Below are 288,358 nucleotides of genomic sequence, written 5' to 3'. Positions count from 1 at the left end.
GAAAACTTCCCCGGGAGAACACACAGAGCACCTCAGGCTGGTGCAACGTCACGCTGGCCTCTGCCACCGCAGGCTCGCCCCACATCCATACCCCTCCCTCCTCTGGGCCTGTGTGAGCCAGAGCCCCCGAATCAGCTGCTCCTTTAACCCCGTCCTGTCTGAGCAAAGAACAGATGCGCTCAGGCAACCTACACGAAGAGGTGGGTCCAAATCCAAAGCTGAACAATGGAGGCTATGAGAACAAAGAAGAGAAAGAGAACTTCCTCCCAGCAGCCTCAGGAGCAGCGAATTAAATCTCCACAATCAACTTGATGTACCCTGCATCTGTGGAATATCTGAATAGACAAAGAATCATCCCAAATTGAGGAGGTGGACTTTGGGAGCAAAGATATATATCTATATATCTATATATCTATATCTATATCTATATATTTTTTCCCCTCTTTCTCTTTTTGTGAGTGTGTATGTGTATGATTCTGTGTGAGATTTTCTCTGTATAGCTTTGTTTTTACCATTTGTCCTAGGGTTCTGTCCATCCATTTTTTTAATACTTTTTATTATTTTTTCTTAATACTAATTTTTTATTCTAATAACTTTATTTTATTTTACTTTATATTATTTTACCTTCTTTCTTTCTTTCTATTTTTTCTCCCTTTTATTCTGAGAAATGTGGATGAAAGGCTCTTGGTGCTCCAGCCTGGTGTCAGGGCTGTGCCTCTGAGGTGGGAGAGCCAACTTCAGGACACTGGTCCACAAGAGATCTCCCAGCTCCACATAATATCAAATGGCAAAAATTTCACAGACATCTCCATCTCAATGCCAACACCCAGTTTCACTCAACAACCAGCAATGTACAGTGCAGGACACCCTATGGCAAACAACTAGCAAGAGAGGAACAAAACCCAACACATTAGCCGAGAGGCTGCCTAAAATCATAATAAGGCCACAGACACCCCAAAACAAACCACAGGATGTGGACCTGCCCACCAGAAAGACAAGATCCAGGCTCATCCACCAGAGCACAGGCCCTAGTCCCCTCCACTAGGAAGCCTACACAACCCACTGAACTAACGTTAGCCACTGGGGACAGATACCAAAAACAACAGAAACTACAAAACAGCTGCCTGAAAATAGGAGACCCCAAACACAGTAAGTAAAGCAAAAAGAGAAGACAGAGAAACACACAGCAGATGAAGGACCAAGGCAAAAACCCACCAGATCTAACAAATGAAGAGGAAATAGGCAGTCTACCTGAAAAAGAATTCAGAATAATGATAGTAAACATTATCTGAAATCTTGGAAATAAAATGGAGAAAATACAAGAAACATTTAACAAGGACTAAGAAGAACTAGAGAGTAAACAAACAATGATGAACAACAAAATAAATAAAATTAAAAATTCTCAAGAAGGGATCAATAGCACAATAACTGAGGCAGAAGAACCGATACGTGACCTGGAAGATAAATAGTGGAAATAACTACTGCAGGGGAGAATAAAGAAAAAAGAATGAAAAGAACTGAGGACAGACTCAGAGCCCTCTGGTGCAACATTAAACACACCAACATTCAAATTATAGGGGTCCCAGAAGAAGAAGAGATAAAGAAAGGGACTGAGAAAATATTTGAAGAGATTATAGTTGAAAACTTCCCTAATATGGGAAAGGAAATAGTTAATCAAGTCCAGGAATCACACAGAGTCCCATAAAGGATAAATCTAAGGAGAAACACACCAAGACACATATTAATCAAACTATCAAAGATTAAATACAAAGAAAACATATTAAATGCAGCAAGGGAAAAACAACAAATAACACACAAGGAAATCCCCATAAGGTTAACGGCTGATCTTTCAGCAGAAACTCTGCAAGCCAGAAGGGACTGGCAGGACATATTTAAAGTGATGAAGGAGAAAAACCTACAACCAAGATTACTCTACCCAGCAAGGATCTCATTCAGATTTGATGGAGAAATTAAAACCTTTACAGAAAAGCAAAAGCTGAGAGAGTTCAGCACCACCAAACCAGCTTTACAACAAATGATAAAGGAACTACACTAGGCGAGAAACACAAGGGAATGAAAAGACTTACAATAACAAACCCAAAACAATAAAGTAAATGGGAATAGGAACATACATATCAATAATTACCTTAAATGTAAATGGATTAAATGCTGCAACCAAAAGATATAGGATGGCTGAATGGATAGAAAAGCAAGACCTGTATATATTCTATCTACATGAGACCCACATCAGACCTAGGGACACATACAGACTGAAAGTGATGAGATGAAAAAAGATATTACATGCAAATGGAAATTAAAAGAAAGCTACTGTAGCAATACTCATATCAGACAAAATAGACTTTAAAATAAACGCTATTACAAGAGAAAAAGAAGGCCACTACATAATGATCAAGGGATTGATCCAAGAAGACGATATAACAATTGCAAATATGTATGCACCCAACATAGGAGTATCTCAATAGATAAGGCAATTACTAACAGCCATAAAAGGGGAAATCAACAGTAACACAGTCATAATAGGGGACTTGAACACCCTAATTTCACCAATGGACAGATCATCCAAAATGAAGATAAATAAGGAAACAAAAGCTTTATATAATACATTAAAAAGATGGGACTTAATTGATATTTATAGGACATTTCATCCAAAAACAACAGAATAAACATTCTTCTCAAGAGCTCATGGAACATTATCGAGGATATTTCATATCTTGGGTCACAAATCAAGCCTCAGTAAATTTAAGAAAATAGAAATTGTATCAAGTATCTTTTCCGACCACAACGCTATGAGACTATATATCAATTACAGGAAAAGATTGGTAAAAAATGCAAACACATGGAGGCTAAATGATACACAACTTAATAACGAAGTGATCGCTGAAGAAATCAAAGAGGAAATCAAAAAATTCCTAGAAACAAATGACAATGAAATCACGCCGACCCAAAACATATGAGATGCAGCAAAAGCAGTTCTAAGAGGGAACATTATAGCAATACAATCCTACCTTAATAAACAAGAAACCTCTCAAACAAACAACCTAACTTTACACCTAAAACATGTAGAGAAAGAAGAACAAAAAACCCCCAAAGTAAGCAGAAGGAAAGAAATCATAAAGATTAAGTCAGAAATAAATGAAAAAGAAATGAAGGAAATGATAGCAAAGATCAATAAAACTAAAAGCTGCATCTGTGATAAGATAAACAAAATTGATAAACCATTAGTCAGACTCATCAAGGAAAAAAGGGGAAGACTCAAATCAATGGAATTACAAATGAAAAAGGAGAATTGACAACTGACATTGCAGAAATACAAAGGATCATGAGAAATTACTACATGCAACTCTATGCCAAAATAAATGGACAACCTGGAAGAAATGGACAAATTCTTAGAAATGTACAACCTTCCGAGACTGAACCAAGAAGAAACAGAAAATATGAACAGGCCAATCACAAGCACTGAAATTGAAACTGTGATTAAAAATCTTCCAACAAACAAAAGCCCAGGACCAAATAGGTTCACAGGTGAACTCAATCAAACATTTAGAGAAGAGCTAACACCCATTCCTCTAAAACTCTTCCAAAATATAACAGAAGGAGGAGCACTCGCCAACCCATTCTACGAGGCCACCATCATTGTGATACCAAAACCAGACAAAGATGTCACAAAGAAAGAAAACTAGAGGCCAATATCAATGATGAACATAGATGCAAAAATCCTCATCAAAGTTCTAGCAAACAGAATCCAACAGCACATTAACAGGATCGTACAACATGATCAAGTGGGGTTTATCCCAATAATGAAAGGATTTTTCAATATACACAAATCAATTAACGTGATACATCATAGTAACAAATTGAAGGAGAAAAACCATATTATCTCTTCAATAGATGCACAGAAAGCTTTTGACAAAATTTAAAACCCATTTATGAAAAATACCCTGCAGAAAGTAGGCATAGAGGGAACTTTCCTCAACATAATAAAGGACATGTATGACAAACCCACAGCCAACATCTTCCAAAATGGTGAAAAACTTAAACCATTTCCACTAAAATCAGGAACAAGACAAGGTTGTCCACTCTCACCACTATTATTCAGCATAGTTTTGGAAGTATTAGCCACAGCAATCAGAGAAGAAAAGGAAATAAAAGGAATCCAAATCAGAAAAGAAGAAATAAAGCTGTCACTGTTTGCAGGTGACATTATAAAATACATAGAGAATCCTAAAGATGCTACCAGAAAACTACTAGAGCTAATCAGTGAATTTGGTAAAGTAGCTGGAAACAAAATTAATGCACAGAAATCTCTAGCATTTCTATACACTAATGATGAAAAATCTGAAAGTGAAATTAAGAAAACACTCCCATTTACCACTGTAACAAGAAGAATAAATATCTAAGTATAAACCAACATAAGGAGACAAAAGTCCTCTATTCAGAAAATTATAAGACACTGATGAAATAAGTTAAAGATGATACAAATAGATGGAGAGATATACCATTTTCTTGGATTGGAAGGATCAACATTGTGAAAATGACTCTACTACCCAAAGCAATCTGTAGATTCAATGCAACCCCTACGAAACTAACACTGGCATTTTTCACAGAACTAGAACAAAAAAAATTTCACAATTTGTATGGAAACGCAAAAGACCCCAAATAGCCAAAGCAAACTTGAGAAAGAAAAACGGAGCTAGAGGAATCAGGCTCCCTGACTTCAGACTACTACAGAGCTATAGCAATCAAGACAGCATGGTACTGGCACAAAAACAGAAATATAGATCAATGGAACAGGATAGAAAACCAGAGATAAACCCACACATACATGGTCACCTTACCTTTGATAAAGGTGGCAAGAATATACAGTGGGAAAAGACAGCCTCTTCAATAAGAGGTGCTGGGAAAACTGGACAGGTACATGTAAAAGTATGAGATTAGAACCCTCCCTAACACCATACACAAAAATCTCAAAATGGATTAAAGACGTAAATGTAAGGCCAAGTATTATCAAACTCTTACAGGAAAACACAGGCGGAACACTCTGACATAAATCACAGCAAGATCCTTTTTGAGCTACCTACTAGAAAATTGGAAATAAAAAAAAATAAACAAATGGGACATAATGAAACTTCAAAGCTTTTGCACAGCAAAGGAAACCATAAACAAGACGAAAATATAACCCTCAGAATGGGAGAATATATTTGCAAATGAAGCAACTGACAAAGGATTAATCTCCAAGATTTACAAGCAGCTCATGCAGCTCAATAACAAATAAACAAACAACCCAATCCCAAAATGGGCAGAAGACCTAAATGGACATTTCTCTAAAGAAGATACACAGATAGCCAACAAAGACATGAAAGAATGCTCAACATCATTAATCATTAGAGAAATGCAAATCGAAACTACAATGAGATATCATCTCACACCAGTCAGAATGGCCATCATCAAGAAATCTAGAAACAATAAATGCTGGAGAGGGTGTGGAGAAAAGGGAACACTCTTGCACTGCTGGTGGGAATGTGAACTGGTACAGCCACTATGGAGAACAGTATGGAGGTTCCTTAAAAAACTAAAAATAGAACTACCATATGACCCAGCAATCCCACTACTGGGCATATATCCTGAGAAAACCATAATTCAAAAAGAGACATGTACCAAAATGTTCATTGCAGCTCTATTCACAATAGCCCGGAGCTGGAAACAACCTAAGTGTCCATCATTGGATGAATGGATAAAGAAGATGTGGCACATATATACAATGGAATATTACTCAGCCATAAAAAGAAATGAAATTGAGCTATTTATAATGAGGTGGATAGACCTAGAGTCTGTCATACAGAGTGAAGTAAGTCAGAAAGAGAAAGACAAATACCTTATGCTAACACATATATATGGAATTTAAAAAAAAATGTCATGAAGAACCTAGGGGTAAAACGGGAATAAAGACACAGACCTACTTGAGAATGGACTTGAGGATATGGGGAGGGGTAAGGGTAAGCTGTGACAAAGCGAAAGAGAGGCATGGACATATATACACTACCAAACGTAAGGTAGATAGATAGTGGGAAGCAGCCGCAGAGCACAGGGAGATCAGCTCAGTGCTTTGTGACTGCCTGGAGGGGTGGGATGGGGAGGGTGGGAGGGAGGGAGTTGCATGAGGGAAGGGATGTGGGAACGGATGTATATGTATGACTGATTCACTTTGTTATAAAGCAGAAACTAATAAAAAAAAGAAAGAGAAAAACAAATACTGTATGCTAACACATATATATATATATATGGAATCTAAGGAAAAAAAACCTAAAAAAAAAAGTCATGAAGTACCTAGGGGTAAGACAGTAGTAAAGACACAGACTTACTAGAGAATGGACTTGAGGATATGTGGAGGGGGAACGGTAAGCTGTGAGAAAGTGAGAGAGTGGCATGGACATATATACACTCCCAGACGTAATATAGATAGCTAGTGGGAACCTGTCGCATAGCACAGGGAGGTCAGCTGGTGCTTTGTGACCACCTAGAGGGGTGGGATAGGGAGGGTTGGAGAAAGGGAGACAGAAGAGGGAAGAGATATGGGAACATTTGTATATGTATAACTGATTTACTTTGTTAGAAAGCAGAAACTAACACACCATTGTAATGCAATTATACTCCAAAAAAGATGTTAAATAAAAATCTACAAATAATAAATGTTGGAGAGGGTGTGGAGGATTGGGAACCCTCTTGTACTGTTGGTGGGAATGTAAATTGATACAGCCACAATGGAGAACAGTATGGAGGTTTCTTAGAAAACTAAAAAATAGGACTACCATATGACCCAGCAATCCCACTTTTAGGCATGTACCCTGAGAAAACCATAATTCAAAAAGTGTCATGCACCAAAATGTTCATTGCAGCTCTATTTACTATAGCCAGGACATGGAAAAAACCTAAGTGTCCATCAACATTTGAATGGATAAAGAAGATGTGGCACATATATACAATGGAATATTACTCAGCCATAAAAAGAAACAAAATTGAGTCATTTGTAGTGAGGTGAAGGGACCTAGAGTCTGTCATACAGAGTGAAGTAAGTCAGAAAGAGAAAAACATCTACCATATGCTAACACATATATATGGAATCTTAGATAGAAAGAAAAAAAAAAAGGTCATGAAGAACCTAGGGTCAAGATGGGAATAAAGACACAGACCTAGTAGAGAATGGACTTGCGGATATGGGAAGGAGGCATGGTAAGCTGTGACAAAGTGAGAGAGTGGCATGGACATATATACACTCCCAGACGTAAAATAGATAGCTAATGGGGAGCAGCCGCATAGCACAGGGAGATCAGCTTGGTGCATTATGTCCACCTAGAGGGGTGGGATAGGGAGGGTGGGAGGGAGGGAGATGCAAGAAGGAAGAGATCTGGGAACATATGTATATGTATAACTGATTCACTTTGTTATAAAGCAGAAAGTAACACACCATTGTAAAGCAATTATACTCCAATAAATATGTTAAAGAAAAAAAAAAAAAGGAAAAAAAAAAAGAAAGAAAACCTAAATGTAAAATGTTACTTTTTTCAGAATAATTTTCTCCCATAACTAAGAAGTGTACTAGCTGGTTAAGAGCTATGATCACCAACTGAACTAGCTAATTGCAGCAGTGAATGAGACATATAATCATATTGCCATTGGGACCATGTTTGAGAAATCAGGAAAATCTGTTGCTCTCTCCTTTCTGAACTTTTCCTTCTCTTGGCAGTATCCCCTTTTCTCTCCCCTCCCCCATTAACCACAGGTCAGCTTCCAAGTGCTTTTTTATATGCCCCTTCACTTATTTGAAGATGCCCTCAACTTTTTTCATGTCCCTGAGAATGTGCCTGGCACACGGTAAACACTGTAAGTGTTTTATTGAACGAATAAACAGATATTGGAGCATTAGCAGTTTAATTGAGGAAGACATTTTGGGAATAATTTTGCTTTCTCTCTGTACCCTTAAATCACAACGTAAGGGATCCTCCTTCTTCTTATTAGTACAGTTCTTAAAATCAGAAGAAACATAAGTGGATTTAGAGTCCCTTAATTTTATTTTGACTTTCCAGTGGTAAATTTCCTTTCACACCAAAGGCTAGATCAGAGATAGATTTGTGGAGGGAAAAGGTATATTGCTGATTTTGGTTCTTAGGTCCGTTGACTGAAAAAAAAATGCACAACCTAAAATTTGATAATTATGTTTTATTTGGGACATTACTGAGGACCATAGCCTGGGACACAGCCACTCAGCTATCTCTGAGAAACTATTCTAAATAAAGACACAGACCTACTAGAGAATGGACTTGAGGATATGGGGAGGGTGAATGGTAAGCTGTGACAAAGCGAGAGAGTGGCATGGACATATATGCACTACCAAATGTAAAATAGATAGCTAGTGGGAAGCAGACGCATAGCACAGTGAGATAAGCTCTGTGCTTTGTGACCACCTAGAGGGGTAGGATAGGGAGGGTGGGAGGGAAGGAGACGCAAGAGGGAAGAGATATGGGAACATATGTATATGTATAACTGATTCACTTTGTTATAAAGCAGAAACTAACACACCATTTTAAAGCAATTATACTCCATTAAAGATGTAAAAAAAAAAAGAGGTAATGGAGGAGACAAGATATATATATATATATATATATATATATATATATATATATATATATATACACACACACACACATATATATATATATATATCAGTTTTTGCTGGGAAAAAAATGTAGTCGAACATCAAAAGATTACAGCTAATAACAAAAAACTGACCTCTCAAGTTCATGATTTTAGTGCTGTTCTATGTATGGGAAGATGCGAGAGTATTGGCTCATTGAAATTATTCCTTTGATATGCATCTTAAATATCTAGGACCAGAATCTTATTTTTCTACATTCTGAGTTCCCCTCAGCGTACACTATTGGGGGCTGCTGCAGTGACTGATGGCTTTATGGCCACAACATCCTTTGTTTACTGAAATGGCAGGTGACATTTTGTGTCCACAGGTCAGATGTAAAACAAAATTCATTTTGGAAGAGTGGTGACTTGATAACAGATATTAACACTTCATAGTCTCAAAGTTTATTTGTTGGTATATCCATTCCACTGGCTTAGTTTATTGTTTTTCTGGCCTGAGTCAGAACAGTGAAAGACTTAAATCCATCTTGCAAGTATGTCAGTTACAGCAGGAACTTCAATTTCCAACTCTCAGGGGAAGTCACACCTTGTAATGACTAAAGCAATGAGAAAGAAGCAGATAGACTCGGGGTGCCTATGGAAATAGCAATGTGAGGCCAGTGACTCACACATCATAGTGGAGGGGCTGTGTGCATGAATATCACTGATATATTTTCTTCTGTTTAGAACTCCATTTCAAGGTAAGTCACTTGAAAACCAATGAAATAGTTGAATGCAAGCCACCTTGGATCTCAATGTACAGCACTTCTCAAAATGGCCACAGCTCTCTTTAGAGGAGTTGGAAAGGAGAATCTTCACATTTTGATTCCTTGAGTTAAATATTTGGCTGACCTCTGGCACAAGTATCAGGTGAGGAAATGTTATACTCAGGGCCCTTCCACTTCTGTATGCAACCCATACTAAATCCCTGGGTAAGGCGTATCAATAGGCAGATGCCTGAGTGATATCATTTGGAACGTCCCTTCTTTTTAATGGGAATCATAGATACCTCTAAAAATGAAGAAAATCAATACTAATAACCTACCTATGAGTCAGAAACTTCATACAAATAAGTAGAGGTGTGTATTACTGAACATGAGAATTCCAGAGGGGATCTCACTCCAGATAAGAATCCCTGCCCAAGTAACTGCCTTGAGTCCATAGGGAGGTTTCTCCTCCCCATTTTGTGGTTTTCCCTGTTCTCTACCCCCTGCTGGTTGTGCTTCTTCTACTCAGCTTCCAGGGATACCTCAGAATTAGACAACCTGGAAACCAGAATTCCCCCTTACTTTAACTGCTACCCCTAGCTAGATTTTCTAGAGAATTCCATTTTCATGTAACCTGATTTATCTTGAGATGTTATCTGTTTTTTAAAAAAAAAAAAAAAAACCTTTAAGAAGAGGATTTGTTAAATTAGGCACAATTGTACTTCTGGGAACAGCAACACATTAAGCCACACACACCTTAGGGGTATTTGTTTGCTAAATGACCAGAGGTAAGGTGGTATTAAAAGAAGTAAGAATTAGCTGAGGGAAAGGGTACAAGTGGCACTGAAAAATCCACAGTTTTGCCTAAGGCTGGATTTGCTCTCTACCCTTCTACCCTTCTTAATTCCCTCCCTTTGTTTTATAACCACCCCCCTCCCCCATCGAGGTGTCTAACACATCTTCCTATGAACTTCTACCTTGGTTTCCATCCCTAGTTTTTAAACTTTGTAGGGTTCCCCAACCCCGCCTAAACTCCGCAGATCCTGACAATGAAGTCCTTGATAATAGCTAATCTGATTATTCTAACTAAAGTGCTAATGGCTTAAGTGTTCTCTCTCCCAGATAGAGGGTTTGTACGCTAATGGATGCCTTTAATGACTTTACTGAAACCTGGGATGCTACCAATATTGCATCCAGGCCACACTGTGTGCCAGTGGGGAAAGTAGATATTATTGAGACCCTACCCTTGGTAGTGTACTTTAACAACCATAAAAGAAGCAGTAAATGGGGTGGAGGAGGTGGTGAGCAAGTGGAGTTGATGATGGTAATAATAAGAGCTACCATCTATATTGAATTGTTATATGTCAGATACTTGTACATGCAAACCTATAAGATAAATACTAATTTAATTGACATTTTACAAATGAGGAAACTGAGGCACGGAAATTAAGTGGTCGTGTCATAATGCAAGCCAAGGCAATCTAGCTCCAGATTACTTGAATACTTGCCCTTAACCATTATGTTATACTGTTTCTTCCTCTTTCTGTTTTTGTTTTGTTTTGTTTTTTGTTTGTTTGTTTTTTTGGCTGCACCTCACGGCTTGTGGGATCTTAGTTCCCTGACCAGGGATCCAACCTGGGCCGTCAGCAGTGAAAGCACAGAGTCCTAACCACTGGACCTCCAGGGAATTCCTGACCATTATGTTACACTGTTTCTTGACATGTGAATTAGAGTTTATATATTTATTATCCTCACAAGAGGTCCACAAGGGAGCTATTTTAACCCCCATTTTACAGATGAGAAAAACAAGGCTTAGAAAGGTTTAATAACTAATTTGAGGTCAGATAGCTAGGAAGTAGTATCTTTGGTGTTTGAACCCATGTCTTCAGTTCTAAAGTCCATGCTCTCTACCATGATGGCAAACTGCCTCTGTAGGCACTCAGGAGACTTGCTTTGAATCTAGATGTTACCTCTAAATCACTGTGGTACCCTGGCCAAGTCACCTTGTCAATTTTAAAATGAGAGGGTTGGGCTGAATGATCTCTAGTAACCTTCCAACTCATCTCTGTAGGCAATAGGTCTTTGCCCTCCATGTTGTAACAGAGGATTGAAGATTACTAAACTTTGCTTACTTCTCATGAATTCAGTGGAGGACATTCTACTTAGGTATCAATAAATGTTGAAAACACATTATTTTTCTGCTAAGTTACTATAAGGGTTAGGAGGGTTTTACTGCACATCTGTAAATATGTATATGTATATATAGTTTAGTGAGAATGAGGTTTTCTATCCTATGATACCACTTTCAGATGATGGTCAAGGCATTTCTTCCACGTTCAATAGATTGTGGTGAATCATCAACAGATTGAAAATTTGTTAACCTTTTCTCTTCTTGACTGCCTGCACAGGGAGAGACATTACTTCTCATCAATCCCATTCTCTGAAAGAAAGTTGAAACTTCAAAAACTCATGCTTTCTTTCTAGTTATTAAACACTATGTATAGGCATTTGACACTATGAGAATGCAGTTCCTTCACTAATACAAAACCAATGTGTAATTCATTGGGCTTTTACCAACAGACAGACCAGCCAGCAAGTTATTATTTAAGTCTTTCACTTGTTTCACACTCCCAGTCAGAGTGCTTGTTAACAGTAAGTACAGTAGAAACTCAACTTTACCAGGAACTAAAGGCCCTATATCACATTGTGAAGCAAAAATCCCAGAATGTTAGCCTCCAAAGGAGTTTTGATATTATCTATTCCATCCCCCTTATATTAACAAATGAGAAAACTGAGCTCCAGAGAGGTCTTACCAAGTGTTTGGTCTTCAGAGCCTTTTCTCCCTCCACCCCATCTTCCCATCCCAAAATATCTTCTTGCATCTATACCTTTTTCCAACACTTTCCTCCACACTATATATCCAGTCCATGAATACTGGCTTCTGAGGAGCCCATCTCATACCTCCTCCTTCAGTTTCTCCTGGACTTCACCATCCCTTCCCAGGTCAACCTTAGATGGAATATTAGAAAAAAACCTGTTCTCAGGGGTTTCCCCAATACAATCCTGCCCTTCTAACTACCTTCCCACTAAAAAAAAAAAAAACCTCAAAAATCTAAACTTCTGTGGATTTATCCCATTCCCTTCAGGCCTTGCTCCAAGCAAACTTGCTAGAGCTAATCTGAGAAAACTAATAAATGTTAATGGTGTGAACTGGTTAATATGTTACCTCTTCCAGGAATGATATTTGCATTTTAGCAGAGACTATTGAGACAAAGCTAATGAACTGGAGTGACTCTTTCCTAGGAATTTCAGACCAGGCTAGTGAAGAATAAGGTTCTGAGTGGGAACCCTTTAACCTCGAATCACAAGATAGAGCCTATCACTGTACCTCAGGCTAACACTGTTACCCACCTCTAAGGATTTGTCTGGCAAATTAATATATGACCAACCATGTGCAAAGCCATATGAATGTTTCTCTTAAAAAAAAAAGACTAGTTCTTAAAGATGTTTTAAGGCAGGAACAACCTTGAAACCAGCTTTTAACTTCAAGTAGAAAGTCATTTGTATGGGAAAAAAGGCCTTCAGTGTGCCCTATTCCAGGTTAGGTACAGAATCAAACTATTTTTCCTTTCATATGACAAATGAGAGTTCTACTCAGAAAACCATTTACCTAGTTTTATTCTTTATCCTTTCCAACTTTGTTCAATCCCCGTCTCTATTCGATATTTTACATGGCTTAGCCTTCTCTTTCTCTTCCTATAAACTCTCTCTTTGACTAGGTCTTTTCCCTGACTCATCTGTCATTTTCCATATTCTTTCTCACATTTTCCTTTCCTCTAGTTCCCTTTCCATTATTTCTCCTGCCAACCTTGACACCTCACAGTACAGAGAAGCCCCTGATGATTTGGTTTTTAAAGCTTCCAGGGAAATCCCACTTTCCAAAGGGAAATTTCCACAACTCCAGTGCCACATTCCTGGTCTCTGGGGAAAAGTAGTGAGTACTCCCCTTAATAAAATCAGGACACCTTAAAGATGTTACTACCAGTACTCTCTACAAGTGTAATATCTTTAACTTGAGTGATTTTTTAAAATGTTAAATGTTCACATTTCACTTTTCCCCTCTGAAGATTCATTCTCATGTAACATTGTGCTTAGTTTCAAGCTTACTATGTTCTTCAATTGTGCTTAATGTTCTTTGTTATAAGCAGGTATTTGTTTTTCTCATACTGAGTGTGCTATCTCCTCACCCACACTCTTCCCACCTCATCAAGCACTGTTTTCAAGGCACGATTATTCTGCTTCTCCCTGTATCTGACATACTCTTGAATGACTATATCTTTGTATCCCATGATTCTCAAATTTTAGTGGACACTAGAATCAGCCGAGGACCTTGATAAGGTGCAGATTCCGAGTCCTCACCTACCCAGGATATTATTATTTACAGTAGGTTGGAATGGAACCATAGAACATGCATTCCAGGTGATTCTAATGAGGATAACTCCAGGTTACATTTTTTGAGATGTTGCTGTGTGGGTGATGAGATAACATCAATCCAAGTACTCTGAAAGGCCTTGTGCAGTATCTAAAGTTGACAACCAGGAGAATACTTAGACAAGTACTTTTTGCTAAAAGAGCCATGTAACATAATGAAATAATTAGCATGTGCATGTCCTTTGACATCACTCACCTAGGCCAATGGGCAGAATTGTACCCTATATTCTCAGGCATGGAAATTCAATTGATGGTGGTGGAAGAGACTTTAGATATCTTCTAGCTCAGTAAATCATTTTAGTTATAGAGGAACTATGGTCCTGAAAGGGAAAGTGACTTGCCTAATATAGTAAATATCTGGAGCAGGACTAGAACTCAGGTCTGCTAACTCAAATTTTATCATTTGCTCTTCTGAAAACTGAGATTTCCATAGTAAATCTTATTTTTCCCTTACACTTATGTCCTTTCACTGACCTATATCAATTTAAAGGGTTCATTGGTGTTGGGGTTGTCCAGCCAGATTGGGATGTAGTTAAGGAAGCAGAGGACCAGGAGAAAGATTAAGAGATAGAAGCATTTCAAACCCATTACAGAGTGCTTTGAAATACCAGGACCTAGGCCCTATAAGATTGACCATGACTTCAAGATCAGAAGAATACGTTTTTACATTTAAATACTTTTAACACGTTCCCTTTGAATTTAAACAAAGTCTTGGAAGGATCAAAGAGCTTCAGCAAAAATATATCCAGATAAGGTGAAATCAATAACTACTGATATAAAGCATTTAGAGCAAAAAAAAATCTACTTTCTCATATTAAAATTAAATACAAAAATAGCTTCAATAAACAAATTGTACTAGATCACTTTTTAAAAGTTAAATAGTGGGCTTCCCTGGTGGTGCAGTGGTTGAGAATCTGCCTGCCAATGCAGGGGACATGGGTTCGAGCAATGGTCTGGGAAGATCACATATGTCACGGAGCAACTAGGCCCGTGAGCCACAACTACTGAGCCTGCACGTCTGGAGCCTGTGCTCCACAAAAACAGAGGCGGTGATAGTAAGAGGCCTGTGCACCATGATGAAGAGTGGCCCCCGCTTGGCGCAAGTAGAGAAAGCCCTTGCACAGAAACGAAGACCCAACACAGCCATAAATAAATAAATAAATAAATAAATAAAATAACAAACCCTATATTTAAAAAAAAAGTTAAATAGCATAGAGCAGTACTCTAAACCTGCATTTAATTAGGAAGTGGTGATAGTCTAAAGCAAATTTGGACTTCAGCAGCCTAGTCATAAATCTTGCAGAGGCTACAGCAAAAGTAAAGGTAAATAATTGCTCTCTCTCAAGCAATATATCTTCCGGAATCTAAGATTGATCATGGACTATTTTTCCTAAAATAGGGCTTTTTTGTCTTTGTTGTTGTTGTTGTTAAAGATCTTTAGCTTTATATAATCCTTGTGAAAATATATTAAATTACAGCAATTCACTTCAATTCAGTCTTAATAAGTACATATGTGAAAATGTCCAGCTCTCTGCCTAGAACTGTGGGGAAAAAGGAAAACTATAAAAAAATACTCAGGGCATCCCTGGTGGCACAGTGGTTGGGAGTCTGCCTGCCGATGCAGGGGACGTGGGTTCCTGCCCCGGTCCAGGAGGATCCCACATGCCACAGAGTGGCTGTGCCCGTGAACCATGGCCACTGAGCCTGCGCGTCCAGAGACTGTGCTCTGCGATGGGAGAGGCCACAACAGTGAGAGGCCCGCGTACGGAAAAAAAAAAAAAAAAAAACTCAACCTTTCTTATACTGGTCTAGCATTTTATCATTTACAACATTCTATATCATCTCATCTGATCCTCTCATTCTCTCACCTCAAATATATGAGCAAGGCAAAACAACACTATCCTCAATTTACAGATGTGAAAAGAGAGATTGTGAGACATGATGAAACTAGGGCCCAAAAATGTGCACTAGGTGTTGTTACCTGGTGGTATTTGAGTTTTCTTAGGGGTCTCAAAGTACCTTTAAATAAATGTCTTTCCAGATCCTATAGAATGAATCTCTCATGGTATGATTTCCAGCTAGCAGAAAAGACAGTTGTTTCTGGGCCAGAAGCTGCCTTCAGATCATTATACTTGGACCCAAGACCTAGCCTGGCACCCCAACTCTTGGTGCCCTTATGTCTTCTCACCCCAGGCCTAGTGCTGTTTTCCTGCTGCTTTTCATCTGCCCAGGGCCCCCTTACAATGTGCATTCAGGTACTACTTGTTCTCTGAAAGTTGTTTACTCCTTTTTTCTTCCTAATCAATATTGCTCTGTTTTGCGCTTGTGACCCAGTCCCTCAGGGCACTTTGCTCCTCTCTCTAAGGTGTTAATAAGTGCTAATGAACTAATGCATTATCCTCCCAGGGAACATAATTTGCATTTTAACTGAGGCTTTTTAGAGAACTGTGCTATATCCTGTTCAAGTCACCCCCTGGGCAAAACCTTCAAAGTCTCCCCATTATCAATCAAATTAATTTCAAATGCCACAGCCATGAGGTATAAAGCCCCACACAATCTCATCTCAATCTAACCTTTCTCTCCCAGAAATCTACCCTGTGTGTCCAGCAAAATGAACTACTCTCTTTGCCCCAAATAGTCACACTTCAGAAGTTAACCACTCCTCTCCATAAACACTTCCCTAATCCCTTCCCACTTCCCCACCTTCAGCATTTAAACTATTAATAGCTAACCTTTGAAGAACTTTAGGTTAGCTGTTGGAAGAAGTTGGGGAGGAATTGAAACAAGCAGCAAAATTAGAAGTGCCCACAGAATTAGGAAAACGGAAGGATTCCAGAGATAAGCTTTGCCAACTTCATACTTTTGCTAAGTATTATGCCTGGAAATGGATGTCTAGTAGTTAACAATTAGGAAGCTTTGTCCTAGATTCAGCCTTGCTGAAAAAGAGGGCCTATGGGTATCAGAGATTCACAAATATCAAGAATATCCCCAGAGATAGGAAAAATGAGGTCTGCTTCCAGAGAGGAAGTGACATACACAAGATCATATAGCTAGTAAAGGGGCAAAACAGGACTTGTCTCATGCTTCACAGCTCTTGAAGCTCCCAATGGGAAGAAATTTGCCCTGTAAAGATATCCCTTTACACAGAGAAGGAAACCATCAACAAAACAAAAAGGCAACCAACTGACTGGGAGAAGATATTTGTAAACGATATAACAAATAATGGGTTAATATCTAAAATATATAAATATCTCATACAACTCCATATCAAAAACACCAAAAACTACAATTAAAAAACAGGTAGAGGGCTTCTCTGGTGGTGCAGTGGTTGAGAGTCCACCTGCCGATGCAGGGGACATGGGTTCGTGCCCCAGTCTGGGAAGATCCCACATGACACGTAGTGGCTAGGCCCATGAGCCATGGCCGCTGAGCCTGCACATCCGGAGCCTGTGCTCTGCAACGGGAGAGGCCACAACAGTGAGAGGCCTGTGTACCTCAAAAAAAAATAAAAATTAAAAAATTAAAAAAACAGGCAGAGGACCTAATAGACCTTTTTCCAAAGAAGATATGCAGATGGCCAACAGACACATGAAGAAATGCTCAACATCCCTAATCAACAGGGAATGCAAATCAAAACCACATGAGATATCACCTCACACCAGTCAGAATGTCCATCACTAAAAGTCTACAAATAACAAATGCTGGAGAGGGTGTGGAGAAAAGAGAACCCTCCTACACTGTTGGTGGGAATGTAAATTGGTACAGCCACTATGGGAAACAGTATGGAGCTACATCAAAAAATAAAAAAATGTAGCTACTAAGATGACTCAGCAATTCCACTTCTGGGTATTTATCCAAAGGGGGAAAAAAAAAACACTAATTCAAAAAGTTATATGCACCCCTATGCTCATTGCAGCATTACCAACAATAACCAGGATTTGGAAGTAAACTGCCTATTAATAGATGAATGTGTATATATATATATATATACACATATGATTAAATGGAATAAATGTTTACTACTAGTCCTTTTCCTACAGATTCTCCACTCTTCTTTCAATTGACCAGCCATTCATCATTTGGTAGGGTTTTTTACTTTAATGAAATACTTCATCATTTGGTAGTTCTCCCCCTCTAAAAAAAGTTCTCATGCTAGTTATATAGTCTGAGTTCTTTCATGCTTTAGAATGTCTGCCTGTTAGATTTACATATAAAATTTGCTGGTATTCTTCTATCACAATGTCTTTTAGAACACTTTATTCTTTTCCATTTTCTTCTGGCATTAGCTGTATCTCTGGAGAAGTACCATGTCAACAAGTTTTTTTTTTTTTCCCTTGTGCATATGACTTGTCTTCTGTGCCTGGTTGCCATCTTTATCCTTGTTTAATAATGTAATCAGGATATGACTTGATTCCAATCAATATCTGTCAGACTCACCTCGAACACAGAATATAGTGTTTAGATTTGCAAATGTAGTTCTTCGATTATTTCAGGAAATTTTTCTGCTGTTTTATCTTCTAATATGTTCCCTGTTTTATTGTAGAATAGAAGTTATTCTGTTTCAGCATTATTATTATTGGATTATCTTTGATCCCAGCTCTATTATTTTGTAACTAATTAGTTTAATTTGTCTTTATCCTTTTCATTCACCGTGACTACCCCAGAATTTTTCTTCATTTTATTAATTTGATTTTTAACAATTCTACTGAGTTTCTTGCTCTTTACATTAGTTCTTAAATGATGTTTTGGGGTCTCAATTTGTTTTCTCAACTATTTGAAGATACTTGCTCAAGTCACTGCTTTCAATTCTTTTGGATATAATCCTAGGAATGGAATTGCTTGGTCATATGTCAACCAAGAATTTTATGCCCAGGAAAACTGTCCTTCAAAAATGAAGCAGAAATTAAAATATTTTCAGATAAAGAAAAGCTAATGGAGTTTGTTGCTAGTAGTCCTCCCCTACAATAAATGCTAAAGGGAGTCCTTCAGGCTGAAAGGAAAGGAAACTATATGGTAACTCAAAGTCATATGAAGAAATAAAGATCTCAAGTAAAGGTAGCTACATCAGTAAAAATAAAAGCTAGCATCATTGTATTATTGGTTTGTAACTTCTCTTTATGTTTTTTATATGATTTATAAAAACAAATGCATAAAATGATAATTATAAATCTGTGATAATGAGCACACAAAGTAAAAATATTTAATGTGTGACAATAACAACATAAAGGGAGGGATTGAACTGGATAGGAGCAGAGTTAAGGTATGGTTCTTGAAGCTAATTTTGTGTCATTTCAAATTAGATTCTTATAAATTTAGGATGTTAACTGTAATCTCCATGGCAACTACTAAGAACATAACTAAAACATGTAGAAAAGAAAATAAAGAGGAAATCAAAATGTTACACTAAAAGAAATTAACAAAGACAAAGAAAAAAGCAATATTGGAAGAATAGAGGAACAGAAAACATATAAGATATATGTTAAAATAGAAAAATGGCAGAAGTAATTCCTTCATTATCAGTAATCACTTTAAGTGTAAATGGATTAAACTCACCAATAAAAAGACAGAGACTGGCAGAATGGACAATAACCACAATCCCACTATATGCTGCTTACAAATTACTCACTTTATACCCAAATACACAAATAGGTTGAAAATAAAAGGATGGAAAAAAATATTCCATGCAAATAGTAACCAAACGGGATAGCTATAATAATATCAGAAAAAACTGACTTTAAAAAAAATTTATTTTATATTGGAGTATAGTTGGTTAACAATGTTGCATTAATTTCAGGTGTACAGCAGAGTGATTCAGTTATACATATATGTGTATCTATTATTTTTCAAATTCAATTCCCATTTAGATTATTACAGAGTACTGAACAGAGTTCCCTGTGCTATACAGTAGGACCTTGTTGGTTATCTATTTTACATATAGCAATGTGTACATGTCAATACAAAATTCCCAATCTATCCCTCCCCCCCAACCCTTTCCCCTTGGTAACCATAAGTACATTCTCTAAGTCTGTGAGTCTGTTTCTGTTTTGTAAATAAGTTCTTTTGTATTAATGTTTTTAGATTCTGCATATAAGCGATATCATATGATATTTGTATTTCTCTGTCTTACTTCACTTAGTATGATCATCTCCAGGTCCATCCATGTTGCTGCAAATGACATTATTTCATTTTTTAATGGCTCAGTAATATTCCATTGTATATATGTACCACTTCTTTTTTTTAATGTTGCCATGAAGTTATTAATTTATTCTGGGGAATATTTTTAGCTTTTAACATATCTGTTTATAATTAATAACCTAAGTAACAGGATAATTTTTTTAAGATTAAAAAAAATGCATATTGGAGTATAGTTGATTTACAATGTTGTGTTAGTTTCAGGTGTACAGCAAAGTGAATCAGTTATACATATACATATATCTACTATTTGTTTTTTAGATTCTTTTTCCATATAGACCTTGCAGAGTATTGAGTAGAGTTCCATGTGCTATACAGCAGGTTCTTATTACTTATCTATTTTATATATAATAGTCTGTATATATCAATCCCACTCTCCCAATTTATCTCTCCCCTGACTTACCCCCCTGGTAATCATAAGTTTGTTTTCTATATCCATGACTCTACTTCTGTTGTATAAATAAGTTCATTTGTACCCATTTTGTTGAGATTCCACATATAAGCAATATCATATATTTGTCTTTCTGTGTCTGACTTACGTCTGAGGTATGTCATATTGAGGTATGACAATCTTTAGGTTGATCCACATTACTGCAAATGGCATTATTTTGTTCTTGTTTATGGCTGAGTAATATTCCATTGTATATATGTACCACATCTTCTTTATCCATTCATCTGTCGATGGGCATTTAGGTTGCTTCTATGTTTTGGCTATTGTAAATAGTGCTGCAATGAACATTGGGGTACATATATCCTTTTGAACCACGTAGTAAAAATTGATTTTAAATCTGAACAGTTACAAGAGACAAAGAAGGGCATTATATATTAATAAAAGGTTTGGTTCAGTACAGCTAGAAGATATAACAATTATAAACATTTATGCATCTAATAACAGATTCAAAATATATGCAGTAAAAATTGACAGACTGGAGGGGACAAATAGACAGTTCTACAAGAATAGCTGGAGACTTCAATATCACACTTTCAGTAATGGATAGAATATTTAGACAGAAAATCAATAAGGAAATAGAGGACTTGAACAACTCTATAATCCAACTAAACACAATAGACATATACAAACCAGTCTGCCTAACAACAGACTGTGCATTCTTCTCAAGTGCAGATTGAACATTTTCCCTAGGCCATAGGTTAGGCCACAAAAGGAGTCTTAATAAATTAAAAAAGATTGGAATCATACAAAGTATCTTCTCCCTCAACAGTGGGCTGAAGCTAGAAACCAATAAAAAAAGGAAAACGAAAATTCACAAATATGTGAAATTAACAATACATTCTTTCTTTCTTTTTTTTTTCATTAACTATATTTCTTAAACAACCACTGGGTTAAAGAAGAAATCCTAGGGAAAGTAGAAAATACTTTGAGATTAATGAAAAGGAAATACAAATAACAAAATTTATTGGATGCAGCAAAAGCAGTGCTAGATGTACGTTTGTAACTATAAATGCTTACATTAAGATCTCAAATCAGCTGCCCAACTTTACACTTTAAACAACTTGAAGAAGAGGAAAATTGTGAGAGGGGAAAGGGAATATATTTTTGAGAGGTAACTCTATTATCAAAACTCTACATACAGTAATCTCATTTAATCCAGAAAACTACTCCATGTTTACAGAGGAAGAAACTGAGATTCAAGGAAGTTAAATAATTTGCCCAAGATCTCACAGTAAATTGTTGAGGTAAATCCAGATCTAAAAAGATCTTTGTTTAGGCCAGTGCCTATGAGGACATAGAAAAGGGTACACATTGAAAGAAATACCAGAGACTACTGATAAAACGTTATGAGAAATTACATGTAGGTACCAAGAGAGGGAAAAAATTCAAAGAAAACTCACCCCCAGTTTTCTGACTTGAGTGAGTAGATTATGATGTCAATAACTGATACTAGGAAATCAGGAGAAGCTGGTTTAGGGAAGGAAATTCATTCAGTTAAGAGCATGTTGAGTTTGAGGTGCCAGATGGACATCTAAGTTGAGTATGTCTAGTACTTAAAAGTACATCTAACACTGTTTGATCACCACTGTATGCCAGGTATTTTACATATTTACATTCATTTATGTAAGGTGAGAGATAAAGATTTAGAATTCATCAGTCTGGAGGTAATGATGTTGAGAATGGAAAGGAAGGAACAGATACAAGAGATCTCACAAGGGAAGAATCTCCTAGATTTAGTAAGTGCCTGGATTTGGAGAAGTACTTCAAAGTCCCAGGCCTAGGTGCCTGGGTAAACATTGTTGTCCTTGACCCTGAATGAGAAAAACAATACTTTATATTTGTACTTGTCCTTATAGATGTCAAAATACCTTTCACACTTTATTGGGAACTGGCCTGGAACAGAAGGTGATAAATCTGACATTTGATGGCTTTGAAGTGGTGTCTAAATGTCGCTGTGGAAATGTCCAAGAGGCAGCTGTGATACAGATTTGAAGTTACTGTGATAGGATATGGCTGCAGATATAGATTTGGGAGTCGTCCACATAGATATGATAGTTGAAGCCATGTTAGTGGGCAAGATCTTAAAGGAAGAGAATGTAGAGGGAGAATAACGCCCAGAATAACTCTTGGTCTCCAGTGCTCCACACCTTTTTGGTATGTCAACCAAAGGCATGAATTTCTCTTCTGTAATATTACTCTCTGGTAGTAATTTGTTATTTATGATGCTGAAATTAAGATATCAAGGCTTCCCCTCCTTGAAAGCTAGGCTTTTGGCTGAATTCTCAGTAGATTCAGAGGCTGTTTGCTACATTGTTACTGGTTACCAATTTGTGCAGGGTTGGTCTCCTTCACTCTTGGAAGAGAATATTTATTTATCCCCTGGCAAATGTTTTATATCTGAACTGAAAAGCCACACATTTCTCCCAGTTTTTCGGTTTCCTGATGAAAAGGCTAGGCTCTTCCCTCCCTTGACCTATGACTCTAAACATTCCTCCTTCTTCTCAACATCACTAAGAAAAGCATTGGCATGCCATGGCCCTTTCATGCAATGTAAGGGAAAGAACTGATGTGGGGTTTTTGGTTTTTAGCTGCTATTTTAGCTGCCACTGGAGATTTCAATATTCCTTTGATGGGAGACTCTTAACCTGTTAGAGCTACAGGGGACTCTAGAAATCAACCCAATCCCCTTATTTTTATGAATGTGGAAGCTAAGGCTCAAAAAAATGTTGCAAAGCAGCAGCATTTCCTACTGTTTAAAAGTGTGAACTAAGGAGTCAGATGTATCTGAGTTTGAATCCTGGTTCTGATACTTACTAGCTGCTTGAACTTTGGTTCTGAAAACGTCCATAGCCTTAGGCTATGTGAAACTTTGGGCAATTTTCTCAACTTCTCTGAGCTTCGGTTACCTAAACTACAAATATTAATTATAGGGCTTCCCTGGCAGCACAGTGGTTGAGAGTCCGCCTGCCGATGCAGGGGACACAGGTTTGTGCCCCGGTCCGGGAAGATCTCACATACCACGGAGTGGCTGGCCCCGTGAGACATGGCCGCTGAGCCTGCGCGTCCGAAGCCTGTGCTCCGCAATGGGAGAGACCACAACAGTGAGAAGCCCGCGTACCGCAAAAAAAAAAATATAAATATATATATATATATATATTAATTATAATAGTTTCTATCTTGTAAGGGTGTTGTAAAGATTAGATAGAATAGGGAATCTAAAGTGCTTCTTTCATTGCTTAGCAGATAGTAAATAGGCAATACACATAAACTATTATCATTGTTGCTGTTGTTATGCTGGGAAAGGAAAGGAACTTGCTTAAAGTTACACAGGAATTAAATGATGCATCTGGGACTAGAATGGAGATCTCAACTCCTAGTTCAGTGCTGTTTCCTCTACCCTAGGCTGCTTCTTTATCAAGAGTTTCTTTGAGGTATCCTCAAGCCCTCACCATTACAACTGAATTATAGCATTCAATGTTGTTATTATTACTTAGAACATTGTTAGTGTTAGACATTTTTAAATATATAGTAGATAAAATACAGAAGAAGAAATGTCCTTCAAATAAATCTGCATAAGTAACAATTAGAATAAAGAAAAATACTACTAAGAAACTAGAAAAATACTAAATGAAAAGGTGGAAAATTTTTTGCAACATTAGGATTTGATTTTGATTCTGTCCAGTCTTTCCTGTCAGCTTGATATTTATCGGTTTATAAATGAAATATGGGTCAAGAGCATCCTGAAAGATCTTGGTTTAAAATGACTTTAGAGAAAGTGATTGGTGATAGGTCTGTGAGGCCAGCATATCACAGGGAGCCAAGGAAAAGGCAAGAAATGAGGGACAGAGGGCTAGGCAGAAAGGGGAGAAACAGTAAAACAGTCAGTGGAAGTGGAACTGGAGGATGGAAAAGACAGCAAACTTGGGGAAATACAAAGAGTGAGCTCAGCCAAGAGATAGGCCCCAAGAGGTGTCACTAAGTTGCAGGATAAGATGTTTAATGACTACTGTTTTCCCTCTCAGAGAAGGGACCAGGTAAAAAGAGACAGGAGTGTTCTACTATCTCTCACACTGGTTTTCTAGTAAGGGAAGAATTCACCAATAATCTTCGTAATTTCTTCTGGCTGTGATCTACACCTGTACAACCACACTTAGCAAGTAGGTTAAAATCAACCAGAAACAAATAGATGCTGCTCTCAGATGAAAGCTAATTGGCCTTACACATCTTTCATCCTCTTGACAACTTTCAGACCTCTAAGCCTCTGGAATCTGCTTTCCTTCATAACCAGCCTATGCCTTAATTTAAGCCTGTACATCTGTCCAAGATCTTATTTTATTTTATGGGGCAGAGCATATTAAACAATTAGAATATTGTTAGCCAAGACATGGAAACAACCTAAATGTCCATCGATAGATGAATGGGTAAAGAAGATGTGGTATATATACATATATATATATATATATATATATATATATATTCACAATGGAATATTACTCAGCCATAAAAAAGAATGAAATAATGCCATTTACAGCAACATGGATGGACCTAGAGATTATCATACTAAGTGAAGTAAGTCAGAGGGAGAAAGACAAATACCATATAATATCATTTATATGTGGTATCTAAAATACGACACAAGTGAACATATTTACAAAACAGAAACAGACTCACAGAACATAGAGAACAGACTTGTGCTTGCCAAGGTGGAAGGCAGGTGGGCAAAGGAAGAATTGGGGGTTTGGGATTAGGAGACAAAAACTATTATATATAAGAAGTATAAACAACAAGGTCCTACTATATAGCACAGGGAACTATATTCAATATCCTGTGATAAACCATAATGGAAAAGAATATGGAAAAGTATATATATGTATAACAGAATCACTTTTCTGTACAGTTGATTATAAATCAACTATACTTCAGTAAAATTTAAAAAAAAAGAATTATAATAGTCTTGATTGGGAAAGGAGTTTATATTGAATATAATCAAGGGAGTTTAGAGAAGTAATTGTTGACTTTAAAAATCCATGAAGGGAATTCCCTGCAGGTCCAGTGGTTAAGACTCGGAGCTTTCACTGCAGTGGCCGGGGTTTAAACCCTGGTCAGGGAACTAAGATCCCACAAGCTGCACAGCATGGCCAAAAAAAAAAAAAAATTCATGAATATATTCTCCCCCCCCACTTTTTTTCCCTTAGCCATTGCTTTTTGCAAGAATAAGCTTTTATAGTTACATTAGCAAGGTGAGGGATAGTTCTCTTCCACTCTAAGAAGCTTGAATTCCTTCCTATCTTTGATTGGTTGTCTTCCTCTTTCTTTCATTGCCCACTAATCTCAGTGGGTCTTAGATAGCTTTTCCCATTACACCTAAGGAAATAGTTGTACATAACTGAGGAATTTAAATCATGAGAGGATAAAAATAAAACTTCTGCTATGTAAAATAACTTCTCAAATTAGTTGATTCAATATATGAGGAATTTCACTACAACTTTACATCCTTTTAACAGCTGTGATTAAAGAGCTTGGAAAGTTTTGCCTGGCTGTTTTAGTGAGTAATTTATAATTCTATTCAATAAAAAACATTTATTGGGTGCCTACAATACAATGTACCAGGCTCTGTGTTAAGTAGGCACTATGCCAGCTTCTACAAGGAAAACTTCATGTGGGTGTTATTTTAAATGGAACCACTTGAGAACAAATTTAGTTTTTCTCCTGTGATTCTCTTTACACAATCTATTTCAACATCTGGTCACCATTTCACACCTTCAGCCCTTGGCATGTTATTTTGCTACCACCTGGCCCCTACTTTGCCAAATGCTTTTTATCAGTTCTCATTTCCATGGAGAACAAGGATGCATATAGTTGTTTTTTATGAATGAGAAGCCTGGTCTACATCAGATATAGCCCCGAGACACCTCTGGCAGGGACCAGTTTTACCATGAGAAGTCCTGCCAAGAATTAATATTATTTCCCCTCCCGTTCTTGTCCCTTATGGCCATTGACGTGGTGAGGAGGACTTATCATAGCAGACCTCTTTTCTGGCATACTATCTCAAGTCCTGAGTTATATTCTGTGACAAACTAGTCTGAACTTGGAATAAGTGTGAAGGTAAATGAGCAAGAAGCAACAGAGAGCACCAAGAGATAGAAAGAGAAGTATTTTGCCTACAAGCCATCCAGGACTGAATATAAGTTGGGATACCCTAATCTTCAAACCAGAAAGACATTCTTTATATTCTATCTAGGTAGGACATTTGTCCCAAGATTTAGTTAGACCCAGTATAATACCCCAGAACCCTGTACCCTGCTTGAGCTTCAATTCTGAATCCTTATATAGCCCTACTTCTTTCTCTAGAGTTCTTGTTTTTCTATACCAGGTGAGGTCCTGAAAATTGGTACTCCCAGCCTAAGAATTTCAGACATATTATGGATTCTGTACTGTGGGGACCTATTTGAGTGTGTTAGAGCTTAGGGCACTATTATTAGACTCAGTTTGTACCCTGTTTCCCCCCTGTGTTTTATCTTTAGACTCCACTTCTGTTTATGACAGTTAGGATGTCAAGTTACCAAATTCTGCTTGAGTGTTAGGACCCTTCTTTGGTATGTGCTCTTGTGCCAAGGCTGGATCTGTAAGCACTAAACCCACTGCCCATTTTAACTTTGTCCATATCCTATTACCTCTGTTTTAATATGACACCCGGGCCTCTGACCTTAGTTTTTCCCTTTGGATCCATTATACACTTGAGCCCCTTGTTCTGTAGGACTTCTCTCTTATTCTCCTCATGTTGCCTGTGAGTGAGACTTGTTCTCCAGAGGAATTGTCTGTGGGAACTGGGGAACCCAGGCACAGGGTCTGGACAGCAGGCATGAGACAATGGCTTCTTGATTTTGAGGCCAAATCCTGCCTTCAGTTAGGAAGCTGACAACACTGATGGAATGTCTACATAAATAGGTTTAAATCAGACATGGTCAAAAATTTGGGAATTCTGACTTACGATTCGTGAGGACAGACATTCCTGGAGTCCTGCCACTCCCAGGAGTGTATAAATAGGCAGCATTGAATTAGAATCTTCACAGGTGGTAGAGAGAAGGAAGACAGACTGACCAGCACAAGCTCAGGAGCAGAGAGCAGCAATCAGGTAAGATTTCTGATTGCTATGGTATGTGAACAGCCTGAGCTTTTCATTAAGATTGTGTGTGTGTGTGTGTGTGTGTGTGTGTGTGTGTGTGTGTGTGTGTGTGTGTGTGTGTGTGTGTGTGTGTGTGTGTGTGTGTGTGTGTGTGTGTGTGTGTGTGTGTGTGTGTGTTCTGGGCACTGAGAGCTTCTCAAGCAAGTTTCACTCAAATCACAGATTTCTCCCCTGGAGAGTGCTCCAGCTTTCTTTCTCCTCTGCTTCACACCTACCACATAGGTAGTTTGTGCCTGAAGAACTGTTGGTGTTATAGAAGATAGAGTCTTTTCCTGAGGAGGACTGGACTTCTCTAGGAGAGACTAAAGCTGATGAAGAATAATTAAATTCAGCTGGCATCATTAAGGAGGAAGCTAGCAAGAGAAGGCTGGGTGGGAGGGGTGGTGAAAGCTTCTGTTCCCAAGCCAGGTAGGACTTGGTGGGAGCAACCAGGGATTTGGGGATCCTGTGCCAAAGCTGAGGAGGCCTCGAGGGTGATACCAGAAGGGCTGGCAAGAAATCTATTTGGATACTAATCCCTCACACTTGTACAGTGCTCTTTGCTTTGCAAAGTGCTTCCACCTCCGTGATTTCATTGTGTTCATCTAGTACCTCTGTGAGGTGGTTAGATCTGGTATTAGAGGTGAAGGAGCTTGCTCAAGGTGACAAAACGAGTCATGACAGAGTTGGAACTAAAAAACCTAGGCTCCCGCTTTCCTGTCCTGTGCCCTCCCACCGAAGCAGACTGGCTGCCTCTGCATGCCTATCAAAGGCCAACTTCTCTGTGGTGAGTAGTTTTTCAAGAGTGTTCTTAGAACAAGCGTGGAAGTCCCAGAGTGAAGGATTAACTTGTCACTTGTTATTCCTGGGGACTGGGGCTCCTTTTTCTCAGTACACTCAAAGAGCTTTCCAGAATTCAACTTTGCTTTCTTTAGCAGCCATTTTCTAATCTCTTTTCTAACAGACAGTTGTTGGTTATTGCTTTCTTTTATTCTTCCATTTTTAAGAAAATATTTATTTCTGCTATTCAAGTTGATAACCTTGCCAAACATTGATTTTTCTTCCTGCAGAGCACTGGAAATAAACAGGCAGGTATTATACACCCCTTGTGAGGACCACTAGGCTGTCTTTTGATCACAGCCAGCCATTTGAAGTGTGGTTGCTGTTATAGAGAAGGACACCAGTATTGGCATTCAGAAACAGAGAGACTCAGAGATTAAGCAGGTAATCTCTCTTTGAATCATCATTATCTTCAAGCATTGTTCTGGTTGTTAAGGTGAGCTGAAAAATGGGCATTTTCTCTCCCCTAGTCAGTAGGCCGAACTGTTCCTAGAATATGACAAGCAGTGCTGATCTTCATGGGGTTATAAATTTTAGGTACCCCTGTGGGCAGATAGAAAGTAGGGAGGCATTTCATTAACTGGTAATAAAAGACCTGAAGCATATGTATGCAAACACATAAACATCCGTTCCCCCTCTGCAGTCACCTCCACCTGCTGCTCCAAGCTACAGCACCCAGGGCTGGCTTCCTTTCCTCTCCTTCATACATGCGCCCTGAGGCTGACCTCTAAGTGACTACTCTTTCACTCTCAGACTCCTTTTTATTTCTTGTAACACAAATGTTGAGAGAGGGAGAACAGCACGTGATTCCCCTAGGGCTCTCAGTATCCTAGGGATGACCCTACCTTTAAGCAAGTTATTGAGCACAGACGTACCTAGGAAGACTACCTACCTACTTTTCTTCTCATTCGTAATTGCGATATGGCCCTTCTATCTATCTGTAACTACAGGTATAGCTCAGCTTCTCTCCGGAATCAAGCAACTCCCTAACTATAGAAGTCAATTTGGTAGCTGCCCTAACTTTGAATCCCTCTAGCTCCTGAGCTGTGTCACTATTGTTTAAAACTAAATGAGAGCATACAATAATAATATCTGAAAGAATAAGAGAAAGTCTCAAAAGTACATCATGTATATAAACAAGTAGTGACTTAACACTGGAAGAATCTGATTTACATTACCCCACATGGGTCTCATGTTTCAGTTATTAAAACACTGACAGTGCTATTAATTGATGATTTAGATATTAGCCTTATCAAAATGAGAATAAATCAGTCTTTATTTCTCAGACCTTAAAACTTTTGAAAGTTGCTACTGGGTGCACAATCCCCTTCCCAACCTCCCAACCCTCCAGTTTCTTCCTTAAGGATGGTTTCCTGCCTTTGTTTACATACAGTTTGTCAATGTCCTGATTCTTCAAATGTGCCCTCCCTCAAATATTTACACAGTGGATACGGTATGCTCCATTCAGAGAACTGTGTAAGAGCTTGATCTGGACTGTACTGTTTTAAATGACATTAACTTTGTTTTAAATTGCATTAGCTTTGTCTGTTGGTGCTGGTGTTTTCTGTTCCTGGATTTTTTTTTTCCCAGCAGCTACTGGCTTATTGTGCTTACGATCAATATAAAAAACCTTCCAGTGACCACTATATTGATACTGCTGTTAAGGCAGGTCTCCTTGTATAGATAATTTCATAAACTAAGATATTTTGCATTAATGACTTCTTCCATTTCATGTGGCTAGATTTTATCCATCCTTTCAGATTGGCATCACACTCATGTGCTCTCCCTTCCAGTTTTGTCATCTGCCAATTTAAAAATCATTCCCTTTCTATTTTCATTTTGGGGCCCTGATAGCAATGTGAATAAAATAGGAGATCCTATAACTTTCCACTATTGTCAACAACTAATTCATTAATACATTTGGTGGAATGGTTGGTTACCTAACTACAAATCCTCCTATTACCTCAGGCCACACTTTGTCTGTCCTAACAACAGGAAGATGATGTTTTGTTCAATTCAGATATGCTAGCTATAAGGCATTCATCTAATCTTTCAGACTATTCACACTATCAAAAAAGGAAATGAGGTTAGTTTGGCCCAACTCGTTCTTTGTGAACCCTTGCTAACTTATTGAAGGCAAAATGATCTCTGTCTTGCCAGTTCGAGTTATCTGGATATAACAAGGATAAATTATATTCCCTCAGACTTCAGAGCACTTGTACTGTTCTAACCAACCCCAGAAATGGAACTAAAATTCCAGTCGACAGAGCTCATGTTTCAGAAGCAGCCATTTTTGATACAAAACTGACCCAGAAGTCAGGGTGATAGACAGAATGAAAAGCTGGAAAATTGTGAGAATATGACCTTTGTCTAATAGGAAAGAAAAGGAGATAAATACTAGTCTGTCACCTTTTTTGTCCATTTTAAGCAATATTGTTTCTTTATTCTCTACAGTTTAGGTTAGAGACCAGGTGGAAATTTAAAGTATGTGTGATAATAGGAGGATTGAAACAGCCTTAAACATCAAAAAGTAGCAAAATAACAAGGCAGCTGTGATCTAGTAAAAAGAGAGTAACTTGAGGTAAAAACTTGATCTCAAATATGAGACTCTAGTACATATTAGCTAAGTGACCTTGGGTAAGTCATTTAATACTTTTGAGCCCTGGTTTGGGGGTTTTTGTTTTTTTTTTTCAGATGGATGTTACCTCATAAAGTTTCTGTGAAGATTAAAATCCTTCCTTCACAAAATATAAAAGCAAAGAGAAACTGTGCTCAGCAGGGACTTACTTTCCTATTCTTCTAATTTTGGGGACTGTCTTTTTGGAGAGTCTTAGTTTGCCATTTTGTAAAGTTTCATTAGTGCAAGATACACATGTGAAACTGATAAAGTGTATAGGAATCTCCATGCCTTTTGAATTGATGGCAAAGCTTGAAATTCAGAGAGCATTATTAATGATGAGTATTTTACTATTATTTTACTTTAGAAATTCAAAGTATGTTTTTTCTATGACCTGAATTTCTTATCAATAACCTCAGTTAGACAAATCAATATTTTTTTTTCAGTTTTTCAAATTGGAAAGACAAGGTATAGCTAAATTGTTTAGATAAGCGGTCTGCAACATGGGCTGTGCAAAACAAGCTATTGGAATATGGTAAGAACAATAGTATAGTTATTTATAGTTACTTTTAACTTACTCTTTTACATTTTCTACTTTTTGTATAAGTTTTATATATAATTAGATTGATACATTAATATAATTGCCCTACAAATTTAGGGGACACATATCCAAAATTTACTGATAGGGTGTACAAAGTTTAAAGATCAGTGGTTTGGAGGATGAAGAAATAAGATTGGAGAACTTTTGCCAGAAATTCATCATGCCTGAAATCAAATGCCTCTGTTTCCCCTATGAATCTACTTTTCCTCTTGAACTACCTGGTTCTATAAATGATATGATCATTCTCCTAGTTATTAAAACTAGGAACTTAGGAGTCATTCTTTGCCCCCTCTCAAGCATCACATAAAATTAGTTGCCACGTTCATCATTTCTGAAACATCTTTCATATCATCCTCTCCCTTTTTAATTCCACTGCCACTGCACTAATTCATGCTTTAGGGTGTTTTTTTTTCTTGTTTGTTTGTTTGTTTTTAACGTGGGTTACTGCAGTATTGTAACATCTTCCTAACTGCCTCCTTTTCTCTTGACCCAATTTAACCTACCCACTTTTTTGTATGTATGCATGTCTTATCCCTACTATTTAGAGTATGAGCAGGCATGGGCATGTCTTTTATCTCTTCTTATTTGGTGCTTTGCATGTGGTAGGCACTCAAATATTTCTAAGTGAATAAAATTAGATTGAGATTTGTTTTTCTGTCTGGAACTGAGTTAGGGTTCAGGCCTTGGGGTTTAGAGCTCACATAATTCTCTCCAATTTATACAATCAAGTAAGGTTAGAGTTAATCTGGCAGTCTGAAAAAAAGCAGTGCTTCCTAAGATCATATTCAGCTATTTATTTATTCTTGTTAGCCACTCTGAAGAATCTCACTTTGTCTGAGAAAAGTATTTCATGAAGAAAATAAGCATTATCATGGATGAAATGCCACTTCTCTTTCCCAAAACATGCTCACAGGGAGCATTCTTTCATTCTTTCTCTATGTCTTGGAAATCAGTGTTGAATTCTGGGCTGTACTTTTTATTCAACTTCTTACAATTACCTGGGTGAATTGTTATGAATCATAGGTTTGCTATGTTTATAGAAATAATCAGATCTGCCCTCCCTTCCCCCTTTACCTACCTTCCTCCAGCTACCTTATAGAGATGGAAGAAATGTGATCTTACATCTGACATGGCTTAATATTCTTAGAAGAAAAACTCTTTATAAATTCAGAACAATGTGATAAAGTTGCCTCTTGGGAAGAATGCGGAATGAAAATAAGATCAAACTGGATCATTCCTGTATAATTATGAACTTGCATTTTTACCTTGTTTAAAGATCTTCAGAAATAGTGTATATCAAATAGTCTCCATGAAAAGGACTTATTGAATGAATAGATAGTAACGCCTATAGTCTTTCATATTCATGTTACAAATACACTTGGTGAATTCTGCCCTCCCTCCCTCTACCTACCTAGCCACCAACTCTAGCATTTCCCTTCGAGTTCCCCATGACAATTCCAATCCACTTCTGTATGGTATTTAGAATATAAACCATCTTCTTTCTATAAATCTCTCCTGTTTTCATTTTAAGCACTAATTCACATATTTAATATACACATCTTTCATTTCATGTTTCAAGCCCAAGGCTTCTTCCTTTTGTTTTTATCAGATCATTTTAACACCAGAGAAACTGAGCACTCAATGCTGATGATGACAGCAGTGGCTTCTCCTTGCTTAAGACTGATTATAGCCAACTTCTTTAGGTCTGCATGACAAAGAGGCTGCTGACATCACCATTGATTGCTTTGTTTCTCCCACACCAAAGCAATCTGTTAAATCAGTGCAAAATTGATTTTTGCAACTGGAAGCTACAAGGATACAATTGGTTTCTAAGCTGCCACATCAATCAGATGTTTTAAAATATCATTAGTGAGCCTGGGCGTGATTCATAGATGTACCTACCCATGTGATTAGATGATGTGTTCTATCTACATACATTTTTTTCCTTGAGTATCAGGTACTATGTGCAAAATTAAAAAAATGCAGGGAAGTATACCATACTGTGTAGGCTACTTCACATAGGTTACTTGTTGTGAATCAGCAATTGCTATAGCAAATTTCTAAGCAATACTTGACTGTTGAAGAGAGTATGTTCTTTAGGCCATTTTAAGCTGATAAAATCCCCGAGGCATTTTCTTGACTAGCTTCTAATTTGGTGAATTAAATTTTGCCATAGATCTACTGCTTTTAGTAGTTCCAGCTGAGTAAGGTATAATTCTCTGGAGTCATTAGGGCTTCTACAGATATCTCCATTTCACACATCCTATCGAAGCTTATTATAACAGTTTGCCTGAGCTTTAAATCTGTCAACTGTACTCCACCACAGAATTAGCTTTGTTATAAAGATGTATGGACAGGGGCTTCCCTGGTGGCGCAGTGGTTGAAAATCTACCTGCTAATGCAGGGGACACGGGTTCGAGCCCTGATCTAGGAGGATCCCACATGCCGCGGAGCAACTAGGCCCGTGAGCCACAACTACTGAGCCTGCGCGTCTGGAGCCTGTGCTCCGCAACAAGAGAGGCTGCAATAGTGAGAGGCCCGCGCACCACGGTGAAGAGTGGCCCCTGCTTGCCACAACTAGAGAAAGCCCTCGCACAGAAACGAAGACCCAACACAGCAAAAATTAATTAATTAATTAATAAACTCCTACCCCCAACATCTTAAAAAAAAAAAAAAAGATGTATGGACAAATTTCTACAGCTGTTATGTTTATGAAGAGTTTTTAGGCTGTGGAGAGTACACATAACTTCATAGTATTGAGAAGAATGTGATTTTGGTTTCTTTCCAGTATTGAGATTTTATGAAACTGTCACACATGTTAGAAATAGGAATTTATTGTTTTGTAGGCATTTTCCATGTGTATACAGAGGGAACTGGAAAGATTTATATGATGGTAAACAAACTAACTAAAACTTCAGACAACTAGGTAGAGAAGTTAATTTATTCTAAAATTTGGATCCCAAAATCTTATGAGAGCAAACCTAGCTTATGTGACTGGTTTTGGAAAACAAGAACTAATGAAAGACAAGTGCATAAATTGTTTCCTGATTGATATTCCTTCCTACTGGCTTCCTGGTGATTTATGCATGGGTTCTTAATAGCTAAGACCCTTGTATAAGGGTCCAATGCTTCATGTTATTTTAAGATCAGCTATACTTACTGCCACTATGTTCACGAGGAGAGGGAGTGCCTTAGTTCTGCCCCTCTTACCTCCTGTTTATGCACAAGGGAGTGTCTTTTCTCTGATCCACACACTAAGAATTAATTTTATAAAATTAATGAATTAATTAATAAACTAAGAATTAATTTTATGAAAAAATGACATATTACATGCAAGGTATTTTGATATAAACTATAACCATTCGTCTCCATTACAATTCCCACTTCACAGTTGAAAGAAGTAAAGTTTACATATGTTAAGTCACTCACCCAAGGTCACAAATTAATAAAAGGCAGATTGTTATTGGAGCCCCTTGTCCTCTTGAATAGTTAATGATGAGACTGGAAGAATTTAGCTCTACCTGGACCCATATAAAAGCACCCAGAAAGAAACCATCTCCTAAGAGATGCTCTTTGTTTGTTGCTAATCTCGTGTAAGTTCTTCATAACATGAAATCAGTTGTCCAATATTCTTACAGTAATTTGCTTTTGGCATATAAATATCCTGATAACTTGAAATAGTCTCTATAAATGCCACCTGTAGATTGCGCGTGGACATGATCTATAACCAGGATTTATCAACCCTCTCTAGTCACCAAACTGATGCCTGGAAATTTCTCTCCCCATTTACCAAAGCTACATTCTTAATTATTATTTATTTATTTATTTATTTATTTATTTATTTAATTTATTTATTTTCGGTACGTGGGCCTCTCACTGTTGTGGCCTCTCCCGCTGTGGAGCACATGCTCCAGACGCGCAGGCTCAGCAGCCATGGCTCACGGGCCCAGCCGCTCCGCGGCATGTGAGATCCTCCCGGACCGGGGCACGAACCCGTGTCCCCTACATCGGCAGGCAGACTCTCAACCACTGCGCCACCAGGGAAGCCCTTAATTATTATTATTATTTTTTATGTAAGTTTTTAAATATATACATATTGTGAGACAACTGTGGAAAAGCAGCATGAGAGAGACTTAGAATCTGAAGGTCAGATTTTATGTTCTGGCTCTGTTGCTGTGACCTTGCACAAGCTAGTTAGTCTTTGGGAAACCAAGCTTAAATGATTGATTGTAATGACTAACAGAGATGATGTTTGTGAAAAGCTTTGTGAACTGTGAAAGTACTATAACAAGTTTAGATAGTAAGCATAATAGCTACATCTGAATATTGCACAAGTGAACAAGTGAACTATGTCAGAGGGTTTGCTTAATGGCCAAATTCTTTGTCTCTTGGCCAGACTTTATTGGTTTGTTGTTATAGCTCCTCCCCAGTGCATTTCATGATGATGATGAGAAATAGCCGTAGAGTTCTTTTATCAGCTTTATTTGAGAGATAATTATTGGTGAACCAAATGTGGTGAGGTCTTGTCTCTTGTTTTAAAAGCAACCCTATATTTTTCACGTGTCAGTCTCTTAATTTGCTGGTGAATCTTGGGACCATTACTTTTATTTTGGTCAATATAATTTAAGAATTGCCTCATATATTTTTAAGTTAAATGTGTGCCTCAATCGCTCTTCCTTTTTAAAACAAAATGGAATCTTTTAGTTTTTCTAAAGGATGTATAGTATTTTTATAAATCTCTGAAGAATTTGAGCTGAATGTTATTTTCAATAACCATCATCCTAAATCACCAAACCCTTCAGTGTCACTAACCAAGCTATCTGTTTTTAGCCTTAAGATTAATTAGATGTATGGGCTTCACTGGTGGCACAGTGGCTAAGAATCCGCCTGCCAATGCAGGGGACACGGGTTCGAGCCCTGGTCTGGGAAGATCACACATGCCGTGGAGCAACTAAGCCTGTGCGCTACAACTACTGAGCCTGAGCTCTAGAGCCCGTGAGCCACAACTACTGAGTCTGCATGCCACAACTACTGAAGCCCACGTGCCTAGAGTCTGTGTTCTGCAACAAGAGAAGCCGCTGCAGTGAGAAACCCGTGCTCTGCAACAAGAGAAGCCACTGTAGTAAGAAGTCCATTCACTGCAACAAAGAGTAGCCCCTGCTCACCACAACTAGAGAAAGCCCGCACGCAGCAATGAAGACCCAACGCAGCCAAAAATAAATTAAATAATATTTTTAAAAAAGATAATTAGATGTAGCTTTACATTTAAAATATTGCCTAAGCCAATATAAATCAGAATAACGAAACTCAGTTTTCAAGGTGGATTTTGCTCTTAGTTTGTTGTAGTATAATTAAGGAACAAATACACCATCATCCACTCATATTTTAGTGGTGTAGAGCTAGTCATTTCCTCAATACTATTATATAGATTATAATCATACTTGCCCTAAAAGGTTTATTTCAAGTGTGACAGTTTAGGGGCAATTTAAATGTTCAATATTTATTATTCCTCTCCTTTGTCTCCATGTGAAAAGCCTAAGGTTCAATTGCAGCTTTCAGGTGAGACATGATATTTTGTTATTAGTAGTCTGAGACTTCTGTCTGTTTTGTCCATTCTTATAAGCTGGCAGTCAAGTGTCACCAAAAAAAGTTGAGATTATTTATAAACCTCTATCCCATTTCCAAGTGATTACTAGTAAGTATACTTAAGTCCTAAACTCCAAACTCACTTTCTCTTTCAGTAGTCCTTACATTGACCTTGCCAGGTAGATGTTCCTATAAATGAGTCATTTTTCTTCTCTTCACCTCAAATCTCTAACTTTTCACTCTCTAGCATTTCCACATTCCTTTCTCTCTATGGAATAAGTGTCATTCCTTTATTTACATTGCTAACCCCTATATCCATGTCCATAATTTTACTCTTATTCTGCCTTTACAGGAATTTTGCATCACCTATTATCAAGGTCTGTACACAAGACCAACTTTTGGCCCAATTACAAATCAAGTAAGTGAAATTTTCTTCCTCCTTCCTTTATTTTAATATTTTCTGCTGCAATCTTGCCCTAAGGGCCCTTTCCACCATAGAGTGTAGTACTCTCAACTAGTAGTCACATTTGAGAATTTAACTGTTAAAGTACTATGGCATTAACAACTGATAATTATAAAAAGATTAGTGTTTGGCCTTCTTGTGGAACAATTACATTTCAATTTGAGGATAAAGGACATGCTGAAATCTACCAGCTTTGAAAATCTTTTATTATTGAATCCTTAGGGATGGAATTTCAGCCATTAGTTAAAGAGGTAGTTTGGGGCATATGCCTTTCCCAATGTCTCGTAAATCACGCCAGGTAAGCAAGCGCACCTATTTTGGCTACTTTAAAATCAGCCTTGTTCACCATTCATATTATTCTTGTCACAGTTTGAGTGGGTATTTTCTAGAATTATTTGGTAGATGGTAAATGTCCACATGGTGGAATTTAAAGCAGTGCTGTCTAGTGCTGGTTTTTACAATATTACCTAGAAATATTTTGCAATAGCTCTGGGTATTGGCATGCGCATCTTGTATTAAAAATTCTGCAACAGTTCAGAACCCAGTACTTTCAGATGGCTAATGGGTGTGGATAGCAAATTTTGTCCAGATAGTCTAGTGGGTAACGTATGAATAATTATCCATTAAATAATTTCCCATTTTGTTTAAAACATGTTGCTTCAGTGCTATGATATTTTGTTGTTTCCAAAATGCTTGCCTAAAATTCCAAAATCTTATAACTGAGTGTCCAACGTCCTAATATTCAACTTGGAGCAATTGTAATCAGTATAGCTTTTATTTTGGTTCTTCTAGAAATTCTTATTGAACTTAGCATGTGAATACTTTTCTAAACACGTGACTTGTCTTCCCCTTCTGTCCAGCTCAGCTCCTGCTGTTTGAGGCTGGAACTTATGTAAAATTCCAATTTTCATCAAAAAGTTAATCGAGGTTATTCATTAACACTTCTTGTAGACAGTGCTGTGACGCCCATAATCTCTACTATTATGAGACACAGCTTTTTTTTTTAATTTATTATTATTTTTTAACATCTTTTTTGGAGTATAATTGCTTTACAATGGTGTGTTAGTTTCTGCTTTATAACAAAGTGAATCAGCTATACATATACGTATATCCCCATATCTCCTCCCTCTTGCGTCTCCCTCCCACCCTCCCTATCCCACCCCTCTAGGTGGTCACAAAGCACGGAGCTGATCTCCCTGTGCTCTGCAGCTGCTTCCCACTAGCTATTTATTTTACATTTGGTAGTGTGTATAAGTCAATGCTACTCTCTTACTTCATCCCAGATTTCCCTTCCCCCTCCCTGTGAGACACAGCTTTCTATTTGTGCCCTTTAAACTAGGCTATTCTTTCCTCTTTATTCGCATAACCTTTAAGTAAATACTTAACAGGGAATGAGTAGAGTTTAAAATAAATTCACTGTACTTTCTTTGGAATATTTTTAATATTTGACAGATTTGATGATATGTAACTTTTGGAGGATAACATCCCTGGAATTCTGTCCAATGGAGCTTTAATATTTTTAAATAAGCTCATGATAACATTAAGATAGTTTTCTATTCCGTCAAACAGTTATAGGCTCTTCATTCACAGGCACCACTTGATCTTTCTTTGTCTTCTTTCATCATTCCAAGCAATAGCTTCATCTTCTGATTCATCAGCTGCAGGGGTGCCTTCATTTACTATTTGGTTAAGTTTCCATTCTTCTGCAACCTCTTGTTTAAAGGCATTGATTTTAGCCATAGATAGCATGTTTCTTCCACTATGGCTTGCTGCCAATCTGCAATATTTTGTTCATTTTACCTACTTTCCTGTTCTGAATGAGGATGCAAGGGAAGGGGTGGAGGGGAGCTGTAGGGATCCATTGCTGGCCTATCCTTTGTTTTATCAGTTTCCAGTCGAGTGGTTTAATAAGAATAGCATAATTCCATCCCACTTGTCTATTTAATGTCCTGCGAAATGTGACTGGGTGATTAGTTGACTTGTATTTCAAACAATCACCCAGTATTTCCCAACCCCCTCTGAGGCTATTGTACTGGGTCTCTTGAAATCTTTTGTAGTGCCTAATCGCTGGTAGTAACAGTCATTCCACTGTCCACAATTTGAGAATGACTTTTGGTGAAACTAATCATTCATTTTTGCTCTGCCTCTTCTTATTTTGGTCATAGTAATCAAGACCTCCAGGAATGAGCCTTCACCATACTAATTTTATTTTCTCTCTTTCAGGATTGTAAAATCATCTTAAAAGGAATAAAATGGCAACCATTTCTTGATGAGGAGCCACTTGTATTTAACTGAAGTTTGTGATGGTTGCAGACATGCAGGGAAATATGAGTTGCTAATTTAAAGGATTAGTTACCCCCTGAACCAGATTGTTGCATGCAACCTCCCTCCACTAGGCTTCTCTGTAAATCTTAGAGAGGAACATATGATTGGAGAAACTGACCTACATATCAAACTTTGAACCCTTGATCTACATGGCTTGGAGACGACCCAGGTAAGGCTTTGGGATCTACTAGTAGATCATTATCCAACTGTTGGGGACAGTTGACCTAGGCTGATTGGACTATAAGATGTTATATTCTGAGAGGATTGTTATTATTATTAATGACTAAGAATCCCACTAATAAAGAAAAAGCAGACGGTAAAAGCCATAGGGGAATAAGAAAGGACATACTGACTCATTCTGTTCTACCCAAGCTGCTGTTCTTCTCCATAAGGGATTGTGACTGATGATGCAAAGTGGATGGTATAACATCCCTCTGTAAATGATGACTAAGATAATATCTCCAGAAACCTTTATCATTCTCTTCCTAACGAGGGATTCATTCAAAACTTATCCTGAAAAAAATATATTTTAAGGTATTTTAAAAGACCATCTCTATTTTCTTTTTTAAAATTAGTTATCATTTCAACCAAATGACTTTGCCTAGATTAAGTATCAGCAAACGAGTCATGAAACTCCTGAGTGGTAAACATCAAAGCTTGAAATTACAGATAATAAAATGGATTAAAATGATAAGAGGGGAAGCCACAACAGTGACAGGCCCGCATACCACACACACACAAAAAAATGATAAGAGGGTTTCAAGAGTTGAAAAAAAAACTTAATAAGAGATAGAAGAGATTATTGCAGAAAAAGTAAAGATGAATAATGAGAATTCCAAAAACAAAGAAGAGAATCATGGTCAGTAGGGAAATAGAGATAGACATTTATTGGCAGGAGAGTTAGAGATTTCTAAAATATATATATATATAGTTTACCAAGAATAGAGGAAAGGAAATAAAATAGTGATGCTTCCTCCCTATTTAACCATCCCCCACAAATATTTTTTTTTCTGGAAGAAAGGAGGAGGAAAATGATTATTCAAGAAGAGAATAAAAAGGAAATGAAGCATCTCAAAGCTGTCAGAATTCAAGGACTACAGACCAGATTGCAAAGAAACTTTTCAATCATTGCTTTGAATGAGGAGATATTAAATTTGAAAATCGAGCAGAGGGAGAGAGATATGAAAACTAAAAGACGGAGAATGGGGTGGGCAGAAAGCAATGGTAGCTGGCATATCATGGGGTAACACCATTAGGGAGGACAGTGAGCAGGGGAAGAATGAACAGCTTCAAAGTTATTGTTAGAAAGTTATTGGAGTTTTAAGACATCTGAAAACTTTGGGCTCAACTCAAAACTTTATACTGCTAAAAACTTGATCAAAATTAAGTACCTCTGAAGTTTTGAGCTCCTAGTTTGGGCTCACAAGAAAAATAAACTCTTAATTGGAATCTTATTTAACAGCAATCTACCCACCCCTACAGTATTCACTTAGCAGAGCAGAGCAAGCACTGAATATGGATTGAGTAGCTCAGGTTTTCTAATGATTCAACCCACTGTTAATGAAAACGCATCCCTTTATATGACTGCCTTAAGTGATGAATAATGAACCGCTTTGTTTACCTCTCTCTATACCTTCATATCTGGTTACTGTAAACTGTGCTTTTAGGTACATTCAGAAGTAAGGGATTCTGGTTTGTGGACTGCTTTATGCTTAGGTCCTTTTGTTATTGCTGTTCCACAAGTATAAGCCATTTGATTTTATTTTTTTCCTGCAGCTCTAGAGGGTAGATTTCATTTGTAATTTGAGAAGACAAAGCTAGAGGGGCAAAAATGGCAGTGTAAGGATTCAGTTTGGAGCCTGCGATTTCCTTTGAGAATTGACACTCTTGTCAACAAGTATTTACTGAACACATAATGCAGTTTGGACTTTTTAAAAAGTGTGTAATTAAGACGCGGAACACTTTCTTCTTTTGCCAGCTGATAGAGTTTGAAGTAGCAGGAACAGTGCAGTTAAGTGTTTTTCTTCTATTACTCTGTAAGTAGAGGAAAAGAGGTAGGAGTTGGGGGTTTTTAATGAACCAGGCATCCCTATTTTCAATCTAGTATTTCCTCTGGTGGTTCTCTGCTTCTCACTTCAGTCTACTCTAATTCAGCCCAGGACTATACTCATAGAAACAATAAGTAAAATCTAGAAATCAATTAAACATTATATCTCCCCCCATCAATGACTATTCCTTCTAAGACCACAGCAGTCTGCCAGATTGGATATCCAAAGCCTCCAACTAAAAGGAAAGCTTAAATCTCATCCATTACCCAAATAGAGAAACTCTTGGAATACTGCTTGTGTATGCACTGAACTTATTGGGATAAAAGTTTGAGACAGGCAATTTGTATGATTTGTAAAGTATTTGTCAAATCAGAGTTTACACCAGATTTCTAATTTTGATTGCAAATATAAGAGAGTTTACCTATTGTGGAAATATTTCTTCAAGGAAGACAATAATATTTGCCTTCATGGTCATAATCTTCCCCAGGAATGTTGAACAGGTTATTAATTTTAAAGAATATTTGGATTTCAATCAGTGCGTGCATCAGTAAATGACTCCACATAGCCTGAGTTAGTATACACCGTTCAGAGGAGAAAAACATTACTCATGTGTGCATTAGCATTTTCATTTTTACTGCAGAAATACATCATGCCTTTTTCAGGATGCTGAGAAATGCTGCTGCAAAATGCACTCCAGATCTCAGGTAAAAGTCCATGACTAGCTTTTAAAAAGCTGCTAATTTAAATACAAATATCAGCTGAAAGGCAAGGGAAATATGCTTCATCATCTTTGCCTATTTGTTCACCCTCTCCCAAGAGAATTAATACCTTCTGCTTCTTCTGTGTGATTATTAATTGCAATTTCTGATGCAGTGCTTGGTCAGTAATTAGGCTGATGGGCAGGAAGGGTTCTAGCACCACTAGTTGACTCCAGTGACTCAGAAAAACAAGTGACATTGGTTACAGCAGCTGCAAAGAATGATCATTTAGTCTCTGATAATGTGGACTGTAAATGAATATGTAGGTATGAGTGTGAGGAAGAAAAGAGACCTAGGGATAGAAAGGGAGATGGAGAGCTAATAGTGATTCATGGCAAGTATAAAAACAGAAGTAATTTTAAACGCAATAGATGACAGATTATAAAATAAGCCCACTTAACTCAATACTAAGGAGAAATTGTTATGCTTAATGCTACCAAGTATTTTTCCTTAAAATAAAACCTCTTTGGATGATTTGTATGACTTTTCATTTTAGAATTTCTATGATAGGTGTTATATAAAACAGAGCTTAAGCTAGAAAAATCTGAGGTGAGGTAATAAAAAATAAAAATTAAAGAAAAACTTTCCCATCCACCATTTGAGTTAATAACCATCAGGGAGAAAATGGATTTTCTTGACTTGAAATAAACAAAAAGAGCTTTCAGAATTGTGTTTATGGGAAATAATTAAGCAAACTTTGAACTTTAGTGCTTTCAATTGAGCATATGAGCAGTTCGCAAATGGATTAGGATTTATCCATGGTATTAACATTTTAAAATGCCATCCCTAGCATATATGTAAGTAAGTCACAGAGTATAGCCTAATGATTTGATTAGTGTAGCGTTGAATGGGTTTCTGCAAGGGCTGTACAGAGGCCTGACTAGGCACATACCCATTTGGCCTCTCCTTGCAATGCACAGGCACTAATTGGGTATTGCCAGGAATGTGGGATTGAAAGGGGCACTGAACCCAGAGTATCCATTTGCCCCTAAGTGCTAACCAACGTGATCCTTTTACTGGTTTACTTATTCTTTCAGTTTATTAAGAAAAGAAAAAAATGCCAAATGCAGAGGACTCTTGAGCATATCCATAATTAATAACATAGGTGTCTTTGTCCAGACACTTAACCACTTGCCAAACAGGGAGAATCACAATGTTAAGGAGGAAAAGAAAGGAAGAGATGCCTTAGGCAATATTTGATAAACTATAGAGGTTCTTTACTTTCACTGATTGTATGTGATAGGTAATAAGGTTTGATAGGTAAGAATAAAAGGAGAGAAGAAGGAAACTATGTGGCTGCTATCAATCTGCAAAGAAGCTCAAGAGATTCTGGTTGGCCTCTGCAGGATGATTTAAGGAGTACTAGAGAAGGCCGAAATCTCTTAAAAGTCTTCCATAGTGCATGAAAGTATTGCACTTTGGGGTTAAGAAGATGTGGAAGGCTCTTATCACAGTCCTAACTTGCTACCTCAAAGCAGAAACTCATTAGGATTTTATCATCTATTATCTTAATATGGATTATTTTCTCAGATCAGTTTCAATTACCTAGCAAATCCCTGAGAGAAAAGAACACAATAATAGGTGAGGGTTGCTAGTGAGAAACAGGAGGAGAAATAGCCAGAGCATAAGTGGCTACTCCAGCCAAACAGGTTTGGGTGAGGAACCTGCACAGTCTAGGTGATAATATAAAGAAAATGGAGACCTAGGCATCGTATGGGCAGGGGCTAGAAGAGAAGAGGTAGAGAAAGAAGACATAAGTACAAGGCCAAAAAAGCTTCGCTCTCTTTTATAGCTTAGCTGAGCATATTAGCCAGTCTAATATACCGTCTTCTCTCTATGGCATCTATTTTTTTCAGACTTTTTTAAGGAGAATGTGGCCATGATAGTGAAAGAAGACTTTTAGTAATCGCAGGCCATCTCCTCACCTTTCTAGTCCTTTTCTTTTAAGGTTGACAGAGAGCGAGGAAAAATATAAAACCAGCCTGACTCACAAGAGGCTAGGACATTGTTCTTCCTTATGGGCATAGAGTATAAAGCTGAGGAGAAAAGTCTTGAGGAAGCGTAGAGTATAATATCAATTAATTGGAAACAATTTTGTCAAAATCTTGGCGTTGGTTAACAGACTTCTTTGTGAAAAGCCACCTGTAAGGGAATAATCAGCTTGCAGAAATTCTATAGTATTAATATTGCCTTCACGTGGAATCTGGCTGTAAAGAAGAGTGGAATTGATAAAGAGCTAGAAGTTGTATACCATGAGTAATTCATTAGTGTTTATTAACACCTACACAATCTCATTTGCAGACTGGAATTAATAAGAAAAAAAAAGACATTGCCTTTGTGTAGTTCTGAATAGAGGATTGGAAAAAACAAAGGCATTCCTGTTGTTTTGTTAAAATGCAGGTTCTCATCCTCTAAGCTGGATATCTTTTATTACTACAAAATGAGTCTTTAGTTTATTTGCTTTTTGGAAATAACATTCTATTTGGTTTAAGACTTGGAAAAACTGGAGGGACTCTCCTGAAACTAATCAGCAAGACACAGACTCAGCCCTAACACAATTAAGGCTACTCTGTCCAAAGAAGGCAATAATAAGGGATAATGTAGTTGCTGTATACAAGAAAATGTAGGGGGGTTATGTAGAGAAAAGGGAGATGCTGACCACTTGTCTTCTATAACTATGAAATAGTTTGCAGAGGGATAAAACAACTTAATTTTAAAGGAGAACAGATCTTGGTTGACCCAAAAATGTTTTTGAGCATTAAGTCAAAAAAATTCATGGGAATGAAAACTATGTGAGAAAGGTTGGGGAGTCTCTGAGTTCTTGAGGGATAATAATCATGAACACACAGGAATTTGCTGTAATATTCTTTATAGCTTTTTGTTATTATATATATATATATAATATATATATAATATATATATTTGCCACACCATGCGGCATGCGGGATCTTAATTCCCCGACCAGGGATGGAACTCGTGTCCCCTGCAATGGAAGCACAGAATCTTAACCACTGGACCACCAGGGAAGTCCCTGTTATGAAAATATTTTAAAATAATAAAAACAGAATAATGATACCATTGTAGGAGATTATTTTCTTTGTAAAAATTTTCTGTATTTTCTGATAATCCTACAATGAACACTATATTTTTTTATAATTAGATAAAAAGTGCTTAAAGAGTGTTTATGTTGAGAAAAAAAACCTCTATTTTCTATAGATTGGAAATTTTTATATTTACTTACCAAAACATCTTTGACATTTTCCTCTAGTTTTCATTTGTCTGTCCTCTTCATTTTGTTAAGATTTAAAAAAAAAAAATATTCAATAACTTTTTAAGTGCCAATGTACTGCATGAAATGCATGGATACAAATATGACCAAAGCACAGCCTCTACCTTCACATTACTTACAGTCTTATGGGGGATACAGAGAAGTGAATGAAATAGTGGGGTAATTATCACAGCAGAGTTGTGAATAGTCGGTAATGGAAACCTAGAGGAGTGAAGTCTTGGAGGGATACTTAATATAAAATCTGCAAGAATCAAACAAAGTGAGATACATAGGCAACGTCCTAAGAAAAAAGAAAGAAAGGAGAGCATTTTAGGCACAGGAGCACTATTTGCAAAAGCAGAGTCTAGAGAATGTATAGAGAAAGGGCTGACCATGTCTAGAGAATGGTGAGAAGTTCAGTGAAGAAGGAGGAGTCAAGGTTGACATCTAGGTTTCTGGATTAGGAAAACATTTGGTTGGTAAGTGCATTTACTGAGAATAGAAACAAAGGGGGAGGAGCTGTTCCAACATTTTGGGGTTGGAGATGGATGTTGATAAATTCAATTTTGGTTATGTTGAATTGGAGTAGCCTGAAAGATGTTCAAGTGGAGAAATCTAATAGTTTAGAAGGGAAGTCTGGATTGAGGATGAAGTTTGTGATATATTAACATACAGGAATAAGATCACATGAAGAAGAGAGGGTAAAATGAGAAAAGTTAAGGGCTAAGAGTAGGACATTAAAAAAGACCAATGTTTAAGGGACTTTTGAAGGAAGTAGAGTTCCCACCAAAAAAGACTATGAAGAAGTAGCTAGGAGGAAAAGTGAGAGAGTGTCTTTTTTTTTTAACACCTTTATTGGAGTAAAATTGCTTTACAATCGTGTGTTGGTTTCTGCTTTATATCAAAGTGAATCAGTTATACATATACATATGTCCCCATATCTCTTCCCTCTTGCATCTCCCTCCTTACCACCCTCCTTAACCCACCCCTCTAGGTGGTCACAAAGCACCGAGCTGATTTCCCTGTGCTATGTTGTTGCTCCCCACTAGCTATTTTACATCTGGTAGGGTATATATGTCCATGCCACTCTCTCACTTTGTCACAGCTTACTCTTCCCCCTCTCCATATCCTCAAGTCCATTCTCTAGTAGGTCTCTGTCTTTATTCCTGTCTTGCTCCTAGTTTCTTCATGACATTTTTTCTTTTTTTTTCTTAGCTTCCATATATATAGAGAGAGATATAGATATAGATATAGCTATAGATATAGATATAGTTTTTTTTATTAGTCTGCTTTACAACAAAGTGAATCAGTCATACATATACATCTGTTCCCACATCCCCTCCCTCCTGCGTCTCCCTCCCTCCCACCCTCCCCATCCCACCCCTCCAGGCAGCCACAAAGCACCGAGCCGATCCCCCCGTGCCACGCGGCCACCCCCCACCATCCATCCACCCCATGCCCGGCAGTGTATACACGTCCATGCCTCTCTCCCGCCCAGTCACAGCGCCCCCCCATATCCCCAAGCCCACCCCCAGTAGGTCTGTGTCTCTATTCCTGTTTTACCCCTAAGTTCTTCATGACATTTTTTTTTCTTAAATTCCATATATATGTGTTAGCATACAGTATTTGTTTTTCTCTTTCTGACTTACTTCACTCTGTATGACAGACTCTACGTCGATCCACCTCACTACAAATAACTCAATTTCATTTCTTTTTATGGCTGAGTAATATTCCAGTGTATATATGTGCCACATCTTCTTTATCCATTCATCAAGCGATGGACACTTAGATTGCTTCCATGTCCTGACTATTGTAAATAGAGCTGCAATGAACACTGTGGTACATGATTCCTTTTGAATTATGGTTTTCTCAGGGTATATGCCCAGTAGGGGGATTGCTGGGTCATATGGTAGTTCCAGTTTTGGTTTTTTAAGGAACCTCCATACTGTTCTCCAGAGTGGCTGTATCAATTTACATTCCCACCAGCAGTGCAAGAGTGTTCCCTTTTCTCCACATCCTCTCCAGCATTTATTGTTTGTAGATTTTTGAAGACAGCCATTCTGTACCAGTGTGAGATGGTATATCATTGTAGTTTTGATTTGCATTTCTCTAATGATTAATGATGTTGAGCATTCTTTCATGTGTTTGTTGGCAATCTGTATATCTTCTTGGAAGAAATGTATATTTATGTCTTCTGCCCATTTTTGGATTGGGTTGTTTGTTTTTTTAAATTTTGAGTTGCATGAGCTGCTTGTAAATTTTGTAGACTAATCCTTTGTCAGTTGCTTCATTTGCAAATATTTTCTCCCATTTTGAGGGTTGTCTTTTCGTCTTGTTTATGGTTTCCTTTGCTGTGCAAAAGCTTTTAAGTTTCATTAGGTCCCATTTGTTTATTTTTGTTTTTATTTCCATTTCTCTAGGAGTTGTGTCAAAAAGGATCTTGCTGTGTTTTATGTCACAGTGTTCTTCCTATGTTTTCCTCTAAGAGTTTGATAGTGTCTGGCCTTACATTTAGTTCTCTAATCCATTTTGAGTTTAATTTTGTGTATGGTGTTAGGGAGTGTTCTAATTTCATTCTTTTATATGTAGCTGTCCAATTTTCCAAGCACCACTTATTGAAGAGGCTGTCTTTTCTCCACTGTATATTATTGCCTCCTTTATCAAAAATAAGTTGACCATATGTGTGTAGGTTTATCTCTAGGCTTTCTATCCTGTTCCATTGATCTATATTTCTGTTTTTGTGCCACTACCATACTTTATTGGTTACTGTAGCTTTGTAGTATAGTCTGAAGTCAGGGAGCCTGATTTCTCCAGCTCCATTTTTCTTTCTCAAGATTGCTTTGACTATTTGGGGTCTTTTGTGTTTCCATACAAAACTACAGGCCAATGTCACTGATGAACATAGATACTAAAATCCTCAACAAAATACTAGCAAACAGAACCCAACAGCACACTAAAAGGATCATACACCATGATCAAGTGGGGTTTATCCCAGGAATGCAAGGATTCTTCAGTATACACAAATCAATCAACATGATACACCATATTAACAAATTGAAGGAGAAAAAAACATATGATCATCTCAGTAGATGCACAGAATGCTTTTGACAAAATTCAACACCGATTTATGATAAAAACCTTCCAGGAAGTAGGCATAGAGGGAACTTTCCTCCACATAATAAAGCCCATGTATTACAAACCCACAGCCAACATCATCCTCAATGGTGAAAAACTGAAACCGTTTCCACTAAGATCAGGAACAAGACAAGGTTGCCCACTCTCACCACTATTATTCAACATAGTTTTGGAAGCTTTAGCCACAGCAATCAGAGGAGAAAAAGAAATAAAAGGAATCCAATTCGAAAAAGAAGTAAAGCTGTCACTGTTTGCAGATGGCATGATACTATATATAGAGAATCCTAAAGATGCACCAGAAAACTACTTGAGCTAATGAATGAATTTGGTAAAGTAGCAGGATACAAAATTAATGCACAGAAATCTCTTGCATTCCTATACACTAATGATGAAAAATCTGAAAATGAAATTAAGAAAACACTCCCATTTACCATTTAAACAAAAAGAATAAAATATCTAGGACTAAACCTCCCTAAGGAGACAGAAGACCTGTATACAGGCAATTATAAGACACTGATGAAGGAAATTAAAGATGATACAAATAGATGGAGAGATATACCATGTTCTTGGATTGGAAGAATCAACATTGTTAAAATGACTGTACTACCCAAAGCATTCTACACGTTCAATGCAATCCCTATCAAACTACCTCTGGCATTTTTCACAGAACTAGAACAAGATAGTGTCTTAGAAACCAAAAGGCAAAGAGGCATTTTGGTAAAAGGAAGAGGTCAATATAACCATTGGATTTAGTAATAAATTCATCATTGTAGGCTGTGGAAATTCCAATGGATCAGAGGAGTGGAAACAATATTATAGTAAGTTGCAGAGTAAATAAGAGGTGTGGACATTGAAACAGTGAGTGTAGACAACTCTTTAAAGGAACTTGGCTATTATGCAGAAGCAGTAATATTTCAGTAACTAGAACGGGACATCAGATCAAAAGGAGTCATGTTTGTTTGCTTGTTTGTTTTTTGAAATAGAGACTTAAGCATGGATCAGTGCTGTTGGGAGCTAGCAGAGAGGGAAAGATTAAAGATATAGGAGAGAAAAAGTGTGAGTTTTGGATGGGGGGCTTGATAGAGTGGCAACCCTGAGATATTAGGAAGCAGTAAGATTAAGAACATATGTTATGTGGCAGAAGTGGATCATCTGGAGAGACTGAGAGCTGAGCCGGTATGTTTATAAGTAGTATGGCAGTAAATTTGAGGTGTTCTCATATGATGGTGTTTAATTTCTCTACAAGCAGGAGGTGAGATTGTCTAAAGAGACTACAGGGCAGAGGGGTGGTGGTGGTAGAAGAGATGAGAAAATTTGGAATAGCTGCTAAAAGAGAGGGAGATAGGAGTATAACTGGGTAACATTGAAAGCAAGTCGAGATTAGAGACAAAGAATTTGCATTAGGCCAATTTGCAATTTTCTCCAACAACATTCATGAGTTCAGTACAGTAGGGCTAGAGACGTGGACATTTGGGTTGATATATATTTTGGAATTTACTGTGTGGATGCTACATTAGGACAGTGAATATGAAAGGTGAGGACATTGGCATACTGAAGTGATAGATAATGGGATCTAGACTGGATAGGGCAGGTAACATAAGGATGGTCTCTTGATTAGTATACTTTTCCCCTGATTGTGTTTCCAAGGTGTATGTAGTCCAAGAAAGCAGGTAGACAGTGGAATTACAGTTTCTGGGTTCTTAACTATGTCAAAACATTAGTAATCTTTATTGCCTAGCAGGGCTACTCGATATGTTGTATAGACTTATCAGAAGAGCAAAGATAAAAATTGAGTCTTGGAAGGGAATATGTGTTAAATATAAAATACCAATCCTTGTTACTAAGATTTTAGAGGAGAGGCTTGGCAGAGGGAAGTGGTCAATGTATAGTGATTTGGGATAACAGGGTAAGTAGTACAGTGAAAGAATAGGATTTGGATTTAGTGAGATTCTGGAGGCACAATGCAAAATGCTGGTAGTAGCTTCCTATGTCACTCCAGCTGTGGCTTGGACAGGTGTGTCCAATTGACCTAAAGGCATAAGAACAGTGGGAAAGGAAGAATTTGATAGGAGTTGGTGATTGACGTGATAAAATGGGTAAGGTGATGAATTGTAGTTGGAAGAATGTTATGAGAGAGGGAGAGAGAGAGAGAGAGAGAGAGAGAAGGTGGGAGACAGGAAAGGGACATTTATGAGGAAAATATGATGAGTTCTGTTTTGGACTTGAAGAATCTATAGTAATGATTATTAGCCACATAAACATTTTTAGTAAGATGTGTGAGACTGGATATAGCCCAAAGATCTAGCTTTAGCTGTCATCAACACAGATGTGATAGAATCCATGAAAATGAACGAAATTTCTAAGGTAATGAGTGAAAAAAAATGGCAGGGACATTAAAAACTAAGTCCACAGAAACATGTAGAAGTAACAATAACCAGTGAAGTAAATAAAAAATAAATATGTGGGGAGAAATGAAAAGAATCAGGATAGATACTGTTATGGAGGTCAGAGGAAGAAAGAGTTTCAAGATAGAGGTGATGGGTAACAATGTGCTGTGAAGAGAGAATGTGGATTTTGTTTTTATTAATTAATTAGTTAATTTAGTTTTGGCTGTGTTGGGTCTTCGTTGCTGTGCATGGGCTTTCTCTAGTTGCAGTCAACAGGGGTTACTTTTCATTGCAGTGCACAGGCATCTCATTGCGGTGGCTTCTCTTGTTGTGGAGCACGGGCTCTAGGCACATGGGCTTCAGTAGTTGTGGCACGTGAGCTCAGTAGTTGTGGCTCACGGACTTAGCTGCTCCACGGCATGTAGGATCTTCCTGGACCAGGGCTTGAACCCATGTCCCCTGAAATGGCAGGCGGATTCTTACCCACTCTGACACAAGGGAAGTCCCAGAATGTGGATTTTTTAAGAAAGAGGTTAGTGGTGAACTCTGAGAAAGCAGTTGTCCTAGTGAGGTGGGGCAAAGTAAAAATTGAAGTACTATGTATATGGAGGTTACATAGAAAAAGGAGAAAGTTTATGTACACCATTTGAAAACTTTGACCATGAAAGAAAAAAAAAAAGGTAGTAGCTAGAGAGAGCAATAGGATATCATAATAGTTGTTTTCAAGGTTGGGTATACCTATGCTTCCAAAAAGTTGTTAAATATTAAAATATTAAATTATTACATGCATGTTCTGGTTATAAAATCTTCTAGTTATTCTTCAGATCCATCAAGCTGTCATCCAATGTACAGAGCCAATAAAGACCTTTAGTTGATTGCACATTGGTGCTAAAATATTAATGCTACAGTCATGTCAGCTCATGTTTAATCATGTATAATATACCCTGACAATGTTTTCCTTTAATCTGATCTTTGGAATAGAGTCTCAAGAGTTTATGTGTCAGTATAAATGATCAGATTATAAACACAGGCTAAATTTGAAGGCTTGGAATATTAGTGGCATTTAATGCTTAGTAATAACAGTTCTAAGGTTTAATCCTTAGGATTCATTTTTCTGTTCTTTATTTCTAAATCCAGGAAAGAAAACTCTGCATCCATTTTTATAAACATAATTTATTTAGAAATAGTTCAACTCTGTAAAAATATTTTGGAACTGAATAGAGAAGCTATATTGTTTTGTTTTTTTGTTCAGTCAAAATAGAAGATTAGTGGGGAAAAGAATGAGTGGCCACTCTATTAGAAATTAGTTTCTGTTTTTGTGCCTCATTCTTCATTATGTTCTCCCTTTACCAGAGTGGTGAGAGATGGAAAAGGCACAGCCTTTGGGCTCAGGTTTCAATTCCAGTGTGAACTATGCCACTACTTAGCTGTGGGCACTTAACCTCTCTGAACTTTAGTTTTCTTACCTGCAAAATGGGGATATTATCTATTTTAGGATTTTGAGGATTTAAATTGTGTGAAACATCTAGCTGATTGTCTAGCCAAGATTTTTTTCGTTTCTTCTTGCATTTTCTTCTTCATATCAGCTACAAGGCTTATAGCCAACTATTAATTCAATCCAGGGTCATTAACAGTCATGAATTTGGTGGCCTTGGTAATGGATTCTAACAAATGTGAAGAAATGTTTTCAAAGAGTAATGCTGATGAATGAGGAAAAAGACAATGTCATATAGAAGTCATATCTACCTCTAATGAGGTGAACTCTTTTTTTTTTTAATCACATTGTGTTATTGGAGAGAGTTGAAAAGGAGGGAGATAGGGACACATTAGTTTGATGGAGAAAAATGTTCTATCACCCATCCATTCTTTAGAATAAAGATCTGCTCTTGCAACAATACATTTTGTAATCCTCATCATCACTAAATACTCCCATAAAAAGGATACAGCAATTTCTCAACCTAGCTATTTGGGGATATTTAAGTAAAAATAGAAATGGTGCAAATATACAGAATATTTTTTAAAATATTTGAATGAAATACTTCAATAGTAATTGATGATAGCACATCTCCAATTCAATGTCAGCTGCTGCCTCTAATCCTTTTTAGAAGTACGTATAGTATAAGTTATAAGTAAATAAAATAAAAATTCAATGTCAGACTCCAGCTGTCCTCTGTCCCACATAAATCCAAGTGCTTAAAACTGCAAATTAACTTTACCTACATCTATACTAGGGAAACTGAAATGCCAAGTATCTTTTCAATTATTACATACTTCAATCTCCCCAAACGCTTAATACTTCATATTATCTATTTTAAGTTTCAGCACAAACTTACATTGACATAATAATACACTGGTTTATTGTAACTTAATATATATTAAATGTGAATGGCACAGTAGATGCTGTCGATCAGGTTCACAGTCCAAATTAATTACTCATGATGATATTTGTAACATCTAAATGCTGTATAATTAGGGATAATCTAATTATTGATAGAAGAGACATGCCCGTTGGCTGGAGGCCCAAAAGGTCTGAGCTGAGGTGGAAAGGTATATTTATGCCAGGAACTGCCCAGGGATAGAGAAAGTTCTGAGATGGGAATGCCGGGAATTTAAGTGAGAAAGAGTAAGTGAAGATCCCAGGAGAAAATAGATGAAAAGGGAATAATTCAGCCTATTTTCTCCTTCCGTGCCTGAGGAATATGTAAAACCCAGGCTTTATGGAGGGCGAAGTCTCATTCAATTTTTCTCTTGCCTTCTCTTCCCCTTGTCAAAGAGAGAGAGTTAACCTAAAGAGTTGCATTATTATTATTATTATTATTGTTACAGCAAGCATAAAACTTTCTGCATCCCCAGAGAGTAAGGGTTAAGGTAAGATCACCTATTCTGGAAACTTCTTCCCCCACTCCATCTCCTCTCCCTTCCCATTCATTGAATTGGTGTGTTTTCCAGCTCCACCACTGTTCTCGATCCCAGTCACATGTTGTTTTTTTTTTGTTTTTTTTTCCAGGCTGTACTCCAGGGGGAACACACTTATAGATAGTATCCACTTTGAGGCATAATGAGTTCTAGAAGGACACATCATAGAGTGTCTGGCAATAGGTCCAACTCCAATTTAAGCCTGTGCTGTTTCCTTCCATTCTTCAAACATCTTTGGAGACCTGAGAATCAGGTAAGAACATCTAGAAACAGGGCTTTGGGTTGTTTTTTGTTTTGTTTTGTTTTTAAATAATGCTTTAGCCATCTCTGCTTTTATTTGTATTTTTTATTTATTTGGCTGTGTTGGGTCTTTGTGGCATGTAGGATCTTTCGTTGTGACAAGTGGGCTCTTCGTTGCAGTGCACAGGCTTCTCTCTAGTTTGTGCTGTGCAGGCTCTAAAGCACGCAGGCTCACTAGTTGCAGCATACGGGCTTAGTTGCCCTGCAGCATGTGGGATTTTAGTTCCCCGGCCAGGGATCGAACACACATCCCCTGCATTGGAAGGCAGGTTCGTAACCACTGGACCACCAGGGAACTCCCAAGGCTTTGGGTTTTATTAGACTGTGACTAAGGGGCAAAAATTTGGGAAATGTTGAGTGTCTTAGTGTCATGACTGTGCAGATCTGCTAAATAGGTTTATCACGCTTGAGAGTTTCTCTAAGGAACTCATACAAGTCCAAAGAATTATACCTTTGTGAGTGGGTGTGGGGGATTGAGGAGGTGGGATAAGATTGGGATTCCAAACAATTTTGACAAGCTGAAGTGGGTAAAAAATAAACAAAAGAAAGTCTATTAAAGGCAGACTCACTTAGGGAGGAATACCAGATTACAGAAATGAGTACAAGATGGTTCTGGATTGGTTATGTATAAGTATAGGAAATAATTGCCTTGGGACTGTGGGAGTCATGAGTCAAAACGTCAGTAATAAAATGCCATATGGCTGAAAATGGTGAACATTATCTCCTATATAGATATAGAGATAACTTAATAGCATGAAAGGGCTGAGATGTAATGTTCTTTTTGTATTCTGTATTAGGTTTTTATCATGTCTTCTATATGACAATATATTCTATAGATAATATATATTCTATAATATATTGCTTAAGTATCTATGGCTTAAATGACATGTGGGGTATTTAAAGAAGGACCAGGGTAAGCTAGCCAAAGTGATTCCTTTGAAAGTTTTAGAAAATTTTCTCTGTAAAATAAGCCTAAGAGAACTGAAGGGTTAGCTTAACCACATCTTCAAATAGTTGGAAAGATACCATATGAGGAGTGGAAGGGATGGATCAGGCAACTGTTCAACATATCCACTCAAGTCACACCAGAGGAGATAAGCTTTAATTATAGTGGGGCAATCAGAAGTCTGTTTTTATGTAATAACACTTCTCACTCTACAGGAAGGAAAAAGTAGACTTCTTTAATAGTAAAGATAGATTTAAACAATTTCTCTTTTGAGATTTCTTTGAATAGAGCAAACAGCTAACTTTATGAAATGACTTTATTGCAGATTAGCCATATGGCAAAGTGAATCTATTAGTAGATTTTTGGAAAGCCTTTTAAATAATAGAAGTCTGTGAAATAAGGTTCATTTGCATTGGCATCAACAGTTCAAAGGAGAAAATAGGATTCCTAAACATCTATTTTTTTTCTCATTATAATTTTGATAGCATTTGCCCTCAAGGGTGTTGTTAAACAGTTTCATAGACTATAAGATTTCCCAGACCTCTTTTACATTTGTAAATATTTAACAATGACCTTTTTTCTTTTTCAGTTCTTAATGTGCCTACGTACTTGTAATTTGTTTATCCTAGGCTGTGTTCTAACAACATAAACATGATATATGTGAAATATTTCTATTTAATCATCACATTTCTGATTTATCAGATTATTCTAGATCTTACTTAGTTTTCTCCCTCTAGAATTTTTCTCCAAGTCCAAAGTAGATATTTGTGGCAATTGCTAAAATAAAGTGAGCTACTAAGCTGCCCCTCAACTCATTTTTTATTCTGTACTGACATAAATTCTCATAATATAAACTTATTTCAAGAGATAAAATGAGCAATTGAAGAAAAGTAAGAATTTTTAATGTTCTAACTCACTGAATATATATGATTGAGCACTGTGGTAGTTATGCTGAATGGATGCTTATTTTTCTTTATTCCAATTTCACCACATCTATATCTAAATGCACTAAGGCTGGATAACCAAACAACTGGTAATTTCAGGCAATTAACAACTTGTTTGGGCTTAAAGATACTCAACACTGGTTTGTGACTATTTTTTTTTCACTGAAATTTTCAGTGGAAGTTTCACTCAATTAGTTGTTTCACTCAAAGTGAAGTGAAGAATTGGAGCAATTATCCACATGATTTAAACAAAAAATGACCTGTTTGACCTCAATTATAGTACCTGAATATTTTAAGCAAAATGTGAGTTTCACTTGAAAACTGGAAAGAATGTTGGTGTTAAACATTTACAAATGTAAAATTTGTTGAGAAACTGCCTAAATCCTCAAATTATTTGTAGGTGTATGTGTGTCTGAACATTAACTGCAATAATGCTAATTAATGCGATGCATAGTATACTTATTCCTGATAAGAAAGACATTGTTTGAAGACAAATAACATTTCTAAACTATCCTTGTGAAAACAAGCTTATTAAAAAAGGAGAAAATATAACAGAGATTCTAAGCTGTCTATAGTTACTGGTGTGGTATTGTATCAAAAATGTGTAATAAGGAAAAATAGCCTCTAAAATTAACATTTGAAATGACAGCAAGTTAAATAATACACAGCATACTAACAAGTGGCAACAAACAGTGGTGGCTGAGTAATTGGAGGTTTTTTAAATCTGCTACAAACATGCATCGTTATTCCAGTGAGCTGAAATAGGGCAACAATAGTCATTTATTGCTGAACAGAGCTTTAAAACAATAGAAAATGCAACATAATTAATTTATAATCATTACTTAGCAAATCAAGAAAACAGGAAAGCAAATCAGCCCAGATAACATGATTAAGGAATAAGTTGTAGAGTCAGTGAACTTAGAATTCTGAAATTGAGGGTGTTTGTATAACTACAGAAAAACAGACAACACAATTATATAAATTTTGGCCTAGTGTGATCAATATAAATTAGTAACAGAATGGGCATACATTTGCAATAATTAACCGTTACAATGGCACCTTCCATCCCCACCTCCCCCTCCTTCCAATTGCTAGTAGACATTTCCATATATTATCTTTTATAATTCTCACAACTACTCTACAAGATAGCCTCAGTTACATAAATATAAAAATTGAGGAATTGGAAGTTAAGAGAGCTTAAGTAAATTTCCCAATATCACATAGCCAACATGTGGTACAAGCCATAATTTAAATCCAAGTCTGTCAGAAGCTACATCACACTGCTACTTGTTGATGACAGAAAGTCTATATAGAGAAGTAGCCATTAAAACAATTGTTAGTGAATAGATGCCACTGTTTATGAATACATTTATTATGTTACAAGGTTTATTTGGAAGCCAATTTTTAATATTTACTAGCTGTGTGACTTTGGGAAAATCTTTTAATCTGGGCCCAATTTTCCTCATTTATAGAAAAAAAATCATGCAAATGTATAAAGCCTTTTCTTGGCACTTATATCTATATCATGTATGTAATTTCATCAAAACCTCTCTGCTTTCAAGATAGTAGAATAATCATGTACACAGGTAAGTGCAATAAGAGAGATATGTACAAAGTAAAGAAGTGACACAAAGGATCAATATTTATTCATCCAAAAATTGTTTATTGAGCATTTACTATGTGCTAGGTGCTGTGCTGGATGATGGAAATATGCAGTGGTGAGAAAAAGCAGATATTGCCTTGCCATCTTATAGTTTACATTTTAGTGGAAGACTCAGACAATAATAAAATGATATCATAATACTTGTATGTATACAGACTATATGTGCTCTGATGGAAAGGTATGTGCTGTTATCAGAACAAAAAGGAGAGGAATTTGACATGATATGTTGAGTTAAGAAGGCTTCAGAGAGGAAGGGTTCCTTGAACTAGGCTACAACAGAAATTTAGGAGTCATTTAAGTAGGTAAGGAGGGGAAGGGAGAAGTACAGAAATGGCTTATACAAAGACACATAAACTTAAGCAACATGACATAGTTAAGGAAATACAAGATGTAAATGGAGAATTGTCAGAAGATGAGGCTGGAGAGGTGTATAGGTACCAGTTCATAGAGGGTCTCATATGCTACTGAGTTTAAATTTAATTCTGAATGTGATGGGCAGTCGGTGGAGGCTTTTTAAGCCAGGAGGTGATGTGATCAGATATATATGTTAGGAAGATCATCTTACCCTTCCTTCAAAGTCCAACTTAAATCTTAAATTCTAAAAAGCCTTCTTTTATTTTCTCATCTTGTAAGAATAAATCTTTTCTTTTTCCATTATGACAACATACAATCTGCTTTCTATCAATATTACTGACGTATGAGTCTGTCTCCCACATTAGATTATAAACTTCTGAAAGTTGGGACATATCTTGATCTCCTACCATATCTTCAGGGGAAAGGCGCATGTAAAAAGCCAGAGAGATAAAAAGAAGAGTCGCAGAGGCTTCACAAGTTAGACTCCCAGTTTAGGTCCAGAAAGCAAGTTAAGGAGACTATTTGGAGGCTCTTGAAATAGTCTAGATGAAAAATGAAGGTGGGGAACAGTAAAAGGAGGAATGAAGAGGAGAGGACAGATCTAAGAAATTCATTTATACATGCATTTAATTTTTTCACAAGGATTTATTGAGCCCCTTATATGTGTCAAGAACTAACTTGGCTGTTGAAGATACATCATCAAACAAGACAAATATAGTTCTTGTCCCAGTGAAGTTGGATGAAGTACAACATGGTAGTTCAGAGCACTGGCTCTGAAACAGCTGGGAATTGAACCTAGGTTCTCTCAGTTAGTTGTGTGACCTAGGACAAATTATTTAACCTTTCAAATCCTCCTCATCTATTAAATAGAGATATGAAAATCACCTGTCCCATAATAAGTTTTCAATAGATATTAGTAAAATTATTATTAATAAGTGATACAAAAGTAAAATAGAGTGGCTTGAAAGTGTTTGGCAGGAGATTCTAATCTAGTGGAAGGGGTGGAGCCAGAAAAAGCTTTCCTAAGGAAAGGAAGGGGGCAGTTACATTGGGCACCCATGGACGAGTAGGAATTAGCTAAGCAAAATCTGAAGTGCGGGAAAGAAGGTGGGGAAAGGGTCAGTGTGACTGGAATTTAGTAGTAAAATTAGGCTGGAGAGATACACAGAGCCTAATAGGCCATTGAAAGGAGTTTGGATTTTATTTTAGGCATATTGAAGATCTGGTGAATGTTTTCAGAAAAAGAGATAGGATGGTTTCATTTGTGGAGAACTGAGTGAAATTGTCAACTGGATGTGGGAAATGAGGAAGGCAGAGAAGTGAAAGATAATTACAATGTTTCTAACATAAATGGTTGTGTGCAAGGTGATAGGGAGAAATAATGAATTTGGTTGGTTACACATTGAATTTTAAATGACTGAGGGATTTCATGTAAAGGTGTTTAGCAGGTGTTCAAAGATTACATTCAGAGTCAGGGAAAGGGTCTGACTGAAGATATTGATTTAGGAGTTATCAGTGTATAATGGTATAATGGGCTGGTTGAAGCTATAGGAGTAGATGATGGATTGGATATGAGAGAGAGAGAGAATGAGAGAGAGAGAGAGAGAGAGAGAGAGAGAGAGAGAGAGAGAGAGAGAGAGAGAGAGAGAGAGAAATAAAAGAAAAAGAAAGTCTATATTTTAGAGGTGCTCAGAGAAAGAGGAGTCATCATAGAAGACTGAGGAAAGGTCAGAAACTTATGAGAGAAATTGAAAGATACGTCGAGAGAGAAGCTAAAATGAAATATAGTGAAGCACGAACATATTTTATAATCTTTCAGACACAATCTGAAATGGATCATCCTGTTGAGTGTTTGGTGTGAGCACTCTGGCATAAACTTTTATAATATATTGTTCCCTGATGAAATCTGTAATCCCCAGTTGTCTGGAATCTATCAAAAGTCAGTCAAACCCACCTTGCATTAGTTCTATTCTGGGAAATGACCATTCATCGTTGAGGAAATAATATATCTCAGTTGAGTGCTAAATATTGCTAATTTCCATCATTTAACTACTTGGATAATCATATGTAGATGAAATAACAGGGAAAGGTAGAACAAGTGATGTACCAAAAGAAAATGGTCAAATTTCCAGAGTAAATACAATGGACACGAACAGAAGTGACTGCATTGTAAATCCATACTTTTCAGAAACATTATGTATCATGCATGCCAAAACACACATACACATAAACACAAACTCACATTTTGCTCCAATATAAAGAAATTATATTCAGTCCCCCCAAAGCAACAGGCTTTCTCATGCTTCAGGACTTTTGTATATGCTGTTTCCTTTTGCCTAGAATATCTCTACTAATCTTCCCCTTTCCCTGCTCTCCCTCCTTCCATCTTCAGGACAGACGCAAGCAAATCTCCATTTTCCCTTAAAGACTAATCTCTTGGAAACTCTCCAAACATCTCTCTCACTCAGGCTGTCCCAAATTGCCATAACACTGAGTACTGTCACCTTTCCTGTACTCCTAAATCACATTATACCTATAATTATAAAAGTTATCACACAGATATACTTTTATTTATCCATTCTCCAGTATTCTTCTCCCACTAGACCATTTCATTTGTAATAAACTTTTTACTCTAAAACTGTTTTAGATTTACAGAAAAGTTGTGAAGATAGTACAGACAGTTTCCATATATCCCACACCAATTTCCTCTATTGTTAACATTTTACATTAATAGGTACATTTGTCACAACTGATATTGATACATAATTACTAACTAAAGTCCATACTTTATTCAGATTTTCTAAGTTTTTATTTAATGTTATTTTTTTTGTTGTTCTGGGTTTCCATCCAGGATATCACATTACATTTTCTAGACTGTTTATCGACATAAGCTACCATGTTTTGTTCATTTCTCTATCACCACTACCTAGTAGAGTGCCTGTAGATGCTTGGGAAATATTTGTTGGATTAGTAGAAGGATGAATGAATACAGAAATTGGTGAATAATATTTTGCAAAATATCATCAGGTATACAGTGATATTCTCTGTATATATATATATATATATACATATATATATATATGTATATATATATACACACATACATATATGTGTATTTATATGTATATAATTGTAGAGAATTTAGAGAAGAGTCAAGAGGTAATATACTCTCTACCAAGGACAACTTTTATCTCTCCTGATAGTGTTATGATTAGAGAATAGATTTCTGACTTTAACTACACCAAGATAAAAAATACATATTGCAGATTTCATATTACACTACATATTATTAAATCTCCAATTACAAAATAAGATACTGCAAATGACTATGAAAGTCAACTGGAAAAATGATCCATTGAAACAGAAAATTAAATAATTAAATAGCATAATTTCTTGTATTTCTCTAATATTTTATTGGCAGAGCTCTTACACATGTATTATTTTACTTGAGCTTCATAACAACACTGTGTAGATACCTTAATACTAAACATTTTTAAATGCCATCGCTAAGAACTTTGCTGTGGTGACACAGATTTAATAAAATTTACAACTGTCAGACTAGCACAGCATGACCCAGTAGGAGCTAATGAGTATCAATTATGCTGCCAAGGCTCAGGTGAACAGAGCAGAATCAAGATGGAACTGTTGAGGATTCCTCTACTTATGCAGACTTAGAACATTATGAAAGGAATATCTCATAAATTATGTGGCCAAAACAAGGCTTTGGGCAGCTGATTTCTATTTCTGCACAGAATAACTGTGGATGAGACAATCTTGTACCCAGGATGAGGGCTAGGATCTTCCCTTGGAGTTGGTCCTAGGCTGGATCAAGAAAGAGGAGAATGTAAATGAATAATCAAAAGTAGTAGGTTAAACAGAGATTAGGTCTGATAGAGATAGGTCTGGAGGGAACAAATAGTAAAGGAATCTTCTGTAGCAATAAGGTATTATCTGAAGAAATGGGCTGGAAGTGAAAGTAACGGAATGGAGGGTGGGGTTTGGCAGAGATATCCTCTACTGAAGATTTTGCAGAAAGAGTAGCTCATCCTGGACCAAATGCTACAATGAGGGGATTTCCAAATGGATTCGTTGTGCTGAAAAAAGTTTGTAGCCAAATATTTCTGTCAACACCGTGGTTACAGCCTTTTCTTGACATACTATGCACAGAGTGAGCTTTTCTGGCTTTAAAGACTCCCAGCCCTTGGGGACAAAATTCTATGCTTTCTTTAGACTAGGAGTTCCTACCTCCCCCTTGCCCACTGAAAAAAATCCGTTTTAGAAAAAAGGCATTCTACACTAGAAGGGAGTTGAAGAAATTGTTACTCTATGATTTTTCCTTTGGGGTCAAGCCAGCCTCCTTGCAGCCTTGTATTTGACCATGATACTGACAACTCAGGCTCGATGGGAAGAAGTCCTGCAATGTAAAACAAGTTTTATATTGTGATATTTTACTTGTATTTTGTTTTCTATAATTTATCCTTACTTATTTTATTCATTTAGTTCTAGGACAAACTAAAGCAGGGAACAATAATAAATATTTTAGCTATAAAAAGTTTTTCCAATGATTGAAAAAGAAGACCTGCCAGAACATATGTCAGGGATGATACACAGCTCATTTCTATAATGGTTATAAGGTAAGGTTCATTAAATATTTTCGGGCAGCTTGATTTTTATCTCTGAAAACAAGATAGGATTATTTATCATAATGAATGAATATTTCTAAATCAGGATCTTTATTCAAGTAAATGTGACTTACCGTATATAATTGATCTAATTCTAATTTATCCATTAGGCATGTAAATCAAAATGCAGATTATTTTTAGAAGTATAAGTAGAAAAGTGAAAGGAATTTGCTTTAAAATTGCAAGTATATTAGCTTCTATGCTAGGTGGAGGTGATCTAATCTAAGCAGAGCCCTGTGCTTCTGATAAAGGTTTTAGTGCTGGTTCTAATCAAGTTGAGATCAATAGTGCATTGTTCTCTTTCTATAATTCAGATGAAACAAATGGATTACATTAATTCAGGCCTCAGTAGATGGATAGCCATATCAGAGTAAGACAATTAAGACTGAAAAGTATCCTTAATTGAAGAGCTAACATGGATGCAAGGACTGAATAAATTCTAAAGGCTCCACTCTTCTGTCTAGTCATTCATGTAGAGTTTACCAAAGTAACAACTGCCTGAAATCTCTGTAGTAGGAGGGAAATTCAGTATGCTAGGAAGAAAAGCATACTATGGGTGGGTAAATGGACTAAGAATGTCCTTTGCCAGTAGCAGATGGTAGCCATGGGTGGGCCATTATGAAGGCCTAATAGTCTGATGACTCCTCCTTACTTGCTGATGTCAGGCTGAAAATTTTTCTGACTACATGTACTATACTGACTCTTTCAGGTAACTGGAGCTCAGTATTGCAAGACAAGTGATTTAATAGAGATTTTATGATAGTCACTACATTTTCAGGAATTTGAAGAGAGTATGGCCCCAAGTTGGAGTTTCTTTTATTAAGACAATTTTTTAAGAGAAGTTTTAGGTTTATAACAATATTGAGAAGGAGGTATGGATTCCCATATATCCCCTGCTCCTACACATGCATAGCCTTCTCCATTATCAACATCACTCACCAGAATGGTACTTTTTTTTTTTTAACCATGGCTAAACCTACACTGACACATCATAATCACCCACAGCCCATAGTTTACTGTAGAGTTCACTCTTAGTGCTGTACATTCCATAGGTTTGGAAAAATGTATAATAACATGTATCCATCATTATAATTCCATACAGAGTACTTTTCTCTGCCTGAAAAATCCTCTGTGCCCAAAGTTCTTTCTCCTTTTGCATAAATTATCGATCATCTCTTTTTCACAGCTTACCTACTACCAGTTCTCCACCCCAATGACTAAAGGAGAAATGTATTTATACTTCACAAGTTATCTTTTAAAAAATATTTATTTATTTATTTATTTATTTATTTATTTATTAAATTTTGGCTGTGTTGGGTCTGCTGCTGCGTGCGGGCTTTCTCTAGTTGCGGTGAGCCGTGGCTACTCTTCATTGCAGTGCACGGGCTTCTCATTGTGGTGGCTTCTCTTGTTCCGGAGCACGGGCTCTAGGTACACGGGCTCAGTAGTTGTGGCACACGGGCTTAGTCGCTCCCTGGCATGTGGTATCTTTCCTGACCAGGGCTTGAACCCATGTCCCTTGCATTGGCAGGCAGATTCTTAACCACTGTACTACCAGGGGAGTCCCACAATGCTATCTTATCCAGGCAATATAAATCATTATCATAGAACATGAGTAGAATTGGAAGGTTTCCATATGCAACTTGATATTACACGTATCACTTCTGTATTGAAATCAAGTCTTTTCAAGAGATGTGATACATTTTTTTTCAAATTCCTTGTATTAAAAGCCTGCTTGTTGGTCAGCAAGGGAATATTATTTCTACCACCTTAATAAAATTGGAAATTGGATTATGTAACATACAATATGTTCTAAATAATTCTTTACCCATTTTATTAAACATACTCAGATGTTCTAGCATCCATGTTTATATTATATTCTGTTGTAAGAAGAATAGCAATCAGAACATATGATCACCACTGTTTATGTCAGAATGGGAACTCAGAGGAAAGCATGATAGACCATATGCCATGAGAGGCGAGTAACTGGAGTCTAACACGCCCAGTGGGATGGCCACTTTGGAATAAATTTAGTTGCAGATAATAAAAAGACACACTGAAAGGCAGGTGGGAGCATTTAGAAGGCATAGTGGCAGCTAAGAGTTGGTAATCAAAGTAGTAATAGGGAGGTAGTAAATGAGTGTCCCCAAATCAGGTGAGGGCCTAAGAGGAGAAAGGAGGGAGGGCAGGAGATCAGGGCAGACATAAGGAATGAGTGAGAAGGTGGCAAAAGTTTAGGGGACTGGGCCTGATGAGAAGGAAATGAGGGAGTAAGGAGAGAATGCAAAGGAGAGAGAAAGGGTGAGTTCTTGAGGGAAGAACCATGGAGGAAGGACGTGGAGAGAGTGCAAAGGGGCTCAGGAAGCCTGAACATGGAATAGGGAGAGAAGGAAGTGGGAAGGCAGAAGCAGGAGGGGGTTGGGAAGGGAGGTTGAAGGAGATGAGGTATTGTGGAGGCAATCAGCTTGTTATTACAGATTTTATGTTTTGCAAGCAAAGAGGATGGATGACATCTACGGATAATTTAATTTCTATTAATTTGAGTCACTTATTTAATTCCTATTTCTTTGCTCCAGTGAGTTTGAACAATGTGGCTCCTCAAATTGTTTTGGGGCATAGGCAGAGTAAATAAATTATATATGTAATCAAAGTATTAATAAATAATACAACTCTTTCACTACTAATCTACCTTCTAAAAAAGAGGTACAGTTAAGATTAAGCAATGGGATAATTAACAATGGCATGTAGCCACCTGTTTGGAAGAGATGTTAGTTACTGAGAAGACTGGTATTATAGCTATCTTTTCTTTTCAAAGAAGTTTAAAGTGTTGCTTCTTTTTCTGAAATACTTCCATCTTGAATTTGTGATAATGCGAGAATGTGCACAAGTTTAAATGGTCATAGAAACTACAAAAGGCAGTGTGCAAGAAGTAGCATTAGCTTTTACTTTAAGAAAATATTTGCAATATCAGTGTTTATTAAATCTGTACATACAGCATATTCATTTCTCTGATATTGAATATGAATGTTACATTTTAAAGATATTGTCTTTCCCATACATACATTCTTAACTATACATATTTCAAACACTTTCTAAAGGAAATTAAGATCATTCAAAAAATGATTTTTATTCCTCTTGTAAAATATGTTAAAAGGTAAGTCATTTCTCTGCCATTTAATAAAGCAATTTATGCTCTACTGTGGCCTCATTTAAAGAAGCATATATGAAATTTAAAATATCTAAATTTGAATGTGCTCCTTTCTGGGGATATCCAACAAAATTTTTTTAGGTGGAACAGTTGATGCTAGGGTGTAGCATATCAGAGCTTTCCCTCTGGGCCTCCCATTTTAGGATGTTGTGCACTATTGTAGGGAATGTGTTGCTCGCACTGCACAAATACTCTGGAAGGACAGTGACTCAGTATGTTAGTGGGAGGGAAAAATCAGGTGACAGAACAGGCTATTGCTAAAAAGGATTTGAGGTATTCTTATATAATTAGCACATAAGCACCCACACCCATAACCAAGGTAACAAGGCTAGTTTGGTCACAAGGTTTCCTGCCCTTTAAATACTTTCCTTGGGCCTCAAAATGCCCTTTTGCAAAATCCACTCTTTGTATTTCCTTACACACTCCTCAACTCTCTTTACATTACCCTCTATTATTGTTCACATTTTGTGTGTGTGTGTGTATTTCCTTTATTTTGGTCTGTTTGATGCCTTTTTAAAAGTCAGGTTTATTGAAGAATACTTTTTATACAATAAAACACTATTTTTAGGGTATAGTTCTATGTTTTGATAAACACATAAAGACATACAATCAAAAATACAGAACTTTTTGATCACCCACCAAAACATCTGCCTCTTTGAACAAAACCCTTCCTTTCTCCTCCAGCCCCTGGCAACCACTAATCTGTTTTCTGCCCCTACAGTTTGCCTTTTCCAAGTTGTTACACAAAAGGTATAAGAGAGTATGAAGCTTTTTGAGGGTATTTTTTTTTTTTTTACTTAAAATAATGTATTTACAATTCATTCATGTGTTGCAGGTACCAGTGGCCCCTTCATTTTTATTGCTGACTAATATTCCTTTCAATATAAACCACAGTTTATTTATCCATTTTCCAGTTGAAAGGCATTTTTTTGGTTTCCAGTTTTTGGAGATTAAGATTAAAGCTGCTATAAACATTCACATGCAAGTTATTATGTGAAAATATATTTTAATTTCCTTGGATAAATCTAGGAGTAAGGTGCTAGGTTATTTGATAATTATATGTTTAACATTACAGGAAACAGCCAAACTGTTTTCCTAAGTGGCTGTAAAATTTTGCATTCCAATTAGCAATCAAAGAGTGTTCCAGTTGCTGTATGTTCTCTTTAGCTTTTGGTACTGTCAGGTTTTTCTTGTTTGCTTTTTTAGTCATTCTATTAGGTATTGTCTTAGTCCATTTGGGCTGCTCCAACAAAATACCATAGATTGAGAGGCTTAAACAATGAGCATTTATTTTTCACATTTCTTGAGGCTGGGAAGTCCAAAACTAAGGTGCTGGCAGATCTGGTGTCTGGAGAGGACCCACCTCCTGGTTCTTAGATGGCTCTCTTCTCATTACATCCTCACATGGCAGAAAAAGGACAAGAGAGCTCTCTTGAGTCCCTTTTATAAGGGCACTAATCCCATTTATGAGGGCTCCACCTTCATGACCCAATTACTTCCCAAAGGCCCCATCTCCTAATACCATCACTTTGGTGTTATTGTTTCAAAATATGAATTTTGGTAGAAAACAAACATTCAGTCCCTAATAGGTGCTCAGTGGCATCATATGGTGGTTTTCATGTGGATTTCCCTAATGACTAATTGTGTTTAGCATTTTCTCATATGCTTTTTCTTCATCAGTATATCTTTTTGGTGAGTTGTCTGTTCAAACAATTTGCACTTTAAAAAATTATTTTTCTTTTTATTATTGGGTTTTGAGAGTTCCTTATGTATTCTGGATACAAATCCTTTGTCAGATATATGATTTGCAAACATTTTCTCCTACCCTGTGGCTTGTCTCTTCATTCTCTTAATCATGTCTTACAAGAGCAGACATTTTAAATTTTGATAAGTCCAATTTTTTTTCTTTTATGGATAATGCTTTTAGTGCTAAATCTAAGAAACATTTGCCTTAAAAAAGTCGCAAGATTTTTCTTCCTTTTTACATTCTTTCTTCTAGGAATTTTATGGTTTTAGGTTTTACATTCATGTTTATGATCCATATTGAGTTACTCTTTGTATATGCTATAAGGAGTGGATCAAAGGTCATTTTCTTCCACATGGATACTCAATTTTTACAACACCTGTTGTTGAAAAGTCTATTCTTTCTCCACTGAATTGCTTTTCCAACTTTGTAAACAGTTGACTATGCATGTATGGCTCTATTTCTAAGTCTATATTGTGTTCCATTGATCTATATTTAATAATACACTCTCTAGATTACTGTATTTTTATAATAAGTCTTGAAGTCTGATACTGCACCTTTTTTAACTCTTGTTTTTGAGTTGTTTTGGCTATTCTAGGTCTTTTGCCTTTCTATATCAATTGTAGAATCAGCTTACAAATTTCTATAAAATTCGTGCTGGGATTCTCATTTGAATTGCATTGAATCAATAGAGCATATTGGAGAAAATTATGTTAATAATATTGAGATTTTGAATCTGAATCCAAATGCAGTCCATCTCTCCATTTACAGAGGTTTTCTTTGATTTCTTTCATCAGTGCTTTGTAGTTTCATCACACAAAGTCTGAAAATATTTTGTTAGGTTTATATCTAAGTGTTCCACATTCTTTTATGCTATTATAAATGGTACAGTTTATTTAATATTACTTTCTAATTCTTTGTTGCTAGCATTTAGACATAAAAATTTTTTTATATTGATCTTGTAACCTTTGACCTTGATAAACTCACTTACAAGTTCTAGTAGATTTTTAATATATATTTTTGTTTTTTCTATGTAGATACTCATGTTTTCTATGAATAAAGAGTTTTATTTTTTCCTTTCCAATCTATATGCCTTTTAATTATTTTTCATCTCATATTGCATTGGCTGGAACTGCCAGTGTAATGTCAAATAGCAGTGGTGAGAATGGACATTCTTACCTTTCTTCTCCCTGACCTTTTTTTTTTAAATTTAAGGTAACATTGGTTTATAACATTATATATGTTTCAAGTGTACAACATTATATTTCTACTTCTGTATACACTGCATAGTGCTCACACACACAAAATTTTAGTTTCCATCCATAACCATCTGGTTGACCACCTTTATGCATTTCACCCTCCTCCCCACCCCTTTCTCTCTGGTAACCACTACTCTGTTCTCAGTATTAACATGTTTGTTTTTGTTTGGCTTCATTTGTTCATTTATTTTGTTTTCATTTTCTGTTGATTTGTTTTTTTTTTACATTCCACATACAAGTGAAATCATATGATATTTGTCTTTCCCCATGTGACTTATTTCACTTAGCATAATACCCTCAAGTTTCATCCATGTTGTCACAAATGGCAAGATTTCATCTTTATGGCTGAGTAGCATTCCATTGTGTGTGTGTGTGTTTGTGTGTGTCTGTGTGTGTGTATCTTACATCTTCTTTATCCATTCGTCCATTGATGGGCACTTAGGTTGGTTCCATGTATTGGCTATTATAAATAATGCTGATGATCTTGGTCATGATCTTAGGGGGAAAGCATTCGGTATTTTATCATTGAGTATGAAGTTAGCTGTATGTTTTTCATAGATGTCCCTATTCAGGTTGAGGAAGTTTCTTTCTGTTCTTAATTTTCTGAGAGTTTTTATCATGAATGGATGTCAGATTTTGTCAAATGCTTTTTCTGCATCATTGAAACAATGTGATTTTTTTCTTCAGTCTCTTAATTTGTTGAAGTACACTGATTGTGTTTCCAATATTGGACTAATCTTTCATTCTCATGAGAAATATCTTGTGGCCATAATGACTTTTTTTTTAATTTATTTGTGGACTCTGCTCATATTTTGGAGAAGATATTTGCTTCTATGTTCCTGAAGTATACTGTATTTTTATTTTCTTGTAATTTCTCTCTGTTTTGGTATCAGGTTAATATTGGAATTAAAAATAACTTGGAAAGTGTTTCCTCCTTTTATTTTCTGGAAGAGCTTGTGTAGAACTGGTATTATTTATTAACTAAATATGTGTTAGAACTCACCTGTTGAGCTATCTGGACTTAAATTTTCTTTGTTGGAATGTTTTTAACTATGAATTCAATTACTATAATAGATACAGGATTATATCCATGATATCTATTTATTTTTATTGATATATAATTCACATACTATAAAATTCACCCTTTTGAAGTGTAGAATTCAGTATATATATGAGATTGTATCACTGACAGCACTACATAATTCCAGCACATTTTCATCTCCCCCAAAAGAAACCCACTACCCATTAGTAGTCACTCCTCATTTCCCCCTCCCCCCAGCCCCTGGAAACTACTAATCTACTTTCTATCTTTATGAACTTGCCTATTTTGGACATTTATATAAATGGAATCATAAGGGACTTCCCTGGTGGCGCAGTGATTAAGAATCTGCCTGCCAATGCAAGGGACACTGGTTCAATCCCTGGTCTGGGAATATCCCACATGCTGCAGAGCAGCTAAGCCCATGACCACAACTACTGAGCCTGTGCTCTAGAGCCCATGAGCCACAACTACTGAGCCTGCATGCCACAACTACTGAAGCCTGCGTGCTCTAGGGCCTACATGCTGCAACTACTGAAGCCTGCACTTCTAGAGCCCATGCTCCACAACAAGAGAAGCCACCACAATGAGAAGCCCACACTGTGAAACGAAGAGTAGCCCCCTCTCGCCACAACTGGAGAAAAGTCCACACACAGCCAAAAATTTAAAATAAATAAATAAGTAAATTGAATCATACAATATGTGGTCCTTTGTGTCTAGCTTCTTTCATTTAGCACAATGTTTTCAAGGTTCATCCATGTTGTAGCATGTTTCAATATTTCATTCCTTTCATAGCTGCATAATATTCCACTAAATCTTGAGTGAGCTTTTGTTGTTTGCTTCTTTCAAGTAACTGGTCATAACTAACACAACATTATAAATCAACTATAAAAAGAAAGAAACTGGTCACTTTTATCTATTGGATTTATTGGCATAAAGTTGTTTTTAGTATCTTTTATTATACTTTTCATATATGTAGAATTTTTAGTGATATTTCTTACTTCATTCTTGATATCTGTAGTTTGTGCCTTCTACCTTTTTTCTTGATTGGTGAAGACAGCGGCTTATAAATTTGATTCATTTTTTCAAGAAGTATAAGATTTTAGTTCTATTGATTTTCTATATTGTTTTCTGTCTTCAATTTCATTGATTTTCAGTCTTATTTTTAATATTTCCTTCTTTCTGCTTGCTTTGAGCTCAATTTATTCTTCATTTACTACTTTATTAAGGTAGAACTTTAGGTTATTTGAGAAGTTTCTTCTTTTCTAATATAAACATTTAATACTATTGATTCTAAGTAGTAATCTAATATTGGGGGGACAAAAACATTCATACCATAGCAATGTTGAATATTTTATGTTTGAAAAAATAGACAGTTTAAAGAGCAATTTTAGGTTCACAGCAAAATTGGGAGGAAAATACAGAGATTTCTCATATACTCCCTGCCTGTATATATGAACAGCCTCTCCCACTATCAACATGTCACACCAGATGCATTTGTTACAATTGATGGACCTACACTGAAACATCATTATCACTAAAGTCCATAGTTTACTTTAGTGTTCACTCTTGGTGTTGTACATTCTATGGGTTTTGACTAATATGTAATGGACTGTATCTACTATTATAGTATCGTACAGAATAGTTTCACTGCCCTAAAAATGCTCTTTGCTCCACCTATTTATCCCTTTCTCCTCACTGACTCCTGATAACCATTGTTCTTTTTATGGTCTCCATAGATTTGCCTTTTCCAGAATGTCATATAATTGAAATCATAACATTTTCAGATTGACTTCTTTCACTTAGTAATATGCATTTAAGGTTCTTCCATATATTTTAATGGCTTGACAGCTTATTTCTTTTTAGCACTGAATAATATATTATCTGGATATACCACAGTTTATGTATCCACTCACCTACTGAAGGACATCTTGATTGATTCCAGGTTTTGGCAATTATTAATAAACATCCATGTGCAGGGTTTTGTGTAGACATTAGTTCTCAGTTCCTTTGGGTAAATAGCAAGAAGCACAATACCTGGATCATATGTTAAGATCATGTTCAGTTTTTTAAGAAGTTAGCAAACTGTCTTCCAGAGTAGCTTGTACCATTCTCCATTTCCATTAGCAATGAATGGGAGTTCCTGTTGTTCTACATCCTTGCCAGCATTTGATGTTGTCAGTGTCAAATATCTTTTCATGTGCTTATTGGCACATATGTTCTGTCTGGTGGAGTGTTTGTTCCAGTATTTTTCCTATTTTTATATTCGATTTTTTTGGTATTTTTTTTTCCTTTTGAGTTTACAGAATTCTTTATATATTCTGGATCAAGGCTTTTGTCAGATAGGTAATTTGCAAACTTTTCCCCCAGTCTGTGGCTTATGTTTTCATACTTTTAATAGGATCTTTTGCAGAAAAAAAAATTAGATGAAGTCTAATTTATCATTTGTTTTTCTATGGATCATAGCTTTGATGTCATATTTAAGAACTTTTCATCTATGACTTGTGACCCTAAGTCACAAAGATTTTTCTTATGTTTTCTTCTAAAAGTTTTATAATTTTAAATTTTACAATATGATCCATATTAAATTAATTTGCTGTTGCTTTTTATTTGGTACATGCTAGCATAGTGGTAGGACAAGGGGATTTCTCTGTTGTCCCAGTGTAGCCTCAGTCTTAGACAGACCTTGTGTCCCTTGGTTTACCAGAGTGGAGTTTTCTCAGCCATACTTCCTCTCCTCTGCATGCCAGCTAAATATTGCCTTATATCTCTGGTGGGCCTTTGAAGGAAAGTTTTCTGCCCCTTATCATTGCTAGGAAGCCTCTAACTGTCTGGGTCTGGGACAGCTTTCTGCCCCTCTCCTAAGGAACAGAGGGATTTTTTTTCCTTTTATCCTTCTTTGGAAGCAGTGGGTGTTCACACATTTCCTGAGGGGCAACAGTGTGTGCTGCCACACCTCCCCTTACCAGCCAGTAGTATTTGTGCAGAATTTTTGCCTTTTCTGTGGCAATGGCTTCCCCCCTCTTCCAGACCTGCAATATTCAGAGATGCTTTACCTGGTGTTCTGCCCTGACACCCATCTTTCTCATGATCACCAGGTGTAAATCTGTGGAGAACAGCCTGAGAGTGGATGTAAACTTCCCTGGTCTTTGCAGTTCCAAGTTTTATAATATCATGGTACTCCACATTTGGACTTTAGAAAAATCATTTTAAAATTTAACTCAATTCTCCTTACTGCTTTATGGCATCATATATCTTTTACTCCTGTGTTGTGCTACAGGTGAACCAGTACTAACATTCCATCTCTCCTTGGAAGGCTTGTCTTTGGATTTTAGGCTACTCTGTTGCCCTGTAACCTCAGCTTTCTGATGGGTTCAAGAAAAGTTATTACTTTGTTGTTTATTTCCGTTTTTTGTTGTTGTTAAGATAGAAATGATGCAGTTTCCATCTTTTCTACATCCTAAGCAGAAGTGTAATTCTGGGTGATATCTTTTAAAAAGTCAATTTGTTTAAATAATGTTTAAGGAGAGGTCATATAGGAGTTTCCTTTGGCACTGTATGTCCTTGTGTATAAACCTAGTCATCTATTTTAGTTCTAAGATGTATTGCAATGTTAATATTTTATTATTTTTAAAAGGAGGTCAAATCTTCCTTGAGTTAAGGTATAGTATTTATGTTTTTAATGAGATTTTTTCTCATTTAAATTCCATTTGATAAACAACAAAGGGTTTCTAAGGTATGAAATTAGATTCATTTTGAATAGCTATTAATTTAAGTAAGGCTTTAACATAAATTCTTTTCTTGAAAGGGATTAAAATCCAAAAGATAAGAAACACTATTTCAGGACCTCTGATTAAGGGTCAATTTTACTAAAAATTGAATTACCATATGAACCAGTAATCCCTCTTCAGGGTATATACCCAAAGGAAATGAAATTAGTACTTCAAAGAGATGTCTTGACTCCCATATTCATTTCGTCATTAGTCACAGTAGTCAAGATATGGAAATGACCTAAGTGTCTACTGATGGAAGAGTGGATTAAGAAAATGTGATATATGAAATATTATTCAATCTTAAAAAATAAGGAAATCCTGCCATTTGTAACAATATGGATGAATCTGAAGGACATTATGCCAAGTGAAATAATTCAGACACAAAAACAAAGTACTGCATGGTCTCACTTATATGTAAAATCTAAAAAAGTTGAATACATGGAAACTGAGAGGAGAATGGTAGTTACCAAGGGCAAAGAGGTAAAGGAAATGGGGAAATATTGTTCAAAGGGTACAAAGTTGCAGTTATGTAGGATGAATAGGTCTAGAGATTATCTAAAACATGATGACTCTAGTTAATAATACTGTATTGAATCCTGGAAATTTGCTAAGAGAATAGATTACAGGTGCTCTCATCAGACATCAAAAATAGTAAATGTGAGAATATATGTTAATTAGCTTGACTGTAGTAAAACTTTCACTATGTATATCAAATAGTCATACTGAACACCTTAAGCATGTACAATTTTTATTTTAAAAATAGTCCAATTAAATATACTAGATCATACTCAAAGATGTAGAAAGTACAGAAGTTAGGTAGAAACTGTGTTGACTGTAAGAACTTTTCCTGATTATATAGGCTGTATTTTCTAAGAGTGTGCTAAAGAGTTACAAGATTATTTTCTATAACATTCACTTAGAAAATCTCTTGAAACTAGAATTTAGGTCAATTAAATAAATAATTTAGGAGCTAAATGACCTCTGAATCACTAAATGCAGAAATAATATAATAAAAATATTTCTCAGTTTTAGGAAGGAAAGCCAATTATTGCTTTTTTTAACATCTTTATTGGAGTATAATTGCTTTACAATGGTGTGTTACTTTCTGTTTATAACAAAGTGAAACAGTTATACATATACATATGTTCCCAGATCTTTTCCCTCTTGTGTCTCCCTACTTCCCACCCTCCCGATCCCACCCCTCTAGGTGGTCACAAACCAACTAGCTGATCTCCCTGTGGTATGCGGCTACTTCCCACTAGCTATCTATTTTACGTTTGGTAGTGTATATATGTCCAGGACACTCTCACTTTCTCACAGCTTAACCTTCCCCCTCCCAATATCCTCAAGACCATGGTCTACTAGGTCTGTGTCTTTATTCCCGTCTTACCCTTAGGTTCTTCATGACTTTTTTTTCTTAGATTCCATATATATATATATATATGTGTTAGCATAAGGTATATTTTTTCTCTTTCTGACTTCCATTATATCTATCTATCTATCTATCTATATATATATATATATATATAGATATAGGTATAGATATAGATATATGCCACATCTTCTTTATCCATTTATCTGTTGATGGACACTTGGGTTTCTTCCATGTCCTGGCTATTGTAAATAGAGCTGCAATGAACATTTTGGTACATGACTTTTTTTGAATTATGGTTTTCTCAAGGTATATGCCCAGTAGTAGGATTGCTGGGTCGTATGGTAGTTCTGTTTGTAGTTACTTAAGGAACCTCCATTCTGTTCTCCATAGTGGCTGTATCAATTTACATTCCCACCAACAGAGCAAGAGTGTTCCCTTTTCTCCACACCCTCTCCAGCATCCAAAGTTTCTAGATTTTTTTGAAAATGACCATTCTGACTGCTGTGAGATGATACCTCATCGTAGTTTTGATTTGCATTTCTCTAATGATTAATGATGTTGAGCATTCTTTCATATGTTTGTTGGCAATCTGTATATCTTCCTTGGAGAAATGTCTATTTAGGTCTTCTGACCATTATTGGATTAGGTTGTTTGTTTTTTTGTTATTGATTTTGGAAATTTTGGAATATAATATTCCAAAATGTAAATTTTGGAAATTAATCCTTTGTCAGTTGCTTCATTTGCAAATATTATCTCCCTTTCTGAGGGTTGTCTTTTGGTCTTGTTTATGGTTTCCTTTGCTCTGCAAAAGCTTTTAAGTTTCATTAGGTCCCATTTGTTTACTTTTGTTTTCATTTCCCTTTCTCTAGGAGGTGGGTCAAAAAGGATCTTGCAGGGCTTCCCTGGTGGTGCAGTGGTTGAGAGTCCACCTGCCAATGCAGGGGACACGTGTTCATGCCCCGGTTCAGGAGGATCCCACGTGCCGCGGAACGGCTGGGCCCATAAGCCAAGACCGATGAGCCTGTGCATCCAGAGCCTGTGCTTCTGGAACCTGTGCTCCACAATGGGAGAGGCCACAGCAGTGAGACGCCCACGTACTGCAAAAAAAAAAAAAATAATAAGTAAAATAAAACAAAAGGGATCTGGCTGTGATTTATGTCATAGAGTGTTCTGCCTATGTTTTCCTCTAAGAGTTTGATAGTGTCTGGACTTACATTTAGGTCTTTAATCCATTTTGAGTTTATTTTTGTGTATGGTGTTAAGGAGTGCTCTAATTTCATACTTTTACATGTACCTGTCCAGTTTTCCCAGCACCAATTATTGAAGAGGCTGCCTTTTCTTGACTGTATATTCTTGCCTCCTTTATCAAAGATAAGGTGACCATATGTGAGTGGGTTTATCTCTGGGCTTTCTATCCTGTTCCATTGATCTATATTTCTGTTTTTGTGCCAGTACCATACTGTCGTGATTACTGTAGCTTTGTAGTGTAGTCTGAAATCAGGGAGCCTGATTCCTCCAGCTCCATTATGCATTCTCAAGATTGCTTTGGCTATTCGGGGTCTTTTGTGTTTCCATACAAATTGGGAAATGTTTGTTCTAGTTCTGTGAAAAATGCCAGTGGTAGTTTGATAGGGATTGCATTGCATCTGTAAATTGCTTTGGGTAGTAGAGTCATTTTCACAATGTTGATTCTTCCAATCCAAGAACATGGTATATCTGTCCATCTATTTGTATCACCTTTAATTTCTTTATCAGTGTCTTATAATTTTCTGCATACATGTATTTTTTCTCCTTAGGTAAGTTTATTCCTATGTATTTTATTATTTTTGTTGCAATGGTAAATGGGAGTGTTTTCTTAATTTCACTTTCAGATTTTTCATCACTAGTGTATAAGAATGAAAGAGATTTCTGTGCATTAATTTTGTATCCTGCTCCTTTACGAAATTCATTGATTAGCTCTAGTAGTTTTCCGGTAACATCTTTAGGATTCTCTGTATATAGTATCATTTCACCTGCAAACAGTGACAGCTTTACTTCTTTTCCAATTTGGATTCCTTTATTTCTTATTCTTCTCTGATTGCTGTGGTTAAAATTTCCAAAACTATTTTGAATAAGAGTCGTAAGAGTGGGCAACCATATCTTGTTCCTGATCTTAGTGGGAAAGCTTTCAGTTTTTCACCAGTGAGAACGATGTTGGCTGTGGCTCTGTCATATATGGTCTTTATTATGTTGAGGAAAATTCCCTCTATTCCTACTTTCTGCAGGGTTTTTATCATAAATGTGTGATGAATGTTGTCAAAAGCTTTCTCTGCATCTATTGAGATGATCATATGGTTTTTCTCCTTCAGTTTGTTAGTACGGTGTATTACGTTGATTGATTTGCATATATTGAAGAATCCTTGTATTCCTGGAATAAACCCAACTTGATCATGGTGTATGATCCTTTTAATGTGCTGTTGGATTCTGTTAGCTAGTATTTTGTTGAGGATTTTTGCATCTATGTTCATCAGTGATATTGGCCTCCAGTCTTCTTTCTTTGTGACCTCTTTGTCTGGTTTTGGTATCAGGGTGATGGTGGCATCGAAGAATGAGTTTGGGAGTGTTCCTTGCTCTGCTATATATTGGAAGAATTTGAGAAGGATAGGTGTTAGCTATTCTCTAAGTATTTGATAGAATTCCCCTGTGAAGCCATCTGGTCCTGGGCTTTTGTTTGTTGGAAAATTTTTAATCACAGTTTCAATTTCAGTGCTTGTGATTGGTCTGTTCATATTTTCTATTTCTTCCTGGTTCAGTCTCGGCAGGTTGTGCATTTCTAAGAATTTGTCCATTTCTTCCAGGTTGTCCATTTTATTGCCATAGTGTTGCATGTAGTAATCTCTCATGATCCTTTGTATTTCTGCAGTGTCAGTTGTTACTTTTCCTTTTTCGTTTCTAATTCTATTGATTTGAGTCTTCTCCCTTTTGTTATTGATGAGTCTGGCTAATGTTTATCAATTTTGTTTATCTTCTCAAAGAACTAGCTTTTAGTTTTATTGAGCTTTGCTCTCGTTTCCTTCATTTCTTTGTCATTTATTTCTGCTCTGATCTTTATGATTTCTTTCCTTCTGCTAACTTTGGAGGTTTTTTTTTTTTTTTCTTTCTCTAATTGCTTTAGGTGCAAGTTTAGGTTGTTTTTTTGAAATGTTTCCTGTTTCTTAAGGTAGGATTGTATTGCTATAAACCTCCCTCTTAGAACTTCTTTTGCTGCATCCCAAAGATTTTGGGTCGTCATGCCTCCATTGTCATTTGTTTCTAGGTATTTTTTTGATTTCTTCTTTGATTTCTTCAGTGATCACTTCGTTATTAAGTAGTGTATTGTTTAGCCTCCATATGTTTGTATTTTTTACTGATCTTTCCTGTAATTGATATCTAGTTTCATAACGTTGTGGTCAGAAAAGATACTTGATACAATTTCAATTTTCTTAAATTTACCAAGGCTAGATTTGTGACCCAAGATATGATCTATCCTGGAGAATATTCCATGAGCACTTGAGAAAAATTTGTATTTTATTATTTTTGGATGGATTGTCCTATAAATATCAATTAAGTCCATCTTGTTTAATGTAACATTTAAAGCTTGTGTTTCCTTATTTTTTTTTTACTTTGGATGATCTCTCCATTGGTGAGAGTGGGGTGTTAAAGTCTCCTACTATGAATGTGTAACTGTCAATTTCCCTTTTTATGGCTCTTAGTATTTGCCTTATATATTGAGGTGCTCCTATATTGGGTGCATAAATATTTCAATTGTTATAACTTCTTCTTGTATCAATCCCTTGATCATTATGTAGTGTCCTTCTTTTTCTCTTGTAATAGACTTCATTTTAAAGTCTATTTTGTCTGATATGAGAATTGCTACTCCACCTTTCTTCTGATTTCCTTATGCATGGAATATCTTTTTCCATCCCCCCACTTTCAGTCTATATGTTTCCCTAGGTCTGAAGTGGGTCTCTTGTAGATAGCATATATACCCGTCTTGTTTTTTTTTTTTGTTGTTGTTGTTGCGCCACGCGGGTCTCTCACTGTTGTGGCCTCTCCCATTGTGGAGCACAGGCTCTGGATGCGCAGGCTCAGCGGCCATGTCTCACGGGCCCAGGTGCTCTGCTGCATGTGGGATCTTCCCTGTCCAGGGCACACACTTGTGTCCCCTGCATTGCCAGGCGGACCCTGTAGCACTGTGCCACCAGGGAAGCCCTGGATCTTGTTTTTTGTATCCATTCAGCCAGTCTGTGTCTTTTGGTGGGAGCATTTTATCCATTTACATTTAAGGTAATTATTGATATGTATGTGCCTATTCCCATTTTCTTAATTGTTTTGGGTTTGCTATTGTAGGTATTTTCCTTCTCTTGTGTTTGTTGCCTAGAGACGTTTCTTTAGCATTTATTGTAAAGCTGGTTTGGTGGTGCTGAACTCTCTCAGCTTTTGCTTTTCCTTAAAGTTTTTAATTTCTTCATCCAATCTGAATGAGATCCTTCCTGGGTAGAGTGATCTTGGTTGTAGGTTTCTTTCCATCATCACTTTAAATATGACCTGCCACTCCCTTCTGGCTTGCAGAGTTTCTGCTGAAAGATCAGCTGTTAACCTTATGGGGATTCCCTTCTGTGTTATTTGTTGTTTTTCCTTTTCTGCTTTTAATATGTTTTCTTTGTATTTAATTTTGACTGTTTGATTAATATGTGTCTTGGCATGTTTATCCTTGCATTTATCCTGTATGGAACTCTCTGTGCTTCCTGGACTTGATTAACTAGTTCCTTTCCCATATTAGGGAAGTTTTCAACTATAATCTCTTCAAGTATTTTCTCAGTCCGTTTTGTTTTCCTCTTCTTCTTCTGGGACACCTTTAATTCGAATGTTGGTGCATTTAGTGTTTTCCCAGGGGTCTCTGAGACTGTCCTCAGTTCTTTTCATTATTTTTTCTTTATTCTGCTTTGCAGTAGATATTTCCACTATTTTATGTTCCATTTCACTTATCCGTTCTTCTGCCTCAGTTATTCTGCTATCGATCCCTTCTAGAGTTCTTTAAATTTCATTTTTTTGTGTTGTTCATCATTGCTTGTTTTCTCTTTAGTTCTTCCAGGTCCTCGTTAAATGTTTCTTGCATTTTGTCTCTTCTATTTTCAAGATTTTCGATCATCTTTACTATCATTATTCTGAATTTTTTTCAGGTAGACTGCCTATTTCCTCTTCATTTGTTAGGCCTGGTGGGTTTTTACCTTGCTCCTTCATCTGCTCTGTGTTTTTCAGTCTTTTCATTTTGCTTATCTTACTGTGTTTGGGGTCTACTTTTCACAGGCTGCACATTCGTAGTTCCTGTTGTTTTTGGTGTCTGTCACCAGTGGCTAAGGTTTGGTTAGTTGTTTGTGTAGGTTTCCTTGTGGAGGGGACTAGTGCCTGTGTTCTTGTGGAGGAGGCTGTATCTTGATTTTCTGGTGGGCAGGTCCACATCTTTTGGTGTTTTTTGGGGGTGTCTGTGGACTTATTATGACTTTAGGCAGACTCTCTGCAAATGGATGGGGCTGTGTTCCTGTCTTGCTAGTTGTTTGGCATAGGGTGTCCAGCACTGTAGCTTGATGGTCTATGAGTGAAGCTTGGTGTTGGTGTTGAGATGGAGATCTCTGAGAAATTTTCGCCGTTTGATTTTACGTGGACCTGGGAGGTCTCTTCTGGACCAGTGTTCTGAAATTGTCTCTCCCACCTCAGTGGCACAGCCCTGTTGCCTGGCTGGAGCACCAAGAGACTGTCCTCCACATGGCTCAAAATAAAATGGAGAGAAAATGAAAGAAAGAAAGAAAGAAAGAAAGAAAGAAAGAAAGAAAGAAAGAAAGGGGATAAAATAAAATGAAGTAAGATAAAATAATATAAATTTATTAAAATAAAAAGTAAAAAATAATTACTAAGAAAAAAAATTTATTTTCTTTTTTTACATTTTTAACATTTTATTGGAGTATAATTGCTTTACAATGGTGTGTTAATTTCTGCTTCATAACAAAGTGAATCAGTTATACATATGTTCCCATATCTCTTCCCTCTTGCATCGCCCTCCCTCCCACCCTCCCTATCCCACCCCTCTAAGTGTTCAAAAAGCACCAAGCTGATCTCCCTGTGCCAGGCGGCTGCTTCCCACTAGGTATCTGTTTTACATTTGGTAGTGTATATTTGTCCAAGCCACTCTCTCACTTTGTCACATCTTACTCTTCCCCCTCCCCATATCCTGAAGTCCATTCTATAGTAGGTCTGTGTCTTTATTCCTTTCTTACCCCTAGCTTCTTCATGACCTCTTTTTTTTTCTTAGATTCCATATATATGTGTTAGCATAAGGTATTTGTTTTTCTCTTTCTGACTTACTTCATTCTGTATGACAGACTCAAGTTCCATCCACCTCACTACAAATAACTCAATTTTGTTTCGTTTTATGGCTGAGTAATATTCCATTCTATATATGTGCCACATCTTCTTTATCCATTCATCTGTCGATGGACACTTTTGTTGCTTCCATGTCCTGGCTATTGTAAATAGAGCTGCAGTGAACATTTTGGTACATGACTCTTTTTGAATTATGGTTTTCTCAGGGTATATGCCCAGTAGTGGGATTGCTGGGTCGTATGGTAGTTCTATTTGTAGTTTTTTAAGGAACCTCCATACAGTTCTCCATAGTGGCTGTATCAATTTACATTCCCACCAGCAGTGCAAGAGTGTTCCCTTTTCTCCACACCCTCTCCAGCATTTGCTGTTTCTAGATTTTTTGATGATGGCCATTCTGACCAGTGTGAGATGATATCTCATTGTAGTTTTGATTTGCATTTCTCTAATGATTAATGATGTTGAGTATTCTTTCATCTCTTTGTTGACAATCTGTATATCTTTTTTTGGAGAAATGTCTATTTAGGTCTTCTGCCTGTTTTTGGATTGGGTTTTTTTTTTTTTTTTTTTTTTTTTGTTATTGAGCTGCATGAGCTGCTTGTAAATTTTGTAAATTAATCCTTTGTCAGTTGCTTCATTTGAAAATATTTCCTCCCATTCTGAGGATTGTCGTTTGGTCTTGTTTATGCTTTCCTTTGCTGTGCAAAAGCTTTTAAGTTTCATTAGGTCCCATTTGTTTGTTTTTGTTTTTATTTCCATTTCTCTAGGAGGTGGATCAAAAAGAAAAAAAAATTAAAAAGTAAAAATCAAAACAAAATAAAATGGAGAGACAGAAACCTAGGACAAGTGTTGAGAGAAAAGCAATACAGACAAAATGTCACACAGAAGCATACACATACACACTCACAAGAAGAGGAAAAGGGGGAAAAATAATCTATCTTGTTCCCAAAGTCCACCTTCTCAATTTGGGATGATTCCTTGTCTATTCAGGTATTCCTCAAATGCAGGGTACATCCTGTTGATTGTGGAGCTTTAATCCGGTGCTTCTGACCCTGCTGGGAGAGATTTCCCTTTCTCTTGTTTGTTCACCGAGCTCCGGGGTTTCAGCTTTTGATTTGGCCCCGCCTCTGCGTTTAGGTCGCCTGAGGGCGTCTTTTATTCGCTCAGACAGGACGGGGTTAAAGCAGACGCTGATTCAGGGGCTCTGGCTAACTCAGTCCCGGGGGAGGGACGGGTCTGGATGCAGGGCGAGCCTGAGGCAGCAGAGGCACCGTGCGTTCTCCGGGGAAGTTGTCCCTGGATCACGGGAACCTGGCAGTGGCGGGCTGCACAGGCTCCTGGGAGGGGATGTGGGGATAGTGACCTGTGCTCGCACACAGGCTTCTTGGTGGCAGCAGCAGCAGCAGCGGCCTTAGCGTCTCATGCCCGTCTCTGGGGTCATGGCTGATAGCCGCGGATCGCGCCCATCTCTGGAGCTCTTTAAGCAGCGCTCTTACTCCCCTCTCCTCGTGCACCAGGAAACAAAGAGGCAAGAAAAAGTCTCTTGTCTCTTTGGCAGCTCCAGACTTTTCCCGGGCTCCCTCCCAGCTAGCCATGGCGCACTAACCCCTTCAGGCTGTGTTCATGCCGCCAACCCCTGTCCTCTCCCTGGTATCTAAGCTCGGAAGCCTGAGCCTCAGCTCCCAGACCCCACCTGTCCTGGCGGGTGAGCAGACAAGCCTCTCAGGCTGGTGAGTGCCGGTCGGCACCGATCCTCTCTGCGGGAATTCTCCGCTTTGCCCTCCTCACCCCTGTTGCTGTGCTCTCCTCTGTGGCTCTGAAGCTCCCCTCCTCTGCCACCCGCCGTCTCCACCCACGAAGGGGCTTCTAGTGTGTGGAAACCTTTCCTCCTTCACAGCTCCCTCCCACAGGCGCAGGTCCCGTCCCTATTCTTTGTTTCTGTTTTTTCTTTTTTCTTTTGCCCTACCCAGGTATGTGGGGGAGTTTCTTGCCTTTTGGGAGGTCTGCGGTCTTCTGCCAGCATTCAGTGGGTGTTCTATGGGAGCAGTTCCACGTGTAGATGTACTTCTGGTGTATCTGTGGGGAGGAAGGTGACCTCCGAGTCCTACTCTTCCACCATCTTCTGCTGTCTCCAATTATTGGTTTTAAATGTCTTGTTTTGTCTAAATATGTCAGGACCCTGACATAGGCCTACTTGGGATTCTAGATGTCTCCAGTAGGGGCTCTGAATGTTACTTGGGAAATTAAAATAATCCTCTGCCCCCTAGTATCCAGGGGCTCCACTTTACATAAATGTGTGGGCTCCTTGAACATTCATAATTCTAACAAGGAGTGAGGTTCTAAATAGAAAATAAAAAGTCTTAGGTGAGGCCAGACTTAAACTCAAAGCAAATTCTCCTCTAGGGAGCTATCCAGGGTACTACACTACGTTTACCTGAAGTTGTCCTGATCCCCTGGCAAGAGCCCTCTGCCCATATCAATGTCTATGTATCTTCCTAATTTCAACTTGCTTATCTCTGACTTGTTGACCATAAGTAACCTAGAAGCTTTGTCACCTGTGCCGGTCTGTGCCCAATCTGAATCTGAATATATACATATATACATACATATATATATATATAACTTTTTCTTCTGTAGCCACCTCCAAATTTGCCTATTTTCCCAGTTGAACTCCTAATATAGGGCATCAGGAAAAAGGCACTTTTATTACCTTCAACTATATATACTAATAATAAGTTGTTAGCTTGTCAACTGTTTTTATATAAGGAGGTCTTAAAGGGCTTCAGTGGAGTTTGTACCTTTTATAAGGTTTCCTTTGTAGATTTTTTGCAGTTTAAATTCACATTTACTTTTCAATCCCTATAATGTTTGATATGAGTTTAAAAATCTGAAATTTGAACGAATCATATAGGCTTTTTGAACAAAATTACTGTCTAAAATATCTGTCTCTTATTTTGGCTTATTCTAACTTAAAGCAGTGGTTCTCAAAGTTTGACTCTAAGACCATCAGCATCAGTATCACCTGGGAAATTGGTAAGAATGCAAACAGTCAGTCCCCAGTCCAGATTTAATGAATCAGAAACACTGGGGCTCAGCAACCTGTGTTTTGACAAAGCCCTGAAGGTGATTCTGATGTGCACGAATCTTACCAACGACTTAGAGTACAATGTTAATAAGACCATGACCATAAGTCTGAAATTATCTGGTTCAGTTTAACATAATTCCTATTTAGAAACTTTAAATACCAGGGGGACCTAGTAAACATGTATGGATGGGCCCAGGGAAATCTTTTATCATTACCTCAGTCATGGGAACTCTAATCACATGTTTTATTGTAGGTGACAAGAGTCTTGCAAATTATATGCAAAAGACAGTCTGACACTAGGTAAATTGGTGGATGCACAAATTTACATTTTTTATTGCTTTACAGATTTATGAGTTATGTTTGAAGTCTTAGTAGGGTAACATGGTTACTCTCATATCCTTAATCAAAGAATGGTCCACTTTTATCTCAGAAAGAACATTCCTCAAAAACGTTCTAAGATTTGCAAGGGACCCAATTGAAAAATTGTGAGCTAGGGAAGAGACATTATATAACCAATCAAATTAATTGGCTCTACTTTGGTTAATAATGCTGTGAAGGATGTGGGCAACCAGATTACCTTCATATCTGGTGCTATTGCTTGGGCTTATAAAAATGTATCTGTTTTGTCAACTATGGCTGGTTATTACATTTATGTATGTCATCCTCGGAATTCATTTCCTGTTTAGTAGATTCATCATTGTAACATTTTGGCAAACCCACTCTTAAGATCAGCTGTCTCTTTTTTTTTTTCCAGAAAATGTCATTATAACCAAATATGTTGGCTGGATTTAAAGATATTTAGAAATAAAAAGAAAATAAAATTTTACTTTTTGATAATTTGCTTGTGTATAATACAGAAGAAATCCTTTGTAACCTGTGCCATTGTTAAAATGAAATGAGTTGAAGTTCTAGCTAAATCGTAAAATGTAAGTATCTTTCATAAAAATCTTAGGAGTTAGACTACAAACAATGGTTACTACTTTTCCCCCTCTCTAGTATAATTAAGGGATTTTACTCTCTGTGTACTATAAACTTTACTGTCCAAAGAGGAATAACTACTAAACTATGGTCATATCTATTGTCTATTTACTGTTTAATCTCATTCATCTCAACAAAAAGTGAAAACATATTTCACAAGTATGTGTGAAACATATTTCACAAGTATGTGTGAAACATATTTCACAAGTATGTGTGACTTGCTCCCCCTTTTGAAGTAGATTTGTAGAGGCACCAAAGTTACTTAGTATTTTTAGAGGACAAAAGTTACCTGACAATCCTAAGGAATGATTTAAATATAAGTATTTGCTAAAACAAACGTTTCCTGTTTCTGTACATAGATCTCATTTTTATATTTTTCAATCAGAGTATCTCCAAGGTAAAATATTTGAATATTTTTCTAATAGTGCTTTTATGCTCTGTGTTGGCTCATCACTTTCCAGCTATTTGGATTATAAACTTCGGGGATCTAGGCAGAGATCACTGAGTGATTGTGTGGCTCTTTCTATAACTATACCCTAAATATGAATTATTTTGTATATGTCACAATCTTGGAATCAGAACCACAGTGTAGGATCTGTGGGTGTTATGTGATCTTCTGATCAACTGTCCTTGGTTCATATTTCACACCCCCTTAGTGGAGCCAAGATGGGTTGTTTTTTATCTCCATATGGGTCAGTTAACTTTTTTCAGCTAAATTGCATGACCACCCACTTTCACACCTGACCCTGATCATCCAGTGTGTGCCATTTGTCACAGGCTAAAGAAGTCAGTGTGGAGGTTTGTGTACCCTTTCCCTAGTCCTGGAAATACTCAGAAAACATGCTCTAATGATTGTAGAGTCCATCTTATCTTTTTTTTTTTTTTTTAGTTTTTGTAGCTGAGCATTATATTCTTAATTTTTTAAATGTATTTTATATTGGAGTATAGTTATTATGAATAATATATTATTTAGAAACTAGTTATAGTACATACCAGTTCCAGAGCCACCAAAATATTGCCAAATATTTTGTAAACTTTTAATGCTATGCTACAATAATTGGAAATCCAGAGATACATAGGCATATAGAAAAATTGAGACAAAAATATCCTGAAGACTGAAGGGAAAGCAACAAACTCTGCTGTGTATACTTTGTAGAAGATTTAGAAGTTCCAGTCTTCCTTAGTACATGCCTTTGTGCTTAAGTAAAGTCATCATATTTTTCACCAACAATTCAAGGGTCTTCTCGGCTAGTAGAAATTAGATCTAATAGTCCCTGGTTACTAATAACTTAAAATCAGATAATACATCTTTTATACAGGGAGGCAACACAGAACAAATGGGCATTAAACTTTGCAGAGTTAAGTACTGTCATACATTTTTATATCAGATCACAGCTTTAATACAGTGCCTGGCTAAAGTAGAGAAGTGTTGTTTGTCCATCCAACATATTTATTGAGCACCAGCCATATGCTGTGAATGCAGAGCTTAATAGGTTAATACAGTAACATAAAACAGCTCAAAGTTCTCTTGTAAAGAATGATAAAGAAGTGCTGAAATTAGTATATGGAAAAGATATTATGGAAGTACAGAGGAATGGGTGACTAATTTATCCCTGGGATGAGTGGAAGGAAGGAATGAAGAGGGGAAATAAAGCTCAGAGAGGTTTCACAGAGCACCAGAGTGGAGTAGAAGGTTTGACACCAGGCAGACCTGGTTTTAATTCTAGATTTTTCATTTAATATCTGTGAGGTCTTGGGGAAATCACTGAACCTTAGGCTCAGGTTCCTCGTCTGTAAAATATAGATAATATAAATTTTCACAAGTTGTTATGCGGGCTAAATGAATTCATGAAGAGCATATGCCTGGAGCATAGTCAGCTCTGAGTAAGTAGTAGTTAATGTTGATTGCTATTAAGAGAAAGTTGTCTATGAATACTAGGTTAGGGAGGAGACAATAACATATGCATAAATTTGACTGGAATATGAACTGGTAGATGAAGCTAGGAAGATAGTCAGAGACCAGATGGGGAAAACATTTAAACATTTGCATTGAGAGCTAAGGAGATTGGATATTTTACTGGAGATGATAGAAGAATCGTTGGAGAATTTTGATCAATGGGCTGCCAAGTGAGAAGGATGGATTGGGGAGACAGTATAAATTTAGAGTCAGAGAGATCAGTTAAGAGGAATCATTGTTATCATTGGTTCAAGTAAATATTTTACAAGGTGAACTGAGTCAATGGCAGTGGGATAGAGCAGACATTGAAAAAAATATTTGAGATAGAAGAAAAAAGACTTGTTAACTGATGGAAGGATTTGAAAAATGGGAGTCTATTAAAACCACTGAGTTGAGGAAGGGATTTTAATTAATTTTTTTAATGAGAGAGACATATGTATGTTTATATGCTAAGGGGAATGTTGAATGAATGAACATATATGAAGGTTAAATTGTATATAGAAGCAGAGTGATACATTCATAGTAAGGAAGCTTCTTAATATAGTTGATATGGTGTATTTATCAAATGCATAAAACAAGAGCAAAGGACAAATTCATTCATTCAGAAAATATTTACAGAGCCTCATTATGTTCCAGGCATTATGCTAGGTGCTGGAGGGAATAAATAAATAAATAAATAATATGCCACATGTTGATTGGTGTTATGAAGAAAAGGCAGGGTGAGGCTAGATAGTTATGGGATGGTGTTTTAGAATGGATGGTCATAGAAAGACTCTGAGGTGACATTTGAGCAAAAAACTAGTGGATGGTGGAGGTCATTAATTATTCTGAAGAAGACTATTTGAGGAGCAGGTTGGTTAGGGTCGAATCAAGAATTCAGTTTGAATGGGTTGTTTGAGATCCCTACCAGGTATCCAAATAGAATAGGCCGTTGTATGTACAAGTCTTGATTTCAAGAAAGAGTTTATGATTGGAGGTAAAATTTGAGAGTCCTCAGCATACACATGGGATTTAAAGCCATGGGGCAGGATGGGATATGGAATTGCCTAGAATGTTGGGGAAGGTAGAGGTCGAGGACTGAGCCCTGAAGTTCCAACTTTTAGAGATTAGGAAGACGAAGGATGATCCGGCAAAGGACACTGAGAAGAAATGGCCAATGATGGAGGAGGAAAATGAACAATGTTTTGTTCTGGGGGTCAAGTGAAGAAAATGTTTAAAGAGTCATGAACTGCATCAAATGCTAATGAGTGGTCCAGCAAGTTGAAGTCAGTAACAGCGTGTTTTTGGTTGATGGGAAATGCCCAATAGAGGGAGGAAAATAGATGATGTGAAAGGGGCGGGTGGGGGGCGGGGCAGGGGATTGCAGAACAAAACCTTTGAGTAGGCAAGAAAAGATGATATCCAAATCTCAAAAGCGTTGGCCTAAGACCTTTGTCAGTTCAGCCAAAGGGGAGTTTATGTGCATGTGCGCACACACTCACATATTTTCACTGTTTATATCCCCATGCCTCCACTACTTTCAAAACTTTCATTTTCACAGAATCATATTCATAAAGCTCACTTTCTCCCTGGGATTTTAAGCAGAGTAGGTGGGAGTGACCTCCTAGTGATCTTTGTTTGCGATTCAGTGACAATCTCTGTGGTCCCCTTTACTTTGCTAACGCTGGACACTAGATGGTGAAATAAATAGAGGACACAGTTCAACGTTTTCCGTGAGCACAGTACCACAGCCCTAGATGTAGTAGGTGGGAGGGGGTGCTTTATGTCTACCATTAGAAACCTCTCCAAGGTACTGAGCTGGCTTAGCCGCTGTTACAGTTGCTCTTTTAAGTTCTTTGAAGTGTCAAATATGGAATAACTTTTTGACTTTAAGTTCTGAAGCATTTCCATGAGCAGGATCTTGATCATCTCCCGTGTATGAGGCTGTACTTTATCTCAGTTAAATCGCTAGCGCCTAGTACAGCGTGTGGCTTAGAGTAGCAAAGCAGTAAATGTTTGATTTGGAGAAGAGAGAAAAATGATAATTTCTGTCACTATAGGTCCAGTATCCTCAGAGCGGGGTGGAGGTGAGGTTAGCTTCATACATTCTGCCTTTACTGCCACAAGTAGAGTCCGATAAGTGGTGGTGTATGGGAATACTGGAAACATTGTGTGTCATCAATAGTATGAAGACAACCAGCGTAAACACCAACACCGTGAGCGGAACAAGTGGGGGGCCGGGAGTTAGGGAGCGCAGGTGTATTGATTTATTTTAAACGGATTTTATTCCTGTCTCCAGCTTCTAGGAGGATAATGTAAAATGGACTAACCACCCCCCCCGCCCTAGTATTTGTCACTAAGTACCAAAACGGGCGTGGTTCGGTGTATAGGGCGCCTGCTTTTGCGAGCCCGGCAAGCAGATATTCCTGGAGTCCTCCCCTGACACTGACCCCTCCAACACTCAGGAGGGTCCCCGGTTCCCCCAACCTTGTTGGGAATCCTCCCGCCGGCAAGACTGCTCGGTGGACTTGAGAAGGCCTGCTGAGCATGTGTGAACAGCGCCGCGCATGCTCCGTGGAGAGTGCAGGTTTACCGAGGAGCTAGCCCAGGATTTTACTACTCCTCTCCCGCCTCCCCCGCCCAGCACGTCCCCCTCCCCTCTTTCCCACCCCCCCACCACGCGGTCTCCCGCACCCACCCCCGCCCCTCTTTCCCACCCCCCCTTCACCCCAGGCTGGGGAATCTCCATTGACGTTCGGGTGACGCTGCTGTGCCGCCGCGGTGGGGGGTTCCAGGCGCCGCACAGGTAAAGCCGCCGCTGCCGCCATATTGACAGAACTGGGAGCTGGGAGGGGGCCCGAGGAAGCGGGGTGGGCGGGGGGGGGAGTCACCGCTGAGCGACTGTCGCGGCGGCTGCAGCGGCGGCAGTGGTGAGCACGAGCCGAGCGGCAGCTCTTGGAGAGGCAGCACAGAGTTGTCTTCTCTATGGGGAGCAGCAGCCTGCGGCGGCGGCGACCCCTCGCTCCGAGTCTCTGAGGCACCCCACGGCGAGGGCAGCTGTCGCAGAAGGCAAGGCTGGGGATCCCGGCGGCGGCAGCGGCGGCGGCAGTGGCAGGCAAGCTCCAAAGACGGGATGCGTGGCCGCGCGGGCGGTTGGCAGCTCCTGTTCGAGTGCTCCTGAAGGGGCAATGCTACCGTTCGCTCTTCAAGACGAGCTCTGGGACCAAGAAATGGAGCTGTTCGGCGGCAGCGCAAGCAGCTGCGAGGTTAGTGCGGTGGCCAAGAGGGGCTGGAGCTGCCACCCTCCTCCTCTCAGGACCATTGCCGGGGGCCCGAGAGAGAAGGGGCGTGGGGCTGGCAAGCGAGGTGCCCAGGCCAGCCTCCTTGAGGCTGCGGGGCGGCGGAGCACGCTCTGCCCAAACCGCGCTTTCTCCTGGGAGCCGGCGGGGACTGGGCGGCGGGCTCTCGAGTTGGGAGTGAGTGCAGCCCGGGCCCGGGGTCGGCCTCGGGCGGAGTGACTGCCTCGTGGGCCACACCAGAGTTGTGACTAAGTTTCTTCACTTTGCGACCTGAAGTGGAACTGGGGGATGCGCCAGGTGCCGCGTCTGGCTCCGCGTGTCCCTCTTTCTACGCTGCGCCAAGTTTGCTAGTTGGGAACATTTTGGGGGACAGCTGCTGACCGCAGCTCTCTATTGAACCCCGGGTGCTTTAGGAACCCAGCGCAACAGAAACACAGCAAGGTGACAAACTCTGGGGAGATTTGCACATAGGGATGAGTGCTCCTGACTTTTCTCATTTCTTTGTGGCTTATTGTGGTTCTTTGTAACAACCTAAGTGGAGATTAACTGGAGGCGAGGTTTCTTTATCTATATTCAGGTGATGTTCTGCAGTCCCCTTTGTGGTCCCCTGAATTCTACTGCCCTCTTCCTCCCTCCCCTTCTCCCTTGCCCAACTGTTGTCCCCGCCCCATTGGTCAGTAAAAGAACACACAAAGTAAACCCCAGCCCTTATGAGACCAATCTTTGGTAAGACAGCGAGGTTCAACCAAAGTATTTTGGTTCGCCTCTCTTCCCGCTCTTCTTACTTTGAAACTATTCTGGTTGGGCTTTGGTCAGCTGTGCAGTGAGAACTTAGATGTGCACAGGTACTTTGTTTTTATTATTGCTGCTTTGTTGTTTTTGTTGTTCTTGTTATTAAAGCAAGAGGCATTTAAACACAAAAACGAGACTTTGGGGATAGAAAGTCAGATCTTTTTCTGATAACCTAATTGTTGACAGCCTAGTAGTACAGTAGAGACCATCACAATCACAGACCTAAAAATATTGAATGCCAAATTGATTAACAGTAGGATATTTTTAGGTAGGACTCGCAAGCCTCCACATCTCTAGGTGCAAATTTGTCTTGAAGTACTTGCTTCATCCTTAAAAATACACGTTGGACTGCTGTCTAACTTGTTCTTTTTTCTTTTCAAATTTCCAACTGAACTGGGTTTAAAGCTACATGCCAGAATAACATTTAACAAGAAATGTAGTGGAAATATGGAAGGAGTCTAAAGTTGAACCCTCTCTACTTATAGGAAATATTTTACTAGTACACTAAGGAATTCCTAAGTACATTTTAATATTCTACGTCTCTTAAGAACAGGATAAATGAAGAGGGGTTTATTTCTTCTTGGAATGTTTCATAGTTGCAATAATTTTCTAGAAGACTATTCAAGGGGAGAGGAATTTTGTTTTATTTATGTATGTAATCTATTGACTTGTAGTTCCAGGCATCTGGTTTATAAAAACAGTTAAATGCTTGGATATAAGGTTGGGATGGGGTGGGGGGTGGGCTTTCGCATGCTACTCATTATTTTTGTTAACTTTGAATGTAGAAATGTTTTAAATTGTAATTACTGCATATGGTTTTTTTTTATTGTTTGCAGTATGTTTTAGGTATTATAGAGATTTAACAATGGGTCTCTCTACCTCAGCAATTTGGAAAAATACTGGAGTGGAAATTGTTAATCCCTATGAAGTAAAACGAAAGGTGAAGGTAATGTGGTAAAGATAGTATGTCTGCCTTCTTTGTCTAAAACAGTTATGATTGGTTAGATTTAACCCTTCAAGTGACTTAATTAAAAATATTCTTGGTGAAAACTAAATGCTACATCTGAATCTGCTTAGACCTGCTTAGTACTTAGAAGAGGGTTTTGTTGTTGTTGTTGTTGTTGTTATTGATGTTTGTTTATAATGGTATTCTTTTGATAAGAAGAAAACAATTTTACTTCCCAGAATTTATATTTATTTTAATTACATGTTTGTTGATGTTGGCTTTAGAAATGTTAACCTTGAGCATGAGCTTTGCAGCCCTCAATCGTGATAGTTTTTAGGACTAAGGGTGCTTTCATTGTAGAACATATTTTTTTTGAAAATGTGTTGGAGTCCTTAAAGAAAATGTAAGTAAGAATCTGTTAACTTTAATGTCAAAGGAAACTTTAATGTCTATTTCTGTGTGTGTTAAATCTTGGTAAAGTTAAAGATTATATACACTATCATATATTGTGGAGTGTTTTTCAAAATGTTTTACCTGTCTTGTTTCATGGGCAGCTGTTAACCTTTGAATTATCATTCAGAAGTGTGAGAGTTGGTTGTTTAGACTCTTAACATGTTTTTTTCACAGGAAAAAGTTATTAAGGATAGTTACATTTTTAGACCAGTGCACAATAGCGAGGTATAGTGATGAAGAGTCTAATCATTGTTTGTAAAGTTTTCCTATGGGAAAATGTGTCAGAGGTTTCAAACAAGAATTAGGTTGGCTCCAGTGAGAGGTGAAGAATGGGCCTGAAAAAGGGAAATATGGACTCTATTGACTCCTGAGAAGAGGGTTCTTGGGAGAGGGGAAATAGGATAAGCAAGAAGCTTTGGTTGTGAGAACTCTTACAGGGACTGTCTCAATTAGGTCTACTGGGAATAGGGACTTCAAAGGATATCAACCCTCAGGCAGCCATATTTTACCTGTTGCCTGGATTCTATCAGGATCAGGGAAGAGGTATAATGATGAAGAGCCTGATCACTGTTTGTAAAATTGTCCTGTGGGAAAATGTTTCAGAGGTTTCAAACAAGAATTAGGAGGTGTGATAGGTATTGGTCATTCCTGGACAAGGGTCATTAAGAATAGCCTGTTTTAGTAAAGTGGACTTTTCATGAGGTAGTGCCATGTACATGGTTTGTGCGTTTTGTGTTTTGGTGAGGGAGTGCTTGGTTCCTGATGGAGTTTACTATAGAGTTTTCAAATTGTATATTATATCATATCATCATATTATATTAAATTTTAATTGGTACTTATTTCTTTAGCAATACTGCTTTTGTTTAAGGAAGTTAGCTTTGAAAGTAATACACTTCACTGCTAAAAACAGTTTGGAGCTAAAGCCACAGACTCTAAAAAATTAACTAGGATGTCAAATATATGGCAGATTGGGAAAAACTGCTAGTTTTAATTAACTTCATGAGACCCTGTAGTAATAGGGGAAAGAATATGGGCTTTGGAGGCCAGTTTAATCTGGGTTCCAATATCACCTCCAACGTATACTAGCTGTGTGGCCCAATGCAAGTTACCTAACCTCTCTGAGCCTCAATTTCTTCATCTGTAAACGGGAGAAGAACCATCTTCAAGAGTTGTTATGTAAAAACTGAATACTGTACTGTGTTTAATTCACTTGGCAAGGTGCTTTGCACATAGTAGGTCTCCAGTTCCTTCTCTTTCCCCACAGTCATCATCATGCCCCTTGCTGTGCCCCTAAACTCTGAATTATTGTCAACTATATTAAAACCTTGGGATTTAGATAGCCATGGTCATGGCTCCAGCTTTCCCTTTTATGAGCAGTTTTTCTTAAGACCTCCTTCGTAGATCTGATTATTTCATTTAAGTATGGTGAACACATTTGTAATCACAGGATGATTAAGGATGAAATATTAAGTCATATTTAGGACTACTTTGGGGGATAAAGAGAGACAAATAATTTAATTGGTTATAACTGGCCAGTGAGGTGTTTCACTGACATTTATTTTTTCCTATTCTGAACTTTTGTCATGGTAGGAATTGTTTCAATTCGTGAAGTGTTTATTGGGTACAAGGCAGTGCAGTACATAGCATTATAATGTGAAGTGTCTAAAGATATACCATCCTGAATCCCATCCCAGCCCCATGGGTTTACATTCACGTGGGCTAGATAGACATGCACAGAAACTGCTATTATACACATCACAAGACCATCAACAATGGGGTGGTTGTGGTGGTGGTTTAGGGATGGATCTAGTAAGGCCTTGTGAAAGAGGTGGAATTCGAGCAGGGCATTGGAGAGTGGATTATATTTTCACAGACAGATTAAAGGAACATATTTCTGGTGGATGGGGACAATATGAGCAAAGGCATGGAGAAGTTCTTGGAGGAAGGAGGAATCTGATATTGCTAGGATATAAGTCTGTGATGTGAGAATGGGGATATAGTGTGAGATGAGGTATTCATCTAAAGGTAGGCAAGGCCCAGATTGTATGGGGCTTTTAAAGCTAGTTTAAGGGTTTTCAGTGTTGTTCTGTAAATGGGAGCTACTGAAGTTTTTTGAGTTCATGAATGACATGACCAGATCTGTGCTGGCAATAACGGATGCAGTGTATAGGATGGATTGGAGTTGGGGAGAGACTGAGGGTAGGGAATATTAATCAGTGGAAGTAGTAGTGAGGTTTTTTAAACTAGGACAGAAGGGGTAAAAGGAGAAGACTGATGGGAGATACCTTGCAGACTTAAAATAGTTTGGAAACTGATTAGATGTTGGGGAGTAAGAGAAATTAGGAGTGTTGTGGTAGGACTTAATTCAACATAACAGATATTTAATGCTTGTCTGCCAATAAAAGGGTCTATGCTAGCCACTGGACTAATATAAATAGATATTTGCAGCATAGGGAGATAGAAAGCTAAAATGACCCCCCCACACACACCATAGTGTCTTGACCAAGAGCAAGCCACTCTAAAGATTTCTGGTTATGCTTGGCATGCTTAAAATCTTTACTACTAACGGTGAATGCACTTACTACTAGGTAAAATGTTTTTCAGTGTTTTTAAAATGGTGCTCAGGCCTGTAATTTTTGCTTTATCAATATTCATCTTAAATAGCAGCCCCCAGTGCAGAGGGCTGTGCTGAAAATAGTGACTGGTGCTTCTTTCTAGAATGTGGAAAAGAGAACAGGGACATCTGTATTTCTTCTATACTTTCACCAGGTTTATTTGGACTATAAAGGGGGCAGTGGCCAACAGGGCCCTGACCCCTCACCACCACTGGTGCCTTCCCAGTTTCTCCAAGACTGTCTTCCTTTGAACCAGTCTGGTCTGGAAATATTCAGGTCAGTTCCTTCAGAGCAGGGCCTCTGTATTTCCCTACCTTGATTATTTCATCGAAAGGTAATCATTGCCTCACCATTCCAAAATAAGGCCTGACTTGGTGCCGTTGCTTTCTCAGGCCATATTGTTGTTTCAGTACCACCCCTCTCAGTCTCACTCATCTATAATTTTGAGAGGGAAATATAAGATTTTTTCCCTTCTTGTTATTTCTCTCTTGGTGGATGCTGTCATTATCTTTAGCAGCAGTTCTCAGGATCTGGTAAGTACTTCGAATCTTGAGGTCTTACATTTTAGTACTTTGTCAGAATTTGCTGTATAATATTTACACATTTATGTTATTTCTAAAGATTATTTACTGTTCTTCATGATAGTAGTTTTTTTTTCTTTGTCTATATTGTTTTCTTTTGTTTGTTTTTAGGTGGGAAGGGAGTTGAATGGGAGAGAGATTTAGAGCTAAGCTTAAACTGGCTTTTATAGGTAATAGAGATGTTTTCTGAATTGCCCTGGAGGCATTCTATGCAACTGATTTTGCTGCTTGATTTTAACTTGTATCTGTACATTTGAAGTAGGTCCTGCTGTGTGTGTGTGTGTGTGTGTGTGTGTGAGTGAGAGAGAGAGAGAGAGAGAGAGAGAGAGAGAGGGAGTGTGTTTTGCTTATTCCTTGCTTCATTTCACAAAGTATTTGAGATAGTTTATAGGAAATAAAATCCAATAAAAATAATTTTGATATTCAGGATACAGGAAAACATAAAGTAGAAGGTATATGGAAAGGATGGAGGATGGAGTTGGAGGGTGAATTAGAACACAGGTAAGCAGGTTCTAGAGGTTTGCTACACATTTAAAATATAGTTGAATTGCAAATTTGGCCTCAGGTTTCCTTGGGCTGGTAGTTCTCAGTTCTGACTATAGATCAGATATACCTGGGAATTAAAAATTTTTTTCCATGCTAGTGCCTAACACAGAGATTCATATTTAACTATCTGTTGGGTGCCTGGGCATCATTTCCCAGATGATTATGATGTATAGCCAAGGATAAAGAAACATAGCTCTAGGCCAAAGTAAAAAGAGAAATAGTCATATAGTTCTCATTATTCAACAGGAAAAAAACATATCAGTTCCTAAGCTAGCAATTAGCTCTAACATAAATTTTCTGTGAATTGTAATGTTTTTCTGTATGTTTTATTCTGTTGTTGTTCTAAGATATGACTGGGGCAAAGGAAGTATTTGAACTGTCTTGTATGCTCTTGCTGTGTAGTTTTGAGGAATTTGCTTTTTCATAAGAGAAAAAAAATATATAGTGTCCCAGCTGATTTTTGATACAGTTTATCCTTATAATTTGGAAGCTAAATAATCTGCATACCTTATTCCTGGCTAAGTAAGGGGATAGTGATTCCGTTGTGAATAAAATATCCTATAACATCTCTAACAAAAATTTCAAATGCGACGCATAATTATTCTTACTATAGGACCTGTCTGTCTCTCCTGTAAAGTGGTTGGGGGCAGACTTTAAGAGGAAATAGTAATTTTAATACCCAATGTAAATTTTTTTACCCAAAAAGACATTGGACTCCATTCCATCTTAAGTGTATCTCTTAACTTAAGGGAGAAATAAATGACGTTTATTGAGCATGTATTATCTTTTCAGTTTTATTCACTCTTCAAAACAGTTTGGTGAGAAAAGGTGTATCTTTTTGATACATCTCATCTTTTTGACAAATGAGAAAGACATATAAATCAGTGGAAGGCAGAGCTGGAATTTGAACATAGATCATTTTAAATTCATGCTTTTTCCTCTATACATTGTTGTCTCCCTCGTAAGGACGATATTGAAGATAAGGAGAAGATACAGACAAGTTGTTGACAACCATGTCAGATCAGTAAATCAGAGCTGCTGATTCAATAGCTATTTTTACTCAAAATGAAGGTCAGTAAAATCCAACAAGGTTTTATGTAGACATAGACAAGTATATTCTAAATTTCATATATAAAAATACAGGACCTCGAATATCTATAACAATTTTGAAAAAGAAGACTAAAGTGCAAGAAATCACTCTATATGGGATGGTAATGCAGTAACAAGTAATTAAGGCAGTGTGGTATTGGAAGAATAGACACATAGATCAATGGAACAGAATAGGGAACCCAGAAATAGATACACACAAATAGGCTCAACTGATTTCTGAGAAAAGTACAGAAGCAGAGTAAAGGTCTTCAGTTTCCTCATATATAAAATGGAAATTAATGTGTTTATCTCTGATTATTTTAAGAAGTAAATAAAATGTTCTTTATGTATAATATTTGACAAGAATAATACATTTCTTGTTTTCAACCAAATAACTCTAAGATTTAGGTGTCCTAGACAAAGTACTTCTTTTAGCCAGATAAATAACTCAATGGACAATTTAAACTTATTTCACATTCCCCAAGGTTATATTTTAATGAAATTTCATGGACCTCATATCTCTAAGAAGTTACTACAGTGAGAAGAATTACTGCTAAAGAATGCTATGTGTGTACACATGTCAGGTATATATGTGCATTCATCTGTACTACACACAATACATGTATCCTTTGAAAGTAAAATTTCTACTATGTTGTAGTTCATATGAGACTGGCCAGATGGCCAGTGCCTTAGCATGGGGAACATTTTGGAGCTATTTAGAACCATTAAAGTCATTAGCTCTGATTTCAGCCACACAGAGTAAACATATTCCTGCCTGAACAGTAACCAGGGAAGCTGCTTTACTGTCCCTGGACCAAAGTTTTAAAATGTTCCACAGATACCTTCTAATGTATATATAATATTGATATGCTTAGCTCAACTCATAGTAACCTATCATTTGCACAACTACCAGTCCTTATAAAAGCATGATGATACTTAGATTGGTTTTAATTGGTTCTAAATATTATTTTGCATGCATTAATTAAGCAAATGATCATTAAATGCCTACCTGTGTAAGTTATTGTGTTAGTTACTAGATAGGATTCATTTGGTTATTGCTCCGGGTTTCTACTGTGATAATTGAAAACCAATTAACTGTATATCCATCTGTTCTTCATAGTCACAAGGAAATGTCTGAAAGGACAGTATATTATGTCACAAAGACCAACAAATTTAGGCTGACAGAAAGCTTTTTAAAATTTTAATTTTTCTGGGGTATTAATGTCTTAATTCCATACTCCTGTGAAATTACTCACAGGTTCACTGATAACTCCTTCCAACTCCTTTGCTTTTTAAAAATATTGATAGTTTTAAAAAATATTAATAGATTTCCTCCTATTCAAATCAGCTATCAAGAGTGGAGCCTCAGTATGTATGGCAATTCTATTTGTCTTATTTTTGCTTTATGTACCTCCACTCCTGGCAGTGGATTATGGCAGTTGAGGAAGATTATTATTTGGGGGCATGTGTCCCTTTTGCTTTTATTTAGTGCTCTTCTACAGTCATTTTTGCTACATGGGAAAGGAAATATATTTTCCCAATGAATTGTCTTTGAATTTGGGTCTCTTAGTTATTGATATAGAAATAATGAAGAGTCTACATGTTGGTTTTCTGAGTTAGCAAGTTACCCTTCAAGTTGCTAGTGATGGTTGTGTTTGATTTTGTATATTTCACCTCCAAGTTTCTGAGGTGTATGCTAAAATATGGCAGAGAACATAAATGGCTATTGTAGCAGTAGTAGTAAAATTTTGAAATTAGGTTTATCCTCATTGTATTCATAATGAGATTATTCAGAAGCTGGGTAGCAAGATAAATAATAGCATATGTGACCAATTTTAACAGATACATGTAAGCAGTCACTGGGAAACATGGGCTTGGCTAGATAACATAGGACTGCCTTAGGCCCTTTTATTTAAACTTTTGGGCTCTGTGTTGCAGAGTTATTATTAAGAGGGCCATGGCATGACTCTTTTTCTAGAAATAACAATGTCTCTGAAGATACAGAGTGATCCTGAATTAGGGTATTATTTTGAAGACTCATCCCAATTGAATAAATTTAGTAACTTTAGAGTCATTGTTTCTTTTTAATTTGAGAGAAACAGAAATGTCATCATCATTATTTCAGTTTTTACATTTTTAGATTCTTTGTTTTTAAAAAGCAGTGTACTTGACTCTCTTTGTTTTAAATCCTTGTAACACTTAGTATGGCACAATGAAATACTGAAAATGATTTGACTGAATTATGCCAGTTCCAAAAAGTGAACTAAATATTCATTAGTCTCTTACTAAGGTTAACAACTTCTAAAAATCTAACATACTCTTCTTCCTGCCTTAAGGGAGGTGATTATCACAAGTTTCTGTCAATAAAGTTATTGGTTTCAAAAAGCATGGAAAATAAGAATCCATTCTGCTGGCCTTTTTGTTTTTTAATTTACAGGGTACAAGGGACATTGGAGTAAAAGTAAATTGAAAATACAGGTTGAGTGGTATGAAATTATGAATATAATCTGGATGAAGCAATATTTGTGTGTACTACAGCAATTATAATCCCATAGAGTAGATAATTTTAGTTTGTTATTTGCTAGGCCAACTTGGTACACTTTTGTGCATTTTTAAAAGTAAATTCTTCTAATTACTAAAAAAATATATATAGTTTAGACCAAGGAGTGGTAAACTTTTTCTGTTAAGAGTCAGATAAATATTTTAGAGTTTGTTTGCCTTTTATAATCTCTATTGCATATGTTTTAAACAATCCTTTAAAAATAAAATAATATAAAAAAATAGCCTATGGGGCCCAGTTTAGACAAATGGCTTTAAAATGTGGTTTGCAAAGTTAAGTTTGTACTAATCTGCTGACAAAATTTAGGGTTAGGAACCTTACTGAAAAAAATATGAACCTTTGAAATAACTTCCATGCAATATATGAATTATCAAGAATTTATCCTTTTTTTGAAAAAAAAATACCTTATGAGTGACCAAAGCTATGTGTTTTTAAAATGATTTTGAAGAAGTTCAATTTCTGTTGGCTCTTAGATTTTAAAATTGAGTCAGAAATGATAAGGAAAATGACTACTGGAAATACTTCATGAAATTAAGTTTCAAAGTTGCTTTTAAATGTTTCAAGTAAGAAAATTAATAAAAACTAAGGAAAACCTATAGCAGTTACTTATTACTGAAGTTATTTTTACATTTAATTCATTCAGATTACAAATTCAGTCATTCCATTCCACAAATATTTTTCCAGGATCGATTATATTCTAGATAATATGCTAGATATTGGGGTTACAAAGAGTCATAAGGCATGGTCCTTTCCTCAGGGAACTTACAGTGTGATAGAGGAATGGAACAGATACCTAAGTAAGACAGTGTTTACAGATAGAAGTCTGTGTGTGGTAAGGTGGAAGGAAAAAAGAGAAGATGTGACACTGAGTCTTGATAAAGGCGAGTTAACATTCAAAAGCACAGATATTTTGGAGATTAATCCTTTGTTAGTTGCTTTGTTTGCAAATATTTTCTCCCATCCTTAGGGTTGTCTTTTTGTCTTATATATGGTTTCCTTTGCTGTGCAAAAGCTTTTAAATTTAATAGGTCCCATTTGTTTATTTTCGTTTTTATTTTCATTACTCTAGGAGGAGGGTCAAAAAAGACCTTGCTGCAATTTATGTCGAAGAGTGTTGTGCCTATATTTTCCTCTAAGAGTTTTACAGTGTCTGGCCTTACATTTAGGTCTTTAATCCATTTTGAGTTTATTTTATTTTATTCTTTTTATGATGTTATCTATAGGTTTTTTTAACATCTTTATTGGAGTATAATTGCCTTACAACACTGTGTTAGTTTCTGCTTTATAACAAAGTGAATCAGTTATACATATACATATGTTCCCATATCTCTTCCCTCTTGCGTCTCCATCGCTCCCACCCTCCATATCCCACCCCTCTCGGTGGTCACAAAGCACCAAGCTGATCTCCCTGTGCTATGTGGCTGCTTCCCACTAGCTATCTATTTTATATTTGATAGTGTATATATGTCCATGCCACTCTCTCACTTTTTCACAGCTTACCCTTCACCCTCCCCATATCCTCAAGTCCATTCTCTAGTAGGACTGTGTTTTTATTCCTGTCTTACCCCTAGGTTCTTCATGACATTTTTTTCTCTTAGATTCCATATATGTGTGTTAGCATACGGTATTTGTCTTTCTCTTTCTGACTTACTTCACTCTGTATGACAGACTCTAGGTCCATCCACCTCACTACAAATAACTCAATTCCATTTCTTTTTATGGCTGAGTAATATTCCATTGTATAAATGGGCCACATCTTCTTTATCCATTCATCCAATGATGGACACTTAGATTGCTTCCATCTCCTGGCTATTGTAAATAGAGCTGCAATGAACATTTTGGTACATGACTCTTTTTGAATTATGTGCCCCTCCCTCACCCTGGCCTGAGTGAGCAAGAGCCACTGAATCAGCTGCTCCTTTTTTTTTTTTTTTTTTTGCGGGCCTCTCACTGTTCTGGCCTCTCCCATTGCGGAGCACAGGCTCTGGATGCACAGGCTCAGTGGCCATGGCTCACGGGCCCAGCCGCTCCGTGGCATGTGGGATCTTCCTAGACCGGGGCACGAACCCACATCCGCTGCATTGGCAGACGGACCCTCAACCACTGTGCCACTAGGGAAGCCCTCAGCTGCTCCTTTAAACCCGTCCTTTCTGAGCGAAGAACAGACGCCCTCCCATGACCTACACACAGAGGCGGGGCGAAATCCAAAGCTGAGCCCCGGGAGCTGTGCGAACAAAGAAGAGAAAGGGAAATTACTCCCAGTAACCTCAGGAGCAGCAGATTAAATCTCCACAATCAACTTCATGTACCCTGCATCTGTGGAATACCTGAATAGACAATGAAACATCCCAAATTGTGGAGGTGGACTTTGAGAGCAAGATTTATTATTTTTTCCACTTTTCCTCTTTTTGTGGTGTGTATGTGTATGCTTCTTTCTGAGATTTTGTCTATATAGCTTTGCTTTCACCATTTGTCCTAGGATTCTGTCCATCCATATTTTTGTTTTTGTTTTTTACTTTTTAAATTTTTTTCTTAATAATTATTTTTTATTTTTTTATTTCAACAAATTTATTTTATTTTATCTTACTTTATTTTATTTCATTTTATCCTCTTTCTTTCTTTCTTCCTTTCTTTCTCTCTCTCTTTCTTTCTTTTACTAATTCTTTCTTTCTACTTTTTCTCCATTTTATTCTGAGCCGTGTGGATGAAAGGCTCTTGTTGCTGCAGCCAGGAGTCAGTGCTGTGCCTCTGATGTGGGAGAGCCAACTTCAGGACATTGGTCCACAAGAGACCTCCCAGCTCCATGTAATATCAAAAGGCGAAAATCTCCCAGAGATCATATCAACACCAGCACCCAGCTTCACTCAACGACCAGCAAGCTACAGTGCTGGACACCCTATGCCAAACAACTAACAAGACAGGAACACAACCCCACCCATTAGCAGAGAGGCTGCCTAAAATCATAATAAGTCCACAGGCACCCCAAAACACACCAACAGATGTGGACCTGCCCACCAGAAGGACAAGATCCAGCCTCATCCACCAGAACACAGGCACTAGTCCCCTACCCCAGGAAGCTTACACAACCCACTGAACCAACTTTAGTCACTGGTGGCAGACACCAAAAACAACGGGAGCTACAAACCTAGAGCCTGCAAAAAGGAGACCCCAAACACAGTAAGATAAGCAAAATAAGAAGACAGAAAAACACACAGCAGATGAAGGAGCAAGATAAAAACCCACCAGACCTAACAAATGAAGAGGAAATAGTCAGTCTACCTGAAAAAGAATTCAGAATAATGATAGTAAAGATGATCCAAAATCTTGGAAATAGAATAGAGAAAATGCAAGAAACATTTATCAAGGACCTAGAAGAACTAAAGAGGAAACAAGGAATGGTGCACAACACAATAAATGAAATTAAAAATACTCTAGAAGGGATCAGTAGCAGAATAACTGAGGCAGAAGAATGGATAAATGACCTGGAAGATAAAATAGTGGAAATAACTACTGCAGAGCAGAATAAAGAAAAAAAGAATGAAAAGAACAGAGTACAGTCTCAGAGACCTCTGGTACAACATTAAGTGCACCAACATTCGAATTTTAGGGGTCCCAAAAAAAGAAGAGGAAAAGAAAGGGACTGAGAAAATATTGAAAGAGATTATAGTTGAAAACTTCCCTAATATGTTAAAGGAAATAATTAGTGAAGTCCAGGAAGCACAGAGAGTCCCATACAAGATAAATCCAAGGATAAACATGCCAAGACACATATTAATCAAACTGTCAAAAAACTAAATACAAAGACAACATAAGAGCAGCAAGGGAAAAACAACAAATAACACACAAGGGAATCCCCATAAGGTTAACAGCTGATCTTTCAGCAGAAACTCTGCAAGCCAGAAGGGACTGGCAGGACATATTTAAAGTGATGAAGGAGCAAAACCTACAACCAAGATTACTCTACCCAGCAAGGATCTCATTCAGATTTGATGGAGAAATGAAAACCTTTACAGAAAAGCAAAAGCTGAGAGAGTTCAGCACCACCAAACCAGCTTTACAACAAATGGTAAAGGAACTTCTCTAGGAAAGAAACACAAGAGAAGGAAAATACCTACAATAATAAACCCAAAACAATTAAAAAAATGGGAATAGGAACATTTTGAGTTTATTTTTGTGTATGGTGTTAGGGAGTGTTCTAATTTCATTCTTCTACATTTAGCTGTCCAGTTTTCTCAGCACCACCTAATAAAGAGGCTGTCTTTCCTCCATTGTATTGGGTTGGCCAACAGTTTTGTTCAGTTTTTTTCTGTAAGATGGCTCTAGTAGTGCTTAGTTGTCATTTCAAAACAGTTTTATTAGATTGTATTGTGACAGCTGTCATAGCGTGCATTTAAAAAACATCAAAATTGGTGAATTTTTGTGTAGCCATTTTAATATTGAAGATTAAAGGAAAACAACATTTTCGGTGTATTATGCTTTATTATTTCAAGAAAGGTAAAAGTGCAACTGAAATGCAAAAACAGATTTTTGCTGTGATTGATCAAACATGTCAAAATTGGTTTGCAAAGTTTTGTGCTGGAGATTTCTTGCTGAACGATGCTCCACAGTCTGGTAGACCAGTTGAAGTTGATAGCGATCAAATTGAGACATTAATTGAGAACAATCAATGTTATACCACGCGGGAGATATCCGACATACTCAAAATATCCAAATCAAGTGCTGAAAATCATTCGCACCAGCTTGGTTATGTGAATCACTTTCATGTTTGCGTTCCACGTATGTTAAGCAAAAAAAACCTTCTTGACCGTATTTCCACGTGTGATTCTCTACTGAAATGTAACAAAAATGTTCTGTTTTTAAAATAAATTGTGATGGGCCATGGAAAGTTGATACTGTACAATAATGTGGAATGGAAGAGATTGTGGGGCAAGTGAAATGCACCACCACCAACCACACTAAAGGCCAGTCTTCATCCAAAGAAGGTGATGTTGTGTGTATGTTGGGATTGGAAGGGAGTCTTCTATTATGAGCTCCTTCTGGAAAACCAAATCATTAATTCCAACAAATGCTGCTCCCAATTAGACCAACTGAAACCAACATTCGACCAAAAATGTCCAGAATTAGTCAACAGAAAATGCATAAACTTCCATTAGAATAACGCAAGACTGCATGTTTCTTTGATGACCAGGCAAAATCTGTTACAGCTTGGCTGGGAAGTTCTGATTCATCTGTCATATTCATCAGACATTGCACCTTCAGGTTTCCATTTATTTCAGTCTTTACAAAATCCTCTTAATGGAAAAAAATTCAATTCCTTGGAAGACTGTAAAAGGCACCTGGAAGAGTTCTTTGCTCAAAAAGGTAAAAAAGTTTTGAGAAGATGGAATTATGAAATTGCCTGAAAAATGGTAGAAGGCAATGGAAGAAAATGGTGAATATGTTGTTCAATAAAGTTCTTGGTGAAAATGAAAAATGTGTCTTTTATTTTTCCTTTCAAACTGAAGGAACTTTTTGGCCAGCCCAATATATTTTTGCCTCCTTTGTCATAGATAAGGGGACCATAGGTGTGTGAATTTATCTCTGGGCTTTCTATCATGTTCCATTGATCTATATTTCTGTTTGTGTGACAGTACCATGCTGTCTTGATTACTGTAGGTTTGTAGTATACTCTGAAGCCAGGGAGCCTGATTCCTCCAGCTCCATTTTTCTTCCTCAAGATTGCTTTGGCTATTCGGGGTATTTTGTGTTTCCATACAAATGGTAATTTTTTTTCTAGTTCTGTGAAAAATGCCATTGGTAATTTTATAGGGATTGCCTTGAATCTCCAAAATATACAAGCAGCTCATGCAGCTCAATAACAAAAAAACAAACAACTCAATCAAAAAATGGGTAGAAGACCCAAATAGACATTTCTCCAAAGAAGACATATAGATGGCCAACAAACATATGAAAACCTGCTCAACATCACTAATGATTAGAGAAATGCCAATAAAAACTACAGTGAGGTATTACCTCACACTGGTCAGAATGGCCATCATCAAAATCTGCAAACAGTAAATACTGGAGAGGGTGTGGAGAAAAGAGAACCCTCTTAAACTGTGGGAATGTAAATTGATACAGCCACTATGGAAAACAGTATGGAGGTTCCTTAAAATACTAAAAATAAAACTACTGTATGACTCAGTAATCCCACTACTGGGCATATACCCTGAGAAAATCATAATTCAAAAACAGTCATGTACCCCAATGTTCCTTGCAGCTCTATTTTCAATAGCCAGGACATGGAAGCAACCTAAGTGTCCATTGACAGATGAATGAATAAAGAAGATGTGGCGCATATATACAATGGAATATTACTCAGCCATAAAAAGAAACGAAATTGAGTTATTTGTAGTGAGGTGGATGGACCTAGGGACTGTCATGCAGAGTGAAGTAAGTCAGAAAGAGAAAAACAAGTACTGTATGCTAACACATATATATGGAATCTAAAAAAAAAGTGATTCTGAAGAACCTAGGGGCAGGACAGGAATAAAGACCGATGTAGAGAATGGACTTGAGGACACGGGGAGGGGGAAGGGTAAGCTGGGATGAAGTGAGTGAATGACATGGACATATATGCACTACCAAATGTAAAATAGATAGCTAGTGAGAAGCAGCCACATAGCACAGGGAGATCAGCTCGGTTCTTTTTGTCCACCTAGAGGGGTGGGATAAGGAGTGTGGGAGGGAGATGCAAGAGGGAGGAAATATGGGGATATATGTATATGTATAGCTGATTCACTTTGTTATACAGCAGAAACTAACACACCATTGTAAAGCAATTATACTCTAATAAAGATGTTAAAGAAAAAAAAAAGACACATGCACCCCAATGTTCATAGCAACACTATTTACAATAGCCAGGATATGGATGCAACCTAAATGTCCATCAACAGGGGAATGGATAAATAATATGTGGTACATATATGCAATGGAATATTACTCAACCATTAAAAGGAACGAAATTGGGTCATTTGTAGAGATGTGGATGGACCTAGAGACTGTCATACAGAGTGAAGTAAGTCAGAAAGAAAAAACAAAAAAACAAATATTGTATATTAACACATATATGTGGAATCTAGACTCAGGTAAAGATGACCTTATTTGTCAGGCAGAAATAGGGACACAGAGGATAAATGCATGGATAGCAAGGGGGAAAGGGATGGAGTGGGAAGAATTGGGATATTGGGATTGACACATATACACTATTGGTACTATATATAAAATAGACAACTGATGGGAACATACTGTATAGCACAGGGAACTCTACTTAATGAACTGTGGTGTCCTAAATGGGAGGGAAATCTAGAAAGGAGGGGATATATGTATATCTATGGCTGATTCATTTTGCTGTGCAGTAGAAATTAACACAACATTGTAAAGCAACTATACTCCAATAAAAATTAATTTAAAAAAATAACATTGTCAACAATACACAAGAAAAAAACACAGGTAACCTGAAATGGTAAATACTTCAATGATCCTTCATATTTAAATTTGGACTCTGTTTTTATGCTTTGATTTGAACATGGATGTGTTTTATCAGCTAATTTACTTTATAGCAGAGTCTCATATTTGTTTTTAAATACCTGACTAACGGAATAGCTCAGAGGCGGTTCTCTCTTTCCCAACCCGAGACTCTCTTTTAAAAAGATAACTCTTTCAGGGGAATTCCTGTGCTGTCCAGTGTGTGACCACCTAGAGTGGTGGGATAGGGAGGGTGGGAGGGAGGGAGATGCAAGAGGGAAGAGAGATGGGAACATATGTATATGTATAACTGATTCACTTTGTTATAAAACAGAAACTAACACACCATTGTAAAGCAATTATACTCCAATAAAGATGTTAAAAAAATAGAGTCTGCTTTTGTGGTATGGACATATATACACTACCAAATGTGAAATAGATAGCTAGTGGGAAGCAGCCACATAGCACAGGGAGATCAGCTCGGTGTTTTGTGACCACCTAGAGGGGTGGGATAGGGAGGGTTGGAGGGAGACACAAGAGGGAGGGAATATGGCGATATATGTATACTTATAGCTGATTCACTTTCTTGTACAGTAGAAACTAACACACCACTGTAAAGCAATTATACTCCAATAAAGATGTTAAAATAAATAAATAAATAAATAAATAAAAAGACTCCACTCTTTCTATCCCTGGTCGGGGAACTAAGGTCTCACAAGCCATGTGTTGCAGGCAAAAAACTTCCCCAAAATAATAACTCTTTCAGATCGATTTGAAACACAGTTGCCCTTTCTTAAATCTTCCCTGAAGCAGTGACAGTGGTTAGTTGGGTATGTTTGAAAGGACTAACCTATTGGGGTAAAAACAATAGGAATATTGTATAATTAGAAAGCCATAAAGATCAAAGCAAATCATTTTAATGAATATTGCAAGTGCTATCAAATTATCTATAAGTAGTCTGTTGACTGTAGAATTCAATCTAAAAGATTAAAAATATAAAAAGTCTACTGGGGAAATGGCTATAATTATTAATAAACCTTTGAAAATATTTAGTAGTTTAAAACTCAGGATGCAAATTAAACCTTCTATGTGGAAAGCAAAACAAAAATACTTATTTTTGGAAATGCCCAACTAAAAGACTGTTAGTGAAATTGATAAAGTGTGTTATGGTAAAAATATACAAAGATACTTTTCACTTCTTTCCAATTTGTGATTCTTAAAGTAAGGCATCTATGCATGAATGTATGTACCTTTATGGGTTGATTTGGAAGATTGTTTTCAAGTTGACCAAAAATGATTCTATCATTATTTAAGAGTAATGTTCCCACGATAGTATGTCGAAATTAAATCTATTAAATCAGTAGCATATGATGATGTAGCAGTAATTTTTGACTCACAGATATATTATTTTGCACACAGGTAGCATTATGCACCTTTGGTGAATTATTAACTAAAATGTTTCATATACTTTTTTCCTGTATTTTCTTTTTGGCAGGGAAACATTCACACATCAGGTATTTATTGAACACATGTCAGACACTGTGCCAACTGCTTTAAGAACATTATATTAATCCTGAAAACAAAATGGGGGTTATCATGATAATATGTTTTGTTGTTGCACAGTGAGGTAAATGTGGGTGTTTGGAAGCTGGATCTGACATTTCCAGGTAACCTCAGGATTCCCTTGGAACAAATGTTCCTAAGGAACTGTTGGGCATTTGGTCTAGTTCTGTTGACCAAACAGGGAAAGGGAACTGTGGATTTGAGTAGATGGACACAATATGCTAGGGGAATAGATGAATTCTAAACAAGACATGGTGGGGTGATACCAGTAAGGTTGGAGGTAGCTAAGGTAAGGGGATCTCAGTATTCAGTGAGTAGCCTGGGGCACTGATGATACATCCAACAGTCTGTTTGATTTCCTGCAGTGGCTAGACTTTGGGAAATGTGGACTAAGGGATTATTTTCCCAGGCGTAAGGGGTCTGTATGGATATTAAGAGAGACATTATAACAACATAACTCTAGTGAAAGAACGATCCCAAGAAAAGTCAGCCATTTTAATATAAAGGGGAGTAAGGGTGGCTCATTGGCCTTGGTTATTGAAAGAATCCCAAGCTGAACAGATTAATCAGATGGCCAAGAATTGGGGCCAGAGGCTTATTCCCATCAGAGTTAAAGCAAGATCTATGGTTTTCATAGAATTACCACCAACAGAGGATGCCCACTCTATGTAGTAGGGCACAGAACATTAAGAAACCTGCAGCCACAAGGAAGAGTCCCAAAAGTTCAGTTCTATAGTCCTTCAAAACTAGGGGACCAAAGGGCCAGGGTCACTTTTTCTGAACTGTCATTCTAGGTGTAAACCCATTCATGAAAATTTTCACTCTTTGAAAATGTGTCTAATATAAGAAGGAGTATAAGGAGAGTGGTAGGTTGATGCATCACCAGATATTACATAATGAAGGAGATATCACAACTCTATGGTGACCACAATTAGAACAAGGGTAATGAGAGAAATTTCATTGCTGGGGATCATGGAGAGTACTGGCCTGGTCCAGAGTCTTGGAAGAGCCATCTATATCAGGTGTCATCTGTTTCACTTCTGGGTCCATTTCAGCTTTAGGTCTCCAACTGTTTCAGAGGCCCACTCAGGAGGAAACACCTTTTTATTTTTTTTTATTTTTTTTTTTTTTTGCGGTACGCGGGCCTCTCACTGTTGTGGCCTCTCCCGTTGCGGAGCACAGGCTCCGGATGCGCAGGCTCAGCGGCCATGGCTCACGGGCCCAGCCGCTCCGCGGCATATGGGATCCTCCCAGACCGGGGCACGAACCCGTATCCCCTGCATCGGCAGGCGGACTCTCAACCACTGCGCCACCAGGGAGGCCCAGAAACACCTTTTTAAAATGTGAAAATTTAATCCAAGATAAAATGTGAAAAATTAATCCAAGAAGCAGTGCTTTTTTTTTTTTTTTTTTTTTTTTTTTTTTTGTGGTACGCGGGCCTCTCACTGTTGTGGCCTCTCCCGTTGCAGAGCACACGCTCCGGACGTGCAGGCTCAGTGGCCATGGCTCACGGGCCCAGCTGCTCCACGGCATGTGGGATCTTCCCAGACCAGGGCACGAACCCGTGTCCCCTGCCTCGGCAGGCGGACTCTCAACCACTGCGCCACCAGGGAAGCTCCAAGAATCAGTGCTTTTAAGTTAGCAGCACAGGGGTTGGTTAAAAATATTATGATAGAGTCCCTTCCATCTGGGCTGTAAGGAGTCCTTTAAAAGATGTATTTTCCAATAAACATAGTCCCCTGGTTATAAATTGTGGTGGTCTATACCTTTGTCCCCTGGGAGCACAGTGTGAAAAGATTTTTCAACCAGGTGCTCATTTTTCTTTAGAGCTTTAATGAGACTTTGACAATAATGTAAAAGGTCTCCCTTGACTAGAAGTGGCTCATACAGTCCTGAGTCATGAATCATGGGTCTTCCAGTGATTATTTCAAATGGTGACAGTTTCTGTTTTCCAAAGGTTATAGATCTTCAGTTTAATAGAACTATGGGTAGCAATTTAAGCCAACGAAGGCTGAAGGCCTTAGAGTGTTTTGCCAGTTGAGTTTTGATAATGCCCTTGGTCTTTCCACTAGACCAGAAGATTGAAGATGACAGGCACAGTGGAAATGTAATACAGGCCAGATCACAAACAGCATTTAGAATTTGTCCAGTGAAGTGGGCACCTTTATTACTATGTAACTCCAAGGGCATTCCCCAAGTAGGAATGATCCTTTCCAACAGTATTTTGTCTACTGCAAGGGCAGTTGCTCGTTTGTAAGGAAATGCTTCTAACATGCAAGCCATGTTACATGCAAACCATCACCAGAACATACCTGTATCTTTGAGAGTGAGGCAGCTGGATAGAATCCAGTTGCCAGACAGCAAAGGAACCAGGAGGCAAAGGAAAGTGGCCTTGAGAAGTATGAGTAGGTTTTTCTGCATTGTACTTAGGTCAGATCTGACACCTCTGACATATTTCGGTTGCTACTGTGGGCAAAGGTTTCGAAAAGTATTGTTTTCCCCAGGCTTTCATTTTATCAGTTCCCCAATGAGTCATTTCATATGTTAATCTTAACATGGTTTCTTGAGTGACTTCATAAAGAGCAAGGCAACAATTTGGCCCATACCAAAGCCCAGTATGTTGGTCAAATGTGCATCCTTCAGAAATCCTTAGCTGTAGCATGCAATTGCCCATCTCTGATAATGCCCTTTCAATCTTGGTGTCCTTCCAAGTAGTAGGTAACACAGTGTAAATAGAATGACCAACAGGAGGAGGTTCCTTTATGGAGCCTGAATCTTGTAATGCTGCCACCTTAGTGGCTCTATCTGCTCTATCTGCTCATTAGTCCCCTTTCCTTCCTCATTGTTGTCTTTGGAACATGCTAGGACCATTATTATTGTCATTTGTTGTGAGCAAGATTGCATCCTGTAAGGCCTTAACAAAGGGGCCACTTTAAATTTCATTTCCCCCTGAGGTCAGGAGACCTCTGTGTTTCTAAAGCATTCCAAAGTCATGAGCTACTCCAAAAGCATACCTGCTATCTGTGTAAACGTTAGCATGTTTGCCAGAGCCCAGAGTGCAGGCATGAATGAGTGCTTATAGTTCAGCTTGTTGGGCTGAAGAAGTAAAGGGCCAAGCATTGGATTCTATTAAAGTGAAGGGAATAGTGATAGCATACCCAGTTTTCAGATGCCCATCATCATTTCGTAAGTAGGGGTCATCGGAAAACTAAGAAGCATCGGAGTTGTCTAAAGGTGTTTCTTGTAAATCTGGATGTGGACTAGTCAAAAGATCAGTTGTGGTTATGCAGTCATGTGGGGTCCCATCTGTTGGTGATGGTAAGAGAATAGCAGTATTTAGGGAGTTACAATGAGACAAAGTGACATTTGGAGAGGAAAGCAATAAGATTTCATAAGATGTAAGTCAGCTAGCAGATTGTGTTGTGTATAGTGTGAGTTCCTGAGCGCCTCAACAGAGTGAGAGACAAACACTTGTAAAGAAGACCCTATAACTGTCTGTTCTGTAGTCTGCAGAAGGGCAGCAGTGGCTGCTGTTTCTCAAAGGCAAGGTGGAAGTCCTTGAGTTACAGGTTCCAACTGTTGGCTATAATAGCAGATAGGCATGCTTTTGTCTCTGTGCGGCTGAAGGAGCACTCCAAGGGTATTTCCATTAACTTCATAGTAGAAAGGGAAGAGAATAATTAGGATTTCCGAAAGCAGGGTCTGTGGCCAACTGAGTTTTTAAAGTTTAAAAAGCTGACTCAGCCTCATGATTCTAAACAAGAGGATGTGTCTCTTGTCCTTTAAAAGGGAATAAAAGGTTTTGCATAAAAGGAGAAATTGGGAACCCCACTCCTATAATAGCCTACTAGCCCGGGAAAGCCTCTCAACTGGCATTTGGTGACAGGAAGGGGAAACTGTGATATGCCTTGGATGTGTGTAGTATCCAGCATTAGCCCTTGAGGAGTAAACAAATGACTCAAGCATCCTACCTTGGTTTTGTTGACTTAAAGAAAAGCACACAACATAAGAGTTGTGAGTTGAAGTTTTATTCAAGGACCTTAATGAACACCTTTTTATATGCCCAGGAGACAGCCTCTCCATAGTTCTGAGGGAACTGCTCCACAGAGGTAGGGAAGAAGCCAGTATATATATGATTTTTTAGCTGGAGAATACGTGCAGGCAAACATAATGCATCTTCCTAAAAGATTTCTGCTAGTCATGAAGAACAGATATCTCAAGTTATGATTTTAGTGCTTTTCTATGTATGGGAAGATGCAAGAATCTGGGTTCATTAAAATTCTTCCTGAGATATATATCTAACTATGTAAGGGGACTGCTTGTCCAAAGCACAGAGCATCCTGTTATTGTCTTAATTTCCTCTCAGACCGTGCTGTTGGTCAGTGACTGCAGTGGGTTGTGACTTAATCCTTGTAGAACTGGGTGGTGAGCAGAAACACTCTTTGCCCTTCTTTGTTTATATCTTGAACAAATTGGAACTTAGCCCTTGAGACCTTATGTTCTTTATGTGCTAGCTGAGTGAGGAGCTGTAGGCTATCCTTGAGGCTTGCTTTCTCAATGGGGGAGCATAACGAAAGGTCATCACCATATTGCAGTAAAGTAGAGCCTTGGGCAAAATATAAATTGGCCAAGTCTTGTCTCATGATCTGTGAAAAATAAGTAGGGCTTTCTGTGTATCTCTGAGGCATAACGGTCCAAGTAAATTGATGTCCTTCCCACATAAAGGCAAACAGGCACTGACTATCTGGGTGAACAGGAATGCTGAAGAAAGCACTACATAAATCTCTGACTGTAAAGAACAGTGTGTTTAGAGGGATTAACGAGAATGGTATGAGTGTTGGGGACCACAGGGTGACACGGTATGACTGTATTGTTTATAGCTTGAAGATCTTGAACAAAATGCCAACCTTGACCATGAGGCTTGTATACGGGAAGAATTGGTGTGTTGCAGGGACTGGGGCATGGGCTCATTAGGCCCTTCTGGAGGTGTGCCTCTACAGTGAGATAAATTCCTTCCAGGGCCTCAAGCCTGAGAGGGTATCATCTGAGGTGAGGCAAAGGTTTATTAGGGTCTACCTGGATCTTAATTGGTAGTGCTGAATGAATGCATCCTATGTTATTTAAAGAGGTGGACCATAGATAGGAAGAACAGAATTTCGCAAATCCTTGTGATTGGGAGTTGACAAGACAGGAGCAAGGAGGGGATCTCAATATTAGGACTAGAGCTAGAAGTAGACCTGGAGGAGTCAAGGATTTGTAAGTGTATTTCCCCTTTTGGGGAAGAGGAAATATTAGGTTGTAATTTTTCCAGGAGGTCTCAGCCCAAAAGGTGTACAGAAGGAGCAAGAAGGAACTGGTGAGTTCCCTAAATAGAGCTTATCTTGAAAGACAAGAGGACCACCATTTGTACTTTTTCTGTACTCTGAAGAAGGGGGGCCTTGAGGCTGGTGGGGTTCAAGACAGACAAAGTTGCTCCTGTGTCCATAAGAACAGTAATAGCCTTGGCTCCTAAAAAAGGTCCAGTTCTCCCAATGGGAGTACTGGGAAGACCCTGAAACTTTCCTCAGAGCATCCCTATTCATGAGTGTACAAAAATGAGGCACTTCTCAAATTTCTCAGAAAGTTCATGATAAAAGTCAGAGCAAGGGGTCTCGGGCTGCCAATAAGACCTTCTTTTTAACTTTAGGCAATTCTTCCAGTGGCCAGTCTACTTACAATAGTGGTAGGCACTTGGCTTCTGGAAGGGGCCCTTATGGGAACTCTGGTCTTTCCATTGAGGTGGCCACTGAGCAGCAGCAGCCAGTTGATGCAGTTGCAAATTCATGATTTTAGTGGTCTTACAGGTTTTTGTACATTTGATTGTTAGATAGCTGATTAGCCAAATTGACTAGATCAGGAGAGACCACTGTTTCCCAATTTGATTGTACCCATTTCATCAGCAGTCCAAGTTCCTCATCTAGTCCCCAACAAAAATTGAATTAAAAAGGGTTGAATATTGTTTACCCCAGCATGTAGTCTAGAGTTTTCCCAGAATACTAACTTTAGGTATGAATGATAATCATGGACAGTTTTATCAGGTTTTTGTGTATTAGACTGAATTTTCCCCAGTCAGTGGGGTGCAGAAAAGCCTAAGAAATTGCTTCATGAAGGGCTCGAGCCACCTGAGAAGCTGGTGCCATCACACTGATGTTCTTTCTGTGGATATCATCTAAAGGGTAAAGCCAGCTGGCAGTAGTTTGCAGTGTCTGGCTTGATTTTCTCCAACTAAGATTCCTTTTAGTTGATACAAGTCAGAGAAGCCTGGATCATAGGTTTATATCACAAGGTTAAATTCTGCAAAGTGGAGGGTGTCCTCAGTGGCCTTGGAAAATTCCTTGGCTATGACCCGTAATTCTGCAGGGGATGAAGGCCTGTAGTCTACCAGATAACAAATGTCATCAGTGTTCAAAGTAGTGACAAAGGGAAAGGTTTTTATGGGAGGGCTAGGAGGTGGGGGTAAAGATTTTGGAGGAGGAATAGGAGAATCATAAAGATAGAATGGAAGCTCAGCAAATTTAGGATGCGTAAGAGCCAAAGGAGAAAGAGGGGAGGAAGAGGGTTCTTGAGCCTTTTCTGGAGTATTTAGATGAGAGCATAGATCTTTATTTGCAGCAGTGAGTTTGGAAACAGTATCCTGAAGTGAAGCAGTTTTAGATTTGCAAACCTTTTGGGTTTCATGAGCTCACTGAGAGGCTTCAATGTACTAATTGAAATAGGCTTCCCATTCTATTTGTTTAGTTTAAAACCCTTTAGCTTCTAATTGTGCACATAAAAAGGCCAATTTTTGAAATTTCAGAAGTTCCCCATTGTAGCCAGATGTTATCTCTGGTATACCGTTGCCATTCATGTAGCTATGCACAAGAGGCAGCACCATACTTTTTGTACAGGAACCCAGCTGGAGTCCCAGATGGGCAAGAATCCTCCCCCAAAACAGTCTTAGACTGTGAACATACCATTATAGTGCACTCACCAAAAGTGAGCAAGCCCTTAAGCAATTGACCAAACAAAAGGCACCCAGAATATGGGCCTGATTCTCAACCTAGGAGGGAGGTTTGGGGTTGAGAGGACTAATTACCCAGACCCAATGCCACTGGGGAGGCGACCGAGCACAAGGGGCTCATGTAAGTATCTTGCTCGAATCCACGGTGGCTTTGGAGATGGGAGGAAGACTGCTTTGGATCCCAATTCTGACACCAAAAATGTCAACCAAAAGGACCATGAACTGTAAAGAGGCAAAAAGACAGTTTATTTGGGGTCTTAGAATTGTAATTCGGGGATCACAGATTCTGGAGGAACCCAGAATAGTGTCCCACTGGAAGAAAATGACAGGGTTTTTTATAGGAAAAAGAGGGCAGTTAACATAGGCTTTCATAGGTTGTTTACCAAGAATTTGGATTGGAGGGTAAAATTGTTCTTTACATACAATTGGGTTTTGAAATGCATTTCATCCATTACTATGGAAAGGTATGTTTTCTTTAATCTAGAACAAATCCAGTTCTCAGCATTATTCTTTCCTTTGAGCGACACAGGAACTATTCAGCTGTTTTAACTTAGAGCATTCAGCAAAAGTCCAGCATGAACAGCAAACATGGAGGTCCTCAGGTCACATGTTATTCATTCCTGACATAGTTCTTCTCACAATTCATACGAACTTTCCCAAAGTAACCTGGATGATATTTGTAAAAGTTGATCCTGTGTTGATGCATGCCACCAGCATTACCCTGGCCTCCTGGGTACTTCTGGTGTTTGCCAGTGCAGTCATGACTATGGCTCACGTGGCCCTTAAGTGTTTGGGTCTTCCTTAGTCTGGATGGCATGTCAGCAGCCAAGATCTGTGATCAGTGATCTTTGATGTTACAGCTACAATTCACTGAAGGCTCAGATGATGGTTAGAAGTTTTTAGCAATAAACTACTTTTAAATTAAGGTACGTACATTGTTTTTTAAGACACAATGCTATTGCGCACTTAATAGACTACAGTATAGTGTAAACATAACTTTTATATGCATTGGGAAACCAACACATTTGTGTGACTTGCTTTATTGCAATAATCTCTTTATTGTGGTGGTCTGGAACTGAACTTGCAATATTTCTGAGGTATGCCTATATACAGACAAAGACCTTTGTTTTAGGCAGATGTGGACCCACCTCCAAATTTAGATCTGATTTGCTGTAGCTATTTAAATGAAGTGAAAATAATTAAAGAACTCTTGTTTCTAAATCTGTCAGCAGCTAACCTGTAAACATGAAGCTTATTTGAGAGAGAAAATTTTCTTTATATGTGAACTTCTTAAACATTTTTAACATTAGGTACTATATAAATATAGGACTTTTGTCTACTGGGTGGAATTTGGGGATCCTGGAGACTACTTGAAAGGTTATAATATTATCAAATTTGTTGTGAATACTGGTGTCCTATGTATGTTTTGTTAATAATTTATATCACCCATACTTCTCACTTACCTTGTACCTTGTTCTTCCTTGCTCGTTTATCTCTCTACTTCTTTCTTCAGTATATCTGTCAACACCAAGTCATGAGCTTCCTGAGTTTGACACTGACAAACAGATGTATGCTTAATAGTGTTAGCATGGCCAGATTGCAGTCTTTTTACAAAACTCTGTGCACTTATGTGTGCATTTCCCACACCACCTCCAATTCTAAGGATCTGAAGGGAAAATATTTTTTCTCAGTTTAATTTTCCATGATGAGCTGCTTTTGTCATTAGCAGTAAGAAAATGATAGTTTTGGGGTGACCTATATGATTTTCTGAGATCAGGTACTTTGACTCAGTTTAGTATTTCTATTTGTCCAGAGTCTTTTAAAGTGATCTATTTAATTATTTTCTGAGAGGATGAAAATAATTTAAAATAATTCTCCACTAGGCTCTGATATGAGAGGGTGTTCACTTGGGTTTGAGTATTTGAGTAAATTATTACTGTCTTTATAATTGTTGATAAGCTTTTCAGAATCTTATGTAGGAAATTTTTTCTTCCCTATTTGGCACTTAATTGGGGGAAACAGCCTATCTGCTTGTTTATTCAAATTATAAATTTTATTTTTGAAATAAAGGCTTATCATCCCAGAGAATTCTGAAAATGTTTTTGTTTTCATGCAGGTAAAAATGACTTAATTTATAGTAAATATCACTGAATACTTAGGTCCTTTATAGGAATGAATATTCTTATGCTTCATGCTAAATTAATCATAAGATGGTATGAATTGGAAGTAACCAGTAACTGAGGTAACAGAGGAAAGCAGTATTACCTTTTTCTATGGATAGTCCTGAGAGCCATTTTGTAGTAAAATTTCAATTATCAGTATTCTGTCTTAATATTGGTTTGTGGACTCTCTTGCTGAATGTGCCTTTTCCTATATGCTAGTGATGAATTCATTACCGTGTTTTTTTTTTCATCCCCCATAGTCTATATGTGCTTTTGAGTTAAGATGATAAATAATGGTGCTGTTTATTGAAATCGGGAACCCTGGAGGAAAGCAGATTTATGTGTGTGTGTGGGGGGGAGATCACTAATTTGTTTTTGTATTGGTTATTTTTGAGACATGTGAGATGAGCAAGTGGAAATGTCAAATAGGCAGTTCGTTATATGGATCAGGAGCTCAGAAGAGTAGTGTCTGAGTAAATGTGAGTCATGTCAGTAAATTAGCTATCTGGGGAAAGAATGAGGAGCGAGATGAGAAGGTGAGCCAAGTCCATTTCCTGAGGATCTACAATGTTTCAAGGATACTGAAAAGAGCAAAGAAATTGGAGTAAAATAAAATTAAAGTATGGTATCACAAAAACACAAATAGAAGAGAGTGGTTGGTCAACTGTGACATGCTACAGCAAGGTCAAGTAAGATAAGGACATCATTGGTGATGAACCATCATTTATTTGGTTCTTGTTGAGATTTTAGAAGAAAGGTGCTAGTCAAGTAAATAATGCAGGGTAAATTACTCTTTAATAAGTTAATTTTAAAATTTACCTACAGTAAAATTCACTCTTTTTCATGTAAGGTTCTGAGCTTGGACAAATACATAGAGTTGTGTAACCACCACCACAATCAAGGTATAGATTAGTCCCATCATTCCCCCCCACCAACCCCCGCAATTCCCATTGGTGCCTACCCCTGGGCCTAACCTCTGACAACTGCTAATCCCTTCTCCATGCCTTATAGTTTTAGCTTTTCCAGAATGTTCTATAAATGGAATCATACAGTATGTAGCCTTTAGAGGCTGTTTTCCCATTTACTATATAATGTATTTGAGATTCACCCATGTTGTTGAATATATCAATAGATCATTCCTTTTCATTGCTGGATAGTATTCCCCCTTCCTCTCTCCCATTCCCCTGGAAACTAGTGATATGAATTATTTCCCTATAGCATTTTTCAGTGTCATATACATGTAATCATACAATATTTAGCCTTTTGGGTTTGGCTTCTTTGTCAGCACAATGCATTTAAAATTTATCCAGTTGTTACAAGTATCAATAGTCTTTTCCTTTTTATTGAGTAGTATTCTATTCTTTCTCCACGTTGAAGGACATCTGGAATGTTTCCAAAAACGTTATGAACAAAGCTGCTATACACATTCATGTATAGAGATTTTTATGTTAACATAAATTTCCATTTATCTCAGGTAAATATTTTCCTACTGGTTTCTGACCTCCATGATTTCTCATAAGAAGTCTGCAGTTATTTAAGTTGATGTCTATGTAATGTGATTTTCTCTCATTACTTTCAAAACTTCTTCCTTTTTTTTCTTTTGATTTAGAGTAGTTTAATTCAAGTATGTCTTGAGGTGGCTTTCTTTAATTTTATACATTTTGGGTTTCACTGAGCTTCTTAAAACTGTAAATTTATAGTTTTCACCAAATTTGGGAAATTCTCAGCCTTTTAAAAAATAGCTTTATTGAAACATAATTCACATACGACATAATTCACCCATTTAAAATGGACAACTTTGTGTATACTTAGTATACAGTATTCACAAATATGTACAACTATCACCACAGTCAATTTTAGAACTTCTTTGTCACATCAAATAGAAAGCTTTTACTATAGTTTTAGCTATCACCTCCATCTCCCCATCCCCCAGCCCTAAGGAGCCACTGACTTACCTTCTGTCTCTACAGACTTTCCTCTTAACATTTTATGTGAATTGAATTGCCATTATTTATTTATCTTTTTCTGTATTACTGTTTTCTTTTTCTGTGATGATAATGATATAGATTTTAGATCTTCTGATATTGTTCCACATGTCTCTAAGACTCTGTTCATTTGCTTTTAATAATTTTTACTCTCTTCTTCTTATTGGTTAATTTCTATTGATCTGTCTTCATTTATTATTTCCTCTGCCATCTCCATTCTTTTACTGAGCCCATCCAGTATTTTAAAAATATTTCATACATTGTAATTTTTAAAGTTATTTACATTTGATTTTTTTAATAATTTCTTTTTCTCTGCCTATAACTTTTAATCTTCCCATTCAAGTGTGTATATTTTCACTCCAAAGAGCATAGTTATAATAGCTGCTTAAAGTCCTTGTTAGCTGTTTCAACATTGGAGTTGTCCTGGAATTGATACCTGCTGATTTTGATTGTTTCAGCAGACAGTCTGTGTGGTTAGGTTCAGACTCCCAAGTTTTATCTCTCCCTCTCTGGATGATGGTTCCAATGTTAAATATGTTTTCAGAGTGTTTGGGTCAGCACCCTGCATTTGCCACTTAGTGCCTGTGCTAAGTCAGTGGTTTAGTCTGAGACTTGAGCAGTGATTGATATTGCAGTTGTATTTTCAAAGCCTTTTTTAGACTTCTTTGGTTCTATTCCACACATGTGCAGTTTGCTGTTGAGGCCAGGACTGTGTCTGTTCATACACAGAATTAGGGAATATCCTTTTCCCATTTGATCTCCTCCATTATTTCCTCTACGGATTCTCCAGTTGACATGGACCTTTTATTCTTGTTCCTCTGACCAGAAATTTGAATTTCTCGCATAGTCTTAGCCTTTCATACTGTTATGTAGCTTTGCACTGTTGGGGCTGCCTGTTGGGGTGAAGTGAAGGAGAGAGTGAAAAAAAAACAACAACAGGGATTACCCCCCATACTATTCTTATATGAGCCTCTTTTTCTGGTTCCTCTGACCAGAGAGAGAGGTTTTCTCATAAATGAGGCTTGCCTTGGAGCAGGAATGACAGTCAAAAAAGGGAAAAAAGTGGGAAAGAAAGAAAAATGAGGGTTCTCCTTATGCTCACCAGCTCAAAAGTGTGTCTTTTTCTGGTCCTCTGTTTAGAAAGTGGGATTTCTCTTGGAAATTTTGTTCACACAGGCATTCCATGACTCAGTCTCTCCTTGGTTCAAAATCAAGAGATAAAGGTGAAAAGTAAACCCAAGAAACTCACCAAAGTAATAGTTACTATTCAAAGTTTGATTTCCCTTCCTAATCTGTTTGCTATTATTTAGTTTTCAGAGTCCTCAGGTAGTTGCTTTTTGTGTTTTGTCCAACATTTTTAGTTAATAATCAGAGGAGAGAGAGTCTTATTCCATCTTGGCTGTCGCCAGAAGCTCTATTTAATTTACTTTTTTCTTCTCTCTTTCTTTTTTAATATTTTAAATTTTTCTGTGGACTCATAAACAGACAGTGGTAAAATTTATTTTTTAGACCATCTTGCTGTTGCTTAATTTTCAAACATCTTAGATCAGTGGTTGGCAGACTTTTTCTGTAAAGGGCCAGACAGTAAATATTTTAGGCTTTGCCGGCATAGGTTCTCTGTCAACTGTTCAACTCTGCTGTTGAAGTGAGAAAGCAGCCATAGATAACATGGAAACAAATGGATGTGTCTGTGTTCCAGTAAAATATTATTTATAAAAACAGTGGGCCAGATTTGGCTCATGGGCTACAGCTTGCAGACCCTTGATCTAAGTTCTCTATGCTTAGTCCTTCCTGAAGTATTGCTTGAAGAGTATTATTACACACTAAGCTTTGTATTTTGAAATAATTTTGTTTCCATGGCCATTTATATTTTTCTCCTATAGTTTATTATTTCTTCTGTAGAGTAACTCAAATTTTAATTGAACTGATAGAAAGGAAAGGAATTCACAACAGTGCAATTATATGAAACTCTTACCATCCTAATTTGCTTTGAATATATCCTCACAATAAATTTCCTCTGTGGTATTTTTCCTGTCTCATATATATTTGGTTTGGGACAGTCTAGTGAATGTATACAGGTCATATATTTAGTATATGTTTATTCACCAGAGCAAAGCTCTAAACAATATGAAATGAAATATACAGCTCTGAAATTCAAGGATTTTCAAAGACAATCTGGAAATCATATTAATAATGTTCCTTTTTTAAGTACCTTCTATGTGTCCTTTGTCTTTTTGTGTTTCAGTAAGTGTGGATCTTGTTAAATTGTGAAGCACAGTGCCTAGGGTTATATTTTTCTTAGTTACTACTCTTGTTCTATTACTCTTGAACTTCAGTTTTTGAACAATATTTTTCAGGTGAATGGTCTTAAAATGGTTGATGAGCCAATGGAAGAGGGAGAAGCAGATTCTTGCCAAGTAAGTACTCATGTTAACTTATTAAGCTACATTTTTAGACTATAAGGAAAGATAATAATATGAAAGGAGAAAATCTTCTGTCAATTAAGGAAATGTATTTAGGTATGTTAATAAGCAAATCCAATTATTAATAAAATGGCAACAGTTCAAAATATAGGCCAGATTTTCTTGCCAGAAATTCTTATCCATAAAGTTTTTTTTTTAAACAACTTTATTGGGGCATAATTTGTATGCCATGAAATTTACCCATTTTAGGTGTAATGGATGAAATTTTTATTACCAGTATATGAGTAACTGGATTATTTAAATATAGAATCCACTGAATTAAATAAGACTGTATTCAACTTTAGGGTAGAAAGGAGATCTAACGAGAAAATATTTAACTAAAAGGATAAACTGAGGTCATTTAAAATCTATTTCCTGTCTTTCAAAAAGGATTGCATGTAAATTATTTCAGAAATTTCTAACTAGTCTAAAGGACTGCTTAGCTATTAGGCCATTCTATGCAAGGCCTGTAATCCTAGTCTCTCGTTTTACAAGATCTAGTTATACAGAAGAGAGTTCTTAAGATTTTAGGGAGGGTCTGACTAAAGTAGACATCCCCATCGATGTTGTTATTTTGATTATCATTTCTATAGATATTTTCATAGAATTGTAGATTTTGTTTAAACCTGGAAGAAGCCTCATAGATAGTATTCTATAATACCTTCATTGTATAGATAAGTCTACTGAGACCTGTAGAGGTTATTATGATTTATACTAGGCCATAAAGCTAACAAGTAGCAGAATCAAGGCTTAATGACCCAGTGTGCCTCATGTTAGGTCAGTTGTGTATTGTGTAGATACAAAGAAGTGGAAAATAAGGAAAGCGCTGTTCTTTTCTTATTTAGTTGTGGATAAAATCATCCTTCATGTCTTTATTTTCCCCCTGAAACCGGTTAAAGTGAATTTTTCTCAGATAGGAACCAGCAGAGAGATTAAAATTGGGTTTGTCCAAGACTCTCCTTTGAAATGTCCTATGTAAAAATCAACTTTCTCTGCAGATACTGACGTTGTAACAATAATCTCAGTTCTGATTAACAAGATGGGAGATAAAATGTTGTCATTTTAGCTTTTGTAATTTACATAATAACTTTTATGTTAATTTTGAATGTAATTAAATGTAAACTTGTATCAAAATCATCTAGAGCTTTATCTGCAGATCATATGTGCTAAGGCATAGTAATATTTATGTTGCTAGTTTATAAATGATAGAGTGTAAGGAAATACAAAGGCAATGGGGAAGTGTGTATTTCAGTATTAATAAATTAACAGGGAAATACCATGCCCCACAACACAGGAGGAAAAAAAATGTGTGTGTGTATGTGTACATGTGTAGCCAATGTAAACATATAGACATATACATAGGGTTATTGCTAAATATTTACCTTTCTAACTTTAATAAAACAAATGATGGTACAAATGAACTTATTTACAAAACAGAGTCACAGATGTAGAAAACAAACTTATGCTTACCAAAGGGGAAGGGGGGAGGGATAAATTGGGAGTTTGGGATTGACATATACACACTACTATATATAAAATAGATAACTAATGAGAACCTACTGTATAGCACAGGGAACTCTACTCAATACTCTGTAATGGCCTATATGGGAAAAGAATCTAAAAAGTAGTACATGTATGTATATGTATAACTGATTCACTTTGCTGTACAGCAGAAACTAATACAGCATTGTAAATCAACTATATTCCAATAAAAATTAGTCTTAAAAAATGAGCCAAGAAGTACAGTTTTAATGGAAAGACAGTAAAAATATAGTGCTTGATGTTAATGTGATTTTCATTAGGCAGTCAACTTCGGTGGCTAGAAAGGGGAATCTAAAGTTTTTCAGAATAAGGAACCTAGAGTCACTTGCAAGGATTTGATTTAATTTGTGGCCTGAGTTATTGGGACTTAAAACATTATGTATTTCTGCTGTGTGAGAGTTCAGATATTCATTGTGTGTCAATTAAATGATATGGGTGATAAGAAACACTAGCCGTATAAATTTTATTTTTTTAAAAATTATTTTGCCTTGCCTCGCCTAGATCCTGAGTCTAGCCCGTAACTGATCACAGGGCCATGGGAATACTTGGTGCTGCGTGGAATGGATTTGACAAAAATTCTGGGTAGAGAACAGGGGAAAAGTGGGTTCCCAAAGGAAATTCTGGGAGCTGTTTTACCAGATGATTGATGCTCCCTACTCTCTCTGAGGGAGGCAGCACGGAGAGAGCACTGGATTGCGAGGAGGCCTGGGTTCCCATTCTGGTTCTGCTGTGGACTCACTGTGTGACCTTGAGCAAGTTACTTACTAACTTCTCTGGGCCTGGCTGTAAAATGAAGGGGTGAGGTGGGATGCTCTCTAAGGGACCTTCCAGCATCAACAAGCTTACCACTCGGGGGCCTTTCCCATCTGTTTAGTCCATCTGTTGTCCTGTGCCTCTAAATTCTAGTAGTAAGAATCCTTAGAGAACCCGGTGGGTTTTTTGTAGGGAAAGTTTCGGGGAGTAGGGCTAAGTTTGGGAACTGTAGCAGGGCTAGAGAGCTTTAATTTTCCACATGAAGGACTGGGTTCATGGGAGAATTTGGGGCCTGAGCAAATGACCAGGGACTACTAAGATTTAGGGCTTGTTTGCCACTGGGGTTAAACCTCACCCTGTGCCAGGTGTCAGGGCTTAGTGTGTGGTCAGAGTTGGGGTCATTGTGAGCGTTGGGGTCTTTTTTTTTCGAATTTTACTTTATTTTTTTATACAGCAGGTCCTTATTACACATCAATTTTATACACGTCAGTGTATACATGTGAATCCCCATTGCCCAATTCATCACATGCCCACACCCACCCCCCTGCCGCTTTCCCCCCTTAGTGTCCATACGTTTGTTCTCTATATCTGTGTCTCAATTTCTGCCTGGAAACAGGTTCATCTGTACCATTTCTCTAGGTTCCACATATATGTGTTAATATACGATATTTGTATTTCTCTTTCTGACTTACTTCACTCTGTATGACAGTCTCTAGATCCATCCACTTCTCAACAAATCACCGAATTTCGTTCTTTTTTTGGCTGTGTAATGTTCCATTGTATATATGTACCACATCTTCTTTATCCATTTGTCTGTCAATGGGCATTTAGGTTGCTTCCATGACCTGGCTATTGTAAATAGTGCTGCAATGAACATTGGAGTGCATGTGTCTTTTTGAATTATGGTTTTCTCTGGGTATATGCCCAGTAGTGGGATTGCTGGATCACATGGTAATTCTATTTTTAGTTTTTTAAGGAACATCCATACTGTTCTCCATAGTGGCTGTATCAATTTACATTCCCACCAACAGGGAAAGAGGGTTCCCTTTTCTCCACACCCTCTCCAGCATTTACTGTTTGTAGATTTTGATGATGGCCAATCTGACCAGTGTGAGGTGATACCTCATTGTAGTTTTGATTTGCATTTCTCTAATAATTAGTGATGTTGAGCAGCTTTTTCATGTGCTTCTTTGCCATCTATATGTCTTCTTGGGAGAAATATATATTTAGGTCTTCTGCCCATTTTTGGATTGGGTTTTTGTTTTTTTTAATATTGAGCTGCATGAGCTGTTTATATATTTTGGAGATTAATCCTTTGTCCATTCATTCATTTGCAAATATTTTCTCCCATTCTGAGGGTTGTCTTTTCATCTTGTTTATGGTTTCCTTTTCTGTGCAAAATCTTTGAGGTTCCATTAGGTCTCATTTGTTTATTTTTGTTTTTATTTCCATTACTGTAGGAGGTCGATCAAAAATATCTTGCTGTGATTTATGTCATAGAGTGTTCTTCCTATGTTTTCCTCTAAGAGTTTTAGAGTGTCTGGTCTTACATTTAGGTCTCTAATCCATTTTGAGTATATTTTTGTGTATGGTGCTAGGGATTGTTCTAATTTCATTCTTTTACATGCAGCTGTCCAGTTTTACCAGCACCACTTACTGAAGAGACTGTCTTTTCTCCATTGTATATCCTTGACACCTTTGTCATAGAGTAATTGACCATAGGTGCATGAGTTTATCTCTGGGCTTTCTATCTTTTTCCATTGATCTATGTTTATGTTTTTGTGCCAGTACCATCTTGTCTTGATTACTGTAGCTCTTGTATAGTCTGAAGTCAGGGAGTCTGACTCCTCCAGCTCCGTTTTTTTCCCTCAAGACTGTTTTGGCTATTCGGGGTCTTCTGTGTCTCCATACAAATTTTAAGATATTTTATACTAGTGCCGTTAAAAAAATTGGTAATTTGGTAGGGATTGCATTGAATCTGTAGTTTGCTTTGGGTAATATAGTCATTATCACAATATTGATTTGTCCAATCCAAGAACGTGGTATATCTCTCAATTTGTTGGTATCATCTTTTATTTCTTTCATCAGTGTCTTATAGTGTTCTGCATACAGGTCTTTTGTCTCCCTAGGTAGGTTTATTCCTAGATATTTTATTATTTTTGTTGCTATGGTAAATGGGAGGGTTTCCTTAAATTATCTTTCAGATTTTTCATCATTAATGTATTGGAATGCAAGAGATTTCTGAGCATTAATTTTGTATTCTGCAACTTTACCAAATTCATTGATTAGCTCTAGTAGTTTCTGGTGTCATCTTTAGGACTCTCTATGCATAGTATCATGTCATGTGCAAACAGTGACAGTTTTACTTCTTATTTTCCAAATTGTGTTCCTTTTATTTCTTTTTCTTCTCCATTGCCGTGGCTAGGACTTCCAAAACTATGTTGAATAATAGTGGCGAGAGTGGACATCCTTGTCTTGTTCCTGATCTTAGAGGAAATGCTTTCAGTTTTTCACCATTGAGAATGATGTTTGCTGTGGGTTTGTTGTATATGGCCTTTATTATGTTGAGTTAGGTTCCCTCTATGCCACTTTCTGGAGAGTTTTTATCATAAACGTGTGCTGAATTTTGTCAACAGCTTTTTCTGCATCTATTGAGATGATCATATGGTCTTTGTTCTTCAATTTGTTAATATGGTTTATCACCTTGATTGATTTACATATATTGAAAAATCCTTGCATCCCTGGAATGAATCCCACTTGAACATGGTGTATGATCCTTTAATGTGTTGTTGGAATCTGTCTGCTAGTATTTTGTTGAGGATTTTTGCATCTGTATTCTTCAGTGATATTGGTCTGTAATTTTCTTTTTTTGTAGTATCTTTGTCTGGTTTTGGTATCAGGGTGGTGGTGGGCTCATAGAATGAGTATGGGAGTATTCCTTATTCTGCAATGTTTTGGAAGAGTTTGAGAAGGATGGCTGTTAGCTCTTGTCTAAATGTTTAATAGAATTCACCTTTGAAGCCATCTGGTCCTGGACTTTTCTTTGTTGGAAGATTTTTAATCACAGTTTCAATTTCACTACTTGTGATTCATCTGTTCCTATTTTCTATTTCTTCCTGGTTCAATCTTGGAAGGTTACACCTTTCTAAGAATTTGTCTGTTTCTTCCAGGTTGTCCATTGTATTGGCATAGAGTTGTTTATAGTAGTCTCTTAGGATGCTTTGTATTTCTGTGGTGTCTGTTGTAACTTCTCCTTTTTCATTTCAAATTTTACTGATTTGAGTCCTCTCCCTCTTTTTCTTGATGAGTCTGGCTAATGGTTTATCAATTTGGTTTAGTTTCTCAAAGAACAAGCTTTTAGGTTTATTGATCTTTTCTATTATTTTATTTGTTTCCATTTCATTTATTTCTGCTCTGATCTCTATGATTTCTTTCTTTCTGCTAACTTTGGGTTTTGTTTGTTCTTCTTTCTCTAGTTCCTTTAGGTGAAAGTTTAGATTGTTTATTTGAGATTTTTCTTGTTTCTTGGGATAGGCTTGTGTAGCTATAAACTTTCCTGTTAGAACTGCTTTTGCTGCATTCCATAGGTTTTGGATCGTCATGTTTTCATTGTCATTTGTCTCTAGGTGTCTTTTGATTTCCTCTTTGATTTCTTCAGTGAGCTCTTTGTTTTTCAGTAATGTATTGTTTAGCCTCCATATGTTTGTGTTTGTTACGTTTCTTTTCCCCTGTAATTGATTTCTAATCTCATAACATTGTGGTCAGAAAAGATGCTTGATATGATTTTAATTTTCTTAACTTTACTGAGGCTTGATTTGTGACCCAAGATGTGATCTATCCTGGAGAATGTTCTGTGCAAACTTGAGAAGAAAGTGTATGTAACCTTCTGGTTTTGGATGGAATGTCCTATAGATATCAATTAAATCTATCTCATCTATTGTGTCATTTAAAGCTTCTGTTTCCTTTTTTATTTTCATTTTGGATGATCTGTCCATTGGTGTAAGGGAGGTGTTAAAGTCCCCCACTATTATTTTGTTACTGACAATTTCCTCTTTATTGCTCTTAGCAGTTGCCTTATGTATTGAGGTGCTCCTATGTTGGTTGCATATATATTTATAATTGTTACATCCTCTTCTTGGATTGATTCCTTGATCATTAGGTAGTGTCCTTCCTTGTCTCTTGTAACGTTCATTTTTAAAAGTCTATTTTATCTTATATGAGTGTTGCTACTCCAGCTTTTCTGTGATTTCCATTTGCATGGAATATCTTTTTCCATCCCCTCCCTTTTAGTCTGGATGTATCTCTAGATATGGAGTGGGTCTCTTGTAGATAGCATATAGATGGTTCTTGTTTTTCTATCCATTCATCCAGGCTGTGTCTTTTGGTTGGAGAATTTAATCCATTCACATTTAAGGTAATTATTGATATGTATATTCCTATGACAATTTTCTTAATTGTTGCAGGTTTGTTTTTGTAAGTCCTTTTCTTCTCTTGTGTTTCTCACTTAGAGAAGTTCCTTTAGCATTTGTTGTAGAGCTGGTTTGGTGGTGCTGAATTCTCTTAGCTTTTGCTTGTCTGTAAAGGTTTTGATTTCTCCATTGAATCTGAATGAGATGCTTGCCATGTAGAGTAATCTTGGTTGTAGGTTCTTCCCTTTCATCACTTTAAGTATATCATGCCACTCCCCTCTGGCTTGTCTAGTTTCTGCTGAAAAATCAGCTGTTAACATTATGGGAGTTACCTTGTATGTTATTTGTTGTTTTTCTCTTGCTGCTTTCAATAATTTTTCTTTGGCTTTAATATTTGCCAATTTAAATACTATGTGTCTCGTTGTGTTTCTCCTTGGGTTTATCCCGTATGGGACTCTCTGTGTTTCCTGGACTTCGGTGACTATTTCCTTTCCCATGTTAGGGAAATTTTTGACTATAATCTCTTCAAATATTTTCTCTGGTCCTTTCTGTCTCTCTTCTCCTTCTGGGACCCCTATAATGTGAATGTTGTGTATAATTTTGTCACAGAGGTCTCTTAGGCTGTCTTCATTTATTTTCATTCATTTTTCTTTATTCTGTTCCACAGCAGTGAATTCCACCCTTCTGTCTTCCAGGTCACTTATCTGTTCTTCTGTCTCAGTAATTCTGCTATTGCTTCCTTCTAGTGTAGTTTTCATTTCAGTTATTGTATTGTTCATCTCTGTTTGTTTGTTCTTTAATTCTTCTAAGTCTTTTTTAAACATTTCTTGCATCTTCTCGATCTTTGCCTCCATTGTTTTTCTGAGGTCCTGGATCATCTTCACTATCATTTTTCTGAAATCGTTTTCTGGAAGGTTGCCTATCTTCACTTCCTTTAGTTGTTTTTCTGGGGTTTTATCTTGTTCCTTCATCTGGTATATAGCCCTCTGCCTTTTCATCTTGTCTATCTTTCTTTGAATGCAGTTTTTGTTCCACATGCTGCAAGATTGTAGTTCTTCTTGTTTCTGATGTCTGCCCTCTGGTGGATGAGGCTATCTAAAAGCCTTGTGAAAATTGCCTGATGGGAAGGACTGGTGGTGGGTAGAGCTGACTGTTGTTCTTGTGGGCAGAGCTCAGTAAACTTTAATCTGCTTGACTGCTGATGTGTGGGTCTGGGTTCCCTCCCTGTTGGTTGTTTGGCCTGAGGCAACCCAGCACTGAAGCCTCCCTGGGCTGTTTGTTGGGGCTAATGGCTGACTCTGGGAGGGCTCACACCAAGGAATATTTCCCAGAGCTTCTGCTGCCATTGTCCTTGTCCCCACGGTGAGCCACAACCACCCCCCGCCTCTGCAGGAGACCCTCCATCACTAGCTGTTTGGTGTGTTTCACTGTCCCATGGGATCACTGCTCCTTCCCCTGGGTCCCAATGTGCACACTACTTTGTGTGTGCCTTCCAAGAGTTGAGTCTCTGTTTCCCCCAGTCCTGTCGAAGTCCTGCAGTCAAATCCCAGTAGGCTTCAAAGTCTGATTCTCTACGAATTCCTCCTCCTGTTGCTGGACCTCCAGGTTGGGAAGCCTGACATGGGGCTCAGATCATTCAGTCCAGTGGGTGGACTTTTGTGGTATAAGTGTTCTCCATTCTGTGAGTCACCCACCCACCAGTTATGGGATTTGATTTTACTGTGATTGTGCCCCTCCTACCATCTCATTCTGGCTTCTCCTTTGTCTTTGGATGTGGGGTATCTTTTTTGGTGAGTTCCAATGTCTTCATGTTGATGATTGTCCAGCAGCTTGTTGTGATTCTTGTGTTTTCACATGAGGGAGTGAGAACACGTTCCTTTACTCTACCATCTTGGTTTCTAATCCCAAGAGTTTCTGAGCCATATAAATTTATCTTCCCCGTTTTTAATGTTTTCATATATAGGATTTGTTTTTATTTATTTATTTTTTGTTGTTGTTGTTGTGGTTGCCTACTCCAATGTGATGCTGGCAGCTGTGTGGTTTTTTTTGGGTGGCTTTGTTTTTATTTTATTTTTTTATGTAATGGTGGATTGTAGAGACTGCTGTATGATGCACAGATTCTTTAAAACAGTATCCTTTAAATTTGAAGTTTACGTATTGCCTATCCTGACCTGATGCTGCTTTGTGATTGATTGTTTTAGATAACCAGACTGCTCCATTGAAATTATTGTCACTTTAGACTTTCATGGCCATTAGTTTTCTTCAATTAAAATGAGCAAAATTAAATAAAATGCTTCCTACACTCCATATATATAGTGTATGATTAGCAAAGTTGAATTATAGTTAATATGATTTTAATATGTCTAGATTTCTTACGAGGAATTTGTCCATCTCCCTGAAGGCTGAAGACAGCCTTCACATTTGGTAACCATTCAGTAATAGGTCACTGATAAAACATACCTGATATCATATTTCACCACTTGGTACCATAATTCTCCAAACACTGTCCAGGTTAGAAAAAATAGGTTATGAGTCTTCTCTAGTAGATGACTGAAATGAGTTAATTTTTTATGTTGTCAGAATAAGAATAGGTATCATATTTGGTAGCTTATGACCCATTTATATTTAATTGTGTGTGTGTGTGTGTGTGTGTGTGTTGCAAAGAGTGGCTATATCTATTTTTTAACAACTTTATTGCAGTATAATTGCTTTACAATGGTGGATTAGTTTCTGCTTTATAACAAAGTGAATCAGCTGTACATATACATATATCCCCATGTCCCCTCCCTCTTTCATCTCCCTCCCACCCTCACTATCCCAGCCTTCTAGGTGGTCACAAAGCACTGAGCTGATCTCCCTGTGCTCTGTAGCTGTTTCCCACTAGCTATCTAGTTTACATTTGATAGCATATATATATATATGTATATATATATATATATATATATATATATATATATATATATATATATATCCATGCCACTCTCTCACTTCGTCCCAGCTTACCCTTCCCCCTCCCCATGTCCTCAAGTACATTCACTACATCTGTGTCTTTATTTCTGTCCTGGCTCTAAGTTTTTCAGAACCATTTTTTTTCTTTTTTAGATTCCATATATATGTGTAAACATAAGGTATTTTTTTTCTCTCTCTGACTTCACTCTTCATGACAGACTCTAGGTCCATCCACCTCACTACAAATGACTCAATTTCATTTCTTTATATGGCTGAGTAATATTCTATTGTATATATGTGCCACATCTTCTTAATCCATTCATCTGTTGATGGACACTTAGGATGCTACCGTGTCCTGGCTATTGTAAATAGAGCTGCAATGAACACTGTGATACATGACTCTTTGAATTATGATTATCTCAGGGTATATGCCCAGTAGTGGGATTGCTGGGCGTATGGTAGTTCTATTTTTAGTTTTTAAAGGAACTTCCATACTGTTCTCCATAGTGGTTGTATCAATTTACATTCTCACCAACAGTGCAAGATGGTTCCCTTTGCTCCACATCCTCTCCAGCCTTTATTATTTGTAGAGTTTTTGATGATGGACATACTGACTGGGCTGAGGTGATACCTCATTGTAGTTTTGATTTGCATTTCTCTACTGATTAGTGATGTTGAGTATCCGTTCATGTGTTTGTTGACAATCTGCATATCTTCTTTGGAGAAATATCTATTTAGGTCTTAATCAGTTTTTGGATTGGGTTGTTTGTTTTCTTGATATTGAGCTACATGTGCTGCTTGTAAATTTTGGAGATTACTCCTTTGTCAGCTGCTTCATTGGCAAATATTTTCTCCCATTCTGGGGGTTGACTTTTTGTCTTGTTTATGATTTCCTTTGCTGTGAAAAGGCTTTTAAGTTTCATTAAGTCCCATTTGTTTACTTTTGTTTTTATTTCCATTTCTCTAACAGTTGGGTCAAAAAGGATCATGGTGTGATTTATGTCATAGTGTGTTCCACCTATGTTTTCCTCTAAGAGTTTTATAGTGTCTGGTCTTACATTTAGATCTTTAATCCATTTTGAGTTTATTTTTGTGTATGGTGTTAGGGAGTGTTCTAATTTCATTCTTTTATATGTATCTGTCCAGTTTTCCGAGACCACTTATTGAAGAGGCTGTCTATTCTTCATTGGGTATTCTTGCTTTCTTTATCAAAGATAAGGTGACCATTTGTGCGTGGGTTTATCTCCGGGCTTTCTATCCTGTTCCATTGATCTATATTTCTATTTTTGTGCCAGTAACATACTGTCTTGATTACTGTAGCTTTGTATTATAGTCTGAAGTCTGGGAGCCTGATTCCTCTAGTTCCATTTTTCTTTCTCAAGATTGCTTTGGCTATTTGGGGATTTTTGTGTTTGCATACAAATTGTGGATTTTTTTGTTCTACTTCTGTGAAAAATGCCATTGGTAGTTTGATAGGGATTGTATTGAATCTGTAGATTGCTTTCAGTAGTACAGTCATTTTCACAATATTGATTTTCCTAATCCAAGAACATGGTATATCTCTCCATCTGTTTGTGTCATCTTTAAGTTGTTTCATCAGTGTTTTATAGTTTTTTAAATAGAGGTATTTTGTCTCCTTACATACGTTTATTCCTAGCTATTTTTTTCTTTTAGTTGCAATGGAAAATGGGAGTGATTCCTTAATTTCTCTTTCAGGTTTTTCATCATGAATGTATAGGAATGCAAGAGATTTCTGTGCATTAATTTTGTATTCTGCTACTTTACCAAATGCATTGATTAGGCCTAGTACATTTCTGGAGCACCTTTAGGATTCTCTATGTATAGTATCATGTCATCTGCAAACAGTGACAGTTTTACTTCTGCTTTTCCGATTTGGATTCCTTTTATTTCTTTTTCTTTTCTGATCACTGTGGCTAAAACTTCCAAAACTTTGTTGATTAATAGTGGTGATAGCGGACAACCTTGACTTTTTCCTGATCTTAGAGGAAACGGTTTCAGTTTTTGACCATTGAGAATGATGTTGGCTGTGGGTTTGTCATATATGGCCTTTATTATGTTGAGTTAAGTTCCCTCTATGCCTACTTTCTGCAGGGTTCTTATCATAAATGGGTGTTGAATTTTGTCAAAAGCTTTTTTTCCCCTCTATTGAGATGATCATATGGTTTTTCTCCTTGAATTTGTTAATATGTTGTATCACATTGATTGATTTGAATATGTTGTAGAATCCTTGCATTCCTGGGATACACGCCACTTGATCATGGTGTAGGATCCTTTTAATGTGCTGGCGATTCTGTTTGCTAGTATTTTGCTGAGGATTTTTGCATCTATGTTCATCAGTGTTATTGGCCTGTAGTTTTCTTTCTTTGTGACATATTTTTCTGGTTTTGTTATTAGGGTGATATTGACCTCCTAGAATGTGTTTGGGAGTGTTCCTCCCTCTGGTATATTTTGGAAGATTTTGAGAAGGATAGGTGCTAGCTCTTGTCTAAATGTTTGATAGAATTTGCCTGTGAAGCCATCTGGTCCTGGGCTTTTGTTTGTTGGAAGGTTTTTAATAACACTCTCAATTTCAGTGCTTGTGATTGGTCTGTTCATGTTTTCTATTTCTTCCTGGTTCAGTCTCAGAAGGTTGTACTTTATAAAAATTTGTCCATTTCTTCCAGGTTGTCCATTTTATTGGCATAGAGTTGCCTGTAGTAATCTCTCATGATCCTTTGTATTTCTGCCATGCCAGTTGTTACTTCTCATTTTTCATTTCTAATTGTATTGATTTGAGTCTTCTCCCTTTTTTTCTTGATGAGTCTGGCTAATGGTTTATCAATTTTGTTTATCTTCTCAAATAACCAGCATTTAGTTTTATTGATCTTTGCTATTGTTTCCTTCATTTCTTTTTCATTTATTTCTGATCTGATATTTATGATTTCTTTCCTTCTGCTAACTTTTTTTTCTCCTTTCTCTAGTTGCTTTAGTTGTAAGGTTTTGTTGTTTATTTGAGATGTTTCTTGTTTCTTGAGATAGGATTGTATTGCTATAAACTTCCCTCTTAGAACTGCTTTTGGTGAATCCCATAGGTTTTGGGTCATTGTGTTTTCATTGTCAGTTGTTTCTAGGTATTTTTTTTTCCTCTTTGATTTCTTCAGTGATCACTTCATTATTTAGTAGTGGATTGTTTGGCCTCCACGCATTTGTAGTTTTTACAGTATTTTTTTTTCCTGCAATTGATCCTAGTCTCATAGTGTTATGGTTGGAAAAAAATACTTGGTAGAAATTCATTTTTTTAAAAATTTACCAAGGCTTGATTTGTGACCCAAGATATGATCTATCTCTGAGAATGTTCCATGAGTACTTGAGAAGAAAGTTTATTCTGTTGTTTTTGGATGGAATGTCTTATATATATATCAATTAAGTCCATCTTGTATAATGTATAATTCAAAGCTTGTGTTTCCTTATTTTTTTCATTTTGGATGATCTCTCCATTGGTGAAAGTGTGGTGTTAAAATTCCCTACTATGCTTGTATTATTTACAATTTCCCCTTTTAAGGCTCTTAGCATTTTTCTTATGTATTGAGGTGCTCCTATGTTGGGTGCATAAATATTTACAATCGTTATATTTTCTTCTTGGATTGATCCCTTGATCATTAGGTAGTGTCCTTCTTTGTGTCTTGTAATAGTCTTTATTTTAAAGTACAGTTTTTCTGATATAAGAATTGCTACCTTAGCTTTCTTTTGGTTTCCATTTGCATGGAATAATTTTTTCCATCCCCTCACTTTTAGTCTGTACATGTCCCTAGATCTAAAGTGGGTCTCTTGTAGACAGCATACATATGGGTCTTGTTTTTTTATCCACTTGTCCAGTTTATGTCTTTTAGTTGGAGCATTTAATCCATTTACGTTTATGGTAGTTATCAATATGTATGTTCCTATTACCATTTTCTTAATTGTTTCAGTTTGTTATTGTCGTTTTTTTCTTCTGTTGTGTTTCCTGCCTAGAGCAGTTCCTTTAGCAATTGTTGTAAAGCTTTTTTGGTGCTGCTGAATTCTCTTAGCTTTTGCTTGTTTGTCAAGTTTTTAGTTTTTCCGTCTAATCTGAATGAGATTCTTGCTGGGTAATCTCATTTGTATGTTTTTCCCTTTCATCGCTTTAAATATGTCCTATAATTCCCTTCTGCCTTGCAGAGTTTCTGCTGGAAGGTCAGTTGCTAACCTTATGGGGATTCCCTTGTATGATACTTTTTGTTTTTTCTTTGCTGCTTTTAATATTTTTTTCTTTTTATTTAATTTTTGATAGTTTGTTTAATATGTGTGTTGGTGTGTTTCTCCTTAGATTTATCCTGTATGGGACTCTCTGCCCTTCCTGGACTTGATTGACTATTTCCTTTCCCATATTAGGGAAGTTTTCAACTATAATTTCTTCAAATATTTTCTCAGTCCCTTTCTTTTTCTCTTCTTCTTCTGGGACCCCTATAATTAGAATGTTGGTGTGTATAATATTGTCCCAGAAGTTTCTGAGACTGTCCTCTATTATTTTTATACTTTTTTTCTTTTTCTGCTCTGTAGTAGTTACTTCCACTATTTTATCTTCCAGGTCACTTATCCGTTCTTCTGCCTCAGTTACTCTGCTATCAGTTTCTTCTAGAGAATTTTAAATTTCATTTATTGTGTTGCTCATCATTGTTTGTTTGCTCTTTAGTTCTTCTCGGTACTTTTAAACATTTCTTGTAGCTTCTCCATTCTATTTCTAAGATTTTGGATCATCTTTTCTATCATTACTCACAGTTTTTTTTTTTTTTTTTTTCAGGTAGACTGTCTATTTGCTCTTCATTTGTTTGGTCTGGTGGGTTTTTACGTTGCTCATTCATCTGCTGTGTATTTCTGTGTCTTCTCATCTTGCTTACCTTACTGTGTTTGGGGTCTCCTTTTTGCAGGCTGCAGGTTTGTAGATCCCTTTGTTTTTGGTGTCTGCTCCTAGTGGTTAAGGTTGGTTCAGTGGGTTGTGTAGGTTTCCTGGTGGGGGGGACTGGTGCCTGTGTTATGCTGCATGAGGATGGATCTTGTCTTTCTGATGGGAAAGACCACATCCGGTGGGTTTTTTTTTGGGGTGTCTGTAACCTTATTTTGATTTTAGGCAGCCTCTCTGCTAATGGATGTGGTTTTGTTCCTGTCTTGCTAATTGTTTTGTGTAGCTTGTCCAGCACTGTAGCTTGCTGGTCATTGAGTTGAACTGCATCTTAGTGTTGAGATGGAGATCTCTGGGAGAGCTTTTGCCATTTGATATTACATAGACCTGGGAGGTTTCTGGTGGACCAATGTCCTGCACTCGGCTCTCCACCTCAGACTCACAGGTCTGACACCCGGGTGGATCACCAAGACCCTGTCAGCAACATGGCTCAGAAGAAAATGGAGAAAAAAGAAGGAAAGAAAAATCTACAATACAATACAATACAATAAAGTTATTAAAATAAAAAAATAAAAATTATTAAAATTAAAAGAAAATTAAAACATAATAAAAAAATGGACAGACAGAACCCTTGGACAAATACTTAAAACAAAGGTGTACAGAGAAAATCACACAAAGTAGCATACACATACACCGTCACAAAAAGGGAAAAAGGAAAATAAATATATATATATATATAATTAAAAAGGAAGAGAGCAACCAAATCAATAACCAAATCTACCAATGATAATAAACTCTAAATACTAAACTAAGATAAACATAAAACCAAAACCAAATTAGATTCAGAAAGCAAACCCCAAGTCTACAGTTGCTCCCAAAGTCCACTGCCTCAATTTTACGATGATTTGTTGTCTATTCAGGTATCCCAAAGATGCAGGGTACATCAAGTTGATTGTGGAGATTTAATCTGCTGCTCCTGAGGCTGCTGGGAGAAATTTCCCTTTCTCTTCTTTGTTCACACAGCTCCTGGGGTTCAGCTTTGGATTTGGCCCTGCCTCTGTGTGTAGGTCCACTGAGGGCGTCTGTTCTTTGCTCAGACAGGACGGGGTTAAAGTACCAGCTGATTAGGGACTCTGGTTCACACAGGTCGGGGGAAGGGAGGGGTGTGGAATGCGGGGTGAGCCTGTGGTGGCACAGGCTGGAGTAATGTTGCAACAGCCTGAGGTGCGCCGTGTGTTCTCCTGGGGAAGTTTTTCCTGTCTCATGGGATCCTGGCAGTGATGGGCTGCACATGCTCCTGGGAGGTGAGGTGTGGATAGTGACCTGTGCTTGCCCACAGGCTTCTTGGTGGCTGCAGCAGCAGCCTTAGTGTCTCATGCCTGTCTCTGGTGTCCGCGCTGATAGCCGTGGTTCACGCCCATCTCTGGAGATTGTTTAGGCAGTACTCTGAATCCCCTCTTCTCTCGCACCCCGAAACAATGGTCTCTTGCCTCTTAGGCAGTTCCAGACATTTTCCCGGTCTCCCTCCTGGCGAGTTGTGGCACACTAGCCACTTCAGGCTGTGTTCACGCAGCCAACCACAGTCGTCTCCCTGGGATCTGAACTCGGAAGCTGGAGCCTCAGCTCCAAGCCCCCACCCGTCCTGGCAGGTGAGCAGAGAAGCCTCTCAGGCTGGTGAGTACTGGTCGGCACTGATCCTCTGTGCAGGAATCTGTCCACTTTGCCCTCTGCACCCCTGTTGCTACGCTCTCTGCCGTGGCTCTGAAGCTTCACCCAAGTCAACCCCTGTCTCTGCCAGTGAAGGAGCTTCCTATTGTATGGAAACATTTCCTCCTTCACAGCTCCCTCCCAGAGGTGCAGGTCCTGTCCCTATTCTTTTGTCTCTGTTTTTTAATTTTGCTCTTCCCGGGTATGTGGGGAGTTTCTTGCCTTTTGGGAAGTCTGAGGTCTTCTGCCAGTGTTCAGTAGGTGTTCTGTAGGAGTTGTTCCACGTGTAGATGTATTTCTGATGTATTTGTGGGGAGGAAGGTAATCTCCACGTCTTACTCCTCCACCATCTTGAAGGTCTCCCCTATATTTACTTTTAAAGTTTTTATGGAATGGTTATTATTCCCTGAAATAAAATACATATTTTTAATGCTACCAGTGTTTTAGAAATTTTAAAAGAAGATTTTGTAGATTTTATTAGCACAAGGTCAGCAATATTTTTAGTCTCTAATTTGATTTATATTTTTACTACCCAGAAATATAAATGTTACTTTTTACTGAAAATATATATTCAAAAAATAAAACTGATTTCCTGACATTTTTAAGCCATGAGTTTCGAATTTTAGAAACCATTCTTGACGTGTATCTCTCATAAGAATCTTTTAAAAAATACTGTCTCACAATGGTGTTTTACTTAAACTTTTGTGTAGCCTTAAGTAGGGAGTATTTTAAATTTGAGGGTCTGCTCCCTATATGGTGTGTTTTTCGTTCCACTATTTGTCTTTCCATTTTGATGGACATTTAGACTTTCTCTGCTTCAGTATTTTTCTTCCCTTTCAAAGTTGATGCTTGCTTCTGCTTTTTATTCACTCACCCTGTTTAGAAAATAATTGGGGGAATTCCCTGGTGGCACAGTGGTTAAGAACACGCCTGCCAAAGCAGGAGACATGGGTTCGATCTCTGGTCCGGGAAGATCCCACATACCATGGAGCATCTAAGCCCGTGTGCCACAACTACTGAATCTACGCTCTAGAGCCTGTAAGCCACAACTACTGAAGCCCACGCACCTAGATCCCATGCTCCTCAACAAGAGAAGCCACCACAATGAGAAGCCTGCGCACCACAACAAAGAGTTGTCCCCGCTCACCACAACTAGAGAAAGCCCGCATGCCGCAATGAAAACCCAATGCAACAATAAATAAATAAATAAATAAATAAATAAATAAATGATTCTTAAAAAAATAATAATAATTGGAACCCTTCTACTACAGATTTGCAAAACAATTATTGTTCAATTAAATGTTGTTGGACAGCCACTATAAGGTGGAGTTGTATGCTGCACCACAAGTGATGCAAAGTTAATAGTACAAATAAGTTTAATAGCTTTAATTTTTATAGGTGTTTTGTGGTTTTCAGAATTCTCAGTTGACTCTTATAACCGAGATCTGAAATGGATTGGGTATGTTTTATTCCCATTTTATATATGAGGGAACTAAGGAGCTGACTCTTGTAAGTATTGAATAGAATAAACCAACCACAGTGGGAACTAGTTTGTCACCCTTTTTTGTTTTTCAGACATCACTGTAAATTGATACAATTTTGCAAACCTAAGTATCCTGCAAGTACTTTCCAGTGTGTACATCATTTGATGTGTTTAGTTCACTCTAGTGGCGTTTTGACATGTAAATTATTATTACTATTAGCCTTCTTTCAAAGTATGCTGACACTTGGCTTGGTTTTCAATGACCCTGGATTATTCACTGCATGAAAACGGTATGTCAAGATGCTTTTCCAGAACTCTGCATGTATCTTCTAATAAATCTGTAGTTTTAATGCTTCTTGGAATTTCAGAGTGATCAAACTGACCTGTCTACCCACAAATAAAGCAAATGTTTGAACAGGTAGGTGGATGTTGCATTATTACATAAAAAACATAAATTTAGGCTTTAAAAATTCCTCTTCTTTTGTTGTGTTTTCTGTGGGTATCTATGCTGAGTTCCACAGTCCTATGAAACTGTTGTAATAGAGTTATGTAGTATGGCTTCCTAATAGATTGTCATCACAGTATGCTTCTCCAGTGTTATAGCATTGTTGGCTTCCTGAATTTAAAAAGGTGATCGCAGATTTTAGAGGTCAGAGCACATTATTTTGGTTGTTGTTAAGCCTTCATAGTTTTTCTGTTTATCAACAATTACTATGAAGTTAAAAAAAAATCTAACTCATAGTGATCCTTGCCTCAAATTTGTCATTTGATGTTGGAAAGAATAGTAGTCCCTATTTCAAAGTCATTAAATCTTAATTTTATAGTACCAACTTTTTTTACACAGATAACTATGCTTTGGTATACTGAGTATAAGTTTTCTAGGGCTGCCATAACTAAGTACCACATACTAGGTGACTTAAATAACAAATTTGTTTTCCCACAATTCTAGAGGCTAAAAGTTCAAGATCAATGTGTTGGCAGGGTTTGTTTCTTCTGAGGCTTCTCTGCTTTGCTTGTAGATGGTTGTCTTCTCCTTATGCCTTCACATGCTTTTTCCTCTGTGTGTATCTGTGCCTAATCTCTTCTTCTTATAAGAACACCAGTCATATTGGATTAGGGCCCACCCTATTGACCTAATTTTACCTTAATTGCCTCTTTAAAGGTCCTATCTCCAAATACTGTCACATTCTGAGGTACTGTGGGTTAGGACTTCAGCATATGCATTTGAGGGCACATGTTTCATCCCATAACGTATTGTATACCTTTTTGTTTCATTAAGGGACATGATGTTTCTGACAACATTTGCTCTCCTCAAGTCCACATTTTATCTCTGTATCCCCAGTGTGTAGTATAGTCCCTAATACCTAGCATGTGCTTCATGAATGTTGTTGATTTTTTGAGTGAGTGAATATAGAGAAAAGAGTGTATTATGAGAAGAGAAGGTGATATATCACAACTTTATTATACCAGGATAGGAAGATTTTTTTGGAAGATGATTCACTCTCAGGAAAAACAAATGGATCACTGATAAGTACATTACTACCTTATTTTGAGCTAGATTGCTGCCACTCTTAAGCTTTCAGAATGGTGCAGAACCAGAAGAAAGCAAGGTGGAGGAAGGAAGGAGGATTGCAGATGAGAAAAAAAAAAGAATATTTTAATAGTAAGCATCAGTAAATATAACCTCGGGAAAGCTGAGAATTTTTAGGCAATAGACAAGAATGGGGCAGGGAGCAGATGAAATAAGAAAGACCAGTATTGGAAGTGATGGAACAGGAGGGTACCAGATAATTTGGCACTACAAAAGAGCTAGTGGCATACAAATACAACAGCACTTCTGTAATAAGTAGCCATTTGTGTGTGTGTGTGTGTGTGTGTATATGTGTGTATATATTTGTGTGCACATCTATCTATCAATCTAACTATATAACTTAGAAGCACCTAATTAGCGCTCCCCAATTCTGACCATTTATTAGAATCATCTGGGAACATTTTAAAAAATACATATGCCTGAGCCCCATCATAGTTCCTTTTTTTTTTTTTTTTTGGAGTATAGCTTCTTTACACTGCTGTGTCAGTTGATGCTGTACAGCAAAGTGAATCAGCCATACATATACATAATATATCCCCTCTTCTTTGGATTTCCTTCCCATTTAGGTCACCACAGAGCACCAAGTAGAGTTCCCTGTGGTATACAGTAGGTTCTCATTAGTTATCTATTTTATACATAGTAGTGTATATATGTCAATTCCAATCTCCCAGTTCATCCCACCACCAGACTTTCCGCCTTGGTGTGCATACTTTTGTTCTCTACGTCTGTGTCTCTATTTATGCTTTGCAAGTAAGATCATCTATACAACTTTTCTAAATTCCACATATATGGGTTAATATACAATATTTGTTTTTCTCTTTCTGACTTACTTCACTCTGTATGACAGTCTCTAGGTCCATCCACATCTCTACAAATGACCCAATTTTGGTCCTCTGAATGGATGAGTAATACTCCATTGTATACATGTACCATAACATATTTACACATTCCTCTGTTGATAGACATATTGGCTGCTTCCATATCCTGGGTATTTTGTTTATGTATGTATGTATGTATGTATGTATGTATTTTTACATTTTTATTGGTGTATAATTGCTTTACAATGGTGTGCTAGTGTCTGCTTTACAACAAAGTGAATCAGTTATACATATACATACGTTCCCATCTCTCTTCCCTCTTGCGTCTCGCTCCCTCCCACACTCCTTTTCCACCCCTCTAGGTGGTCACAAAGCACTGAACAGATTTCCCTCTGCTATGCGGCTGTTTCCCATTAGCAATCTGTTTTACGTTTGGCAGTGTATATATGTCCAAGCCACTCTCTCACTTTGTCATAACTTACCCTTCCCCCTCCCCATATCCTCAAGGCCATTCTCTAGTAGGTCTGTGTCTTTATTCCTGTCTTACCCCTAGGTTTTTCATGACATTTTTTTTCTTAAATTCCATATATATGTGTTAGCATACGGTATTTGTCTATCTTTTTCTGACTTACTTCACTCTGTATGACAGACTCTAGGTCCATCCACCTCATTACAAATAGCTCAATTTTGTTTCTTTCTCTGGCTAAGTAATATTCCATTGTATATGTGTGCCACATCTTCTTTATCCATTCATCAGATGATGGACACTTAGGTTGTTTCCATCTCCTGGCTATTGTAATTAGAGCTGCAAAGAACATTCTGGTACATGCCTCTTTTTGAATTATGGTTTTGCCAGGGTATATGCTCAGTAGTGGGATTGCTGGTTCAAATGGTAGTTCTATTTGTAGTTTTTTAAGGAACCTCCATACTCTTCTCCATAGCGGATGTAATAATTCACATTCCCACCAGCAGTGCAACAGTGTTCCCTTTTTTCCACACACTATCCAGCATTTATTGTTTCTAGATTTTTGGATGATGGCCATTCTGACTGGTGTGAGATGATATCTCACTGTAGTTTTGATTTGCATTTCTCTAATGATTAATGATGTTGAGCATTCCTTCATGTGTTTATTGGCAGTCTGTATATCTTCTTTGGAGAAATGTCTATTTAGGTCTTCTACCTAGTTTTGGATTGGGTTTTTGTTTTTTTGTTATTGATCTGCATGAGCTGCTTGTAAATTTTGGAGATAAACCCTTTGTCAGTTGCTTCATTTGCAAATATTTTCTCCCATTCTGAGGGTGGTCTTTTGGTGGTGTTTATGGTTTCCTTTGCTGCGCAAAAGCTTTGAAGTTTCATTAGGTCCCTTTGTTTATTTTTGTTTTTATTTCCATTTCTCTGGGAGGTGGATCAAAAAAGCATCTTGCTGTGATTTATGTCATAGAGTGTTCTGCCTATGTTTTCCTCTAAGAGTTTGATAATTTCTGGCCTTATATTTAGGTCTTTAATCCATTTTGAGCTTATACTTGTGTACAGTGTTAGGGAATGATCTAATCTCATACTTTTACATGTACCTGTCCAGTTTTCCCAGCACCAATTATTGGAGAGGCTGTCCTTTCTCCTCTGTACATTCCTGCCTCCTTTATCAAAGATAAGGTGACCATATGTGCATGGGTTTATCTCTGGGCTTTCTCTCCTGTTCCATTGATCTATATTTCTGTTTTTCTGCCAGTACCATACTGCCTTGATTACTGTAGCTTTGTCATATAGTCACAAATCAGGGAGCCTGATTCCTCCAGCTCAGTTTTTTGTTCTCAAGATTGCTTTGGCTCTTCGAGGTCTTTTGTGTTTCCATAAAAATTGTGATTTATTTTTGCTCTAGTTTTGTGAAAAATGCCAGTGGTAGTTTGAAGGGATTGCATTGAATCTGTAGATTGCTTTGGGTAGAAGAGTCATTTTCGAAATGTTGATTCTTCCAATCCAAGAACATGGTATATCTCTCCATCTATGTGTATCATCTTTAATTTCTTTCATCAGTGTCTTATAATTTTCTGCATACAGTTCTTTTGTCTCCTTAGGTAGGTTTATTCCTAAATATTTTATTATTTTTGTTGCAGTGGTAAATAGGAGTGTTTTCTTGATTTCACTTTCAGATTTTTCATCATTAGTGTATGGGAATGCCAGAGATTTCTGTGCATTAATTTTGTTTCCTGCTACTTTACCAAATTCATTGATTAGCTCTAGTAGTTTTCTGGTAGCATCTTTAGGATTTTCTATGTATAGTATCATGTCATCTGCAAACAGTGACAGATTACTTCTTCTTTTCCGATTTGGATTCCTTTTATTTCCTTATCTTCTCTGATTGCTGTGGCTAGACCTTCCAAAACTATGTTGAATAAGAGTGGTGAGAGTGGGCAGCCTTGTCTTGTTCCTGATCTTAGTGGAAATGGTTTCAGTTTTTCACCATTGAGGACGATGTTGGCTGTGGGGTTGTTATATATGGCCTTTATTATGTGGAGTAAAGTTCCCTCTATGCCTACTTTCTGCAGGGTCTTTCTCATAAATGGATGTTGAATTTTGTCAAAAGCTTTCCCTACATCTATTGAGATGATCATATGGTTTTTCTCCTTCAATTTGTTAATATGGTGTATCACGTTGATTGATTTGCATACACTGAAGAATTCTTGCATTCTGGAAATAAACCCCACTTGATCATGGTGTGTTATCCTTTTAATGTGCTGTTGGATTCTGTTTGCTAGTATTTTGTTGAGGATTTTTGCATCTATGTTCATCAGTGATATTGGCCTCTAGTTTTCTTTCTTTGTGACATCCTTGTCGGGTTTTGTTATCAGGGTGATGGTGGCCTCGTAAGATGAGTTTTGGAGTGTTCCTCCCTCTGCTATATTTTGGAAGAGTTTGAGAAGGGTAGATGTTAGCTCCTCTCTAAGTGTTTGTTAGAATTCACCTGTGAAGCCATCTGGTCCTGGGCTTTTGTTTGTTTGAAGATTTTTAGTCACAGTTTCAATTTCAGTGCTTATGATTGCTCAGTTCATATTTTCTGTTTCTTCCTGATTCTGTCTTGGCCTGTTGTGCTTTTCTAAGCATTTGTCCATTTCTTCCAGGTTGTCCATTTTATTGGCATAGAGTTGCTTGTTGTAATCTCTCATGATCTTTTTATTTCTCCAGTGTCCATTGTTACTTTTCCTTTTTCATTTCTAATTCTATTGATTTATGTCTTCTCCCGTTTTTTCTTGATGCTTATGATTGCTCAGTTCATATTTTCTGTTTCTTCCTGATTCTGTCTTGGCCTGTTGTGCTTTTCTAAGCATTTGTCCATTTCTTCCAGGTTGTCCATTTTATTGGCATAGAGTTGCTTGTTGTAATCTCTCATGATCTTTTTATTTCTCCAGTGTCCATTGTTACTTTTCCTTTTTCATTTCTAATTCTATTGATTTATGTCTTCTCCCGTTTTTTCTTGATGAGTCTGGCTAATGGTTTATCAATTTTGTTTATCTTCTCAAAGAACCAGCTTTTAGTTTTATTGATCTTTGCTATCGTTTCCTTCATTTCTTTTTCATTTACTTCTAATCTGATCTTTATCATTTCTTTCCTTCTGCTAACTTTGGTTTTTTTTTTTTGTTGTTGTTCTTCTTTCTCTAATTGCTTTAGGCGCAAGGTTAGGTTGTTTTTTCGAGATGTTTCCTGTTTCTTAAGGTAGGATTGTATTGCTATACACTTCCCTCTTAGAACTGCTTTTGCTGCATCCATAGGCATTGGGTCATGGTGCCTCCATTATCAACTGTTTCTAGGTGTTTTTTGTCTTCCTCTTTGATATCTTCAGTGATCACTTCGTTGTTAAGCAGTGTATTGTTTAGCCTCCATGTGTTTGTATTTTTTATGGACCTTTTCCTGGAATTGATATCTAATCTCATAGCGTTGTGGTTGGAAAAGATACTTGATACAATTTTAATTTTCTTAAATTTACCAAGGCTTGATTTGTGACCCAAGATATGATCTATCCTGGAGAATGTTCCATGAGCACTTGAGAAAAATGTGTATTCTGTTGTTTTTGGATGGAATGTCATATAAATATCAATTAAGTCCATCTTCTTTAATGTATCATTTAAACCTTGTGTTTCTTTATTTATTTTCAATTTGGATGATCTGTCCATTGGTGAAAGTGGGGTTTTAAAGTCCTCTACTCTTAATGTGTTACTGTCGATTTCCCCTTTTATGGCTGTTAGTATTTGCCTTATGTATTGAGGTGCTCCTATGTTGGGTGCATACATATTTACAATTGTTATATGTTCTTCTTGGTTGATCCCTTCATCATTATGTAGTGTCCTTCTTTGTCTCTTGCTATAGTCCTTATTTTAAAGTCTATTTTGTCTGATATAAGAATTGCTACTCCCGCTTTCTTTTGTTTTCCATTTGCATGGAATATCTTTTTCCATCCCCTCACTTTCAGTCTGTATGTGTCTCTAGGTCTGAAGTGTGTGTCTTGTAGACAGCATATATATGGGTCTTGTTTTTGTATCCATTCAACCTGTCTTTTTCTTTTGGTGGGAGCATTTATTCCATTTACATTTAAGGTAATTATCAATATGTAGGTTCTTATTCCCATTTTTTTCATTGTTTTGGGTTTGTTATTGTTGGTCCTTTCCTTCTCTTGTGTTTCTTGCCTAGAGAAGGTCTTTCAGCATTTGTTGTAAAGCTGGTTTCGTGGTGCTGAACTCTCTACTGTTGCTTCTCTTTGAGGGTTTTAATTTCTCCATCAAATCTGAATGAGATCCTTGCTGGGTAGAGTAATGTTCGTTATAGGTTTTTCTCCTTCATCACTTTACTTTGCTTTTTGCTTTTTTTTTTTTTTTTTTTTGCAGTACGCGGGCCTCTCACTGTTGTGGCCTCTCCCGTTGTGGAGCACACGCTCCAGACGTGCAGGCTCAGCGGCCATGGCTCACGGGCCCAGCCACTCCGCGGCATGTGGGATCTTCCCGGACCGGGGCACGGACCTGAGTCCCCTACATCGCCAGGCAGACTCTCAACCACTGCGCCACCAGGGAAGCCCTCCTTCATCACTTTAAATATGACCTGCCAGTCCCTTCTGTCTTGCAGAGTTTCTGCTGGAAGATCAGCTGTTAACCTTATGGGGATACCCTTTGTGTTATTTGTTGTTTTTTCCTTGCTGCTTTTAATATGTTTTCTTTGTATTTAATTTTTGACAGTTTGATTAATATGGGTCTTGGTGTGTTGCTCCTTGGATTTATCCTGTATAAGAATCTCTGTGCTTCCTGGACTTGATTAAATATTTCCTTTCCCATATTAGGGATGTTTTGAACTATAATCTCTTCAAATATTTTCTCAGTCCCTTTCATTTTGTCCTCTTCTTCTGGAACACCTATAATTCGAATGTTGGTGCATTTAATGTTGTCCCCTAGGTCTCTGAGACTGTCCTCAGTTCTTTTCATTCTTTTTTCTTTATTCTGCTCTGCAGTAGTTATTTCCACTATTTTATCTTCCAGGTCACTTATCCGTTCTTCTGCTTCAGTTATTCTGCTATTGATCCCATCAAGGGTATTTTGAATTTCATTTATTATGTTGTTCATCTTTACTTATTTCATCTTTAGTTCTTCTAGGTCCTCGTTAAATGTTTTTGCATTTTCTCTATTCTATTTCCAAGATTTTGGATCATTTTTACTATCATTATTCTGAATTCTTCTTCATGTAGCCTGCCTATTTCCTCTTCATTTGTTAGGTCTGGTGGGTTTTTATCTTGCTCCTTCATCTGCTGTGTGTTTTTCTGTGTTCTCATTGTGCTTATATTACTGTGTTTAGTGTCTCCTTTTTGCAGGCTGCTGTTTTGTAGTTCCCATTGTTTTTGGTGTCTGTCCCCAGTGGCTAGTTGTTTCAGTGGGTTGTGTAGGCTTTCTGTTGGAGGGGACTAGTGCCTGTGTTCTTGTGGATGAGGCTGGATTTTGTCTTTCTGGTGGGCAGTTCCATGTCTGGTAGTGTGTTTTGGGGTGTCTGTGGACTTATGATTTTAGGCAGTCTCTCTGCTAATGGGTGGGGTTGTGCTCCTGTCTTGCCAGTTGTTTGGCATAGGGTGTCCAGCAGTGTAGCTTGCTGGTCGTTGAGTGAAGCTGGGTTCTGGTGTTGAGATGGAGATCTCTGGGAGATTTTTGACATTTGATATTATGTGGACCTGAGTGGTCTCTGGTGGACCCGTGTCCTGAATTTGGCTCTCCCACCTCAGAGTCACAGCACTGACTCCTGGCTGCAGCACTGAGGACCTTTCATCCACATGGCTCAGAATAAAAGGGGGCAAATATAGAAGGAAGGAAGGAAGGAAAGAAAGAAAGAAAGAAAGGAAAGAAAGAAAGGAAGGAAGGAGGGAAGGAAGGAAGGAAGGAAGAAGGAAGGAAGGAAAGGAAGGAGGGAAGGAGGCAAGAAGGCAAGGAAGGAAGGAAGGAGGGAAGGAAGGAGGGAAGGAAAAAAGAAAGAAAAGAAAGAGGAAAATGCATAGAATTAAATAATGGAAGATAAAATAGTTATTAAAATAAAAAAATAATTATTAAGAAAAAAATTTTTTTAAAGAAGAAAAAAAAAAAAGGAAAAATGGACGGATAGAACCCTAGGACAAATGGTGACAGCAAAGCTATACAGACAAAATCTCACACAGAAGCATACACATACACACTCACAAAAAGAGGAAAAGGGGAAAAAATGTAAATCTTGCTCTCAAAGTCCACCTACTCAATTTAGGATGATTCGTTTTCTATTCATGTATTCCACAGATGCAGGGTACGTCAAGTTGATTGTTGAGCTTTAATTCGCTGCTTCTGAGGCTGCTGGGAGAGATTTCCATTTCTCTTCTTTGTTCGCACAGCTCCCGGGTTTCAGCTTTGGATTTGGCCCTGCCTCTGCATGTAGTTCACCAGAGGGCGTCTGTTTTTCACTCAGACAGGCCGGGGTTAATGGAGCAGCTTATTCGGGGATTCTTGCTCACTCAGGCCGGGGGGAGGGAGGGGTGTGGATGCATGGCAAGCCTGTGGCGGCAGAGGATAGTGAGACATTGCACCAGCTTGTGGCATGCCGAGTGTTTTCCCGGGGAAGGTGTCCCTGGATCCCGGGACCCTGGTAGTGGCGTGCTGCCCAGGCTCCCTGGAAAGGAGGTGTGGAGAGTGACCTGTGCTCACACACAGGCTTCTTGGTGGCGGGAGCAGCAACCTTAGCGTCTCATGCCCGTCTCTGTGGTCCGCACTGTTAGCTGTGGCTTGCACCCGTCTGTGGAGCTCCTTTAAGCAGCACTCTTAATCCCCTCTCCTCACACACCAGGAAACAAAGAGGGAAGAAAAAGTCTCTTGCCTCTTCGGCACGTCCAGACATTTCCCCGGAAGCCGTCCCGGCCAGCTGTGGTGCACTAGCCCCCTTCAGGCTGTGTTCACGCCACCTGCCCCAGTCCTCTCCCTTTGCTCTGACCGAAGCCCGAGACTGTGCTCCCAGCCCCCCCGCCCTGGCGGTTGAGTAGAGAAGCCTCTCCGGCTGGTGAGTGCTAGTCAGCACCGATCCTCTGTGTGGGAATCTCTCCGCTTTGCCCTCCGCACCCCTGTTGCTGCGCTCTCCTCCACGGCTCCGAAGCTCCCCATGTCTGCCACCAGCAGTCTCCGCCTGCTAAGGGGCTTCCTAATGTGTGGAAACCTTTCCTCCTTCACATCTCCCTCCCACTGGTGCAGGTCCCGTCCCTATTCTTTTTTCTGTGTTTTTTGTTTTTTTCTTTTGCCCCACCCAGGTACTTGAGGATTTTCTTGCCTTTTGGGGGGTCTGAGGTCTTCTGCCAGCGTTCAGTAGGTGTTCTGTAGGAGTTGTTCCACGTGTAGATGTATTTCTGGTGTATCTGTGGGGAGGAAGGTGATCTCCGCGTCTTACTCTTCTGCCATCTTCAACTCTCCTGGCTATTTTAAATAGTTCTGCAGTTAGCAATTGTGGTGCATGTATCTTTTTCTTTTTTTTTTTTTTTTTTTTGCGATACATGGGCCGCTCACTGCTGTGGCCTCTCCTGTTGCGGAGCACAGCCTCTGCACACGCAGGCTCAGTGGCCATATCTCATGGGCCCAGCTGCTTCACGGCATGTGGGACCTTCCTGGACCGGGGCACGAACCCGTGTCCCCTGCATTGGCAAGCAGACTCTAAACTACTGCGCCACCAGGGAACCGTGTATCTTTTGGAATTATGTTTTTTTCTGGGTTTATGCCCAGTAATGGGCTTGCGGGGTCATATGGTAGTTCTATTTTTAGTTTTTTAAGGAACCTCCATACTGTTCCCCTTGGTGGCTTTATCAATTTACATTCCCACCAGCAGTGCAAGAGGGTTCCCTTTTCTCCATACGCTCTCCAGTATTTATTGTTTGTAGATTTTTGATGATGGCCATTCTGACCAGTGTGAGGTGATACCTCATTGTAGATTTGATATGCATTTCTCTACTAAGAGTGATGTTGAGTGTCTTTTCATTTGTTTGTTGGCCATCTGTATGTCTTCTTGGGAGAAATGTCTATTTAGGTCTTCTGCCCAGTTTTTGATTGGATTTTTTTTTTTTTTGATATTGAGTTGCATGAGCTGTTTGTATATTTTGGAGATTAATCCTTGTCAGTTGTTTCATTGGTAAATATTTTCCCCCATTCTGAGGGTTATCTTTTCATCTTGTTTATGGTTTCCTTTACTGCGCAAAAGCTTTTAAGTTTATTTAGGTCCCTTTTTTTAATTTTTGTTTTCATTCTCATTACTCTAGAAAGTGGCTTAAAAAAAGATCTTCCTGCGATTTATGTCAAAGAGTGTTCTGCTATGTTTCCTCTAAGAGTTTGATAGTATCTGCCTTACATTTAGCTCTTTAATCCATTTTGAGTTTATTTTTGTATATGTTGTTAGGGGGTATACTAATTTCATTCTTTTACATGTAGCTGTCCAGTTTTCCCAGCACCACTTACTAAAGAGGCTGTCTTTTCTTCATTGTATATTCTTGCACCCTTTGTCATAAATTAGGTTACTGTAGGTGTGTGAGTTTATCTCTGCACTTTCTGTCTTTTCCATTGATCTATATTTCTCTTTTTGTGTCAGTACCATAGTGTCTTGATTACTGTAGCTTTATAGTGTAGTCTGAAGTCAGGGAGCCTGATGCCTCCAGCTCAGGTTTCCTTTCTCAAGATTGCTTTGGCTATTCAGAGTCTTTTGTGTTTCCATACAAATTGTAAATTTTTTTGTTTTAATTCTGTGAAATATGTCATTGGTAATTTGATAGGGATTGCACTGAATCTGTAGACTGCTTTGGGTAGTGTATTCATTTTCACAATATTGACTCTTCCAACCAAAAACATGGTATATCTCTCCATCTGTTTGTGTCATCTTTATTTCTTTTATCAGTATATTACAGTTTTGTGCTTACAGGTCTTTTGCTTCCTTACATAGGTTTAATCCTAGGTATTTTATTATTTTTGTTGCAGTGGTAAATGGGATTGTTTCCTTAATTTCTCTTTCTGATCTTTTGTTCTTAGTGTATAGGAATGCAGGAGATATGTGTGTATTAATTTTGTATCCTGTGACTTTACTAAATTCATTGATTAGCTCTAGTAGATTTCTGGTGGCATCTTTAGGATTTTCTGTGTATAGTATCATGTCATCTGTAAACAGTGTCACTTTTACTTCTTCTTTTCCAATTTGGATTACTTTTATTTCTTTTTCTTCTCTGATAGCCGTGGCTGGGACTTGCAAAACTATGTTGAGTAATAGTGGCGACATTGGGTATCCTCGTCTTGTTCCTGATATTAGAGGAAATGATTTGCGATTTTCACCATTGAGAATGATTTTTGCTGTGGGTTTGTCATATATGGCGTTTATTATGTTGAAGTAGGTTCCCTCTATGCTCACTTTCTTTAGAGTTTTTATCATAAATTGGTATTGAATTTTGTCAAAACTTTTTCTGCATCTATTGAAATGGTCATATAGTTTTTATTCTTCAATTTGTTAATATGGTGTATCACATTGATTACTTTGCATATGTTGAAGAATCCTTGCATCCTGAGGATAAATCCCACTTGATCATGGTGTATAATCCTTCTAATGTGTTGTTGGATTTGGTTTGCTAGTATTTTATTGAGGATTTTTTCATATATATTCATCAGTGATATTGGCCTGTAATTTTCTTTTTTTGTGAGATCTTTTTCTGGTTTTGTTATCAGGGTGATAGCGGCCTTGTAGAATGAGCTTGGGAGTGTTCCTCCCTCTGCAATTTTTTGGAAGAGTTTGAGAAAGATAGGTGTTAGCTCTTTTCTCAGTGTTTGACATAATTCGCCTGTGAAGCCATCTGGTCCTGGACTTTCTTATGTTGGAAGATTTTTAATCACAGTTTCAGTTTCATTACTTGTGATTGGTCTGTTTATGTTTTCTATTTCTTCCTGGTTCAGTCTTGGAAGGTTGTGCTTTTCTAAAAATTTGTCCATTTCTTCCAGGTTGTCCATTTTATTGGCATACACTCACAAAGGATCATAAGAGACCATGTACTGGTCTCTTATGATCCTTTGTATTTCTCCAGTGTCAATTATAACTGCTCCTTTTTCATTTATAATTTTATTGATTTGAGTCCTCTCCCTTTTTTTCTTGATGAGTTAGCTAAAGGTTTATTAATTTTGTCTATGTTCTCAAAGAACCAGCTTTTAGTTTTATTGATCTTTGCTATTGTTTTCTTCATTTCTATTTCATTTATTTTTGCTTGTTTTTTGAGGTAGGATTGCATGCTATAAACTTTCCTGTTAGAACTGTTTTGCTGCATCCCATAGGGCTTTGGTTGTTGTGTTTTCCTTATCATTTGTTTCTAGGGTTTTTTTTTTTTTTTTGCATTACGTGGGCCTCTCGTTGTTGTAGCCTCTCCCATTGCAGAGCACAGGCTCCGGACGCGCAGGCTCAGTGGCCATGGCCCACAGGCCTAGCTGCTCCGTGGCATGTGGGATCCTCCTGGACCAGGGCACGAACCTGCGTCCCCTGCATCGGCAGGCAGACTCTCAACCACTGCGCTGCCAGGGATGCCCTCTAGGTATTTTGTGATGTCCTCTTTGATTTCTTCAGTGATCTCTTGGTTTTTTAGTAACGTATTTAACCTCCATGTGCTTTTGTATTTTATAGTTTTATTCTTGTAATTGAATTCTAATCTCATAGTGCTATCGTTGAAAAAGACGCTTGATATGATATCAGTTTTCTGAAATTTACTGAGGCTTGGTTTGTGACCCAAGATATGATCTGTCCTGCAGAATGTTCCATGATCACTTGAGAAGGAAGTGTATTCTGCTGTTTTCAGATATAATGTCCCATAAATATCACTTAAGTCTATCTGGTCTAATGTGTCATATAAGGCTTGTGTTTCCTTATTAAATTTCTGTCTGGATGATATAGCCATTGGTGTAAGGGGAGTGTTAAAAGTCCCGCACTATTCTTGTGTTATTGTCAATTTCCCCTTTTATGGCTGTTAGCATTGCCTTATATATTGAGGTGCTCCTATGTTGGGTGCATAAATATTTACAATTGTTATATCTTCTTCTTGGATGGATCCCTTGGTCATTATGTAGTGTCCTTCCTTGTCTCTTGTAATAGTATTTATTTTAAAGTCTATTTTTTCTGATATGAGAATTGCTACTCCAGCTTTCTTTTGATTTCCATTTGCATGGCATATCTTTTTGCATCCCATCACTTTCAGTCTTTATGTGTCCCTAGGTCTGAGTTGGGTCTCTTGTAGACAGCATATATACATGTCTTGTTTTTCTATCCATTCGGCCAGTCTGTATCTTTGTTTGGAGCATTTAATCCATTTACATTTAAGGTAATTATCGATATGTATGTTCCTATTATCATTTTCTCAATTACTTTAGGTTTGTTTTGGTAGGTCATTTTCTTCTCTTGTATTTCCCACCTAGAGAAGTTCCTTTAGCATTTGTTGTAAAGCTGGATTCGTTGTGTTGAATTTTCTTAGCTTGTGCTTGTCTGTAAAGCTTTTGATTTCTCCATTGAATGTGAATGAGATCCTTCCTGGGTAGAGTAATCTTGGTTATAGTTTTTTTCCCCTTTTATCACGTTAAATATATCCTTCCACTCACTTCTGGCTGCATAGTTCTTGCTGAAAAATCAGCTGATATCCTTATGGGGATTCCTATGTGTGTTATTTGTTGCTTTTCCCTTGCTGCTTTTTTTTTTTTTTTTTTTTTTTTTTTTTCGGTTCGTGGGCCTCTCACTGCTGTGGCCTCTCCCATTGCAGAGCACAGGCTCCGGACACGCAGGCTCAGCGGCCATTGCTCACGGGCCTAGCTGCACCATGGCATGTGGGATCCTCCTGGACTGGGGCACGAACCCATGTCCCCTGCACCAGCAGGCAGACTCTCAACCACTGTACCACCAGGGAAGCCCTCCCTTTCTGCTTTTAATATTTTTTCTGTGTATTTAATTTTGTTAGTTTGATTAATATGTGTCAGCGTGTTTCTCCTTGGTTTTATCCTGTATGGGAATCTCTGTGTTTCCTGGACCTGGGTGACTATTTCCTTTCCCATTTCAGGGAAGTTTTTGACTATAATCTCTTCAAATATTTTCTCAGACCCTTTCTCTTTCTCTTCTTCTTCTGAGACCCCTATAATTCAGATGTTTGTGTGTTCAGTGTTGTCTCTGAGACGTTCCTCATTTCTTTTCTTTCTTTTTTCTTTATTCTGCTCCATGGCAGTTATTTCCACCATTCTGTCTTCCAGTTCACTTATCCGTTCTTCTGCATTAGTTATTCTGCTGTTTATTCCTTCTAGTGTATTTTTCATTTCTTTTATTGTGTTGCTGATCACTGACTGTTTGTTCTTACTTCTCTAGGTCCTTGTTAAACATTTCTTGTATCTTCTCGATCCATACCTCCATTTTATTTTCATGATCTTGGATCATCTTTACTATCATTACTCTGAATTCTTTGTCAAGTTGATTGCCTCTTTCCTCTTCATTATTTGGTCTTGTGGGATTTTACCTTGCTTCTTTCTCTGCAACATATTTCTCTGTCATTTTGTCTAACTTACTGTGTTCATGGTCTACTTTCCTCAGGCTCCAGGGTCGTAGTTCCTTTTGCTTCTGTTATCTGGCCCCTGATGGGTGAGGTTGTGCAGGGGCTTTTGTAGGCTTCCTTGTGGGAGGGACTGGTGCCTGCACTTTGGTGGGTGTAGCTGAGTCTTTTCTCTCTGATAGGCCGGGCCCCATCAGTTAGTGTGTTTTGCGGTGTCTGTGAGCTTAGTATGACTTTAGGATCCTGTCTGCTGATGGGTTTGGCTGTGTTCCTCTGTTGCTGGTTGTTTGGCGTGAGGTGTTAAGCAGTGAAGCCCGCAGGCAGTTGGGCGGAACCAGGACTTGGTGTCAAGATGGATACCTCCAGGAGAGCACACACCAATTAATATTCCCTGGGCCTGGGAATCCTGTAGTGATCTAGCATCCTGGTCTCAGTACTCCCACCCAGGAGGGCCAGTTCTGACCCTTGGCCAGGGAATGAAGAGCCCCCAAGCAGCGCAGTGTGGCCAGAGAAAAAAATAAAAAAGGGAAAAAAATGAACAGACAGACAAAACCCAATGCAAATAGCAGAAACAAAACCCAACAAACTCAGCAACAACAACACAGGAAAAGAAAGAAAACAAAAATACAAACCAAACCCAAGACAAATGATTAAAGCAAAACCAAACAAACAGAAACAAAGAAACACACAAAACATCCACGAAAACAGAAAACAAGAGAACAAACAAAAGAACTCATAATGAAAGCAGTCAATAAAGGCTAAACTAAGAAAAACAAAAAATGTAAAGCAGAACAAGAACAGAAAGCAAACAACAAAAAAAGCAAAGAAACATAAAACAAACACATAAAAATGATTAAAAAAAAGGAAAAAAAGGACCAAATACAAGAAAAAAACGCAAGACAACAAAAAATCAAAGTAAAAATGAAAAAATATATATATATTTTAAAAATTAAAAAGAATAATTAAAAAATAATAAAAACAACAACAAGAACTTCACCTTCCTGCCAGGGTCACTGGTCCCTTTTATGAGTCCTCTTTTCTTTTTTTCTTTCTTTCATCTTACCCCAATGCAAGTGGATTTTTCTTGTCCATTTAGGTGTCTGAAGTCTTGCACTAATATTTATCCGATGCTTTATGAGAATTGTTCCATTTGTGGATGTATTCTTTATGCACTTGTCAGGAGAGATGAATTCTGTCTCCTCCTATTCTGCCATCTTGACTCCTTCCCCCAACCCCATCCTAATTCTAATGACCCATAATCTCTGAGGGTGGGAGCCAAACATGCATATTGACTAAATATTTTATAAGTGATTTTTTGAAACTAGAGCATTGTAAACAACTGTACTTAAAGGCAAACTATCTATAATTTAGTAATATACATACAGTTGTTTGTCTAGGAACATATATCTATAGCAGGCAGATGACCAATCAGTAAGTTAATATCAGCATTTTTTTTAAAGTGCAGATTCTGGGGTCATTATACCCTTCATTTGTGTTGAGTACAACACAGTGTAATCAAAATACTGATCATGAGGAATTCCCTGGTGGCCCAGTCATTAGGAGTCTGTGCTTCCACTGCAGGGAGTATGGGTTCGATCCCTGGTTGTGTAACTAAGATCCCGCATGTCATGTGGCATGGCCAAATCATGAATTATCTGGAAAAATATTTATTTATATTCCTCATATCTAAGGAAAAATGCTTATATTATTAAATTTAGATATTGTCATCACAAAATCAGTTATATTCAAAATTGACATAATTACATTATTCGGAATGAATCTCCTGTTTCCCTATTACCTTTATATGTTTAAAAAATAAATTATTCATACATATTTGTCTGTTTTTTAGAAAGCTATTAAAACTAATTTTGAAGTTTCTTATTGATTAATTTTACTTTTACAAATCTTTCTTTAAGAAAATAAGTTTATCTTCATTCCCTTTTTATGAAATTGGTTGGATTTTTTGGGCTGTCTCCTCCCATAAGGTCAAACAAATGTTGTGCTAAGCATTATGAATGCAGACATGAATGTGATATTACCTGGATACAGGTTGCTTACCTGTCTAGTGGGAAAGAAAGACAAGGTAATAAGTTGTTAAGACACAGTGTAACAGTATTCTCTGCTGGCTGTCTACTGGGAAAAGTTGTCTTTTCTTATCTAATAGCATTTTCATGTTTGAAATTTTATAGTGTAATGCTGCTGAAAATCGAAAGAGATATTGCATTTTTAAAGGATGGGCATATGTGGATTTTAATTAGAAGAGGCATTGAGCAGACATTTCAATTTAAAAACTTGCTTAGGTTTGGGGAAACTAAGTAGGATAGAGTACAGTTGTTTCCTAGCTCTGAACGTTTTTAAAAAAACGATGTCATGACCCATGTTTATAATGATGATATTAAATGTGGCAGAAACTGAAGTGCCTTCTTAAACATAAAAAATATTATGTTGTGTTCAATATAATATCACAGGCTTGAAAGGGACTTTAAAGAACAGTCTAACATAATCTGTTTGTCATGTGAGAACACTGAAGTAGACTGGTTTGTGATTTGGCCAAGGCTGCTTAGCTTATGCATGGGAGAACTAGGAGGAAAACTTAGGCTGTGACTCTTCCATCAGTGTTCTTTACACTGGAGAAAACTTCCAGTATGTTTTTGTTATATACCATTCTTTGAAGATTATTACTACATTCATAATATGTGGTATAAAATCAGTTAAAAAATAATAAGACTATACAATTTGATGTTGCTTTTGGTGTACATGTATTGCAAAAGTGCACACAGATATGCCATACTTTAATATAATTCCAAAATGTCAGATACAGAACATATGTACTTACATAAGAAAAAGGTCCTTGAGGGTCTTCCCTGGTGGCACAGTGGTTGAGAGTCCGCCTGCCAATGCAGGGGACATGGGTTCATTCCCCAGTCTGGGAAGATCCCACATGCCGTGGAGCCGCTGGGTCTGTGAGCCATGGCTGCTGAGCCTGCGTGTCTGGAGCCTGTGCTCCACAACGCGAGAGGCCACAACAGTGAGGGGCCCGCATACTGCCAAAAAAAAAAAAAAAAGTCCTCGACTTTTTACAAAAAGGACCCCTTGAAAATGGGAAACTCACTCTCATTGCTACTTAAAAGAGTCCAGTAAAACCCTCAGAATGGGAGAAAATATTTGCAAATGAAGCAAATGACAAATGATTAATCTCCAAAATTTACAAGCATCTCATGCAGCTCAATAACATAAAAACAAGCAACCCAATCCAAAAATGGGCAGAAGACCTAAATAGACATTTCTCCAAACAAGATATACAGATTGCCAACAAACACATGAAAGAATGCTCAATATCATTAGAGAAATGCAAATCAAAACTACAATGAGATATCATTTCACAGCGGTCAGAATGGCCATCATCAAAAAAGTTAGAAACAATAAATGCTGGAGAGGGTGTGGAGAAAAGGGAACACTCTTGCACTGCTGGTGGGAATGTAAATTGATACAGCCACTATGGAGATCAGTATGGAGGTTCCTTAAAATCTACAAATAGAACTACCATACGACCCAGCAATCCCACTACTGGGCATAAACCCTGAGAAAACCGTAATTCAGAAAGAGTTATGTACCAAAATGTTCATTGCAGCTCTATTTACAATAGCCAGGAGATGGAAGCAACCTAAGTGTCCATCATCGGATGAATGGATAAAGAAGATGTGGCACATATATACAATGGAATATTACTCAGCCATAAAAAAGTGAAATTGAGTTATTTGTAGTGAGGTGGATGGACCTAGAGTCTGTCATACAGAGTGAAGTATGTCAGAAAGAGAAAAACAAATACCGTATGCTAACACATATATATGGAATCTAAGAAAAAAAATGTCATGAGAACCTAGGGGTAAGACGGGAATAAAGACACAGACCTAGTAGAGCATGGACTTGAGGATATGGGGAGGGGGAAGGGTAAGCTGTGACAAAGTGAGAGAGTGTCATGGACATATATTCAGTACCTAACATAAAATAGATAGCTAGTGGGAAACAGCCACATAGCACAGGGAGATCATCTCGGTGCTTTGTGACCATCTAGAGGGGTGGGATAGGGAGGGTGGGAAGGAGGGAGATGCAAGAGGGAAGAGATATGGGAACATATGTATATGTATAACTGATTCACTTTGTTATAAAGCAGAAACTAACACACCATTGTAAAGCAGTTATACTCCAATAAAGATGTTAAATTAAAAAAAAAAAAAAGAGTCCAGTGAAATACTATTTTGTTGCATAAGAAACGTCCATGGACATATTTTCAGAACAGATACTTCATTTCTGACTGATTAGTGGTTCTTAATACCTAAAGCTACAACTCCTCTGCTGGATACCCTTCTTTGAGAGTAAATGTCTGACTACTTCTGTAACATGGCAGTTATTTTAGCTGCCATGAAGCCAGCCTACTTGGGACCATGCGCTTGCCCAATTTGACCACAGTCACCATTGATTAATCAGTTAATTAAAGGGTGAATGGATTGGGAACATTCTTGCCATCCAGACCAGAATTGATATGATATAATGGAAAACTACCAAGGCTTCTAGACATCATGATTAACTAGTCACATGAACTTAATCTCTGTGGGTCTCAGTTTTCTCCCCTATAGAGTCAGAAGGTTGGATAATATATCTCAGCTTTTGTTGTTTTGTGATATATAATACATTTGAGGGTTTTTTTTTTTTCATCCTAGCTACTGGGGTAGGGACTAGAATTACAGTTCACCTGAGTGTAGTCTTGATATAGAGTCCTATATGAAGGAGCAGAAACACTTCCAAGGAGACTTCCTTCTGCCTGACCCAGGTGGTAGGAAATCTGGCATATAATTTATATATAAAGTTTCAATAAAAGTAGGCTCATGGCCTGGAAACATATGTTTGGGCTTTGTAGATTTTGTTTGTCTATGCTAGTTTCTTTTTCATTGATATGGCTAGCTGGACATTTAAATATTCATGTATTACTGACTACTTAAAATGGTATAGTGAACTACTATTTAAAAGAACTCTTGACGTTCACATTTTTTGTCATGTCCCACAATTTACAAGGTTTTATTTATCTCTTGACTTTCTCTGCATCTACCTCATAAGTCATACTCCATTGAGGGCCTTAAGACTCTTTTAGTTGTTGATGTTTTTCTTCTGTCTCTACCTAGTTAGAACAGAAGCTGAAGCATAGATTTTACATGCTTCTGTTTACATGAACTTATATAATAAGGGTGGTGGTGATGATGGTCTATCTCTATGTGTTAGAAAACCCAGGAAATGGGGATGCTAGTAGCCCATAAAACTCTGTGCTAGATTGAAGGAGTTACATATTAAATTATTTCTGTTGTGATTTCTGGTTCTAAATGGAGCTAATCATAAGATGTTGTAAGTATATTTGAGTATTGCTTGGATTTCTTTTTTCAGGATGAAGGAGTTGTTAAAGAAATCCCTATTACTTATCACGTTAAGGAAGGATATGAGAAAGCAGATCCTGCACAATTTGAGTTGCTCAAAGTTCTTGGTCAGGGATCCTTTGGAAAGGTAACAAATGCCTTTTTCCCCATTTGTTTTTCTTCTAAATATTTAGCAAAAAAGTGTACACATAGGTAGAAATCTGATAAATGTGCTGTTTCTAAATTGTCAAAGGATACACACAAAGGCGGCTCTAATTTTACTCCTTTTTATTTCTGTTGTATTTTTAGTTCAATTTCATTATACTTCTCTGTAATAATAAAGGTTTTCTAATCCCCTGGGATCACTGATATCTCTAGGACAAAATATAGTGTGCTATCTATTAGCTGCCTAAATCAAGAAAGTTTGAATTTTGTAAAAGGGATCTTGTTTCTCTGTTCACATGCTGGCATGACCTTAGCTTTCTTTCTTGGTGATTACATCTGTATTCCTTAGCTCTATCACAGAAGTCAGAATGTATGTATCAATTAATGTACTGAATGCATGAATTAATCTATCATCTTTTAAAGCAAATATGTGTGTAAAGTACAGCTATGGTAAGTACTGGGTGATATATGGATTATGTGAAACTCCTGCCTTCAAAGGGCTTAAATTTCAAGGGAAAAAGCAAAATTGAAGAAGATAAACTCTGACACTCATTATTAAAATTGGTTATTAAGGGCTTAATGGTATATGATTCTTGGAAAAGAAGTATGTAGGTTTGGTTCCTGACTTTTGTATACCTAACATGTAAGACATGAAGAGTATTACATACACATATTAAGAAACAGCCTTTAGAAAACAGCAACAGTGACAATTTAAGGGGAGGAAGTTAATGAGAAACTACTAATTTCAGGGTGGCTGAGATTTAGTTTCAAAGGGGAAAGTAAGGAAGTTGAGCATTGCTTATTTATTATGCTCTGAAACATTTTAAAAGAAAGACATTTATTGAACACCTGGTTTGTGTATAACACTTTAAAAAACAGCATTGGTTAATATAAAGTAGACCTAATTGTCTTAAAGTAATCTGATACCTGTGTGGTAAAGAATACAACATGTAAAATATAGAGAAACATTTTCGGGACACAAAAAGGACAAACTAAGGTGGATTATGGTTTGGCAGTGAATTGGTACAGGAGGTATATGATGACAACGAGATAGGACTTGAATAGTTGTGCTAGGGAGAGTAAAACTAGAAGGAGCTTTCAATAGATTGTATGTGTTGGGGGGTGTATTTATAGAACTGACCTGTAGAGTAGGCATGTGCATTTTGAACACATTTATTTTTTAAAGTTACTAAAAGTACAGTATTTTAAAAAATATTTTACATTATATTTTATGATGTTAATTTTAGAGATGAAGTTCTTTTACATCCCCAATATATAAATACTTACATAGCGACTTCAATAAAATATCACCAGGCAATCATTTCAAGCCATTAAAAGTATTTGTTGTGTCATTTGATATATATATATAAATTTATTCATATGTGTATTTATTTATATCCAGCTTTGTTCCAGAAAGGATTTAAGGCTTTCATAGATGAATACTAAATAAAATAAAATTTAAAATAAGTGGGGAAGATGATGGAAGCAGAAAAATTAGAGCAGGAATGATGAGATGAAGCCAGGAATAAACTCTGTTGTTCACAGATGCATGGTATAAGGGCCTAGAAATGGAGCAAAAGTGAAGACAAATATTTTGGCTGCCATTATAAAGAGGCTGAAACATTTAATTGTATGATTATTGACAGTATCTTTAAGAAGCAGATCAAGCAGACCAGAGAAATTTTTCTTATGGGGCTTCATGAAGAAAATGCAGTATAACATAATAAAATGTCTTCAGTAACATCTTCACATTAATTATAGCAACACGCTGACAAGTTGTCAACGCAGTCCTTAAAAAATTCAGGGAACACTCAGCTTTGTACAGGAACTTTGGTTTAACAAGGATATCATAGAAGCCTTTTAAAAATTCCTAATACTAAAATACAGAATAATGATCCTTGTGCAGTTCATCAACCAAAGAAATATTAAGGAGGTGGCTTATTTTTTTCTTCCTAGGATGTGAACATACTTGCTTGTCAGTATTATGTCATTTGCGTAGGCATTGTGTGGGTGGGACTTGTTATATGCTGAACCTATTCAGGAATTTGGCCAAGGCTGTGAATCAGATAAGTGTAGGAGCAATTCCAAGAAACTTTGGGCTGCAGTCTTATTTATAAGTTTTTCTGTGAAAGTCCCATTGTTAAAATGCAATAAATGGAATTTTAACCTATATAATGCTTTGTGACATTGAACATATATATAGTGTATTTAATCGGGAAAAAAATCCTATGAAAATCAGTTGTAAAACTGTACTTTAAAGAAGCATGCATTATCATAGAAGATGCATATAAAATTCTGTACTAAGTACATCAAGTAATGTGTGAATTGAAATGAAGTATACCAAACAACTTACATTACTTACTTTAAAACACAATAAAATAAAACTCTTGAAAACCTGTTTGACATTGTCACACTAGCCTTTCATATATTTCACATGTCAAATCATATTTACACAAAGCATACATACATTTTAACATTCGTGCTTCATATTGTTTTTGCTTTTGTGATAGTAAAGCCTTTAAATATAGGACTTAAAAATGGATTTTTGAAAATATCAAACCATTGCCCTCCTTAGTAATTGATTAGCTATCAAGAGATAGTTTTAAAAATATATGTTTACCACTTAAAATTTCTTGCAAATGGTCCTTTCTCTTCAATCAGTGTTAAAGCTGTGCAGTTCTGCAGTTCACTTCAGCAAACACTTCTTAACAGAAAATATAAAAGTCCATATGACAGAGAGAAAAGTATATTGGAATAATTCACTCATTCATTTCTCTTCTGAACAATTTCTGAGAATTGGATTAGGGTGACTGAAAAGAAACCTCTCTGATCAGGAGAGAGATGTTTTTAGAAACAGTAGTTTGAAGTCATGCAGCTTCTTCTGAAGTTGATCATGGGAAGAGAGCAGAGTGAGATGATGTTTTATTATGCTAGGAAAGTTCACTCATTAGACCTGAAAAGAACAAATCAGGTAATGAACAAATAAACAGTTACCTCTCTAGACTGTGAATGATGGCTTCTATTAGATGCCATATTGAGATACTAGTGAGTATTTTAAGAGATAGGGGAAAAGTGGCTGCGTTGTGTGTCTTTTTTAAAGCCTAGACTTTTTCTTTCTTCTTTAATTGCCTCTTTTTACCCTCTGTATTCCATTCTTTTCAACTCCACTAAAGGCTGTGTTCTAGAACAGTGATTCTCAAAGTGTGGTCTTACTACCCCTGGATATCCACAGGACACTTTCAGGGGGTTCTCAAGGTCAAGACTGTTTTATAATACTAAGATATTATTTGTAAAACTTTTGGCACTTTGGCACAGTCAAGGAAGTGATTTTAAACTACATCAGTAATCATATTCTTCACTGTCACCCACTTACAGTTAAAAAAAAATGTGTTTTACTTAAGAATGTCCTCGATGGGGTTTTAACAGTGATTAAGTTTATCAAGTATCAACCCTTGAGTGCACATCTTTTTAATATTGGGTGATGAAATTGAGAAGTAAACAAGTACTTTAGCTGCATACCAAAAGAGTATGATTGTCTCAAGACAGAGCACTTTTGCAATTTTTGGAGTTGTGAGCTAAATTAGACACATTTTTCATGGAAAACCATTTTTACTTGAAAGAATGATCGACAAACTATGGTTACTTAAACTTGGGTATTTGATAGATGTTTTCTCAAAAATGAATGGAGTGAACCTGTTGAAAACAACTGATAATAATTTTGTCAATGATAAAATTTGAGCTTTGAAGTAAAAAATTAGAATTTTGGAAAATTTTTATTTGCCACTGTGGGCTTAACTCTTCTCAACACTCAAAATACTTTCCTGATGAGATTGCTACTGTCAACATTTGGAAGATCTGCATAACTCAGTGAACTAGTGTTTTTGAGTTGACCAAACACATGAAGTTATCAAATAAGGCATCAGTACAAAATCCATTCAAAGTGTCAGGTAGACATGGATAATTATGTAAAAGAATATGGACAGTTAATTGATGTGGCTTCAGATTTTTCATTGCAGCTAATCTTTAAGAAACTGCCACTTGTCAAATTCTTGTGTCATATCAAAGAAGAATAACCACAATTATATGGAAAGGCTATTAAAATAGTACTCTCTTTTCCAAATATATATCTGCATGAGGCCTGATTTTCTTCTTATAATTTAAGCAAAATAACTTATTTGCAACAGATTGAACGTAGAAGCAGATTTGGGAATCCAACTCTCTTCTGTTCAGCCAGATATTAGAGACTTGCAAAAATGTAGATCAGTGTCAATCTTATCATTGATTTTTTTTGTTTTGGAAAAAATATAGTTATCTTTATAAAATATATTCACATATAACAGGTATTTATTATTTTTAATGAATCAATACATAGTTAATTTTTTCTGTTTTAATTTCTAATATAGTAAATATCAATAGATATAACCCACAAAAACAAAAGTACTTTAGAGTCATCAGTAATTTTTAGGATTGTAAAAGAATTTTTTTTATTATGTTTATCATCTTTAAGGTTTTTATTTTTATTTTTTTAAATATTTATTGGAGTATAGCTGCTTTACAATGTTATGTTAGTTTCTACTGTTCAGCAAAGTAAAAGAATTCTTGAGAACAAAAATATGAGAATTGCTTTCTTGGAAGAGACTGAGAAAGATAGTTCTCCTACTTGCGGTGTAGTCAACACTCACGAAATGACTTGACTCCTTCGTTGGCAACATCTTGGTCACATGATATTGATTAGGAAAGAGGAAACTGTTTATCTACCTTTATTTGCCCATGTCAGTAAAATTGAATGAAAACTTTAAGTCTGGTGCTTAGGGTTAATGCCGTTTGCTTAGCTTTGAAGCTTGTGTGTGTGTGTGTGTGTGTGTGTGTGTGTGTGTGTGTGTGTTATGACAATTAATTTAACCTGCCGTTTAAAAAACTGATATAGACTGAAATCAGCTATACAAATACGTACAAGTCCACTTGTTTGTCAACAGTGGAAAACTTGAAAAATGCAGATAAGAAAATGTGCATCTGGTGTCATAGCTTCTTTAGCTCACTCAATAAGTTTTATATGACATTTAGAACTCCATGGTAATCTAGTTTGTGTATGTATTCTCTCTAAACCAGATTGAATATATTCTCCTGTGATTAAAAAGCCTGATTTAACACTGTTCATTTATAAAATACTAATTTTATTTTCTAGTGAATCTTCGTTATAAAGAAGACAGAGGGTAGGCTATATGTGTGTTAAATTTGACATTCTGTTTCATTGCTTACTATTTTCATCAGTGAAAAATCATGGATTTTTAGGACTATCCTCTCCAATTTTAAATGAACTTAAAATAACTCCATGGAATGAAGTTACTGAAATCTTCTGTGGCAATGCACACTTCCTTGGGGTTCTACATTGTTTGGGGAGATCTTGTTGGAGTTCAGAGTAGATATTAGACAAGAGAGTAACATAGGGTAGTAGCTTTGTTAGTTCTTTCAGTACAGAAATGTTTATGGTGATATGCAAAATTTATGATTTGGTTCAAGCCCTGAACTTTTCTTTTCTCCAAAGATAGTTTTATGTTGCAAAATCCAGCCATCTGTTAATATGTGAATTCTCTTGATTAGTCTACTCCAAGTGTGGTATGAACTGTTACTGGCTTACTGTAAGACATATTCAAAAACTGAGAGTAAGCATTTAGCAACTTTTACAGAAATTTGACAAAGTAATTTTATGTGTAGAATTAATTAGTATAAAAAGGGATTGTATTTTATGACAATTAAATTTCAATTTTCTAAATAACTCATTCTGATTATATTTTATAGAAGTATGGTCTGCAATGGGCTTGGAGAAAAGGGGGAAAAAAAGACTGGTTGGTCTACACAGAAAGTGTGAGGAGCACTACACTAGATGAATATGAAAACAGTAAACATGAAATGGTCCTTGAATTTAGGTCTGATATAAAGAATAGGAGAAGCAGAGATTAAATGAAGTAAAGATTCCACCCCCTCACCTGCCCAGTTGGCTGATACATAATTATCACATAAAATATTTGGATTAAAGGGTTTTAAGCTCTACCTTAGGAAAGAGGCAATACAAAAAATTACTTAAAAGCTCTCCCATCTGCAGTTTTGTTTGAACAAGTTAGTTACTTGACCACATTTTAAAGTTAAGCAACACTTGAATAGAACTTGTTAGAGTTGAGGATGGCAGGTAAGGCAGTGAACACGTTTTACTAAATAATTAAAAAAATTGAAACAAACCTTTACTAATAAATAACTAATACAACTGTAATATACTCATATTTATCTTCATAAGTGAGGCTTTTTAAAACATAGCTTTTAATGAGTCATAATCCTGGTTTGAAAATATGAGATATTATTACTTAAGCTTACTTGGTAACTTTAAATAATTTAACTTTCATTTCTTTATTGAAATATTTGCCATCTTGATTATTTTTCTTGGCAGACAGATAAGAATTGCCTCTGATTTCTTATTAGAAAATAAAATACCTGGTAACTTCTAAAATCGACCAATAGGGAAGTAGAAATGAAAGTATCAAATTAATGGTCATCACATTTGTTTGCTCCTTATTAAGGTAACAAAAAGGAGCTTGGGTCTTATAAGGAGCTCCCTTAGCTCAAATTGTCTTTCGTTGTATTATTTATCTCTTACATTAGAAACTTCTCAAATGTTCTTTAAAATTTTCTTTTCCACAATAGGATGTATGGGAGTGTGATTCACTAAGTGACTGAAAGTGAGAAAATATTAACCAAGTATAATTTATAGGGAAAGGTATATCTTTATAAAATTAGAGAAAATGCAAGGCCGTATGTATGTGCTAATGTATATGTTTAACAGGAATGGCTTGGGACGTGAATTTCACTGTTTTAATTTTAATTCTCCTATTAGGTTTTTCTTGTTAGAAAGAAGACTGGTCCTGATGCTGGACAGCTCTATGCAATGAAGGTGTTAAAAAAAGCTTCTTTAAAAGGTAGAAAATTAGAAAGCTTATTGAAATAGAATTTGGTAAATCTTGTTTTAAGAAATATGCTGTGTACTGCTTATATAAGATGAGTAGATTTAGTTTCCTTTTAACATTAGTAATTGTTACAGATTTCTAGTGGTAAGTGATATTTCTAGGTTTGATATTGGCATATACCCTAAATTAGTGAGTGTACCCTGCTAAAAAAATAATGGGATAAAGAGTGACATGTTTTATTTAAAGTGAACTTATTTTATTAAACTATATTCTTTTATTTCAAGATTCTTATTTTTTCTGTCTATCTGTTTTGGTATTGCATATTGAGAAAGCACAGCTACCTGCATACACTTATATATACTGTCTTCCAGGCTGTGATAACAATAACACTGTGCTCAGTTTTAGTCAATAAACTCATTTGAACAGTTTGGAGACTAATATATAATAAATGCTTATTCACCAAATAACTTTGTGTCTCCTTAACCCATCTCTAGATCTAAACTGAATTTGTTAGCTTTCTGAGAATATGGTAATTTCTGTCTAGGAATATAGACTGCAAATTTGATCACTTATAAAGTTATGTTTTATATTTCCATGTTTTTGTTTGGTGAATTACTGATGGGATCTCTACTGAAATTATATACGAGAGCAATATATTCTACCCTTCTATAATTTTTAGTTCGAGACAGAGTTCGGACAAAGATGGAGAGGGATATACTGGTGGAAGTAAATCATCCATTTATTGTCAAATTGCACTATGGTATGTAATCTTTTTTTAAAAAAATATGGAATTAGAGAACTAAGATTTCCTTTCAGACAGTAATATAACAGGATATAAATACTTCAAACAGGAAATTAATATGGAATAATTTAATACGCTGAACTATGTAAAATGTATTTATCTGAAATATGAATTAATATCTAGCTTTTAGTTGTATTTCCTGTTTTTTGTTTGTTTGTTTGTTTGTTTTGCGGTACATGGCCCTCTCACTGTTGTGGCCTCTCCCGTTGCGGAGCACACGCTCCAGACGCACAGGCTCAGTGGCCATGACTCACGGGCCTAGCTGCTCCGTGGCATGTGGGATCTTCCCGGACCAGGGCACAAACCCGTGTCCCATGAATCAGCAGGCGTACTCTCAACCACTGCACCACCAAGGAAGCCCCAGTGTTTCCTGTATTTGTTGGTTAACTTGTCTGAGGTAACAAGATAGTGTCTTCTGATTACTTGTCTAGTAGTATATCTGTACTAGGCTATACCTCCAGGGATTTTAGGCTACAAACTACTGTGATAATTTCTTCAAAACATTTTTGTGTTTGCAAGGGCTCCTCTTACATGTTCATAATGAGCATATTAACCTTACTTCCTCATTCTGTTGAAGAGGACCATATGGGATATTAGTCTATTTGAGTTATTTTTTCTTATGTTTGGCAGGAGAGGAATACCAGTGAGAAGCAATAGGTACAATGGAAAGAACATGAATTTGGAGTCAGACAGTTCTGAGGTTTTTTTTTTTTTTAATTGCGATATAGTTGACTTACAGTATTATATAAGTTTCAGGTGTACAATATAGTGATTCACAATTTTAAGGTTATATTCCATTTATATTTACTATAAAATATTGGCTATAATCCTTGTACTGTACTATTTATCTTTGTAGCTTATTTATTTTATACATAGTAGTTTGTACCTCTTAATCCCCTACCCCTGTCTGGCCCCTTCCCCCCATCTCCCCATTGGTAACAACTAGTTTGTTCTCTATATCTACGAGTCTGTTTCTTTTTTGTTATATTCACTAGTGTGTTATATTTTTTAGGTTCCACACAGAAGTGGTATCATACAATATTTGTCTTTGATTTTCATTAAGCATAATATTCTCTATATCCTTCCATGTTGTTGAAATGGCAATATATCATTCTTTTTTATGTCTGATTAATAACCTTCTGTGTGTGTGTATGTGTGTGTGTGTGTGTGTGTGTACACCACATCTTTTTTTATTTTTTTCTCTTTTTGTAATTGGAGTATAATTGCTTTACAATGGTGTGTTAGTTTCTGCTTTATAACAGAGTGAATCAGTTATACATATACATATGTTCCCATATCTCCTCCCTCCTGCGTCTCCATCCCTCCCAACCTCCCTGTCCCACCCATCCAGGTGGTCACAAAGCACAGAGCAGATCTCCACGTGCTATGCAGCTGCTTCCCACTAGCTATCTGCTTTATGTGTGGTAGTGTATATATGTCCATGCCACTCTCTCACTTTGTCAAAGCTTACCCTTCCCCCTCCCCATATCCTCAAGTCAATCCTCTAGTAGGTCTGTGTCTTTATTCCCATCTTACCCTTAGGTACTTCATGACATTTTTTTTTCTTATATTCCATATACATGTGTTAGCATACAGTATTTGTCTTTCTCTTTCTGACTTACCTCACTCTGTATGACAGACTCTAGGTCCATCCACCTCACTACAAATAACTCAATTTTGTTTCTTTTTATGGCAGAGTAATATTCCATTGTATATATGTGCCACATATTCTTTCTCCATTCATCCGATGATGGACACTTAGGTTGTTTCCATTTCCTGGCTATTTTAAATAGAGCTGCAATTAACATTTTGGTACATGACTCTTTTTGAATTATGGTTTTCTCAGGGCATATGCCCAGTAGTGGGATTGCTGGGACATATGGTAGTTCTATTTGTAGTTTTTTAAGGAACCTCCATAGTGGCTGTACCAATTCACATTCCCACCAGCAGTGCACCAATGTTCCCTTTTCTCCACACCATCTCCAGCATTTATTGTTTCTAGATTTTTTGATGATAGCCATTCTGACCGCTGGGACATGATATCTCATTGTAGTTTTGACTTGCATTTCTCTAATGATTAATGATGTTAAGCATTCTTTCATGTGTTTGTTGGCAATCTGTATATATTCTTTGGAGAAATGTCTATTTAGATCTTCTGCCCATTTTAGGATTGGGTTGTTTGTTTTATTTGTTATTGAGCTGCTTATAAATTTTGGAGATTAATCCTTTGTCAGTTGCTTCAATTGCAAATATTTTCTCCCATTCTGAGGGTTGTCTTTTGGTCTTGTTTATGGTTTCCTTTGCTGTGCAAAAGCTTTGAAGATTCATTGGATAATAATTGTTTATTTTTGTTTTTACTTCCATTTCTCTAGGAGGTGGGTCAAAAAGTATCCTGCTGTGATTTATTTCATAAAGTGTTCTGCCTATGTTTTCCTCTAAGAATTTGATAGTTTCTGGAATTACATTTAAGTATTTAATCCATTTTGATCTTATTTTTTTGTATTGTGTTTCGGAGTGATCTAATCTCATACTTTTACATGTACATGTCCAGTATTCCCAGCACCACTTATTGAAGAGGCTGTCCTTTCTCCACTGTACATTCCTGCTTCCATTATCAAAGATAAGGTGACCATATGTGTATGGGTTTATCTCTAGGCTTTCTATCCTGTTCCATTGATCTATTTTTCGGTTTTTGTGTCAGTACCATACTGTCTTGATTACTGTAGCTTTGTAGTATAGTCTGAAGTCAGGGAGCCTGATTCCTCCAGCTCCGTTTTTCGTTCTCAAGATTGCTTGGATATACGGGGTCTTTTGTGTTTCCATACAAATTGTGAAATTTTTTTGTTCTAGTTCTGTGAAAAATGCCAGTGGTAGTTTCATAGGGATTGCATTGAATCTGTAGATTGCTTTGGGTATTAGAGTGATTTTCATAATGTTGATTCTTCCAATCCAAGAACATGGTATATCTCTCCATCTATTTGTATCATCTTTAATTTCTTTCATCAGTGTCTGTGTACAGGTATTTTTCTGCATACAGGTATTTTGTCTCCTTAGGAAGGTTTATTCCTAGATATTTTATTCTTTTTGTTCCAATGGTAAATTGGAGTGGTTTATTTATTTCACTCTCAGATTTTTCATCATTAGTGTATAGAAATGCAAGGGATTTGTGTGCATTAATTTTGTTTCCTACTACTTTACCAAATTCATTGATTAGCTCTAGTAGTTTTCTGGAAGCATCTTTAGGATTCTCTGTGTATAGTATCACGTCATCTGCAAACAGTGACAGCTTTACTTCTTCTATTCCAATTTGGATTCCTTTTATTTCCTTTTCTCCTCTGATTGCTGTGGCTAAAACTTCCAAAACTATGTTGAATAAGAGTGGTGAGAGTGGGCAGCCTTGTCTTCTTCCTGATCTTAGTGGAAATGGTTTCAGTTTTTCACCATTGAAGACAATGTTGGTTGTGGGTTTGTCATATATGGCCTTTATTATGTTGAGGAAAGTTCCCTCTATGCCTACTTTCTGCAGGGTTTTTATCATAAATGGGTGTTGAATTTTGTCGAAAGCTTTCTCTGCATCTATTGAGATGATCATACATTTTTTTCTCCTTCAATTTGTTAATATGGTGTATCACGTTGATTGATTTGCGTATATTCAAGAATCCTTGCATTCCTGGAATAAACCCCACTTGATCATGGTGTATGATCCTTTCAATGTGCTGTTGGATTCTGTTTGCTAGTATTTTGTTGAGGATTTTTGCATCTCTGTTTATCAGTGATATTGGCCTGTAGTTTTCTTTCTTTGTGACATCTTTGTCTGATTTTGGTATCAGGGTGATGGTGGCCTCGTAGAAAGAGTTTTGAAGTGTTCCTCCCTCTGCTATATTTTGGAAGAGTTTGAGAAGGATAGGTGTTAGCTCTTCTCTAAATATTTTATAGAATTCACCCGTGAAGCCATCTGGTCCTGGGCTTTTGTTTTTTGGAAGATTTTTAATCACAGTTTCAATTTCAGTGCTTATTATTTCTCAGTTCATATTTCCTATTACTTCCTGATTCAGTCTTGGCAGGTTGTGCTTTTCTAAGCATTTGTCCACTTCTTCCAGGTTGTCCATTTTATTGGCATAGAGTTGCTTGTAGTAATCTCTCATGATCTTTTTTTATTTCTGCAGTGTCAGTTGTTACTTCTCCTTTTTCATTTCTAATTCTATTGATTTGATTCTTCTCCATTTTTTTATTGATGAATCTGGCTAATGGTTTTTCAATTTTGTTTATCTTATAGAAGCAGCTTTTAGTTTTATTGATCTTTGCTATCATTTCCTTCATTTCTTTTTAATTTATTTCTCATCTGATCTTTATTGCTTATTTCCTTCTGCGAACTTTGGGGTTTTTTTTTGTTGTTGTTGTTCTTCTTTCTCTAATTGCTTTAGATGCAGGGTTAGGTTGTTTATTCGAGATGTTTCCTGTTTCTTATGGTAAGATTGTATTGCTATAATCTTCGATCTTAGGAGTGCTATTTCTGCATCCCATAGATTTTGGGTCATCGTGTCTCCATTGTCATTTGTTTCTAGGTATTTTTTGATTTCTTCTTTGATCTCTTCAGTGATCACTTCGTTATTAAATAGTGTATTGATTCGCCTCCATGTGTTTGTATTTTTTACAGATCTTTGCCTGTTATTGATATCTTGTCTCATAGCGTTGTGGATGGAAAGCATACTTGATACAATTTCAATTTTCTTAAATTTACCAAGTCTTGATTTGTGACCCGAGATATGATCTATCCTGGAGAATATTCCAGGAGCACTTGAGAAAAATGTGTATTCTATTGTTTTTGGATGGAATGTCCTATAAATTTCAATTAAGCCAATCTTGTTTAATATATCATTTAAAGCTTGTGTTTCCTAATTTATTTTCCTTTTGGATGATCTGTCCATTGGTGAAAATGGGGTGTTAAAGTCCCCTACTATGAATGTGTTACTGTCGATTTCCCCTTTTGTGGCCATTAGTATTTGCCTTATGTATTGAGGTGCTCCTATTTTGGTTGCATAAATATTCACAGTTGTTATATCTTCTTCTTGGATCAATCCCTTGATCATTATGTAGTATCCTTCTTTGTCTCTTGCAATAGTCTCTATTTTAAAGTCTATTTTTCTGATATGAGAATTGCTACTCCAGCTTTCTTTTGGTTTCCGTTTGCATGGAATATCTTTTTCCATTCCCTCACCTTTAGTCTGTATGTGTCGCTAGGTGTGAAGTGTGTGTCTTGTAGACAGCATATATTTGAGTCTTCTTTTTGTATCTGTATAGTCAGTCTGTGTCTTTTGGTGGGAGCATTTAATCCATTTACATTTAAGGTAATTATCAATATATATGTTCCTATTCCCTTTTTCTTAATCGTTTTTGGTTTGTTATTGTAGTTCTTTTCCTTCTCTTGTGTTCCTTGCCTAGAGAAGATCTTTTAGCATTTGTTGTAAAGCTGGTTTGGTGGTGCTGAACACTCTCAGCTTTTGCTTATCTGTACGGTTTTAATTTCTCCATCAAATTGGCATGAGATCCTTGCTGGGTAGAGTAATCTTGGTTGTAGGTTTCTCTCCTTCATCACTTTAAATATGTCCTGACACTCCCTTTTGCCTTGTAGATTTTCTGCTGAAAGATCATCTGTTATCCTTATGGGGATTCCCTTGTGTGTTATTTGTGGTTTTTCCCTTGGTGCTTTTAATATGTTTTCTTTGTAGTTAGTTTTTGATAGTTTGCTTAATACATGTCTTGGCATGTTTCTCCTTGGATTTATCCTGTATGGGACTCTCTGTTCTTCCTGGACTTGATTAAATATTTCCTTTCACATATTAGTGAATTTTCAACTATAATCTTTTCTAATAGCTTCTCAGTCCCTTGCTTTTTCTCTTCTTCTTCTGGAACCCCTATAATTCGAATGTTGGTGCCTTTAATGTTGTCCTGGAAGTCTCTGAGACTGTCCTCAGTTCTTTTCATTCTTTTTCCTTTATTCTGCTCTGCAGTAGTTTTTTCCACTATTTTATCTTCCACATCACTTATCTATTCTTCTGCCTCAGTTATTCTGCTATTGATCCCATCTAGAGTATTTTGAATTTCATTTATTATGTTGTTCCTCATTGCTTGTTTCCTCTTTAATTCTTCTAGGTCCTTGTTAAATGTTTCTTGCATTTTCTCTATTTTATTTCCAAGATCTTGGATCATCTTTACTATCATTATTCTGAATTATTTTTTCAGGTAGACAGCCTATTTCCTCTTCATTTGTTAGATCTGATGCATTTTTATATTGCTACTTCATCTGCTGTGTGTTTTTCTGTCTTCTCATTTTGCTTATCTTACTGTGTTTGGGGTCTCCTTTTTGCAGGCTGTAGGTTCGTAGTTCCCATTGTTTTTGGTGTCTGTCCCCAGTGGCTTACGTTGTTTCAGTGGGTTGTGTAGGCTTACTGGTGGAGGGGACTAGTGCCTGTGCTCTGGTGGATGAGTCTGTATCTTGTCTTTCTGGTTGGCAGGTCCACGTCTGTTGGTGTGTTTTGGAGTGTCTGTGGATTTATTATGATTTTAGGCAGGCTCTCTGCTAATGTGCGGTGTTGTGTTTCTGTCTTGCTTGTTGTTTGGCATAGTGTGTCCAGCACTGTAGCTTGCTGGTCGTTGAGTGCAGCTGGGTGCTGGTGTTGAGATGCAGATCTCTGAGATTTTTGCTGCTTGATATTATGTGGAGCTAGGAGGTCTCTTGTGGACCAGTGTCCTGAATTTCGCTCTCCCACATCCAAGACACAGCACTGACTCCTGGCTGCAGCACCAAGAGCCTTTCATTCACACGGCTCAGAATAAAAGGGATAAAAAGTAGAAAGAAATAGAAAGAAAGAAAGAAAGAAAGAAAGAAAGAAAGAAAGAAAGAAAGAAAGAAAGAAAAGGGGTAAAATAAAATAAAATAAAGGAAGATAAAATAAAATAGTTTTTAAAATAAAAAATAATTATTAAGAAAAATACTTAAAAAGCAAAAAGAAAAATGGACGGATAGAACCCTAGGACAAATGATAAAGAAAGCTGTACAGACAAAATCTCACACAGAAGCATACACTTACATACTCACTATAGAAGGAAAAGTGGAAAAAATAATAAATCTTGCCATCAAAGTCCACCTCCTCAATTTGGGATGATTCGTTATCTATTCATGTATTCTACAGTTGCAGGGTACAACAAGTTGATTGTGGAGCTTTAATCCAGTGCTTCTGAGGCGGCTGGGAAAGATTTCCATTTCTCTTCTTTGTTCACACAGCTCCCGCATCTCAGCTTTTGATTTGGCCCCTCCTCTGCATGTAGGTCGCTGGAGGGCGTCTGTTCTTCGCTCAGACAGGACGGGGTTAAAGGAGCAGCTGCTTTGGGGACTCTGGCTCACTCAGGTCGGGGAAGGAACGGGTGCAGATGGAGGCCGAGCCTGCGGTGGCAGAGGCTGGTGGGACGTTGCACCAGCCTGAGGCATGCCGTGCATTCTCCTGGGGAATTTGTCCCTGGATCCTAGGACCCTGGCAGTGGCAGGCTGCACAGGCTCCCTGGAAGGAAGGTGTGGATAGTGACCTGTTCTCACACACAGACTTCTAGGTGGTGGCAGCAGCAACCTTAGCATCTCATGCCCGTCTGTGAGGTCGGCACTGTTAGCCACGGCTCATGCCCATATCTGGAGCTCCTTTAAGCAGAGCTTGTAATCCCCTCTCCTCGCGCACCAGGAAGCACAGATGGAAGAAAAAGTCTCTTTCCTCTTTGGCAGGTCTAGACTTTTCCCCTGACTCCTTCCCAGCTAGCCGTGGTGCACTAACCACCTGCAGGCTGTGTTCACACCACCTACCCAAGTCATCTCCCTGCGCTCTGACCGAAGCCCGAGCCTCAGCTCCCAGCCCCGCCTGCCCTGGCGGGTGAGCAGAGAAACCCCTCGTGGCTGGTGAGTGCTGGTCGGCACTGATTCTCTGTGCAGGAATCTCTCTGCTTTGCCCTCCGCTCCCTTGTTGCTGTGCTCTCCTCCCTGGCTCTGAAGCTTCCCCCCTCCACCACCCGCAGTGTCCACATGTGATGGGGCTTCCTAGTGTGTGGAAAATTTTCCTCCTTCACAGCTCCCTCATACTGGTTCAGGTCCCGTCCCTATTCTTTTGTCTCTGTTTATTCTTTTTTCTTTTGCTGTACCCAGGTACGTGGGGTGTTTCTTGCCTTTTGGGAGGTCTGAGGTCTTCTGCCAGCATTCAGTAGGTGTTCTGTAGGAGTTGTTTCACGTGTAGATGTATTTCTGGTGTATCTTTGGGGAGGAAGGTGATCTCTGAGTCTTACTCTTCTGCCATCTTCCCGATTCCTCCCACCACATCTTTTTTATCCATTCACCTGTTGATGGACACGTAGGTTGCTTCCCTGTCTTGACTATTGTAAAAAACGCTGCTGTGAACATTGGGGTCCATATATTTTTTGTGGTAATATATTCATTTTCTTCAGATATATACCCAGGAGTGGAATTGCTGGATCGTATCATAGTTATATTTTTATTTTTTGATGAACCTCCATACTGTTTTCCACAGTGGCTGCACCAATTTACATTCCTTCTGACAGTGTATGAGAGCTCCCTTTTCTCTACATCTTCTCCAACGTTTGTTATTTGTAGACTTTTTGATGATAGCCATTCTGACAGGTGTGAGTTGATACATCATCGTTGTTTTGATATGGCGTTTTGATACTCTGATGATTAGCGATGTTGAGCATCTTTTCTTGTGCCAGTTGGCTATCTGTATATCTTCTTTGGAAAAATGTCTATTCAGGTGTTCTGCACACTTTTTAATTGGGTTGTTTGTTTTTCTGATGATGAGATATATGAGCTATTTATATATTTTGGATATTAATTCCTTATTGGTCATATCATTTGCAAATATTTTCTCCCATTCAGTAGATTTGTTCATTTCATTGATGTTTCCTTTGCTGTGCAAATGCTTTTAATTTTAATTAGGTCCCATTTGCTTATTTTTGCTTTTGTTTCCTTTGCCTGAGGAGACAGATCGAAAAAAATCATGCTACGATTTATGTCAAAGTGTATTCTGCCTGTGTTCTCTTCTAGGAGTTTTATGGTTTAGGTCTTTAATTCATTTTGAGTTTATATTTGTATGTGGTATTAGAGAATGTTCCAATTTCATTCTTTTACATGCAGCTGTCCAGTTTTCCCAGCACCACTTCTTGAAGAGACTTTTTTCTCCATTGTATATTCTTGCCTCCTTTGTCATAGATTAGTTGACCATAAGTGCATGGGTTTATTTCTGTGCTCTCTATTCTGTTCCATTGATCTGTATGGCTCTTTTTGTGTCAGTGCCATACTGTTCTGATTTTTGGAGCTTTCAGCATGGTCTAAAAGTCAGGGAATGTGATGCCTCTAGCTTTGTTCTTCTTTTCCAGTATTGTTTTGGCTATTTGGGGTCTTTTGTGTTTCCATACAAATTTTACAATTATTTGTGCTATTTCTGTGAAAAATGCCATTGGTATTTTGATAGTGATTGCATTGAATCTGTAGATTGCTTTGGGTCACCAATATTAATTCTTCCAATCCATGCAGTTCTGAGTTTTAATCATGGCTCCATTGCTAGTTTAATGTATGCGTGAGATTGTGGCATTTGGCTTCCCTGGAGAATTCAAAGGCATATACATTAGTAAATCACTGATCCAATCTACTATGTCACTCTCAATTTTTGAAATTTAAAAATATAGCAGCTATTAACTTTATTCTTAGGTAATTTTGACAAATAATGCATTATAATATGTACCCAACTCTCTTTGTAAAAATCCCTCTAGAATTTTCCACCCATTATTCTTTTATTCCCCATTACCCTAATGGAATGAGAGTAGTAGTATCATCTAAAGATCTCCTTCCTTGAATCTCTAGGATTTCATTAATCACTAAACACCAGTTGTGTTCAAAACATTCTATTCAAATCAGTGGGCTGTAGAGGTGAAATAATCTCTGATCTCAAGAAATTTATAATCTATAGGGAACACAGACATGTAAGACCAATTAATTGTATAAATCAAAATGGATTAAGTACCATAAGAGAGACATAAATAAAGTGCAATGTGATCTCAAAAGTAGTAAGAAGTAATTCGGATGGGGAAGAGGTTAAGGATGCTATAGGGAAATGTGAAAAGAGGGAAATCCTTAATAGAAGAAAGCTAAATAGAGGGGGTGGCATTTTTGTTGAGCTTGCCAGAATTAGTAGATTTTCAGTAGGTGGAGAAGTAGAGTTCAGGCAATTGCAGTAGAACATGATGCTCCATAAATCAGGAAAACGATGGTGGTACAAGTTTCTGTGTAAAGCTACATCCAAGGTTGATTATGTTCTGGGAAGGGGTTTATAGCTTTTTCAACACTAGTTTTAATTTTGAGATGATGTTATCAAATCGTGGACCATGTGAGTAAATGCTTAATTGTTTTATAATGTTCAGTAATAAAATTCTAAACATATAAATTAATTAAAAACTATGCTAAGCTTTGTAAGCCTTAAAAATATTATTACTACATTCTAATTTCTAATTAGCCTTTCAGACTGAAGGGAAGCTGTATTTAATACTGGATTTTCTCAGGGGAGGAGATGTCTTCACAAGATTATCCAAAGAGGTGAGTATTTGTAAATGTTTGCTGTATTTTATTAAAACAAAACTAAGAATAATTGTTTTTTTTTCTTTTGCTAATTACTTTTTTTCCTACAGAAATTTTAAATAATTATTATTTTTTGTTACATAGTATTTAGTGAATGTGCCAGTTAATGGCATTTTCTGTCTGCCTCTCATTTAGATAATCTCAATGTGTTACTCATTTTTCCCTTAGGCACAAGATCAGTATAAATAACTGGATGAAGTAGCTAGGGGCAAGCCTAGGACTTTGGCTACTCAAGCTACCAAAATGCCTCTGGGAGTAGTGTTTAATTTATTCATGTTTAAAATAGCTTTATGGAGGTACAGCTGACGTACACTAAACTGTACATATTAAAGTACATGCTTTGATAAATTTTGACATTTGTATAAACTTGTGAAACCATCAACACAATCAAAATAATTAGTTTATTCATCATCCCCAACAGTTTTCTTATGCCCTTTTTTAATGCTTCCTTCCTGCCCATCCCCTACTGAATCTGCTTTCTGTCACTGTTTGGTTTGCATGTTCTAGGACTTTATATAAATGGAATCATATAGTATGTATTCTTTTTTTTTTTGGTCTGGCTTTTAAACTCAGCATAATTATTTTGAGATTCATCCAAGTGGTTGTGTGTATCAGTAGTTCATTTTTATTGCTGAGTGGTATTCCACTGTATGGATATACAATGATTTGTTTATTCATTCACTTGTTGATGGATATGTGTGTTTTTTGCAATTTTTGGATATTACTAAATAAAGCTGCTACAAACTTTCATGTACAAGTGATTGTATGGACATGTGTTCATTTTTCATGGTTAAATACCTAAGAATATAATGACTGGGTTATATAGTAGGTCTGTATTTTAACATTTTAAATACACTGTCAAACTGTTTTCCAAAGAAAACTGTTATATAATTTGTTATATAATTTTTACATTCCCACCTGCAGTATATGAGAGTTTCAGTTGCTCCATATCCTTACCAACATTTGGTATGGTCAGTCTTGTTTTAATTTTGAACATCTGGTAAGTGTGCAGTGATACCATATTGTGGTTTTGAATTGCATTACCTTAATGACTAATGATGTTAGGCATCTCTTCATGTGCTTATTTGACATATATCTTTTTTGATGAAATGTCTGTTTAAATCTTTGGCCCGTTTTTTATTGGGTAGTTTTCTTATTGAATTCTGAGTCTTTATATAGTTTGGATGGTAAGTCCTTTATCATGTATGTTTGAAAATATTTTCTTCTGGTTTATGACTTGTCTTTTCATACTCTTTACAGGGTCTTTCAAAAAGCAGAAGTTCTTAATTTCGATGAAGTCTGATTTATATATTTTTTCCTTTTATGAATTGTGTTGTTTGGTGTCCTGATAAGGAATATTCGCCTAATCCACAAAGATTTTCTCTTATGTTTTCTAGAAGTTTTGTAGTTTTTGGTTTTACATTTATGTTTATAATCAATTTTGAGTTCATTTTCATATATGGTGATAAATATGTGTTGAAGTCCTTTTTTTTGTGTATAGATATCTCATTGTTTTAGCATCATCATTGGAGAATACTGTGCTTTCTCCACTCAGTTACCTCGCATTTTTTGTTGAAAATCAATTGACCATATATGTGAAGATCTATTTGTAGACACTGTTCTGTTCCGTTGATCTGTTTGTCTGTCTTTATGTCAATACAACACTTTCTTGATTACTGTACTTTTATAATATGTCTTAAAGTCAGGTAGTGCAAATCCTTGAGCTTCGCTCTTCTTTTTCAAAGTTGTTTTGCCTCTACTAGGTCCTTTGCATTTCCATATGAATTTAAAAATCAGCTTTTCACTTTCTACAAAAAAAAAAGCCTGCTGGGATTTTGATTGGGATTGTATTGAATCTGTAGTTCAATTTGCAGATAATTGACATTTTCACAGTATTGAGTCTTCCAATACATGAACATAGTATATCTCTCCATTTATTTAAGTCTTCTGTAATTTGTCTCAGCAGTGTCTTGTCATTTTCAGTGTACAGGTCTTGCATGTCTTTTGTCAGATTTATCTCTAAGTATTTTCTTTTTAAAAAATGTCACTGTAACTGGAATTACTTTCTTAATTTCTTTTCAATTTGGATGGAAATATGATTACTATTTTTGTATATTGGACTTTGTATCCCACAGTATAACTAAACTTACTCATTTTATCTAGCAACATTTTGGTAGACTGCAAATAGAACTTTCTATTGGTAATCTGCACATAAGGAGTTTTACTTCTTCTTTTCCATTATGGACATCATTTATTTGTCTTTGTTACACTGGCTTGATCCTCCAGATCAGTGTTGAAAAGTATTGGTAAGAGCAGAGATTCTTGCCTTATTTCTGATTTTAGGGGGTGAAGCATATTTTCACCATAAATTACAAAGTTAAGTATAGGTATTTTTGCATGTTCTTTATCAGGTTGAGAAAGTTCCCTTCTATTACTAGTTTGTTGGGTTTTTATCAGGAATATGTTAGATTTTGTCAAATGCTTTTTTTTTGCAGTTATTGAGATGATGATCATGTTTTTTTCTTCTTTAATCTTTTAATATGGTGAATTACATTGATTGATTGTCAAATGTTGAAGCAGCCTTGCATCTGTGGATGAACCCCATGTAGTCATGATGTATTATCCTTTTTGCATATTAATGGACGTTATTTACTAAAAGTTTGTTAAGAATTTTTGCATCTATTTTCATGAGAGATATTTGACTGTAGTTTTCTTTATTGTTTATATCTAATTTTGGTGTCAGCAATTCTGGTTTCATAGAATGAGTTGGGTAGAATTTTCTCCTCTTCAGTTTTCTGGAAAGTTCAATGTTAAATTGTCATTAAATGATTGATAGTATTCACTAGTGAAGCCCTATGGGCCTGAAGTGGTTTTTTTAATGGTACATTGTTTAACTATAAATTCAATTAATTTAATATACTTGGGGCTATTCAGTTCATCTTTCTTTTTGAATGAGCTTTAATATCTTGTGTCTTTTAATGAATTTGTCCATTTCATCAGTTATCAAATTCATTGGCATAAAGTTTTCATAATATCCCTTTATGACTTTTATAGGTGTAGAATTGATAGTAATGTTGATATCATCATTCCTGATGTTGGTATTTTGTGTCTACTTTTTTCATCTCAGTTAGCCTTGCTAGAGGTTTATCAATTTTATTGTTCTTCTTAGAGAATCAGCCAGCTTTTGGTTTCACTGATTCTCTCTATTGTATTTCTGTTTTCTGTTTCATTGTTTTCCACTTTAATCTTTATTACTTCATTTTTCTCTGCTTAATTTTGTGTTTCACTAGCTTTTCTGGTTTTTCAGATGGAAGCAGAAGTTATTGATTTGAGACTTTTTCTTCTTTCCTAATATAAGCATATAGTGTTACAAGTTTCCCTCTAAATACTGCTTTAGCATCATCTCACAAATTTTGATATGTGATGTTTTTATTTTCTTTTAGTTCGTGTTTTCTAATTTCCTTTTATTTCTTCTTTGTTTCATGTGTTATTTAGAAGTATGCTAATTAATTTAAAAATATTTAGGCAGTTTTCAGATAAATTTCTATTATTGATTTCTAATTTAATTTTATTGTAGTCATAAAGCACACTTTGTATGACTTGAATTCTCTTAAATTCGCTTAAATTATTTTATGCTTCAGTATATGGTATATCTTGGTAAATGTTCCATGTGTACTTGAGAAGACTTTGTATTCTGCTTTTGTGTAGTAGAAGGTTCTGTAAATGTCGATTAAATTAATTTGGTTGATAGTGGTATTAAGTCTACTATATTCTTCCTAATTTTTTCTCTACATGTTCTAACATTTTTTTGAGAGACAGGGATTGAAACCTTTTACTATAATTATGGATTTATCTATTTCTTCTTGAATTTCTGTCAGATTTTGCTTCATGTATTTCAAAGTTCTGTTATTAAGTGCATAAACATTTAGGGTTATCATTCCCTCTTGGTGAATTGACCCTTTGTCATTATGAGATTACTTATTTTATCCCTGCTAGTGTTCTTTGCTTTGAAATCTACATCAATATTAATACAGTCACTCCAGGTTTTAAAAAAATTAGTGTTAGTTTAGTATATTGTCTTCCATATTTTTATTTAATCTATTTGTCTTTATATTTAATGTGCAGTACTTAAGGCAGCATATAATTGTCCTTGTTTTTTATACAGTCTGAAAATCTATGCTTTTTAATGGGTGTGTCAGACTTGTTACATTTAATCTGACTATTGATACGGTTGGGTTTGAATCTCCATCTTTCTATTCATGTTTCTTTTGTTGTTGTCCCTTCTGTTCTTTGTTCTTTTATTCCTCTTTTTCTGCCTTTTTTGTTTTTTTTTTTTTTTTGCGGTACGCGGACCCTTCACTGTTGTGGCCTGTCCCGTTGCAGAGCACAGGCTCCAGACACGCAGGCTCAGCGGCCATGGCTCACGGGCCTAGCTACTCTGCGGCATGTGGGATCTTCCCAGACTGGGGCACGAACCCATGTCCCCTGCATCGGCAGGCGGACTCTCAAACACTGTGCCACCAGGGAAGCCCTGCTGTCTTATTTTTAATTAATTATTTTTCATGATTTTATTTTTATACCTTTGGTTGGCTTTTTATCAAAATAACATTTTGTTGTTGTGTATTTTAGTAGTTGCTTTAGCGTTTGTAGTATAAATTTTTAATTCAGGAGTCAGGAATCTATAGTCAAAGGCCAAATATGACCTGTTGATTTTTTTGTAAATTAAGTTTTATTGGAACACAACCACACCCATTTGTTTAGGTATTGTCTATGGTTGTTTTTGTGCTTCAGTGGCAGCATAATTGTATGGTCATTTTTTATTGGATGGCAGGTGTTATGAATTTAATTTTCTTGTACTCTAGATACTTGCATTTTCTTATAAGTAGTATTTATCTTTGTTCTGGGATGCAGTTAACCTGTTGAGTCTTGCTTTTAACCTTTGTTATGTGGTACCAAAACAGAATTTAGGATTAATTTTTCCCAATACTGAAACATGACCCTTCTTAGTACTCTAACCAGCCTATCAATTATGAGATTTTTCACTCTCACTGTTTGGTACAGGACTTATCCTGGTCCTTTGTGAGTTCTGTGAATTCCTTTTTAAAAATCTTTTAGGGTTGTTCTTTTCCTGGGCTCAAGTAGTTTCTTTAGATCCATGATTGGGAATTCTTCATTGGATGACAGACATCCTGAAATTCACCTTGTTAGGTGATGGATATTTTTGTATTCCTATAAATATTATTGAACTTTGTTCTGGAATTTGTGTGGAACTAGTTTATTTCAGATTGTTAGACTGGACCAGAACAGTGTCTAATCGGGATGATTTTACACCACTGTGAAGCATCTGATTACTCTGTCCAGTGCCCTGTGAATTATGAGGTTTTCTCTTCTGTGTGGAGGTAATAGGAACTATTCCTGGCCCTGTGTGAGTTCCATGGATTAGTCCCTCTAATACTTCCATTGGTTATTATTCTGGCTCAGGTTTCCTCACTCACATGTGCTGAGCATTTCTCTGCTGAATACTTGAGATAGACCATCTACATAACTCTACAGTTCTCTCTCTGTAATTCTCCCTTCTGTACTCTATCTTGTGAATTCTGTCCTTCTGGTCTCCCCACTCTCTCAGCTCCATCTCATCAACTCAGGAGCCTTCCAGGCTGTGGCCTGACTTTGCCCTCCTTGCATTGGTGCTTAAGAACTCTTTCCAGGTAGTGAGCTAGGACAGTTGTAGGGCTGTTTCCATCTCTCAATATTCACTGTCCTTTGTTGCCTGATGTCCAGTGTCTTGAAAAATGTCATTTCATATATTTTGTCCTGTGTTTTAGTTGTTTCAGATGGGAAATTAAATCCTGTCTTTGTCTACCTCATTTTGTCTTGAAGTGGTAATCTGGGAGTAGAATTTTAATTGGGTGATAGTGGTTCAACATTTCACTTCCAGAATTAAAATATGGGAAAACTACTCTTGATTCTCAGAATTCTAGAACTTGCTGTGAGAAAGGAGCATTGTGATTCTGGGATGCTAGCTAGTGCTTAAGTGGCTAAGACCTGTCTCCCTGTCTACCTCTACCTGTCTACCTCCAGTATAGAACATTCCATGCATGAACATAGACTGTGACCTTGGTATATTCTTTACTCTAGAACAGAGTTCAGTATGTGATAGGGTCTGTCTAGGACCCCCTTCCCAGAGTGTCTTTAAAGGACCTTATTAAAAGCTGGTTCCAAGACACAGAGGGACAATAGTATAACAAGTATTCATGATTTCTTGTGTTAGATTGTAGAAGCATGAAGAATATGTTTGAGAAATTCTTACTTGTAGTCATTTCTAATTTTCTTTTAAACTCTTCAGACCTCCATTCTCGATGTGGGACTATCTAAACCCATACTAGCACAGAGATGCAGTCAGTAAGTTTTGATTCCTAAGTCTGGAATATTAGGTAAGAACAAGCATTTTAAATGCATTTCCCAAAAGACAATAAATTCATATATTCATTGAACAGGCTGCTAAGAAATGATTTAATGGTTACTTCTATAGACAGCTTATTAATAAGTTTTTATTGGTTATACTTCATGTGTATGTACAAAAAACTGCTATATCATCAAAAATGAGAACTTACTCTTTATGCCTTAGAAAAAGACTTTTAAAAATACATTTTTGTATTTGTTAAAGAAATTTATAATGTCTGTCATATATATTTTAAAGGGAATGGCACCTCCCCAAATTTCTCTCCTCACAAACACACACACACACACACACCTCTTAGATCATACCATATTTTGCTAATGTTAAGAAAATACAATGAGATGAATGGCTGAGAATTATAAAGCTTCCAGTTCTTCCAGAATTAATTTGTAGACTTAACAAAATTTCAAACAAACTCCCAATAGGAATTCTTGTTTGAAATTGACAGATGATTTTATCAGCGTGCTTGGAAAAGTAAATAAGTGAAAAGAACTAAAACATTTTGAAAATAAAGATCACCATTTCCTTGCCCTACCTCTTGTTTAAAACTTTATAAAGCTACTGCTATAAGCAAACCATCACAGTCTCAACACAAGATTAGAAACATACTGTATAGTCCAGGAATATTCTGGTATATATGACTTACCATATATTATTATAATAGAGGAAGAATCACAAGTTAATGGCAAAGAGATTGATTGTTCAGTAAACCATATATGAGAAATTGGTTAGAAATTTCAGAAAGAAAAAAAAAACATTTTAAATTGTTACCACTAACACATACAAAGATAAATCTTACTTATATTAAATAACTAAATCTTGAAAACTTCTCATCCTAAAAGAAAATGCAACTGAATGTGTAGTTGACTATTGAATGGGGGTCTCCTAAATCATTAAAGTAATGAAGTAAAATCATACAGAAATTATATATAAATTTGACTACATAAAATTAAGAATTACTGAACATCAAAAACCAGCACAAAGTGGGGAAAATATTTACAAGTAATATGATGGAGGACTGACATTTTTAATATTTAAAGGGCCTGTACCAATTGAAAAAACAGTAAGTAAATAATGGAAGATAGGAAAAAACATTGCTGATAATTCACTAAAAAAATAGAAAGTCCACTAGACATGGAAAATTATATAGCCTAAGAATCAGAACAATTGATTACAGTTTTGTATATCAAATTAGAAAAGATATTTTAAAAGGGTATACTCAATGCTATCATGGATGTGGTAAGACAAATGCTTTCATAAGCTGCTGATGGGAGTGTAAGTTATTGTAACCCTTTGACAAATAATTTTGCTCTGTATATCGAGAGTCTTGGACTATTTATTCTCCTTGACTGCCTAGTATTTGCTTTCTTATTTCTCAGAAATCCATTTTGGGGAAATAACCATAAATATCAAAAATATATATGCATATTACAGAGTTATTTATAATAGTGAAAAACTGGAAATAACCTAAATGAACATTAGATAAATTATAGTAAATTAGTATGTTGAGATTGTACAGCTATTGACAACTCTTTATTAATAAGTTAAAGATATAGACGAATGCCTATAATATAATATTAAGTGGGGAAAAAGGAGGCCACTAAATAGTTTATGTAGTGTGATCTCAAATATGTTAAAACACACACCTTCATACATACATACGTGAACGACTTGAAGAGCAGACAGAAAGACTAGCAGTCCTTACCTCACGGTGCTGGGGTTTTAGATGATTTTTATTTAGGGGGAGACTCAGGATAATTAGTGAATAGAAAAGCATTAATGGTAGTGAACCTGAAACTTAAAAAGTTGTAACATAACATATGGCAGAAGTGGCTTCTGGGGAAGAGGTAGTTCTTAGGGATAATTCTTTCTGAGTTCAAATCCTGCCTGCTTCTTACTGTGTTTTTCTAGGCAAGTTACTTTATCACTCTGAGTCTCCATATGTAAGGTGGTGATAATACCTACCTCATAGGGTTGTTTAGAAGATTGTAATAACATAATGAAAAGTGGCTGGCACGTGATAGTTACTTAATAAGTTTCTTATTTGTGTCCATCATGAAGCTTTCCTCAGAGACAATTTCATGACAAGTTAATATGCTTGTCATAAACTGTAAATTAAGCAGTTTTCTTCTTTTAGCGTTTGAAAGATTTTTGTTTAGGGTTTTCTTTTGTGTTAAGTTTCCATGAACGTTTTGATTAGCCTTCCTCAGAAGTGAAATAGGTAACATCTGTTTTTCTTCTTAATAAAATGCCAAGTGAAAATGATGTTCTTATACTTTTACCATTATAATATTCAAATGAATTCTTCTGAAACTTAGATAATGAACAATCGTTGTTTTTCTATAGATCATTTTAAAAAGTGGATGTAATATCAAAATTTATCTTTCATTGCTCATTCTCAGAAATTTCACTAGTACCTGAGTCTGCATAATATAATTCAGTGACCATAATTCTAAGTGGGTAAGCAGTTTTAAGATTTTATGATATTTCATTAAAATTTTGAGGTTTCCTAATAATCTAGATATTTCTTTAATGAAAATAACCAATTTCTAGACAAGTTATTTGTTTTGCCAATTGGAAGCCTTCGATAAATCTTAACAATTACATCTAATGGTTGAGTAATGCCCAATTTTGTGTGTAAATTAACACTTACTTTTGAATGAATATAGACATAAACCTATAACAATAATACCTCATTGTTACACACATAGGATTTTACAATTTACAAAGGTTTTTTTTTTTTTTCCCACATAAACTAAGCTGACTCTTAAAACAACCTTGTTAAGTAGATGTAGCAGATACTATTATCCTTATTTTACAGATTTGGAAACTGAAGCCCCGAGGGCTAAGTGATGTCAAACATTACACTGCTAATTCTAATTCCAAGTCCAGTGCACTTTTCACTTCATCATAGCACCTGTGTTCCCAGGCAGAAAAAGATTGAGGAATTCAGTGCCTTCAAGTTCATGTATTCTACTAGCAGAAGAGTCCTGGAGCTACCCCTTAGGCCAGAGATTGGGTTTAGAACCGTGTTTAATATGAGTTACTAATTCGACAACTTATGTTGGTATAATTGAAGCTTTTAGGTTAGTAGAGCTGCTGAAAGCAAAATTCCTGAGAAGTGATAGTAGGCAGTGAAAGAGAAAATAGTAGAAATAGTGGAATTACCAATGCTCAAACAAAATATCTAATTTACTGCAAAGATCCTGAGAGCATCCCTATATAGTAGTGTACTAAATATAATAACCGAATTATGACATTAAGTTATTTTTAAAAAGGTAAATCCTGTGCAGTACATTCAGGGTAAAAAGATATGCAAGCTACATAATATGTTTTAGGAATATCTACATTAAAATGGTTAATGTTGAAGAGAAGGATTTTTTTTAAGTTTTCAGTATATTATTTATTTATTTATTTATTTTAATTAATTTATTTACTTTTATTTTTTGGCTGCGTTGGGTCTTCGTTGCTGCATGCGGGCTTTCTCATAGTTGCAGCGAGCGAGGGCTACTCTTCGCTGCGGTGCACAGACTTCTTATTATGGTGGCTTCTCTTGTTGCAGAGCACAGGCTTTAGGCACGCGGGCTTCAGGCACGTGGGCTTCAGTAGCTGCCACACATGGGCTCAGTAGTTGTGGCTTGCGGGCTTTAGAGCGCAGGCACAGTGGTTGTGGCACACTGGCTTAGTTGCTCCATGGCATGTAGGATCTTCCCTGACCAGGGCTCCAACCTGTTTCCCCTGCATTGGCAGGCGGGTTCTTAACCACTGTGCCACCAGGGAAGTCTGAGTAGGATTCTTAAATAGTTTAGTTCCATCTATATACTTCTTTTATTTTCTTGTTTGCCTAGATTTGTCTGTTTACTGGTTTTTAAAGAAGAAAATTTAAATAAATACAACATTAAAAAAGCCAAATGGTAAATTATTATTTTATTCTAGGTTCTGTTTACAGAGGAAGATGTGAAATTCTACCTTGCAGAACTGGCCCTTGCTTTGGATCATCTGCACCGATTAGGAATTGTATATAGAGACCTGAAGCCAGAAAAGTAAAGCTATATTCTCTTTATGTATCCCTGTTACCAGTATTTCTATAACTACTTTTTTCTCCATTAAGTCTTTTACTTTAAAGATTATATGAAAATATACGTGAATTATACAGTTATATGAAACTTACTTTAAAAAGTAATCTTCATAAGATACCCATTGATTTTAAATTAGTCATTTCAAAATTTTCCAGTATATCAAATAGATATTGACCTCTTTTATGATGATTTTTATGTAAATGTTTTATGTAAAAATATTTTATCCCACGTTTTTGAATGTGAATTTTGATTTACAGCATTTTGCTTGATGAAATAGGACATATCAAGTTAACAGGTATGCAAATTTTCTTATTCTACCCTAAGCCTGTTTTATATTTTTTGTTATTTTAATATATATATTTGTCTAAGCCTGTTTTCTTCCCTCTTTCTTGATTTAATTTGCAGTTTGTTTATTTCTTTGGTGAACTAAAATTCATTTAAAGGGTAAATAAGATAACTCACAATATGCTCTAATTGTAATACCAAAAAATTATATGGTAGAGTCACTGTCCTCATTAAGAAATGACATTTGGTTTTCTAGGTAAAATCACATCATTTTTATTTCAGTCTAGGCTGAAAGATTTATCATAAGTAGTTATCACATTTGAAATATAGTGAATTATAAATTTCTGAACCAAGTGTTTCATAATAAGAGGTTCATTTTATTCTTTCTTTTGTAAAAACATTTTATTTTACTTTATTTTGAATGTTGAGTGTTTACTGTATGTGAAACACTGCTAATTTTCACAGGACTCTTATGCATAAAGTATCCTTATTATACCATTATAAAAGCCCTTTAATTTTCAAATAATTATAGACTCACAATAAGTTGCAAAAATAGTACCAAGAGGCCCTGTGCACCATCACCCAGCTTTCCCCAATGGTGACATTTTACAAAATTACAGTGCATTATCAAACCCAGGAAATTGATAGGTACAGTTACAACTAACTAGACTATATACTTTACTTGGATTTCACCAGTTTTTGCACTTATTCATTTTTTTGTTTGTCTTTGTGTATATTTCCATGACATTTTATTCACATATGTAGAGTCAAATACCATCACCACAATCAATAAGCAAAACTGATCTACAACCACAAAAGAACTCTCCTGTGTTGCCCATTTATATTCACCCTTCCCACCTTCCCTAAGTCCTGGCAACCACTTATCTGTTCTATATCTCTAAGTTTGTTATTTTAAGAATATGATATAATTGAACTGTACAGTAGTCACATACCTGGACATTTATCCTAGAGAAATAAATACTTACATGCACACAAAATACCTAAACATGAATTTTCATAGCAGCTCTGTTTGTAATAGCCCAAGGCTGGAAATGTCCCAAATGTCCTTCAGAGAGTGAATGGATAAACAAACTGTGATACATCTATGCAATGGAATACTACCCAGCAATAAAAAGGAAATAACTCTTGATATATGCAGCAACTTGGATGGACTCAAGGGCATTGTGTTGAGTGAGCCAATCTCAAAAGGTTATTTATGTTTTATATAGATAGTAAATTCTGTATTTAATTATCAGAATGTTAAAACAGAGATTAAATGAAGATGTGGTCTTTACAGAGAATTTTGGACCAGTACACTTTAAAGGTAAGTTGCTTTAAATTCCTAAGTATACTACTTCAACGTAAAAATAAAGTATGAAGTTGTTAACTTGAAAGCTCAAGTAAATGTGACAAAGTTCAAGTAAAGTTTAGTAAATATTTTTTGATTCATAGCCTGATCCTCTTTCTAATATATGAAAGAAGCAAAGCAGATTTAAAGAGATTCAAAGAGGACAAGCAAGAGAAATATGAAGAGAACATTAGAGTTTTGAAATTTTATATAATACATAATTTTTATTTTACAACAATCAATCTTTAGTTGCAAAGCTAATTAGAGTTTAATTCTTTTCATTTTTCTTAATAAGTTATGCCTGTTTTGTCATGGGTGGGGAAGGAAGGTGGGGAAAAAGTAGAATAAATTCTACCTATATCTCTCTTCTACATTAAGGTTAATTGGGTGAATAATGATGTCAACTTGTTTTATATTTAGCCTTATAATATGAATTCTGCTTTTACACATTTTGGGCTTAAACTGGATGAGGAGTAAAGAGTAGTTAGAATCAATGTTAATTTATAAACAAGGTACACAAGGCTTGTGACAGGAAGAAACTGTGATTTATATATATTTTTAAACAATTTAATCTATTTTCCTTTAAAGTGACACCAATATTTCTTTAAAGAAAGTACACAATGATAAATATTAGATAATTTACAGTTTCATGATTATAACAGAATTCAAAGTCTTGTAATGAATAATAAATTTATGGATTTAACCTCACAACATTCCAGTAAGGTTGGTTAAAGTGTGACCATTCATAGCAAGTGTTTTAAGACATTTCATTTTTTTTCATTCTTCAATTTATTTTTCTTTTTATTCTTCCTTTCTTTTTCTTTCTTTTCTTTTTCTTCCTTTCTTGCTTTCTTACCTGCTATGCCTTTTTCCTCCTTCCTTCCCTTCCTTTTTTCCCTCCTTCTCTTCCTATCTCCTTCCTTCCATTTTGAATACTATCATCGAGTACTATTTGCTCGATGAACTAAGGTTATTCTTTTGGTTTATTTGGTGAACTATGTTATTCATTTCTATCACAGCCTGTGGAATTTGTAGAGGAAGCACAGGTCACGTTGGCATCTTCTTAGAAGCAGACAGGAAGGTTCCACAGCTGTCTCTTCCTGAATTCAGTTTTCCTTGTTCAAGTTTGCATGCTTTGGCCAGTCTGGTAAATGTGCTGAGTCACGTGTAGTACTTCCTGTGAGCCCTTCAGGTTCTCATTTTAGGCAAAGGAGCTAATTTCTCTGAGACATTAACTCAATTAACAACACAGTCCTGTAAATGAAAAGGAAGGAGAGGCCAGAACTGGGAATATAGTGTGAGGAGAGGGTGCTATTGATGTGGAGGGTCAGGGCATTTGGACAAGGATGGGTGTAAGAGTATCACAAACCTGGGTGGGAAAGGGAATCTGGAGTTGCCAGAATCACTTCTGAGGGACATAATTCAGAAGTAATTTTTATAAAGAGAGGGAAGATAAAATATACAGTGTCAGAAATTAAATCACACAGTACTTGAGCTGAATATTTAAGAAAAAATGTATACATAAGAAAATAGTTTTAAGTAATTTTTATGGCTCTCTGAAAATTAGTCACTGAAATTACTTTTACATGTAGTAGATACTCATAAAAGTGTTGTGTTTTGGTCATGCTTTTAAAATTTAGAGTCTTTAAAAGAGTCATTTAAGGAAACAAAGGTATATCTCACTCCCCCGCCAAAAACCCTTTATATAGCTGATTTCTACATTTTCTTTTCAAATTAGTGGTTTGGAAAAACCACTGATTAACATATGTCTTATTTAATCTTGTAACTAACTCTTATTATTGTAACAATTTTTGTCAGTTGATTGCTGAGCAAATTCTAGTGTTAAATGTCAGTTTTGTCAGAAATAGTACAGCAAAGGACCTTTATGGAGTGGTGTAAATCTCTGAAAGGTAACAGAGGATAAGAAAATTCTGTTCCCTTCTTCCTTCTCTGTGGAATGGCCAAAGAAGCCAGTGTTCTTCTCTACAAGGTATGTTGTTATATTCAGCTGAACTGACCTCAGAGACTAGGCTTCATTAAATTTAATTTTGAAATGGAATTGCAGAGTTTAAAAGCCTTAGAATGTGGAGAAAGAGCATAGTACATTGAAAAGAATTTTAAAAATTATGTTGAAAATCAATGCCTTCAGTTATTATACAAGAATAAGTAATTTTAAAATGAAAATATTGAGTATGGTTAGAAAATCAGTTTCAAGGGGCCCTAAAATTAAGTATTAATATTGTATTTTATTTTAAAAGAGAATTATAAGGCTTATAATTGTTTCATTTATAGAATTAAGGTATAATTTACATAGAGTAAAACTCATTGTTCAGATTCTCGTGATAATGGAACTAATTTGTATCTTGACTGCATCATTGTCATTATTGTGGTTGTGATGTTGTAATATAGCTTTGTAAGGTAATACCATGGGGGAGACTGGCTAAAGGGTAAACAGGATCTCTGTAGTATTTCACATAATTGCGTGTGAGTCTGCAGTTGCCTCAAAATACAAAAGTTTATTTTTTTAAGTTAGTTTTTTGTGTATAGTTCTGCAAACTTTGACAAATGCATACAGTCAGCATCAAGATATAAAAAGGTCCCTCACCCCCCAGAATTTCCCCATTATAAGTCAATTCTCCCTTTACCCCTTGAAAACCAGCAATCTGCTTTCTGGCCCTATGGTTTTGCCTTTTCCACAAAATAATATAAATAGGAAGACAGTATATAGTCTTTTGAATCTGGCTTTATTTATTTAGTATAGTGCATTTGAGATTCATCTATATTGTTGTGTGTATCAGTAATTTCTTTTTTTATTGCTGAGTAGTATTCCATTTTATGGTGGTAACATGGTTTGTTTATCCAATCCCCAATTAAAGGGCATTTGGGTTGTTTCCTGTTTTTGACAGTGACAAATAAAGCAACTAGAAATATTTTTGTACAGGTTTTATGTGGACTTAAATTTTTATTTCACATCAGTAAATACCAAAGTGGTGGGATTGGTTGATCATATGGGAAGTGTGTGTTTAACTTAATGAGGAACCTCCAAACTGTTTTCCAAAGTGCTTTTACCATTTTGCATACCCATCAGTGATGTATGAGAGTTCCAGTTGCTCTGCATCCATGCCATTACTTGGTATTGTCAGTATTTTTTTTTTATTTTAGCTCTAGTTAATGGCATAGAGTAGTATCTCACTGTGATTTTATTTTGCATTTCCCTAACAAATGATGACATTGAGCATCTTTTCATGTATTTCTTTGGAGAAGTGTCTGTTCAGGTTTTTTATCCATTAAAAAAATTGAATTGTTTGTTTTCTTATTACTGAATTTGAGTTTTTAAAAATATACTCTGAATACAAGTCCTTTATCTGATATGTGATTTTCAAATATTTTTTCCCAGTCTGTAGCTTCTTTTTAATTTTCTGAACAGTATATTTTGAAGAGCACTTTTTGACTTTGATAAAATCCAGTTATCAACTTTTTTTATTTTATGGATTATACTTTTAAAAAAAATATATATATATATATATATTATTTATTTATTTTTGTCTGCATTCAGTCTTTGTTGCTGCATGTGGGCTTTCTCTAGTTGTGGCAAGCGGGGGCTACTCTTCGTTGCAGTGCATGGGCTTCCACTGCAGTGGCTACTCTTGTTGCAGAGCATGGGCTCTAGGCGCACGGGCTTCAGTAGTTGTAGCATGTGGGCTTCAGTAGTTGTGGTTCACGGGTTCTAGAGCGCAGGCTCTGTAGTTGTGGTTCACAGGCTTAGTTGCTCTGTGGCATGTGGGATCTTACCAGACCAGGGCTCAAACTCATGTCCCCTGCATTGGCAGGGGGATTCTTAACCATTGCACCACCAGGGAAGCCCTGGATTATACTTTTGATGTTGTATCTAAGAAATTCTTGCCTCACCCAAGCTCACAAAGATTTTCTCCTATATTTCTTTTGAAAAGTTTGCAGTTTCAGGTTTTACACTTAGTTCTATGATTCATTTTGAATTAATGTTTATGAGGTATGGTATGAGGACGGATTTTTGTATATCAATATTCTATTATTCTGGCACCATTTGTTGAAAAGACTGACCTTTTCTCCATGGAATTGCTTTTACATCTTTGTCAGAAATCAGTTGGCTATATAAAGCCAGTTCTGTTATAATGCAAAACATATGATCTTAAAAATCACTGTACTATGCATCATTGCATAGTAAAAAATATGACTTATGGAGAAAATGGAGTTAGTGGTTTAACACTAAAATATATAACCAGTGACACATTAAAGAAAGATAGGAAGCTGTTAAAAATGATGTCATTGTTTTATATGTTCTACCTGATTAAGAATAGATAAATACTACAATAAATATGATACCTTACCTTGACAAAATCCTGAAATTTGCTTGTACAATCGGCATCAGAAAGGTTGCAGTTTGTAAGTTATTGTGAAGTAGTGGGAGGTAAATTATCCGGAATTGGGAGTTCTAATACTACAGGTGAACAGAAGTAGCTTGTAACACACATGATATGCTGAAATAGCTGGTAGATATTTGAGGTGTGTGCATGTATGTGTTTCTGCTTGGCTCAGTTCAACTAGGTGCAGTTTTCTAGTGTTTCACCTATTATTTCTTGTGGGCAAAATTGCACATAAACCAAGCTGAAATTTGAAATTCATGTTATATTCGCCAAGAAAACTCTAGTGTTAAATGTCAGTTTTGACAGAAATAGTACAGCAAAGGACGTTTGTGGAGTGGTATAAATCTCTGAAAGGTAAGAGTTAGGTATCAATTGCATTGGAACAAATTTGCAGTTTTAAAACAAGCATAGCAGAGCCGACTATATATGTCAGTCTATTCTTGGATGCTGTTTTGTTGCATTCATATATGTATGTGTGTGTGTAGCCTTTCTTCAGTACAGCACTGTCTTGATTACTATAGCTTTATAGTAAGTATTGCAGTCAGGTAGTGTGAGTCCTTGAATTTTCCTTTTTTATTCAAAATTGTTTTGGCTATTCTATTTCCTTTGTCTTTTTATATAAATTTTAAATTCAGCTTGTTGATTTTTACAGAAGAAATCTTGCTGGGATTTTTATTAATGTTTCATTGACTCTGTAGATCAGTTTAGGGAGAATTGACATCTTTAACAACATTGAATCTTCCAAATCATGACCAGTATCTCTCTCCATTTACTTAGATCTACTCTGATTCCTTTCATTGATGTTTATAGTTTTCAACATGCAGGTCTTGTATATACATACTTTGTATATTTATACCTGTGGATTTCATGAGGGTTTTTTGGTGGTGTTATAAATAGTACTTTTAAAATTTCACCTTTCAATTTTTTATTGCTAGTATATAGAAATAAGATTGATTTTTATATATCAGTACCTTTAGCTCTTTGAAGACCATGAACAAAATGGAAGTTCACCAAAACCAAAGCAAAACTTGCTTTTCTAATATTTTAAAAAGTGAAAATTACTATCTTTTTTTGTCTTAGTCTGTTTTAAAAATTAGATCACTATGACAGTGTTCATTTAATTGTTGTCCTTTCAAAATTGTTGACCTTTCAAAATTGTTGAATCATATTCCTGTATAGACATGAAAACATGTATTTTGAGGATGAGGTTTAACTGAGCAATTTTAAATGCTCCAAAAGAGTATTATAAAATACAGGTTGCTTTCTATTACTGGTCTCTTAATGGTAAGGAGCTTTCTTAATGGTAATTGTAGGCCATCATGAGTAGGTTTAATTCATAGTTTAGTTTCTTTTCGTATTTTCTATTTTCTGAAGATCTTCAGATATGTTTTTGTGTAATATTGTTATTATAGATTTTGGACTCAGCAAGGAATCAGTAGATCAGGAAAAGAAGGCCTACTCATTTTGTGGTACAGTGGAGTATATGGCTCCTGAAGTAGTAAATAGAAGAGGTCATTCCCAGAGTGCTGATTGGTGGTCATATGGTGTACTTATGGTAAGTAGTGTTTTTTTTTTTAATTATGCCAATATACAATTAGTATTGTTTAGAATTTTAATCTGAGTGTTGGGATGTGTTAGGTGAGAATAGGGTTCTCAAGTTCATGACTGTTAAAAAACTTGATTGGCTAGCTGTTATACAATAAAAATTAGGGTTTTGGTGTTCTGATTTCTTTTAGTTGCTAGATTAAAAGGTAAATGGCAGCATTCTTTTATAAGTTATTCAAATTTAAAACTTAGATAAAGGCCTACCATATTTTATATTTCAGAATACTGTGTTTAGTAGTTACATGGTATTTTAATTAGGTATCACAGAATTTAGCACCTTATGGTATATTATCTTATTGTCACATTTTTTCAAGCATGTCCCTAGAAAGATTGTAAACCTCTTAAGGAGAGCAATCCTGTCTTCTACTACTTATAATCTCCCACAGTATCTAGCATAATGAGCATATGGACTGACTGATTTGGTATAAGATTAAGCATAGAATTTTTAGTATTAAGTAGGGTGATAAATGAATAGCTATTGAATCAGATACAGTTTTCTTTAGAAGCCTGATAATCCATTTTTGCCTATTTATCACTGAATTACCGTATGATGTATCAATATATTAAGTGGCTATTATAAGCCTGGGATTTGGTAAGGGCAGCAGGGTGGGAACAGACTAGAAGTACAATATTTGGCATTTTCCATGACCTAAGAAAGCATGCTATCTGGTTGGGGAAACAAATGGAATAGCTAAATAAACTGCCTGGAGATACCTTAGGAGTTCAGGCAAGAATTCATATAAGTTGATGTAAGAAAAGTGGAGGAGATAGAATTAAATTAAGCCCTAAAGGATGGATAAATTTCAAATAGCTGTGTGTCAAGAAGAATAGTATTGTGATAGTATTAGGAAAGACCTGGAGAACCAGTTTGACTAGAGTAGTAGTGGAGAATGAGGGTGAAGGTGGAGGAAATGAGGCTATAAGCCTATAAGGATTTGCACGCAATTCTCTGGGTGGTAGGAAACTTTTGTAGATTCTTAAACACGATGGTAATTAGAGAAAAAATGTATTTTAGGAAAATTAGCCTTGGTAGCATTATATAAATGGATTGCAAATGGAGGAAAGTAAAAGTAGGGAGACCAAGAATTTCTCCTTAGAAGACAGTTGTAAGATTATAGAATGAAAAAAATAAAAGGAAATCTTAAAGACATTTCAAGGTAAGAAGTGGCTGACCTTAGTAACAGGTTAAATGCCATAGATGAAGCAGAGGGGAAGGGTCAAAGATAGAGATACCTCTAAAACTTCAGGGGATCGAAAGAAAGGTAGTTCAATAGAAAATAGATAGCTGGGAAGGACAGCTGATTTTGAAAGTGGGGAAATAGTTTATTTTTAACACGTTGCCTAGGTTACTGTGGGTTAGTGTTTAACCCCTTGATAGTAATGAATTAGGAGAGGGCAGTGGAGAGAGCATCAGAATCATCTGAAGACCTTAAAAAACAACAACAGCAACAATAAAAAACTACTCTGCCAGCCAGCATATAGTTTATTTGAGGGGAAGGTGTGATTCCAATGTACTATCCTTCTCTTTTTCTTTTTGTTCTTGCCTTTCTACCTCTTAATCCTCCAGTCCCCAGGAGAGAACCATTACTTTAGGTTTTGGGGGCAGGGGACTGGAGCTTGAGAGGGATGATCCCCATACACCATACTTCCCTTTGTCTTCATTCCCTTTCTATGACTCCTACCCCTATCTCTTCAGGCTCCAGTTGAGAACCATTACTTTAGATTTGGAAGGGAAAACTGGGGATTGAGAAAGATTGAAACTGGAATCAATTTGAGAGTCATCAGTCATCAGGAGAGAGTTGAATGCATAAGCTAACTAAGGTTGTAAGTTCAAATAAATGAACAGAGGACGGAGGACAAAGCCATTATTGAATCTAAGCTTAAGATTTAAATATTAGGGATATAAAAAACGTTTCTCTCTAGTGAGCTATAATGGTCTTCATTTTCAGATCTACTTTTTCTTTTAAATACGATTATTTAATGTTCTAGTTATCCGCATTTCAATTAACTCTCTTAGAGAAAAAGTTTTCATTATGCTGTGTACAACTGTCTCAAATTAAAATACATATATCAGTGTGTGGTGTGTGTATCTGTGTGTATAGCTTCTTATTTGGTTTCTTTTTTTTTTTTCAAGGAGAGCAAAGGGAATGACAATGATTATCTTTCTTGAGCATATATGAATTTGAAATGGCTCAGTACTTATTTTTGCTTTCCTTTCATTGTTAAATGTTTGTTTTAAAAGCTTATCTTTGTTTTAAAAGAAAATGCCTTGTGTATATTTCCACATTGCTTTGGTTTGGGGAATTTAGGATTGAAAACATGGTTGGTTACATTTGCTACAAATCACCTCTCATTTGGCCCATATACTGCGGGGTACCAGAGGTGTATTTCCTTAAGCGACCTAGTTTTCTGGTCCTGTTTTGGCCTACTGTCATGTAGATCCTGCATGATTTGAAGATCATGTATTACAAGTCTGATTTTTTTCCTGAAGAATTTCATTGTAAATTCTAAGTTGTACTAAGTTGACTCGTGGTATTTTTTGTTTGTTTTAGTTTGAAATGCTTACTGGTACTCTGCCATTTCAAGGTAAAGACAGAAATGAGACCATGAATATGATATTAAAGTAAGTGTAAACATTTTTTTTTCTTTTGGGAAAAATTCCTTGCTTTCAGTTTTGAGAAACTTGTTATGGTTTTCATTTGACACAAAAGAACATTTTTCACACTGTCTCATTCCCTTCCACCATATAGGGGACATTATTTGCCATTGTGAAAGCATTCTTTAACATTATTTTTGGGATTTATCAATTTAGAAGTATGGTTAGATTTAAATGAAATTTTCTGAAATCCTCTTTTCCAGGGCAAAACTTGGAATGCCTCAGTTTCTTAGTGCTGAAGCACAAAGTCTTCTAAGGATGTTATTCAAACGGAATCCAGCAAATAGATTGGGTATTGTTTATTTTCTTAGCTTTTATAACAATATACTACATGCTTTGGGAGGATAATTATAACTTTATGTTTTCTGGCCTAAGTTCATTTACTGCTGCTATGTGTTTATACGTAGAATTCTATGTTTTATGTATGCAAAAATTCCAGGAAACTCTGTTATATCCATCATTAAAAATGGAGTGGTCTAGTTATTCAGAAATTATTTTTAATATATATCATTATATCATATGAATGTCTCTTTTGACATAATTCACAGAATTCTCCCTTCTATAGGTAATCCTTTTAGATGTTTGAAGATAATTATTTGGTCCCTTCCAATATTCATCAAGATAAATGTTATGTTTCCATAACTGCTCATTATTTGGCTACTTTCTAGTAACCTTTCCCTGGATCCAAATGTGATCGTATTATCCTGCTTATGTCCATGTGTTAAAATTTCGATGTCACTTTATTCATTGCATTTTTAATTTGGCCTATAGATATGAGATCATAAATTGAATTATGAAGAAAATGAAGGGACTTCCCTGGTGGCACAGTGGTTGAGAGTCCCCCTGCTGATGCAGGGGACACGGATTCATGCCCCGGTCCAGGAAGGTCCCACATGCCACGGAGTGGCTAGGCCCTTGAGCCATGGCCACTGAGCCTGCGCGTCTGGAGCCTGTGCTCCACAACGAGAGAGATCACAACAGTGAGAGGTCCATGTACTGCAAAAAAAAAAAAGAAAAAAAAAAGAAAAAAAAAATTGCTTAAATTTTAATGCTATGTTAGACATGATTTTTATTTGATTCAGAAGGCATTTTAGTATTTCATGATACCCTATGTGCTTCAGCATGAACGTCAGCTATTTTTTATTACATTAAATTCAGAGGACAAATTAATAAAACATCAGATAAGAAACTGTAAACTTTTCACTTCAGGGAATCTATGAAATGTGTGTACTCCTATTTAGATAATAGCCTGGAAGCCAGGTAAGCAGATTAAAAAAAATCAGACTGGTAAAAACATTCTTTCCATTTTTATAGGTTCAGAAGGAGTTGACGAAATCAAAAGACACCTTTTTTTTGAAAATATTGACTGGAATGTAAGTTCAGTAGAAAGTTCGTTACTGAGTACCTTTAATAAAGCAAAATCTCAAGAGGAAATGGTAATATATGGACTTTGCTCATAACCTTAATCCATTTGTTTTATGTTTAGTATGAGATTTTATTTACAGGTGTAGCATTTCATGCAATTACCTTGAACCAGTAGATGTGTGGATGATATGTAGTAAAATTTGTTGCTAATTTGTCTTACCTGTTAAATATGGTTAATATTCTCCCCTATTCTAGGTTGGGGAATGTGGGGGAAAGAAGAGAAAGGAGAAGGGGATGAATCATCGGACAGATTCTTATAGAAAAATGAATTCTAAAGAATCTAAGATGTTACTTAATTTCAAATGGTTCTTTGTCATGTATTAGAACAAATTAAATTTGTTAAGAAGTGAAAATCTTTGTATATAGGTATTTTACTAAATTTTGAGAGAACATGAAAACAGAAACATTGTGAAGTTCTGCAAAGTCATGTATTAATTTTTTTTAAGTTGCAACTCCCAGACTAATGAGCTTTTCTTAGAAAATCTCACTTTTTCTTGTTGTTTACAACACAGCTTTATGTATTTTATGTACTATTAATCATCATAGGTAAGTGTTTTTGATTATTTAGTTCTGGCACTGGTATTGAAAATTATCCCAAAAGAAAAAGTGTCTCTTTTGATTTCTAAGGCAGAGGTAGAGAGCCACTATTCACTGACCAAATTATTATTTCTTCTGGCTTGTAGAACAGGTTTCAGAAGTTAACATTTGATTTATTTTTTATAGTTGTAAAACTGCAACACATTAATAGTATTAATAACCTGTAAGGCCACACAGTGAAAATACTGCATGGGAGTCTGCCTTTTGTCATATCTGTGTGCATCCCTCTTTCAGTGTCCTTGCATTCCCTTGTCATTTTTTTTTCTAATGCTTCTCTGCTCTTCCTTTTTCTTTAACTAGAAAAAACTAGAAATTATTTTTCCATTATTTTATATCTAAACAGTTTGTTTATTCCTCTTAAATAATAAAAGAGTGGAATGTGTACATATTTAAATAAATGAAAATTACTTTAAAGTAATCCTCTATTAATTTTCCCTCACTGTGAGCTTTTAAAAAAGTAGATTTCCAAAAAACAGTTATGTTGTAAGATATTTTATATGTCTTTCAAAAACATGAATTTTAGGAAGTTAGATTGTTAGACAAGTTTAAATTTTTGAATTCTATAAAAAGAGCTCTAAACAGTGCATCTAATGCATATTTTTATGTGAAAACAAAATAGGTATAATGCATATTTCTTGGAGATAGACTAATTAATAATTTTGATATCCTAGAATGTTATTAGTTATTTCTGCATGGTAACATTGTGATATGTTCTGTATGGTTATTTTACCAGTGAGAATTCAAGTCAGTTTTTGAAATCCAAAACTGAACAGAATTATTCCTCGTGAATGCAACCTGTGGCATTGCTGCTGTGTTTCTTGGTCTCATTTGGTTCTGTACATTATCTCTCAAGTTTAGGTGATACACAGAATTTGGTTAACAGGTTAGAGTTTAGAATTTGGTTAACAGGTATCTGAAGCCTTTTGAAATTTCATTTATGAAATTGTGAGTCTTCTGTTAAGGACTGTGAATATCATGTTCTGCTTTAATAATTTTTCAAGTATTAATACGTTTCTGTGTTATTCTGCTATTTCTTCTAGAAATTATATAAGAGAGAAGTTCAGCCTCCTTTCAAACCGGCTTCTGGAAAACCAGATGATACTTTTTGTTTTGATCCTGAATTTACTGCAAAAACACCTAAAGGTAATGCATGTTTATGTGTAACATCTGGGCTTTTATTGTTAGATGGTTAAAAAAAGTAAACTAGATTCTTAGGTAAAAACTAAAAGAATTGTAAGTTTGCAGAGGGTGGTTTGCCCTGTGTGTAAGTGTGGATCCTATATACAGCACTGCTTGGACACTTTTCAAGTAGAGGCTTTACACGGGAAATATTTACTAGGGAAGCAGAGACTAGAGCAAAGGGTGAACATTTTCCTTTTTTCGTACTTTAAAAGTTTTTTGGCATGCTAATGCATTAGAGGATGGGAGTAAGAGGTAAGATATGAGATATATCACTCTGACTCTTATAGCTTAGAATTTAATGAGGTTTACTTTTATTGGCATCTGTTTCATACATTCATTCAACAAATATTGAATACCTACTATGTACTAAGCAGTATCGGTGCAGAAGTGAACAGAGCAGATAAAAATTATAATCTACATGGAGCTTGCATAATAGTATGGGGAAACAGATAATATAAAATAAATCAAATACCTAATATAGTATGTCTGATGATAACATTTAATGGTTTCCTTTATATTCAAAGAAATGTTGACATTTCATATCATAAAATTCTGTGTAGTTCTAATTAAACGTAATTATTTGGACATTAGATTCTCCTGGTTTGCCAGCTAGTGCTAATGCTCATCAACTCTTCAAAGGATTCAGCTTTGTTGCAACTTCTATTGCAGAAGAATATAAAATCACTCCGATAACAAGTGCAAATGTATTACCAATTGTTCAGGTAAATTCCACTTAGATTATTCAGATTAGGGATAATTATTTCTTTCAGTTATTGCTAATGGATTTACAGTGATTTTTAAATGATTTTAACTGCTTCATTTATCTGTGTATAATGAATTAAAGATGTCTCCATATGTTTTGGAAAAAAACAGACAGTAATAACCTTTAATTATATTTATGTATTTATGTGATCTCTTTTGGCAAGAAAATGTAATGGGTGGTGTATTAGCTAGTTGATTTAATTATTGTATTGGCTTTGGGGATCTAGAAAGTCTACAATTTAGGATCAGTTCAGAATCTGTGTAAACCATTTATAAATACTGATAAAACTTCTCTAGAATTATTCTTGATTTTAAAAGATTTAAGAAGAATGTATACTTAGGAGAGAAGATAAAAATGTGAAACCGTATCATTTTCTTTTGTATTTTACTTTTTAACACAAACAGATAAATGGAAATGCTGCACAATTCGGTGAAGCATATGAATTGAAAGAGGATATTGGTGTTGGCTCCTATTCTGTTTGCAAACGATGCATACATACTGCTACCAACATGGAATTTGCAGTGAAGGTATTGTCTCTGAGGCTAACTTTTTTGTTGTTTGTTTTATATGTGTAAGTTAAATTGCAGGTTAACTGACCGATAGTTTTTCAGTGGAGCAAGTGGAGAAAGCAAAGATAAAATGATGAAGAAAACCTCTTAAGACTTAATATTTTCATTTTGAATTTCTTTCCAAGACTATATTTTGTTCAATAAAAAAAAGACTTTATTTTGGAGGAACAGTGTGTTTCATGAATGTCTTGCTTCTGAATAATTTTATTTTAATGTAGTATATTAAGATTGAGCAATTGTGACAATTACTGTCACATTTGGATCAAATTATCAGTATAATTTTAGTTAGATGGAATATAATGTTGAAGAAAGTGATCTGCTTTTTATTGTTTCAGTTATAGGAAATTTTTAAATATTAAAATAATGTGAGACAAACATTACTCTTGAGTTTTATTATTTGCTTGAAAATATAACCAAATTGAAATTATGTCGTTCATTTTTAGACAAATAAAATATTTTTCCTCTGAGATTTTTCTTGTCTTATTTCTTAGATCATTGACAAAAGTAAAAGAGACCCCTCAGAAGAAATTGAAATTTTGATGCGCTATGGACAACACCCTAACATTATCACTTTAAAGGATGTAGGTATCTAAAATCTCTGTATCAACTAAGTTAATGAAGTTATGACTTAGCACTTTATTTTCTTATTGAAACTTTTCATGTCCATGGTATATTTACTTTCATGCCACAAAATCTTAAGACTCTTAAATTTGCCGCTTCAGTTCTTTTTCCCCCTATGATTTTACACTACTACCCTTCTTATAAAACGTCAGAAAGGAACTATGATGGTTGGTAAATGAGAGTGTCCTGATTACTTGAATGTATTCTAGATGTTAACTACTTAACATTATCACCAGCAACATTTATTATTCTCTAGTACTACAAGTATAGAAGATACAGGAGATTGGGAATCTGCCAAATTCTAGGATATTTTACTTTCTTGATTGTACAGCAATTGGCTGTAGCACTGTGGAGTGTTGCTTGGCTGAAATAGTATTAGTCTACTTTTTTTAAAGTGAACATATGACTCATATTAATAGATGTTACTGAATGCTGACTTTTTATGTAAAGAAAATAATGCTCTTTCCTCTGTAGAAAAGGCAGACAAATAAACCATCACCTTGATCAGTTTGCTTCAGATAATATGATATGCATTTTGATTTATAATCCTTAAATAGTATTTTATATATATGTAAATGTATGTATGTGTGTGGATAGATAGATATATGTCTACACATATGTGTTTGTATGTGTAGATGTAGACATCACATGCTCTGAATAAAAGGGTGTACATATTTTTAATATATTCTCCTTGATATGGTATTTGAAGTCAACAAATATTGAAGACACCAAGTCAGATAAAAGACTATGGGGAAGATATTTTAAAAAAAAACAAATAATATATTTACTTCCAGAAGGAAGCTTACTATCATTAAGGAAGGAAAGTGCCTATAATACAGTAACAAAATGAGACAGATGCCATTTGAGAGGCACAAATTTCTATTTTTCCATTTATATTATTTGATGAAGTATAACAGAAAACTTCAAAAGTTAATATAATTATATGTTTAACATGGTCTCACAGAATGGTGTAAGAGTCCATTTAGCCAGTTTAACCTTCAGTAGAGCCTGCACTATATTAATACTAAAGGAATAATATATATTTTTTAACACTAGAGGCTCATTAGAAAAGCAAAGTAAATATAATTTAAAACATTTCAGAATTATAATTATAAATAATATCATTTAAAAATATGTTCTTTTTTAGGTTTATGATGATGGTAGATATGTTTACCTTGTTACGGATTTGATGAAAGGAGGAGAGCTACTTGACCGTATTCTCAAACAAAAATGTTTTTCAGAACGGGAAGCTAGAGATGTACTGTTTATAATAACTAACACAGTTGACTATCTTCATTGTCAAGGAGTAAGTTGTAATTATATTCTTCCTTTTAATTCTGGGGCTTATATCTTCACAAAATAATATATAGGATATGACACCTAAAATGAATTACTTTTTCTATCATGTATTTTTATACAGAATAGCCTAATAAAATTCATAATGTAGTGAACGTTATAGAATTAGGAAATTGGATAATACCTTATTAATTTTCTTCACTCTACTTGTTAGCCCTAATTTAATAGCATATTAGTTTTAAAAGTGGTTTGAATTATATAAATATATCTAACCTTGACTTTTAAATTATTAAACCTAATCAAACTTAAAAGTGAAACATAAAAAAGTTATCCAAGGACATGTTGTGAATATTATTCAAATTATACTATGCCTAACATATAAAGTTCTGGCAAGACTGCATATCTTGATTGTTACCAGCCCCTCCCCCAATACAGTAAGAAATTTGGATTCTAAACATTTGAAGTATTACTATATTGAAATTTCTAGTGGAGGTGCAGGCCTGTTATTTTGCTTCCTATCTCTTCATAAAGAAAGCAAATGAACTGAGTTATCAAAACAAGGTCACTTTTATTATATATATAGCTAAACAAGAAAACAAAGTCACAAATAATTTAAAAATGTAAGTTTGAATAGTTGTAGTAGTAGATATGTACCCACTTACGTATAAACAATAAAACAATGAACGACTCAGAAATGACATAATGAAAATTCTACAGGGACCAGAACTCATTTTTGAGTGTGGTTTTATAGAGTACATTTTCAGCATTTTGAAATGTAAATTGTATAATGCTAAAGGAGTAGTTCTATAATAATTTAATTCCTTGATTGTCTTTATCAACACACTCTAAAATAAAGGATGGCCAGAATTTTTGAGAAGAAAATGATAAACATCTTTTGTTTATTATTTTATAAACTAAACAATACATCAATGAAGTAAATTAATGACAGACATGTGTTGAGCATTTCTACATGCCAGACATTGTAAAAGGTATTGCAGATTCAACCATGGGTTTTAGTCGTGATCCTTGTCTTGAAAGACCTTTTAATGTAGTAAACTACTGATTAAAAATAGGACTAGATTGAATGAAGTGGATAGTGTATCAGAAAGAAAATCATCACAGAGAATTTCAGAATATTTTCTATTTCTAGCATTTCATTTGGTTCTTACTGTTTCCGTTTTTCTGCCGAGTTTTCATGCATTGAAACCATTTTGTTTTACTTCACTGAAGATAGTTATAATAGCTATTTTATTTTTTTTATTTCTCTTATATTTATTTAGTCTTGTGAATTTTGAACAAAGGCATTTTGATGAGCTATAATTGACATATAACACTGTGTACATTTAAGGTATACATGTTGATTTGGGACATTTATATACTACAGTATGATTACCACCATAGCATTACCTAGCGCATCTATCATAACACAATAATAGCCACTTTAAAATGCTTGCTGTTAGGTCCAACATGGTTTATATTGGAGATGGAATTGATTTTCTTTTTTCTTGAAACTGTGTTCCATTTTTTGGGGGGAGGGGTTGTTTGTATATCAGATAATTTTGGATTATGTACTGCACATTTGTGTATTAACTTATGGAGATTTATTATATTCTGTTATTTTTCTCCAGTGATTATTTTTGTTTTGTTTTGTTTTGTTTTGTTTTCTGTGGGTAATTTTCTTAGCAGGGTTTGTGCTGAAAACACTGCTTTTTGAGCAGCAGCTGTGGTCTCTGTCTATATCTTTTGTCTTTATGAATTACTTTGAGCCTCCTCTACACATTTTTGATTCAAGGGTCAGTTTTGGCTCTTTCCCTTACTGTATTCCTCCAAGCAGCATTCACGGCTTCCCAGCATTTCTTTTCTGGTCCTCCAGGTCAGAAAGACAGTGGCCTTTTCTTCATGTCTTTACTACCACAGTGTGCCCTAGGGGCTGTACTAAGCTCTAGGCTGAAAGCCACTGATATGGGAAACTACTCATGCAGCTTCCTCCTCCAACCAAGTATGTACTCCCCACCAGAGTCTTGTCTCCTTTTGCTCATTCCCCAGTACCTTCAAGGTGGTTGATTTTTCTACTCAGGTTTTATAGTTGTTTACCATGGGGAGGGGGTATTGAGTAGGGTCTTAGTCCATTATATCTATAAGTGGAACTGATAATTGAGTTTTGAGATTAGAAGTGGTTAACAAAACTGGTGGCTTGATAAAAACTGGCACATCTGTCTGATAGAGATAATTTTGTCTGTGTACTTCAGGTTGTCAGGGCCATCATGGTTTGAGAAAGTATCATTTTCAAAATGTTATTATTGAGACATTTCCTTTTCCTGGAAATATATTAACTTACAATGTTTTATTCCACAGATATTTAGTTAACTATAGAAATATAAAGCTTTTTTTTAATGTTCAAGGTTGTTCATCGTGATCTTAAACCCAGTAATATTTTATACATGGATGAATCAGCCAACGCAGACTCCATTAGAATCTGTGATTTTGGGTTTGCAAAACAACTTCGAGGAGAAAATGGACTTCTCTTAACTCCATGCTACACTGCAAACTTTGTGGCACCTGAGGTATTCTTTAAAACTTCACTATTTGCCTTTCATTCTTTTCCTTTAGTTAAATGTATTTGATATCATGTATATGTTATGGTAGGTAGGTAAAAACTGAGTTATCTTGTCCTTTCCCAGCTATAAAGCTCTTTAAGTCATTGAATTCTGATAACTCCCAATATAAATATTCAGACCAATAACTAGCATCTGAAACCAACCTGAATGTAATAATCAGATTATTCTATTCTGTTGGGTTACATAGTGGTTTCAGAATCATATATTTTTAGAGCAGGGCAGAGAGTGAAGATAACCTCACCTTAAACATATTAAATATTCTAAAGGAGGAAACTGAGGTTCAAAGTACATAATATCAGCATTCACTGAGTAACAAAGCCAGGATAGATTTTCAGATATTTTGGTTTGTGCTGAACATAAGGTGATTTATATTGTTTAGCATTATACATAACACGGGCAATGTCATCCCTGATTATCTTTAAGATCTTCTAATTCATGGAGAAAACAGCTTCACAAGGTTTTTTATAAGCAGTAGGGTTTTTCTTGGCAAATAACATTCATATGTAGATCTCAGAGAGAAGAGACAGGAAAGGTAATGATGTGGAAGTCAAGGGGTGCACGTTTCACATTTGGCAAGCTCCAGCAGTCTGTCAGTTCTGGTAATGGAGATGGGAGATTTGACAGTAGCAACTCCCACAGCAGTGAAAGTATGGGTGATGAAAAATGAATCAGGGATGGCATTGGTCATATAGATTCTTTATAAGTTTTCTTTGTAAAAGCCAAGAACTCTTCTTATATGTTATGAATAATGCTGTCATATGAATTATCAGATGTTTAACACAAATCAAAATACACAGATATCCTCAAGTTAGAAAAATTGAATTTTCTAAGTCAGAAGAAGAATAAAATAATTTGAGGATGAATTCCTATCTCATGTGCATTTTTTTTTATTTTTTTGCATTAAATACTAGTCCTTTATGGATAATATTGCACATCAGATATAATACAAGATACAGCATATTTCTTGTATTGAAATAGCAACAAATCTGTATTTTAATGTAGCTATTAGGAAAAAAATATTTCTAGTGATGAAAATAGAAACATAGAATAGGAAAATAACTTTGTATTAGTGAAAAGTTCCCATGTTAAAATTTATTAAATCTTCCTTTAAGATGTTAATGTTGAGGAAGAAGTATAACACCTGCTTTACAGGGTTTTTATGATAAGATTTGCCCTGTAAAAATTATGTATGTATGCAGAGAATGTGCTTTAATCTATATTTTAATTATATTCATAGAATAATTAATGTACACATTTTTATCACATTAAAATATATAGAAACTGTATTTCCCACAACAAAAATTGGGATGCATGCATGATCCAAGAAGGGGTTATTGTACTGCCCCCAGGTGTAAGAGATATCTTAGACATTAAAAAAAAAAAAAAAAGCTTTTCTAGGGCATTTTAATGGTTTTATAGAATAGGAAGAGAGAAATTTGAGATTAAGGCTCTTCTGTTAAATATAGGGTTACTGTGTATTTCTCATTTCATTAAAATGAAAAATATACAGTATGTCTGTGTTTAGATTAATGGTTAGGTAAACATTTTTAGATTAATGGCTAGGTAAATATTTTCAAATGAGTACAAATATGCAGAGTAGAATACAGCCCATTGATGCTTTTTATCCTAACAGACTTCCATTGTAGTAAGACACTCTCACCATTGTAGTAGTGAAGGTTTTCAGGTGGGCACGTGGAGACCACTTGTCTGTAACTAATGCCTCTAGTGTCTGAACTACGTTTGGCTAGGTTAGTATTTGTATTTTCAAAATGCTTTGAAAAGTTTTATTATCAAGAGCTGAAGCCTCTGCTAGCAATCAATGCATATTTGTAAATTGTTATAAAGGAAAAACAGGTTTGGGGTAAGATTTGTTTCTAAAATTTCAGTCCCCTTCAAAAATTATTAGTGAAGTGTATGAAATGCATTATCTTTTAAACTAGAATCAGAAAGATTCAAGTATCCATGCAGATATTTGAATAAATAATAGCATTTATGAGTATAAATTCATTATTTCATCACAGTTCATTAAGAGCCCTTATTTGCGAAAAGAGAAACTAATTAGTAGTACAATTTCAGCTGAACAATAAGGAATATTCATTCACTTTTTTGATATGCATCAATTCAGTCAACCTCTTAAGGCTAGTTTACTTAATAGATGTGTTTTGTACTATACCTATGTCACAAAAATTAATGTATCTCAAAAAATATTTATTCTTTTATAAAAGCAAATCTATCATATTATTCAACTGACATTTAATGTCTACTGAGGTCTAAGAATGATCCTGAAGTAAAGGAATTTACAATATATTGGATGGATGCTATGCCTGCAACTCTTTTAAAAAAGTAAATGTGAAATTACCCTGCTTTGCTCTGGCTTTAGGCTGTCATATGTTTTGCTCCAAATATGAATTTATCTGAATGAGAATCTCTGTCTATGTTACATTTTGATGATTTGGGAAGCCAAATGAGAGAGAAAGTAAAGTCATTAACTACTTTAATTCTGACTTCTATCTTCTTTGTATTTAACTTGATGCAAGTAAGAAGGTATGAAAGACGTTACTTTCTACATTGTACTCTTTCATCCATCCCGCTACCTTGCCTTGTTTTTTAATGGCTGTATGTTCTTACTATTAATAGGACATTGAGACCTATTCTAGAACAAAAGTAGACTGCCTCTTCTTTTCACATACAAAATGGGTTTAAGTGTGTGGTAAAGCTAAACCAAGTTTTTCATGGTTGACCCTAATTAGATTAAGCAATATGATCCCTCCAGTGCATTTCTTCTCATTAACTCTGAAGGTTTTGGGAGTATGAAATACCTATAGCTGACTCACTGATTAACCCTTGCCTCTCCAACTAGTTCACTAAGCAGTCCCTCAGCCTTGGCTTTGCATTGGATCATCTGAGAACCTTTAAACATATTGTCCTAAGGGAACCAGGGAAAACATGGTGATGCCCAGAACTGCAAGGAATGATGAGAGGGCTTCCCTGGTGGCACAGTGGCTAAGAATCCTCCTGCCGATGCAGGGGACATGGGTTCGAGCCCTGGTCTGGGAAGATCCAACATGCCGCGGAGCAACTAAGCCTGTGCACCACGACTACTGAACCTGCGCTCTAGAGCCTGTGATCCACAACTACTGAAGCCCACAAGCCACAACTACTGAAGCCCACGTGCCTAGAGCCCATACTCCACAACAAGAGAAGCCACTGCAATGAGAAGCCCGTGCACCACAACGAAGAGTAGCCCCCACTCACCGCAACTAGAGAAAGCCCGCACACAGCAACAAAGACCCAATGCAGCCAAGAATAATAAATAAATTAAATAAATAAATTTATTTTTTAAAAAAGGAAGTGATGAGAAAAGGAAAGAGATAAGGGAAAATAGCAGGAGAAGTTTATGGTTCACTAGAGGATGCCCGGTTAGGCTTATGGTGATGTGAATTGTTTAGCTCTACCTCATTATTTATTAGGGCCTTTGTAGTCTCCACTTGTGTTATTTACATAAGCCAGTTAAATAGGTATTTTGATAGCCTATTCAGCTTCCTTAGTTTGAAGATACGTGTGTTCTTATAAATACACTTTGGCTATGAAAAAAAAAGTATATCTTGAATTTTAAGTTAGTTAGATACTTATTATTCAAGTCTGGCCATTGTCAAAGCTAAACATTAATATGTTTAGCCTTTTATAAATGAAATGCCCATTCTGGTGGTTATACAATCCCCAGTGTTAATGTATTAATAATGTTTCTATTTTTTTCCTATGTCTAAAGGCTTTAGCAGTGGACTTGTTTTTCTAAATGTAAAAAAAGGCCTCATTTCACCTGAAACTAGCTATTAACTTCACAGAGAATATTCACATGAATATATAATAAATATGTTATTTGATTTTTATTTTATTTTATTTTATTTTATTTTCTGTGGTACGCGGGCCTCTCACTGCTGCGGCCCCTCCCGCTGTGGAGCACAGGCTCCAGACGCACAGGCTCAGCGACCATGGCTCACGGGCCCAGCCGCTCCACGGCATGTGGGATCCTCCCAGACCGGGGCACGAACCCATGTCCCCTGCATCGGCAGGCGGACTCCCAACCACCGCGCCACCAGGGAAGCCCTTGATTTTTATTAATACTAGTCTCAAAAGAAAAAAAAAACTACCTAAATTATTATATGAAAAATTAACGAAATCATTCAGAATTTATCAAATGTGTGTTTGTGATCCAGAAATATACTGATTTTTTTAAGACATGAGCCTTGTATGTAAAATATAAATTAATCTTGCTTTCATGAGATTATATATTATCTTACCACCTCTTGTGTAGTAAGGAGACAATTATCATAGATATGAAAATCACAGACACTAGAGTAAGAATGCCTGCTCCACCACTCACTAGTTTTGTGATATTGGGCAAATTACTTAACATTTACGTCAGTTTCCTCTTCTTCAAAATGGAAGTAATATCTATCTCATAGAGTCAGTGTCAGGGTTAAAAGACAGTACTCTGTGTAGAATATATTAAGCTCTCTGTACCTATTATTTTAAATTTTGATGTATCTGGATTTCCTGAGAGGAGGAGTGAAAGCTCATTGAGGTCAGGGATCATATCTTAAAAGGTTGTTTTTTTGTATCACTCATGTTGCTTAATCACGTTAATAGCCACTTATTGAATGCTTGTTAATTGCAGAAGACTTTCCCTTTAACATTGTGAATCTATTTTTGAAAAGATTAAAATGAGCTAAATTGTGAACATTTGTGAGATTATTAGAAGCACAACTTTCTTTTAGATGAGAAAACTGAGTTTATACTGAGTAGTACCAAATGAGTATCTATTTCTCAGGTTCTTATGCAACAAGGCTATGATGCTGCTTGTGATATTTGGAGTCTGGGAGTCCTTTTTTACACAATGTTGGCTGGGTAAGAAATTTATATACTCAAATTAATTCACATCATTATTTGAATTTCACCTGTATATTTTCATCTAGAAAGAGCACAGATGAAAATAACCTTAAGGAAAATGCTATCAACATTTCAAAATATTATATATTATGTACTTATAAAATTAAAAAAACATAAGGTAAGGTGTTTAAGGACGCATTATTTAGATATATATTTAGATATATAATTAAAAGATTGTTCAATTAGAACTAAAACTTCTAAAATAAAGCATATATTTTTATTTTGATATTTTACATTTGAGTGCATTACTTTTTGAGAATGTTTACTTGAGCATAAAATAATTTCATGGTTCAGCAATGAACCCACTGAACTTGCTGATGTTAATTTTTTTTAAGTACTTGAATTTTGATTCTCTTGGCAATAGAGATTTAGTAAGATTGAGCTTTATAACAAAGCTAAATAAAGTACTAACAATACTAAACTACAGAAGCACGCACAGCTGCCTTCTCTTAAAAGGATAAAGAAATACTAAAAAATGTAACTATTGGATTGTGTTAATATTGTTAATTTATAAATAATACAAGTGCTGTTTTACTCTTAATAATGAGTAGCACTTTTATTTAGGAGTAAAAATGTGTAGCTGTAGATAAAGGCTAGGTTTAGCAAAGTCTAATGTGTAGAATGGAATTTGAAGAATTATAATATAATTACAATGTACTTAGGTGTGAGTTTTTAAAGAAGCCATTTAGTATAATTAAATATGCTTGACATAGTAGGAGCTTTATAAAGATAAGTTATGAAAATGGTGACTCTAAATTATTTATTGGCTTGGTGATAATCACATGTCAGTATATTCCACGTACTTTTAGATATATGCAAAATACTTATAGACCACAACAAGTGCTAAAATTAAGGTTAGCTCAAGTTTGCTTGTGAACAGCAATCAGCAGTATTGGTTTCAAACCATGGGATATGATTTCTAGATAGCTGTTTTCAAATATTTACTTTATGATTAAACAAAACATTTTGTGTGTGTGCATATGTATGTGTGTTTATCTCAACTTAATGGTTACATGAAGGAATTAACACATTATCATATTAAGACATCTACTTCAAACTTTTTAACCATAAGTCTTTCTGTTCCCAAATTTGAATACCATTTTTAGTTCCATTTGTTACAATGGTATAAAACTGATCACTTTTTGTCACTCTAATTATTTTTTAAACTATTTTAACTTCATACAATGTATTTTGTCTTCCTGTCTGTAAATATTGATCCATGTAATAATTTTAATGGCTATAGAGGATTTTTCTGTTACATTGATATAAATATTTAACCAGTTTTTCATAAACATTAATTAAAACTATTGTTAACTTGTTTTCACTGATAATATTGATAAAATGCTAATGAATAAATTTGAGCCAATTCAATAAATATATTATGAATATATAAAATTAACAATTTCTTCATAGTAGGTATATTTGGTTTGCTAACTTATGCCTGTGAGAATATAAAATTTGCATGTTTCATTCTAGTCTGATTTTCAGAACGTAGAACTACATAAAAAGCTACCTTTATTTTATTTTACATTGATTAACTGATCAAAGGCAAAAAAGAAGATTAATGTAGGCAAGACTCTTCATTTTATTAAATAATTCATTAGGATTAAGTTTATTGTTTGAAATGTAAAATTTGATATGAACAGTAAAGGGAAATTTTAGGTGGTATTCTTAATTTGCTATAGTAAATATATTTTTGTAGTTCTATACTCATCACTTTCAATTAATTTAATGTATATGTTAGGCCCTTATGTATACTTAAATCTTTTTTATTAATAGCTACACTCCATTTGCTAATGGCCCCAATGATACTCCTGAAGAGATACTGCTGCGTATAGGCAATGGAAAGTTCTCTTTGAGTGGTGGAGACTGGGACAGTATTTCAGATGGAGCAAAGGTATAAATTATAAATGTTTTGTTTTGTTGAATTACTGTTAATTCCTGAAATCTTTAAGTTATAGCCTAGTCTGCATTTGCAGAGTATCTGATGGTGTTTTATGTCAGTATTTGTTTTTAAACCACAGTATTTGTTTTTAAGTCAACTCACATATATGTGTGGATTGAAAAAGACAAAGGCTGAATTTTTTTTTTTTTTGCCATGCTTCTGGGACACATTTCTCTCTTATCAGTTCATATGTGATCAGGGAATATAAACCACTTCCAGTATTAACCAAAACCAAAAATGTAAATCTACTGAGGAAAAATACATAAAGCCAACTAAAATTGATTTCTGCATTTAGTATGTTTTTACACATCATATCTTCTTTATTACAGACATTGACTAGTGATTATGTAGGTGATTTTTGTAATGTTAACTTATTCTTAGAGAATATACAAACTTTTTATCAGTTGTACCTAAATATTTACGATTGATGGCTAAGAGCTGTTCAACAGAAATGTTCAATATGCAAGCCACGTATGTAATTTTAAAATTTCTAGTAGTCACATTAAAAACAAAAAGAAACAGGCTAAATTAATATTAATAATATATTTCATTTAACCTGGTATATCCAAAATATTTTAACATCTAATCAATATTTTAAAAATTAGCGATATTTTACATTCTTTTTTCATACTAATTTTTCAAATTCTGGTGTGTATTTTATACTTATAGCCTGTCTGAATTTGGACATACCTACATCTTAAAAGTGTTTAATAGCCACAGGTGGCTAGTGGCTGTCGTTATTAGTGAAGTTTCAAAGTAACTGGCCTTACTTAGTTTAGGGAAAAAATAATAGGTCAAGGCTTGAATACTAATTCTTACATTTATAGTCTAAAAATTTTAAGTTTTAAAACAACAACCCAAAGTTGTCAGCATGTGGTTTATAGGGCCCTGAAGCTTTTAAGCTACATTTTGCAGTATAAAACATTTTAAGACAAAAGGATTTCCTTGTATTTAATATCTGCTAATGACAAAACCTTATTGTCTCATGGACATTAGCTAATCTGTAGGATACATTATGGAGTAAAACTTGTATCCTGATCACTGTAGAATAAAACAATCAGGGATTTGATTATCATTACCTTTTAAACATTAGAAACACAAGGAGGGGATTGTGTTTGCATCTTAGTCATAACACAAGTGTGCTGTGTGGTGTAGTAAAAGGAACACCTGATTGGAAGCCAAGAGAACTGAGTGCTAGTTTTTGATCTACTAACTAGCTGCTTCAGTTTGCTTATCTGTAAAATTTGGGGATTAAGTTCTCCCTTTGGTTCCTTCCAATTCCAGAATTCCATTTCTATGCAATTTGGTTTATTTATAATTTGTCAGATTTTCCTTTATAAAGTGATTGAAACTACTAATCTTATTCATTAAATATATGTGTTTTCTAGTCAGCCAGGCCATGCGTCAAATGGGAACATATGTATATGTATAACTGATTCACTTTGTTATAAAGCAGAAACTAACACACCATTGTAAAGCAATTATACTCCAATAAAGATGTAAAAAAAAAAGTACATTTTCCCAAGGAACATTTCCAATGTTTAAAGCTATACACATGATACTCTTGTGTTCCTCTAAAAAAAAAATAATAATAACTAGCAACAGTGAATCTAATGCTGAAATAGAGATTTATATGCCACTTGTGCTTAGATTTTTGGTTTTCCATGTTCTGTGTGTTTTATGTTTGTGTCTGTGTAGTGCTTAAGGAATAATAGATATCAAAATTCAGTTTTATTCTTGCCTCATTTAGTCTGATATTCTGGAGAAATTAACAGAAAAAGATATTGGGGGATGTTGAAATATTTCACAAGGTCTTTCATGTATTCCCTTTTTATGGATTAAATTACTTTAGTTCTGTCTATGGAATTTTTCTGAAAATGGTGGCAGATTACTGAGCAAATGAGCTATATGAAGTTAAAAAAATCTGTACATTTTAACAATTCGATAATTTCTTGTCTGTTTTAAATTAGTAATGAAGGTAAACTATTGTTCAGTTACCCATCACCCCTTATACTACTTCCCTTTAGTTGGTAGAACTGTAACATTTACTGTCACCTCATGACAATTGTTTTACTCAATTATAGTTCCTTATAAGTTGTTTTTCCCTTTCCAGTGCTTTTCTTGACATTGGTGAGTGTCACTATCAGAAGCATATAGAAAATGATTCTGTTTGCCTCCTGTCCATGCACAGTTCCTAGAATTTTTTCATTCAGTTAAATGGGGTGGGGGTGGGGGTGATAGTGGAAGTCATGTTAGCTTTGTGTGTCTTATTGCTACAATAGTTTCAGCATTGAGAACATTGACATTGCTGCTTCCCTTTTGTTAAACAGTGGGGAAAAGGAGAAGAATCTGGTAAACAAAACAAAAGTAGAAGAGGCAAGACAGTAATGAAATTTTCATGGTGTCACAATATATTAAAAATAAACACAGTAATACCTGATTAATTAGAAGGCATTTCTATCTAAATTTTACAATAATTTAAGTAAGTAAAATGTCACGTATTTCAGCGACATGCACCCTTGACCAAAAAAAGAATTGTGCAGTAGAAGTTTTTATAGGACAGTTATTTGTGGCTTCCTCCCTTGCCTTCTTTAAAAAGAGCAGCTTGTGCTTTTCCTCAACTGCATTCCTATTACTGCTTTGTATGTACTTTTATCAGAGTATTAGTACTTAATCACTTTCTCCCTGGTTATATATTCATTTGTACGCATTTTTATTTTTCCCACTCAGGGAGCTTTAAATGTCATATTCACTTTTGCATTTCCTATCATTCCTAGCATAATAAATACTTAATTGAATACTCTTTTCACAAGCTATTTAATCTTTTCAAGTATACCTTGCATTGTTAATTTACACTGTAAGCTTTTTTTTTTGTCCAATATAGAAATATAAATATTTTCCTATTGTGAATGGCTATAAATTTGAAATAAGTGGTCAGGTTTTTGGTTTTTTTTGATTAATCAATATAATGCCAATTTATAATAACACCAAATTCTCATTATATGTGGGTCATTTCTTGAGCACTCTGAACTGTTACATTGACATACAGTACCTGCCCACTCCCATGCCAACATTACACTAGTTTTATTTTAAAAGTCACATTATTGCATAAATAAGTCTCCACACCTTATCACTACCACATCTTCTTCTTCCTCTTCAAAATTGTCTTGGCTGTTTTGGTTCTTTTTTTTTTTTCTTTTTATACAGCAGGTTCTTATTAGTCATCAATTTTATACACATCGGTGTATACATATCAATCCCAATCACCCAATTAATCACACCACCACCCCCAGCCCCCCGCAACTTTCCCCCTTTGGTGTCCATACGTTTGTTCTCTACATCTGTGTCTCAAATTCTTCCCTGTAAACCAGTTCATCTGTATCATTTCTCTAGGTTCTACATATCTGCGTTAATATACAATATTTGTTCTCTTTCTGACTTACTTCACTCTGTATGACAGTTTCTAAATCCATCCACGTCTCAACAAATGACCCAATTTCATTCCTTTTTATGGCTGAGTAATATTCCATTGTATATATGTACCACTGTGAAATTTGAAATAAGTGGTCAGGTTTTATGTAAATATTTATTTTCCATTTTTGCTTGAAGTTGCTTTTAAGTGAAGTCTTTTGTTCATGTATTTAAAAGTCATAGATTTCTAGAGCTAGGTGGGATCTGGTCCATCATTTTGCAGATAGATAAACCAAGGTGTGCAGAATTTATTTTGTCCATGGTGTTACACTGATTGGCATAGCTGGAATTGATTTTCAGTCCAGTACTCTTTTCAGTCTACCACATGTTAGGGAAGACTTTCTGGAGGAAGAAAGGCTTGATTAGCTTGGATTATGTGGACGGAATGGGGAAGAAAGAGGTCTATAACCCTTTAAGGCTCAGAGGAAAGGTGTTATCATTCATCTACTTCTTTCCTATAATATGGAAATTAAGTATACCAAAGCTTTTTACTTGCTACTTAATCTATATTGAACAGCAGCTTTACAGTTAAAACACTATATTGAAATGTAAGAGTGGACACTATAAAACTCTTAGAGGAAAACATAAGCAGAACACTCTTTGACATAAATTTCAGCAAGATCTTTTTTGATCCACCTCCTAGAGTAATGAAACTAAAAACAAAAATAAACACGTGGGATCTAACTATACTTAAAAGCTTTTGCACAGCAAAGGAAACCATAAACACAGCAAAAAGACAGCCTTCAGAATGGGAAAAATATTGGCAAATGGAGCAGCCAACAAGGGATTAATCTCCAAAATATATGAACAGCTCATGTAGCTCTATATCAAAAAAACAAACAACCCAATCAAAAAGTGGGTGGAAGATCTAAATTGACATTTCTCCAAAGAAGACATGCAGGTGGCAAAAAAGCCCATAAAATGATGCTCAACATCACAAATTATTAGAGAAGTGCAAATCAAAACTGCAATGAGGTATCACCTCACACCAGTCAGAATGGTCATCATTAAAAAATCTACAAACAATAAATGCTGGAGAGGGTGTGGAGAAAAGGGAACCCTCCTACACTGTTGGTGGGAATGTAAATTGGTACAGCCACTATGGAGAGCAGTATGGAGATTCTTTAAAAAACTAGAAATAGAGCTACCATATGACCCAGCAATCCCCACTCCTGGGCATGTACCCAGACAAAACCATAATTCAAAATGATAGATGCACCCCAGTGTTCATTGCAGCACTATTTACAATAACCAGGACATGGTAGCAACCTAAATGTCCATCAACAGAGGGATGGATAAAGAATATGTGGTACATATATGCAACGGATTATTACTCAGCCATAAAAAAGAACAAAATAATGCCAACTGCAGCAACATGGATGGACCTAGAGATTATCATACTGAGTGAAGTAAGTCAGAGAAAGACAAATATCATATGATATAACTTATATGTGGAATCTAAAACAAAGGGTACAAATAAACTTATTTACCAAATAGAAGTAGAGTCACAGATGTAGAAAACAAACTTATGGTTACCAGGGGATAAGGGGTGGAGGGGATGAACTGGGAGATTGGGATTGACATATACACACTACTATATGTAAAATAGATAACTAATAAGAGCCTGCTGTATAACACAAGGAATTCTACTCAATACTCTATAATGACCTATATGGGAAAAGAATGTAAAAGAAAAAAAGATTGGATATATGATGGATGTATAACTGATTCACTTTGCTGTACACCTGAAACTAATACAACATTGTAAATCAACTATACTCCAATACAAATTTAAAACAAAACCAAAAACACTGTACTGAAATACTTCTAGAACTTCTAGTACTATAACTTTCAAACACCTTGTGCCAAATAATACTAGAAAAAGACTACAATGTCTAAACAAAGCTAGGGAAATGCACTAGCAAATTCAATAATTAGAATTATATTCTTATTTAATTGTGAGGGATAATTTGTTGTTACCTGTAATCAGGGCAGAAAGTGTTACTTATGTATGGAACTCAGTCTTTTATACTGAGGAAGTATAAAAGTATACTGAATTGTAATACATTTGACCAAATTAAAATGCTTGCAGTATAATTAGTAATAACTGCAATGAAAATAATGGTTTTTCTCAGTCACGTGATTAAATTTGAAATAGAAGTGATGAATTATTAATCAGTAGTTTCCAAGCTTTAATGAATTTGCCATCTGAGTACTGTGAGAAGAATAGGAAAATTGCTATTCTCCCGTATTAGTGTTTGTTCAAAGAATTTGGAGTTTTGCTGACTTTTACTTAAAATGGATATTAAAAAAAATAGGAAATATTTAAGTCTAGATTAGATTAAGTTAATTGTTTTAATTAGTAATGGCTTTCTTCCAACTAGATTATCTAACTAAATACCCAGTGATTGTATATAAGTGATCATTCTTGTCATAGCTCAGTATCTTTTCTTAAAACTGGCCAACACTACTATATCTACTTTGAAAAAAGTGGAAAATTATTCATACTGTAGGGACAGATTTTTGTGCACTGTGGGTGAGCTCATTTTCCTCTTAGCTATCAAGAAAATTCAGTGAATATTACCTAAGATAATGACACATTTGCTTTTGCATCTGTCATCCATCCTCTCGTCATTCTGTCAAGGAGATTTTACTGCTTATTTTTCAAGGAGGTTAAAAAGAAGTAAGATAGATTGAGCCCTATTAAAACTACTTCAAGTTCTTTAAAAGAAAGTAGCAAAATGTTGATACTGTGCTATGAAGCTATTTGATATTGTAAACTAAGCAGCATTCTGTTCATCTTTCCAGGGAAACAATAATTAAAATGTTTTATAAGCATTTAGGATATGGCCATGTTTACTGCATTTTCATTTTCATTTAAGGAGAATCCACTTTGCTTTTGGAAATCAGTCTTTGTCTCCAAATATAAATTGACAATCTCAGTCTTATATAATTTAGCTGAATTTTATCCCAGAAATAATTATATCATTTTTGCTTTAACAGGGTTCAGCATATATCACAGTTTGTTTGGAACAGTCCTGGTTTATGCCTTTGGCTCTCAACTTTCCCATTTTGGATAACAAATTGTATGGCCATCTTAGCTTTAACTGTCCTTAATTTCAGTTAATTTTTTTTTCAGTGAATATATAATAAAGCAATATTGTTGAACTTTATTATGAAAAACTGATTTTTTTTCTGAAACAAATTTTGATATTTTTCATGAATGATTACTTAGTGCTATAACATTGAGCACTTATTGTGTGTATTTGACAGTTATTACTTTAGAAAGAAAGCAGCAATTAATTATGTAAAGTTCAGACATCAATATTGAGTTTAATAGGGAAGATTGAGAGGTAGTATAGTTTAGTACTTATGAGCCAGACTCTGACTGACTGCCTGGATGCCTATCCTTACGTGCTAGTTATGTGTTACATACTTAAAAGCTATGTGACCTAGGGAATGGTGCTTAACCTCTTCGTGCCTTAGTTTTCACATCTGTAAAGTGAAGAGAGTTAATATTACCTACCTCAGGGTTGTTATGAAGATAAAACAGGTTAATAAATGCAGCACATAGTCATAATAAGTGTTCAGTTAGTGTTAGCTAATATCATTAAGAATGTATAAAGCACTTTGATGATCAAATGTTAATCTTTGAAATTCTCATTAGCAATAAAAACCCTCATGAGTGAAATTAAAGCCATAGTAGTATATTTCAATATTTGTATAGGCCCATCTAACAAAATTATTTTTCATTCTCTAACCATCACTACCTGTACCTTTCAGTAAACCCTCAGAATCCACAGGAAAGTACAAAAGCTCAAATAAGGTTTAATGAGGAGCAGAGTAGTGCTAAATTTTAGTATGTTTGGTTAATTTATATGCTGAAACATACTTTGGTGAGTGCGAGTAGAGGAACCTATTCTTTTGGGCTAGACCATTGATTTTTAAAAAAAAAATAACTTTACTGAGGTGTACTACACAACAAAATGAATATATAATTTAATGTCATGACATATTTACACACCAATGAAACCATCACCAAATCAAGATAATAAACATATGCATCACCCCTAAAAGTTTCCTCATGTTCCTTTATAATCCTTCCCTCCTGCCTCACATCCTGAACTCACAATCCCCCGCCCCTCACTCCCTGGCAACCAAGGACCTACTGTCTGATGCTACGGGTTAGTTTACATTTTCTTGAAATGATTATAAATGGAATCATATAGTGTATACTCTTTTTTTGTCTCTTTCTCTCATAATTATTTTGAGATTCATCCATGTTGTTGGCGTGTATCAATAGTTTGTTACTTTACATCACTGAATAATATCCGTTGTATGGATACACAACAGTTTGTCCATTTACCTGTTGATGGACATTTGGTTTGTTGGCAGTTTTGTGATATTCCAGTAAAGCTGCAGTGAGTATCCATTTGAAAGTGTTTACATGGATGCATGCCTTTCATTTTTGTATAAATACTCAGGAGTAGAATGATTGGATCATATATTTAACTTTTTAAGAAACCACCAAACTGTTTTTCAGTTCCTGTACCATTTTACATTCCCACCAGCAGTGTATGAGAGCTTTAGCTCTTCCATATCCTTGCCAATAATTGATTTGTTTTTTGTTTGTTTGTTTGTTTGTTTGTTTTCTTCTTTGGCCATGCGGCATGTGGGATCTTAGTTCCCCAACCATGGTTTGAACCTGAGCCCACTGCATTGGAAGTGCGGATTCTTAACCACTGGACCACCAGGGAAGTCCCCACCAACACTTGATAATGATCATTCTTTTTTTAATTTTAGCTATTTAAAAATGTATGTAATGGTATCTCATATTATTTTAATTTGCACTTCCCTAGTAACTAACGATGTTGAGCATTTTTCATGTGCTTACTTGCCATCCATTTATCTTCTTTGAATTGCCCATTGACATCTTTTACCCCCATTTTTTATTTTGGTCACTTTTTTATTATTGAGTTTTGAGAGTTCCTAATATAGTCTAGATATAAGTCCTTTATCAGAGCTATGCCTTGCAAATATTTTCCCTCAGTCTATAAATTGTCATTTAATTCTCTTAATTGTTTCTAATGTTGATAAAGACAGTATTTCATTTTTATTTTCTTCTCTGCAGCATGTTTTTGGTGTTATAACTAAGAAATCTTTGCCTTGCCCCAAATTTCAAGTGTTTTCCCCTGTGTTTTCTTTTAGAAGTTTTATAGTTTTAGGTTTTTTCTTTAGATCTATGATACATTTTGATTCAGTATTTGTTTTTGGTGCAATATATGGTTCAAAACTGATTTTTCTATACAGACACCTGATTATTCCAGCAACATTTGTTGAAAATACTATCAATTCTCTGCGGAATTACATTTCTATCTTGATCAAAAATCAGCTGCCTAAATATGCCTGGTTCTATTTATATAATGTAAGTCCCCTACATACGAACGAGTTCCGTTCCATGAGCACGTTCATAAGTCCAGTTTGTTCGTAAGTCCAACAAAGTTAGCATAGGTACCCAACTATCACAATTGGCTATATAGTACTGTACTGTAATAGCTTTATAATATTTTCACACAAATGATACATAAAAAATGAACAAACAAAAAATAAAACATTTTTAATTGTACAGTACCTTGAAAAGTACAGTAGTACAGTACAACAGCTGGCATACAGGGCATTGGCATTCAGTGAAGAGGCAAGAAAGGTTACTGACTGGAGGAAGGAGAGGAGGTGGGAGATGGTAGAGCTGAAGGATCATCAGCAGTAGGAGAAGGAGGGAAAGCTGCAATTTCACTCATGCCTGACGTTGATGGCACAGGTTCTGGTTCCTTGCTGGATTCAATTTTATCTACCCTCTAGAAAAAATGATCCAGTGATGTCTTGGTAGTAGCTCTTTTTTTCTCGTCATAAATGACACAGCACTGGATTGCATTCTCAACGGCTGTTGCAACTTTCATGTACCATTCTACATTCAGATCCTGTGCCTCAGAAACTAACAGTGCCTCCTCAAATAAAGAAAATCCCCTTGTTATTTCCTGTGTCGTGAATCTCTTTGATTCTTCAGTTACTTCTTCTTTCTATTATCTCTCTTTGTCCTTTCTCTGGGCTTTCAATTCCTGGTGCTTCTTAGCAGTACCAGCTACATCACCACTGCTTTTACGCTTACTTCCAGACATCCTGGGCTTGAAATAAAGATACTGTACTACTGTACTCTATAGAGTACTGTACAGTAAAGTACACAAAAGCACAGCCACTTGTACATGGTTGGACATGCAAATGCATGTTCGCATCTTTGAAAGTTCGCAACTTAAAGGTTTGTATGTGGGGGGCTTACTGTACTTTCTATTCTGTTCCATTAACCTGTTTGTCTGTCTTTACTCCATTACCACACTGCCTTCCTTACTGTTTCTTTATAATTGTTTTGAAATTATATACTGCTAGTCATCCAACCTTTTTCTACTTATTCAGAGTTGTTTTGAACTGGGTCCTTTGCATTTCTTTATGAATTTTAGAGTCAGCTTTTCAGTTTCCACCAAAAAAGGGTACTAGGATTTTGACTGAGATGGGGTTGGATCTATAAGTCAATTGGGGGATAATTGACATTTTAACAACACTGAGTCTTCTGATCCATGAACATGGTATCTCTTTCCAATCGTTAAACCTTCTTTAATTTCATCAATGTTCTATCGTTGTCAATGTACAGATCTTACACATCTTTTATTGTGTATTTTACCTGTTTCCTATTTTTCATGCTATCGTAAATGGCATTGTTTATAATTTCATGTTCCAATTTTTTTTTTGCTGCTAGTATGTAGAAATACAATTGTTTTTTATATTGAACTTGTATACTACAACTTTGATAAAATGATATTCTAGTAGCTTTTTGTAGATTTCATCAGTTTTTCAACATAGACAGTCATGTCACTCATGAATAAAGAGTTTTAATTATTTCTCATATGGATGTATTTTATTTATTTTCAATGGCTAGAACTTGCAGTATAGTGTTACAGAAGTGAAAAGGATGGACATTCTTATTTTGTTCCTGGTCTTGAGGGAAATCTTTCATTTTTTTTACTGTTAAGTATGATGTTGGCTGTGATTTTACATAGATGCTTTTAATTAGGTTGAGGAAGTTCCATTCTGTTCCCAGTGTGATGAACATTTTTCTTAGGGATGTATGTTGGATTTTTTCAAATGCTGTTTGTATATCTGTTGAGGTAAACCACATGTTTTTTGTTTTGTTTTGTTTTTTATTATAACATTTATAATTACATTGATTTTCAATTGTTAAACTAACCTTGTATCCCCAGGATAAACACTTCATCATGATATGTTATCCTTTTTATATGTACATATAACTGAATTTGATTTGCTAAATTTTTGTTCACAAGTTTTATATTATGTTGATGAGGGATTTTGGTTTGTGGATTTCTTGTACTATCTTTCTGGTTTTGGTATTAGGGTAAAAATGACCTCATTAAATGAGTTGGGAAACATTACCTCTTCTTCAGTTTTCTGGAAGAATTATTTAGAATTGGAATTGCTTTTTAAATATTTGTTATATTGACCTTAAAAAACAAACAAACAAACAAACACAGAAGAGCCAGTTATTTTACCAGGAAAATGAGTTTATTTGGGGAAAATCAGAGAACTGAAATTCAAGACAAGCAAACTAGGGCAACCTATAGGCAAGACTCCATTTCAAATGAGGTTTCCTTTATTTATTTTACAGTTATAATTCACCAATGAATTCATCTGGGCTTGGGGTTTTCTTTATTTCTCCTTGAGTGAGCATTGGTTTTCTTTTTCTTTCAAAGAAATTTTTCATTTTTGAATATGATGTCATAAAGTTTTTCATAAAATCTCCTTACTAATCTATTCATGTCTGTAGACACTGTTGTGATGTCTACTTTCATATTTCAACCATAATTATGGATTGGTCTTTTTCTCTTTACAGATATATCACTTTTTGCTTCATGTATTTTGAAGCTCTGTTTTTAGGTGCATAAATCGTTTATAAATTTGACCTCTTGATTACTTGTCCCCTTTATCATTATGAAATGACCTTCTTAATCCCTGGTAATTTTCTCCATTATTATTGAAAGATATATTCACTCAGTATAAAATTCTAGGTTTTCATTTATTTATGTTTTTTTTTTAATTTCCAGTTTTTTGAGATATAATTGACATACAGCAGTATATAAGATTAAGGTGTGCAACATAATGATTTAACTTATGTACATCATGAAATATTTGTCACAGTAAGTTTAGTGAACATACAGCATCTCATATAGATACAAAATTAAATAAATAAAACCCAATTTTTTACTTGTAATGAGAACTCTTAGAATTTACTCTAACAACTTTCATATAAAATATACAGCTTTTTAATTATATTTATCATGTTGTATATTACATCCTTAGTACTTACTTATCTTGTAACTAGAAGTTTGTACTTTTTAGCTACTTCACCCAATTCTATTGCCCCCACACCCTGCCTCTGGTAACCACAAATCTGATCTCTTTTTCTATGAATTTGCTTGTTTGTTTTTGAAATATAATTGACCTACAACACAATGTTAAGTTCCTGTTACACAACATAGTGATTCAATATTTCTATACATTTCAAATTGGTCGCCACGATAAGTCTAGTTACAATATGTCACCAAAGATTGACTATTTCCCACACTGTACATTTCATACACATGACTCATTTATTGCACAACCAGAAGTTTGTACCTCTTAATCTCCCTTACCTATTTCTTTCTTCACTGTACTCCCCTCCTTTCTTACAAACACCTGCTTGTTCTTTGTATCTATAACACTGTTTATGTTTTGTTATGTGTGTTCATTTATTTTGTTTTTTTAGATTCCACATATAAGTGAGATCATGTGGTATTTGTCTTTCTCTGACTTATTTCACTTCTCATAGTACCTTCTAGATCCACTCATGTTCTTACAAATGGCAGGATTTCATTTTTAGTGGTTTACTAAAATTCCATTGAATGTGTGTGTATGTATACACACATATATATATACACATATATATGCATTTGTTATTGATGGACATGTAGGTTGATTCCATATCTTGGCTATTGTAAAAATTGCCACAATGAACATTGGACTGAATATAACTTTTTGGATTAGTGTTTTTGTTTTCTTCAGGTAAATACCTAGATGAAGTTGCTGGATCATATGGCAGTTCTATTTTTAATTTGTTGAGGAACCTCAATACTGTTTTCCTTTGTGGCTGCACCAATTTACAGTCCTACCAACAACAGTGCATGAGGGTTCCCTCTTCTCCACATTCTCTCCAACACTTCTTCACATTCTCGCCAACACTTGTTTTTGTTGTCTTTTTGATAATAGCCATTCTGACAGATGTGAGGTGGTATCTCAGGGTGGTTTTGATTTTCATTTCCTTGATAATTAGTGATTTGAGCATCTTTTCATTAGTCTGCTGGCCATCTGTAGGCCTTTGGAAAAATGTTGATTCAGGTCTCCTGTCCATTTTTAATCAGGTTATTTGTTCTTTTGCTGTTGAGTATATGAGTTACTTGTGCATTTTGGATGTTAAATCCTTATCAGTAATATTATTTACAAATATCTTCTTCCATTCAGTAGGCAGCCTTTTTGTTTTCTTGATAGTTTCCTTTGCTGTGCAAAAGTTTTTTTAGTTTGATGTCCCATTTCTTTATTTTTGGTTTTGTTTCCTTTGCCTGAGGACACATGTTCAAAAAATATTGGTAAGTCTGATGTCAAAGAGTGTACTGTTTATGTTTTCTTCTAGGAGTTTTATGGTTTCAGGTCTTAATTCCTTAATCCATTTTTAGTTTATTATTGTATATGGTGTGAGAAAGTAGTCCAGTTTGATTATTTTGCATATAGTTATTCAGTTTTCTCAACACCTTTTATTGAAGAAACTGTCTTTTCCCCACTGTATTGTTCTGCCTCCTTTGCTGGAGATTAATTGGCCATATATTCATCAATTTGTTTCTGGGCCTTGTTTTTTTCCATTGATCTATGTGTCTGTTTTTGTGCCAGTACCATAATGTTTAGATTACTGTAGGTTTGTAGTATAATTTGACATCAGGAAGCATGATATCGACAGCTTTGTTATTTTTTCTCAAGATTGCTTTGGCAATTTGGGGTCTTTTATGGTTCCATATAAATTTTAAGATCATTTGTTCTAGTTCTCTGAGAAATGTCATGGGTATTTTGATAGGGATTGCATTAAATATGTAGATTGCTTTGGGTAGTATGGACATTTTAACAATATTAATTCTTTCAATACAAGAACAAAGTATATCTTTCATTTCTTTTTATTGTCTTCAGTTTCCTACATCAATTTTTTTTTCTTTTTTTTTTACTTTTCAGAGGATAGTCTTTCAATTCCCAGGTTAAGTTTATCCCTAAGTATTTTATTCTTTTTAATGTGATTTTAAATGGGATTGTTTTCTTGCTTTTTCTTTCTGATAGGTTATTATTCGTGTATAGAAAAGCAGTAGATTTCTGAATATTAATCTTGTATCCTTCAACTTTACTAAATTTATTTGTTTTGGTAGAGACATGACTTTTCTCTATATAACATCATGTCATCTGCAAACAGTGACAGTTTCACTCCTTCCCTTGCAAGCTGATGTATTTTATTTATTTTTTTAAATTGAAGTATAGTTGATTTACAATGTTGTGTTAGTTTCAGGTGAACAGCAACGTGATTCAGTTGTACATATACATATACATGTATATATTCTTTTTCAGATTATTTTCCCATATAGGTTATTACAAAATATTCAGTTTACTTCCCTGTGCTATACAGTAGGTCCTTGTTATTTATCTATTTTATATATATTAGTGTGTATATGTTATTCCCAAACCTACATTTTTTCCCTCCCGCACCACCATTTCCCTTAGTAACCATAAGTTTGTTTTCTACATCTGTAAATCTGTTACTGTTTTGTAAATATGCTAATTTTGTATCACTTTTTTTTTACATAACACATATAAATGATATGATATTTGTCTTTCTCTATCTGGCTTACTTCACTTAGTACGATAATCGCTAGGTCCATCCATGTTGCTGCAATTGGCATTATTTCATTCTTCTTCATGGCTGAGTATTATTACATTGTGTATATATAAAACATCTTTCTCATTTCATCTGTTGATGGACATTTAGGTTGTTTCCAAGTCTTGGCTATTGTAAATAGTGCTGCAATGAACATTGGGATGCATATATCTTTTCGGATTATGGTTTTCTCCAGATATATGCCCAGGAGTAAGATTGCAGGATCGTATGGTAACAATATTTAATTTTTTTTTTTTTTTAGGAACCTCCATACTGCTCTCCATAGTGGATGCACCAATTTACATTTCTACCAACAATGTGGGAGGGTTTCCTTTTCTCCACACCCTCTCCAGCATTTATTGTTTGTAGACATTTTAATGATGTCCATCCTGACCAGTGTGATGAGATACCTCATTGTAGTTTTGATTTGTATTTCTCTAATAATTAGCAATGTTAAACATCTTTTCATGTGCCTGTTGGCCATCTGTATGTCTTCTTTGGAGAAATGTCTATTTAGATTTTCTGCCTATTTATTGATTGGGTTGTTTTGCTTTTTGATATTGAGCTACCTGGGCTGTTTGTATATTTCAGAGATTAATCCCTTAATTAGTCCATATGTTGTCTTTTCATTTTGTTTGCAGTTTCCTTTTCTGTACAAAAGGTTTTAAGTTTAATTAGGTCCCATTTCTTTATTTTTGTTTTGCTTTTTTTTGTTTGTTGGTTTTGTTTTCATTACTCTAGGAGAAAGATCCAAAAAGATATTGCTGCAATTTATGTCAAAGAGTGTTCTGCCTATGTTTTCCTCAAGGAGTTTTATGGTGTCTGGTCTTACATTTAGGTCTTTTTTTAAATTTATTTAATTTATTTTTGAACGTGTTGGGTCTTTGTTGCCGCACGCAGGCCTTCTGTAGTTGTGGGAGAGGGGGCTACTGTTCGTTGAGGCGCACGGGCTTCTCATTGAGGTGGCTTCTCTTGTTGTGGAGCACAGGCTCTAGGCTCGTGGGCTCTAAAGTGCAGGCACAGTAGTTGTGGCATACCGGCTTAGTTACTCCATTGCATGTGGGATCTTCCAAGACCCGGGCTTGAACCCATGTTCGTGGATGGCAGGTGGATTCTTAACCACTGTGCCACCAGGGAAGCCCCAATTTAGGTCTTTAATCCATTTTGAGTTTATTTTTGTGTATGGTGTTCGAGAATGTTCTAATTTCGTTCTTTTACATGTAGCTATGCAGTTTTCCCAGCACCACTTATGAAACAAACTGTCTTTTCCCGATTCTATCTTCTTGCCTCCCTTGGTGTAGATTAATTGACCAAAGATGTGTCTGTTTATTTCTGGGCTCTCTATCTTATTCCATTGATATATATTTCTATTTTTGTACCAGTACCATACTGTTTTGATTACTGTAGCTTTGTAGTATAGTCTGAAGACACAGAGTGTGATTCCTCCAGCTGTTCTTCTTTCTAAAGTTTGTTTGGGCTATTCAGGTTCTTTTGTGTTTCCATAAAAATTTTAACAATTTTTGTTCTAGTTCTGTGAAAAAAGCCATTGGTAATTTGATAGGGTTTTCATTGAATCAGTGGATTGCCTTTGGTAGTATATTCATTTTCACAGTATTGATTCTTCCAATCCAAGAACCTGGTATATCTCTCCATCTGTTTGTGTCATCTTCCATTTCTTTCATCATTTTACTATAGTTTTCAGAGTAAAGGATTTTGCCTCCTTAGGTACGTTCATTCCTATGCATTTTATTCTTTTTTTTCTTAACATCTTTATTGGAGTATAATTGATTTACAATGGTGTGTTAGCTTCTGCTTTAAAACAAAGTGAATCAGTTATACATATATATATATATATATATATATATATATGTTCCCATATCTCTTCCCACTTGCATCTCCCTCCCTCCCACACTCCCTATCCAACCAGTCTAGGTGGTCACAAAGCACCGAGCAGATCTCCCTGTGCTCTGCAGCTACTTCCCACTAGCTATCTATTTTACGCCTGGAAGTGTATATATGTCCATGCCACTCTCTCACTTTATCACATCTTATCCTTCCCCCTCCCCATATCCTCAAGTCCATTCTCAAGTAGGTCTGTACCTTTATTCCACTCTTGCCCCTAGGTTCTTCATGACCTTTTTCTTTATTTTTCTTAGATTCCATATATATGTGTTAGCGTACAGTTTTTGCATTTCTTTTTCTGACTTACCTCACTCTGTATGACAGACTCTAGGTCCATCCACCTCACTACAAATAACTCAAATTTGTTTCTTTATATGGCTCAGTAATATTCCATTGTATATATTCGTCTCATCTTTATCCATTCATCTGTTGATGGACACTGATGCTGCTGCCATGTCCTGTCTATTGTAAATAGAGCTGCAATGAACATTTTGGTACATGACCTTTTTATTTTTATTTATTTATTTATTATTATTTTTTTTGTGTTACGCGGGCCTCTCACTGTTGTGGCCTCTCCCGTTGCAGAGCACAGACTCCGGACGTGCAGGCTCAGCAGCCATGGCTCTCGGGCCTAGCCGCACCGCGGCATGTGGGATCTTCCCGGACCGGGGCACGAACCCATGTCCCCTGCATTGGCAGGCAGACTCTCAACCACTGCGCCACCAGGGAAGCCCTGTACATGACCCTTTTTGAATTATGGTTTTCTCAGGATACATGCCCAGTAGTGGGATTGCTGGGTCATATGGTAGTTCTATTTTTAGTTTTTTAAGGAACCTCCATACTTTCTCCATAGTGGCTGTACCAATACACATTCCCACCAGCAGTGCAAGAGTGTTCCCTTTTCTCCAATCCTTTCCAGCAATTATTGTTTCTAGATTTTTGGATGAAGGCCATTCTGACCGGTGTGAGATGATATCTCTTTGTAGTTTTGATTTGCATTTCTCTAATGATTAATGATGTTGAGCATTCTTTCATGAGTTTGCTGGCAATCTGTATATCTTCTTTGGAGAAATGTCTATTTAGGTCTTCTGCCCATTTTTGGATTGGGTTTTTTGTTTTTTTGTTATTGAGTTGCATGAGCTGCTTGTAAATTTTGGAGATTAATCCTTTGTCAGTTGCTTCATTTGTAAATATTTTCTCCCATTCTGAGGGCTGTCCTTTGGTCTTGTTTATGGTTTCCTTTGCTGTGCAAAAGTTTTGAAGGTTCATTAGGTCCCATTTGTTTATTTCTGTTTTTATTTCCATTTCTCTCGGAGGTGGGTCAAAAAGGATCTTGCTGTGATTTATGTCATAGATTGCTCTGCCTATGTTTTCCCCTAAGAATTTGATAGTGTCTGGCTTTACATTTAGGTATTTAATCCATTTTGAGTTTATTTTCATGTACGATGTTAGGGCGTGTTCTAATTTCATACTTTTACATATACCTGTCCAGTTTTGCCAGCACCACTTATTGATGAGACTGTCTTTTCTCCACTGTATATTCTTCACTTCTTTATCAAAGATAAGATGACCATTTGTGTGTGGGTTTATCTCTGGGCTTTCTATCCTGTTCCACTGATCTATATTTCTGTTTTTGTGCCAGTACCATACTGTCTTGATTACTGTAGCTTTGTAGTATAGTCTGAAGTCAGGGAGCCGGATTCCTACAGCTCCGTTTTTCTTTCTCAAGATTGCTTTGCCTATTCGGGGTCTTTTGTGTTTCCATACAAATTGTGAAATGTTTTGTTCTAGTTCTGTGAAAAATGCCAGTGGTAGTTTGATAGGGATTGCACTAAATCTATAGATTGCTTTGGGTAGTAGAGTCATTTTCAAAATGTTGATTCTTCCAAGAACATGGTATATCTTTCCATATATTTGTATCATCTTTAATTTCTTTCATCAGTGTCTTATAATTTTCTGCATACAGCTCTTTTGTCTACTAAGGTAGGTTTATTCCTTTATATTTTATTCTTTGTGTTGCAATGGTAAATGGGAGTGTTTGCTTAATTTCACTTTAAGATTTTTCCTCATTAATGTATAAGAATGGCAGAGATTTCTGTGCATTTATTTTGTATCCTGCTAATTTACCAAATTCATTGATTAGCTCCAGTAGGTTTTTGGTATCATCCTTAGGATGCTCTATGTATAGTATCATGTCATCTGCAAACAGTGACAGCTTTAGTTCTTCTTTTCCAATTTGGATTCCTTTTATTTCTTTTTTCTTCTCTGATTGCTGTGGCTAAAACTTCCAAAAGTATGTTGAATAATAGTGGTGAAAGTGGGCAACCTTGCCTTCTTCCTGATCTTAGTGGAAATGGCTTCAAGTTTTCACCATTGAGGACGATGTTGGCTGTGTGTTTGTCATATATGACTTTTATTATGTTGAGGAAAGTTCCCTCTATGCCTACTTTCTGCAGGGTTTTTCTCATACATGGGTGTTGAATTTTGTCAAAAGCTTTTTCTGCATTGATTGAGATGATCATATGGCTTTTCTCCTTCAATTTGTTAATATGGAGTATCACATTGATTGATTGCATATATTGAAGAATCCTTGCTTTCCTGGAGTAAACCCCACTTGATCATAGTGTATGATCCTGTTAATGTGCTGTTGGATTCTGTTTGCATGTTGTTGAGTATTCTTGCATCTATTTTCATCAGTGATATTGGCCTATAGTTTTCTTTCCTTGTGACATCTTTGTCTGGTTTTGGTATCAGGGTGATGGTGGCCTCGTAGAATGACTTTGGGAGTGTTCCTTCCTCTGTTGTATTTTGGAAGAGTTTGAGAAAGATAGATGTGAGCTCTTCTCTAAATGTGTGATAGAATTCGCCTGTGAAGCCATCTGGTCTGGGCTTTTGTTTGTTGGAAGATTTTTAATCACACTCTCAATTTCAGTGCTTGTGATTGGTCTCTTCATCTTTTCTATATCTTCCTGGTTCAGTCTCGGATGGTTGTGCATTTCTATGAATTTGCCCATTACTTCCATGTTGTCCATTTTATTGGTTAGATTTTTCTGTAGTAATCTCTCATGATCCTTTGTATTTCTGCAGTGTCAGTTGTTGTTTCTACTTTTCATTTCTAATTCTATTGATTTAAGTCTTCTCCCTTTTTTTTCTTGATGAATCTGGCTAATGGTATATCAATTTTTTTTTATCTTCTCAAAGAACCAGCTTTTAGATTTATTGATATTTGCTATTGTTTCCTTCACTTTTATTCCTTTATTTCTGATCTGATATTTATGATTTCTTTCCTCTTGCTAACTTTGGGGTTCTTTTTGTTTTTCTTTCTCTAATTGCTTTATGTGCAAAGTTAGGTTGTTATTTGAGATGTTTACTGTTTCTTAAGGTAGGATTGTATTGCTATAAACTTGCCCCTTAGAACTGCTTTTGCTACATCCCATAGGTTTTGGGTCATCGTGTCTCCATTGTATTTGTTTCTAGGTATTTTTTTTTATTTCCTCTTTGATTTCTTCAGTGATCACTTCGTTATTAAGCAGTGTATTGTTTAGCTTATATGTGTTTGCATATTTTACATATCTTTTCCTGTAATTGATATCATCTGATAGCATTGTGGTCAGAAAAGAAACTTGATACAATATCAATTTCCTTAAATTTAACAAGGCTTGATTTGTGACCCAAGATATGATCTATCCCAAAGAATGTTCCATGATCACTTGAGGAGAATGTGTATTCTGGGTTTTTTTTGGATGGAATGTCCTATAAATATCCATTAGGTCCATCTTGTTTAATGTATCATTTAACGCTATTGTTTCCTTTTTTATTTTCATTTTGGATAATCTGTCCATTGGAGAAAGTGGGGTATTAAAGTCCCCTACTATTATTGTGTTACTGTTGATTTCCCCTTTTATGGCTGTTAGTATTTGCCTTATTTATTGAAGTGCTCCTATGTTGGATGCATACATATTTTCAATTTTTATATCTTCTTCTTGGATCGGTCCCTTGATCATTATGTAGTGTCCTTCTTTGTCTCCTGTAATAATCTTTATTTTAAAGTCTCTTTTGTCTGATATGAGAATTGTTACTCCAGCTTTCTTTTGATTTCCATTTACATGGAATAACTTCTTCCATCCCCTCACTTTCAGTCTGTATTTTTACCTAGGTCTGAAGTGGGTCTCTTGTTGACAGTGTATATATGGGTCTTGTTTTTGTATCCATTCAGCCAGTCTGTGTCTTTTGGTGGGGGCATTTACTCCATTTATATTTAAGGTAATTATCAATATGTATGTTCCTATTCCCATTTTCTTAATTGTTTTGGGTTTGTTATTGTAGGTCGTTTTCTTCTCTTGTTTTTCCTACCTTGAAAAGTTCCTTTAGCATTTGTTGTAAAGCTCGTTTGGTGGTCGTGAACACTCTCAGCTTTTGCTTCTCTGTAAAGGTTTTAATTTCTCCATTAAATCTGAATGAGATCCTTACTGGATAGGGTAATCCTGGTTGTAGGTGTTTCTCCTTCATCACTTTAAATATGTCCTACCACTCCTTTCTGGATTGCAGATTTTCTGCTGAAAGATCAGCAGTTAACCATATGGGCATTCCCTTGTGTGTTGTTTGTTGTTTTTCCCTTGCTGCTTTTAATATGTTTTCTTTCTATTTAATATTTGATAGTTTGATTAATATGTGTCTTGGCATGTTTCTCCTTGGATTTATCCTATATGGGTCTCTCTGTCCTTTCTGGACTTGATTAACTATTTCCTTTCCCATATTAGGGACGTTTTCAACTATAATCTGTTCTAATATTTTCTCAGTCCCTTTCTTTTTCTCTTCTTCTTGTGAGACTCCTGTAATTCAATGTTGTTGTGTTTAATGTTGTCCCAGAGGTCTCTGAGACTGTCATCAGTTCTTTTCATTCTTTTTCTTTATTATGCTCTGCAGTAGTTATTTCCACTATTTTATCTTCCAGGTAACTTATCCATTCTTCTGCCTCAGTTATTCTGCTATTGATCACTTCTAGAGAATTTTTAATTTCATTTATTTTGTTGTTCATCTTTGTTTGTTAGCTCTTTAATTCTTCTATTTCCTTGCTAAAAGCTTCTTGTATTTTCTCCATTCTATTTCCCAGATTTTGGATCATCTTTACTCTCATTATTCTGAATTCTTTTTTAGGTAGACTGCCTATTTCCTCTTCTCTTATTTGTTCTGGTGGGTTTTTACCTTGCTCCTTCATCTGCTGTGTGTTTTTCTGTCTTCTCATTTTGTTTAACATACTGTGTTTGGGGTCTCCTTTTCACAGGCTTCAGGTTCATGGTTCCCGTTGTTTATTGGTATCTGTCCCCAGTGGCTAAGGTTGGTTCAGTTGTTTGTGTAGTCCTCCTGGTGGAGGGGACTTGTGCCTGTGTTCTGGTGGATGAGGCTGGATTTTGTCCTTCTGGTGGGCATGTCCATGTCCGGTGTTTTGTTTTGGGGTGTCTGTGGCCTTATTATGATTTTAGGCAGCCTGTCTGCTAATGGTTGGTGCTGTGTTCCTGTCTTGCTAGTTGTTTGCCCAGTGTGTCCAGCACTGTAACTTGCTGGTCGTTGAGTAAAGTTGGGTCTTGGCATTTAGATGGAGGTCTCTGGGAGTTTTTTGCCATTTGATATTACCTGGAGCTGGGAGGTACCTTGTGGACCAGTGTCCTGAAGTTGGCTCTCCCACCTCAGAAGTAAAGCACTGACTCCTTGCTGGAACACCAAGAGATGTTCATTCACATGGCTCAGAACAAAGGGGAGAAAAAAGAGAAAGACCAAAAGAAAGAGGATAAAATAAAATATAGTAAAATATACTTATTAAAATACAAAATAGAAATAACTATTAAGAAAAAACTTTTAGAAAGTTAAAAAAAACAAAAAAACAAACAGACGAACAGAACTCTAGGACAAATGGTGAACGCAAATTTATGTAGACAAAATCACACACAGAAGCATACACATACACATTCACAAAAAGAGAAACAGGGACATAAATAATATATCTTTACTCCCAAATTCCACCTCTTCAATTTGGGATGATTCATTGTCTATTCAGGTATTCCACAAATGCAGGGTACTTCAAGTTGATTGTGGAGATTTAATCTGCTGCTTCTGAGGCTTCTGGAAGATATTTTCCTTTCTCTTCTTTGTTCGCACAGTTTCAGGTGTTCAGCATTGGATTTGGAACCACCTCTTCATGTAGGTCGCCTGAGGCCATCTGTTCCCCCTCAGACAGGACGGGGTTAATGGAGCAGCTTATTCAGAAACTCTGGATCAGTCTGGGGGGAGGGAGGGGTGCGGATGCGGGGCGAGCCTGTTGTGGCAGGGGCTGGCGTGAAGTTGCACCAGCCTGAGGCATGCTGTGCGTTCTCCCAGGGAAGTTGTCCCTGGATCCCAGGACCCTGGCAGTGGTGGGCTCTACTGGCTCCTAGGAGGGGAGGTACGGATAGTGACCTGTGCTCGCACACAGGCTTCTTGGTGGGTGCAGCAGCAGCCTTAGCATCTCATGCCCATCTCTGGAGTCCGCACTGTTAGCCACGGCTTGCGCTCTTCTCTGGAGCTCCTCTAATTGGTGCTCTTAATCCACTCTCCTCTCGCACCAGGAAACAAAGAGGGGAGAAAAAGTATCTTGCTTCTTTGGCAGGTCCAGACTTTTTCCCATACTCCCTCCCAGCTAGCCGTGTGCACTAGCCCCCTTCAGACTGTGTTCACACAACCAACCCCAGTCCTCTCCCTGGGATCCAACCTCTGAAGCCTGAACCTCAGCTCCCAGCCTCCACCCTCCCTAGTGGGTGAACAGACAAGCCTCTCGGGCTGGAGAGTGCTGGTCGGCACCAATCCTCTGTGCTGGAATCTCTCCACTTTGCCCTCCGTACCCCTCTTGCTGCACTCTCCTCCGTGGCTCTGAAGCTTCCCCCCTCCACCATCCGCACTCTCCGCCCACGAAGAGGCTTCTAGTGTGTGGAAACCTTTCCTCCTTCACAGCTCCCTCCCACAGGTCCAGGTCCTGTCCCTATTCTTTTTTTCTTTTTTCTTTTTTCTTTTGCCCTACCCAGGTACGTGGGGAGTTTCTTGCCTTTTGGGAGGTCTGAGGTCTTCTGCCAGCATTCAGTAGGTGTTCTATAGGAGTAGTTCCACATGTATATGTATTTGTGATGTATCTGTGGGGAGGAAGGTGATCTCCTCATCTTACTCTTCCGCCATCTTGAAGCTCCTATTATTTTTGATACAGTGGTTAATGGGAATATTTCCTTAATTTCTCTTTCTGATCTTTCATTGTTAATGTATAGGAATGCAAGAGATTTCTGTGCATTAATTTTGTATCCTGAAACTTTACCAAATTCATGGATAAGCTCTAGTAGTTTTCTGGTAGCATCTTTAGGATTTTCTATATATAGTGTCATGTCATCAGCAGACAGTGACCGTTTTACTTCTTTTCCAATTTGAATTCCTTTTATTTCTTTTTCTTCTCTGATAGCCGTGGATGGGACTTCCAACACTATGTTGAATAAAAGTAGCAAAAATGCACATCCGTGGCTTTTTCCTGATCTTAGTGGAAATGCTTTCAGCTTTTCACTGTTGGGTATGATGTTAGCTGTGGGTTTTTCACATATGGATTTTATTATGTTGAGGCAGTTTCCCTCTTTGCCACTTTTTGGAGAGGTTTTATCATAAATCGATGTTGAATTTTGTCAAAAGCTTTTTCTGCATCTGTTGAGATGATCATATGGTTTTTATTCTTCAACTTGTCAGTGTGGTGTATCACACTGTTTGGTTTGCAGATATTGAAAAATCCTCATATCCCTAGGAAGAATTCCATTTGGTCATGTTGTATGATCCTTTTAATGTATTGTTGGATTCAGTTTGCTAGTATTTTGTTGAAAAATTTTGTATCTTTTGTTCATTGGTGATATTGGCATGTAATTTTCTTTTTTTTTATGATATCTTTGTCTGGTTTTAGTGTCAGGGTTATGGTGGCCTCACAGAATAAATTTGGAAGTGTTCCTTCCTCTGCAATTTTTTGAGCTAGGTTCAGAAGTATAGGTGCTAACTGTGCTCTCAATGTTTGGTAGAATTAGCCTGTATAGCCATCTGGTCCAGGACTTTTATTTGTTGGGAGTGTATTTTTTGTAATTTTATTCAAGTATAGTTGATTCACAATGTTGTGTTTAATTTCTGCTGTACTGCAAAGTGACTCAGTTATACATACATACATATATATATATATATATATATATATATATATATATATATTCTTTTTCATATTATTTTCCATTATGGTTTATCACAGGGTATTGAATATGGTTCCCTGTGCTATACAGTAGGACCGTGTTGTTTATCCATTCTATATATAATAGTTTTCATCTGCTAATCCAGAATTCCCAATCCTTCCCTCTCCCACCCTCCCCACCTTGGCAGCCACAAGTCTCTTCTCTATATTTGTTAGTCAGTTTTTGTTTCGTAGATATGTTCATTTGCATTATATTTTCTATTCCACATAAAAGTGATATCATATGGTATTTGTCTTTCTCTTTATGACTTACTTCACTTAACATGATAATCTCCAGGTCCATCCATGTTGCTGCAAATGGCATTATTTCATTATGTTTTTAAGTCTGAGTAATATTCCATTCTATGTATGTACCACAAATTCTTTATCCATTCATCTCTCGATGGACACTTAACAACGGTTGCTTCCATGTCTTGGCTATTGTACATAGTGCTGCTATCAACATAGAGGTGAATATAACTTTTCGAATTATAGTATTGCCTGGGTATATGCCCAGGAGTAGGATTGCTGGATCATATGGCACCTTTATTTTTAGTTTTTTGAGAACCTCTGTACTGTTTTCCATTATGGCTGCAACAATTTACATTCCCATCAACAGCATAAGAGACTTCCCTTTTCTCCACACCCTCTCTAGCATTTATTATTTGTAGACATTTTAATAATGACCAATTTGCCTGGTTTGGGATGATACCTCATTGTAATGTTGATTTACATTTCTCTAATAATTAGTGATGATGAGCATCTTTTCATGTGCCTTGCAGCCATCTGTATGTCTTCTTTGGAGGAATGTCTATTTAGGTGTTCTGCCCATTTTTCATTTGAGTTATTTGTGGGTTTTTTTGTTATTGAATTGTAGGAGCTATTTTTATATTTTGGAAATTAAACCCTTGTTGGTTACATGATTTGCAAATATTTTCTTCCAGTCCATATGTTTTCTCTTCGTTTTGTTTATGGTTTCATTTACTGTGCAAAAGCTTACATGTTTGATTAGGTCCTATTTATTTTTGCTTTTATTTCTGTTGCCATGGGAGACTGACCTAAGAAAACATTAGTACAATGTATGTCAGAGAATGTTTTGCCTGTGTTCTTGTTACCGAATCCATGCTTGCTCTGCTTGCCGCATGACTGGCCAATAAATTGGGAGATGAGGTGTTGAGGCACGGAATATGACTTTTTTTGGGAAGCTGGCAGACTGAGAAGATGGCAGATTAATGTCTCCAAAAAAATCTTATTGGGGTCTGGATGCCAGTTTGTTTTATTGAATAGAAAGGGGGAGGAGGTGAGGAAGTAAAATAAAAAGGTTATGTCTTGCAAATATCTCCTGGAATGGCCAGCCTTGGGGAGGGGATTTGTTAATTTCTTCTTTCTTGCAGCCATTCACAGGTGGAAATGTTCAGGATGTTTCCCTGAACAAAGGCACTTTGGTTTAACATTAATGCAGAGGGGCAGTGTTCCGCAAGGCAGGCCATTATGTATAGACAGTATCCTGTCAGTGAACAAAATCAACAAGAAGCAAAGGTTAAAGTAAAGAAACAGATCCAACATGGAGTCAGGATTGGCTCTTCCCTTTACACTCTCTTCTAGGAGTTTTATAGTATCTTGTGTTATATTTAAATCTTTAAGCCATTTTGAGTTTATTTTTGTGTATGGTGTGAGAGAGTGTCTTCTAGCTTCATTGATTTACATGTGACTGTCCAGGTTTCCCAGCATCACTTGCTATAGAGACTGTCTTTTCCACATTGTATATTCTTGCCTCTTTTGTCAACGATTAATTGCACATAGGTATATGGGTTTATTTCTGGGCTCTCTACTCTGTTCCATTGATCTGTCTGTCTCCTTTTGTGCCAGTACCACACTGTTTTGTTTACTGTAGCTTCATAGTGTTGTCTGAAGTCTGGGAGGGTTGGTTATGCCTCCTGCTTTGTTCTTTTTCCTCAGGATTGCTTTGGCAATTCTGGGTCTTTTATGGTTCCATATAAATTTTAGGATTATTTGTTCTAGTTCTTTGAATAATGTCATAGGTATTTTGTTTAGAGCTTTAAATCACAGATTCAATTTCAGTACATGTAATTGGTCTATTCATATTTTCTATGTATTCCTGATTAAGTCTTGGGAGATTGTACCTTTCTAAGAGTTTGTCCATTTCTTCTAGGTTGCCAATTTTATTGGCATATAGTTGCTTGTAGTAATCTCTCATGATCCATTGTATTTCTGTGGTGTTCATTGTAACTTCTCCTTTTTCATTTTTCATTTTCTTAATTTGGGTCCTTTCCCTTGTTTTCTTGATGAGTCTGGCTAAAGGTTTATCAATTTTGTTTATCTTTTCAAAGAAACAGCTTTTAGTTTCATTAATCTTTTCTATTGTTTTCTTAGTGTCTATTTAATATAGTTCTGCTCTGATCTTTATGTTTCCTTCTACTACCTTTGGGTTTTGTTTGTTCTTCTGTCTCCAGTTCCTTTAGGTGTAAGGTTAGCTTCCTTATTTGAGATTTGTCTTGTTTCCTGAGGTAAGCTTGTATTGCTATAAACTTCCATCTTAGAACTGCTTTTGCTGCATCCCATATCTTTTGGATCTTCATGTTTTCATTTTCATTTGTCTCTAGGTATTTTTTTTATTTCTTCTTTGATTTCTTCAGTGATCCATTGGTTGATTAGGAGCATATTGTTTAGCCTACATGTGCTTCTGTGTTATTTTGCAGTTTCTTCCTTGTAGTTGATTTCTAATCTCATAGAATCATGGTTAGAAAAGATGCTAGATATGATTTCAATTTTCTTAAATTTACCAAGGCTTGCTTTGTTGCCTAGCATGTGATCTATCCTGGAGACTGTTCCGTGTGCACTTGAAAATAATGTGTATTCTGCTCCTTTTGGATGGAACACTCTATAGATATCAGTTAAGTCCATCTGGTCTAATGTGTCATTTAAGGATTGTGTTCCTTATTGATTTTATTTCTTTTCCTTGTCTGATTCCTTTGGTGAGGACTTCCAATACTATATTAAATACAAATGGTGAGAGTGGATGTCTTTATCTTGTTCCTGATTTTAGAGGAAAAGCTTTTAGATTTCATCATTGATTATGATGTTAGCTGTGGGTTTGTCATATATAGCCTTTATTATGTTGAAGCATATTACCTCTATACCAACTTTGTTTAGAGTTTTTTATCATAAATCGATGTTTAATTTTGTCCAAAGCATTTGCAGCATCTATTGAAATAATCATATAATTTTTCTTCTTCAATTTGTTAATGTGGTGTATCACAGTGATTGATTTGCAGATACTGAAGCATCCTTTACATCTCTGGGATAAATCCTACTTTATCATTTTGTGTTCCTCTTAATAGGTTGTTCAATTTAGTTTGCTAATATTTTTATTGAGGGTTTTTGTATCTATGTTCATCAGTGATATTAGCTTGTAATTTTCCTTTTTTTGGTGGTATCTTTGATTTTGGTATCAAATTTATGCTTGCCTTATAAAATGAGTTCAAAAGTATTCTTTTTTTGTTTAATTTTCTAGGAATTCTTTGAGAAGGATGTGTGCTAACTCTTACTTAAATGTTTTTAGAATTCATCAGTGAAGCCATTTGTCCTGGACTTTTATTTGTTGGGAATTGTTTTTATTACTGATTCAGTTTTATTACTGGTAATTGGTTTGTTCACATTTTCTAGTTCTTCCTGGTTAAATCTTGGAAGATTGTATGTTTCTAGGAATTTATCCTTTTTTTTTCTAGATTGTCCATTTTTTGGAGTATAACTGTTTATAGTAATCTCTTATAATCCTTTTTTATTTCTGTGCTATTAGTTATTTCTCCTCTTTCCCTTCTGATTTTATTGATTTGGGCCCTTTCTCTTTTTTTCTTGATGAGTCTGGCTAGAAGATTTTAATCTCTGTTTCATTTGTTTCTTCTCTGATATTTATTATTTCTTTCCTTCTACTAACTTTGAGTTTTGTTTCTTTATTCTTTTTCTAGTTCCTTTAAGTATAAGGTTAGATTGTTTGGCATTTTTCTTGCTTTCTGATATAGGCATGGATCACTATCCACTTCCCTCTAATAACTGCTTTTGCTGTGGCCCATAGATTGTAGATCATTGTGTTTTTGTTTTCATTTGTCTCTAATTATTTTTTGATTTCCTCTTTGATTTCTACAGTGATCCATTGGTTGTGTAGTGCAGGTTGTTTAGACTCCACATGTGTGGGGTTTTTTTAGTTTTTTTTGGTGTTGTTCTTGATTTTTAGTCTCATACTATTGTTGGAAAATATGTTTGATATGATTTCAGTCTTCTTAAATTTATTGAGGCTTGTTTTGCAGCCCAGCATGTGAACTGTCTTTGGAGCATCTTCCATGTGCCCTTGAAAAAAATGTGTGCTTTGTTGTTTTTGGATCAAGAGTTCTGTATATTTTTTATTATTTCCATCTAGTCTAACATGTCATTTAAGACCAGTGTTTCCTTATTGATTTTCTGTCTGGATGATCTCTCCATTGATGTAAGTGTGATATTGACATCAACTACTATTACTGTGTTACTGTCAATTTGTCCTTTAATGTCAGTATTTGCATTATGTATTTAGGTATTCCAACTTGGTTTCATATATATTTACAATTGATATACATCTTGCTGGATTGACCCCTTCATCATTATGTAATGTCCTTCTTTGTCTCTTGTTACAGTCTTTGTTTTAAAGTCTATTCATCTAATATAAGTATTGCTACCCCAGCTTTCTTTTCATTTCCATTTGGATGGAATACCTTTTTTATCATGTCAAATTCAGTTTTTGTGTGTGTTTACATCTGAAATGAGTCTCTTATTGGTAGCATATAGATGGTCCTGTTTTTTTTTAGTCATTCAGCCACTTTCTATGTATTTTGATTGGAACATTTAATTTATTTACATTTTAAATAATTATCAGTAGGTATGTATCAATACTTATTACTCTTTTGTTAATTTTTTCTAGTTGTTTTTGTCTTTTTTATCTTTCTTCACCTTTTGCTCTCTTCCCTTATGATTTGATGATTATCACTAGTGTTATGTTTGGATTCCTTTCTTTCTTTCTCTCTCTCTCTCTCTCTGTCTCTAATGTGTGTGTGTGCGTGTGTGTGTGTGTATGTGTGTCTGTTTCAGGGTTTTGCTTTGTGGTTACCATGAGGTTCGTATTTCACAATATATATGATTATTTTCAGTTGATGATCTCTTAAGTTTGAACTCATCTAAAAACCCTGCATTTTTATACCCATCTTATGTTTAATGTTTTAACATCATATTTTGCATGTTTTTTGTGTGTATTTCTTAACTACTTTATGTGTATTTATAGGTGATTTTACCACTCTTGTCTTTTAACCTTCCTAGTAGTTTTATAAGTGGTTGACCTTTACTGTGTCTTTGACTTTACCAGTGAGATTTTGCCTTTTGTAATTTTTATATTTCTAGTTTTGGTCTTGTCTTTGCTACTTAGAGAAGTCCCTTTAGCATTTCTTGGAGAGCCGTTGGTTTAGTGATACTTATCTCTTTTAGTGCTTGCTTCTCTGTAAAACATTCTCTCTCCTTCAAATCTGAAGATAGCCTTGCTAGGTAGAGTAGTCTTGGTTGTATGTTTTGTCCTTTCATCACTTTGAATGCATCACTTTGGCACTCCCTTCTGGCTTGCAGGTTCTGCTGAAAAGTCAACTGAAAGTCTTATGGGAATTCCTTTGTATGTAACTAGCTGCTTTTCTCTTGCCGCTTTTAAGATTCCCTATCTATAATTTTTGCCATTTTCGTTTTAGTGTGCCTTGGTGTAGATCTCTTTTCATTCAGCTTGTTTTGGACTCATTTGCTTCCTGGACTTGGATGCCCATTTCCTTTCCCAGGTAGAGGAAGTTTCCAGTTAATATTTCTTCAGATAAATTGTGTCCCTTTCTCTCTTCTCCTTTGGGACCCCTATAATGTGAATATTAGTACTCTTGGTATTTTTTCCAGAAATCTTTTAAAGGCTATCTTCATTTCTTAAATTCTTTTTTTCCCTTTTTCTGTTCAGCTTGGGTGATTTGCATTATTCTGTCTTTCAGTTCACTGATGTGTTTCTCTGTATCATGTCATGTACTCTTGATTCCTTCTTAGTATTTTTTTTATTTCAACTATTGTATTCTTCAGCTCTGTTTTATGGTTCTTTATACTTTGTAACTCTTTGTTACACTTCTCACTGTGTTCATCCATTATTCTCCCAAGTTCATTGAGCATTTTTATGATCATTACCTTGAAGTCTTTATTGGGTAGGTTGCTCTCTTCCACTTTGTTTAGTTCTTCTTCTGAGATTTTGTCTTGTTCCTTTGTTTGGAACATATTCCTCTGTCTCCTCATTTTGCCCAGTTCTCTGTGTTTATTTCTATTTATTAAGTAGGTCAGTCATGTTTCCTGATCTTGGAGAAGTGGCCTTATGTAGGAGATATCCTATGGGGCCAATCAGCATACTCCACTCTGGTCACCAGAACTATATGTCCTAGAGGTGCCCCATGTGTGTGCTGCGTGGGTTCTTCTGCTGTGGTGGGGCAACTACTCTGGGTGTGCTAGCAGGCAGGGCTGGCTCCCAGCCCAGTTGGTTGCCAAGCCCTGTGTTGTGGTGGCTTCCAACCCACTGTTGGGCAAGGCTGGGTCCTGTCATGACTGGCTGTTCAGCCCCAGTGGTCCCAGGGCTGGTGCTGGCTTGCTAGTGGGTGGGACCAGGGGCCTAGGTGACTGTCTGCAGGGTCTTGGGGGACCTAGGGCTGGTACCTCACCACTGGTGGGTGAGGTTGTCTCAGGGCAGCTTAATGTATGTGCCTATGGGGCTTTTATTTTTATCTTTGTTTCATCATATGTAACATGTCTTTTTTTTCTTTTCTCAGTTACTTTTAAAGTTTTCTCTGTCTTGGGTTTTCAGCAATTTGGTTTGATGTCCCTTGCTGTAATTTTCTTTATTTCTTTTACATGGGGTTCACTGACCTTCTTAGATATGTGGGTTCATAGTTTCCATAAAATCTGGAAATTTTAGAGGCATTATTTCTTCAAATATTGTTTTCTTCCCTCTTACTTTCTGGGACTCTAATTGCAGTTGTGTGCTTTGTCAGTTGAAGTTGTCCCAGAGCTCATTGATGCTCTGCTGTTTTGCTTCTTTGTTTTGCACTTTTTTTTTCTTTTTTATAGTGTCTATTGTTGTGTCTTCACCAGTCTTCTTACCTGCCATCTTAAATTTGCCATTAATCCTATTTGGTTCTTTTTTTTTTTTGTCTCACAATTTAGTTTTCATTTCTGTTTTATTTGTTTCTTTTTATATGTTCTATGTGTCTCTACTTAACTTTTGAACATATATTTCAGTTGTGGGTCAATTTTGATTGATTGATTTTTTTTCTTTTCATACTGCATTGTATTTTCCGTCTCTTTTGTATGCCTTGTAATTTTGGATAAGAAGCTTGACATAGTGAATTTTACCTTGGTGAGTGCTGGATGCTTTTGTATTCCCATTCTTGAGCTACTTTCTGAGTTAAGTTAGGGAAAACAATTGATACTTTTGTGCCTTCCTTTTAAGATATTTTTAGGCAGGACCAGAGTAGTGTTTAATCTAGGGATACTCACTACTCAGGCAGGTTTCTTTCAAGTTCTCTACCAAATACTCCATGAATATGAAATTTTCCAGTCTGACTGGTGGGAACAGGTGATATTCTTCACCCTGCATGAACTCCCATTTCCTTCTAATCCTTTCATACAGTTCTTCCCATGACCTTTGTTATTTTGTTCACCACATATGGGTTTGTGGTGAAGACACTTGAAAGAGACCCCCTACAGGGTTCTCTCTCTTCTCCTCTTACCTCTTCATTAATCTTTCTTGCTCTCTCTGCCCTGGTCTTCCCTGACTCTCAGTTCTGCCTCGTCACCACAGGGGATCTTCCAGGCTCTGCCTGAGTTTTCTTTACCTACCCAGCATCCTGAAAACTCTTTCAAGGTTCTAAGCTAGAGTAATCATAGGGCTTACTTGATTTTTTCCCATCTTTTAGGGGTTACTTTCCTTCATTGCCTAATATCTGTTCTCTTGAAAACTGTTGTTTTCTATATTTTATGGGTATTTTTTTTTTTTGGAGGGGCTGGGTTTCAACCAGGTGAGTGAATCCAGTTCCTGGTTTTACATCTTGGCCAGAGGCACAGAAGTCCTGGGAACTTTAATCATTTTTATGGTTATCATTTATGTCTGTTTTATTGATGTAATTCACTGTTATGTTCTTTATAATTTTTTTTTCATTTATTTCTGCACATATGTTCTTTTTCCAATAGATTTTTTGATTGGTTGTTCTACTCCTCTACATAGTTTCAACCAATTACATTATTCTTCAAATTCTGACATTACAGTGTAGTCTTTGGTTTCTCACTGCTTCTGCTAGTGATAAAAAGTTCACAAATGCTTTTGTTTCTATATTAGAAGATGTTTGTTAAGGAGAGTTTAATTCTCCTTTCTATAAAAGATGCTTCATAGAGTTTATTTTAAATGGTTACATCATTTAATAGATTTAAAATTGTGTTTTACTCTGAGGTTATATCACATTTAAACGTTTTTATTACAACATAGAGAAAATAAGCATATTCACATTTACTCCGATGAAAAAATATATGATATTCTGACCACTACAATGCTAGCAGTCAGCTGCTAACCTTGAATTTATGTTTTGCTTTCTTTAGTATTTTATACAGTAAACCACCAGTTACTGAGCATATTAACAACATGGGACCCTACCTTCTATGATGTTGTATCTGTATACAGATACCCTTATACTTTGGGGCCCAGATTACCAACAAAGATCTATAGTTCCTTTCTCCTCCTGACCATTTAGCACATTCCACCATAGTTCCTGCTACTTTACATTTTTCTCCTCCCTCACTAACCACATTCCAGTTACACAGAATTGGTATCCCCTGATTTTAGAATGGTAAATAAGGATATACTGTATTTTGAAAAATCTGTTTTAAGATTCTCTTTTGACAGTTAACTATGCAGTATATGGGTTTTGTTTTCCCTAATGATAGGTCAAATAAAACAGATTGCAAAGCTATTAATGCTTTCATAATTTGAGAAAATGTGAAATGATATATTTTACTAAAACCTTTAATATGTAGTTTCATGTATGTATATATATATATTTTTTTTTTCATTTTAATTTAGGATTTGCTTTCCCATATGCTGCATATGGACCCACAGCAGCGGTACACTACAGAACAAGTATTAAAACACTCATGGATAACCCACAGAGATCAGTTGCCAAATGATCAGCCAAGTAAAAATGATACATCACATGTTGTTAAGGTAAAACAAACATGTTTTTAAGCACCTTCTAAATGCTTGATACCTAATAATGCCATTGCATGCCATCCACTGATGACACATATAATTACTTTAAAGTATATTTTTTAAAGGTATATTTATAGATTTTTTGTGTTTTTTTTTTTTTGCTTTTTTAAGTAACAAACTTCTTTACCTACTGCCTTACTGATGATAACTAAAGATTTCTTGATTGTATTTGACTTGCTTTTAAGAGACAGTGGGGCTAGGAGCAGACTAAATTCAAGTATTGTATGGAAACAAAAGATGGCTAGTGGTTCCTAAATAAATAACCATTGGTTTCCATATTTATAGACATTGAACCTAGATTTTAAAGTTTAGTGTCTTATCCATTAATCTGTTGATGGACACTAGGGTGTTTCCATATCTTGACCATTGTGATATTGCTGGAATGAACATGGGAGTGCAGATAATCTCTGAGGGTAAAGAAATTGTGATGTGTGTGTATGGAATATATTATATATAATAGAATATTATTCAGCTTTTTAAAAGGAGATCTTGCCATTTGCAACAACATAGATGAACCCATAAGACATTATTGCTAAGTGAAATGATGTAGACACAGAAAGAAAAATAGTACATGATCTCTCTTATATGTGGAATATAAAAAAGTCAAATATGTAGAAACAGAGAGTAGAACAGTGGTTACCAGGGGCATGGAGGTGGTGTAAATGGGGAGATATTGGTTAAGGCATACAAAGTTACAGTTATGTAGGATGAATAAGTCTAGAGATCTAATGTGAAGCCTGATGACTATAGTTAATAATACTATATTGAGTACTGGAAATTTTCTAAGATTTCAGGTGCTCTCATCACACAAAATGTGATAACTGTGTGAAGATAAAATATGTTGATTAGCTTGACTGTAGTAATCATTTTACTATAGATATCTAAATAATATGTTATATGCCTTAAATATATAAAATTCCTATAAAAATAAGATTAAAAAGATATTTAAAAGCAAATTCAAAGAGTTTTGAAAGACTAATAAAAATAATACATTTTAGTGTTTTAAAAATTTGTAAGAAGCATAGTTATTGAAGTAAAAAGTATACAAGCAATCAAGTGTTAATTAATCAAGGGAACATCAATGCACAGATTAAGGATTCTCAATTATTTTCCTGGGGGGGAAAGTTGTATTCTAGTTAAATTTCTCATGATATAATGTGGAAGTTTTCTTACTTCCAGAGATTGTTACTCATTTTGTGATATTTCTCATTATTTTAGGGAGCAGTGGTTGCCACATATTCTGCCCTGACTCACAGGACCTTTCAACCAGTCCTAGAGCCTGTTGCTGCTTCAAGCTTAGCTCAACGACGGAGCATGAAAAAGCGAACATCAACTGGCCTGTAAGATTTTTAGTGTTCCTCAGCCAAACTGGATGAATAACAATTTAAATGTGTGGCTTTTTGTCTAATCTTATATCAAAGGCATTGTTTTCTACTACATTACTTGAATATTCTGTTTAAGCTTCCTTTTTATAAGGGGGAGTGAGATTAAAAAAAAAAACATGTACAGGTCCACAATATTCGTACTGCTTTGTTTTTCAGTAGTGTCCAAGTGTTTATTTAAGTATAAAATTGGTGTCTACAAGGTCCTACCAACTTCTCTGCATACTAACTTCTAAAGTTCCTTTCAAATAAAGTTACTTTAATAGTTTTTCTGGTTGTGTAAAATAATGGTTTGGGGAATCATTACCAACAATTAAGATGGAAGTATAATAGTATAATGCCAAGCAATGTCAGTATTTTTTAACATTAGATCCTGAAAGGGTAGGCTTCTTTTTTTTTTTTTTTAAGAAAAACAAACAAAAAATGTATTGTAGAAGCTTATTGTGTGTAACCAAAGGACTCCATCCATTTGACTCTCTGTAGTTACTAAAATGTAAACATAGTAGTTTGGTGCCAGATTAAAAAATCATTTGTGCTAATATGTGAACTCCTAATATGGTTGATGCCGAATTTTACAGAAGAATTAAATCACAGATAATGTGTGCCGACAGACCTGTGTACTATCCATAAATGGCCTCATCTAGAAATAAAAGTTTTCATAAGGCTTCTGTAAATTTTACATCTAATGGAATTGTAGTACAAGTGAAGAAAGTTTTAGGCAAAGGCTTTATATTGGTGTTGTAATCTACTAAATAGGTCATAGTTAAGCCTTTGAAAATAAAGTACATGGTGTTGGCACTACCTTGGTGTCATGTAAGCTGACTTTCAAGTTAACCAATTGGATTTAATTATCATCTGTCCCTTTATAATGCACTACACTGTTGTTTTTTGGACTTCCATGTGCTTTGAATTACAGTGTAGCATATTAATCTATCTTTAAGCCTATGGTCATATAGTTGAAACTTTACTATAGTGGACTTGTGAGCTTAGCACACATGATATAGTTATAATGCACTTCAGTAAACTTTAGATAATGCTTCATAATAGTTTACTTCAAGAAGATAAACAGTATTTTAAAATAGGAAGTAATGTTAATGATCTGCATAAAATTTGAACACATTTTAAAATCATATTTATAATAAAAAGGTCTGGCCAAATTTGTCCTATTATTAAATTTTATGATTCAGAACCACTGGGTAGTATGTATTGTTTTCTCTAAATGATGGAATTTGAAAGAATCTTTTTGTGTTGTTCAAGAAAATACCATTACTACTACTTTAAATACCATTACTACTACTTTAAATACCATTAGTACTACTACTACTGCTGCTACTGCTACTGCTACTGCTACTGACAGAAGGAACTCATGAATGTAAACTGGAGGATATTACACTTTTCTTTAGTAAATATAAGTGATCTACTTGTGCATGCTTTGTATACTGTTTGCTGTGTATTTTACTTTGCTTAGTTCAGAGAGAGGTGATTACTGAGTGCTAAAGTATACAATTTAGTCTAGGAGACTTGTAACTTCAGTATTTAATAAAAGAAACTATACATAATTCTCTTTATAATGTAAGTGATGTATATTCCATTCACAAAGGTCTATTTCTCGTGTGTGATATATAAAATTATGTATCCTTATTTTGAGGTGTCTTTTTGCAATAATGGAAAGACATTAAAGAGCATCTAGTGTTACATATAAAACTACTTAGAAACATATTGGGATCATATCTTGTAGATTTTTATGACCCAGTTTGGCTTTTTCTTTCCTCATTTTGCTTTATTACTAGAAGTACTTGTGTGTGCCAATTTGTGTTCTTATATTCTGGCTTATTTTCCTCTTGTCATTATCTTGTTTGTGATGTTATATCTTCTTATCAGAATTGATATGACAAACTCAGAGGTATGATTTTGGTGTTCAGCTTTTCAGGACAGAGATGCTCTTTCCGTGTATGCTTTTGTAGTAGTAGAAATAGGGTAAGTAAAGTTGGAAAATGAAAAATGACCATAAAATAACTTTCAGTCTTTCCATAATCAGTAGTTTTTGAAAGTAGATGATCTTAATTTTTCAATGAGTTTGCTCAGAAAGGTCATGTCATACAGTCCCTTCATGAAAGGAACGTGATCAGAAATAAGCAATGAACAGCATGATTCCTTATCACTCAGTGAGGATTGACAGTGTATAAAAGACGCAGATGTGCTAGTGGATTTTCTCAATAATTGTGAGAGCTTTCTTCTGGAAAATTCGAACATGGTAGCTTAACAACAGTAGTAGGGGGCAACCTTATTATAAGGGAAAACTTCATATTACACCCTCATTCTGTAGAAGGAACCCAGGTAGGGATGCCTAATCATGTCTATTTTGGCTAGAACTCTAGAGCAACAAGAGCAGATATGAATGGGACATTTTTTGATGGGATTATTACAAATACTTAACCAGTATATACAAATCCTTTCTTTGAGACTTTAGAATACTTTGGTTTCTAATGGATTTGTGAACACTGTTTTGCATTGCTTTTCTTTCTAGTTGATGGTTCTTGGTAGTATTTAATCATAGCACAGTTTGGAGTTTTTATTGTTGTTCTGGAAAGGAGAGGATATTGTATTGTTTTTCTCAAAGGGAAAAACCAGATTTGCCCAGATAGACTTTACCATCTATTGTCCTAAAGCACATATTATTATGAATAAACTCAGGAAACCATTTGTATGAAAATTAAAATGTAGTGCTGGTATTGGTGATTTTGTGGAAAAAAAAAACAATGGTTTTAGTTCTTTCATGAAAATCAACCTTTAGCCTATTTTCTTAGATCCGTGAATGCCTAAACTTTGATTTTTGTAATTTATTGCCATTGGTAATTAAACATAGTAAAGCATTTTGATAGCACCTCTGGTTAGCCCAAAGGGATTTTATACGTATAGGCAACTTGAAACCTTAAGAATAGATGCTTGGTGTTTATAACAGGGGTCCCCAACCCCCCGGGCCGCAGACCCATACCGGTCTGCAGCCTGTTAGGAACCAGGCTACACAGCAGGAGGTGAGTGGTGGGTGGGCAAGCGAGCAAAGCTTCATCTGCCGCTCCCCATCGCTCCCCATCACTTGCATTACCGCCTGAAACACACCCCTACCCCGATCCATGGAAAAATTGTCTTCCATGAAACCAGTCCCTGGTGCTAGAAGGGTTGGGGACTTCTGGTATATAATGTCTCCTCTTTGAAACATCATGTTAAAATAGTACTTCCCACAGAAACTTATTCATAGTGATTGAGTAGCATCTTCCTGACAGTAAGAGGCCCTTCATATATGAAGACGGAAAAGAGACACTTACCTTGGCTTTAAGATCAACTAGAAAACTTAGGCTTTAAACTTGGCAAAGTATGTCTTTGGCATTCTCTACATTCTCTTCCTCCTGACTTTCCAGCTCCCGCATGCTATCCTACTTGAGTACCTCACAGAGGACTCCAATGATTAAAGCTTAGTCCAGAAGGATTCTGAGCTCCAAAAGGAACTCTACCCTTCCCCTTCCCTGAATCAGAACTTCCATTCTCACAGAGCAGCCATTTTCAGCTAAAAAGGTGAAAGGAAATCTATTTTATTAAATTAATTCACATTTTTCTGTAAGTGGCTAATAGATAATTTGACATTTTTCAAGGAAGATGCCCATTAATCAAACGAGTTTCTAGTTGCTGGATTTTCAGGAAGTCTAGCCAGATGAGAATAATTTTAAAATCAGTTATTATCAGGGAAGATATTTTGGGGCAAGGAACTTACACAACGTGCCCCTAGTATCAGATTATCCAAAAAAAAAAAACTGTCTTTTTTGTGGGTTTTTTTGTTTTTTGTTTTTTGTTTTGCACAGCTCCTTCCTTACTACTTCTCAATCTACATTTTCTCTTAAAAACTTCCAAGCTCTTTCATCACAATGAACTTCACAATGAACTTCTATGACAGAATGGTGTGGAGGGAGGCAGTTGTTGTTAAGCCCATATTTATCTGTATTCTTGTTTCTCATATTACATTGTCCATATAACATAAGTAGTCTCCCCCCTAGTCCCATACTCTATTCCTATTTTATTGATAGAGCAACAAGAGCACAGAAAGATTGAATGCAAACTGTCAGTGCAGTCAAAGTCTCCAGATCCTTTGACTAGATTTCAGGACACAGAGAACCTATTTATCACAATGTTATTCCTCAAAAAGAATGCAAGCCATATTAAGTATAGATTGGTCAACTACACTTAAACGCCTTTAGAACAGTTTCTTACATTTCAAAGCTTATTCAAGTATTTTTGGCATGTATCTCAAAATGAATGATTGCTGAAATTAACAGAATAATTCAGTAGTGTGCTACCTGCCTTCCTATGCAAGAGTGTAGTGTCATTGATAGTACTTATTATCAAATACATTATTATCAATACATTATGCTCATGGATGCACTGTTCCTGGTTTTAGTTGTACAATATAGTGAGGTCCATCATATAATTTGAATGAAATGATAAAGCTTGATCATCTAAAATTCAGTTTGATTGCTAATACTTGAAGGTATAGTAAGCTCTAAATTATAGGCATAAGCTTCTTTGAAATATGAAGAAAAACACAAAGGAAAATAATTTTTATAATATAGAAATTCAAGATTGCTTAGTTAGTTAATATTCCACAAATTATGTACCTTTTAGTTTATTGACTAGCAAGAAATCTTAGCTGAATGCTTAGGAATATAGACATATATATGTATATATACATATATGTATGATGGACACATTAGAATTTGTTTTATATTCACATTTCTAAACCGTGTACAATAGAACTTCTTTGGATGACTTTTGCTTTCATTCTGTTTGTGTAATAACATGAACTAATTTACTCTTCAAAAATGTCTTATTAAGCATCTAATTTTATGTGGGACAGTCCTAGAGAATGTACAAAGTGCAATTAATTTCTTAATAAATTGTCAGAATGTGACCAATTAGATTTATTTGCTTGTTTTCTTTCCTATCAACTAATATTTATCAGGTCACATTTGAGCTCTCCTTTCAAATTCTCTCCCTCTGAAATTGATACCACTTATAGCAAAAATGTTTGTTTTTTAGTATGATAAAATCATTTTTAATATCACGGAAGCAGTCTATCAAGAAACAACCGTTTTAAAAGTTATACAAGGGAACTTCCCTGGTGGTGCAGTGGTTAAGAATCCGCCTGCCAATGCAGGGGACATGGGTTCAAGCCCTGGTCCTGGAAGATCCCACATGCTGTGGAGCAACTAAGCCCATGCGCCATAATTACTGAGCCTGTGTTCTAGAGCCCCTGAGCCAAAACTACTGAGCCCACATGCTGTAACTACTGAAGCCCGTGCACCTAGAGCCCATGCTCCACAACAAGAGAAGCCGCTGCAATGAGAAGCCCGCACACTGCAATGAAGAGTGGCTCCCACTCGCTGCAGCTAGAGAAAACCCGCTCATAGCAACGAAGACCGAAAACAGCCAAAAATAAATAAATAAATATTTTTAAAATAAATAAAAAATGTTATACAAGAAACTTTGATTAAATATCCAAACGCAAGCATGGTTTGGAAATTAGAATTTATTTTGCAGTAAATTCTATAGTACAAGAAAAGGAGAAAGTGGTTTTCCTGTGTTTGAATTTTTTTAATAGTAAATAGTGTTGGTAGTTGTGAGTTACATAGGATTTATGCAGAAAGAGCATAGTTTGCTATAGCCACAGTAGGAAAAAATAATTGTCCTGCCAACACTTCCCAAGCACTTTGGGATTCATCGGCTTATTTTCTGATGTAAGAAATATGATATTTACTGAATTTTTTTGCACTTCTCAAGACAGAAATGGCATTAAATAGAAGTTGTGTGTATATTTGATTCACGTGTACTTAAAAACTTAAAAGCTGAAATTGAAAGAAAAGGTCCTCAGTAGTCAGATTTTTTAGTATTTTCTTTTTCTGCCTGTATTATGGAGTTTATACCATAATTTATTTTTAAATGTTTTCTTTAAAATACTGTTCCTTTTGACATTAAAGTTTTCGTTGTATTACATTTTTTTATGTAAGACCAAATCCAGTACTGCATTTTACAGTGTTTTTCCCCCTCATAGTGCTGCTAAAGAAATAGCTATCATTTTGAATTTACAGCATGCCAAACATGACATAGAAATTTTATTTATTTTTATTCTTGTTAAAACTCTGTGAGCAACATTTATCAAGATATCATGTTAAATTACTGGCATTCTCTGGGTACTAAATAAAAAGGCTGCAACTTTCTAACATTTTACATTAGACCTTGCTTGATCATTTATGGATATAAAATTGTGTCAGCTTTTATACACACGTATATCTTCTTGCATATTTCATTGAAAATTGCTATACATTGTTCAGGAGCCAGTTGTAAAAACGGCATATCAAGATATCATTTGTTTATGCATATAACCTTGATATTTGAACTGTAATATTTTCCCACTTTAGGATTACTCTTCTAATGTTATTAAAAGGAATGGGAATTCAAGAAAATAAAGATGAAAACTTACAGTATTTTTAGGACTTATCAGGAGAATGCATCTGTCTGTAAGTTAAGGTGACAACTTAATCTTTTCTGCAGTAAGGACAAATGAAAATCTTAGTGTCTAAGTATTGGAAAATTTATTTTAACCTTGAAATCAAGTAGAATAACAGAAATTCTATCCCCTAACATTTGTAGGCCATGTTAGGTTTTAGCAGCTATGCATACACATATAGAAACGTAATTTCATGTGAGGTTCAGAAATGCATCTAGAGCCTGGCAATCAGAATCTCCATATACCTCTTCTGTTTTTCTCAACTTCCTAAAAGTAAATAGATAGACCCTAGTGCAACTTTGGGAAGTCTTCAAAAATTGCTTTCTCATTGGCCACATCTTTTTCATCACTGTTATGCTTTTGCTTCTTTCATGCCTCCCATCTCCCCCATCCCTTAATAAAATATCTGATCACTGCTTATACATCATAATACTTTAAGCAACTTCCTCCCACTAAAGTATACTTCATTCTGCATTTGTCTTTTAAACATTAGCTACCAGGATAAAGAATGCATTTTTGTTGACTGGTGCCCTGAAATAACTTAGTCCTACCAGGCTCAACTTGATTTAATCTTCTTAGGTTGACTTGGAGGGTAGGGTGAGGGGTAGAAGAAGCAGACCACAGTTTGTTTCTCCCATGATTCCCCGAGTGCCCTCCTATTTACTTCGAGAGATAGATTGAAAATGTTGGGGACCTATTTGTGAAGGTAGGGTTTATGTTCTTTTACCACTGGCTTTTTCTAGAATTAGAACCTGCTCTGCTGTATTCAAGCCTACAACAGCCTCTGTTTCTTTATCTCTTTCCCTCATCCCCATGCCCCATCTCCCTGCCTAAGCACAGGTTAGGAGTCAAGCCTTGCCTTTCTCTCTCCTTTTGCTTCAAGACTCTCAGATACATTTGTTATATTTTATGAACATAGGTATTTTAGATTTTCTTTTAGTATTGTAAAGTAAGCCGCTGTATTTTACTTCCTCTGATTATTCAGATTCTGACAAAAATATATTCTCTTTATTAATAGATGCAATTTTTACTTAACAGATGTATGTTGTGTTTTTTTGCCAGACACTATTACTGATTTTATTCTTCATTCTTCTAAAAGAGATTCAAGGTTACTTATAGTAATAAATATATATGCAATAAGGCTGTTAAAATTGTAACGCAAAAACAAAACAGTGAAAAATGATAAGAAAAGTGTGCTGAGAGCCAGGGCTAACAGGTAATTTAATTGAACATTAAATTGAGCTCTGAGCTTCCTGACAGGGAAGGCAAGAATAGAAACTCAGCAGATTATATAACAATTATGTGACAAGAAGCATGCCAGTTCTGCAAGACATACTTTTTGCTGATGCTGAAGTTTTAAAAGTATTTAACATAGTATAACCTTATATAAGGGGCACTGAACTAAATAATGTCTTTAACCATGGTTTTGTAGCAAATCCATTAGGATCTTTTTAGTTGCAAGTGTAACACCTAACTCAAACTGAGTTAAACAAGCAAAGGGGGCTTGTTGACTGGATTCATGTCTTAGGTAGTATCATGAGGACATTTTTTCTCCATCCTTCAGATCTATTTTCAAGGGCTTGTTGACTGGATTCATGTCTTAGGTAGTATCATGAGGACATTTTTTCTCCATCCTTCAGATCTATTTTCAATGCTGACCAATTCTCAGGCTCTACATGATGGCAAGATGGCAGTAACAGTTCCAAACCTTACATTCTCTCTCATGTTTAGCTCTTGGGGCTAGCATCAACTCCGTAAGAAATACTTGAATAGAAAATAGGAAGAGGAGTGATCCTTCAGATGGAAATTGATGTAGCCATAATAAGGGCAAATTGATGCAGCATAACAAATCATGTCTGCTATTCGCCTATTGGCTACCCAGTATCCTTCCCATATATACACTTTTTTAAATGCTTATGTCTACATAAAATTCACATACCACTCTTCCCCAAACAGAATACTTAAAGTGTCTTCCACTTAAACAATGTACTTTCAGGACCATGAACTCTAGGTGACATGCAGTTTCCTCAGTCAGGTAGGGATGCTGGATGACTTATGACTAAGTTTGTTCTTGTTTCCCTTTAGTGTGGTTATGTTTTCATTTGATGTTCATTTGGGTTTATTTAATTTCATTTGAATTTTAGACCCCCCCTTTCTATTCTTATTGGTTGAATTTAATTTGAGATATAATTGACATATAACCTTGTATTAGTTTTAGGTGTACAACTTAATGGTTTGATATATGTATATATTGCAAAACGATTACCAGAATAAGTTTAGTTTAATATCCATCACCACACAAGTTATAATTTATTTTATTGTGATGAGAACTTTTAAGATCTAGTTTCTTAACAACTTTCAAATATACAATACAGTATTAACTATGGTCACCATGCTGTATATTACATCCTCATGACTTATTTATCTTATAGCTAGACGTTTGTACCTTTTGATGATCTTCACCTATTGTATTAATTTTATTTTTAAGAACACGTAGAATTTCAGTGTTTTCAAAAGTCCAAACTGTACAGAAAGATATACTCAGAGAACTATCACTCCCTTCAGTATCCTCTCTACCCCATTTTCCCACACCCCTTCTAGGTAGCCAACTTCATTGTTTTCTGGTTCATCCTTTCAGTGTTTCTTTATGTAAAGATAAACAGATACATGCATGCTTTATTACTTTCCCTTCTTTTCTTGCATAAAAGATCGAATACTCTGTGTTCTCTTGCACTTTGCTTTTACACTTAATATATTTTGGAAATTCATATAGGTTTATAGATATCCTCCACATTCCTTTTTACGGTTATTTATGGCAGCCTAGTTTGTTATTGTAAAATATTGGAAACGACATAAATGTGAAAGCATAGGAGTATATAAGTTTTCTTATTTTTGAAGTTGTATGGTAAGAGTAAATTTCTAAAAGTGAGATTGCTCGATTGAAGGGTAAGTAAATATGTAGTTTTATTACATACTGCCAAAATTCCCTGCAAAGATATAAAGCTATTTTGCATTCTCCCCAGCATGTGTGAGATAACCTGTTGTTCCTAGCCTCATCGGGTGAGTATATTGAAGGGCTTTGGTACTTTCTTTTAATTTTTATTGTGTATTGGAGGATAGTTGATTAACAGTGTTGTGTTAGTTTCAGGCATACAGGAAAGTGATTCAGTTGTACATATACATGTATCCTTTTTCAAGTCATTTTCCAATTTTTATTGGAGATTACAGATTTTTACAGATATTTTTACACCGTTGTATTATTTTTTTTAATTTTCATTTTATATTGGAACATACTTGATTAACAGTGCTGTGTTAGTTTCAGGTGTACCGCAAAGTGATTTAATTATACATATACATGTATATGTTCTTTTTAAAACTTTTTTCCCATTTAGGTTATTAGAGAATATTGAGTAGAGTTCCCTGTGCTATCCAGTAGGTCCTTGTTGGTTATCTATTTTAAATAGAGTTGTGTGTATAGCAATCCCAAAGTCCCACTCTATTCCTCCTCCGCACCCTTCCCCACAAGTTCGGTCTCTGAGTCTGCTTCTGTTTTGTAAATAAGTTCATTTGTATTATTATTTTTTTAATTCTGCATGTAAGCAATATCATATGATATTGTCTTTCTTTGTGTGACTTACTACACTTAGTACGATAATCTCCAGGTCCATCCATGTAGCTGCAAATGGCATTATTTCATTCTTTTTATTATTATTTATTATTATTATTATTATTATTATTATTATTATTATTATTTGTGGTACACGGGCCTCTCACTGTCGTGGCCTCTCCCGTTGCAGAGCACAGGCTCTGGACGTGCAGGCTCAGCGGCCATGGCTCATGGGCCCAGCCGCTCCACGGCATGTGGGATATTCCCGGACTGGGGCACAAACCCGTGTCCCCTGCATCGGCAGGTGGACTCTCAACCACTGCGCCAGCAGGGAAGCCCTATTTCATTCTTTTTAATGAATGAGTTATATTCCATTGTATATATGTACCACATCTTCTTTATCCATTCATCTGATGATGGACATTTAGGTTGCTTCCATCTTGGCTATTGTAAACAGAGCTGCAATGATCATTGAGGTGCATGCATTATTTTGAGCCATGATTTTCCTCAGATATATGCCCAGGAGTGGGATGGTGGCATCATATGGTCGATCTGTTTTTAGATATTTAAGGAACCTCCATACTGTTCTCCACAGTGGCTGTACCAATTTCCATTCCCACTAACAGTGTAGGAGGATTCCCTTTTCTCCACACCCTCTCCAACATTTACAGTTTTTAGTCTTTTTGATGATGGCCATTCTGACTGGTGTGAGGTGATACCTCATTGTAGTTTTGATTTGCATTTCTCTAATAATTAGTGATGATGAGAATATTTTCATGTGCCTGTTGGCCATCTGTATATCTTCTTTGGAGAAATATTTGTTGTGGTCTTCTGCCCATTTTTCTGATTAGGTTGTTTGCTTCTTTGATATTGAGCTGCATGAACTCTTTGTAAATTTTGGAGATTAATCCCTTGTCAGTCACACTGTTTGCATATATTTTCTCCCATTCTGTGTGTTTTCCTTTTCTTTTGTTTATGGTTTCCTTTGCTGTGCAGAAGCTTTTGAGTTTAATTAGGTCCCATTTGTTTATTTTTGTTTTTATTTCCATTACTCAAAGAGACAGGTCCAAAAAGACCTTGCTGTAATTTATGGCAAAGGGTGTTCTCCCTGTCTTCCTCTAAGAGTTTTAGAGTGTCAGGCTTTATATTTAGGTCCCTAATACATTTTGAGTTTATTTTTGTGTATGGTGTTAAAGAATGTTCTAATTCCATTTTTTTCCATGTAGCTGTCCAGTTTTCCCAGCACCACTTATTGGAGAGACTGTCTTTTCTGCATCATATAGTCTTGCCTCCTTTGTTGTAGATTCATTAACGATAGGTGTGTGGGTTTATTTCTGGGCTTTCTAACCTATAGCATTGCTCTATGTTTCTGTTTTTATGCCAGTGCCATACTGTTTTGATTATTGTAGCTTTGTGGTATAGTCTGAAGTCAGAGAGCCTGATTCCTCCAGCTCCATTTTTCTTTCACAAGATTGCTTTGGCTATTTGGGGTCTTTTCTGTTTCCCTACAAATTTTAAAATGTTTTGTTCTATTTCTGTGAAAAATGCTATTGGTAATTTGGTAAGGATTGTCTTGAATCTGTAGATTGCTTTGGATTGGATAGTCATTTTGAAAATATTGATTCTTCTACTCCCAGAACATGGTCTATCTTTCCATCCGGTTGTGTCATCTTCCATTTCTTTCATCAGCGTCTTACACTTTTTGGAGTACAGGTCTTTTGCCTCGTTAGTTAGGTTTATCCTTAGGTATTTTATTCTTTTTGAGACTATGGTAAATGGGAATTTTTTATTTAATTTCTCTTTCTGATTTTTCATTCTTAGTGTATAGGAATGCAATAGATTTCTGTGTATTAATTTTGTTTCCTGCAAATTTACCAAATTCATTGATGAGCTGTGGTAGTTTTCTGGTAGCATCTTTAGAATTTTCTATGTATATTATCATTTCATCTGCAAACAGTAACAGTTTTACTTCTTATTTTCCAATTTGGATTCCTTTTATTTATTTTTCTTCGCTGATTGCCATGGCTAGGACTTCCAAAACTATGTTGAATAATAGTGGCAAGAGTGGACATCCTTGTCTTGTATCTGATCTTAAAAGAAATGCTTTTGGCTTTTCACTGATAGTATGATGTTAGCTGTGGGTTGTCATATATCGCCTTTATTATATTGAGGTATGTTCCCTCTATGCTCACTTTCTGGAGAGTTTTTAATCATAAATGTGTGTTGAATTTTGTCAAAAGCCTTTTCTGTATCTATTGAGATGATCATATAGTTTTTATTTTTTAGTTTGTTGATGCAGTGTATCATGTTGATTGATTTGAAGATATTGAAAAATACTTGCATCCCTATGGTAAATCCCACTTAATGATGGCACATGATCCTTTTAATTTATTGTTGGATTTGGTTTGCCAGTATTTTGTTGAGGTATTTTGTTTCTATGTTAATCAGTGATATTGGCCTGTAATTTTGTTTCTTTATGGTATCTTTGTCTGTTTTTGGTATCAGGGTGATGGTGGCCTCATAGAATGAGATTGGGTGGCTTACTTGCCCTGCAATTTCTTGGAATAGTTTCAGAAGGGTAGGTATTAATTCTTCTCTAAATGTTTGTTAGAATTCGCCTATGAAGACATCTGGTGCTGGACTTTTGTTTGTTGGGAGTTTTCAATCACAGTTTCAATTTTAGTACTTGTGATTGGTCTGTTCATATTTTCTATTTCTTCTTGGTTCAGTCTTGGGAAATTGTACCTTTCTAAGAATTTGTCCATTTCTTCTAGGTTGTCCATTTTATTGGTGTATAGTTGCTTGTAGCAATGTCTTATGATCCTTTGTATTTCTGTGGTAACTTCCCCTTTTACATTTCTAATTTTACTAATTTGAGCCCTCTCCCTTTTTTTCTTGATGAGTCTAAGCTAAAGATTTATCTATTTTGTTTATCTTTTCAAAGAACCAGATTTTAGTTTCATTGATATTTTGTAATGTTTTCTTTGTCTCTATTTCATTTATTTCTTCTGTGATCTTTATAATTTCTTTCCTTCTATCAACTTCGGGTTTTGCTTGTTCTTCTTGCTCTAGTTGTTTTAGGTATAAGATTAGGTTGTTTATTTGGTATTTTTCTTGCTTCCTGATGTAAGATAGTATTGCTATTAACTTCCCTCTTAGGACTGCTTTTGCTGCATCCCATAGGTTTTGTATCATCATGTTTTCTTTTTCCATTGTCTCTAGATATTTTTTGATTTCCTCTTTGATTTCTTCAGTGATCCACTGTTTGTTGAGTAGCATATTGTTTAGCCTCCACGTGTTTGTGCTTTTTACATTTTTTTGTGTGTAGTTGATTTCTAGTCTCATTGTGTTTTTGTCATAAAAGATGCTTGCTATGATTTCAATTTTCTTAAATTTACCGAGGCTCACTTTGTGACCCAGCATGTGATCAATCCTGGAGAATGTTCCATGTGCACTTGAGAAGAATGTGTTTTCTTCTGCTTTGGGATGGAATGCTCTATAAATATCAATTAAGTCCATCTGCTCTAATGTGTCATTTAAGACCTTTGTTACCTTATTGATTTTCTGTCTGGATAATCTGTCCATTGATGTAAGTGGAGTGTTAAAGTCCCCCACTATTACTGTGTTACTGTTGATTTCTCCTTTGATGACTGTTAGTATTTGCCTTATATATTTAGGTCTCCCTATGTTGGGTGCATATATGCTTACAGTTGTTTTATCTTCTTCTTGGATTGATCCCTTGATCATTATTTAGTATCCTTCTTTGTCTCTTGTAACAGTCTTTATTTTAAAGTCTATTTTGTTTTATATGAGTATTGCTACTCCAGGTTTCTTTTGATTTCCAGTTGCATGGAATACCTTTTTCCATCCCCTCATTTTCATTCTTTTTGTGTCCCTAAATCAGAAACAGGTCTTTTATAGACAGCATATATATGAGTCTTGTTTTTATATCCATTCAGCCAGTCTCTGTGTTTTGGTTGGAGCATTTAGTCCATTTACATTTAAGATAATTACCTATATTTATGTTATTATTGCCATTTTCTTGTTTTTCATTTGTTTCTGTAGGTGTTTTTTCTTCCCTCACTCTCTTGTTTTCTTCTCTTGTTGTCTGATGACTTACTTTAGTGCTGTGTTTTGATTCCTTTTTCTTCTTTATGTGTGCAGCTATTGTAGATTTTCAGTCTGCAGTTACCATGAGGTTTTGTTATAGCTGTGTGTGTGTGTGTGTGTGTGTGTGTGTGTGTGTGTGTGTGTGTGTATGATTGTTTTAATTGTTTTAATTTGCTGGGCTTTTAATTTCAGATGATTTTCTATATTCTTAATTTGTACTCTCCTCACAATTGCTGGTTTTGAAATCATTGTTGTGTGTGGATGATTTCCTACTTTTACTGTATGTTTGCCTTTACTGGTGAACTTTGCCATTTGTAATTCTCTTGGTTCTAGTTGTGGCCTTTTGTTTTCAGCCCAGAGAAGTTCCTTTAGCATTTGTTTCAAATGTGGTGTGGTGGTGCTGAATTCTCTTAGCTTTTGCTTGTCTGTAAAGCTTTTGATTTCTCCGTTGAATCTAAATGAGACCCTTTCTGGATAGGGCATTCTTGGCTGTACGTTCTTCCTTTCATCACTTTAATATATCATGGCACTTTCTTTTGGACTGCAGAGTTTCTGCTGAAGTATCAGCTGTTAACCTTATGGGAATTCCTTTGTATATTATTTGTTGCTTTTCCCTTGTTGCTTTTATTATTTTTTCTTTGTCTTTAATTTTGTCTTTTTTTTTTTTTTTTTTTACTGTGTCTTTTGTCATGTTCCTCCTTTTGTTTGTCCTCCCTGGGACTCTCTGTGCTTCCTGGGCTTGGATATTTCCTTTCCCATGTTCGGTATATTTTCAGCTATTATCTCTTCAAATATTTTCTCAGATCCTTTATCTCTCTCTTCTCCTTCTGAGACCCCTGTAATGTGAATGTTTGTTCATTTAATGCTGTCCCAGAGATATCTTAGACTGTCATTTCTTTTCATTCTTTTTTTCTTTATTCTGTTCCATGTCAGTGTTTTCCACCATTCTGTCTTCCATCTCACTTATTCATTCTTCTGCTACAGTTATTCTGCTATTGATTCCTTCTAGTGTATTTTTCATTTCAGTTATTGTATTGTTCATCTCTGTTTGTTTGTTCTTTAGTTCTTCTAGGTCTTTGTTAAACATTTCTTGTATCTTCACAATCTGTGCCTCTATTCTTTTTCAGAGATCTTGGATCATCATTACTATCATTATAGATTTGCTTGTCTCTACTTCACTTAGTTGTTCTTCTGGGGTTTTAACTTGTTCCTTCATATGGGACATATTTCTCTGCCATCTCATTTTACCTAACTTTCTGTAATTGCGGTTTCTGTTCCGCAGGCTGCGGGGTTGTCGTCCTTCTTGCTTCTGCTGTATGCCCTCTGGGGGGTGAGGTGTCTAAGAGGCTTGTGCAGGCTTTCTGGTCGTAGGGATTGTTTCCTGCCCACTGGTGGGTGGAGCTTGGTCTTGTAACTCTGGTGGACCAGGCCATGTAAAGGGGTGTTTTTAGGAGGCAGCTGTATGCTCAGGAAAACTTTAAGCAACCTGTCTGCTGATGGGTGGGGCTGTGTTCCCACACTCTTGGCTGTTTGTCTTAACACATCCCAGCACTGGAGCCTATAGGCTGTATGGTGGGTCCAGGTTTTGGTGAGAAAATGACAGGCTCCAAGATGGCTCACACCAATGAGTACTCAGGAAAAGAACTGCTGCCAGTGTCTTTGTCCCTGCAGTGAGCCACAACCGACCCCCAACTTGGGAGGAGACACTCCAATACTGGCAGGTAGTTCTGTCCCTGTCTGCTATGAAGTCACTGCTTTTTCCCTGGGTCTTGGTGCGCACAAGTCCTTGTGTGCACCATCCAAGGGTGGAGTTTCTATTTCCCCAATCCTGTAGAATTCCTGCAATCAAACCCTGCTTGCCATCAAAGCCAGATTCTCTGGGGGCTTCTCCACCCATTGCCAGACCCCCAGACTGGGGAGCCTGATGTGGGGCTTGGAACTTTCATTCCTATAGTAGAACTTCATTGGTATAAGTATTTTTCAGTTTATAGATCACCCACCCAGCAGGTATGGGATTTGATTTTATCACACTTGCATACCTACTACCTTCTTGATATGGCTTCTTCTTTGGCTTTTGATGTAGGATATCTTTTTTCGTAAGCTCCAGCTTTTATTCATCGATGATGGCTCAGCAGCTAATTCTTATTTTGGTGTTTTCCTAAGAAGAGGTGAGCTCACATCCTTGTACTCTACCATCTTGTCTCCATCTCCCTATATCTTTTTCTCTGAATACCTCTGGTTCTGAGTATCTGATGACCTCATGAGTCAGAGAATATAGTTCAGGGCTTTTGTATTTTTGACAAGCTGAGGAGTGAGAAATGATACCTCAGTAGAGTTTTAGTTTGCATTTCTCTCAATATGAGTGAAGTCAAATATATTTTCATAAGTTTGTGTCTGTAGGATTTTGGTCTTTATTCCTCAGCTTAAAATTTTTTTTAATATAATTTAGGGCTGTTAACACTTTATCTATGATATATTATTGCAAATATTTTTTCCCTATTTTGTCATATTTTATAACATCTTTTTTCGAGTATAATTGCTTTAAAATGTTGTGTTAGTTTCTGCTATATAACAAAGTGAATCAGCTATATGTATACACATATCCCCATATCCCCTCTCGCATCTCCCTCCCACACTCCCTATCCCACCCTTCTAGGTGGTCAAAGAGTTCTGAGCTGATCTCCCCGTGCTATGCAGCTGCTTCCCACAAGCTAACTATTTTATATTTGATAGTATATATATGTAAATGCTACTCTATCACTTCATCTCAGCATACTCTTCCCCCACCCATGTCCACAAGTCCATTCTCTATCTCTGAGACTTAGTCCTGTCCTGCCCTTAGGTTCTTCAGAACGATTTTTTATTTTATTTTATTTTATTTTTAGATTCCATATATATGTGTTAACATACAGTATTTGTTTTTCTCTTTCTGGCTTACTTCACTCTGTATAACAGACTCTAGGCCCATCCACCTCACTATAAATAAACCAATTTTGATTCTTTTTATGGCTGAGTAATATTAGTTTCTATATATGTGCCACATCTTCTTTATCCATTCACCTGTTGATGAACACTTAGGTTGCATCCATGTCCTGGCTATTGTAAATATTGCTGCAGGGAACAGTGTGGTATATGACCCTTTTTGAATTATAGTTTTCTCAGGTTATATGTCCAGTAGTAGGATTGCTGGGTTGTATAGTAGTTCTATTTTTAGATTTTTAAGGAACCTCCATACTGCTCTCCATAGTGGCTGTATCAACTTACATTCCCACCAAAAGTGCAAGAGGGTTCCCTTTTCTCCACACCCTCTCCAGCATTTATTGTTTGTAGATATTTTGATGATGGCCTTTCTGACTGGTATGAGGTGATACCTCACTGTGGTTTGGATTTGGATTCCTCTAATGATTAGTGATGTTGAACATAATTTCATGTGTTTGCTGGCAATCTGTATATCTTTTGAGAAATGTCTATTTAGATTCTACCCATTTTTGGATTCGATCGTTCATTTTTTGGATATTGAGCTGCCTGAGCTGCTTGTATATATAGGAGATTAATACTGTTTCACTTGCTTCATTAGCAAATATTATATTTTCCCATTCTGAAGGTTGTCTTTTCATCTTATTTATGGTTTCCTTTGCTGTGCAAAAGCTCTCAAGTTTCATTAGGTCCCATTTGTTTATTTTTGTTTTTATTTCCATTTTTTCTAGGAGGTGGGTCAAAAAGGATCTTGCTGTGATTTATTTCATAGAGTGTTTTGCCTACGTTTTCCTCTAAGAGTTCTAGAGTGTCTGGCCTTACGTTTAGGTCTTTAATCCATTTTCAGTTTATTCTTGTGTATGGTGTTAGGAAGTGTTCTAATTTCATTCTTTTACATGTAGCTGTCCAGTTTTCTGAGCACCACTTATTGAAGAGACGGTCTTCATTACATATTCTTGCCACCATTGTCAAAGATAAGATGACCACATGTGGGTGGGTTTATCTCTGGGCATTCTATCCTTTCCCATTGGTCTATATTTCTGTTTTTGTGCCAGTACCATACTGTCTTGATTACTGTAGCTTTGTAATATAGTCTGAAGTCAGGGAGCCTGATTCCTCCAGCTCCGTTTTTCTTTCTCAAGGTTGCTTTGACTATTTGGGGTCTTTTGTGTTTCCATACAAATTCTGAAATCTTTTTTTCTAGTTCTATAAAAAATGCCACTGGTGATTTGATAGGGATTGCATTGAATCTGTAGATTTCTTTGGATAGTATTGTCATTTTCACAATACTGATTCTCCCAACCAAGAACATGGTATATCTCTCCATCTGTTTGTATCATCTTTATTTTTTTCATCAGTGTCTTATAGTTTTCTGCATACAGATCGTTTGTCTCCTTAGGTAAGATTATTCCTAGTTTTTTTATTATTTTTGTTGCAGTGCTAAATGGGATTGTTTCCTTAATTCCTCTTTCAGAGATTTTGTCATTAGTGTATAGGAATGCAAGAGATTTCTGTGCATTCATTTTTTATCCTGTTACTTTACCAAATACATTGATTAGCTCTAGTAGTTTTCTGGTAGCATCTTTAGGATTCTCTATTTATAATATCATGTCATCTGTAAACAGTAGCAATTTTACATGTTTTCCAATTTGGATTCATTTTATTTCTTTTTCTTCTCTGATTGCTCTGGCTAAAACTTCCAAAACTATGTTGAGTAATAGTGGTGAGAGTGGGAAACCTTGTCTTCTTCCTGATCTTAGTGGAAATGGTTTCAGTTATTCACCATTGAGAATGATTATAGCTGTGGATTTGTTATGCATAGCCTTTATTTTGTTGAGGTAAGTTCCCTCTATCCCTAATTTTTTGAGTGTTTTGATCCTAATTGGGTGTTACATTTTGTCAAAAGCTTTTACTGCATCTATTGAGATTATCATATGGTTTTTATCCTTCAATTTGTTAATATGGTGTGTCAATTGATTGATTTGTATATATTAAAGAAGTCTTGCATTCCTGGGATTCCACTTTATCATGGTGTATGACCCTTTTAATGTGCTGTTGAATTTTTTTTTGCCAGTATTTTGTTGAGGAATTTTTTCATCTATGTTCCTCAGTTATATTGGCCTGTACTTTTATTTTTTGTGACATCTTTTTCTGGTTTTGATATCAGGGTGATGTTGGCCTCATAGAATGAGTTTTGGAGTGTTCCTCCTTCTGCTATATTTTGGAAGAGTTTGAGAAGGATAGGTGTTAGCTCTTCTGTAAATGTTTCATAGACTTTGCCTGTGAAGCCGTCTGGTCCTGGGCTTTTTTTTTTGTTGTTGGAAGATTTTTAGTCACAGTTTCAAATTCAGTGCTTGTGATTGGTCTGTTTTTATTTTCTATTCTTCCTGGTTCAGTCTCAGAAGGCTCTGCTTTTCTACGAATTTGTCCGTTTCTTCCAGGTTGTCCATTTTATTGGCATAGCGTTGCTTGTAGTAATCCCTCATGATCATTTATATTACTGCAGTGTCAGTTGTTAACTCTCCTTTTTCATTTCTAATTCTGTTGATTGAGTCTTCTCTCTTTTTTTCTTGATGAGTCTGGCTAATGGTTTATCAATTTTGTTTAACTTCTCAAAGAACCAGCTTTTAGTTTTATTGATATTTTCAATCATTTCCTTCATTTCTTTTTCATTTATTTCTGATCTGACCATTATGATTTCTTTCCTTCAGCTAACTTTGGGTTTTTGTTTGTTTGTTTGTTTGTTTGTTTTGTTCTTCTTCCTCTAATTAGTTTAGATGTAAGGTTAGGTTGTTTATTTGAGATGTTTCTTTTTGCTTGAAGATGGTTGTATTGCTATAAACTTCTCTCTTAGAACTGCTTTTTCTGTGTCCCATAGATTTTGGATCATCGTGTTTTCACTGTCATTTGTCTCTAGGTAATTTTTTTTTATTTCCTCTTTGATTTCTTAAGTGATCTCTTGGTTCCTTACTAACGTATTGTTTAGCCTCCATGTGTTTGTGTTTTTTATGTTTTTTCCCTGTAATTCATTTCTAATCTCATAGCATTGTGGTCAGAAAAGATGCTTGATATGATTTCAATTTTCTTAAATTTACTGATCCTTGATTCGTGACCCAAGATGTGATCTGTCCTGGAGAATGTTCCGTGTACACTTAAGAAGAAAGTGCAGTCTTCTGTTTTGGATGGAATGTCCTATAGGTAACAATTAAATCTATCTGGTCTATTGTGTCTTTGAAAACTTCTGTTTCCATACTTATTTTCATTTTGGATATCTGTCCATTGGTGTAAGTGAGGTGATAATGTCCCCCACTATTATTCTATTACTGTCTATTTCCTCTTTTATACATATTAGCAGTTGCCTTATGTATTGAGGTGCTCCTATGTTGGGTGCATATATATATATTTATAATTGTTATAGCTTCTTCTTGAATTGGTCCCTTGATCATTATGTAGTGTGCTTCCTTATCTCTTGTAACAGTCTTTATTTTAAAATATATTTTGTCTGATATGAGTACTGTTACTCCAGGTTTCTTTTGATTTCCATTTGTACAGACTATATTTTTCCATCCCCATACTTTCAGTCCATATGTGTCCCTTGCTCTGAAGTTGGTCTTTTGTAGACAGAATATATATGATTCTTGTTTTTGTATCCATTCAGCCACTCTATGTCTTTTGGTTGGAGCTTTTAATTCATTGATGTTTAAGGTAACTATCAATACGTATGTTGTTACTGCCGTTTTGTTAGTTGTTTTGGTTGTTTTCTTGTAGGTCATTTTTCTTCCTTTCCTCTTTTGTTTTCTTGAAATTTGATGACAAATATTAGTGTTGTCTTTGTATTCCTTTTTCTTTTTGTGTGGTATCTATTTTACATTTTTGTTTTGCATTTATCATGAGGTTTTGATATAGCATTCTATGTATAAATAAGACTGTTTTAAGTTGCTGGTCATTTAATTTCAAATTCATTTCCAACATCCTGTATTTGTACTCTCCTCACCATTGTTGGTTTTGATATCATATTTGTGTGCAGATGGTTTCCTACATTTACTGTATGTTTGTCTTTACTGGTGAGCTTTTCCATTCATAATTTTCGTGTTTCTAGTTTTGACCTTTTTATTTTCCACCTAGAGAATTACTTTAGCATTCATTGCAAAGCTGGCCTGGTGGTACTGAATTTTCTTAGCTTTTGGTTTTCTGTAAAGTTTTTGATTTCTTCATCAAATCTTAATGACAGCTTTGTTAGGTAAGGTATTTTTGCTTTTAGATTCTTCCCTTTCATCACTAAATATATCATACCACTCGCTTCTGGTCTGCAGAATTTCTGCTGAGAAATCAGCTGATAACCTTATCAGTGTTCCCTTGTATGTTATGTGTTGCTTTTCCCTTGTTGCTTTTAGTATTTCTTTTGTCTTTTATTTTTGACTATTTGATTATTGAGTGTCTCGGCCTGTTCCTCCTTCAGTTTATCTTGCCTGGGACTCTCTGTGCTTCCTGGATTTAGATGACTCTTTCCTTTTCCATGTTAGGGAAGTTTTCAGCTATCATCTCTTCAAATATTCTCTCAGGTCTTTTCTCATTTCTTTTTCTCTTTTACTCCTGGGAACCCCTATAATGTAAATGTTGGTGTGTTTAATGTTGTCCCAGAGGTCTCTAAGACTGTCCTCATTTTTCCATTATTTTTTCTTTATTTTGTTCCAAGACAGTGATTTCCACCATCCTGTCTGGCAGGCCACTTACCCGTTCTTCTGCCTCAGTTATTCTACTATTGATTCCTTCTAGTTTATTTTTCATTTCATGTATTGTATTGTTCATTTCTGTCTGTTTCTTCTTTAGTTCTTCTAGGTCTTTCTTAAACATTTCTTGAATCTTCTCGATCAGTGCCTTCATTTTTTTTCCAAGATCCTGAATCATCTTTACTCTCATTACTCTGAATTCTTTTTCAGGTAGTTTGTATATATCCACTTCACCTAGTTGTTCTTCTGAGATTTTATCTTTTTCCTTCTTCTGGAACATATTCCTCTGCTGTCTCACTTGTCCAACTTTCTGTGATTGCAGTTTCGTTTCTGCATGCCGAAGGTTTGTAGTTCTTCTGTCTTCTTATGTCTGCCCCCAGTGGTTGAGGCTAAGAAGCTTGTGCAGGATTCCTGGTGCAAAGGACTGTTTCTCACCCACTGGCAGGTTGATCTGGGTCTTATCCCTCTGGTTGTCAGGGCTGTGTCTGGGGATTTGTTTATTATCAAGCAGCTGTTTATTCAGGAAGATTTTAAACAGCCTTTCTGCTGATTGTTGGGGCTGTGTTCCCAACCTGTTGGTTGTCTGCCATGAGGCGTCCCAGCACTGGAGCATGCAGGGTGTTGGGTGGGGCCAGGTCTTGGTGAAAAAATGGCAGCCTTCTAGAGGACCCATATTAATGAGCACTAACCAGAGCTGCCATTGCCAGTGTCCCTTTCCCCACAGTGAGCCACAACCACCCCCTATCTCTGCAGGGGTCCCTCCACTACTAGAAGGTAAGTCCACCTCAGTCTCTTATGAGATCACCACTTTCTCCCCTGGGTCCTGGTGTGCACAAGACCTTGTGTGTGCCCTTCAAGAGTAGAGTTTCTGTTTCCCCCAGTCCTGTGTATTTCCTGTGGTCAATCCCTGCTGGCCTTCAATGCTAGACTCTGTGGCGGCTCCCCCTCCCATTGCCAGACCCCCAGACTTGGAGCCTCATGTGGGGCTCAGTCAGAACTTCCACTCCTATGGGAGAACTTCTGTGGTATAATTATTTTCCAGTATGTGGGTTGCCCAGCTGGCATGTGTGGGATTTGATTTTATCATGATTGCCCCCCTCCTACCATTTTGTAGTGACATCTTCTTTGTCTTTGGATGTAGGGTTGAATCTACAATTTTAAAAATTGGGGTCATAGTGTTATGGAAATATACACCTTATAGAAACAATATTAGAAATTACTTTTAGAAGTGTCATGATCCTTGGAGAGTTATTATTGGATACACTGTCCTTTGAGAACTTTCTTATAAAATTCTAGGTAAGTAGTTTGTAGCAATTAACAAAGCAAGAAAAAAATGCCAGTAAGCCTCTAAGATTATATGTCAGAATGCCTCCTATGTGACTAGGGTGCTGTGGCCACAGAGAGATTAGTTTAACATAATTGATGATTAAAAATGACCCTGATATTTCCACCTAATAAACAGTACTCCTACAGTTCACTAGGAATACCCAATGGTCAGTGCAGAGGAAAATTTATGGCTATAGTCCTGTTTTTTTTCTCTTTTTTTGACTTTGAAATTAAGAAAAGAGAAGAAATGGACATGACAAAAAAATTGAGCCTCTTCTTGAGCTTTAAATTTGTGTGGGTGGAGTACATTCAATTCTGGTTAAGAAGCCAAATGCATTCTTATGCACCAGTGAAATGAGGAGGCCTTGCAAAGTGGAGACTGACTCAGGACACAGAGTTTTAGAGGGCTAGAAATCTCTCATCAGCCTAATTAGGAAGACAGTAGCCTGTGTGGGAGAAGAAAGGAATTTTTTTTTCCTTACTCCTTTCTCTGAAGAATTAAACTACTAAGCAGAGCTTCCTTTTAATTAGTTGGTACACTTTACTGATTTTTGAGAAAAGACTCTGTTTCAGAAACAGTCCCCTGTAGCTTGTTTTTATACTTGTGAAATAAATCATAATGTCAATGGTAACTCAAGTAGAATTAAACCTTTCTTAGCTTATCCAACTTGATTTAACTTTGTCTGGCACTGAAACATAGGCTGGGTGAGGTTTGGGGGAGAGAGTGCAGCGGTGTGTGTGAAAGCTCTGTACACACCAAGGAAGTGAGTTCTGCCAGTTATTTCTGAAGTGTACTCTTTAGCTCTCCAAACCCAAACAGCAGAATATTTGGCATCCCTTGAGTTTCTTCCTATTTTTCACCATCGTATGCTTTCCATATTTCCTTCCCCTTCCTCAGGACCTTTTCTCCAAAACCTTGCCTTGGGCTCTTCTGTCGTACAGAAGAGGTGGTTGAATTGTTACCTTTTTTTCTAAAGAAGATTAGTTTAACTCCATTGTAGGAGAATTTTAGGAGTGTTTTTAAAAAGAGGCTTAATATCAGATCAAAGTAAGAGCTCTTCAATGTAAATTATAGGTATTGAAATAAGATAAACTTTGTAAGATAAATTCCATTTGTACCAGCAGAAAAGGGTATTGTATGACTTTGAAAGTTATCTTCAGTCACCCCAACTTTGTTTCCCATAACTTTTATAGACAATGAGGGATATAGAGTGCCTATACCTTTCATTTCAGTGCACAGAACAATGTGTAGTTCTTGATGTAAAATGTGAAAATCTTGTATTATTATTATTTTTTAATGAAAGGATGTATGCTTACTTTAACAAGTTCAAATATTACTGAACTGTTTTAGTAAGAAGTGAAATCCCACCCACCCACCTGTTTTGTCTCCATTCCACCCCTCAAAGTAACCTGCATTAATATTTTAGAGTGTATCTTTCCAAATACTTTCTTATGTATGTAAAAATAATTTTGTACACATTTTTCTTTACTATACATCTTTTATACCTGATTTTTTCAAACATACTGAGATTTTATTAAATTAACAATATTTCTTTCCATGACAATACATACCTCATTTTGTTCAATGTCTACCTAATGTTCCATTTTGTGGATGTGCAATAATGCATTTAGTCTGTTATTGATAGTATTTTGAAACACATCTAATTTTCCCATGTTATAAACAATACTAGAAAGAATAACCATGAGAATTTATATCAGTATTCACACATGATAGATTCTTATAAGTGAGGTATTTAGGTCATAGTGTCATCAAGGATATACATTTAAAAATTGAAAGGTATTGCCAATTTGTCCTCCAGGAAGTTATCAATTTTCATTCCTACTAAGTATGTATGTGTGAGTGCCAATTCTTCAATGTTGAAAAACTTGAAAAGTATATTTTAAATATCAATAGCTATCATATTGAATTTCTAAGAATGTGGGACCTAATGTGCATTTTCCCTCTAGCTCAGGACTTCTAAGATGCTCTACAGCCTAGGGACGAGAGTGACAAATGTGGTTCCTTGGATTTACCCAGGATCAAAAAGTAATAAATTTAGCTTGCTGTTGAATACACTACTGAAATGGTATTCTTTGACATCTAGGCTGGATAGGAGGAAGATCCCAAATTAGTCCCCTAATTTTCCATCTTAAGACACTAGAGCAAGCAGAGCAAACAACTAACTAACTCCAAAGCAAGCAGAAAGAAGGAAATTATAAAGATGAGAGCAGAAATAAGTGAAATAGAGAATTTTTTAAGTAATAAGGAAATATCAAAGAAACAAAAATTATTACTTGGAAAAGTTCAATAAAATAAGCAAAACTTTGCTATACTGACTAAGAAAAAAAATTCAAGTTACTAATATCAGGAATGAAAAAGAAGATGTTATTTCTTATCTTACCAATATAAAAAGGATAATAAGGGAATACCATGAACATGTTGGTAAATAGATAACATAGATACAATGAACAATTCTTTGAAAAACACACTACTAAAACTGGCTCAAGAAAAAATAGAAAAAATCTGAACAGAACTACAGTAAGTATAAATATTGAATTAGTAATATAAACAACTACCCACAAAGAAAAGTACAGGCTCAGAGGGCTTCCCTAGAGAATTCTGCCAAACATTTAAAAATAATTAATATTGGAATGATGTCACCAACCTGGCAACATAGGTTGTTCCTGACTTCATTTCCCCTCACAAGAAGAAAAACTAATAACTATTCATCAAAAAGACACCACTGAGAAAATTCTAGAACATAGAAGTGAGGCTGAAGCACCCTCACGCACTACGGAGACCAAGACAGACTGAATTAAAATGATAAGAAGAGTGGCTACATGCAAACTGCATTGTTTCTCCTCCAGACGCTTGTAATCCTGCACTGAGAAGGCCCCCCTGAGCCTATAGTTCCTCCAGTGGGATAAAAGAGCCCAGGCGGACATCCATTTCCTCCAGCCTCGTGTGTCACTTCTAGGGAGCCCCCACTCTGATCTTGCCCTATGTGGAGTATGGCAGAATATGCAGGATTTGACCACTAGGAATCTGATTGTGATGGAGAAGGTGGGAAGGGCTTGAAACAACCAGCATTCAGATCTTAGCAAACCAAGTTCTTTCCTGCAGCACCCAAGTAGTACTCCCGACCAGCAGCTTTGCTCATCTTCAGAGTCAAATGGTGGCACAGTCTGATCAGGGAATTTGGCAAAGTTCAGGTCTGCTTGATTTGGGTCCTCAGAAGAAGAACATTATCAACACTGGAATCTGGTTGGCCCCCACCAAGGCAGGGGAGCTGAGTCATAGCCTTGCCAACTGCTGAGTGTAGCTCCAAGACCCACCTGATCCAGAAAGGCTGGCTAGAATACCTGGAAGCTATGTAGCCCAACAACGTTCAAGCAGAGAGTACAAAAGGCAGAACTGATCATCTACAGAGCAAAGCCAGTACCCTGTTCAGCCAGGGAATGTGGGGATCAGGTTGGCTTGATTCAAGATCCCAAGCAAAGAGTCTTGCTGGACTTCGAGTCAGTTCACTTGCTCTTCCCAGGAAAGGGAACTAAGTCACAACCCCACGTACTGCTGAGTGTAGTTCCTGGGCCCCTCCTGACGAGAAAGTCTGATCTGGAACACTGGGAGCCTGCTTAGAGTGGGCCTTCCCATGCCACCAATGCAGTGGAGCTAATTCATATCCCTGCCACTGCTGAGTATATCTCCTGGCCCCTCCTGACCAATAAGCCTGATCTGGAATAGCTGGTAGGTTGCTTGGAACTAGCTTTCCTATCCCACCCAGGCAGGGAGCCTGAGTCATATCCTGGTCAATTACTGAGTGTAACTTACAGCTGTGCAAGATCAAAAAGGCTGGTCAGGACAACTGGAAGCTGTGTAGCTCAGTGACACATGAACAAAGTTGAGCAGGCAGAGCTGATCATCTGCAGAGCAAGGCCAGTATCCCTGTTTGGCCATACTACTTGGGACACAGGTTGGCTTGAGTCAAGACAACATAAAAGAACCTTGTAAGCCTTAGAGCTGGTTCTCCTCCTCCACCCAGGCAGGGAAACTAAATCATAGCTTCTCCCATTGCTGAATACAGTCTTTGGCCTGCCTGATCAGAGAAATAGCCAAAGCTGTAAAGCCCAACCAACAACACTATATACAATGGCACTTGAACATAGAGCACAACCTGTGGCTTTCCTCATCTGCAGAGCAAAACTGGTGTCCCTGTCTGGCTGTGGAATTCAATGAAGAGTCTTGCCTAATTCTGGTCTCCAAACAGCAAGATGTGCAGACCCTGGGGTCTGTTCTGCTGCCCTGCCATATTAGGAAAGACAATTCATAGCCTTGCCTACTTCTGAGTGTAGTACCCAGTTCTGACAGTACAGAAAACCTGATGAAAGAACCCAGTCAACCATGGAGCCCATCTTTCAACCTCACTTGGGCAGAGAACCAAGCCAGCAGTCCTATCCAACTGTTTTCAGTCAGCAGCATTCCCTCCCCCAGACATCAGAGCTTGGTCAGTGACCTCACCCCTAAATAGTCCTTTATATCAAGTCTCACCTGCAGAAGGACATTACCAGCAGACATGTCCAGACATTCAAACTGAGCTGAGTGCTGAAGAACTGTCTCTGCCAAAGCAAACCTGTAAAGTCTGAAAGAGGAGACCACTTACTCAAATTCACAGACACCAATTTAAGAAATCAAGGATTGTGAAAAATAAGATAAACATGGCAACACAAAAGGAAATAAATAAAACTCCAGTAACTGACCCTAAATAAATGGAGACCTATAAACTGTCAGACAAAGAATTCAGACAAATTCTCTTAAAGTAGTTTAGTAAACTACAAGAATACACAGGCAGACAGTTAAATGAAATTAGGAAAAACATAAATGAGCAAAATGATAAGTTCAACAAGGAAATAGAAACAATAAAAAATTAAACAGAGATTCCAGAGCTGAAAAATACAATGACTTGAGTGAAGAATCAATAGAGAGCTTCAAAAGTGGACTTGACCATACAGAAGAAAGAATCAGTGACCTAGAACACAGGAGATTTGAAATTAGAGGAACAAAAAGGAAAAAGAATGAAAAAGAGCGAAGAAAGCCTGTGGGACTTATAGGAGACAAACAAAAGAAACAATATCCTCATTATGGGAATACCAAAAGGAGAAGAGAAAAAGAACAGGACAGAAAGTATATTTAAAGCAATAGTGGCCGAAAACTTCCCAAACTTGGGAAGACATTCAGATCCATGAAGCCCAAAAGATGCCAAATAGGCTGAACCTGAATAAGTTTACACTGTAACACATTATAATTACATTGTCAGAATTCAAAGATAAAGAAATAAATTTGAAAGCAACAAGAGAAAAGAGATAAGTACATACAAAGGAACACCCCATAAGACTATCAGTGGTTTTTTTCACAGAAATGTTTCAGGTCAGGAGAAAATGAGAGTATATATTCAAAATATTGGAAAAGAAGTCAATCAAGTATTCTATGCCTGTCAAAGCTGTCCTTCAGAAATAGAGATAGAGGTTTTTCTGAACAAACAAAAACCAAAGGAGTTCATCACCACTAGATTTGCCATACTCCCTTTAAGACCTATCTTGCTAAAGGGACTTCTTTGAGTGGCAGTAAAAGAAAGATAATCAACATCATAAAAACATAAGAAGGTAACATAAAACTCAGTGGTAATGGTAAATATATTGTTAAATTTAGATTCTGCAATATGGTGATGGTGGTGTGTAATTCACTTTCAACACTAGTTTAAAAGTTAAGAAAAAAACATAGTAAAAATAACCATGTCTACAATAATCTGTTATTGGTTACACAATATAAAACATAATCTGTAGCATCAATAACCTAAAATGTGAAGTAGAGGAGAAGTAAAAGTGTAAAACTCATGAATACTACAGATGTTAAGTTGTTATTAGTTTAAAACTGAGTGTTATCATTTTAAAGATTTGCTTGTAAGCCTCATGGAAACCAAAAAGGAAAAACCTGAAGCAGTTACACAAAAGAACATGATAAAGAAGTCAAAGCATACTGATACCAAAAGATATCAAAAACACAGAAAAAAGACAGCAAGTTAAGAAGCAAGGAACAAAGGATCTACAAAACAAAAAGAAAACGACAAAATGGCAATAGTAATTCCTTACCTATCAATAATTACTTTAAATGTAAATAGATTAAATTCTCCAATTAAAAGACAAAGAATGGTTGAATGCTTAAATAAAATCCAACACAATTCTGCCCACAAGAGACTCACTTTAGCCTTAAAGATACACATAGACTAAGAGTGAGGGGATGGAAAAAGATATTTCAAGCAAATGATAACCAAAAAAGGCAGCAGTAGCTATTCTTATATCAGTAAAAAAAGACAAAGAAAGGCATATAATGATGAAGGGACAATACATCAAGAAGATATAAAAATTTTAAATGTTTATGTGCCAAATTGGGCACAAAAATATATAATGCAGAAGCAAACAGAGCTAAAAGGAGAAATAAACAGTAATACAGTGGTAGCTGGGGACTTCAGTACTCCACTCTCAACAATGGATATATCATCCAGACAGATAATCAATAAGGAAACAGCAAATTTGAAAAACACTATAGATCAAATAACACTAACAGACATATACAGAACAATCCAATCAATCAGAGAACAGCAGAATATACATTCTTCTCAAGGGCATATAGAACATTTTCTAGGATAGACCACATGTTAAGCCATAAAACAATTCTTAGCAAATTCATGAAGATTGAAATCATACCAAATATCTTCCTGACCATAGTATGTCATTAGAAATTAATAACAAGAAGATTAATACCAAATTTTCACAGAGTCTTCCAAAAAATAGAAGAGGATGGAATGCTACTCAACTCATTCTATAAGGCCAGTATTAGTCTGATATTAAAACCAGACAAGAAAATAAAATTATAGACCAATTTTACTTATGAATATAGACACAGAAATCATTAACAAAATACTAAAAATACAAATCCAACAACATATAAAAAGGATTATATATCATGACTAAGTGGGATTTATCCCTGGATAGCATGGTTGGTTCAACCTGTGAAAATCAAATAATGTACTATACCATATTATTATACTAATAGATAAAAGTCATATGTTCATTTCAATAGACACAGAAAAAGCATTTGTTAAAATCCAGCACATTTAATGGTAAAAGCCCTCAACAGAATAGGAATGTAAAGGAACTTCCTAAACATTATAGAGTGCATGTACACAAAACCCACAGCTAACTTAATATTTCATGGTAAAGACTAGATGTTTTCCCCATAAGATCAGAAATAAGATAAGAATGAGCACACTCACTTTTATTCAACATTGTACTAGAGATTCTAACTAGGGCAATTAAGAAGAATGAAATAAAAGTAATCCATGATTGGAGAGGAAGAAATAAAACTACCTCTATTTGAAGATGACATGATCTTCTATATAGAAAACATCATAAGGATTAACTAAAAAACTATTAGAGTTAACAAATGAGTTCATCAAGATTGCAAGATATGAAATCAATATACAAAACTCAATTATATTCTATACACTGGGAATAAACAATTCAAATATGAAATTAAGAAAATAATTACATTTACTGTAACTTAAAAATAATAAAATATATAAGGATAAATTAGACAAAATAACTTCAAGAGATGTATGCAGAAACTTGAAAATGGCAGCATTATTAATTTAGATTCATCTCCTAGAGTAATGGAAACAAAAGCAAAACTAAACAAATAGGACATAATTAAACTTAAAACCTTTTGCATAGGGGCTACCCTGGTGGTGCAGTGGTTGAGAGTTCGCCTGCTGATGCAGGGGACACGGATTCATGCCCCAGTATGGGAAGATCCAACATGCCGTGGAGCGGCTAGGCCCATGAGCCATGGCCGATGAGCCTGCGCGTCCAGAGCCTATGCTCCACAATGGGAGAGGCCACAAAAGTGAGAGGCCCGTGTACCGCAAAAAAAAAAAAAAAAAAAAAAAATTTGCACAGCAAAGGGAACCATAAACAAAACTAAAAGACTACCTACAGAATTGGAGAAAACATTTGCAAATGATGCAACTGACAAGGAATTAATTTCCAAAATATACAAACAACTTATATAGCTAAATATCAAAGAAACAAACAACCCAATAAAAAAATGGGCAGATGACCTACATAAATATTTCTCCAAGAAAGACATACAGGTGGTTAACAAACACATGAAAATATGCTCAACTTTATTAATTATTAGAGAAATGCAAATCAAAACTACAATGCAGTATCACCTCATACCAGTCAGAATGGCCATCATCAAAAAATCTACAAACAATAAATTCTGGAGAGGGTGTGGAGAAAAGGGAACCCTCTTGCACTGCTGGTGGGAAAGTAAATTGATACAACCACCATGGAGAACAGTATGGAGGTTCCTTAAAAAACTAAAAATAGAACTACCATGTGACCCAACAATCCCATTCCTGGGCATATACCTAGAGAAAACCATAATTCCAAAAGATACAAGTGGGAGACCAGGGTAAGATGGCGTAAGAGTAAGACATGGAGATCACCTTCCTCCCCACAGATATACCAGAAATTCATCTACACGTGGAACAACTCCTCCAGAACACCTACTGAACGCTGGCAGAAGACCTCAGACCCCACAAAAGGCAAGAAACTCCCCACGTACCTGGGTAGGGCAAAAGAAAAAAGAATAAACAGAGACAAAAGGATAGGGACAGGACCTGCAGCAGTGGGAGGGAGCCGTGAAGGAGGAAAGGTTTCCACAAACTAGGAAACCCCTTCGTGGGCGGAGACTGCAGGTGGTGGAGGGGGAAGCTTCGGAGTAGCAGAGGAGAACACAGCAAGAGGGGAGCAGAGGGCAAAGTGGAGAGATTTCCACACAGAGGATCAGTGCCGACCGGCACTCACCAGCCCGAGAGAATTGTCTGCACAGCCGCCGGGGCAGGCGGGACTGGGAGCTGAGGCTCGGGTTTTGGGTTTCAGGTGGAGTGCAGGGAGAGGACTGGGGTTGGCAGCGTGAACACAGCCTGAAGGGGTTAGTGCACCATGGCTTGCCGGGAGGGAGTCCGGGAAAATGTCTGGACCTGCCGAAGAGGCAAGAGACTTTTTCTTCCCTCTTTATTTCCTGGTGCACAAGGAGAGGGGATTAAGAGCGCTGCTTAAAGGAGCTCCAGAGATGGGCTCGAGCCATGGCTAAAAGTGCAGACCCCAGAGACGGATGTGGGACGCTGCGCTGCGGCTGCCACTGCCAAGAATCCTGTGTGTGAGCGCAGGTCACTGTCCACGCCCCCTTTCTGGGGAGCCTGTGCAGCCTGCCACTGCCAGGATCCCGGGGTACAGGGACGGATTCCCCAGAAGAGCACATGGAGCGCCTCAGGCTTGTGCAACGTCACACCAGCCTCTGCCCCCGCATGCTAGCCCCGCACTCTGTACCCCACCCTCTCCCCGGCCTGAGTGAGCCAGAGTCCCTGAAGCAGCTGCTCCTTTAACCCCATCTTGTCTGAGTGAAGAACAGTCACGAACAGATGCCCTCGGGTGACCGACCTGCAAAGGCAGGGCCAAATCCAAAGCTGAGACCCAGGAGCTGTGAGAATAAAGAAGAGAAAGGGAAATCTCTCCCAGCAGTCTCAGAAGCAGCAGATTAAAGCTAAACCATTAACGTGATGTACCCTGCATCTGTGGAATACATGAATAGACAACGAATTATTCCCAATTTGAGGAGGTGGACTTTGAGAGCAAGATTTATGATTATTTCCCCTTTTCCTCTTTTTGTGAATGTGTATGTGTATGCTTCTGTGTGAGATTTTGTCGGTATACCTCTGCTTCCACCATCTGTCCCAGGGTTCTCTCTGTCCTTTTTTTAAAAAAAAATAATAATTATATTTTTTATTTTAATAACTCTATTATATTTTATCATACTTTATTCTACTTTACTTTATCTTCTCTCTCTTTTTCCTCCCTTCCCTCCTTCCTCCCTCCCTCTTCCTTCCTTCCTTTCTTTCTTTCTTACTTTCTTTGTTTCTTTTTTTCTTTCTTTCTACTAATTCTTTCTTTCTACTTTTTCTCCCTTTTATTCTGAGCCATGTGGATGAAGGGCTCTTGGTGCTGCAGCCAGGAGTCAGTGCTGTGCCTCTGAGGTGGGAGAGCCAACTTCAGGACACTGGTCCACAAGAGACCTCCCAGCTCCACATAATATCAAATGGTGAAAATCTCCCAGCGATCTCCATCTCAATGCCAGCACCCAGCTTCACTCAATGACCAGCAAGCTACAGTGCTGAACACCCTATGCCAAACAACTAGCAAGACAGGAACACAATCTCACCCAATAGCAGAGAGGCTGCCTAAAATAATAATAAGACTGCAGACACCCCAAAACACACCACCAGATGTGGACCTGTCCACCAGAAAGACAATATCAAGCCTCATCCACCAGAACAGAGGCACAAGTCCCCTCAAACAGGAAGCCTACAGAACCCACTGAAACTCCCATAGTCACTGGGGACAGACACCAAAAACAACGGGAACTATGAACGTACAGCCTGCAAAAAAGATACACCAAACACAGTAAGATAAGCAAAATGAGAAGACAGAAAAACACAACAGTTGAAGGAGCAAGATAAAAACCCACCAGACCTAACAAATGAAGAAGAAATAGGCAGTCTACCTGAAAAAGAATTCAGAACAACGATAGTAAAAATGATCCAAAATCTTGGAAATAGAATACACAAAATGCAAGAAACAATTAACAAGGACCTAGAGGAACTAAAGGTGAATCAAGAAACGATGAGCAACACAATAAATGAAATTAAAAATACTCTAGATGGGATCAATAGCAGAATAACTGAGGCAGAAGAATGGATAAGTGATGTGGAAGATAAAATAGTGGAAATAACTGCTGCAGAGCAGAATAAAGAAAAAAGAATGACAAGAACTGAGGACAGTCTCAGAGACCTATGGGACAATATTAAACACACCAACATTCGAATTAAAGGGTTTCCAGAAGAAGAGGGGAAAAGGAAAGACACTGAGAAAATATTTGAAGAGATTATAGTGGAAAACTTCCCTAATGTGGAAAGGAAATAGTTAATCAACTGCAGGAGGCACAGAGAGTCCCATACAGAATAAATCCAAGGAGAACTACACCAAGACACATATTAAACAAATTGTCAAAAATTAAACAAAAAAAAAACATATTAAAAGCAGCAAGGGAAAAACAACAAATAACACACAAGGGAATCCTCATCAGATTAACAGCTGATCTTTCAGCAGAAAATCTACAAGCCAGAAGGGAGTGGCAGGACATACTTAAAGTGATGAAGGAGCAAAACCTGCAACCAATATTACTCTACCCAGCAAGGATCTCAATCACATTTGATGGAGAAATTAGAACATTTACCGACAAGCAAAAGCTGAGAGAGTTCAGCACCACCAAACAAGAATTACAACAAATGCTAAAGGAACTTTTCTAGGCAAGAAACACAACAGAAGGAAAAGACGTGCAATAACAAACCCAAAACAATTAAAAATAGGGGAATAGGAATATACATATCGATAATTACCTTAAATGTAAATCGACTAAATGCTCCC

The 288,358-nt window shown here is 36.3% G+C and overlaps 1 protein-coding gene across 2 annotated transcripts; it reads left to right on the top strand.

The window, feature by feature from the left end:
• Positions 1-91,529: 91,529 nt before the first annotated feature.
• Positions 91,530-253,408, top strand: RPS6KA6 (ribosomal protein S6 kinase A6; the record flags this gene model as incomplete). Of its 2 annotated transcripts, none has more annotated exons than XM_079727886.1 (22): positions 91,530-91,607; positions 123,835-123,894; positions 162,610-162,726; positions 169,630-169,711; positions 170,379-170,459; positions 181,064-181,143; positions 191,582-191,688; positions 191,982-192,019; positions 199,173-199,315; positions 201,918-201,988; positions 202,225-202,313; positions 203,336-203,394; positions 205,084-205,186; positions 205,817-205,947; positions 206,393-206,515; positions 207,049-207,138; positions 208,326-208,484; positions 210,877-211,038; positions 215,924-216,000; positions 217,822-217,939; positions 251,879-252,019; positions 253,283-253,408. In XM_079727886.1, 22 exons carry the CDS (start codon positions 91,530-91,532, stop codon positions 253,406-253,408), a joined length of 2,235 nt encoding a protein of 744 aa, XP_079584012.1. The 2 variants fall into 2 exon arrangements, with proteins under 2 accessions (XP_079584012.1, XP_079584011.1); XM_079727885.1 differs by lacking the exon at positions 91,530-91,607 and adding an exon at positions 93,298-93,378.
• Between the last annotated feature and the right edge of the window lie 34,950 nt (positions 253,409-288,358).

Source organism: Hyperoodon ampullatus (genome assembly GCF_949752795.1).
Source record: "Hyperoodon ampullatus genome assembly, chromosome: X".
NCBI lineage: Eukaryota > Metazoa > Chordata > Mammalia > Artiodactyla > Ziphiidae > Hyperoodon > Hyperoodon ampullatus.
The sequence above is the reverse complement of the archived record's forward strand: the minus strand, read 5'-3'. Positions and strand labels throughout refer to the sequence as shown.